The sequence below is a fragment of the Onychostoma macrolepis genome, chromosome 03 (genome assembly GCF_012432095.1).
Source record: "Onychostoma macrolepis isolate SWU-2019 chromosome 03, ASM1243209v1, whole genome shotgun sequence".
Taxonomy (NCBI): Eukaryota; Metazoa; Chordata; class Actinopteri; order Cypriniformes; family Cyprinidae; genus Onychostoma; species Onychostoma macrolepis.
In genome coordinates, this window is record NC_081157.1 from 24493928 (window position 1) to 24776819 (window position 282892).

A 282892-nucleotide genomic window follows, 5' to 3' on the forward strand; every position below is an offset into this window, starting at 1 on the left:
TAAACTAAAAATATATACAACCAAATACATTGTAATGTTCAGTTTATTGTAAGCACCAGCTGTAATTTTGTCGATTTAAACACTCCAGCTCTTTAAAGTCCAGCAGATGTTGATTGGCTGTCAATGTTTTTATCGTTTACTATCAGCAGGAAAAAAATTGTTGTGAAAGTGACTCCCACAAAATTGTTGCTTTGTGTCGCTACTGTTATGGTTGTGCCATGGACCTAACTATTTTCATAGAATTTGAACAATTATTAAAACTTGAGTTATTATGCTTGGTGTAAAGGGGTATTTAAAACGAATGTTTCCAGCTGACGAGCGATTTAAAAAGTGGCAGATGACAAAACTGCAGCGCGCTTATAATAAACAGAATGTTTTTGCCTACGGTGTGGACGCTAATATTATTGTTGCCTTTACTGAAATATGTGACCCTGGAGCACAAAACCAGTCTTAAGTCGCTGGGGTATATTTGTAGCAATAGCCAAAAATACACTGTATGGGTCAAAATTATAGATTTTTCTTTTATGTCAAAAATCAGGATATTAAGTAAAGATCATGTTCCATGAAGATATTTTGTATATTTCCTACCGTAAATATATCAAAACTTATTTTTGATTAGTAATATGCATTGGCAAAGAACTTCATTTGGACAACTTTAAAGGCGATTTTCTCAATATTTAGATTTTTTTGCACCCTCAGATTCCAGATTTTCAAATAGTTGTATCTCAGCCAGATATTGTCCAAACAAACCATACATCAATGGAAAGCTTATTTATTAATGAGCATAAATCTCATAATTTCAAAGAAAACAAAATGACTCTTATCACTGGTTTTGTGGTCCAGGGTCACATATAGCGCCTGTGACAACTTGTCCTAGATGTAGGCTAGACATTTGAACTTAATCTTTATAAAAACAAAAGTTGACGAACAAGCCACAATCCAAACACGGTTATGAGCTAATCATACAGTGTCAGGGTATATTAGCACATGATAACATCACTGCACACTGTACAGCGGTTCATTCATAACCTAAAAACCAACAAAAAGGGCTGGGGTTGACTACAAAAGCTGAAGGCCACTTTATCTTCGCGAAATTGCTAAACCGTTTGCGATGTGACTCATCGAGTGAAATATTATCACCTAAGTCGAGCTGTGTTTGGCTAGTAAACTGAGGTGTGAAGTCGCTGGGTGTGACCCTTCCCCTCCCCTCACTCACAAACTCGCAGCCGGCCACTGACAGGACAGATTTCCCGTCTCTCTCTCCGAGCTGTTGTCCTTATTTGGCTTCGGTGAGAGTGTGTGGTTGTGTGAATCGAGAACAGAGAGAATTTCCTCCTGACTGTGACTCACTGCTGCTCTGACTCACGCGCGTGTTAACAACAACACTGAGTCGCCATGGAGACGCAGTCTGCCGCCCTCTCGCTCCGGTTTTAGCGGCGGCAGCCAGTGTTGCCAAGTCCGCGGCTTCCCCCCTTCCCTGCGAAACGCGATCGGGCTAGTTTTGAGTAGCAATTGTGCGGGTTTTGATGTAAAAACCTGGCAATCCTGGCAGCAGCTGCAGTTCACTGACAAAAGGTAACGCGCTGGAATCGGATATTGCTTCAAAGAATACCGTGGGATTACTATTACTATAAACTATAGTTTGAACGCTAAATTTAAGATTACAACCGCACAAATATATGAAGACTACTAACGCTAGTATGTATTCTGCCATTCGCGTGTCGGCAATTTATTTTTGGCTAGATTTCTGTTCATTTATTTAAAGGTCATGCTCAGCTTTCAGCTGTGTTTTCAAAGGTTTTATTCGGTTTCTTCACTTGTGTCTTTTCAAAAGGAATATTAACCTATTTAATTAATCCGCTACTTGTGATAGTTAAATTTAGTAGGCCTATATAACTAAATTCTCAGGGAAATAAGCCTTTATTTTTTTAAATTTTAAATTCAGAAGTTCAACAACATCTAAAAGAGTAAAAAATAAATAAATAAATAAGAAAGCTGCAAAATGTTAATATTGTAGCCTATTGGTGACCCTGGAACACTAAACCAAGTCATTAGTTGCACAGGTAACGTTATATTTGTAGCAATAGCCAAACATATATTGTTTGGGTCAAAATTATAGATTTTTCTTTTATGCAAAAAATCATTAGGATATTAAGTAAAGATCATGTTCCATGAAGATATTTTGTAAATTTATTACCATAAATATATAAAAACTTCATTAGTAATTGCTAAGAAATTCATCTGGACAGCTTTAAAGATGATTTTCTCAATATTTTGATTTTTTTGCACCCTCAGATTCCAGATTTTCAAATAGTTGTATCTCGGCCAAATATTGTCCGATCATAATCAATGATGATGTATAAATCTCAATTAAAGAAAAAAAAAATGACAGGGTCCAGGGTCACATTTAATTATAATATTTAATTCTATCTGTTAGTTTTACTATTTCTTTGTTTATCTTTAATGTACTCCCTGGTGTATTTGTAAACCTTCAAAACTAATTATATGGATTATTATATACTAATTTTAGAAAGTGTGTAATTAAGGGTGCAGTGGCTCCAGAAAGTATAAACACTTAATTATTATTGCATTCATTTATAAAAGAATATTAAAATAATTTTTATTAAAAACATGCTAATTTTAAAATGTCAAAGAAATTATTTTAATTGTTTCATTTAAATATTTATTATATTTTAATTATAATTAAAATTCTTCTATTTTAATTTAATATTTCTTAAATATATATTTTAGATATTTATAATTATATTCAATTATATTATTTTAATTCATTTAATTGTAAAAGAAACTTTACAAGCAAAACAGTTAAAGCACTAAAATAATAGGTAAACAATTATGTGAATAATACATTTAAATGGACATGTATTTGTATCGTGTATACACAAGTATTATGAACAATTTGTGATTGTAAAGTGTATGTGATGATGACGAACTAGACCTGTGGTTACGTGTGTAAACCTGAGGACTTCATAACAAACCACCAACAATGACAAAGAAATTTGAAGTTATTAAAGACAGTGCATTTGAGCATAGATACAGATCTAACGCAACATCAAACATTTTTACACTGAATACACTTTGGATTTACTGTATATGTAGTGCATGCTTCCAATCACATTTTGAAGGTTTCTTATAAAGATTTATGCTGTTCAGAGAGTTAAACATGTTCCTGTGATGCATTACACTGCTAGACAAGCATGACAGTAAACTGCATTTTTATGGTTCTCGCCACAGGTCCCCAGTTTAAAGTGCTTTCAGAGATTATTATGAGCTATTTATTATGTTCAGCAAAAGATACACAAACCCTGTCAGGCACATGCACTGATCGTCTTTTCATTGCATGTTCATTTACAAAGAGCAACCGAAGGATTATTGTTCAAAAACTCACTTTCTGAAGGCTAAATGGGGTAATTCCAGTGGTCTAGTTTGTTATCAGATTGTCTGAGCAGTCCACTGTGAGATCAGTTATTTTTATTTTCATTGTAGCATGTCTTATATGATTATATTGCTCAGGTTTCCTCAGTGCAAACAGACACTCCTGTCTCTAATCTAAAGACTGAAAGATCCGCTCAAATATCATTTATTGCTCATCGGGTCGTGGTCGGACACGTTTGCTTACGCCTAGTGTCTCGCAATGAGTGAACGTCTAGAAGCTGCGTGAAAAGTGTTAATGAAAATGATTATTTGCGGGGTTTGTATGATATGTGCTGATAAAACTTTACAGATTTTGCAGGGATCAAACCACGCGGACATAAGAAGGGGAAAAAAATGAGAACAGAAATGACTGTAACCTAATCAACAAAGTGCAAGATTTGAGTGAATCATTATGGATTATATTATTAGTGGTGTTATACAAGCATCACTATTACTATTGCTCATACTTTTGGTTAGGAAATTAAACTGCGTATTTGTGCTACATGAATGATTGCTCAAATCATGTGTCTTGTTGAGATGAGGTGGGTTATTATTTTTTCAGAGTGATCTGACTTACATTTTCCACCTGGCCGATGATAAATCCCATAGCCCTGATGGACACATACGTAAGGAGCAGAATATTCTGGAGACTTGGAGGTGGGCTCTTTTGATTTAGGCCAGTAAGGATCCACCTAGCAACCCAACACAAAACCCTAGCAACCGCGATGCAACACAACAAAAAGTCAGAACCCCTTAGCAACGGAAGAGCATCATGGACCTTTCCATGGACAAGCAGCACTCAATCCAGAATCCAGTTCAATCAGCTCTCGCAAACATCTAAAAAAAAAAAAACTTAGGGAAAATCAAAGCGGATTAGACAGAGGAAAATATACCATAAATTTCTGACATATCTTTTTCTTTTTTTTTTAATAATAAATATATAATAAAATATTTAATATAAAAATTATGTAAATTTCTTTTAATGAAAACTTACCAACTACCCATTAGAATTACTATTTAATTTAGTGACATTACCACTGTTGACGTTTATAATAAGTTTATATAGCGCCACGTTTTGGGACTAAATTTACTGTCCAGAACACATTTTTGTTGGGAAGAAGACAGTATATTCTGAAAAATGAATGATAAAATGATAGATGTGGACTGATATTTTACCATTTTGTGATTATAGGCACATCTGCTTTGCCAATTAACAGATGCATCATTTACAAAATCCACCAAATTACTTTCAAATGAAAAAAACAACAACAAAAAACCTTCAATTTTTATCAGTGAAATTTAAATAAAAATATTGTTAGTAAATATTGGTAAATATTTAATACATCATTTAATTGATAAAATATTAATAAATATTGTTATTATATAATAATGACAGATAATGTGATGTTCAAAATTTTTAATTTATTATATTGAATATTTAATAACTTCTATATGTTTTAATATATTTAATCATTTATTACCAAATTTATAGTGACCAGCCTAAAGTATATTTGATATTTGATATATTTGTTGTTTATTAAATTTGATAAAACATTTGCCTAGCTTTACAACAAATATATATATATATATATATATATATATAAAACACAACCTACTTAACAAATAAAAGAAATTGCTCAGTGGAACTTTCTGCTGAATCCATTTAACACATCAGTCTCATTCGGAATGTGATTGTCACACTTTATTGAAAAAAATAATACTAATTCGAATATTTCTGACAGGAAATGATTTCCCATTACTGCTCAATGTCGGTGTAAGGGAGCGACAGAAAAGAAAAAAACAGAAACTACTTGACTACATTAATACTAGATTGCAAACATGGAACGTATCATGAATTATTAAGATGAATAATAGTAATGCTGATGTTATATATCACAATATGTGTGCTGTAAATGCATATAGTGCTCTGTAAAAAGCTTTCATGCCTGTCTGTTACTAAAATTCAAATGAATAAAGGTGGGAATCTTGTATCCAGAATCAGCCACAACAGAGCCCCTCTTCAGAGATGAGTCTGAGGTCAAAGTTCATTGACCCTCACAGCATCAATACTGTCTGTTCCTCTATAGATAAGGCATGCGTTGCGCTTTCTTGTTTTACAAGGTTTATTAGGCTACTTTAGATTCGTTTTGCTTCCTGAACCGATTCGGCTTTGCATGATTGTGACTTCTTGCATGCCACCTGTCTGTCGGTATCCACGTCCCAGAATGCACCAGTAGACAATATATTGTAAATACAGCAATGACTCTTTGTGGGCTATCTTGCAACTTTGCACTTGTTCGATGCATAAGTTTCGGTTCTCTTGCAGTCAACTGAGCCGTAAGAAAGCAGCATGCGTTGTGATGCTCCCTCTGGTGGTTCAACAAGTTCTGCTTTATTCATAATGAAGCCCAAGAGTGGATAAACAGCGTCCTCTAGTGCTGAAGAAGTGCAGATTCTCATTTCTGGGTCACTCCAGTTTTTCTTCCTTTTTTGAAATCTCAGTAATTCCCTTGATGTCCAACAGTGGTATGTCCCTTCAAAACAATTGAAACTCATAAGACATCAGTGGATCAGTGGTCTTTGGCAAAAGAACAATTCGAATTCTTCCGATGATTCACATAGGCTATAACATGTACGACACAAAAGGAGATTCATTAATTTGGTCCTGAATCGAATAACATGATTTTGTTTAGTCGAGTTCTGCAAAAGCACAGTCTATACGCTGTTCTGTATAATAGTCTCATTTGGCTTTTGTATTCCATTTTGTATGTTTTTGTCAGCGTTCTGTATTGAATGAACAGCATGAACACGAAATGATGCAGAAATCCCTCTATACAAGCAGCAAGACCATCGATTTGTGACTTTCTTAGCCATTCATAAGACAGAAATCATATTGCGTAACTCACATCATCCCCTCCGGGTGTGTTTTTCAACTTTTTATGCTTCAAGTTCTCATTTTCTACAAAAATAGGTGCCTCTTTTTCATCAAAAGCAGTCACGTGTCCGGGGCTCTGAATGCAACACATGTAGGGGGGCGTCTTTGGGAAGAAGGCTCAGAAATTGCTGAAAATCTCATGCTTCTTGTTCCAGTCCATCTGGGGCGCTCTCTTTCTGGTACGCTTGGCATGGGCTTTCTCTTTAGCCTCTGCTGCTGTGGGGCTCAGACACAGACCTGTTTCTTCAAACGGGTCGAGAAGATGACTGCTGCTCTCCCTTGAGAGCTGCAAAATATAAATACACACATAACATTGTTTCAAACAGCCATATTACAGTATGCATAAAATATTGAGTATTTGGCATGAAATACATTTCGTGCACTATATATATAAGTCATGGCCAAAAATATCGGCACCCTTGCAATTCTGTCAGAAAATGCAACACTTCTGTCAGAAAATTGTTCCAATTGCAAATGTTTTGGTATTCACGTGCTTATTGTTTTTGTTTGCACTGCAACAACACAAAAAAACAGAAGAAAAGTCAAACTTGATAAAATTTCACACAAAACTCAAAAATGGACCGGACAAAATTATTGGCCCCTTGTCAAAATTGTAAGAAATAATTGCTTTTCAAGCATGTGATGCTCCTGTAATTTGTATTTAGACACACATGTGGCAAGTAACAGGTGTGGGCAATATAGTAATCACACTTGCAACCAGTTAAAATGGAGAAAAGATGACTCAGCCTTTGTGTTGTGTCACACTGAGCATGGAGAAAAGAAAGAAGTTTAAAGAGTTGTCTGTGGATTTGAGAGAAAAAATTGTGGAAAAACATGGACGATCTCCATCTCCAGAGATCTTAATGTTCCTGTGTCCACTGTGTGCAATATCATCAAGAGGTTTACAGCCCATGGCACTGTAGCTAACCTCCCTGGACGTGGACGGAAGAGCAAAATTAATGAAAAATTACAACGAAGGATTGTTCGAATGGTGGATAAAGAACCCCGATTAACTTCCAAACAAATTCAAGCTGATCTGCAGACACAGGGTACAACAGTGTCCGCTCGCACTATCCGTCACCATCTGAATGAAAAGAGACACTATGGTAGCAGACCCAGGAGGACACCACTGCTGACACAAAGGCATAAAAAAGCAAGACTGGAGTTTGCCAAAACCTATGTGACAAAACCACAATCCTTCTGGGAGAGCGTACTGTGGACAGATGAGACAAAAGTAGAGCTTTTTGGTAAAGGACATCATGGCACTGTTTACAGAAAAATAAATGAGGCCTTCAAAGGAAAGAACACAGTCCCTGCAGTCAAACATGGTGGAGGTTCAAAGATGTTTTGGGGCTGCTTTACTGCTTCTGGCACTGGATGTCTGGACTGTGTGAACGGTATCATGAAATCTGATGATTACCAAAGAATTTTGGAGCGCAACGTAGTGGCCAGAGTCAGAAAACTGCGTCTCCACCAGAGGTTATGGGTCTTCCAGCAGGACAATGACCCGAAACACACTTCAAAAAGCACTCAGAAATGGTTACAAACAAAGCGCTGGAGAGATCTGAAATGGCCAGCAATGAGTCCAGATCTGAATCCCACAGAACACCTGTGGAGAGATCTCAAAACAGCAGTTGGGAGAAGGCATCCTTCAAATCTGAAAGACCTGGAGCAGTTTGCAAAAGAAGAGTGGTCCAAGATTCCAGTAGAGAGGTGTAAGAAACTCATTCATGGTTACAGAAATTTTTTCTAAAGGGGGTGCTACCAAATATTAAAGGGATAGTTCACCCAAAAATGAAAATTCTGTCATTTACTCACCCTGAAGTAGTTCCAAACCTGAATGAATGTCTTTGTTCTGCTGAACACAAAGGAAAATATTCTGAAGAATGTGGGAAACAGAGCAGTTCTGGGGCACCATTGACTTCCATGGTATTTTTTTTTCCTACTATGGAAGTCAATGGTGCCCCAAAACAGCCTGGTTACAAACTTGCTTAAAAATATCTTCCTTTGTGTTCGGCAGAACAAAGAAATTCATACAGGTTTGGAATTACTTGAGGGTGAGTAAACGATGACATTTCATTTTTGGGTGAACTATCCCTTTAAGTTAAGGGTGCCAATAATTTTGTCCAGTGCATTTTTTGGGTTCTGTGTGAAATTGTATCAGATTTGACTTTTCTTCTCAGTTTTTTTTGTGTTGTTCCAATGCAAACAAAAAAAATAAACAATTTTCTGAGAGAAGGGTTGCATTTTCTGACAGAATTGCAAAGGTGCCGATATTTTTGGCCATGACTGTATGTGTGTGTGTTTGGAATAATTACAAAGTCTCTTATTCTCACCAAGGCTACATCTATTTGATCAAAAGTAAAAACAGAAATATAATGAAATGTTATTACAACTTAAAATACCTGGTTTCTTTTTAAATATAATTTATAATGTAATTTATTCCTGTGATGCAAAGCTGAATTTTCAGCATCATTACTCCAGTCTTCAATGTCACATGATCCTCAGAAATAATTCTAATATGCTGGTAATTAAACAGGAAAAAAAAAAAAGCAGTGGTGTGTGTCAGGATTATGGACCTGTCTGTGTTGTGTTTTTGCTCCCCATATGCTCCGTGACCCAGTTTCTGTCTCCCGTTGATTGTGTTGATTTAATTCCAGGTGTGTTTCCCGTGATTGTCATGTGTTCTTAAGCCCCAGTCCATTCAGTTTATGTTTGTCGGGTCTACTTGCTCAGTTCGTGTGTTTCCCAGTGTTGGATGTACCCTGTTTATGGACTTCATTAAAGATTGTTTCGTGTACTTCTCGTCTCCTCGTTCCTCCCCACACAGATCGTGACAGAGTGTGTGTGTTTGTGTCATGCATATATGTAATGTTTTTTAAAATTTTATATTTATAGATTTTCAAAGAAAATAAGCAATTAACAAATGCCCTCTCTCTCTCTCTCTCTCTCTCTCTATATATATATATATATATATATATTTTTTTTTTTTTTACACACTGTATACTATGTGTGTATGTGTATATATATATATACACACACACGCTCGTTTTTGTGAAAAGTGGGGACATCCCATAGGCGTAATGGTTTTTATACTGTACAAACTGTATGTGCTATTTTCTTACACCAACCCTACACCTAACCCTACCCCTTACAGGAAACTTTGTGCTATTTCAGATTTTCAGTACACTCCATTCTGTGTGATTTATAAGCGTTTTGAAAGGTGGGGACATGGGGTAATGTCCTGAAAAGTCACCTTCTCCTTGTAATGCCTGTCATACCCTTGTCATTATACAAATCTATGTCCTGATTTGACACAAAAACGCACGCACGCGCGCACACACACACACACACACACACACACTGAGATACTGTAAGTGAAAATGTTAAGTTGTTAAGGAGCTTTTTTTAAATGATCTGACCCTTAAAATGTGTTTTGTCATCTTAACATCATGTTGATTTAAATTTAAATTGATGAAATGTATTTAAAAAATAATTGAAATAATTTATTAATTAATTAAATTTAAAATAGAAATAAAAATTACATTTATAAAATTACTAAATACATTTTGACTTGAATAATGTATAATGTATGTCTGTGCCCTTCTGTTTCTATCATAACATGCATAAGACTTTCGTATCTTTTAATTTCTAGAATAAATTAATATCTATAGATGTTTTAAAGCAGTTAAATGAATGCCTTCAAAAATAATAAATCTCGCTGTGCATTGTGTAGTTATTATCTTTTATATAAAAAAGCTTTTTTTAAATTACCTGACCCTTAAAATGTTTTAAATAATTGAAATAATTTTTTGACTTAATACATGAATCTGCCATTAATATAAGATAGAAATGTATTGTGCAGTTATTATCTTTTATATAATAAAGCTTTTTTTATTACCTGACCCTTAAACAACTTAATGCATGAATCTGCAATAAGTATAAAACAGAAATATATTAATTTCAGATGAATTTGTGTTCTTTTGTTCACCTGTGTGTTGGTGTCCTGACTGCTGCCGTCTGAGTATGTGGATCGTGAGGACGTCCCATTCACATGTGGGCTGTTGGAGCCGTTAGTTATGGACTCGTCAAAATCTGTTTTAATAAGAAAAACAAATGCTCAGATCGCTCTTGGCTGATGTTGAATGGAAAAATAATCCATTGTAGGTTTATCAATATAATGTACATGATGACCCTGTAAATTCATAGAGAGATGTGCTACAGCTGGAAACCTTGAGCGCGCTCTTGAGAAAGAAAGCTGAGCCGTGGGATAAAAGCAGCACGCATCTGTGGCCTGATCAGCCTAAACTGGGTCACCTGATGTTCACAGACCTGACGCAGAAGATTTACTCATCCAGAATGAAAAGCAAGAAAATGAATAGAAACCAAGTGGACTGGGCTGGAATGACCTTCCAGTAGGCCAAATCAGGATCCTGCCAAGTAGCAATTATCTAAGAGATGTCAATAGCCTGTTTAAGGTGTTTACCCCAATTTAACTCTAATCTGAGCCACATGTCAGGAGCTGCTGGACCATTGAAAACAGACGTGGACGAGACTCAGAGAACATGGATTTACTGTACCAGCATGACCTACAGCCCAGGGTTTGGAGGCTTTGTTCAGAGTTTCACACCACTATATAGAGCCTTGGGAGGAAACCGTACATCTGTCTGTCTCGAAACCTCAAAAGCACCATTAGCACGGAAAAACGTCAAACTCCCCCTCAAATCCCAGGAAGAAGAAACCAAGGCTGCACAAACAAACTGAAACTGCAAAAATTAACTCATCTGGGCTCAAAATCATCTTTCGTTATTGATGATCATTCAAAAGTAGATGTGTTCTGACTAAATAATATGTTAATCAAAATTGGATATTGGATATGTCCGACTTTATCCACATACATACAGTATACTCGCATAGATCAATATATTCTATAAATATATTCTTGATTTTGTGATTTTTGGGTGAACTCTCCTCAGTAAAGTCTTTCACTTTACCTTTGACATGGATGCTGGTGGGAGAGATGCCCATCTTTTTGAAATGCTCATCTGTATCCGGATCCACCACTAGTAAACGAGTCTCATTCCCACCGTTCTTGATGAAGGCCACAACTTCAGCGTGTCTCATGCTTTCAATGTTCACGCCATTCACCTGCGCAGAGTTTAATACAGCAAAGGTTATGATTTTAAAACAAGCTACTATTAAATTTTTTTACAACAACAAAACATATTATTGACCTGGTTTGACTATTATATTTAACAATATTCATAAACTGGATATACTGGACACGTTACAATAGTAATACCATGTTTTTTGGATACTACAATGAAACTAATACCATGGTGGTACTCCAATGTACTTCAGACAATACCATGATATTAGTTTCATTGCAGTATCATAAACATAGTATTATCATGGTAATGGCAACAACTTTTAAATTGTATATGTTGCATTTATTACTCCAACGCGCACACACACACACACACACATTTTTATTCAATGATTCTTATGAGTTTATAGACAAATAAAATATTTTCGGTAGTACGCATGTGTACCGAACAAATATAGCATTGTTTTAACCACTGCATGAGTGGAATTTAATTTGAAACTCACAGTTGTATACAACCTGAATTCTGGAAATGTTGGGACGTTTTTTAAATTTGAATAAAATGAAAACTAAAAGACTTTCAAATCACATGAGCCAATATTTTATTCACAATAGAACTTAGAGAACTTATCAAATGTTTAAACGGAGAAATTTAACGTCTTCTGACCCTCAGATGACACTGCATCACTCATCGGCATGATTCTGTCATTGACATTACTAAATGGGCCCAGGAATACTTCCAGAAACCACTGTCGGTAAACACAATCCGCCGTGCCATCTGCAGATGCCAAGTAAAGCTCTATCACGCAAAAAGGAAGCCACATGTGAACATCCCAACAAGAGAAGTGCCGTCATGTCCTGTGGGCCAAGGCTCATTTAAAATGGACTGTTTCAAAGTGGAAAAGTGTTCTATGGTCAGACGAGTCCAAATTTGACATTCTTATTGGAAATCACGGACTCCGTGTCCTCCGCCGTGACCTTCCAGCGTGTTATCAGCGTTCAGTTCAAAATCCAGCATCTCTGATGGTATGGGGGTGCATAATGCATACGGTATGGGCAGCTTGCATGTTTTGGAAGGCACTATGAATGCTAAAGGTATATAAAGGTTTTAGAGCAACATATGCTCCCCTCCAGACTTTAACTCCAGTATTTCAGCAGGACAATGCAAAACCACATGCTGCAGCTATTACAACAGCATGGCTTCGTAGTAGAAGAGTCCGGGTGCTGAATTGGTCTGCCTGCAGTCCAGATCTTTCACCTATAGAGAACATTTGGCGCATTAAATGAAAAATACGTCAAAGATGACCACGAACTCTTCAGCAGCTGGAAACCTATATCAGGCAAGAATGGGACCAAATTCCAACAACAAAACTCCAGAGACTCATAACTTCAATGCCCAGACGTCTTCAAACCCTTTTGAAAAGAAGAGGAGATGCTACACCATGGTAAACATGCCCCGTCCCAACTATTTTGAGACCTGTAGCAGGCATTAAATTTGAAATGAGCTCATTTTGTGCATAAAATTGTAAAATTTCTCAGTTTAAACATTTGTTATGTTATCTTTGTTCTATTGTGAATAAAATATTGGCTCATGTGATTTGAAATTCTTTCTAATTATTTAAATTTAAAAAACGTCCCAACATTTCCAGAATTCGGGTTGTATATTGTAACTTTTGATAAGAAACAAAGTCTAATCTTAAAAATTATGTTCTTTTTTTCAGGAAATTCAAACAATAAATGCCGTTTTGACACTCTTTGATTGCTGTATAGAAGCCTCGGTTCAAAAGGCAGTGCGAAGCATGATCATTCCTCTTTACTACTAGTTTTAATGTGAAATAAACATGAATGAGCATCTCATGCCTCGTGTAATTGCTCAATCAATGTTTCAACTGTGGAAAGACATCAATAAACCAGCTTGTAAAGAAAATGTCATGTAGCATTTCATTTACCTCAGGCAAGTCATCAGTGTCTAAAGCTCATTATTTGCTAGATAAATAAAGTACAGAGAAGAGCTTTTCATGAAATATTAGACTATATACTCATTATATTTTACTTTAACTGTTAGTGATGTCTTTATTATTTAATATATGTGGGTTGTTGACGTTACATAGCATTTTCACTGTCCCACAAGATAAAAATGAATATAATTAATATTGTCATTATTTAAAATGCAGTAAATGGTTAAACATTTCTTTGTCATATGTGGACCTGTTGTTATAAAAGCTGCAGTGTTATTAGATTTTTTTTTTTAATTTTGAGCTAAGTCCTATGGTGTGACTGTCCCAAGCATGGTTCAATAAATTACAACTTTTATAAATGAAAATGACAAAAATGTTATTGTGTCTATTTTAGTAAATGGCAATCTTTTTTTTTTCACCCATATATTTCTGAAAGCGTAGGAACTTGATACATTTTGTCTCTGAAAACTATGTCCCCTGGTGTGACACCATATCCTGATTTTAAATCGGCCAATTCCAGAGAAAACTTTAATTAGTTGAAGGACCTCATTCATGGTCGTGTTACTGAAGCCCCCTGTCAAGCCCATGACATGAGAAGATGGATAATTTTGTTACGTTTTGTTGTCCTTTGGTGTGACACCCCTAAATTATATTTTTAAATTAAAATCATAATCATGGAAAATTATGCAAATGTGGAAAATTATGCAAATGTGTCTTTCTTACCGCTAATGACAGGTTAGCTTTGAATAGCAAGGTCATTAATTGACAGAAAAAGGCTGAAACGTCCTATGGTAAGTTAAGTGTTGATTATGTTTAAAAATAACCTAATTGTAACCTTTAGTAACATAAAAGGGCTCCCTTTAGTTTAGAGCAGAAGCTGAGGTAGAGTTGTATCCCTAGAAAATTTTAATTCTAATTGAATATATTATTATTTATTATTAAAGAAAAAGCAGTTTGTTCAGTAAACCACTGTTTAATGTATATATGTATATGCATATATGTATATATATATATATATATATATATATATTTATTTATTTTTTATTTTATTTTTTTTTTATTAGTTTTTTCCCTTGCTGTACTGAAACCATACAGAACCGTGATGTAAACATTTTTGATAAATATTTTTTTTATTTAAATGGTTCTGTAAAGTACTACATCCTGGTAGAAAAATGGCTAGTATTTCCATTTGCCATGGTTTATTTGAGTTTTTTCATAAACATTAAAAGAGAGTAGAGTTACAGTGATTATCTACATTATAAAAACATTTAATCAGTAGATTATTCTGGGGTGAATCCTCACTTCTGCTTCAGTGACTTTAATCATATGTAAAAGCTTTATTTATCCCTGATAAACCTGTTCATTCAGTTTAGACTTAGTGCCCTGCTATTGGTTGCTTAGCAACATGTTTTGTGGTAGAATTAGGTTCCCAACAAGCCGAACAGAGGAGAGGCGGTGAGGAAGATTTTTTACCGAAATTACAACCAAATCAATCAAAACAAAAACAAGGGCACGAGAGCCGCCCGCGCTCCCCTTCTGCTGAAGGTGATTTAATCTGAGTGTTTGTCCCGAGGACAGATGGAGCGTGTGCTGTACTCAGCTGAACAGCATAAAATATTAAGAGCAGCCAGGTGGGTTTCAGGTATCAGTGTCCTGAGGTGCATCTCTGAAAACTCAAGGGGGCAGGACTCTCACTCTTATACTAACACAGGACAACAACTGAGAGATGGAGAGCAATGGGTGAGAAAGTTTCTCTGAACTGGTGACTCTCACAAAACTGGTCAAGATCATGCTGTCAGGGCCATATTTCACCTCAAAATCAAATGAAAGAAATAAGAATTTATATTAATTTTTTAAATATATATTTATATAATTATATTAAAAAAATATATAAATAGGCTGCATTATCTTCTGCATTTTTTCCCTTTCTTGTGATATTGTTGAAACTCACATTATATCAGGGTTTTATATGAGATTCACCTATTTATTATTGCAGTTTACTGAAATGTCTGTAAAACAGTGTTGAGCATAGTTTTTCTTCTTTCCATCAGCATATTCAGTTTTTCCTGAAATACAGCTTTGCACTTTTGCATTGATTAGACTGAGGTAATTTGTTAAATCCACACTCAATCCAACTAAACCATACAAGAAGTTCATGAGTTACCGGAGGTTATGAGAACATGTTATTCATTTTTGTGATGATGCAGAATGTACTCGGCTCTGTCGATCGCAAATGTAAGTTTCAACAGTATGTTATTTTGCTTGACTCAGTCTCTCAAGCACAGAAATATTTTGCGCGAGTCATCATATCACCAGCCGCCCACATGCATCTGAATGTGATGGATGGGCTGTGTGTGAGTGTGAATGCACAAGTGAATTTAGAAAGCGTGGGTGTATATCTGGCATCATCACAGTGTATACTGATGCACATGTGTGTGGTTTCCCTCATGGGAAATTATAGAAATATGATAGAGGACTGTTATAAAGACGGAGCAGAATCAGAATCAGATCTCACCTCTATGAGTCTGTCCTGAGGTTTGAGTCCTGCGCAGTCAGCGGGCGAGCCGGGGTCCAGAGCTCGTATGTACTGGCCCGGTCTGGACCTCTCGCTGTGGAGATTAAAGCCGTAACCTGTCTCGGTCCGCACCAGGTGACACAGCCTCGGCAGAAGCTCAGACGGGTCCCGGGTCGAGGACTCCGATGAGGGCTGAACCTCCTGTGATAGAAGAAATAAAGACACTTATAAACCTACAAATAAACTCTTTGTATCTCACAGCATTTCAGTTTTACACAAGTTTTAAATAGTAGATATTAAACAGTTTCAGCCAATGTCTTTCCATCCATAATTTCAGAGAGAAAGAGAGAGGTTACCGAAGGTTAATTTAAAATCGATCAAAACGAAGCGATATAAGGTCAGAAAAATGCACTTAATTTAAAGTGGAAAGAAGTTTTCGTGCCGCAACGATATTTGTTCTTGTTTTAAACAAACTAAATTTTGTTCAGTTTCTCAGAAAAACAAGACTTGCAATATTATTGCTACACACACACAGAGCTGGGTAGTAATGATTACATGTAATCTGGATTACATAATAAAATTCCAAAAATTAAGTGCTTGTTACTAGATTACTTTTTTTTTTTTTAAATAAACATTTTTATGATTTAATTAATTATTAGCTTTTCATTAAACTCATTAACCCCTTGCAGTTCCTTCAAACACCCAGTTTGGGAAACCTTGACGTATTATAATGTTTAATGCACTTCATGTTGTTGATAACAATGGAATATATTTTCTTACTCTTTGTATTTTTATATCAATTTGGTACAAGAGTATCCTATTTATGACAAATGAGAAAGGTCAAAAGTAATCTAAAAGTAGTCTGATTATATTACCTAAATGTGCAATGTAATGGATTACAATACTAAGTATGATTTTTGTGATGTAATTTGGGATCAGTAATGGATTACAATTACAATAATCTACCCTAACAATAAATAATACCCAGCTCTGTATATACAATGATTCATTTAGCAGATGACCATTATTTGATTGGCTGATTAAAGTTAATGAACGAATTTCAGGTAAATTTGGGGGATTTGTAAAAAATGAGTGTTCTTTTAAAAATAACTTAAATAATTAAAAAAAAAAAAAACATTACACATGCTTGTAGTGTTCATTTTGAATAAGGATCATCTTCTAAATGTAAATAAATGTTATAAAATTGCTGTTATATCAACATCAATCACCGTTACCAATCCACTGCTTAAACAACTCAGAAATCATGATAATGAACACAAAATGAAATGCAATTTTTTTTTTTTTTTTTTTTGAAAACATAATGACAGGGTTTCTTTCACAATGAATTCTACCATTGTGATTTGAATACATGAGTTTTCCTTATAAAAATGTGTAATGGAAGGTTACAAATGCCACGACCAACCAACAACAAGAACCAAGCCAGGAAATCTGCCATTCATCCAAGACGGAGAGTGGAAAATGCACAACAATGCCACGAAGGACGCTGTTTGACAATGCAGTACGCCTGGAAAACTGAAAGCGAGGCCAGCAGAAGAACAGAAAGATGCTGGATGTGTGAATAACAGCAGCACGTGAAGCATTATCAGCCTGCCAGAGGAGAAACTATCACTATCACGTCACCATAGAAACCACAATAAAGCGTCATAATGAACATGTCAAAATCAATTTGTGCTTTTGACATACATACTCCTACATATCTGGTGGCATGTGCTCATGCATCACAATTATAGTGCTCATATTTTTTATTTCTTTTTTTAATTCTTACCTTTCTGTTCATAACTCCAAAAATCATCCTGAAAACCACTTATCGCACCTTAAAACCATGGAGGAGTGTTTTGAACAGTGCTCATAAATGCATCATATAATGTACAGTAAGAATCCAGTTTAATGGTTGTAAAAGTCACAATTAAACAAGCCATTGCATTGCTTGCAATCCTTCTTTTAGTTTTTATAGTTTAATATGGAGGTTAAAATTCATACGCCAGCTGAAAGTCAGCATCTGACCAGATCGAATGGACATGTCTTATCCAGAGCAGAGACGTTTGCTCTCTTTAATAAACTAAAAGGAAGAAAGCAGCGCATAATACAAAAAGAGAAAACATAATTAAAAGCCAAGGAACATTCACTATGCAAAAAGGTTTTTTATTCATGAGAGAGAGTAATTACAGTGAAGGTCAAAGGATAAGGTCCATTAGGTGAGTCTGTTAAGAGTGACGGCAAAAACACAAACATTACATGTGTGTGTATTACACATTTTAAGGGTTAGTACAATAAGATTGTTTCGTAAGTGATTAAATGTAAATGTTCAATTTAAGATACAAAAGCCTTTTGCATGTCGTGAATGAAGCTGTTATAATGGCACAGTCAGGCATGTGACCTATTATGCTTGAAAATGCAAATTATACAGTTTTGTGCTTCTCAAAAACAAAGTTTTAAGAGCTCGGAGGATCAGTTTCAGACAAATGGTTAATGTCTGTGTTTGCTGTGGCTTGACCTGTTTGTTGGGTTGAGAGTCGTTTGACTGACAGCCGCATGTAAGTTGATCTGACTGGCTGGAGACAGCAGACCCCCAAACGCATATTGTTCGAATGAAGAACAGATTACAGCATTTCCGATACTGATATGTCTGAAAACATACTATACTATCTCAGAACTTCAAGAATGAAACACTTCTAAGACACATGACATAGACAGAGGATGTTCAGATAAGAAGTACTTTATAAACCCCAAAAGAAACTGATTTTAGAGTGTGCACTTTAGTGATTGCATGTGGAAAGCAAAAGTAAAATAAATGCTTTTTAACATTGTATCAGATGAAGTGCCTTGGCTTAGTGCCTTGGTCATTTTATATATTATAGGAAAATTGAGGGTATTTTCTGGAGCTATACATGTTTATAATGTATAAATGGTTAAAATTCTGGGGATATTAACCCTTTAAAGCTTGAAATATGATATAATAATCAGAAAAATATTTGTTTGTTTTAATTGGAACAGTTTATTAAATTTTTAGACAATAAATAAAATTTTAAAAAGCTGTTTTGATGAAAATAACACCTCAGTTTTATTCAAAGGCCCAAACTGCAATTTGTGCAGTTGCTGATATTTATATGGACAAAAAGATGAAATTCTGATAGCTTGTAGGCCTAAATCAATCTTTATATCAGTATTACAGTATTATATCAGAACTTTATTACAGTAAAGTATTACAGACTATTTACAATGCAATGCAAAACAATATTGGCTAAGATATGAACAAATAAATGTCCCTCAAAAGTGTAACGCTTAAAATATTTGATGCATGTTTTTTCACATGATTTAAAAAAAAAAAAAAGGACAGAAAACCAAGTAAACCAAAGTTGCTTCAGTCCAGTAAGTATTTTAAAAGATATAAGTTATCCTCATGTTTACTTTATAAAAATCAGTAAAGATTTCAAAAGATGTTTTAATAATAATACTAATTACTTGTTAAAAAAGAATAAACTATCAATCAGACGACATGAGAAAGTCATGTTGAAATGCAATTTCATGTTCCAATATGATACAGTGGACTTTATAGGGTTTAAAACAATCCAAGACAGGAAGACTTTATTCCACTGAATTCAGGAGCAGTCCATCCCACCTCCTCAACACAGCTGACCTCTGATAGAACAACTACTGTTAGAGAGAAACACAGAGGAGTCTGGGACTGGTAGAAGGAACAAGCATTTCTCTGTTTCCGACACTTCCATTGTTCTAAATACCTCCAAACGGCTTTACGATTCTGTGCCTCAAATAAACCTCCCTGGTCCCTGCTGGAGCATCTGAGTTATAATATTTCCATTGTCACACCCCTCAGTACTCCCCAGCATTACGCCCTCTTCCTGTCACTCCGGGGTCCTGAGGTTTCTGTTCCTGGCCTGAACATGGATGTGTGGGATAAGTATGGGAAAACACTCGAGAGAGCGGCAGATGCGGCACAAAGCATTCCTCAAACTTCCTGTCACAATAAGCCACTGCCTGTTTGTTTCAAAGCATGGGCTTGTAAAATGATACAGATGCTTCTGAATTATTGACACTGGGACCTCTGGGATTTCTCACACGTGACTGTCATTAACCCTTTCACCACTGGGGCATCTAGAGCACGACACAAAGCACAACAGAAATTACACACTCACATGGAAACGTGGATTCAGAAGCTACTGTGTTTACTTTAAAACCTACTGAATCAAAAGTAGGAGGGCTAGGAACCAAGAACCATTTTTTATTCTTATTATGAAATGAATGACTCTTATGAACTGTGAAAATAGTGTAGTCTGATTCCTGAATGAATGACTCAACAAGTAATTTTTTTGTAAATCAATGTATTTAATCCCATTTTATTAACCAATTTCTTTGCTACTGACCTTCAATGATCCAATTCAACATACTAATCAGCAAAAATGATTTTTGTTATTTCTGAATAGTGTTGAACTTTCTTCTCCTGCGTCATATTCTTCATGCACTTTGTTTGAGCTGCGCCCTCTACTGTACAGACGTGAATTTACGTTTCCTTCAGCCTGAGGCGTATTCATTTTACTTTTGTTGTGAAAAGGGTTTCTACATTTGTAAAAGAAGAACTTTTTTATATTAAAAGCAAACAATGCCCAGATTTAAAAAGTAACTCAAAAGTAACGTAACGCATTGCTTTCCATAAAAAGTAACATAATTAGTTACTTTTTTAGGGAGTAAAGCAATATTGTAATGCATTACTTTTAAAAGTAACTTTCCCCAACACTGGTAAACATACCTGGCAATAAAGCTCTTTCTGATATATATTTCAGGATATATGAAAAAGGCCAAAAAAGACCTAAAAGAATCATTAATGGACCTAATAGGAACTATAATTGATCCAATTCAAACGATTCACATCCCTAAACCATGTGCATTACTTCACGTGTTTCGTGTATTCGCCGCATAGCTGTTCTTCTCAGGTTTGTAATGCGCGTTTGTGTATGTTGATGATGCTCCACAGCCCCACACCCACGTTATCAGCCCAGCACAGACACGCTTCACACGGCAGCACCGCCTGCAGCCGTTGACATGACGCGGCACCCAGACGACGGAGGGGCCCCGGCTCTGCAGATGGACAAACCGACACGGGCCTTTCACCCCCAGCAGGAAACACAGGAGGGAGTCATACAGGAAGTGAACAGATCAGAGCAGGGAGGAGACTGGAAACATACACACGTATGAACATATTTTTCCACATCATATGGACTTTCCTGCATACAAACCGATTGTGAAACGCTTTTGTATTTTGGCCATGAGTCAACTCTAACTATAATGTCTGTTAAATCTATCTGTCCTCGAAAAAGTTCCTCCAAAATGAAAATGTTTCACTTTAGCGTTATTCACAACCAATCAAATTTCCCAAGCAGAAAAGATCTAGACACGGCGGTGTCGTGTTACGCCACCCCCCTCGTAGCTGTGTGACCCCTAGCAAGCATGTTGAATCAATTAGACCAAATTCCCAACCACTTGCGACATGACTTCCTCCGTCCAAAAACATGCTTTGTGAGTGTAACAACACCAGAAATGCAGTTTTAACACATTGTCTAGGTAACACACATACTAAAACATGAGAGGATATGGATTATGCTAATTGGAAGACTTTCAATATTATGCATTACGACAGTAAATTATTATAATGCCACGTAATACGTGTTTTACACACACACACACACACACACACACACACATATATATATATATATATATATATGTGTGTGTGTGTGTGTGTGTGTGTTCTTGTAATACAAGATGACGAACGTTCTAAGGTGTGCAATTATTTTCAGGGAAACGCACGGCGAACGTAGTTCCAGGCGGTCAAGAGCTGCATTACATATTACATAACAGTTGCACACACACTAACATACATCGCGCAAAAGGAACTAAGTTTCACTATAACTAGAGACATTGCTGCCGAACACTATTGAGAGATGCACAGAGGTAATTCTCTCTCTCTCTCTCTCTCTCTCTCTCATAACTTAGTTATTAACTGTATTAACTGCATTAATCTGTTATCAACGGCTCAAGCCTCCGTTACTAGGTTTAAAATGACGTTTTGGAATTAGCAACGGAGGCGTTGGATGAGATGCAGAAGAAATAATCCTATTCACAACAGCGATTTAAGTAGAAATACCGGACGAATGCCTTGAAATATATCATCTGATCGATGTCTTGAGGTGTGGCAACCGTAGTATAAGCGGAATAATTGACTTCGGTCCGTTGAATTATTAGAAAAATAATACACACCCAAGGTGGTGATGCGGTCACGACACGAAGCGACCTTATTTTTCTAATAATCCAACGGCCCGTCGTCAATTATTCCTTACATATATGTTCTTGTAATACAATTGAACCCCTGTTATGATGCCTACCTATAGTTATACCTGTTATTATTGTAATGCATAATGTCCATTACATTTTTAACCATTCAGGATGTGATATTATACCCAAACCAGCATGGGGCGATAACCTTTGACCTTTACTCACAATCACAGCCATAAGGAATCTTTCAATCTGAAGTAGGATTGAATTTTTTTTTTTTTGAGGAAAAAATAATACTTTTATTCAGCAAGGATGGATTAAATTGATTAAAAGTGACAGTAAATACTTTCTATTTATGAAAGAATCCTGACAAAAGTATCAGTTTACATAAACATATTAAGCAGAACAACCGTTTCCAACATTGATAATAATAAGAAACGTTTCTGGAGCAGCAGATCAGCCTATTAAAGTGATTTCTGAAGGATCATGTGACACTGAAGACTAAAAATTCAGCTTTGCATCACAGGAATTAATTACATTTTATAATATATTCAAATAGAAAACAGCTATTTTAAATTGTAATAATATTTCGCAATTCTAATGTTTTTACTGTATGTTTAATCAAATAAATTCTGCCTTGGTGAGCATCAGAGACTTGACGCTTATCCTCAAGACAAAGCAGTGATGCACACAACTGAGCTCTCACACGTGTGAAGGCTTCATTAGGCTCCTCTCTTGGGCTGTGTCTCAGATCTGGGTTTGCTGTGTTTGTCAGGAGGACCATGTGTTGGAGGGAGAGACAGCGTGAGGCTGCCGCTCAACCTACACAGCGTGACCTCCACGGTTACATCACATCAACGCTCTACATTCACAAGCTCCTCACATCCTCGGTGTGTGATCACTAGATGCATCTATAATCTCCTCGCTTTCAGCCTCAGCAAAGTTTTTTTAATCAATGGTAAACAGAAACATAATAGAAATCATGAATGAAGAGGCCTTAGCACAGTTGTTTGGTCTCAGTTATGATGTTGAGAGTCACAGTTTCTAACTGTCCCAAATCTATTTTATGTTTCTCCTACTCCATCTTAATATACAAGTTTGGGGTCAGTAAGATTGTTTTATGTTTTTGAAAGCAGTCTCTTCTGCTCACCAAGGCTGGATTTATTTGATCAAAAATACAGTAAAACAGTAATATTGTAAAATATTATTACAATTAAAAATAACTGTTTTTATATTTGAATTAGTGCTGTCAAACGATTAATCGCATCCAAAATAAAAGTTTTTGTTTACATAATATATGTGTGTATACTGTGTATATTTATGATGTATATAGAAATACAAACACATGCATGTATATATTTCATAAAAATGTGTATATACAAAAATGTATAAACATGTAAATATTATCAAAATATATACTGTATATGTGTGTATTTACATATACATAATAAATATGCACAGTACACACACACATATATTATGTAAACAAAAACTTTTATTTTGGATGCGATTAATCGTTTGACAGCACTAATTTGAATATATTTTATAATGTAATTTATTCCTGTGATCAAAGTTGTATTTTCAGCATCATTACTCCAGTCTTCAGTGTCACATGATCCTTCAGAAATCATTCTGATTTGCTGTTCAAGAAACATCTATTATTATTATCAGTGTTGGAAACAGTCATGCTGCTTCATATTTTTGTGGAAACTGTGATACATTTTTTTTGCAGGATTCTTTGATGAATAGAAAGTTTAAAAGAACAAACAAAACAAAAACTGAAAAATGTAACAGAAATTGTAACATTATCAATGTCTTTACTGTCACTTTTGAACAATGTAATGTATCCTTGCTGAATAAAAGTATTCATTTCAAATCAATCAATCAATCAGATATACTTTTTTTTTTTTTTTTTACATCTTTACAACCTGCCAGCATTAAATATTGAAAATGCCACTAGATGGCAAAAAAAAAAAAAAAACACTAGAAAATTAACACTGTTAAACATTTCTGAATAGTGCATTTTAGTGCATTAATTTATCAGCCATAAAATACTAAAACTCAAATAAAAAAAAAACAAGTAAACTGACAACTTAATAATATAGAGTAATATATATTGATAATAATAATAATATAAAGAAAACTACTGAAATCCAACAAAATTAAAAACCCAGTAATAATAATAATAATAATACAACAACAAAAACTCAATATTATTATTTTAAGTAATATAGACAGCAACTACTGAAAACTAAATAATAAAAATAAAATAAAAAAATGCAAAATGAAATTTAAAATATATAAATCTCTAAAGTCCCTTCTCCAATCCTGGACCTGCAGGCAGGGCAGTGAGTGATGCGTTGGGCGTCCCGCCATGGCTTTCTCTTACAGTCACATGAGTAGCACGTTCAGTTTGTGAAACAGCTCTGGTTAATGTCCTCATTGCAGGCATTGGTCTGGTTATTGAAACGACCAACAAACCCAGTTAAGTGGGATGAGGCCTGCCTGTTTTGTCACACATCCGACCCTTTAATGGAATCTGCGCTCCCTCCCCCCTCAGCGGAGCTCCTCAAGCCCAGCCTGAACCCCTCTCGCTCAAGAATGTTCCACAGACCCGCACATCTGGACTCCACACAGTTGCCCCTCGTCTCACAGCGGGATCATGGGGGGAATAACGAGGAGGAGCTCAGACTGAGAGAGAGAAGCCATGTAGTTCCTGAGGTACAGCGGTGTGCAGAAACAACACATAAACCACAGACAAACCAGAACTAATGTTTAAAGCCTCAGCGTGAGTCTGCAAACCAAAACTATGCTGAGTTACGGCGGCAACAAAAAAGGATTTGCCTACGTAAAGTGTCAGTTCACATGAAAATGAACAATTCTGTCTTCACTTACTACCCTCATTTCATTGCAAACCTCTATGACTTTCTGTAGTCTATGGACACAATTATAATTTTTTTTGACAACATTGGAGCCCAGTGAGTTTAATCATAAAAGCAAATAAAAGTTTTAATTTTAATAAAAAAAAGAAGTTTTATTTTTGGGTGAACTATCCCTTTTACGTCAGACCTAAAAATATCAGTTGTCATTGCATCAAATAAATAAATACATACAACACATTAAGAAAATTAAGACAGCATAAGCACATTTCTGATGCAAACATTGCAGAAGCTTGTACATATATAATATAATATAATGTAATATAATAATTATATTGGAATTATTAAATTCAATGTTTATCAAATCAATCAATGTTAAATTGTAATATAATAAATTGTAATATTTTATGAACATTATTACATTATATTGTACTGTATTATATTATATAATAATTGTTTTATAATTAAAATAATATTTATAATTAATCAATAATAAATTATATTTTATGAGCATTATATTATAATTATTCAAATCAATACTTATAATTAATTAATAATGAATTGTAATATTTTATGAACATTATATTATATATAAATATGTTAATATGTAATGTATGCATATATATATAGCAAAAATATATATAGTATGTATAGCAACAAAAGCATTCATTTAGATTTCAGTATCACTACAGTATCACTACCTCAATGCAATTATACTAATTACAATACTGTAAGCAGCTGAACTTTAAAAGGTGTACTTTCATAAGACTGTTTGACTTTAGGTATCACAACCAACATATTTATACGAGACAGACGAATCCAAACAGCATAATGCAGCCAAACTGTGATGAGTCAAACCACAAACACTCAGTCAAACAGAGCAGAGAGGCAACAAAAACAATACAGGACCACATAGGAATCATTTTTATAAGGTGAAACCGCACACCAGCGCATTGGAATTGAAAGCGCTTAACTTTCAGTTCGTTTCCATGGAAATACGGAGCCAAAATTGCCTTTAAGAGCGGGTTTGGCTGGTGCACATGCCTACAGGGATATTAGTCCACTAATGAACCAAGCACACTGACTGATGTTCAAGCATGCAGACGCATCTCGTACGAAGACATGCAAACGCTGGCTGTCATACGAACCTTTACCTGCATGTCTGAGTTTCCCATGATGCTTATGTTTCAACACACCAAACCAAAACCAGTCTCTCGGCTCATGGACGTTATTACACACAGGTGATCTGTATGCCATGACTATCTAGGCCAGAGTTTATCCTCACACATCTCTTGCACTCAAACATTCAGTCGTATCGTGTTTGTTTAGACAGATGTGTGATGCCGAAGCAGTTGGTTTCATTTATGCCAGCAGGAGAAAAATAAATTGGAGAACCGGAGACTTCGGGATCCGTTTCGATCTCCGGCATTCATCACGAGCGCGTGTGGAAGTAGGTCAGTCCAGCATCGCTCCAGATCTCACGTTCTCTGACCCAGATGACTGTCAACACCTCAGGATGAGCGAAGAGTGTTTAACTTTCTTAAACGGCCTCGTTCCACAGCCTGAACTTGGCTTGCGAGCTGTGTGTACAAAAGTGGATTGTGGGGAAGATTTTTAAAAGATTCTCCATGTTTAAGTGATATTTAACTACACAAATGAAAATCATTTACTCAACCTCATGTCGTTCCAAACCTGTAAGAATTAATTAAACTGAAGAAGAGAAAAGACAATTTATTTGAGGACCTTTTTTGTCTGTACAATGAAAGTCAATGGGGTCCAAAACCAAACTGCATCCCTTTGACTTTTGTTATATGGACTTAAAAAAAAACACAGTTTTTAAAAATATCATCTTTTCTGTTGCACAGATATGGTTTGAAATGACATGAGGGTGACATGATGGCATTTCACTTTTCAAACAAACAAATAGTCGAACAAATAGAGTGCATGTGCCCGCTAGGAATGGGCGATATCTTACCATTTGCGATATACCGGTAAAATTTCTACCCATGATAAGAATTAGTCTTCCCGCGATAACAACGATACAGTCTAATTGTTGACATATTTCTGTGTGCGACCGTGCGGAGCAACATGGCGGAAGGTGGACGTGAAACTGAGGAGGAGTTTAATCGCTAAATGAGGAGCTGCCTCTACAATCTGGAACTGGTTTGGTCAGGTCTGTACAGTGCGACAAAAAAAAAATCGGTCTGTACAATGAATAAATGTAACGTTACTACAAAAGCATTAGTGCGATAAAGTTTTGCATGTGTATGAGTCTGTTTACAAACCTGTTGTCCAACAAAGAGATTTATTCACATACTTTTACTCACAATTCACTTCATAACATCAGTCGATCATTTGAAATAACTTCTTTTTGTGACCAGACATGGTTTCATATCACAGAATGAGGCATAAATCATACAGTTTTATAGTATTCTGTACAGTGATAAAGGCTATGTCGATTAGCATTGCATTATAAATATACTTATTCTTATAAAAATACCCTAGATGGCTTGAAGATAAACCATATACTGTCAAAATCGTGCGTTTGTCTTCATGTTTGATCAGTTTAAGTGTTTCTATCCTTTTTTTACTCCGCTACAGCGGTAGCTGGATCAGATCATCAGTTCTATTACTTCTGTGATGCATTTGTGGAGTTTATGCGCGAGGGCGCCCTCTGGATTCCAGTATGAATAAAACAGACATTACATTACGTGTATACTCCCTAGCTATTTTTGGTAGAAATAGGAAAGACAATTCTTCTCTCTAAAGAAACAGGAGAGTTTTTTTGTCTCTCAGTGGATGCAAGTGAACTATCGTCATTAATATCGTTATCACAATAAATACAAGAAAATATTGTGATATATTTTTAAGTCCATAACGCCCATCCCTAGTGCCCGCCCACTTTTTCAGTCGCACTGGAAAGTGTTCCCATTCATTTTTCCCATAGGGATTTAAAAAAAAAGTCTTCATTAATGCATTATAAGTCATAAACCAAACCAATCAGCTACGAGGTGAATCACAACATTACAAAACTATCATTTCAAGCAAAAAAGTATATGAAAATCAAACAAGACTGCAATCCCATGAAGCTTTGCAAATCAAATTAAAAATCAAACCTATTAGTTCAACGGTTGTTGTTTGGATCCATAAAAAAACTATATACTTTAAGTACATTGCAAAATATGCATATATACACACCATTATTTAAGTACTTTGAGAGCATAGAGAGAGACTTGATTATGCGCTTCATGGGAGTCGGCGGAGATAAATATAGACTTTGGTGCAATTTGTTCTCTGTGACTCTCTGATTGGTGGAATTTTCTGTACAGCATCATGGGTAATGTACTACCACGAAATTCTGCTATTAAATATGATTATTTTAAGAATAAGCTGAATTAATGTGAACTGATAGCATAGAAAGGATATGCAATCAATTAACAGCCTCGAATCTCACAGTAGATCTGTCTTTAAAGGTTTATCAGTTTCTGTTCAAATCAATTTCCCTATAGAGAAAATGAATGGAGCCCATGTTTTCTTTAGAAAATATGGAAATGTAGTAAAGATCCTGCACAGTCATTGTGCTGAAGTGTTGTGTAACAGGTTTAGGCCGTTGTCTTGCATATGACAGTGATTTAAACACTTGAACAGAGTTTAAGGGTCACAAATCAAAGCCAGACAATCCCAGCGCCAATTAGCTAAGGATGGGAACGAGGCTGTTTCTAAGTATCCCACTGCTTGTTCAGTGTGCTGTTTTATGAACATTCGGTAGATTGTGAAATCCCCAGACATCTTGAGAACAGCTTCAGATGATCGTGTAATTCCTCCATATGAGTAACAGCTGGAGAAAGGGCTACTCTGGAAAAACAGGGACAAACAGCCCTAAAATCGTCAAATATTTATAAAGCGCAGTGGAAGATCCGTACAATGGATCTGCTGGATTAGTGACTGGATCAGTATTCACAATGCTTTCTTCTGCATGTAACTTTTCCTAGAGCTCCCCGAAGGAAAAACTGAAAGGGAAAGGAAAGACGAAAGGAATCCTTCTTGGATTGCTGAGTCTGACAGTTTGCGGAGTATGAAGAAAAAAGTTAAAAGGCCAACAAAAATAAGCAAGCACTTACTCTGGTGGGGAATTATATATGCATATATATGTGTGTGTGTGTGTGTGTGTGTGTGTGTGTGTATATATATAGCTGGATTTTTATTCTAAAGTAAAAAAATTAAAAATTAAAAAAATTAATAAAAATAAAACTATAAATAAATAAAACTATAAGCAATAAGAAAACAACCAAATAAAAATAAACAATAATAATAAAAAAACAATATATAAAACAATAAATAAATAAAACATAAACTAACTAACAAACAAATTAATTACTTTTTTATTAACTATCTGTGAAACATTCCATGCTTGTAACGTTTTAATTCTGATTACAGAGTCTACATGTATTTCTGTCAGTTGCTTCTTTCTCATTTCACTCTGTGTGGACCAGCATTCAGTGTGATTCACACAAACCCTCTTCAGATTTCTACCCCTTCCTAGGACCCCTTCCTTTATGGCTCAGGACTCCCATATCACCTCACTCACACACACACACACACACACACACACACACACACACGACTCCTCTGCTTCCAAAGACAGCCTCTATTTCCTGCCTGAAAGGTTTTATAATGTCTTTGCGCTTCCTAACGTGCTCCTTTCAAATACTAACTGTCCTGAAGATGCTGCTTGAGGTCATGTGACACTGGGGTTAGTTGTCACGTAGAAGTGGAAACCAGAAACACAAGGTATTTTTGTAAATTGTCGTTGGCTACATTTTTTTGGGGGAAAGTCGTTACATGTGTGTGTGATATGTTGTCATTTTATACAATTTATTAATTATAATTTATGTTATAGTGTGACAACACGCCCTGCTATTAAGGCATATTATATGCAGAAAATCCATATATTATAATGATTTATGAAGAATCATGTGACACTGAAGACTGGAGAAATGATGCTGAGAAATCAGCTTTGAATCACAGGAATAAATTACATTTTAAAATATATTCAAATAGAAAACAGTCATTTTAAATTGTAATAATATTTCACAATATTACTGTTTTACTGTATCACTAATCAAATAAATACAGCTTTGATGAGCATAAGAGACTTCTTCCAAAAACATTACAAATTATACCAACACCAAACTTTTAAACAACTGTGTAGGTGATCCACAAAAACTAAAATAGTATATGATAAATGGAGATGATAGTTAATGAATATTACAAAACGAAGAGCCTCAAAAATGACCCACAATCCGAATCACTTATGACTCAGAGTTTCACAAGACAAGCAGGGCGACTATTCAAAAACCTCTTGTATCCAAAATCAACACACAAAGATGGATAATTTGTGTTAGTGGCACCAAACCTGGAACCCTGAGCAATGTTCTGATGGGAGTATGGTTTCATGAGTCATCACTTTCCTACAGTCTACCGACGTCTGGAGAAAGTCAATGGATGGTTTCAATACAAGCAACTGTTAAACACTGAGGGGAATCATCAAGTCCAATGATATGTCTGTATGGGCAATAATATCAGCCAATATGAGGCCACTGTACAGGAAATCGCCCCACATTCACATGGCTAAACACAATTAGAGTGGTTTTGGAACACCAGAATATGGCTTTTCCAATCACCAAATCCAAAAACTATTATTACTGGACATTTTGGAGAAGAACATTTCCACGTCCTTTGAATAAGGAGGTTCTTCTTAAAACTGGAAAATATCCCTCTACATATTTCAGTTAAATAGTCAAACTTTGAGATTTGAGAAAACAAATGTTGGAATTAGAATCAAAACAGGCTGTGTAGCTCGATGAGAACATGTTAAAGTTCCATACAAACTTTTTACTGTCCAACGCACCATAAAGCAACACCCATATGAGTGATTTAAACACCATGAAGAACATCTTCAGGTCATACATCACTCCAAAATCAAAAGAAAAAGTAGGATTTTGGGGTGAAATGAGACAATTTTACTACATCCTACTTTCATCGTCCAAGGTTGCTCTTTGCATTTTATTCGACTTGGGTCAGATTGCCAAAACGGAATCTAAATCTTTGAGTAAAGTCAAGCGCTTCACAAGCAGAAGCTCAGATTTGCAGATGTTGTCCCGTGTAGCTCTGCTCTGTTCATCTTCTGATGGATTTCAGAAACGGTCTCTCTGTTTTAACCTTGTGGGCTGCTGCGATGTTAACAGTTTTAATGTCATATTTAACATTATCACACACATGTGGCTGTAACACACCCACCCACCACTCACACACTCACATCTTTCCCACTCCACTCCATCTTGTTGAAACAGCAGTGAATTACGCAAACCCATTTGGAAAGTGGGCTTTAAGTGAGAGCAGATGTTGGATGTATGCATTAGGCTCAAAAAAGACAAATATAATTTTTAAGATCTTATACAAATATTGCATTAACAGACTAATGACGACAATTTTTGCTATGTAATATCTCCAAACATGATCTACACTTGCTTACAGATGTTAAAAATCACACTTTTAATGGCTAAACAAACCCCTGACCCTTAGTATTATACACTTCAGCAATGAACCTGTCTAGAAATGTTTGTGTTATAGACATAAATGATTCCTCAAACCATGTGTCTTGTTGAGGAGAGATGTGCTAGCACTTCTATATGTCATCAGACAAAGCCATTTGGGAAAAAAATACATTGGGTCAAAAACTGACTCTCTTTTGACTTGAAAAAAATAAACATCCACTTAGCAACCACCCAGAACACCCAAAGAACAATGATCCATAACAGAACATCTTAACAACCATTCCTAGCAACCACATACTGTAGCAATGTGCTAAAATCTGAGAATATAAATGTGTTACTACTGCAAACCAAAAACTAATTCACTTCAGGTAAAATTAGTATGTATGTACACAGTATATGAGCTAAAATGATATGTATTGTGAAAAGCGCTATACAATATAAACTCTAATTGAAATTAATATATGGTGATTTTTCAGGAATAAAACCGGAAAAAAATTGTGGAATAAATGCTGAAGAAATTCCTGGACAGGATCTGCCAAAATCCCGAGATTCATTTTCGTGAATGAGTAAACCATGGGAAACACGCTAATGTACTGGAGACACTCTACAAAACAAATACAGCGTCACATCTTGGACACCAACCAACCATGACAGAGCCAACAAGATAATATCGGAGTTACTCACTTAACTCATTATTCTTTTAAACTCAAATTAAACCATTAATCCATAATTATTGCAGCATATATGATGACCACACATACAAACTAACCGATAACCCCTACATAAACAGTCTGTGAGAACTAGATATAACATCACTCAAGCCAGCTGTCCAGAACATCCAGATGTTCAATATATTTCATTTATATATTAGTTGAGGGAGAAGGGCCAACAACGTGGGTTAATTGAAAGGTTCTACACTCTTGAAAACAAAAGTTCCAAAAGTGATGTCATAGAGAAACCATTTTGAATTCCCTAAAGTGAACAGTTCTTAAAGGGATAGTACACCCTTCTTGTACACCCAAAAATTTACTGTTAATTTACTCACCCTCAGGCCATCCAAGAAGTAAGTGCCTTTTTTCTTCAGTAGAGCATCAAAGAAGATTTTTTAGCTGAACCCACCACGGTTCTTGGTGATTCATAAAATGCAAGTCTTCTGCATTTTTGTCTTCTCTTCCAGATGAACTGAATCATGATGTTCACTCATGGGCGATTCATATTCAAGCGCGAATGAGAACCGTTTATGAATATTCTGGTCCAGTCCTATTATTTACAACATTATTACCTGTAATCTAGAGCCTTTCGGACAATTCATTTCTGGTTAAAATAACTGATTCACCAGTTCGATTACATAATCACGCAATAATGCAACGTATACACAACTATTAAAGCTACCAATAAGGATGTGAAAAGTGGATGTTTTAATTGTCTAAAGCATATCAAGCAAATAAACCAGTCTTCATCAACTCATAAACAATGAGAAAGCATAAAAACTTTCGTTTTGCCCCTTGATTTAATTAAGTGCTCGGTTCACACATGTTCATATCAGTGGCTCATCAGTTCAGTGACTGCTGGAGGAACTGGAGCACTGAATGAGTTAGCAAAGAACAGCATTATAGGATCATATACGGCGGCATTTTGGCTCATTTCGAGTCAGAGAGACTGTTAGGCGTCTGAAATTGAGTTTTGATTGAGTAACTTGTTAAATCTGTGCTGCTCGAGTCGCAAACTGTTTCAGACGGTTCAGTCCGATTTGGCGAACATGCTTCATCCAGTTCACTACAAAGAACCGGTTCAAAAGAACGATTCATTCATGAACCAGACATCAATCTGGACCGTTTGCCTGAGGCTCTGGATTACAGGTAATAATATTCAGTTTCTTGCACAGACCGATTGTTTAGCTTCATAAGACAATCAGGAGCAATAGGAATTCATTTTTTACTACCAAAACAGGCAGCTGCTGACTTGCATTTGATTAATCACCAAGCACTTGTTTCAGCTAAAATATCTTCTTTACTGTTCTACTCAAGACAAAAAGTTATCTACATCTTGGATGGCCTGAGGGTGAGTAAATCAACAGCAAATTTTCATTTTTGAGTGAACTTTCGCTTTGAAAGAACCGAGAGAGAAGAACATTTGAATCATCTGAAGGATCTTTCACTACAAGGTTTTACTGATGTTAAAGATTCTTCATGGAACAACAGAAGCCGACAGATAGTGAATGGATCCATACCTTTTTAGGAGCTCGTGACAGAGGTTTCCTGATGGGTTTGGAGATCTCAGGTCGTTTGGACACCGAGCCATTGCCCTGTTTACTGGTGGACGGTGAAGGTGAAGGGGTCATGGCTGCAGGGCTCATCCGGATGGCCATTTCCTCCGTGCAGGTGAGACGCAGGCTGCGAAAGTACTCGTCAGTCTCTCGGTCAACCACCAGCAGTCTGGTCTCATGTTCCACGGCTTTGATCCGCTGCACCACCTGAGCGTAAGAGAAAGCAAAACTATAGGACGAGCTCTAAGAGATGCGCTTTCCACCACACTGCATACTACAACATGACTTCAGCATATGATCATGTTAGTATGTCTGAGCAGAAAGACAGATCTGGCCATAAGGTCTTGTGCTGTAATGCTGTAAAGCCTCCAGCTGCTGTCACAGCTTCAACACTCTATTAGTGTCAGTGCAACTAAAGATATGCATGGAATTTCATTGTGTATTCACTAAGAACATTTTCCACTTAAGTCAGAGTTTCACCACAAGTTTCTGTGGAAGCTTGTTTCCGCTATGGAATAAAAAATAAGCAAGGTAATTATTTTTTGTCGGAATTTCAAGATATAAATTCGCAATTGTGAGAAAAAAGTAATAATTGCAAGATAAAAAGTCGCAATTAAGTTTTTCTGTTTGAAACAAGAAAAAGGAATGGAGACGTAAAAAAGAAAAAATTGAAATGCGAGATGTAAACTTGAAATTAATCTTGAAAATTCGGAATACTGACTTTTTTTCTCTTATAATAAAATATCGCAATTACCATTTTTTATTTTTTATTTAATTCTGTGGTGGTAAAGGTCTTCCATAGGGTTCTTATATGCAATACTCTTACATTTTCCATGTAAAGTTGTTTCCAAAGCCAAAACCTTCTTAACCCAAACAAACGAATATCAGATGACACCCTCTGCTGTTTATACAGGCCTTTATACACACTTCAAAAGGTTGGACACACTGACACATTCGAATATCTGTTTTATACATTTAGAATAACAGTAGTCATTGAAACTAACACAATTGAAAGTTGAATTGTCAGCATCATTACTCCAGTCACGTGATCCTTCAGAAATCATTCTAATATACTTATTTGCTGATCAATAAACATTTCTTATTATTATCAATGCTGAAGTCAATTGTGCTGCTTAACATTTTTGTGGAAACCGTGATATATTTTCCTGGACACTGTAATGAATAGAAAGTTCCAAAGAACAGCATTTATTTAAATACAAATCTTTTGTAACATTATGTTTTTATTGTCACTTTTGATCAATTTAATGCATCCTTGCTAAATAAAACTATTAATTAGCTATTTTCTTTTTTTTTTTTTACTATACTGACCCCAAACTTTTGAACGTTATAGTATATAACTAATTAATTAGCTATACCCCTGTTCCACAGACGAGGCTTAAACCTAGTCCCAGACTAAAATGTAAGTCTGAGCTGTTTCAACTGAAAAACAAACAAAAAAACCTTGCACTGATTGATCTTAAAATATATCATTGCCTTTGCTTTGTCTCGAGATGGACACCAGTAATATATATATATATATAAAATATATTTTGTTTTTCTAAGGCAAGTTTCTAAAAATCACTTAAAAGTCCTAATTGAACTATGGCCTAATCCTGGTTTAGTCTAAGATCTGTCTGTGAAACCAGGCCAAAATATAATGTTTAATTACTTCATAGAGCATTTTTACACACTGGTGTGTTAGTACTAGCTTACACTCTTAAAAATAAATGCTCCAAAAGGGGGTTTTCACAGCGATGCCATAGAACCCGTTTTGGTTCCCCAAAGAACCTTTCAGTGAACAGTTATTAAAAGAACCATTTTTTTTTTTTTTTAGTGAAGAACATAATCCAGAGAACCTATTTCCACTGTAAAGAACCTTTCGTAGAATGAAAAGGCTCCATGGAAGGTAAAGGTTCTTTGTGGAACCACTGGTGCCGATAAAGAAGCTTTATTTTTAAGAGTGTAGGCTACTAAAAAAATCGCATAATAATAGAAACGCGCATCACAGCCAGTGTAAGGTGAGCTCTCGTGAGGGTGGAGTATGTGAGATCAGCACAGGTGTGCGATGTACCTGATGGTGTGCCTCTCTCTCCACGTTCTCGCCGTTCACCTCCACCACACGGTCACCCGCGCGCAGTCCCGACGCCTCCGCCGGGGACGCGCGCTCCACTTTCCGTATGTACTGTCCGGTTTTTCCTTTCTCTCCGTGCAGATGAAACCCGTAGCCGCTCTCTTCTTTCTTCATCACACACAACCGAGGCTTCAGATCGCTTGCCATTGTATTCCGCCTTTGCCTTCACATCCAAACTTGCAATAAAATCCAAGCGTTATTTTGTTTTTTCGAAAACTTAATGCAAAGGTTTACAAACAAGCATCGTTAGCCTTTGGGTTATTGCACAGTCCGCGGTGTTTTGCAAAAAAAAATGTGCATGCAAGTATCCGGCGCAGTGCATTAGTTATAATAGACAAAAACCATAAGAATCGAGTCCGAATCGATTATATGCTTCTGCAAGAAAAATGCAAAAGTGGAGCCGGCGAAGCAGACTGTGTAACTACCTGTGGATGTTCACAGACGCATCCAAATCTCCTCCATGAGACATTCTGCCCACGGAGAGAGGAACGCAACTGGTGCCGCTGTCCACTGACAAACTGCGTGGCGCGGAGTAAGACCGCCCATTAACAGCTTCATCAGAGACGCGCAGAGCAAAGCAGCCAAAGAGCCTTCGCGGCGATGCTTCTGCGTGCCTCGTGAATATATGTTTGTAAACAACGACTTTAACAGTGAAAAGCGGACACTAACTTTTACTATGTATAAAAATAGTCTAAACACTATGCGAATAATACAGTTATTGGATTTAAAGGGAATTTCGGCATTTGAAGGAATTTCAAGTCTTCTGAAATTTGAATTAATAAATGTTAAATAATTTTAAATGCGTCGAGGTTCGTCTTTCGCGACGCTTTAAATTGCTATTTCGCGGTACGAGCTCAGTTATTACAAATTATATATAGGCTATAACGTTTAAAGCAAGACAGGAAACCTTCAAGAAACCTTGTGATACATAAAAAAATCGAAAACTACACACATTGTAGCAGCGCGAAGGCAGAATTTTGTTATGGTTACAACTTAACGCAAACTAATTTCTGTTCGTTGTTTATTTGGCGGTGCTTAAATGTTAAATATTAAAAATATTAAATAAGTAAAAAAACATTTTTTTTTTTTTGGTAACACTACACCGCCCTAATGAAACAATAGACACCATCAGGAAATTTGTAATGGTTTTAATGGAAACTGTTATGGTCCTTGTGGGTCTCTACTGGTAATTGGTCACCTTTTATTGGTGGCTTGTTAAAACCAATAAATCTTAATGGAATATGTCCCAAAACACGCTACCAAAAAAAAAAAAAAAGGTTTTAGTGTTTAAAAGTTGATAGTTTGAAAGGATTGTAATTGTATTTGTAGTGGAAACCATTCGATTTTTTTTGTGATGGTTCTATATTTATTTTTTTAGCAGGGATGTTAGGCTACATGTACTTACAAGTAACCTTAAGGCAAACCCTAATCCTAAACCTAAGCATATAGTAAGTACATGTAGTTAATTAATATTACTCAGTACTTAAACGTATTGCACTGTAACAAGGACACCTTCAAATAAAGTTTAACTTTTTTAAATAAATACTTACATGTAATAAAGAAATAAATACTTTAGAGGGGGTTGAAACCTATAGTTGGCATCCTGCAAATCAATAACAGTCCAGTAAATGCATCTGGACAACAAGCAACATAAGTTGACTTCAGCGCGTGAATGAACGGGGAAGAAAGGTGCATGACCAGAAAAGAAAGTATTTGGCGCTTATAGCACAGTCTCATGCGCAACTTCGCATAAAATATCAATAAATAATGTGAATTTGAGAACATTTCAGGTCACAACCCACATATAGGGCAACCACGCACATTGTGGGCTGATCTTGCTGCACTCTAGCGGCGGACAGAAGAACTAGCGAGGAGCAAGTCACATGACTGCTGCATTCCATCAGAATCACTATTAATAAGACCGTCTACTGTTACACAGAAATATATTAGGCATTTCTTTAGATATTTACATTTATAAATCTAATTATAAATATCTAGTACATACATATATACATATAGTTTTTATTTTTTCCATTTAAATATTTGTTAAAGTTCTAGTGATTTCATTGTGTTGTCATTAATTATTGATTAGTCATTGATAGTAATATCTATCTATCTATCCATCCTTTAAGGTTCATTAAATGAAAACTGATACCATAAACATTGCAGTTACATGAAATAAAATAATCATCTGAAAAAAATAAAATATGAAATATAAAAATATAACATACATGGTTTAAAAAATGTTAAACAGCACATTTCTCCAGCGTAGTGAGGCTTTATAAAAAAGTCTATCCTAGACTTCTTCCGTTGGTTCCCCCAATTATTTTTTAAGGGTATAAGATGTCATTAAACATTTTTGTTGTATAACCAAATCGCTTTACAAATGCATACAGTATGTATTTTTAATGAATTGATTTTGTGATATTGTTTCTTATAACCTCTCTTGGAACCACAGAACTGAGATGCAGGAACATTGTGGACTGCAATTTATAAAAGAGCTACTTACATGTGTTAGACTGCTGGCAGTTAGGAAGAAACTGCAGTAAAAAGGAGCTTACATAAAGTAAAGAATGAATCATTCCTAATACTCACCTGCATGTTTTTCCAGACTTGTATGACATTGATTATTCCATAACTAAGGGTACTTTAAAAATATAAAACAATTGACATTTTATAGGTGAACTTATTTTAACCACTCAACTTTTAAACCATACATAAAATTAAATAAATATAACAACAATACAAATACCATCAAAATTAAAATTCTTTACTGGTACAATTCATAGTACTGTAGCCATTTCATAACAACAAATAAACAAAAAAAACTAAATATAAACAGACCAATATGCACTGAAAAGCATTTTACAAAAACACACTGCACAAAGTCCTATCTCTTAGCTAAATTTCCATAAAATAAATAGTCATGAACAAATCAATAGTATTTTACAAAAGACTCTTTTAGGTCAACACAGTGTTGACGACACAGTTCAATAAACAAACCCCTGACTTTTCAAACATATCCAACGAATCACATAGGACTTGTGCAACTTACATTTCCTTTATAAAGACATAACAGTGCATTGTCTACTTGAACTAAAATGCTTAACAAAAAAAAAAAAAAAAAAAGGAAAAAGATGACAGGGCGCACCTCTTTATGTAAAATAAACACTGATATAAGTCCAATAAAAAGGTCTAATTACAATAAGTTACATTCCTGCAGCGAATCTTGACTGTGATATGACTACTGATGAGAGAAACAAACAAGTGAGTGTTTTATGTCCAGTTTTGTTAAAATGTACACATATCAGTCCACATGCTCACATCCAGTCCATTCCTTTCTCTAGAGAAACCATCTGAGGTCAAGCCAGTGTCTCTTGAAATTTATGGCTGTTATGAGTTTATTTCTTAAATGTATATTTAAAAAAAACAACAACAACAACAACAAAAAAAGAAAAACATGAAAAGAAGTGCCTGTTGGGTGAAAACTTGCCTGGGTCATATTCCACCCTATAAAAATAACAAATACATTTAAAATTATTAAAGTATTTCCACTCTCAATAATATCACAACATTTCTGTATTACAATATTTTTTTAAATGTATTACAATAATAATAAAAAAAAAAAAAACATTCAAATGAGCACAAGTTAAAAAGGAGCAGAACAAATGCAATCATGTCAAAAAAAAAAAAGGTTTAAATAATAATTTTTTTTTTTTTTGCATTACAGCAATGAGAAAGCTCATCTTAATGAGACTTTTTTTTTTTGAGGAAAAATGCTTATTCTTGAAGAAAATGTCACAATGCAAAAAATCATAGTAGCCCTAAAGTAGGACTAATTTAGAAAATGATTTGGGGTAAAACATGACCCAGACATATTCTCATCAGGTTTTGTGAGATTAACTGGTTTAGTGGTTGTAAAGGTTTTTATAAACTACCAAATACTCTCCCTCTGATAGCAGATGCCCACAGTGACCAGTGAACGAGGCTGAAGTCCAGCTTCCTGAACTTCACTCCTCTCTGTACATTCAGAAAACAAAGGGAAAAAAAACAATGTACACAGAATGAGAGAAGCGTGTTCTGTCTGAAGGCACAGATACCTCTACGGGTGAGAGCGTATGGGGCAGGAGTGTAACACAGGGCCCAGCCGCAAGGTCATGAATCAGTGCAAGAACAGGGACTTGGGAAGGAAATGAGTGGGAATCCTTAGCTTAAACGCATTGCTCTTTCCCGCTGTGCTCCTTCTAACTCTGTTTCGGCCATCATTCATATTAAAGTCTTGAAAATGTGTCTAGCAAGCCCAGTTTCGTCCGTGCTGCGTCAAAGTCCGAGCGTTTCCTGTATGTACATAAAGGGTTATATAGTAATGTACAGCGGGCCTGATTACGGAGTGTGAGGTTTGCCGTGAACTCTGAAGCGATACAGGCAGGTGTATTCGGGATGACCCCAGTTTGACAGCACTCGCATCTCAATGATCTGAAAGGCCTTGTCGTTCTTCTCCTGGGAATAAAAGCAAAGTGAAACGTGGTCAGGACTTCATTGTAGCTCTATTCTAAAAGCTAGTAAGCAGCATATTAACTAAAACTAAATTAAATGACTGGTGTGGAACATAAAGAGCACGGAAGACTCAATGCAACATTTATTCCAACACAGTTTGATAGCAGCATATTGCTAAGCTAATAACACTTGATTTTATTACTAGCTTTTTGCAATGCGTGCTGGGATAGCTTTCCTGAAATGATACATGCACTAGTGAATTTGGCCCAAAATAAAAACACACTTTGCATATTGAACTATTTTTCTTCTGTTGCTGCCAACCTTTTGAGAAATCCTCGTTTAATTTCTTCCAAAATGTAGTTATATTTCTTTCTAGATTCCATTTTTATTTATTTAATTAAATGTTACTAACCAATTAGGATTTAACAATTTAATCATCTACTAAAATTAACAATAATAGTGCCCTATGAAATTATTTATTTTGGTCCGTTTTAATTTTTTCTGGATTCTGAGTTTTGAGAGTTAATACAAATTTATTATCAAAAACAATAGTGATAAAATGAATGCATAATATTTAAACAATTTAATCAATCTTTTAAAAAGTAAACCAAATGAACAATTCCATTTTTTGGCAAACAAAGTGCTGCACAACAGAGGTTTACAGTTTAAATGATCACATGGGTGAAAAATAGAGTGAAATTCCTTTACAAATAATGTTTGAATCATCTGTAGTGTTATTATATATATATATATATATATATATATATATATATATATATATATATATATATATATATATATATATATATATATATATATATATATATATATATATATATATATATATATATATATATATATATATATATATATATATATTTATTTATTTATTTTTACTATGAAAAATACATTCTACTGTAAAATAGCAATATATAGTATTTCTTTCATAATTTCTTATTCATCAGAATTTGTCAGAATCCTGTAACATTCCATGTTAAACAGTAAACTACTTCAATGACTGTTTTCTGCAATTCTGCTCATTCCGCATATTCTGTATGTACATATTTTACCATAACTGGGAAGATCTGGAGTGATTCTCCATCTTCTTGATAGGTGTAGTCACCCAGCAGTTTCCCTTCCTCCTGGTATTCATCATCCAATCCCTGTGGATACAGACAGCAAGACTTACACGTTGCACAACATGGGATTATACACCACCATTTAACACAAAAACTCATTGGGTCAAGCATAAATATATGCAAGTACACACTCATAAATCAGACACAAGTGTGTATTCTTACATAGACAGAGAATCGGCGTGGTGCACTGCTGATGTTTCCAGAAGGAGAGAGGCTTTTGGGAATATGCTCCAGGCAGAAGGAGGTAGGGATCACGCTTAAAGAGAGCCTGATCACCAGATAACCTTGGGAGCCTTTAAACGCCCAGCAGTTTCCTGGGTACATGTCCGGCTGTAAGGCAGACAGAAATTCACATCATACATCTGGCATGTTAGGACAAAATATATATTTTTTTTGTTGAAAATCACCTACATGTTTTCAATATCAAGACTCTACCCACCTCTATCTATCGGTTAGAGCTAAATGAAAGTTGCATTTACTGATGTGCATGATGCATAGCCAGTGTGTAGTTCAAGGTTTTACCTGGATGACGACCCGAGGCGACTGTGAGAAGTACCACAGCGGGATTCCAAACAGGCTCATCAGTGCGGTTTTAGTCTCGTACGTCTCAGAACAGCGTGTGCTGAGGATACTGCCACCTGCACACACATCAGTCTCATGTAAAAACCTCTTTACAGGGTTAGTGATGTTTATACAGGTTATGTGTTTTGTAGCTGCGCTTACCTCCAGACTCCAGAGCGTAGTCCACCTGTCCGGTGCGATCCTCAGAGTACAGCTTCAGCGCACGCTGGACAATCAGCTGGACTTGCTGAGAAACACACAGCCATTATTAGAAGAGATTTAAACGACATTGGTATGTTAACAAAGAGAAAAAAAAAATTCCTCAATTACGGCCCATTAAATGCATTTTAATTTGATTGTTCTTTCCTCTTCACAGAATTTACAGTTGCATAAGATCATGTCATTAATATTCTAACAGACAGACCGTTTTAGTTAAGATGAGATATTAGCGATTAGCCATTTTAAAAGCCATTGGGTTACCCCAACTTTTTTTTAAAAGATGTCTTTTTTTGTTCACCAAGGCAGCATTTATTTGATCAAAAATACAGTAAGACTGTAGATATTGTGAAATATTACAATTTTAAAAATATCCATTTTCCATTTTAATATATTAAGATAATATATTAATGAATTTTCAGCATCATTACTCCAGTCTTCAGTGTCACATGATCCTTCAGAAATCATACTAATATGCTGATTTGCTGCTCAAGAAACATTTATTATAATTATCAAGGTAAAAAAAAAGATTTTGGAGACGGTGATAGATTTTTACTGTGATACTGTCTTTGATGAATAGAAACTTCATCTTTTGTAACATTATAAATGTCTTTATTATAATTTTTGATCAATTTAATGTATCCTTACTGAATAAAAGTATTAATTTGTTTAAAAACAACAACAACAACAAAAACAATTACTGACCCCAAACTTTTGAACACTAGTGTATAACAAAACAACAATTGTAGTACCTCCTCTGACATCCCAGCAGCCCCGGCGGTGTGGGCGACGGTCTGAGTAACCGTTTCAGCTGAGAACTGCTGCTGTTTGCTCTCCTGCAGCTGCAGGGACAGATTTCCCAGAATGCTGCGCTCCAGGGTCATGAGGGTTGCGGTGAGGTCAGAGGAGTGTGTGTACTGAGATGCCAGCCAGGGCAGCAGCGGCTCAGGAATCTCTGCTTCACCTCCGTCACGACCGTACAACAGAGCGTACAACTGCTCCTTCACCTGCGCTGACACCTGGGGAAGATATTTGATTATGATTTTATATATATATGAATAGTGAAAAAAGCAGGATAAATGTATTGTGCGCTGTCTATAAACATTACATACAGTTTCATGTATGGTGTCGAGTCGGTCGCATTTGCCTTTACATCCCATCACTCCTTGCAGGTCTCCTCTGATGCGGCCCAGCTCTGCTTCCAGCCTCTGAACCTCAGTGAGCAAAGCATCATGCTTCTCCTGAGAGACTCCAACACTGCAGCGGGAAACACAAGAGCAAACATTAATGCTGAGACAGGAGGAGCCCAAAACAACTACTTCAGCTGGTGATTCATTAGCATGTCTACCTGACAGGAGCCTGTACTGGAGCCTGCTGTGTTAGATGGATTTCCTTTGATCGAGAAGAAAATTGAGACAGAATTAGATGAATGAGTAGAGTATATTAGACTGATTTCTGAAAGATCATGTGACACTGAAGACTGGAGTAATGATGCTGAAAATTCAACTTTGCAAAAATATTTTAATTTTTAATAATATTGAACAATATTGCTGCTTTTACTGTATCTTATCAAATAAATATTACTTATCAAATGAGCATGAGACAAAATTCTCACCTGACACCAAAGTTTTGAACAGTAGTGTATAGCATTTTAAATATTTTCTATTATCTGTTGCAATTTCACAGTATTTCGTAAGAGAATTTAAAGTTAAATCATCTGTAGTGATGAACATCGGCAAAGCAACAAATCATTTCTGAGTCTGAGGACATGGGAGAACACGCTCTAAACTGTCATTTCATTCATTTCAACAAGACCTGAAAAGACTCTCAAAAGAGTGTGTTTATACCTCAGTTCTAGAGTTCAGGTTCTTCAGCAGGAGCTCCAGCTCGGCTAGTCGATCTTCAAGACTCGTCTGATGCTGCACACGCTGTTCCTCAGTCTGGAAGACATTGTGAGAGTAAAAAACATTATGATAACAACTAGATAAAATACTGTAGTTTAACATTTCATATAGAAGTAAGACATTCCCTCAGGGAAATATCTTTTAAAAACATTAATGAAATTTCTGGATAAAATCAATGCCTAGTAGCATTAAAAGCAGGACTTTAAAATATGCTTCCATTTTATTTTGTATATATTATTATTATTTTTTAATTTATAAATCAACATATTCATGGCAAAAATACAATTAAACTTCTTAAACAACAGCATTACAATAACTACATAAAATCTTTCATTTTGTTGTGTGATACAATCTGACAAATTTCCCAGGATTAAAAAAAATATATATATATATATTTTTAAATATCTAACAATAACATTTCTGAATAGAAATCATGGATAATAAAATTAAAGATGATGGTCCCATAAAATATGCTTCCACATTTATTTTTTATTTAGTATTTATTTTAAAAGCCATATCAGCTTCAAAGGCAACAGTCATGGCAAAAAATATAAATGAATATATAATTAATGAAAAAAAGACAGAATTTCCCTTCTAAAACAAAATTATAACAACAACTATATAACATATTTCAGTTTCATATTTGTATTTTAATGTATTTTTAATGAAAAACATCTAATAATGAAATTTTAGAAGAACTTGAATAATATCATTAAAAGCAGGACTGTCCCATAAAATATTTACTTATTGGCGATCACTTTGGAAGTGAAAATAACTAATGATCAAAACAAACTAAAAGAGAATGCAAAACCTAATGAGTAAAGCATAAGACGAGCACTCATTCTGACCTCTGCCCTGCTGACCGCTACTCTCTCCATCTCTCCTTTGAGCGCGGTGAACTTGGGTTCCAGGAGCTGAGAGACCCACAGGCTGAGACTCTCTCTGTCTGTCTGTGTGTTTATCTGATCCTCAAGGGTCTGAACCAAACCCACGGCCTCCTCATGCTGCTGTTTAGCCCTCAGCTCCCCCTGCTGGATGCTTTCCCACAGCGCCGCCACACGCTGCTCCAGCCGAGCCAAACGCTCGCCGTTAATGGACTCTGACGCAGCCTGAAAGAATTCAGATCAGAATTTGATTCAAATTCATGTATTTTTGCTGAATGATTAAATATCTGATTTCACACAAGACTAGTCTTGGTTTGTTACCTTTGAGATCACCGAGGGAGAGATGTATTGTTCTTTAGCAAGTGGTTCTTTTGTGAAAGAAGGTAATGCGGGTAAAGAGGGAAGAGATGGGAGAGAAGGGAGTGGAGGAAGTGATGGGAAAGAAGTGACTGCTGTTTTCCACTCTGTGAGGTTTACAGCTGGAAGGAAGGACAGAGCGATGGGCGGACCGAGGTACCATAATCCTATAAACAGAGAGAAAGGGAAACTTTAAAAGACAGGATCTCTAAAAATCACATAGTCTTTGATCAGAAGCTGCTATAAGGAGTTTATGGACTTTCTGCTACAAAAAAACAAAGGCATTTCAGAAGTTATTTCGAAGGGATTTCAGTGCTACACAGACAAATTCAAATTAAGGAGTTGAAGAGGGAGAAAGAAAAAGAGAATGTGTGTGTTCGTGCAATCCTGAATAAGTGTGAAAGCAATCAAGAGAATAAGCAAAACCATCTGGGTATAACTACGGTTGATTGCACAATTGTGGCTGTTCATCAGTGCCAGTGGTTTCGTGAAGGAATGTTTGGATCGTAACAACGGTTTCTGTGCCACTACTAGTGTCACCAAAATGAACTGCAACAACAGTGCCTGTTTTTAATAACTTGTCTCTGTATATTAGACTCAAATAGAAGTATTGGAGTCTACCATATTAGTATTTTAAGTGTTTTAACATGTTTATGCATATACGTATAACACTACTCTTTGTGACATGCTTTTGATGACCACAGATAGCTTACCCTAATTTTTTTTTTTTTTTTTAAATATAAATGAAAAATATGTTTATGTTAATGTGTAACGCACTTACAATGGAAGTCTAACAAGCAAGCCTGCGGCAATGTCAATACACATTTAAAATATGCAAATATAATATTGTTACAGAAAGTCTCTTATGCTCACCAGGGCAGCATTTATTTGATCAGAAATACAGAAAAAAACATTAATATTGTGAAAAAGTACTACAATCTAAAATAACTTTTCATTTTAATCTATTAATTAAGGTTTTACTGCCATCCATTGCTATGGTGCAAAGAGTGCTCTGTTTATGATCACTAAAAGCTGTCACTCATCTTAGTTCATCGCGATCTCACAGTTACGTTATAATCAATAAAGTTCTCTTGCAGTGCTGCACAATGAAACTCTTATTTACATTGCGTCTACACTTTGTTATAATGAGATGACTCGTGCTGACCACAACACCTGAACAAATACTCCAGCGATTCTAGCGATGAGTGGATTCTAACTTAAACGCTTCTCTGATTGGCTGTTGGGTTCAAGAAATCAACAGATAAGTCTGTGATTGGCTACACTGCCCAATGCTGTAAAAATACGTTGAAACAGAAACTGATTTCCAAAGCGCAAATGCACTGGATAATTTGCCAAATCTGCAATGAAATGCCACTATTACAGCTTTATCTGAGGGTGCCATTGATTTCGTTTGTACCCCGTAGAACCGGGCCTGCATTAACCTAGTCTTCAGTGTCACATGATCCTTTAGAATTCATTCTAATATGCTGATTTGCTTTTTTCCCTTTTAAATCAACTGAATGGATCCTTGCTAAATAAAAGTATTAATTTACTTAAAAAAATACTTTGATGGTATATATCTGATCTTTCAACTCATGCATCATCAGCTAAACAAGCAAATCCGGTTACTTTTTCTTGGTGTCAGCACAAGATTACCAGAGAGAAACTGGGTGTATCTATCTGCGAAAGACCGTTTTAATGAAGAAAAATCTATCTACATGTATACAAGTAATGCTTAAGCAAAAGGTTTTCCATTTAGAAAGTATCCCCACCTCCATGAGAACAGTTCAAAGAAGTAAAAAAAAACCTTAAGACTACCTTATGTAAGTGCATGTAACAAAAGTACATGCTTATGTAAATCTCCGTAAAAGTGTTTTATCATTTATACAGCATCTAACAGATACTTAAATTAAACTAATTCCTTTAACACTAAGCAATAATACTCATTCAGTGGCAGTGTTCCAAATCAGTCCAATTGAAATCTCACCAAACAGCAGCAGTAAGGGTAGCAGAAACAGAAGAAGCTTCAGTAGTTTGGGCAGACACCTGACAGACAGAGAGAAAATACTCTCAAAAACTACATTTATCATATGCACACCAGTTATAATATTTGCATTCTGAATAAAAAACAAAACAGCATATCACATGATTTTAGTGCATTTCAAATAAAAAAACAACAACAACAGAAAGACAATATTTATATTAAGGATTAAATACTTCACATTTTTACCTGGTGAGAAGAAAGACATTGATCAGAGACATGAGTGCGACCAGCTGATACCATCCTGTTCCCAGCCACCAGAAGGCGCCGGTCGCTGCTTTCCCTGTTCAGAGCACATGTGTAAGAGCAGAAGAGGAAATTATATGGAGTGAAAGTTGCTCAAGTGACACATTGACAAGTTTAAAAGATTTAAGGAAGAGAATTATTAGTCAAAGATTAAGAAACAGAGACGGATGGACTCGAACCACCTCAGCTGAGAAGCTAAGAAAGGAAGTGCTGGTTAAAATGATTTGAGTCTTCAGAGAGAAGTGATGTGGGTTCATTGTGCTTGAAAAACGATCAAGTCAAATATATGCGAAAGCCTAATAAGACACACTGATATGAGGGAAAGGAGAAAGCAAGAGACAAAAGACAAGCATGCTGGAGTCTGAATTTATATCGACCTGGAGAACACACTGCCAACCACAGAATGGACTTCAGCTTCCGGGTCACAAACGCACCGGCTGAGCCGAAACCTTGGCAAACCCGCAGAAGCCCGTATCCTGGGTGTGTACCATCAAAACAGCCAAAACAGAACACAATCAGACAACATCCTGCGATCCAATCCAGCCCCCCACCCCCCAAATCTCTGTCATTTCAGTGTCTTACATAACAGTCTTTCAGCTAACAAATGGATGAAAAACATAAATGGTGAAAGACACACAAAGGTATCGCTCTACTGGAATGAGACACTGAAGTCGACGTCTACTGGGAAAGAGTGTAAAGATCTGAAGGTGTATAACCTGTGTAAGAAACAAGGGCCCACAAGGCTGCGTATACATGGTGGGTGTAGGAATAGCGTTTGTGCTCCGTGTGCATTTCCATGTGCTGTTTTCCTTTACAGTCATCACCTGAAAATCAGCAGGGACGACAACATCAACAAAGATGTGTGTGTTTTCACAGTTTTACCACAGTACATTCATGGAAATAATACAAAGCAGATGAATGAAGTCTAGAACATGCATTCATAAAATAATCAATTCAAAATAATGCAATGCCATTCAAAGGTTTGGGGTCAGTAAAATATATATATATTTTTTAAATACATTAATACTTTTATTCAGCAAGGATGCATTAAACTGATTTAAAGTGACAGTAAAGACATTTAGAATCTTACAAAAGATTTGAATTTCAAATAAATGCAGTTCTTTATAAAATATTAAGCAGAAACCTTTTTCAACATTAACATAATAAGAACAGTTATTTTAAACTGTAATGATATTTCTCAATATTTCAGTTTTTGTGCATTTTTGATCAAATAAATGCAGCTTTGATGAGACCTCTTACCTATTCCAAACCTTTGAGAAGTACAGCAAATTAAAATCTCAATCTATAAAATAATACATTCAAAATGACTGAAAACTACTGAAAATATAACGTACATCATGCAAATAAAAAACGACTAAGATATACGGACAGGAAGGCAACATAAAAACATCATTAATGGCTCAAGTGTCAACTGTAGATACAGCCAATGTCCCAGACTCTTGAATTCCCATGTGTCGTTCTGTTTAACAACATCATTTGTGACCTTGGACCACAAAACCAGTCATAAGGGTCAATTTTTCGAAATTGAGATTTATACATCATCTGAAAGATTTCAGCTAAAGGAGAAAGTCTCCTTTAAAGTTGTCCAAATGAAGTTCTTAGCAATGCATATTACTAATCAAAAATTAAGTTCATGGAACATGATTTTTACTTAATATCCTAATGATTTTTGGCATAAAAGAAAAATCTATAATTGTGACCCATACAATGTATTTTTGGCTATTGCTACAAATATACCCCAGCGACTTAAGACTGGTTTTGTGGTCCAGGGTCACATTTGTCACATGCTCTGTTGACCATCAGGCTTAGGTTCTTCCCTTAAACTAGCCATACAAAAACACATAATCTGGAGCTCAGCCCTCATCAACATGGAAATCCATTTTAATCAGCATGTGGTTCACTTAACTCTTTCTTAACCTCTGAGAATGATGGATTATAACCTAATGAGACCAAATACTGGTTGCTTCACCTGACAGACTTGTAGAGCAGCTAAAAAAAACACTTTGAAAGTGACAAAATACAATCCAGACTTTTGTTGATGCTGTTTCACTACTAAAATATGTTTAGCCACACAAACATCGATAGCCACGCTTCCACTGTCGGGCCAAAAGCGGGCGTGCTAGTGTGTGCCAGGGCCAGTCGCGTTTCCACTGTCACTTCCGGGGCTTGATCGTGCCTCGTCGGTGCTTCCTCGGGGTGTTTTGGCCTGACAATAAGCTTGGGCCAAAGCGGGCCAACTGGGGCTAGAGGAGTGGTTATGAACAAAGACGGAGTTTCTCCGCGTCTGGAGAGCGTCGCGGAGCATTTCATAAAGTTAACAGCTATAACACCAGCAATAAAGACTTTTAAAATAATTTTAGCTCAAAACTCACTTTCAGACAGCAGCGAATGTTTGAAATAACTGCTGTTTGAGTTCCAATGTGGATTATGATCACCATACAAGGGAGAAATATTTATAAGCGATGCAAAAGACTATGCACGCTAGCCATTAACGTAACCATAGTAAACATGGTAAATAAGTTACAACCGCTTGAAGAAATCAGACATCAGCTTCTCAATCTCCATCACAGTCGTGTAACATTAACGTTATTTATTTAGTGCCATCGGTCATAAGTCTCATCTACGCTCCGCGCATGTCATAAAATATAATAATGGTTTTATGTTCGTTTTGTTATCGCGCTAGTTCCAGTGACTTATTTCTTATTAGTTTTCTGACAACTTCTCTGTTGAAGAAATGATGGGGTTGCGTGACGTTGTTCCAGAGAGCCGTGTAAAGGGCGGGTTTTAGTGAAGCGCTGCAGAGCTTCTGGCCTGACGGTGGAAATGCATCATGATTTTGGGCTCGGTGCTACAGGTGCGAGGCTATTAGCTCCACCCGGCCCGTTTAAATCACTGGCCCGACAGTGAAAAAGCGGCTAATGTCATATGTTAAAATAGTTCATTAGCTGTAGTGCTTTCTGTAGCTGTGGTTGCATTTGAACTGAAGGATTGTTTATGTATCCTGTGCGTACTTACAGAGTGAGCCGTTGAGATTGAGATGGCTGTCTGCGGTCACCAGGTCTCGCACATTCACACTGCCACAGTAGCTGTCGTGAGCTGAAACACAGAGCAAATAAGCACTTGCTCATCTAAGATTCGAGCATGCTTTTCACTTTATTTCACAAAAAGCGAGTGGACATTTTGCATATATAAAAAGATTACACCTATTGCAACTGAAAATGTTTCCAGTAACACTTTATTTTGATAGTCCGCTTTAGACACTCCACTAACAGTAAGTAACTTTGTAACTACATGTCAACTAGCAGTCATTAGAGTATTAGTAGACTGTCTGCTTAATATCTTCTAACACTTTATTTTGATGGGTCCACAACATACAACATACTGACTATGAGAAACTTTGCAAGCATATGTCAATTTATTCTACGAACCCTAAACCTACCCTACTGGGAGTTAGTAGACATGTAGTTGATAATCAATGACAATTAGTTGACATGTAGTTACAAAGTTACTTATATAATGTCTAAAGTGGACTATCGAAATAGTGTAACCATATTTCCAAATTGAAAATGGGAGATTATTTCCCTTTACATTTAAGATGCCTTTCTCTACTTCAAATATTCATGGTGAATCAAAAATAAAGATGTTAAACAAATTATAGAAACAAAAACACAACAATATGAGGGTTAAAGAAATAGTTCACCCAAAAATGAAAATTTGCTGAAAATTTACTCAGGCCATCCAAGATGTAGATGAGTTTGTTTCTTCATCAGAGAAATTTAGCATTACATCACTTGCTCACCAACGGATCCTCTGCAGTGAATGGGTGCCGTCAGAATGAGAGCTGATAAAAACATCACAATAATCCACAAGTAATACACACCACTCCAGTCCATCAGTTAACGAGTGAAAATTTGCATGTTTTTAAGAAACAAATCCATCATTAAGGTGTTTTAACTTTAAACTGTTGCTTCTGGCCAAAAAAATAGTCCATAATCCATAATAACACTTCCTCCAGTGAAAAACTCCATCCTCTGTTGTCCTCTCACATCAAAATCCACCCACATATGTGCTTAGAGCTGTTTTGGCTTGATCTGTGCATATTTATCTTACAATTCAGAAAGATAACTTTTTCACCAGAGAAAGCAATATCATGGATCGAGGAATCGTATTTCAGCAGGAAGCAAGGGTTTTAAGAAAAAAAAGTCTTGATGATAGATTTGTTTCTTACAAACTGCTGCTTTTCATTTCACAAGACATTAACTGATGGACTGGAGTGGTGTGGATTACTTGTTGATTATTGTGGTGTTTTTATCAGCTGTTTAGACTCTCATTCTGATGGCACCATTCACTGCAGAGGATCCATTGGTGAGCAAGCAATGAAATGCTACATTTCTCCAAATCTGTTATGATGAAAAAGCGAACTTTTCTTCAAAATTTTCTTTTTTGGGTAAACTATTCCTTCAATGAAGTGTCTTGAAATATGAAGAGGTGATGTTTGCGACTTGACATGATCATGTCCTCACCTGTCTTGTCAACACTGTTCAGAGAAGTGGTCATAGTGGCGTCTGCAGCTGTCTGATACGCTGAAGACACAGATGTCGAGAACGGTAAGGAATATGCCGTTTCGTCCTCCTTCCCGTCTGAGTGGAATGAGCAGTTCTTACAAATATAGCCGTTAGCCAGATTAGTGTGCGCCTCTGTTTTACTGATGTCTCCATTCTCCAACAGAGAGCTGTGAGCAGTTCTTCTTCTCCGTGCTGAACACAACATAAAGAGAAAAATACCAAATAGATCAATAAAAAGAGTCAAAGTTCACTGTTCAACTTCACTGTTCACCAGAGATGTTCACAAGTCTTTAACTTGGAGTCTGAGTCAAGTCTCAAGTCTTTGGTCACAAGTCCAAGTCGAGTCTCAAATCATTTAATGGCTCGATAAAAAAAAAAAAAAAAAAAAAAAAAATCCCATTCAGAATCCTCATGCATTTACGAAGCTGTTTTATAGGCTATAGACAAGATATATGATTTTTTACATGTATTGTATTTTTACATTTAGATGCATGCGAGGCCAAGTGACAGAAAAAAAATACTGTTTCTGTTCAGGGTTTTCCTCCTGAAATCTATGAAATCTTAAAATCATTATACAAACAATGTAGCTACAATAATCAAAACGTTCTCGTCTTGAGCAGAAAAGAAAGATAACCAGCAGTTTCAAAGTTTAAGTTCTGTCCTAGCCATCTAACAACAATTTTCCAAATTATAATTGCATTATTCTTTTGAAATGTTCTTAGCCTACAGATTAATAATGCTAAATGTAGATCAGAAGCATCTCGTCACATCTGGTTTGAACAGTCAGAGTCATAGGTTATAGATAAATAAATAAATAGATAATAAGAAAAGTCAAGTCTGAAGTCTATAAAACTTGAGTGCTCATCTCTGCTGTTCACTGTTCAACATCAAAGGACTGATGATAACCTGACCTGATCTACAGTTCTGAGCAAGAATGAGAGTTGTTTACTCTGTTAACTTAAACACAATCTTGAGTTTCCAACAAAAACAGTTGTTTATGCATAGTTTCATAGTTTAAACAGTCAGGATTAAATAAGCAATTAAGGCTTATTAAGACTTATTACACTTAAGACTGATTAAGGCAGTTCTTCACCCAAAAATGCACTCAACCTCAGGATGTTCATGGATGGCCTGAGGGTGAGTACATTTTCAGCAAATTTTCACTTTGGGGTGAACGGCCCCTTTAAGAGCACTGAACTGGGTTCGTTTTGAATTCATGTTGACTTTTTGCACACTCGTGAAAGGCTACTGACCAGAGTATGTGTGTGTCTTGGAGCTCTGTCTGAGTGTGGACTGATCCAGCAGGCTGGAGATCAGAGATGCATCACTGGCTGTACTGGTGAAACTCAGGTCTGACAGGGTCTGGTCTGTCTGAGGAGTCTGAGTCACGCTCTGAGACACGCTCTCAGACTCGTACACCGATGAGCCCTGCTGCTGCTGCCTCCTGCTCTGCACAGACCTGTGGGGAAAAATACAGCAAGTCAATTACATTTGAAAGTGAGTATGCACTTCTAGTACACCCTATATACAGTCATATGTTGCAGCCACTTAACTGCAATTTATTTAAAATTGTGCAATTTTTCCCCATTTGCTGCATAAAAATATAAGGAATATTTAGGAAGTAAGGTGTATTTTCCTCTAATAGCTTTTGCAAGTGCTAGAGAAATGAGAATTTTGCAATCCCAGTTAAGATCTTATATAAATGATGCTAGGTTTCATAATGAATCGTGAGGATGTGCCATTTAAGATCACATGATCACAGAGTAAATTTTTGCTAATAGAAGGAATTCAGTTCATTTATATATACAGAAAGAGGCCTCGTGCTCACCAAGGCTGCATTTATTTGATCAAAAATACAGTAAAAATACAAAAATAAAAATTAAGAAATAAAATCTCACAATTTAAAATGTTTTCTTTTTTAAAACCTATTAGGATTTAATATGTAATTTATTCCTGTGATGCAAAGCTGAATTTTCAGCATCATTACTCCAGTCTTCAGTGTCACATGATTGCTCAGGAATCATTTTAATATGCTGATTTGCTCAAGAAACATTTCTCATAATGAATCCTGTATAAAACTGTTAATTTCTTTTAAAAAATTCTGTGCAAAAATACTAATACTACTATACTTGCATGCTTACACTGTGTCAGTTTAATGGCCCATGATTAAGCACTGACACGCAAGTTGTAAAATATGCGCTGCCAGGATGATCACACAAATATATTTTTGGGGGATTTTTTTTAAGGCTGTAAAGATGGTATTTTCACCATATCATTCATTTTTCATCATTCACTTTACTCAAGCACAAACATGTCAGTCATTACAGGACAATCTCTTTTACTAGTGTAAGTTGAGATGCTGACTGTCACTACTTGCATATTTCTACAAATTTAAGATACCCTCATTCCCTTGAATTAAAGATGTCCACAGTAATAAGACACATAAGCTTTACAGTTTTAAAAGTTCACATTTTCCAGAGATGATGACAAAAACATGCCGCTCATCTCACGTAGAAGTGCAGGTTTCGAGATAAGAAGTAATGTTGCACACTTGGTTTGTTATCTTACACCGACAGAGAGATGAAGATCTGACCTGCTGACGCTGCTGCTGCTGGTGCTGGTGCTGGCCTGCTTGTAGGAGCCGACATTGTGAACGCCTGTGCGCTCAGTGAGGCTGTTGTCACCATAAAAACCACTGCTGGTCTGTAGTCTCAAACTACGGCGAGACATTCTGGGAGAGTCGTACACGGGATTGATTTGATGCTCCTTCTCAAACTCAAGGGCTGCGGTTGAGTAACTTGAGCTGCAGGGCGAAAAAAACATGTGAATATATATGTATATATATATAACATTTAGACAGGCTGCACAAACTAGTCACATGGTACAACTTGTGGATTACAGTTGCTCATATTTACAAGTTTAATCTTGAGACACCTGCAGTCAGTAGTAAAAAAACAGAAATGCAGTGTGAATCCTTTCCAATTAAGCACATTTGCTTAAAAAAAAAAAAAAAAATAAATAAAAAAACCTGGAAGAAAAATTCAAATTTTGAATTTGAATTTGAATGACCCGGGAACATTCCACAAAACGAAGGAATGTTGAGAACATTTCAATGCAATACTTTAAAGCTCTCTGAGGCCATAATTACAGGTGACAAATGTGTGTGGTGCACCTGCCCAAAATCACCCAGCCCTTAAAACTGGGCGTAGCAGTAAGAGAGGTCACAAAAGAGGCCTACAACAACTCTACGGGAGACACAGTCCTCAGTCAAAGACATAGGAGAAGATGACAACTGCACACAAACCTGTCTGCCTCGGCCTTGGTTTATTATACAAAATTCATGTTCATTTTGGCTAGAGAAGATGAAGAAAGATAAAAAGCTCTAAATGAATGAGGTATTTAATGTGAGATGATTTGCTGTGAACTACCTGCATGTCATGCTAGCACTACCCAGCATCAGAAAATCAAGAACATGCTAATGTGAAGCCAATTCTTTCAAGTAAATATTTTATTTCAAAGGAGTTCAGCTGCCAAAAGTTTGCTCTAGGATAATGCTCTCAAACACACTGCTAAACAAACTAAAGAGTGTTTTTATAAACATCAGGATGAAGTTTAATATCTTTAATGGCCTCCCAGCTACTAGATCTAAACATCACTGAACCCTAACAGGAAGTTCATGATCCCTGAAAAGCAGCAGTAAAAAAAAACAAGCATTTTCTGAGGTTAATACATATCAGTTACACTCATTATCACGTCTTTATCAGAAAAACATGAAGATAACTAAACTATAAATGCTTATCATATTAATCATGACATTTGCTTTATCACAATATGCCTTATGCTTCATTAAATAATCACGTAAACAGTTACATTAAAAGATCCTTTACTAATGAAGACAAAAGATACAGAAATAAATGCAAAAACAAAGCTTTCTGAAGGTAAATATACACATAGAGATAATATCTGTGTTTTAATTTAACAGCCTCAGTCCTAATAATGTAATAATGCGATAATGTTGATATAAACATGAAGGAACTAAAGAAAACAAAGACAAAAAAATACAAAATTTCTTCAATTTCTTTTCAAAACAAAAACTAAAAAAAAAAATCTTACAGACTTTTGAAAGCATTAAATGTGTATTACAGACAAAGCTGCTTGCAGATCTGTAAAAATCTGGTTGACATGGCCAAATTAATCTAAAAAAGGCCAAATCAAAATCCTCATATTACTCAGTGAGCAGCAGTCAATGACTGATTAACAAATCAGATCAGAAGATTATTATAAACAACTGAGCTGAATACGTAAACACCACAGCAACCAGAACACAAAAGCATGGAATAAACCCAGCAACGGAAATGAGAAACACAGCACAAACATCTTAAAATAACAGTCCCTTAAAGGCCGTGTCTTCCTGTGAGAAATACCCATTGGATGTGTGCCACATCAGATTAGCTTGAATAAAACACTCCCTCCAAAACCCCAAACTTCACTGAATTACTAGAAGGCCCTTTATCTTCAGTGCGCTCAACCTCCAGCAATATGACATCATACATGCTATATCAACTCCTGAAAGATCACTTCTTTGCCAATTTTGCAGCTGGTTTATTAATGACAGGAAATGAAAGGCTTCTGTTACAATCAAGGAGATCATACTACAACTAGCCGTGCTGTATCATGACGTGCCTGCAACCCCTTCAGTCGTGATTTATTCACAACACAGCACGGCCTCGAGTACCTTATTGCTTTTATAAAACGGTTACCACACAATAAAAAAAATTAGTAATACCACAAATTTATGTTTTGAAATGGTACTTTGAGAAGTTAAATGCTGTCCTTCCGCTAAAAAATAGTTCCTGACAGCAACAGTAAACGACAAGAGAAGGTTCCTAACATGCCTCTCATCTAATGGAGCTTAAATACAAACAGAGGTCTTATCATCCGCTGTGTCGTTCATTGTTTTAACACCATTAATGATATTTTCTCATCAACATCTGCTTATCTCTCAGCATGAGGAAACGTCCGTTTTACGTCTTTAAGTTTAAAACTGATTCGCGGCACAGCGCGAGTTTGCAAGCGTCATTACAGTGTAAACCGATGGACATAAAGACATACAGAATCATACATGAAACAGAAAACTAGTAAATACAGTAGTATTCCCTCCTCACTTCGGAAACTGTAGGCTTCCACACAAACGCACGCCGCACACACATCAACATATCTCCGCATGAGAAGCGTTTATTAGACGGGGAAAGGCGGGGTCTCAAAATTAAAGACGAAAGATGCAACATAACACCAGCAGGGGTCACTCATACTTCATTAAATAAATAACAAACAGTTAATTCTGCCGAAATACATAATAAATGAAACCATTTTGATGCTATATTATTGATTGTTTATGTTGCTAAGGGTGTTGCTCAGTGATACACAGAACCGTTGGGTGAAGCGGTCATAGCCGTGCTGTATCGTGAATAAAACACAGCTGCTGATCAAATATAAATATAAATATATATATATATATATATACACAGTTATGGCCAAAAATATCGGCACCCAATTCTGTCAGAAAATGCAAGACTTCTCTCAGAAAATTGTTCCAATTGCAAATGTTTTGGTATTCACGTGCTTATTGTTTTTGTTTGCACTGCAACAACACAAAGAAATAGAGAAGAAAAGTCAAACTTGATAAAATTTCACACAGAACTCAAAAATAGACTGGACAAAATTATTGGCACCTTTGTATTTAAAATTTACACAAATTTAACACAAATATATTTAGACACACCTGTGGCAAGTAACAGGTGTGGGCATTATGGTAATCACACTTGCAACCAGTTAAAATGGAGAAAAGTTGACTCAACCTTTGTGTTGTGTGTCACACTGAGCATGGAGAAAAGAAAGAGGTGTGAAGAGTTGTCTGTGGATTTGAGAGAAAAAGTTCCATCTCCAGAGATCTTAATGTTCCTGTGTCCACTGTGTGCAATATCATCAAGAGGTTTACAGCCCACAGCACTGTAGCTAACCTCCCTGGACGTGGACGGAAGAGCAAAATTAATGAAAAATTACAACGAAGGATTGTTCGAATGGTGGATAAAGAACCCCGATTAACTTCCAAACAAATTCAAGCTGATCTGCAGACACAGGGTACAACAGTGTCCGCTCGCACTATCCGTCACCATCTGAATGAAAAGAGACGCTACGGTAGCAGACCCAGGAGGACACCACTGCTGACACAAAGGCATAAAAAAGCAAGACTGGAGTTTACCAAAACTTATGTGACAAAACCACAATCCTTCTGGGAGAGCGTACTGTGGACAGATGAGACAAAAGTACAGCTTTTTGGTAAAGGACATCATGGCAGAAAGCTGTGTCTCCACCAGAGGTCATGGGTCTTCCAGCAGGACAATGACCCGAAACACACTTCAAAAAGCACTTAGAAATGGTTACAAACAAAGCGCTGGAGAGATCTGAAATGGCCAGCAATGAGTCCAGATCTGAATCCCACAGAACACCTGTGGAGAGATCTCAAAACAGCAGTTGGGAGAAGGCATCCTTCAAATCTGAAAGACCTGGAGCAGTTTGCAAAAGAAGAGTGGTCCAAGATTCCAGTAGAGAGGTGTAAGAAACTCATTCATGGTTACAGGAAGCGACTGATTTCAGTTATTTTTTCCAAAAGGGGTGCTACTAAATATTAAGTTAGGGGTGCCTATAATTTTGTCTTGTGCATTTTTTGGGTTCTGTGTGGAATTGTATCAGATTTGACTTTTCTTCTCAGTTTGTGTTTGTTTGTGCAAACCAAAAAAAATAAAATAAACATGCGAGTACCAAAACATTAAATATTTTTACACAATCTAAACAAACAGTGAAGTAAAACTAAATCTAATTGCAATTGAGAAAAAAAAAAGCAATTGGTTTAAAATGCAATTACATTTTTTTCCCCTCAAAGTTTGATATGCTTGTAGGGCTGAAAAATTTGGCAAAAATGTTGTGATTATATATCAATATGGCTATAAAATAATAATATTAATAATAGGGATGCACGATATTATCGGACTGATATCGGAATCGTCTGATAATGGCTTTAAAATGTAAATATCGGCATCGCCCCGATATGAAAAATGCAGCCGATATGTCTAGCCAATAAGAGTAATACATTAACTCACATGTGTTCAGGGTGTGCTAGTGATTAGAGCACGTCAGCAGTGTGGCTCATTCTTGAAGCCAAGTTTTGTCTGAATGATGATTAGATTCACTCTTTTGGATTGTTGCATTTAATCTTAAATTAAATCTGCATTTAAAGTTATTGAAAATAAGAACTTGTTCTTGATTAACTTGCCTGGTTAAATAAAATCTGTGAAAGCACATACAAAATGACGCGTTGTGTGTGATAAGAGTAAACAATAATAGCACGCGCAGTGACAGCCCCCCCCCGGGTCCCAATGCCCATCCGGTAAGGAGTTTTAATCTGTAGGGGGCACTGTTGGCCTACTTCTAATTTAATTAAAAGTAAAATAGCCTACACAAATAACATTTAGACTGTGTTTTTGATTAAATAAAGCAGTAATTCATGTCACAAAATAATGAGTATGTTTTGATTTAAAGGTCAGAAGATATAGCTTACATTAAAAAAAAAGCACAAAAAAATAAACATGACACTTGTAAATTAAATAATTTTATATATACCGATTTATTCATTAATGTGTAATATGTTTTATTTTTTAAACCAATCATAAGCTCTAAAAGATCTTCAGAATACTTACAACTCTTTTGCTTTAGACCATCTACAAATGTTAGATAAATCTTAAAACAAAATAGGGTTAACACTGCATCCTCATGGGGGAGGATGCAGCGATTGATATATAGTTTATTTATAGTTATTTTTAAAGTTTCAATGTACTGTCAAAAAAACATCATTGTTTATTTAATTCCACCAAATAAGTTCTTGTTAAAAACTAACCAAAATTAAAAATATTTTGCTTATAATTTGTGCACAGGAGAGACTTGGTGTTGCTTCCAAACAAAAGGAAATATATCGGTATCGGTCAAAATGAGTTGAAAAATATCGGCATATCGGATATCGGCAAAATTGTGCATCCCTAATTAATGATGATAATGATAATAATACTAAATAAAAAGAAAAATGAGTATTACAAAAAATAATAAATATTAATATAACATTTCCCTATAAAATGTTAAACCTTTGTTAAATCACAAAGTTCATTTTAGAAAACAAGTAAAAAAACCTCGTCTATAAAATTAACACTAAAGTCTGCAAATAAATACACCAGATTTTTTTTCTCCCCATTGCATATACATTATTGAAGTTTATGCAATCTTTCACTATCCACACCATCAGTCCAAAAACATACTTGAGTTTTGCGAAGAAACTCTCATGCAAGCAAATTTATATTGGTCTGCAAAACTAATTTCAAGTGGACGTTTTCAGAACAAATGCTTTTTGACAAATGATTTGACATCCCTTAACACGACAGAGATATACTGCCTGATGTTTTATTGCAGCGTGCCTGGTTAGGACATTGTATTAGTATGCCAATTCCACGATTAGCACACTTTTTAGTGCAGATAGCAGGCACACAAAGGTCAAACACCTCCCCAGAATCCATGTTCCACTCACACAATGAGAGAAGCTGAGAGAATGACTGATAGGAGGAAATGGGTTTATTGAGTGATTAGGGAGAACACACGGAGCTCTCAGTGAGATTAAGAAGCTCAAGCTCACGAGTGTCTGAGCTCAGAGTTCAGCGAGCTACTACAGGACCTGAGTGGGGTTAACGGTCAACAAGCAGCACCTTCTTGATCCACTTCAGCTTCATTACTGCATCAGCTGACCCTCTTGAGTGATCACACGCTTCCCACTTACTATCTCAATACTTTATCCTTCTTCCTTCAGTTCACTTCACTATACGATATTGACTATTCTGTTACACTACATAGGAAAGCGCTGATTTTGAAATAGTAATATAAAAATCCCATAATTATATTGATAAGCAATGACCAATATTATCTAAGCTACACTATTTTATTTTACATAAATAAATACGTTTAAACATTAAAAACTAAATTTAAAAGTCTGACATGTTTCAAGTGAATTCTACATACATAATATAATTGATATATTATGGCTGATAAACAGGGTTGTGGAGTAATGGAATACATGTAACGGCGTTACGTAATCAGGATTAAAAAAATCTAGTAACTAATCCGTTACAGTTACATGAAAAAACAATGTATTCAGATTACAGTTACATTTTGTAAAAAGTGGGAATACTATACTATAGTTTAAAATGAAATAAATGTGTTTTTTGACATAACGCTATATTTAGCACTGCTTCATCAGACAGTAGTTCCTGGTTCCGTTGACACTCATGTTGACTCACGTGAGCCAACTGCTGGTGTGTGCGCAAATAACACCCGTCTACAATTAATTTACTCAAATGTGGGATGAGACGCTGCTACAGTTAATTAATTACGATGCTTCCTGCTGGGAAAAACATTTTCATGTCTGGAAATTTCAGAGTTATTTTGTTTTCGCAGAGGATAAAGGAAATAACATAGTCGTACAGTGTAAGCTATGCATGAAGACTCTTGCTTTAACAAAGGCTACTCAACCAACTTGAACATTTGCAGGCAAGACTAGCATGGAAATCATGTTAGCTAAAATGTAGTGTTTGTAAGTGATTTAAAATTCCAAGGTGTGCATTGTAGCGAACTTCACGTAATGAACTGTAATATCTAGATGGTGAAACAAGACACGATTTTTAATAGTTTCAAACAGTTATTACTATAATCTTTATTAGCAGGGCTCTAGACTCATTCTTTCCACTGGTCGCACTTTTGCGACTAACTTTCTCAGTTGGTCGCACGAGCACATAATTTGGTTGCAATTTTTATTTATTTTTTTGCTACAGCATTTGATTAATCAATGCATGCTGATGAACTTTTATCATAGTTTATAGTTATATGGTAACAAAAGTGTTCAACATTCAACCCGTTCTTTTTCATCAGTATTATTTCAATTTCATTTTCAAATTCGCGATCTTGGTGTCACGTTTTACAAGAAAAGATAATTGTCTGTTTTGCTTACATCTATACACCTTTCACTTTTTAAGACTTAAACAAAAGATGGATTCATTGTTATTCTTAATTAAAAAGCACAACAACAATAAAACAGTATGCTAACAAACTAGCTTGCATAACATTTATTAACAAAAACGAATAAGACGAGGCATGGCATAGGATACATCACATGCTGTATTATATACCGACTAATAAATTACAGAATGTTTAGCAAACACTGAGGAATCAAATAAATAATAATATTTTAAAAATTAAGGAAAGCCTCCAGATTGAAAACCAAATCCTCTGAGTATAAACCAGGCTCTACACCTGAAGCGCTCACGCTGAAAGCGCCTCTCTTCACGTGATCAGTGAAATCCGACTCCTGCTACAATGTGCTGCGGCTCTGTAGCGCACGCTGTATGAAGCAGACGCTTTGGAGCTGCGCAGACCATGCACTCGCACATGTGCGACCACGTCAAATTTTTACTCGCGCACACTCAAAAAATGGTCGCAGTCTAGAGCTGTGATTAGTTTTAATTTTAAAGTCATAGTTAAATAAAGCTGCACTCCGTAACTTTTTTTGGTTAAAAATGATCCGAAATCAATATTTGAGAAAGTACATAACCAGCCAGTGTTCAAAACTATCGGCTTACTTTAGCCCGATTCACAACGGTTAGCTTAATGTTTTCTAATTTGAGAGGTACGTGTAGGTTTTTGCAGGAAATTCGAGCATGGCAGTGTGTCATTACGTCACGTTGGTTGTCCCGGCTACTTGGCTATCGGATGTGAGGATCCTGCAGGTGGCAGATCGTTTATAGCCTTTTCGCACAGCAGCTAGAATAATTAAACATCATTTTGATGGAGGATTGTAATCCACAAAGGATTGTGTTTATGAAACACATGTGAATAAAATTAAATTATATTCCAGTTTTAAATGTGCTTCTGATTACAGATTAGCCTGGGATTACACAAGATTTGTATTTTAAAGAAAACCAGTTCGAAGGGAGCATAATTTGCTTTTTGGGTTAGAATAATTTTTTTATATGAAATTCGAATGATATGACAATTAGATATTAGACTGTACAGAAATTGAAATCTATATGTTAATACATACTATACTCAGTCACGCAATGCTGATGTTGTTAACATTAATAATTTGAGAATAAAGTATAACAATTTGCACGGTTTGATGTGATATGAGCTAACCGATTGTTAGATTTAATCACCATTAGCGCGATTTATTGTAATGTTTTTTCCGCAGTTGGTCAGAACAAATGTGGCAGACTTGCTACTTACTTGTTTAGATGGCAACATATGGTGAAAATTCTTATTTGGGTCATATATTCCAAGACGTAGGCTAGAATCTGTGATTGCAAAGTACAGTATCCACACCGGTGGGGTGACTGACAGCCACACATTCACCTCAAAACCCTCATCCACACTGGAGCCGTGCCAGAGTACAGACCACGCAAGCAAGATAATTCCGCAAGTAACTGCAATTCCAGGTTTTCAAACAGAGATGGCGACAGAGGCAAAACCTACGGACTGCATCTTTAAATAAAAGTACTTAGATATTTTAAATCTATTAATTTTTGACTAGTTTTCTCAAATTTATTTAAATTAGAAAACAAAAACTTTTACAAATTTTACAAAACAATTACAATAAGAAAGGCTCAATATTTTTATGGCAAAAAACAATTCATGCTTGGCTCTTTCATCTCCCAGAAACTGAGAAAACAGAGGGAAAAGGTGCTGTGGTTATTCAAATTCTGTGCTATCACTTCCTTTATTACAGCTTGGCTAAAGCAGAACAAAACCACTAAGTAACTTTAGTGCATTCAGCGCATGCGCACAAGCGCGCGCACACACACACACACGCGCGCACACACACACACAAAGTATCGTACAGCTGTCAAATACTCCAGCAGCTGCAGTGAAACAGACTCAAACCATTCTGGTACAAGGATTCCCTTCATGCAGGATATTTCCCAACATGCATGTCTTCTACGATCTTGCCTAACATTATAAACTAAATCTCTAGAGTTACCAGATGTCCAAACCAGAAGCAGCTATATTAAGAAGATTCATATTTCTTGGTGCTTCTGTCCCAGTTTCACACAGATTCCTCTGACAATGCAACACGTCACACGTAATTTGCTCTTGATACACTGCAAACAACTTTATGCAACAAGCCGTCAAACATTAACTGCACTAACTGTCTGCCATGTGAGAGTGAAAATGGGCATATTTACTTGACATTTCATCAGTAATTGTACTAGCTGCAACATAATAAATGGTTCAAGTTAAACTGAATATCATTCAGCCCCCTTCTGAAGTAAGAGAGACGACACATGGGAGATTTTCTTATTTAACCAACAAAAATGTTAAATATGAGGGGGGGGGGAAATTAACAATGGGTCCCAATGTTTTGCCATAACTCAATAAGCGCCACTGTCTGTCACAAATATGTCAGGAAAATATTTTTTGCAAATAATTGCATTGTCGCGGGGACAAAATATACACAGATACAGACACACAAAAATGTATGGGTTGTGAAAAATATATGGCCTGATATTAGAAGGTTTGCCACAATCACAATTTTGTATCATGCTAATATATCATTTATAATTATTTTTCTGGCCTGCTGTCACTGAGGCCTTTAGATTCCCCTTGTGACTGCAGCACTGCACCAATCTTAAGTAATTCATTTCAAAAGTGATCCAGAAGGAATCCCAACATGCATGTGTTGCTCTATTGTCGCTGCGCTCCTTTCTGTTACACAATTACACAATGACTCTTTGTACACGTCTCCCCTGTCTGACACGCGTTGAGTAACTCTCATTTGTCACGTCCCTCTGAGTGCCAGCGACAGATGGCTCAACGGTTTGTCACTCAATCCCACTTCTTTTTACGATGGTTTCTGCCTGAAGACCACAGTCATGCAACCTACACGGACACTCCAGCGCGCTGCCACCGGCACTGCTGAACCATACGACAGCCAATGAGACTCAAACTGTCTTAGTAAACATAACAGCAAGAGCACACAGTGTGGGGCATTCCTGAGTAAAACATAGATGTTCAAATCAATTTAAATGAAAGAATTCAGACATCGTGCTACGTTTAGGATTTGTCTAAGTTAATACTTGTTCAAAACAATCACTGTAGCAAAGTTTGTACTATTTTCTGCTTATTTTGAAAAATAAAATTATACATTTTTGTTCAATAAATATACTGTCATTAAAATATGTCAAGCTAAAAATATATATTTTAAAATACAGAAACGAAATCATTTTAATAAGTAAAGATTCTGAAAGTATAGCAGGAGATCCAATAATAATTGAATACATATTTACAGTAGTAACAACAAATGATATTTTATTATATTATAAACATGGTGATTATCTCTAATATGGACACCCATCATAATATATGATATTTACCATCTGAATCTATCCATGTCATGTCAACAAATGAAAAAGTCAGCCATCTATTAATTATCATGTTAAATGCTGTGCACCTTTAGCACCAACAGCAGGGGCGCTTTTTAACCCAAACACCATACTTTTACATATTCTTTCGTTATTTAAAAACTGTTGCTTTAATCATCTTAAACAAAACTAAAAATCATAAAGAAGACCTTTGTCTCAAAATATATGCATTCATTTTAGCGATTCTCATTTGTTACTTAAATCTACATTTTAAAAATATTAGATCAAGTAAGCACAGAATCAACTTTGCATTGCTGCGCGCGATCGCGTCACAGATCAGACAAATATACACATGCAACTTGAAAAGCGAATGTTTTGGAAAGTGCTAAGCCACGTTTTTGTGCTATCTAGTGGTTTAGATGAAAATAATATCAATGGCGCCTTTTACCCCGGGGCACCTTTAACCCCGTTGTACCCTACTATTTTAAAGAAATTTTCAATGACAAAATATTTGTCTTTTAATTACAAAAAGTAAAACAATGCAGTTGTATTTTGAAATATTTTAAATAATCTAGGGTTGTAACTAATGACTATTTTGACAATTGAGCAATCTGATATTTTTTGGTAACACAAATTAACCTAAGTGAAAACCAGGCTTTAGTATGACTATTTATATATAAACTAATAATGAGGCAATAATAATTGGCTCAAATAAAATATCAAAAGCAAGTAATTACATGGTTTTATTGAACAATACTGTTAAAATACATAATGTAATATGCCTATACATAATATGAACATAACCAACTTAAGTACATAATGTATTATAACAAATACCTACAGAGGGCGCCAACGGTCTGGTGATGTTTCACTTTACAGCGTGATTAAACGATGTTTAAATCATTAAATTTTAATATTTGGCCACATGCAAACTCAGAAACTTTTATTTTGAATTCGCAAAGTCAAGTCAAGTCAAGCTTCTCAGTGACCTACAGCTCTGTGTAGTAGGTATGCGCGGTATACCGGTACTGGAAAAATACCGGTATATATTATATTTCAAACGGTACGATATCATAATTTTGCTCAATTCGGTATTTCATATACGCTGCTGATGCGAAGTGCATCTGTAGGTGGCAGTGCTTCCCAAATTGCTACGCAACAGTTAAATGTGACAGAACAATGCGGTGGATCAAACAGATGAAACTCTTATCAACTCGCCCGAAATTAATAAATAAAGAGAACAGAAAACGTGAAATATGACAAGTGTTATTTACTTGGCAGTTAATGGGACAGTCACAAGCCTCCCGGTTTTCATCCTAAATATCTTAAATTGTATTCCGAAGATGAATGAAGCTTTTATGGGTTTGGAACGACATGGGGGTAAGTGATTAATGACAATTTTCATTTTGGGGTGGACTAACCCTTTAAGAGAACGCAACTTATTTAAACAAGATTAATAGCTCATAACTATATTGATAGTATAGCATGAACTTTCATGCCTCTGGCTTGCTATACTGCTTTTATAAAATGGCAATTACACAAATTAGTGTTTTATCACTAACAACTCTTTGGTTTTGTAATTTGTCATTTCATAATGTGTAAAAGCTAGAGGTGTAACGATACATGTATTTGTATTAAACCATTCGGTACGAGGCTTTCGGTTCGGTACGCATTACTAACCGAACGATTCGTTGGATTAATCCTATTACAGCATATTGTCCAATTAGATCAGATTAGTGTGCGTGCATTCTTTCACTGCATGATTCAGTCTATTAAAATGCATTTAGAATGATCACAAAATTCAAGACATGGGGGCAGAAAATATATATATTTACTAGAGGTCGACCGATTCATTGGTTTTGCCGATTAATCGGCACCGATAGTTGATTGCCACAACTATAGTTTTCCGGTTTGCAACCGTTGCCGGAATGGCTGAGAAGGGTCCTCTGGCATTATACAGTACGAGAGCGGCCTCTAGAGGTGGAAATCACTGACAGCACGTGTTGTTTATTTTGACACGTGACACTGCGCGCTGCACAGAGTGGGAAACTCCAGACGCGCATTTAAATACAGCCGACAGAAAAGCCTGCCGCGGAACAGAACGCCATTCACATAGTTTTCTATTAAATTACATTATATTTGTCCCAAATAGTTGTGAATGTATATAATGACTTCACCCTAGGCTATAAATGATGTATTGTGCATGTTTCAGCAAAACGTTTGTCTTTCTGTGGCTCTAATAAAGTTGGTATGCTTCATGTAGAGAGCTGTAATAGATTGCGCGTTCTCTTTCCACTTGCTCTGTTTTTTTAAACACCGAACTTCAAACTCATTTATGCCACATTGTTCATATTTGAAGCAAACTTATGTCCGTTTGGTGATTTAAATAAATTGTTTTAGACCGCCACTTGATCTGAACGCAAAGCGTCTGGTGTGTGTGTGCGTGTGTGATACCTCCGAGTTCTCCTAGACGCAGTGCTGTGCGACTAACTTTTTTTTTTTTTTTTTGATTAGATAATTATCAAGTGTTAAAAAATAGAAGCAAATAAAGTGTGTGAGTACACATACAATATCCATATGTATGTAATTTTAATGCTATGGCCTTGTGTAGATATTTAAAGATGGCCATCTTTAAGCATGACTGTTAAAATTAAATGGTAACACTTAACAATAAAAGTCCATTCGTAGCATAAATGAAAACTGTAGAAGTATTGTTCCTTGTTAAGAGTGTTTTCATTTCAACATTCACTATTAGCTACTAATAGGCTACATTTTTACATTTTAAAGTTTCTTCTTTTAACATTAACAAATTATGAAATAACTTTAATGATCAATATAGTAAATAATATTAATATTTTTATTCATTTACAAAGTATGGTTCAGTACTGTTGCTGTTTTTTTTTTTTTTTTTTAAATAGTAAAGCACTAGCTCTTTCAGTATCCATTTTGAAAACTATCGGTTGATTAATCGGTATCGGCCAGTGTGATCCAATCTAGCTATCGGTATTGGTAAAATCCACTATCGGTCGACCTCTAATATTTACATAATTTTATATAGTTAATCAATATCACAGAAGAGTGCCGTTTTTTCCTCTCCAAAAATCAGCATGATTACAAATGATTTTTAAAACAGTTCAATAAGCAAGAAGTTAGTTAAAAGACTTATGTTTTAGACACCATATTTCCTGTTTTTGCTCAATTTAGCTGACAAAAATAATTACAAACACAGCCACAGCACCGTTTTGCATCTCTGAACAACATGATGGTGTTTCGTTCCTGAGTGAATCAACCGTTAAAATGATTCGGTTCAATCGCAATGACTCATTTATTAACAGTGACTTGCTGCCACCTACTGGCGATTTTAATTTCACATTTAAAGTATCTTTTAATTTTTTTATTAATTTCAAACATCAGTTGTCAACGTTGTGTTTAAAATATCAAAACATTATTTATGCATTTGTAACTGCAGGTTAAAGCATTACATGTCCCTCTGATCTGTATTAAACAGTGTGTAAAAACATCTAAATGCCATTCAGATGCAACTTCTGTGTTTCCTCTGCATTGCAAAGATGAATTTTGTCAATACTGACTTCATTTGCTTGGTAACAGCCCAAATGTCTTATTGACTGATTAAATGTAAATAATTGACTCATAAGGTAATGCACACTTTTAGAAAAAAAAATGGCTTTATAAAAAGGTAAAAAATGCCCATAAAAAGGTAAATCAATTTAAACTTATTGGAAAATATTAATCTGCTACATGACAATAGGCTACATCAGCTGGAATACTTCAAACCGGAGCTGTTTTTGTTTTATATGCTGCTAAGACAGCCCAGAAGATGGGTCAAGTATAGCTCCATCAGAGTGGGGTACAAATCCCTATCTGCATACGAACGTCAACACATCTACACTGTTCATGCTTAGCACACTATTTTCTGAAAACTATCTAAAACACATTCACAACCAAGTGTATTATTACCTAGCCATTAATTCTGTGTAACTTCATAACTCGCCTGAGGTCAACAACTGTGACGGCAGAAGCAAGCACCACACCTGCATACTGTCATTCAACCCTTCTTCACCTGGCACACAAATAATACTCTACTACACACCTGAACACAACTGCTGAATAAGGATTCAAAATTGATCAAAAACACATATTTTAACATCTTACAGGTAGAACTCTACAACCGCAGACTCACAAACCTTGAGCAACAAACAGGTTGCTTAATCTGTTTAATCCTTAAACAGAAATTCCTGATTATTTGCTGAACGTCGGAAGTTCGCAACCAGTTACACAAATCTCTGTAAGGTCTACTAGAAGTGAGATGCGCTATAAATAGAAAAAGTAAATACATTTGGCAAGTGCGCTGTAGTTCCACCCAGCAATCGCTTCTTCATTCTCACAGTGATCTCACCTGAGTGAATAGGTATATCCCGTGTTATCCGGAGTACACTGAGGAGGAGTATATGTGTGCAGACGGGAAAAATCCATGGTAATTCGCTGAGCACGCTGTGAAGATCAAACCAGATGTGAAGAGCGGACTTCTCAAACTACAGCAACAGCTAATGTGTGATGATGGGTGTGACTTCAATGCATAAACATCACAGTCACACCCATGAAAGCATGCACAAAATGAACACACACACGGTCTGCGGTTCAGCCTGCCTCTGGGAGGAATCCTGATCAGCAACAAAGGAACAACTTTAGTTTAATTGTTTAGTCGCATACAGGTGACTGAACACAAAGCTAGTGGTAACTATAGACAGCAACTCTTTGATAGTAAACTTTGCTTTTTAATGTGGAAACACTTCATCTGATTCTGTTGATCAAACAGGAAGTCATATTTAAGACCACACCTACACCTTTACAAATCAACAACTGTCCAGTGTGACTTGCTCTAATAGGACAGCGAGAGCACAGAAACTTTAACATGTATTTACACAGATATGATTACCGAATGAAGACTTCTGACATATTTATAAAAACTGCATTCACAAAGCGCAATCCCCTGGCAATAAAATATTATTTTATAGCTGTGCGTTATTAGCTACACTTATATCCACTATAGAAATTTTGGTAAGAGTTTACAAAAATTACAATTCATTAATTAGGTATCATGAACTACACAGAAAAAAAAAATTGCTAGTGCATTTCACAATTATAAAGACACAGCAAGAAACACATTGAATTAAACAAAATATTGCAGAAAAAAAAGAAAGAACTTTCTCGTAAAATGTACTCTAATTGTCCGTTTACAAATTTGAAAAATCATTTTTACCAGTGTAAATATGCACAATGTTTGTACAGCGATTATTAACGTAGGCTAATATTATTATTAAAGGGTTAGTTCACCCAAAAATGAAAATTAGCCCGTGTTTTACTCACCCTCAAGGCATCCTAGGTGTATATGACTTTCTTCTTTCAGATGAATCCAATCGGAGTTATATTAAATATTGTCCTGGCTCTTCTAAGCTCTATCATTGCAGTCAGCGGGTATTTCTGTTACACAGTCCAAAACACGTAAAATAAAGTGCGTGAATCCATAATAAAACGTGCCTCACACGGCTCCGGGGGGTGAATAAAGGCCTCCTGTAGCGAATCCATGCGTTTTGCTGACTGACTGCACCGCCGACTGCAATGATAGAGCTTAGAAGAGCCAGGACCATTTTTAATAAAAAAACTCATATACACCTAGGATGCCTTGAGGGTGAGTAAATAACAGGATCATTTTCATTTTTGGGTGAACTAACCCTTTAATTATTATATTTATACAATTTATATATTTTTCCATTTAATAAATAACACATCAAGTTATTTTTATAATTGAATTCCCAAGTTATAAACAAAGAATATTATAATTAAACATTATTAATTATTAAGCATTATGTGAATTATCAAAAGTATATTTATAAATAAACAGTAACCTTAATAAAGATTATTTAACAAATGCTGTAAAAATTGCTGTTGTTAGTTCATGATACCCTATGCATTAACAAACTAAACTCTTATTGCAAATGGCTACTTAAATTTCCATGAAACATTATGATTTTATTTGATAATTTAAGGCTAATATTAAGTTATGCCATCCATCATTAACCTAACTCAATGCTTTGTATAGTCATCTGTAGACTAGCAGACCGTAAACTAACCTAAACAAAAACTAAGAGTTTAACTTTCAACTTTAAATTTTACTCATTGTCTATAAGTACTAAACTCATTATGAAGTTGAGATGAAGAGTCAAAACGGTCCTGGATCTTTTCAAAGTGCTGAAAAAAATTTACATTTCAATGAACAAAACACTACGGAGTCAATTATCACAATATTGAGATAATAAGAAGAATACTCTGAATTACCCAAAGTCAAATTTCATGTTCATTTTGTTTACCTTTCCTCTAACTGCATGTCTTGACATTCTCAAAACCAGAGGAGATCCAGAAAACCACTCTCCAGTATCCAAGAGACAGGCTGAACATCCAGAGAAAATCTTTTCCACCTCTTTATCCGATCTAAAACGCACATTTCACAAGCCCAAACAAGCACAGCTATGTTTCAAACATGACCTGCCACTAATAATGCAATAAAACAAGTCAATGGTGAAAAGCATGAGCTCCTTTCTTTATGTATTGGGCAGACAAAAAAAGTCAGGATTTATGCTTTCATCTTGATCTATTCACACCTTCATGGCCTTTTGCAAATGTATCTCAAAGGTGCATTTGCATTTATAAACAAGATAGACACACAACTCTCCAGATTTGACATCTCGTATCTGCGCATCTGCTACATTTGGGATTGCAACATTGGCTGCGTCTCAAAAAGTAGTGAGCAGCCTAATTAGACAGCACTTTTGGGAATAGCAGACGCGTTTTGGACGTTCAAATCGACTCGTATTTGCATATCATGGAGCTGTCGATTCGATGCCCCAAAAGTGACTCGATTTCGTTGTTTAGAACGAGTCTACAATGCAGACTATGTAGGCAGCTCACTAGGTTTTGACACACAGCCTTGGATCGCAACACTGTTATCAGCGCAGTTCTTTTATCTAAATGCGTAAAGGGGTTTCGGCGCACTTCAATAGTGTTCACGTCTCGAGATTTGTATAATATATCATATATCTTACAGGAATAAAACCCTGACTGCGTGTATGCCAGTTAATCCAGGGCCATGTTTTCTGTCAAGAGTTTGGAAAGAAAGGAGCTTCACTGACTGTCCGCCAAAGACTGTATACAATACATCTAAAATATAACGGTCTCTGTGCATATGGCTTGAATGAAGGCATACATAACAACAAAACATTCCTGCACTTGCCAGTTTGACCATCAGTTTCTACAATCTCTTGTTGTTTTGAAGGTAGTCCAGTTCAGAAATGACAATCCAGTTCAAGGATGCGCAAAATGTGCGCCGCATCTCGATGGACACATAAAAATAAAAACAGAAACAACCGTGTATCCAAACACCAGGTCCGAGTTCCGCGAGCTTCGTGGGAATAGACAAAAGTTACGAGCTTGACTCACAATTACTACTAGGAAAATCCCAAAATGGCTTCCACAACAGAGTAAAGCCAGACGGATAAAGTCGTTCCTCCTATTTTCCAGGCTCAACTGTCAATCACGCGGCATACTTTGAATCTATTGGTGGAAAAGACGCGAGTCACGCCTCCCCGCTCTACGTCACGCAGTCTTGGATATAAAAGGATTCAAACGCGTCCGTCAGTACAGCTGTCAACAGACTCACTTTCAGCGTGCAGCGATGCAAATAAAGGCATTTGGACTCAAAATACACAGTAATTAAATGGAAAGAGAGCTTGTTGGTCAATATTTACGATTAAATACCAAATATAAACCTCTCGCAAACCTGCGCTATTTTGTCGGACAAATTTATAAAAAACAATACAAATGCAATTCATACAAAAATAACGTTAATACACTTATTTAATGATTTTGTTAAAAAGGTCTAAAACAATCATAAAAGCAAAAAGAAAAAGTTTTAAGCTTTATAATAATATATATTATACAAATTATAATATATATATTAATATATTTTATTCCATCTGACATTTTTATTTGCCACTGACTTACTGTAGATTCATTAATTGGATTAATTCATCCTTTTTAAAAAAAATTTATTTACCAATCCATTGTGCCAAAGTTTAAAAGCAGCTATTAATTGACTTCACCTCCAATACAGAAAAAAAAAAGTCTTGCAATATCAAGCAAAGCAGTTCCAAAAGCTGACTCAAGACAGGCACAGAGCTGATTTTTCTCTAGTTTTGACACACAATGTCCCTAACAGCCATTAAACAATCGGTCAATCACACTACACTCCAAAAACAATCCACTTCTCTTTGCAAATCACAAACCTAATCCATTGTAGGCCTACAGAAAATTGCAAAAATAAACAGAGACAGACTGTTATACTTTATATTGATCCCCCAAGACGTGAAACATTGCAAGGCACAAGCAGATGCAAAAAATAAAAATAAAAACGCTTACTCAACAAATGTGGTCAAATTGTGCCAAGAAACTCAAATGCTCTGCGATCATTTTGAATAAACAGCAGATACACAACTGTAACCCATGTATTTCCTAAAAAAAGAAAAGAAAAGTGGACTCCCAAGCAATGCTTCAATTTTATATCTTGCAGTTGACTCACAGTCTGCAAGTGAAAATTTAATGCAAACTTTCACACAATTCAAAGGTCAAAGTAAACTACAGCAACACAATCAATTGCATGATCAGATTTATGGGTCTCTTGGTGATATTGCATGACTGTTTTTAGCAACGCCACCCGCCAAATCCACGGCGCAACAGCGCCATCTACCGGTCTCTCAGAGCACTGCTGCAGTGGCGCTGAAACGCCTCATAATGAAACATGTTTGAAGGATGAATGTACTGTGTACAGGGTGGAGTTACCGCCTAACGTCAAATTATAGCTTACAATTCAAACTCACTACTGCTAGAGAACAAAGCAGATTTTTAAGCAAACTGCGATATAACTAATCCTGCTATACACTAAGTTACATATCAAGTTGCCTTTCAAATGAGGTACAAATAAATACTTCATATACTTGAAACGTTGTCAGCCTGTTCACTATTATTTAAAAGTGTGAGATAATCAAACTGAATAACAAAATAAGTCAGTATAATCGCTGATCGTTTACAGTTTCTGTCTTCCTGAGGTACTTCTGCAAACTCACCCAGGCGGCGGCGGCGGTTGTCAAAGTCCACTGGTGTAAGTACCCTTCAGTCCTTCAAACACAAACGCCTGACTCATAGAGAGCGTGGATATCGACGGCACGAGCGATTCCTGTAAGAACCGCGTCCAGTTACACTTAACTGTGTGTCTGTGAATACGTGAAGAGTGAAGTTAGCGATATCTGCACCATATCCATCCACACACACACTCTCTCTCTGAGAGCGAGCGGCGAGTTTGAGCAGTGAGCGGCGCGCGCGCAGCGAGGCGTGAGTGGAAGCCCCGCCCACAGCAACTACAGCTGCGCAGAACATACCCTACTGGAAAACTAATTACCAGAATACTACAGGATTTTTTTAAACACCTCTAGTGTTTTGCATGGATTATTGACAATTCATCAACGTTTTTTAAAGGACTGCCTTGGCAATTGTTAGATTTAAATCGATTTAATTGTAAATCCTGAATAGCCTATTACATCCTTCCTTTTTTTAGCCCATTAAAACAGTTACATATTTTTTACTCAGTAATGACCAGTAACGGAATTTTTAAGAAAGCAGCAAAAAGTCTTTCATTTGCTGTTAAAATAGTTAAAAGCATTACTTTTACAGTAAATCCATATCATAAGCGAAATACAGATCACAATAGGTCTGCATTTTTTTCCAAGCAAGGTTAAAAAAAAAAAACTTACTGAATTACTATAACTTATTTTCATTTTTATTTACTGCAGAATTACATTATTTATTTATTTTATAACCATTTTGCCACAAACAATGACATATTGAGTACAAAGAACATCTTATTTTATATATTTATTTGATCATTCATTGATTAATTCACTATAGGTCTAATATGGTATGGAGGGCCAAATTACTCAAAATTAAATCATTAAATAAATGTTGAAATATATGAATAAATCGTTAAATACATGAATAAATGCATAAATAAATAAATATTCATTCATTCATTCATTTCCTCCACATTTCATTTTCAGAGTTATGGTTGTCGGCACGTCCCATAATCCTGAAAATGAAATGTGGAATGAATGAATGAATGAATGAATGCATTAACGATTTATTTTTATAGTTCAACATTTATTTAATGATTTAATTTTGAGTAATTTGACCCTGAATAAATATAGGCTAACTATTCTAATTCTAAATATTTAATGTAAAAAAACAACAACAAAGCAACAAAACAAAAACAACAACAACAACAACAAAAAAAAGGCCTATAGGCTTACATATTAACGGAATCATTTTGTGAATTTATAGCAAATGAATAGGCCTTCTATAGTAAAGATAGTGTGAAAATTAATCTGTAGGCCTACCTAAATGTATTTGGTGTGAAGGAATCTTCTGTTGGTTTTACGTCCAAACGAGCTGACGGCGAGTAACGGGGCGGCGCTGCTGATGAAGACACACAGAGACCCGGGTGAATGAATGACAGATGCGCGTTTTAGGATATGAAATCATCTTCTGCGGACATACTATTTCCTACATCATGTGATATAGGCTAGTGTAGCCTAATCTAGTTTACTAGCTTCGTTATCATTCACAACGTAGGCTAATTACCGAAGAAAACAGGAAACGATTACGCGATTCGCATCTGTACATCCAATACTATACACATCAGCACAGCGACATCACACACACTGCTACAGTCGCATCTGTGGGTAAGGAAAGCCTTAAATTGATTTTTCTTATATAGGCTATTCAAACCGAAGCTCTAGCCTGCATTGTGATATAAAGGTATGTGCTGATGCTGAGATTGTGACATCTGCACGCGGTTATCTGTTCGCAAACACATCTTTACAGATAAAACAGCAGTGGAATGCGGAGCCATTTAGAGCTTTGATAGACTTGGCTAGTTTGTTTAAAATCTAAATGTAAAAGCCTGCATTGTTAGCAAACGTGACTGCTGCTGTGAAAGCCCAATCTGCTGAATAAAAGAATGCGACCGCATGCTTCTGTTTTAGTCTAGTTTATATCAGATAGATGACACTTGCTCGAACAATATTTAGGCTGCTCCAGCTGTGTGGAGAAAACATGGACAGCTTTGAGGATTTCTGCGCACGCATTCTGTCTGAACTGCAGTCGGAAATGATGCATGAGAAGAGATGCAGTACCGCACCTGCTCGAGGGGTGGCGCAGTCGCTCATCTGCATCCATGGCAGGCCGGTTTTGTCTCCTGTTGTGAGTACAAGACATGATATGTGATGTTTTACATGACAAGGGAGTCAGATGTGCAGTCTGTATGCTGTGAACTCTCAGAAAAAAAGGTACCCTCTCAAAAGGTACTAATATGAACTTTATGAATTACTAATATGTACTTTTAGGGTACTAATATCATGTACCATTTATGGGTAAGTAAGGTACAGAGATGTACCTTTAGATTTTATTACTGGTATTGCCCAGTAACAACTTTGTACCCTTTTTCTGAGAGTGCATTTTTTCTTCTTCGTATGTGTCATAATGTTAGGTTTAATGTTACACGGTGTGACTGCAATACAAATGGTTCATGTAAGGTCTTTGTCATAATTTTTGACAAATCATTTTCTTTGTGATTATAAACTTTAAGCTCAAAAGAAAGTCTTAGCACAAGAAAAATATAGTAATAAAACATTATTAATAATAATCTTAATATTTAAGTTCAATTTGCAGATTCAGAATTAGCAGAGCTAATTGTCTCTTATTTTAAGTTGACTGTTGATTGATTGATTGATTGATTTTGCCTTCTGTGTTTCCAGCTAAGTGAGAAACAAAGAAGGGAGATGGTTGAATACAAGAAAAGAGCTTCACAAATGGAGGCTGAGAGACAGATTCATTACAACAAAAACCTCCTCAATCAGATTCAGACCATTCTTTGGACCAATAAGGTAAGCAAATTAGTGTTTCATCAATTATAGGCACTTTTATGTACCAGGGACTAATTTATTTTTATTAAAACTGATATATTTCAGCTTTAAAAAAAAAAAAAAAACTATGTTTTATTTTTATATCTTGTGTATATTTTTATGATTTCTTTGTTTTTAACCCATACATTAAATTTTATTTTATTTTATGAATGAAGATTCTTATGCTCACCAAGGCTGCATTTATTTGGTAAAAAAAATATGGTAAAAACAACACTACTGTGAAATATTACTATTATTTAAATCTAACTGTGATGCAAAGCTGGATTTTCAGCATCATTACTCCACTCTTCAATGTCACATGATAATTCAGAAATAATTTAAACTGATAAATATATTCATAGTTTGTTTACTTTTAGAAAACAAGGTACAAAAGCTGTCACTAGGGCAGTACTCTTTTAAAATCTACTAATATAGACCTTTAAGGTACCAATATGCACCTTTAGGGGTAAATGAGGAACAAATGTGTACCTTTTGAAAGGGTACCGCCCCCGTGAAAGCTTTTGAACATTATTTTGAGTGTGCACAGTAATGTTTTTACTGTAGTTGGTCAAATCAGGGAGCACAAGTGCGTTTTTTTAACATAAACAATTATTTCAAACTTTTATATACGGTATATATATATATATATATATATATATATATATATATATGTGTGTGTGTGTGTGTGTCTGTGTGTGTGTGTATGTATATGTCTGTGTGTGTATGTATGTATGTATATGTGCGTATGTATGTGTATATATATATATATGTGTGTGTGTATGTACAGGTGCTGGTCATATAATTAGAATATCATCAAAAAGTTGATTTATTTCACTAATTCCATTCAAAAAGTGAAACTTGTATATTATATTCATTCATTACACACAGACTGATATATTATATAATATATATGATATATGATATAATATATTTCTTTTAATTTTGATGATTAGAGCTTACAGCTCATGAAAGTCAAAAATCAGTATCTCAAAATATTAGAATATTTACATTTGAGTTTGAATAAATGACCATCCCTACAGTATAAATTCTGGGTATCTCTTGTTCTTTGAAACCACAATAATGAGGAAGACTGCTGACTTGGCAATGATCCAGAAGACGAACATTGACACCCTCCACAAAGAAGGTAAGTCATAGAAGGTCATTACTGAAAGGTGTGGCTGTTTACAGAGTGCTGTATCAAAGCATATTAAATGCAAAGTTGACTGGAAGGAAGAATTTGGGTAGGAAAAGGTGCACAAGCAACAGGGATGACCGCAAGCTTGAGAATACAGTCAAGCAAAGCCGATTCAAACATTTGTGAGAGCTTCACAAGGAGAGAACTGAAGCTGGAGTCAGTGCATCAAGAGTCACCACGCTCAGACGTCTTCAGGAAAAGGGCTACCAAGCCACTTCTGAACCAGAGACAACGTCAGAAGCATCTTAACTGGGCTGTGGAGAAAAAGAACTGGACTGTTGCTCAGTGGTCAAAAGTCCTCTTTTCAGATGAAAGTAAATTTTGCATTTCATGAGGAAATCAAGGTCCCAGAGTCTGGAGGAAGAGTGGAGAGGCACAGAATCCATGTTGCTTGAAGTCCAGTGTGAAGTTTCCACAGTCAGTGATGATTTGGGCTGCCATGTCATCTGCTGGTGTTGGTCCACTGTGTTTTCTGAAGTCCACAGTCAACGCAGCCATCTACCAGGAAATTTTAGAGCACTTCATGCTTCCTTTTGTTGACAAGCTTTATGGAGATGCTGATTTCATTTTCCAGCAGGACTTGGCACCTTGCCACACTGCCAAAGGTACCAAAAGCTGGTTCAATGACCATAGTGTTACTGTGCTTGATTGGCCAGCAAACTCACCAGACCTGAACCCCAGAGAGAATCTATGGGGTATTGTCAAGAGGAAGATGAGAGACACCAGACCCAACAATGCAGAAGAGCTGAAGGCCACTATCAGAGCAACCTGGGCTTTCATAACACCTGAGCAGTGCCACAGACTGATCGACTCCATGCCACGCTGCATTGCTGCAGTAATTCAGGCAAAAGGAGCCCTAACTAAGTATTGAGTGCTGTACATGCTCATACTTTTCATTTTCATACTTTTCAGTTGGCCAAGATTTCTAAAAATCCTTTCTTTGTATTGGTCTTAAGTAATATTCAAATTTTTGAGATACTGATTTTTGACTTTCATGAGCTGTAAGCTCTAATCATCAAAATTAAAAGAAATAAACATTTGAAATATATCAGTCTGTGTGTAATGAATGAATATAATATACAAGTTTCACTTTTTGAATGGAATTAGTGAAATAAATCAACTTTTTGATGATATTCTAATTATATGACCAGCACCTGTACATACATACACACACACACACACACATATACAGTGGGGCAAAAAAGTATTTAGTCAGCCACCAATTGTGCAAGTTCTCCCACTTAAAAAGATGAGAGAGGCCTGTAATTTTCATCATAGGTATACCTCAACTATGAGAGACAAAATGAGAAAAAAAAAAATCCAGAAAATCACATTGTAGGATTTTTAAAGAATTAATTGGTAAATTCCTCGGTAAAATAAGTATTTGGTCACCTACAAACAAGCAAGATTTCTGGCTCTCACAGACCTGTAACTTCTTCTTTAAGAGGCTCCTCTGTCCTCCACTCGTTACCTGTATTAATGGCATCTGTTATAAGTATAAAAGACACCTGTCCACAACCTCAAACAGTCCAACTCCAAACTCCACCATGTCCAAGACCAAAGAGCTTTCAAAGGACACCAGAAACAAAATTGTAGACCTGCACCAGGCTGGGAAGACTGAATCTAGGTAAGCAGCTTGGTGTGAAGAAATCAACTGTGGGAGCAATTATTAGAAAATGGAAGACATACAAGACCACTGATAATCTCCCTCGATCTGGGGCTCCACGCAAGATCTCACCCCGTGGGGTCAAAATGATCACAAGAACCACACGGAGGGACCTAGTGAATGACCTGCAGAGAGCTGGGACCAAAGTAACAAAGGCCTCAAATCCTGCAGTGCCAGACGTGTCCCCCTGCTTAAGCCAGTACATGTCCGGGCCCGTCTGAAGTTTGCTAGAGAGCATTTGGATGATCCAGAAGAGGATTGGGAGAATGTCATATGGTCAGATGAAACCAAAATAGAACTTTTTGGTAAAAACTCAACTTGTCGTGTTTGGAGGAGAAAGAATGCTGAGTTGCATCCAAAGAACACCATACCTACTGTGAAGCATGGGGGCGGAAATATCATGCTTTGGGGCTGTTTTTCTGCAAAGGGACCAGGACGACTGATCCGTGTAAACGAAAGAATGAATGGGGCCATGTATCGTGAGATTTTGAGTGAAAACCTCCTTCCATCAGCAAGGGCATTGAAGATGAAACGTGGCTGGGTCTTTCAGCATGACAATGATCCCAAACACACCGCCCGGGCAATGAAGGAGTGGCTTCGTAAGAAGCATTTCAAGGTCCTGGAGTGGCCTAGCCAGTCTCCAGATCTCAACCCCATCGAAAATCTTTAGAGGGAATTGAAAGTCCATGTTGCCCAGCGACAGCCCCAAAACATTACTGCTCTAGAGGAGATCTGCATGGAGGAATGGGCCAAAATACCAGCAACAGTGTGTGAAGACTTACAGAAAACGTTTGACCTCTGTCATTGCCAACAAAGGGTATATAACAAAGTATTGAGATTAAATTTTGTTATTGACCAAATACTTATTCTCCACCATAATTTGCAAATAAATTCTTTAAAAATCCTACAATGTGATTTTCTGGATTTTTTTTTCTCATTTTGTCTCTCATAGTTGAGGTATACCTATGATGAAAATTACAGGCCTCTCTCATCTTTTTAAGTGGGAGAACTTGCACAATTGGTGGGTGACTAAATACTTTTTTGCCCCACTGTATGTTTTTATATGTGTGTATGTATGTATGTATATATATCTGTGTATGTATGTATATGTATATATATATATATATATATGTGTGTGTGTGTGTGTGTGTATGTATGTATATGTGTGTATGTTTATATACATATGTTTGTGTTTATGTGTGTGTATGTATGTGTGTGTATATATATATATATATATATATATATATGTGTGTGTGTGTGTGTACACTGTAAAAAATGACCGTAATTGTAATGGTAAAAAACTGTGAAAATGCTACAGAAAAAACCTGTTAAAAGGTTAACGGTAAGTTCCCCTAATCTACACGGTGAAAAACTGTAATAGACATTTCAGACAATTTTACAGTGAAATACTGTTTTTGGAAGTGAAAAAGAATGTAAAATTTACATTTTTCTTTGAAATAACTGTTTCCTCTTAGTTTTTTCTTATCAGTTATGTTTATTAGGGTTGTATGTTACATCTAATGTTGTTAAATTAATGTTTATTGCAAATTTCAGTTTAACGAGTCTCACCATGATGGTGATTAGTGTTTGTGTGAATGACTCTGTGCACCATCTATATATGTTATTATTTAAAAGCTGCTTGTGATGGACTTTCTCATCACCACCTGCATTTGGTGGTTATCATTGTATTTCAAATGTACAAAACAGATTTCAGTAAAAATGTGAGGGGTGTATATATATAAAAAAGTGAAAGTGAAGTGACATACAGCCAAGTATGTTGACCTATACTCGGAATTCGACCCATCCAAATTGCGCACACACACAGCAGTGAACACACATCCGGAGCAATGGGCAACCATTTATGCTGCGGCGCCCGGGGAGCAGTTGGGGGAGCAGTGCCTTGCTCAAGGGCACCTCAATCGTGGTATTGAGGGTGGAGAGAGCGCTGTACATTCACTCAGCACTCTCTCTCCCGAGACTTGAACCTGCAACCTTTGGATTACGAGTCCAACTCTCTAACCATTAGGCCACAACTTCCCTATAGTGTATTCGTTATAATTTGTTGTGAATTTACTCTCATATCTTGTTGCACTTGCATTATAGGCTCCAAAAATATTGGACGTGCCAAAGCCTTCAGAGCAGTGCCTGTCTCCATCTCCAAAAACAGACTACATGAATGGTTTCACAGTACCTGATACTGCAAACTTTACTACTGGGGCCACAGAGCCGTACATTTTGAGTAATAAGCAACCGGTGACCCCTTCAGCTGAGCTGCCTGGGGTTATGAGAAGAAAATCTGCAGAAGAAAAACAAATGCAAGAGGAAATTCAAATGAAAGGAGTTTGTCTGCAGAACCTACTGAAGAAATCACGTGAATTTATTGAAAAAGAGCAAGGTAAACAGGGGTCAAAGGTCATCAGCAACACAACGGCTGATCCAAGCAGGATCCTCTCTGAAAGCCCGTCAGATAAAGAATACGGCTGTTCTTTGGATGGGACTGCCTTTGGTTTACCCTTTTATATTTCTTCACCAAACCAAACCTCTCCCAGTAACCTGATAAGCCCAGAACCTGGTCTAAATGCTGGTTTAATTGCCAGACCCCATCGCGGATGTCCTCGTCCCATTTCTGCCGGGAGCATCTTCTTTTCGTTCACTGAAAACCCCAACCAATCGAACATTACAGCGAATGCAAGGCCACCGGAAGTAAAAACAATTGCAACGCAGGACAGGAAGCTATTCGGAGTGGAAAATGTGAGTTTGGGTCGATATGATGATCACTCAAGGTTGAACGAGACCGTGGGACGACTGGAAACGTCTCCAGTGGATTCTGAGCTCACAAGCCCCCTGTTTCGAAGGAGATGCCACACGCTGGATAGCCACCTGTCCTCACGTCATCAGAGTCCAGTCATAGACAGGAGCCAGGAGAGAATGCCTCGTTTTATGGCCGGGGTCACTGCGAGAACGCCCACTCGACTGTCTCCCCCTTCACCGATGAACAAGACTTTCACACGGGACAGTCCCGTAGCAGCATTTATGGGGTCTGGGATCACCCCAGACTCTCCTTCTCGTGCCAAACTACCTTTTGAGACCGAGAGAAACAGTGTTATTTGCACAGCACTGAAAGAAAGGAGAACAGGTAAGAACAGAGCAAATGTTAAAAATGAAGATTGAATTTAGAACCAAAATGAGTTTCAGTCCTATGATATCATAGGAGAACATTTGAAAGTTCTAGTTCTTTAGGAAATCATCATTGTGATGCCAAGGTCCCCAGAAATATGATGATCCCCTTCCTAAAATATAGAATATTTTTAGAAAATTAAATAATTGGCATTTATGAGGTCATTGTACTAAAGTGAAAATAAATAATTAAAATATGTATAGAAATATTTCCATACACACTACCATTCAAAAGTCTGGATTTTTATTTTTTTAAATACGTCTCTTGTGCTTACCAAGACTGCATTTATTTGATCAAAAGGATAAATATAGAAACATTAATATTGTGAAATATTACAACTTTCTATTTTTATATATATTAAGATGTAATTTATTCCTGTGATGTAAAGCTGAATTTTCAGCATCATTACTCCAGTCTTCAGTGTCACATGATCCTTCAGAAATCATTCTGATATGCTGATTTGCTGCTCAAGAATTTTTTTTTTTATTATTATCAATGTTGAAAACAGTTGTTGCTTAATATTTTGCGGAAACCATGATACATTTTAAAGCTTTTAATAAATAGAAAGTTCAAAAGAACAACATTAATTTAAAATAGAAATTTTGGTAACACTTTATTTTAAGGTGTCCATAATAAAGAGTAATTACCTAATTAAGTACTTAGTAATAGCCGTTTGTAAGGTTTGTAATTATGTAGATGTAATAGGCAGCTACTCTTACACATATGTAACAGACTGTTACACAGCTACTTATGTAACCAAAATATTGTTACATATGTGTTGCAGACTTAACCCTTGTGCGTTCTTCGGGGTCTTTTTGACCCGCAAATGAAGTTTGCTAAATTAAAAAAAAATGTTCTCTTTTTCCAAATGGCATGAGACTTTGTACGGTCGTCAACACTTTCTAGATCTACAAATAAAAAATAAAATTGGAATGATTTCTTGATTTTATGTTAGTGTGAAAAAAAAAAGTTACACTTATGAGACCCCAGGCAACAAAATGTAATTTTTTAACAAAATATATATTTTTTTAAAACAAATGTAATTTTACTCTGTTTATTAATGTTTTTACTCCACATTTGTGTAGTTTTTGGAAGACTTATTGATATATTTTAAATTTATATAAATAAATTAAAATACATTTTTTATATAGGTTTTTATACAAAAAACAGCTTTTTATGTAAAATTCACTTCATAAAAGACCCACATTTCTAACTTTCATTCATGGGGATAACATGGATCATTTCACATGGTTTAGTGTAAAATTTTTGCCCATATTTTGGAAATTACAGTTTCAAAAGTAAAAAATTATCATTTTTACCACTAGATGGCTGCAGAGCTCCACTATTTACTATTTGCTATTTGACCAACTGAAAGATATCTTTTCACAAGTTTTTTTCAGTTGGATTCATATCTACATAATGTGAAATCACAATTATAACAATAAAAATGATTTTTGTCAAAGTTTTGCATTTTTAGAACTGAAAAAAACAAAACAAATTTTCAATAATGTTACATTATGATTTGAATCAAACCTGAACAAGATGTTACAAAGAGAAAAGGTTAGAGTCTTTAGAGTTTATCATTTATTTCAATCATCTGTTTTTCATATAATTTTAAGTGTGTGTGTGTGCGTGTGTTCGTGTGCATTGTTGATGTGTCAGTGTCACCAATTTATTTTTGTGGTGGTTTTGCATTTTGGATTATTTTATTTGAAGAGACCCCGCATAGAAAATGGACAAAATTCATCCTCAAAATCAGAAACAACACAGAACACACATGGACAGAAATGAAGTGTCACACTTCCAATATTGCAAAATGATCATGCTGTGAACACACATACAGTCACACACACAAACACAGAGGAATAAATTTGTGAGACTAAAAAAAACTGCTCTTTTATAATTTGTCAAATAAAATAATTCGAAATGCAGAGCCACCACAAGAATAAATTGGTGATACTGACACATCGACAATGCACACACACACACACAATCACCCCCGCCCGCACACACACACACACACCCACACACACACACTTTGAAAATTCTATGAAACACAGATGATTGAAATAAATGATGAACTCTAAAGACTCCAACCTTTTCTCTTTGTAACATCTTGTTCAGGTTTGATTCGAATCATAATGTAACATTATTGAAAATTTGATTTTTTTTCAGTTCTAAAAATGCAAAACTTTGACAAAAATAATTGTTATTGTTATAATTGTGATTTCACAATATGTAGATATGAATCCAACTGAAAAAAACTTGTGAAAAGATATCTTTCAGTTGGTCAAATAGCAAATAGTAAATAGTGGAGCTCTGCAGCCATCTAGTGGTAAAATGATAATTTTACTTTTGAAACTACAATTTCAAAATATGGACAAAATTTTACACTAAACCATGTCAAATGATCCATGTTATCCCCATGAATGAAAGTTAGAAATGTGGGTCTTTTATTAAGTGAAATTTACATAAAAAGCTGTTTTTTGTATAAAAACCTATATAAAAAATATTTTTTAATTTATTTATATAAATTTAAAAAAATATCATAAATCCTCCAAAAACTACACAAATGTGGAGTAAAAACATTAATAAACAGAGTAAAATTACATTGGTTTAAAAAAAACCCAACTATTTTGCTACAAAATTACATTTTGTTGCCTGGGGTCTCCAGAGACCCCAAAGACCATAAGTGCACAACCCAAAATGAAGACCGCACAAGGGTTAAACATTGTAATTATAAATGGAAGTACACAGACATACGCTACTTAAAATAAAGTGTATAAAGATTGTACTTAAGTGTACTTCATGTGTATCTATACTGTACACCTTATCCAGCTGCACCTTAGTTTGATTTAACCCACCAGTACACAGCTTAAATACATGTAATACCTTTCAAATTACATTACAATTACAGAACATTACACAGGCAAAAGCCACTTAAAATAAAGTGTATCAGGATTGTACTTAAGTATACAAGTAGCTGTGTAACAGACTCATATGTAACAGGTCTGTTACATATGTGTAACAGTAGCTGCCTATTACATCTACATAATTACAAACTGTAATCACAGGCTGTTTTATAACTTAGTTACATGGTAAGTACATTTTGTTTCATGTAAGTACAACGGCTACTACTAAGTACTTAATTAGGTAATTACTCTGTATTATGACAGCTTAAAATAAAGTGTTACTGAAATTTTGTAACATTATAAATATCTTTACTGCCACATTTGATCAACTTAATGTCTCCGTTCTGAATAAAAATTTCCAAAAAAATATTGAAATAAGTGCTTCTGTAATAAATATTAGGAAAACATCTTTAAAAAGACACTTTTCCCTGTTTTCCCTTTTCTAAAAAACTCAGAAACCAAAACACTAATATAAATAACCAATAATGTCACATCAAGATCTTAATGAACCATAGAAGGAAGACCACAAATAACCATATAGCAACTCTACCTCAAAGAACCACTTGAATGTCAATTTGAGAATAAAGATCAGATTTTCATAATTCTTTGATAAAGTATCCTCTCGTTGCACATGTCTTTTCCTTAGATGAGATGCAATGGCAAGTCCACGCTCTAGAAGACATGCAGAGGTCTCTGGAGGACGATTATGCTTTCAGGATGTCGTGTCTGATGGCGGAACAAGAGAGAGAACAGCTGCACCTCAGTCAGGTCAGACTCAGCTCCAAACCTAACTGCCACATGCTTACTATCTGCCTAGGCAGCTACCTTTTAAGACTTCATCCTAACATCTGCTATGCATAGAATAACACACACACAAATATTGGGTGTGATAAATGAATATATACTCTTAATCGACATTTCCCTGGACTCCAGCTTGGATGAAGGTTTGATTGGGGATTTGACCAGAGCCCTGGTCTTTGATATGCATCAGTGTGACATTAGTCTGTTTCTCATTCAGGAGTCGGAGGAGCGGGTCAGGAGACTGAGGGGTCAGGGTGGTCTGAGTCCTGTAGCGGGCGAGGACGGGTGTGAATTAAGGACAGCTGGTGAACGTTACCCTATACTGAGCCCCATGTGCCCTTTAAGCCCAGGAGACAGATCACCAAGACACCCTGTGCCAACCTTTGGTATTATTTCAATTCTTTCAGCCTGTGATTAATGTCTTGAATTTGCTACCAGTGTGTGTTTCAGTGGATGTTTAGTTGATTTATCGATAGTAGTGTGTTAAATATGTTTGTATATATTATACGTATACTTTTAAGGAATAGTTCAGCCAAGAGTGAAGATTCTGTCATCATTTACTAACCCTCATGTTGTTTCCAAACTCTTTATTTTCCTTCTTCTGTGGAAGACAAGTGGATGAGGGCAGACAACAATGAGCTCCAAAACAACAGAAAAAGAACATAAAAGCATCATAAAAATAACCAATACGACTCATGATCTATATTTCAAGTCTTCCAAAGTTGTACAAGAGCTTTGTGTGAGGAACTGAAATTTAATTCATTGCATTTGGTGCAAAACAGCGATGTTATTGTTAAACTGTGTTGTTACTGTAAAACTAAAACTAGTAAAAAAAAAAAAAAGAAATATAATAAAAAATAATTGTAATAAAGCTGAAATAAAATAAAGTACAAATTTTAGATGAAAAAAAATAAACAAAAATTAGAAATGCTGCCTTAGCAACTAAGTGAAATAAGTTTAAATTGAAGTACTAAAATTACTAAAACTAAAACACAAATTTATTAAAGCTATATGTGATCCTGGACTACAAGACCAGTCAGAAATCACACAGGTATTTATGTAATTGTATGGGTCAAAATTGTCCAAATGTTTTCTTTTATGCCAAAAATCATTAGAATAGTAAGCAAAGATCATGTTCCATAAAGATATTTTATACATTTCCTACTGTAAATATATCAAAACGTAATATTATTTAATAATATTTAGTAATATTTTTTGCACCCTCAGATTCTAGATTTTCAAATAGTTGTATCTCGGCCAAATATTGTCCTAACAAACCATACATCAATGGAAAGCTTATTTATTCAGTATAAATCTCAATTTAAAAAAACTAATAAAAATGACAAAGGCACATAACAAATGGTTTGATATGTGCTTTTGCTAATATGCACAGTACGCCAAATATTTTAAATATAAAAATAAAAACTCATTCAAAATATGAATAAGTACTATAATAGTATATAAATTATGCTAAAATAACACTGATTCAACACATTCAATTGAATGTACACAAATGCAGTCACATTGACTATATTAAGGATGCTTTTAGTTCTTTTTGAAACTTTTTTCAGTCTTTTTGGAGTTTAAATTCTAAACTTTAGAGCAACATGAATGTAATTGTCATTTTTGGGTAAACTGTATTTTTACCTTTTAGGTTTCCCTTCAGCCAGTTTAGATGTGGTATCGCCTTCGAAACAGACTCCCATTTTTATGAGAGGCCTGAATCACAGCACCGGCAAGAGAAACAGACTGAGCCAGGTTGATTTTACAGCTGTAAAGCAGTCCCTGTAGAGTAAAATAAGCTTCTGTAAAGAGTATGAGAAAAGTGTAAAGTTGTATTGGACTCTAAGGGATAATAAATTGGTGTGATGCAGGTTGTAACAGCGGAGCAGCAGAGGGCGCTGTGTCACCTCACGGCCATCGTGAAGGGCTTCCTGATCAGACGCCTGCTAAAAACAGAGAAAGTCAAACACCTGAGGCAAACCATACAAGTGAGAACACAACACAGAGTTCACATACGTGCCAGTTAAAGCCTTACGTGTTGTATCATCCTCATGCCTGTGTATTTCCTCAGGACACGCAAGAGTTCATCCGTTCATTCAGAAGCGATGCTCCTCAGAGAAACGGCTCTCTGTCAGAGCAGGATCTCTCTCTGCGCGAGCGCGTTAGAGCTCAGGTCCCACTGCTGTAATGCTCGAATACTTAAAGAACAGTGTATAACTGGTACTGAAATCTTATACTTTGTGTCTGTTTCTCTTGCAGTTACGTGCGGCCTTGTTTGACGTTCATGATATCTTCTTCTCGATGACTCTAGAGGAGCGTCTGTCTCTGCTGCAGCAAGACAGAGAGCTGCGCACCGAGAGAAAGCTCAGAGAGATGGTAACTGGCAGGACACACCTGCGATTAGCTTTCATGTTTATTTATTGGGTGACTTTCTTTCATTTCGGCCAGTTTTGATCCTTGGCCATTGTTGAAGTGCTTGTTTCCTTTCTATTTTGGAAAAGTACAAAGTCATTTCCATATGAATGTACAGCTGCAGGTCAGTGTTTCTTTCCAACACACGTACAATTTTATTTGGCATGCAGGAAAAAGCAAAAAGCCCCAAGGACAAGGTGATTTTGTCGGCTGCTACCCAGAAATCTCTTGATAGAAAGAAAAGGTGAGTGAGGATGATTAAAAATAATTTAATTCAAATTTTGTTACTGTTATATTGTATGCATTTTATTATTATTATTATTTTTTTTACATGCAAATGGTCATCTACAAGGTCCAAAATGAATACACCTAGTAAACAAATAAACATAAAAATTGGCAATGTTATTTGGACAGTTGGATGGTTTTTTGTTTTTTCTAAAAATGCTGTTTATAAATGTATTATTATTATTATTTTTGAAAGTATAATTATTAGTGCTGTCAAATGATTAATTGCATCCAAAACAAAAAGTTTTTGTTTACATAATATTTGTGTGTGTACTGTGTATATTTATTATGTATATATAAATACAAACACATGCATGTATTTAAGAAAAATATGTTATGTTTATATATTAAATATATTTATATATAATATCAAATATAAGTATATAAATGTATATACATGTAAATATTCTCAAAATATATACTGTATGTGTGTATTTATATATACATAATAATATACACAGCACACATATTACATAAACAAAACTTTTATTTTGGATGCGATTAATTGTTTGACAGCACTAATAATCATATATTTCTATACACACACACATTTAAAAATATATACATACATTTTTATTTTATTTATATTTTAAGTTATATTTTTCAAAGTGTAATTTTATAATAATTATAATAATATACATTTATTTATATTATACATTTTAATATTATAATAGGTATATTTAAATGTATATATTTAATTATAGAAATAAATATATGTATTTAGAAAAAGCTATTTTTAAAATTATATTTCTGTTTTCCTCTGAAGAAAAAATTTATATACATCAATATCTATCTATAAATCTATATCTAGATTTATAGAATATCTATATATTCCTATTTTTTAAAGAAATACTGTTATTATAAAATTATTTATTATAATATATGTATAATTGTTATTTATTTTATTTACTGTTTATTAATACTGTGCTAAAATGCTATGTATTTATATGCTTACAAATTCACTCCAAAATGTTCTTGTATCTCATCAGAGTTGGTGAATCTCCAGGTCAGACCAGAAGAGCTCAGAAGACCAAGAGTCCTCCTACAAAAAGGTGAACACAAAAACACTCCAAGAGATGCAATAAATCACTTCACAGAAGCAAAACAGATACTTTACACATTCAATACTCCCTCTGCACCATATAGTTTATAGTTGCCTACAGTTTTCCAGCCGTGTTCCTGAGTCTGTGTGTTGTGTTGAAGGATCCTGCAGCCCAGTCAGGGCCAGAACGCTCCCGTTTCAGGCCAGCAGCTCCTGCGCCGTGGGTCAGTTCTTCACATTTTGCTGCCTTTGATCATGCAATCTCCTGCTCCTGCCATTTCCATTTTCTTTTACGCCGCAGTTGATGGAATTTGAAATTCAATTCAGTCTGTGGTGGACTCTTACAATACTGGAAATGCCACTCAGCCTGCCAGAAGAGTCACCTGACATTTAAAATTGGCTGCGTTTATTTGTAAATGCATTTGGCAGGATCTCATGTAGTCATTTAGTCAACTGAAGTGTGATCAAAATATCTCTGTATTATATTGCAAAGAATCACTGTGCAGAAAAGAAAACCAGTATGGAATGCGTTACACATTTGCAAAACCTCAAAAACCTCAAACTAATAAACTGCATTGAGTTTACATTGAATGATTTGAATTTTCAGATATAATAATTCCAAATTTACATGCAACGTCTTAATAGAAAGCATACAGATAAAACTGTTTAATGTGTTTCAGGAGTTACAAGAAGACTCCAGAAGAGAGAGTTCAGCATTCTGAGAGGCTGAAGAAACAGCATTCACTGGGTTGACCTCATATACACTTATCAACCGAACATGAAAAAATAATATTGTGCTAATCATACTTCTAAAAATACTCCTCTGCTAGCCATCTCATTGAATTATGACTATTAAATGTCAATGCTATCTAGTTCTTCCCATTATTCTACTACATACCGCTTATGAATGTAGAATTAGTCCAGATATTATTTAGAGTTTCCTATAGGTAATTATAATCCACATAGTTACACTAAATTACCCTTTTAAAAATGATTAAAAATCCTGTAAAGGTGGGATTATCTGTTTTCCAAATAATGGAAGCCTGCATTGACACAGAGAAAAGTTAATGCTGCTTTAATGTTAATAATACAAATCAAAATGTCAGTAATATTGCCAGAATGTCAAATAGTATTACTGCGGTCAAATGATTAATCACATCCAAAATCAAAGTTTTTGTTCACATAGTATATGTGTGTGTACTGTGTATATTTATTATGTATATATAAATACACAACCATGCATGTATATATTTAAGAAAAATGTTACATTGATATATTAAATATATTTATATATAATATAAATATATACACGTAAATACATGTATATATTTTTAAAAATATATACTGTGTGTATTTATATATACATAATAAACATACACAGATATATTATGTAAATAAAGACTTTTGGATGCGATTAATCGTTTGACAGCACTAATACGAATACATGTCTATGAAGAGTACAGACATTTCTCCAGAAATGAAATGATTGTATTTGATCAACTAGCACGTTTTTGCTAGAATTTGTGCTTTTAATCATAATACTTTTAGTACTTATAACTACAATCATATCAGTTGTATTTGCTCTTGCCTTGTATACAGTACTTAAGAAGCACTTGACACATTTGCGTTAAGAAATGTGAAATAAAACAATGAAATGTTTAATAAACAAGTTTATTGAATAAAAATTGTGAATTCAGTGAATAAAGACACCAGTATCAAATAGAAAGGCACATCTCGAACAATTACTTTAAAGAAAATTTGTTTTCAAATCCGGAAAACAACCTTAGTGAATGTTTTTATGAGCAATGTGGTCATATGAGATGTTCTTTGTTGTTCAATACAAAACACAAAGTATTAACAAAATAACCAAGCAAAGAAAGTTATTTTGGGTTGCCTTTGAGTTGATGGTTAAGAATGAATATTATTTTAATTATATATTATTATAGTGCTGTCAAACGAGTAATCGCAATTAATCGCATCCAAAATAAAAGTTTTTGTTTACATAATATATATGTGTGTGTGTGTATATATATATAATATGTTATGTTTATATATTAAATATATTTATTTATATATCTTATAAAATATAAGAATATATAAATGTATAAACGTAAATATTTTAATATAAAATATAAATATATTTATATACACATAATAAATATATATACACAGTACACATACATAATGTAAACAAAAACTTTTATTTTGGATGCGATTAATCGTTTGACAGCATTAATTATTTAATGTAATAAATCTTCAATAATGATAAGGGAACTGAGGCAAAAAAGTGAGATTATCCATTCACAAATTGTGTGCATTTGTCTGTTCACATCTGCATAAACACAGTAAAGAAACCGTATCAAGTTCAAGTTCATTCACAGCCATGTCTGTTTGTATATTTCTGAGAGGAAGATCGTTTCACAATGAGTGAATGTGCTGGAGGAGTTTATCACAGTATTCAGGGCTGCGCTGTTTCTCTCTCACGGCCTCCGTCTGCTGCTGTAAGAGTCCTCCGTCCACCTCACTGGCCACCTTCAGAACCTCTGTGACAGAAAAAACACAAGGAGACGTTTACATGCGGTTATTACATCAAAATTCACTAATTTGACACAGCAAGAATATAACCATGGTGCAGCGGCAATGCAGTTTAACTTCACCATGCCCATATAATTAAAATCTAGTAAAAAAATTTAACATTAAAAATGTATCCAAAATGCAGAAAAACATTTCAAAATATTACAATAAAATAACTTTAACGTTTTCTATTTTAATATATTTGAAGATTAATTTATTCCTGTTTTCATTCTAATGTGCTGATTTGCAGCTCAAGAAACATTTGTTATTATTATTAGCAATTTTATCAACGTTCTTATTATTTTCAATGTTGAAAAACTCCTTGTGTGTATGTGTGTATATGTATATATATATATATATATATATATATATATATATATATATATATATATATATATATATATATATATATATATATATATATATATATACACATATATACATACACACACACATATATATATATATATATATATATATATATATATATATATATATATATATATATATATATATATATATATATATATATATATATATATATATATATACACACACACACACACACACACACATACACATACATATATGAGTGAACATAAAATAAGGAAAAAAAAAAAAAAGATACTGTGGTCATAATTTAATTATGAACGGTCACTTTGATCTATATATAGAGCGAGAGAGATCAAAAGTGACAGTTCAGAATTAAATTATGACCACAGTTAACTGGTCTATTGATATACTCCTTCCATTAACTTTGATAAATGTGATTATTACTCAAATGCAAAAGCATCCATAGGTTTACCTTTACAAATTATACAGTATCTCACAGAAGTGAGTGCACCCCTCACATTTTTGTAAATATTTTATTATATTTTTCATGTGACCACACTGAAGAAATGACACTTTGTTACAATGTAAAGTAGTGAGTGTACAGCTTGTATAACAGTGCAAATTTGCTGTCCCCTCAAAATAACTCCACACGGCCATTAATGTCTAAACCGCTGGCCACAAAAGTGAGTACACCCCTGAGTGAAAATGTCCAAATTGGGCCCAAGGTGTCAATATTTTGTGTGGCCACCATTATTTTCCAGCACTTCCTTAACCCTCTTGGGCATGGAGTTCACCAGAGCTTCACAGGTTGCCACTGGAGTCCTCTTCCACTCCTCCATGAAGACATCACAGAGCTGGTGGATGTTAGAGACTCCCACAGATGCTCTATAGGGTTTAGGTCTGGAGACATGCTTGGCCAGTCCATCACCTTTACCCTCAGCTTCTTTAGCAAGGCAGTGGTCGTCTTGGAGGTGTGTTTGGGGTCGCTATCATGTTGGAATACTGCCCTGTGGCCCAGCCTCCGAAGGGAGGGGATCATGCTCTGCTTCAGTATGTCACTCACAGTACATGTTGGCATTCATGGTTCCTTCAATGAACTGTAGCTCCCCAGTGTCAACTTCTTTGGTCGACCATGGCGAGGCCTGTTCTGAGTGGAACCTGTCCTGTTAAACCGCTGTATGGTCCTGGCCACCGTGCTGCAGCTCAGTTTCAGGGTCTTGGCAATCTTCTTATAGCCTACGCCATCTTTATGTAGAGCAACAATTCTTTTTTTCAGATCCTCAGAGAGTTCTTTGCCATGAGGTGCCATGTTGAACTTCCAGTGACCAGTATGAGAGAGTGAGAGAGAGATAACACCAAATTTAACACACCTGCTCCCCATTCACACCTGAGACCTTGTAACACTAACGAGTCACATGACACCGGGGAGAGAAAATGGCTAATTGGGCCCAATTTGGACATTTTCACTTAGAGGTGTACTCACTTTTGTGGCCAGCGGTTTAGACATTAATGGCTGTGTGTTGAGTTATTTTGAGGGGACAGCAAATTTACACTGTTATACAAGCTGTACACTCACTACTTTACATTGTAGCAAAGTGTCATTTCTTCAGTGTTGTCACATGAAAAGATATAATAAAATATTTACAAAAATGTGAGGGGTGTACTCACTTCTGTGAGATACTGTAAAGAAAAAAAAAAGAAAAGAAAACCTTTCAAAGTCCGCTCACCATTTAGGAACAAAGAAAAGCCCATAAAACTCATTTGTGTTCTTTCAGCAGTCGTGTCTTTGTTGTGGGTATTTGGTTTTATCCTGATTTGTTTGGTCGGGGGATTTACTTTTATCCGGCGCTTTATACATTTGTAAGCACACCAGAAAACAAGGTTTTCTTTGTGAAAAGATACGAGTGAATTTCCTCAGTAACTCAAGCACAGTGTGAGAGTGCTGTTATTATAAGCTTAACTAAAGGAATGAGGGATTATGGGATATGGCAAGTGTGGTGTTATAATAGACATTAATCACATCTGAGGTGTCTTTGAAATACGAGATCTGTTTAAGAGCAGATTGAAAAATAAAGAAAGACAAGATGAGATTAAAAAGAGGAAAACGAGATCAGACAAATAGTGCATCCAAAATTGCATACTGAGTAGGTACTACATTTGAATTTGAACTTACTTAACACTGGAACATACACTACAAGACTTTTTCTTCTGGTTTTCCCCCGATTTACAGTTTGGTTAAGACAACGCTAGTTGCTGAAAGTCAAAGCCATTCTGCAGATTTGAGTTAACAGATTTCATAGAAAATCGCATTGTGTATGATGGTCACGGACTCCCATCCATCTATCTATATCCCATCCAGTCGGACGATATCAAACTTGTTTTACGAATACTATCAATTCGGACATACTACTCACATACGGTTTTTGCATACTACATAGTAGGGAAGTATGCGAATTCGGATGCAGAAACTTTTTTTTCTCTCATGATGCCGAATATTACACAAAATAAATCCCTTCAGAATAACACAAATTAGGACTGTCAAGGGATTAAAATATTATTGTAATTAATTACATGATGTGCCGATTAATTAACCTAATGAATCACAAATTAATTCCACATCAATTGGGGCTGGAAATGACCCCCCAAGAGATCATTTAAAGTCATTATTGTGTTAAATGAGAAAAGCCTTGAATAGTGAGCCAAAACTGTGACCAAAATATTGATTTTTTAAATTTATTTAATTGAAACAAAATATGAAATTAAAACTGCCAGTAGGGGGTGACAAGTCACTGTCTTAATAAGCAAGTCATTCAGTCATTCATTAAACCAATTCGTTCAAACAGCTGATTCATTAAGTCTTTATGAATGAGTCACTGAATCAATGACTCACTTGAGTCATTCAAAACTGCAATTCATTCAATAACGAAACACTGCTGTGTGTAGTTCAAACACGGACAACAGTTAGGTTGTGGTTTTGTTCTGGACTATTTTCATTTTCAGCAAAATTGAACAAAACAGACAATAATGTGTCTAAAATGCAACACAATATTAAATTCTTGTTTACTGAACCTGTGTAAAATCAATATCACATTTGCCATCGTGCAGATGTTCGGGGAAAACAGCACTTACTTGTGTGATATTGCTAAAGTATATAATATGATATAAAGTCAGTATAAGACCAATATAAGGGCATTTTTTCCCCTCATATCTTGAATTTTAGGGGCATATACTGCATCATTATAGGCAACATCACACAGTCAGTTGCCATCCAGTCGTCAATGTAAGATGACATACAGGTCTGGGCAGGGCAGGTGCATTAATAATGTTAACGCATTATTTTTTTCCATAATTAATCAACAGCCTTAATACGAATGCACTGACTTCACATCAGGATCCTGGTTATCCTGTCAGGGCCTATTCTGCGATATCAACCGGATGACTGTACATTATGGCCTACTTACTATATGTACTTTTTCAATGCCCTTTGGGGGGTTCAAACTGTAATTAGGGGGGTATGAAGGGTTTCTGAACAGTACTCTGTGTGCGTTTGCACTAGGACACATTGACACAGGATTATGGGAAGGCGTTGACAGCCCATGACCCCGCTGGAGGCAGGCCAGTAGCAGAGGAGCGTGTGATGGATAGAGTGTAAAAATGCAGGATTAATGAGGTTCTTTGAAGTGAAGAACAGGGAGGATCAGAGAAGTGGACCGTAGACCATTAACACTGAGCTGAATCACTTCCTTATGCAGCAGGAAGAGATTTATCTTACATCACAACAGTGTCGACACGAATATAACTGTCATCAGTCACAATTCAAGTCAAAACATCAAATGATTACAGTAGAAATGTAATACGGCTGCCAAAAAAGTCCTTACCGAGGACTGAATCCTGGATTTTGGTGTCGGGGTCATCCATGTAGAGCAGCAGCTGCTGGAACAGGAACTCCAGGTGTGGGCGGCACGACTGAGTGTCATAGTTTTTCCCCAGAGATGAGAACCACGTGCTCAGAGACTTCAGCGCTTCAACGCGGACGTCTTCACTGCTGTCGTCCACACGCTTCAGCAGCTCTGAACACACAAAGACAACATCTATAACCTCAGACACTTCGGAAATACAGACACTGAATTATGAAAGTGTGCAATAACAATTATTATACAGACAGATATGCTTTATTTACTTAAGAATCTGGTATTCATTTTTCAACAGAGAAGCAGTCAAAATTCAATTAAATTCAGAATAAAATAAAATAAAATTTAACAGACTTTTTATGGGCACTGTTGTATATTAATAAATATCTAGGTAATTAAAATAAAATAAAACAAAACTGGCTTTTTATAGGCTCTGGGCACTGTTGTATATTAATAAATGTCTAGATAATTTGTGCAAGACACATAGATATGCTTTATTTAACCAGGATAGTCTTACCTATTTTTCAATCTATTTTTCAACCGAAAAAAAGATTGAAAAATAATATAAAATAAAATAAAAGCTGAAAAAAAAAATAGTTAGGGGCACTGCATACTATTGCATGCTAGTGAATGTCTTGAACATTTGTGCAATGAGCAATAACACATTTTACTGTGGAAAACATTTACACTATTTAACATTGTTAGATGCATTTCAGTCTACCATTTTAAATAACATCTTAGAATGTAAAATAACAGTTTTATTTCACCATTCACAAAACTGAATAAAAATACAGACCTTAAAGCAGATGACGTACTTAATTTGATGCGATGAAAATACCACTGTGAGCAACAGAAGTACAATTCATTCAACATGTGACCTTTTGACATCTAATGTTCACAACCCATGATTTTGTCTATTGCACTGCCCAATGAGGACTAAATGATCTACACCAAAAATATTTAACACACTACACTTCTATCCTTTCCAACCTCATTTTCGCATAATATATGCTGTTCTGAATCAGGTCTCTCGTCTTTCATTGTTTTACGGTATGTGTGAGGAGTTAAGCATACCTGGATAGATCTTGTTGAGTGAGTCCGTGTTGAGCCGCTGTGTAGTGAGTTTCAGCAGTGAGTGAAGAGATCTGCAGGCCAGAAGACGAGCCAGTTTAGAGTCTTCCTCCAGCGCTGAGATCAGCTGAGTGGTGAGAGTCTCCTCCACCGACAGAACCTGAAACACATCAGATATTACATCACACGGACAACAGAAAATATATACACTCCGGCTTTTTAGTAATATCACAATTCTGGCCTTTTTTAATGCCCACTGAATATCCCGTTTCACTCATAAATGTGACAAAGTACAGAAATTAAAGAGTTAGTTCTCAACAAAAATGAAAATTCTGTCATGAATTACTCATACTTAATTACTGTTGTTTCAACCTTCGTTCATCTTCGGAACACAAAGTAAGATATTTTTGATGAAATCTGAGAGCTCTCTGACCCTCCAAAGACAGCAACGCAACTGAAATGTTCCCAGGTCCAAAAATGTAGTAAAGACATTGGTAAAATAGTCCATGTGACATCAGTGGCACGATTTCAATTTTGTGAAGCTACCTAATCAACTTAATCAGTGTTGTTTACATTCAGGAGAAAACGCGCACATGTGTCGTGATACTCTCCAAAGTATTCTCGTAGCTTCGCAAAATTGAAGTTGAGCCACTGATGTCACATGGACTATTTTACCGATGTCTTTACTACATTTTTGGGTCTGGGAACATTTCATTTACATTGCTGTCTATGCAGGGTATATCTGAGGGTCCTCAGATTCCATCAAAAATGTCTTCATTTGTGTTCTGAAGATGAACGAAGGACTTACGGATTTGGAACGACATGAGGGTGAGTAATTAATGACAGAATTTTCATTTTTGGGTAAACTATCCGTTTCATTGCAAAATACTGTTTTATGTGGTGTATTATTTATGCAGTGTATTATGTGTTTTATTACTCGCTCCGCTGGGAAAGCCGCCCCATGCAGGACAGCTAACAGGCAGCTGAGAGCTGCGGTCCTGACAGCCGCGGCAGATCGACCAGAACGCCACACCAGATTAGGCAACAACAAATCCTGCAGGACCAGCTCCATGTATTCAGCAAACCTCCTACAGAGAGAAAACCACAACAAATATGACAGCCGAATCATGTCATGTGACCTGACCCGTTTTAAACGGACATTAAATCAGCAGGGTTAATGACATTTTTTGCAGTATATTTGCTTAAAGCATTCCCCTTGGGGATTTCCGGTGATGTCTTTTAGCAATGATAATGATTCATAAATAATCTAAATAATAATTACCTTTATTTATAAACAACAGAAGTCTATTATATGTCTTGGTAAATCTTTGCATGCGTGTTGTGTCTTTCCTTTCACTCTCCTCTTATTTCACTTTGCAAATCAAAGAGCCACATGAAACGGAGGCATTTGAGGTGAACAGTATCACACACCACATGAAAAGAGGGGATTTTACTATGTATCTGAACGGGACTATCCTGACACGTTACTTTATTGGGGTAATTATGAAGGTTTGTCTTTGAAATGTATAATATTTAGATCCATATCAGGCATCACAAAAGATCTCCTTTCTCAAAATGTATAAATCATTGTAATTATGCTTGTTTATACATATATTTAAGCAAGCAGTGGTGGGATATCGTATATATAAAAATATCAAGTGTTCAAAAGCTCAGTTGTTTAGTAGTAAGCAACTGCTGTTCTCTCTCATGCTTCAGTGCTATCAGGTATGACAGCAAGCCTAGTACGTGAATTTTTCATCAAGAGCATCAGCATATTCTGTAATGATACAAACTGCACAATAGCCACATTAAGATCAGGATCTGTGTTTGATGAACTGACCCCTGTGAGTCCAGAGTGTTGCTGGCGTCCAGCAGTAGTTTGGACAGCATGGTGAAGATGTGAAGTCTCATCTCAGGATCTCGACTGGGTTCAAGGCAACTCTTTAACAGAGGCAAGAGGGCTGGAAGAAACTCTCCCACCACTGGACCTGAAGGAAAACACAAAGACGATTAAAAAAAAAAAACAATGTGAGAATGTGGAGTAATTTAAAGTGATAAATGTAACTATTTTAAATAGATTACTTTGATTAGTCTGCACTACTAATTTATTTGTATTTTGCTATTTTATTTAGTTAATATTATTTTTAATATCACACATTTATTATAAACAGTTAAAATTTCATTATTTTTTAAAGAAATATTAACTCAATTTTACTCCAATATTTACTCCATAGTATTTTTTAACATTTAATTTGATTATTATTATTTTATTTTTTTTTACATTTAAATTTAACTGATTTTATTGTATTTATTTTACCATTCAAACGTTTGTGGTGAGATTTTTTTTTTTAAAAAGAAATTAATACTTTTATTTAGCAAGGACACATTAAATTGATCTAAAGTGACAATAAGGACATTTATAATGTTATTAAAGACTCCTGTTTCAAATAAATGCTGTTCTTGTAAACTTTCTACTCATCAAACAATCCTGGGGTCATGAACTGCCTTTGTTTTTTTTATTTTGTACTGTTCTCTGAGGTCCACTTATAATTTTATCAATGTTATCATATTTTTATATTAAAAAAAACAACAATTTAAAAGTAACAGGCTATTTTCTGTCCTGTTTTTAACCCCCCTCATCAGAACACTGTTTGAATAGGTGTGGCAGATTGTAGACTTGTAGAAGTAAACGCCCACTGCTATGATTGGCTTGTGTTTGTTTGACAGCCGCGTTCTTCACAGATGAACGCTGCTGTGATTTACACATAAATAAGTCAATACTGTACATATCAAACAATCTATAAGAAGAGACAAAGCAATAGTGACCACATAATAAACAGGTACACTTGTGTGTTGAGACATTTACTGTCGGATCCGATATTGCCTGCACAGCATCGTCTTTTAGTTTCAATCTTTTTGAAAATCCTGTGTCGAATTATGCCTTGTTTGTAAACGAATCCGCGGTAAAATGAAGTGAACAAAGGACTGAGTTCTTACTGACGCGGTCTGGATCTTCATTAAAAATAAAGTTAATCCACTTTTTCCCAATGTTGGGATCAGAAGGAAGGCAATGCAAAGACAAATTGCAAATTGTTTTTGCACAGTTTAGCACTGCACAAAGTCTTGTCTTCAGAGCCATCTTTATCATTTGGTTTCTGTGTAGACCTGCGTGTTCACCTCTCTCGTAAACACTACATGTGTTAATTGGTGGGCGGGGCTAAACAGGTAGTGATGTCGATCTTCTTCTGCAGAGGCGGTGTTTATCCACACTATTACATCATAGAGTAGAACATTCTAAAAGCTGTCATTTTGGCAGACTGTTGACTTATCGGTAAGCCCCGCCCCCCCTTAGTTACTGTTGCTCCCTCGGACAAACAAAGGGAGTTGCTCACTGTCTTACAATGACAGCTACAGTGTGAAAACCTTGTCCCACAATGTTTTTGCACAATTTTGGACACAGAAGGCCACCAAATGGGAATTAAATATTCCATGGAGGAATTTATAAAATATTTAAAAATAAATACGGTGGGTAACTTGAAGGAGGGTTTACAAATCACAATGCAAGCGGGAGAAGTCTCATATTACGGTCGGTCATCACGATCGCGGATCAACACTGTTCATCTATCGCAGGGTACAATTAAGTTAATGTACATTTAACCAGTTTAATATGGAGAGGCACTGAAATGTAGACCTACGTTTATGTGTTTTTGACCTACACTGTACAAGACGCGAGAAGTCAAATCAAGTTGAGCTTTATTGTCATTCCGCTACATGCGGGGCATACAGTGGAACGAAATGTCGTGCCTCACAGGACCACGGTGCTACATAAATACAGGCATACAGCAATGAAGTAAAACAATATAAACCTATACACAACTATCCTACTGATAGATTTTGACTATAAATATACTATATATAATTTTTTTTTTTTTTTTACCTATACATAAACTAAAAAATACAAACTATACAACCTATACGAGTGCTTCAGATAAATACTGTACATGTGCGAAGAGAAACATTGTGAGTCAGCAGCTAACTGGGGAACAGTGCAGGATGATTTTTAGTGCATGAGTCTTTTTGTGGGATTTGTATACACACAGCAGTGTGTGTGAAAGGTGACTAGTGCACATAGAGGAGGAGAGTGTGCTACTACAGGTGGTTTGTACAGGCCCACTCACCTGCGTGTAGCACACTTCGATTGCACAAAAAAAAAGTTCCATAAGTTTCAGATGGTCCATGTTTCAGGAGGTAGGGGGTTTGTATGGGGGTTCAGAGAGGGGCAGGGTGATTTGAGTTCAGGGCTCTCACAGCCTGGGGGAAAAAGCTGTTGAGCAGTCTAGCAGAGCGAACTCTGATGCTTCGGTACTGTCTTCCTGATGGTAGGAGCTGGAAGAGACTGTGGGAGGGGTGTGTGGAGTCCTTCACGATACTGTTGGCTTTGCTGGAGCATCGTGTAAGGAAAATATCCAGGATGGAGGGGAGAGGGGCACCGATGATCTTTGCAGCTGTGTTTACTGTCCGCTTTAGGTCTTGCGGTCTGCTGCTGTACAGTTTGCCATTTAGGTTTGTACGTTAGCATGGACTCACTAACTTTAACGTTAGCTAGTTTTGGCCAGAGATACCTTGCTGAAGCACAAGATAACATTAACGGTCTGCTTGAGCAGATGAAAATTGCAACTTAATGAGTGTATGACAACCAGAAAATGAATGTTTCTGTCTTCATTTGTATTGGGGTGAATACTTAGGGACATTTTGCTCTGTTTTGTTTGGATTCAGGAAATGTAATGAAATAAATTATATTGCCCATCCTCTCAGGATACCTGGAATCAGTGTTACGAGTATCCCAGGCACATCATTTTTCCATTTTTGAAGCATAAACCGATGCGAGCTTCGGATCTTCCAATGTTTCTCTATGGCGCTGAAACCTAAAGATGTCCGAGTTCCGCTCCCCCTGCAACTGATACTCGACTGCCATTGGCTAGTCGGCATTCGAGGGGAGGGGCTTACCGATAGGTCCATTTAGGCCCCGATCACACCGAATGCGTTTTTTAGGTCTGAAAATGCGAGGCGCACCGCACTGCCTTTTTTATGTTGCTAGGCAACCACCAAATCAGCTGTCCTGTCAGTCTAATCAAAGGATTATAGCGAGAGCGCTCTAAAATATTTAGTTTTTGCTGCTAAATAAACTGTCGTATTAGCAGAAACCTTAAAAAATACGAGAAGCCCCTGGCTGCAGCCTGCAGATTGGGGCGGGGCTGCTCTGGCTGCATACCTACTCTGATTGGTTCGATAGTCTTTCATAGGCATACATGATAGGAAATGTGTGTGTAGTTGGTGTAGGATGGGGTATGTTGTTTAAAAAGCTAAAAACGCTGTGCAGTTTTTACAAAGCCTTCATTATAATACACAGAAGAAGAAGAAAAAAAAAAACATTAGCCTGTAACTTGCCATGTCCCTGAAATGATTGTTTTGCTAAATTAAGCTGGTTTTAGGCTAACAGACGAACAACCCACGACATTTAATAAATTAATTGGGTTGATTATCCACAGTGGTCTTCAGATAGAGGAATGAATTATGAATTAAATCATTTTTGAAAATTGTATTATTTTATATCATCAGAGTATGAGCAAAGGAAATTAAAAGGATGTATCAGTATTGTTTTCATTTATATAGCATGTCAAGATAATTATAGTTACATATAATTATCTGTCATGCAGTTGATAAATTACACCGCAATAGGCTAATGTCTGCTGTGTGCCATTTAAATTTTTATGAAACTTTAATTTTCTTCACTACATTGCAAAGCATATACTTTTTTTCCTCCCCTCTATTTCAGGAAAATACTACAGTGTTTCTGAACCATACTATAGTAAAGTACTTGAATTAATTTGTTGAGTTAAATCTATAGTTGCTGTGGTAATTTAACAACTATAGTTGCCTAATATAAACAAATTAGGCCTACTTTACCCAATACTGTACTAACTATAGGGTATACTATACTACAATACACTACAGTTTACTGTAGTAAAAACTAAAGTATACTACTGTATTTAATACAGTTTATCAGTTCACTATAGTTAATACTACAGTATGCTGTAGCATTCATTAAAAATTGTTGTAAATACTATAATATATACAGTATAATACACTTAAATATAGTATGGTTAAAAAACACTACAGTATTTACTATAAATTACTATAGTATATTTTCATGTGGGGTGGCGTAATGCATTAAAATGTTTTTTAAAAAGACCAAACTCAGTAAACATTTTTAATAAAGCATTCTATTTACAGACAAGCAGGTTATGGAGGAAAACGCTTAATGCATAATTAAACACGTTGCGTTTGTATTCTGGGCTTGTATCTGCTTGTCTGTGAATAGAATGCTTTATTAATAATGTGTTTACTGAGTTTGGTCTTTTTAAAACACTGTTTTAACGCATTAAGCCATATACTTCCACGTTAAGCGTTTTAGAATGTCCCAATAATACATTTGTGAATTTGACTGGTACAGAAAGTTAAACTTGCAGCAGCTGACATCTCGTGATTCAATAAAACAGACATAGTGAGTCAAGTTTACAATAAACAACTGTACATTATAAAACTGCACAGCATTTTTAGCTTTTTAAACAACATACTCCATCCTACACCAACTACGCACACATTTCCTATCATGTATGCCTATGAAAGACGATCGAACCAATCAGAGTAGGCTGCAGACAGGGGTACTTGAAAAATACAGCTCCAGGTAACCCGCGACATACACCAAAAGTTTCCCCTCCATCATTGCAGTCTCCGGACTTTCTACAGCAACGGTAAACTTTTGTCACCACAACGGAAGGCCCGCCTCTCCTTTCATTCGATTGGACAATGGAAAAAAACTTGATGACGTGGGGTGCTTTTCCGCTCAGAGTTGCTTTTTTTTTCCAAGTTCAGGCGCTCAAAACCCGAGGCGCAAGCAGGCGCAGAAAATGCGAGGTGTCTGGGGCACATAAACAGCGCGCAAAACGCTCACTGCCAACAAAAAACTATTTAAAAAAAAGCGTCTCTCACTGCAAAAAATGCATTCTGTCTGCCTTTTAAGCTGTTTTTAGACTAACGAGAAATAATAGTACAGTGACTTCTTATATGTCAAAAGATGAAGGGAATTTTTGTTTCTCAGTTCATGACCCTTTTAATGAGTTCAGTTCTTTGCATGCATCTAAACAGAATGATGGTTGTCATTCCCAGCTGCTAATGAAGCACACACTCACCGGACTGCATGGCGATGATCTCCAGCTGTGTTTTCTGAACAGAGTAACTGGTCCAGGTGTGATGGGAGTCAGACAGCCACTGCAGCAGATCTGCCATGTGCTGCCGGTACAACTCACACGCTCCACTGAGACCCTGCGCCTCACACAAACACCTCACTGACTCCTCTGCCTGACAGAGAGAGACACAGTAATGCTCAATCCATTGACATGTTTGAATGAAGTATATCTAGGGGCTGGTAAATTAGGCTGAGCAGCTCCTTTTGACATGCAATACGATTTTGTACAACAAAAGGCCCTGCAGTAAGTTCAATATAATGAACTCAGACTGCTCATATCTAATGTGTACAGTTCAATCTGCGCATGGGAAAGCTTCATGTACACCGTTCATGCGTGGGTTTTACCTTGCTGCATTGTTCCTGCTGTGAGGCGAGACTCTGAACTGACACCAGGACCTTCAGCAGCTGCAGACTGATGACAGCACAGTCCACCTGACACACACACAGCACAGCGTCCACACACACCACCAACTGATCCAGATACTGTGCCTGAGAGACAAAAAAAATAATCATTTACAACTTTTCACATTGCCAATTTTCATTACTTTTGTTTAATGTTAACTTTGTCATTTATTCCTTTTTGCTTAATTTTCTGTTACATGTTTTAAATTAAATTAAATTAAATTTAATTTAATTTTGTACTAATGCTGCTATAGTTGTCGTTAATTTGACCTAATTTGTATTACTTCAACAAATGGACTCTCTGACCTCGTAAATCTGCCCAAAACACACAATGACATCAGTCTCTGTTAAAATAAAATGGCAGACAGGCTTATACACAGGTAAAAAGATTAAAATTAATAAAAAAAAATAATAATTTGAATAATTATTAGGTACTGCTGATGATGTAGTCTTAGCTTTGAAATAAATTTTAAACTATATTTTATTTTGTACTAGTTTGATAAATGGACAGTTTTTGTCACGCCAATAAAGGATACAACAACACACATCTAAACTCTGTGACCTTGTAAAGCAGTCTAAAACTCTTGACAAGCTTTGCTTTCCATTAGTTTCTGTTGTTTTCCTATCCCACTGCATTTTTACCTTCCCTCAAGACCTCTGTGTGTCTCTTTCCATGCAGTGATCACATGTCTAGACAAAGTGTCACATTCACAGCAACAAGAGGATCATGACACTGTTTCCTCCACTCAGCGGTTCTGTCATTAACAGGGCTTGGATGATTAACCTGCAGGTGTTTTCACTGGCCTACAGGAAGTGTGTGTGTTGGACACTTTTACTACTAAATTTAGAAGGCACAACTGAAAAGCACTGCAAAGACTGACAACTTTCTCTTTTTATTTATGTTCAGGATTAGAGTATGATTTATGCATTTACTTACATGATTAATAATATGTTTAATAATAAGTAAAATATGTATAAAAATAAAATAAAATAAACTTAGGCAGCCAGGGTTATGCACAGGTATAAAAAATTAAAATAAAATAAAATAAAATAGGTAGACAGGTTATGCACAGGTAAAAAAAACGAATAAAATAAATCATTATAAAATAATAAAATTATTATGTACTGTTGGTTGACGACATGGCCTTAGTTTTGAAATATATATAACCCGTTATAATATTATATCGTTATAATTAACGACTTACAGTCAAAGAAAAGCTTTTTTTCCATTATGCAACGGTAATAAATAACTCATTTTAAAGATGTCACTTTATGAGCAGATTTCCAGATTGAATTAACACTCGTAAAACAAAAGCATGTTCTCCAGTTCACACTTGCCTAGGGCTGTCAGAGGAGTGATTGACAGGTCTGACAACTGTTTTAAAGCGACCGTCCTAACCAGCACTCTCTGCCATTCCCGTCCGTCTGGCTCTTCTAGTCCATAAATGTGCTCCCGGCTCCATAGCGGCCCCTCAGCAGAAGCATGTGTCGTCCCACCCCGTCTCCAGCTCTTCCTTTTTCAGGACAGAGGTGAGCAGGCCACAGCTGTCAGCAACGATATGTAAAATATATATGCTTACGAGCATACGTTTGCCTTTCTTTAGACAGCTGAGATTTACATTCCTGCTTGCAGTCCCATAGCAACACAGAAAACAAAACATGGAGAACTAGTGCTTCTGTTTTCCACGTCCTGAAGGCATCGCAAATCCAATTCACAACACATTACAGAAACGCACACCTTGTGTTAAAGACCCACAACATCTAGCAAACCCTCAAAGGAGGACTGCAGGCGTATTATTTCCTAGCCTTGTTCTTACATGATACTTTTTTTCCGATGGTTTTGGAAAACAGACAGTCGAAAGTGTTCTGACAACACCGACATCAAAGAGCAGCCTGACATCAAAGCTGCAGAATACAGGAAAGATCAGAGCATCTGCCTCTGTTCACTCAACACTGCCTTCACTGCTGTTCCACAGACTCAGGCTCATGTCAGGAAAAACATGCCTCTTCTCGAGTTTGACACATAATTTATTATTGACATACTCTAATATTCACTCAACACTAAATTCCCCAGTTCAGACCATTTACTGAAACTAAGAAGTGTTAATGTAGAATTTTTGTAGTAGCATTATTTTTTATTTAGTTTTATTTAGTATTAATTTCTTAGTATTATACCAAGTATGCATTAATACATTAAATTAACTTATATATATATATATATATATATATTTTATTATTTTTTTTTTTTAATTTTAAGCATTACTAATTTTATGTGCTTTAGTCATTTGTAATAGTTTATACAGCATCTCACAGAAGTGAGTACACCCCTCACATTTTTGTAAATATTTTATTATATCTTTTCATGTGACAACACTGAAGAAATGACACTTTGCTACAATGTAAAGTAGTGAGCGTACAGCTTGCATAACAGTGTAAATTTGCTGTCCCCTCAAAATAACTCAACACACAGCCATTAATGTCTAAACCGCTGGCCACAAAAGTGAGTACATCCCTAAGTGAAAATGTCCAAATTGGGCCCAATTAGCCATTTTCTCTCCCCGGTGTCATGTGACTCGTTAGTGTTACAAGGTCTCAGGTGTGAATGGGGAGCAGGTGTGTTAAATTTGGTGTTATCGCTCTCACTCTCTCATACTGGTCACTGGAAGTTCAACATGGCACCTCATGGCAAAGAACTCTCTGAGGATCTGAAAAAAAAGAATTGTTGCTCTACATAAAGATGGCGTAGGCTATAAGAAGATTGCCAAGACCCTGAAACTGAGCTGCAGCACAGTGGCCAAGACCATACAGCGGTTTAACAGAACAGGTTCCACTCAGAACAGGCCTCGCCATGGTCGACCAAAGAAGTGCACGTGCTCAGCATCATATACAGAGGTTGTGTTTGGGAAATAGACGTATGAGTGCTGCCAGCATTGCTGCAGAGGTTGAAGGGGTGGAGGGTCAGCCTGTCAGTGCTCAGACCATACGCCGCACACTGCATCAAATTGGTCTGCATAGCTGTCGTCCCAGAAGGAAGCCTCTTCTAAAGATGATGCACAAGAAAGCACGCAAACAGTTTTCTGAAGACAAGCAGACTAAGGACATGGATTACTGGAAGCATGTCCTGTGGTCTGATGAGACCAAGATAAACTTATTTGGTTCAGATGGTGTCAAGCGTGTGTGGCGGCAACCAGGTGAGAAGTACAAAGACAAGTGTGTCTTGCCTATAGTCAAGCAGGTGGGAGTGTCATGGTCTGGGGCTGCATGAGTGCACTGGGGAGCTACAGTTCATTGAGGGAACCATGAATGCCAACATGTACTGTGACATACTGAAGCAGAGCATGATCCCCTCCCTTCGGAGGCAGGGCTGTATTCCAACATGATAGTGACCCCAAACACACCTCCAAGACGACCACTGCCTTGCTAAAGAAGTTGAGGGTAAAGGTGATGGACTGGCCAAGCACGTCTCCAGACCTAAACCCTATTGATCATCTGTGGGGCATCCTCAAACAGGAGGTGGAGGAGCACAAGGTCTCTAACATCCAACAGCTCCGTGATGACGCCATGCCCAAAAGGGTTAAGGCAGTGCTGGAAAATAATGGTGGCCACAAAAAATATTGACACTTTGGGCCCAATTTGGACATTTTCATTTAGGAGTGTACTCACTTTTGTGGCCAGCAGTTTAGACATTAATGGCTGTGTGTTGAGTTATTTTGAGGGGACAGCAAATTTACACTGTTATACAAGCTGTACACTCACTACTTTACATTGTAGCAAAGTGTCATTTCTTCAGTGTGGTCACATGAAAAGATATATAAAAAAAAATATATATATTATATATATATAATGTGTGTGTGTGTGTGTATTTAGTATTATACTATTATAGCATGCATTTAAATTAGCTCTTTTATTTTTACATATATTTTTTCATTTTAGTTTAAGTATTATTAATATTGTTATGTGCTTTTGTCATTATATATATATATATATATATATATATATATATATATATAGTACAGAAAAAATACAGTACAAAATGATATTGTGAAAAATATAACAATTCATAATAAATGTTTCGTATTTAAATATACACTGTCATTCAAAAGTTTGGGATCAGTAAGATTTTTAAGGGTTTTTAACAAAGTTTCTTGCTCATCAAGGCTGCATTTATTTGATTAAAAATACAGAAAAAACAATAATATTGTGAAAAGCTTAATTTTCATCAGCCATTACTCTAGTCTTCTCATGATTCTAATATGCTGATTTATTATCAATATTGGAAACAGTTGCGCTGCTAAATATCTTTTGGGAACTTGTGATCATTTTGTTAACATGCTTTAATTTTTTACTGCATTTTTGCAAACAATTGCAAAATTTAGATTCTCCCTAATATTAATTTTTCTCTCTCTCTCAATTTCCATTTCATGTCAATTATTGGCTACTGTGATGTTAAAAACATAAAAACAGGATAATTTGCCATTTCCTTCCCTAAAACTGACAAAAACCACTGTCTCACCTCCCAGTCAAAGGTCCTGCAACATCTGTGATGGACTGTGTCTTTATAATGTGTCACTATTTCACAGCCAATGCTTTTGAAGACACGTTATTTAACGGAAGGAAGACTTTGTGAGAACTTTGAGATCCTGGCATGAAGTCTGAGATGAAACATGGATAGCTGGACTAAAGTATGCAGGATTGCGATGGACACACAGGGGCAAAATTAGTCATTTTTCTTTTTGTGCTTTTAATTACACTATAGAGGAAATTCCTGCAAAACCCTCAGGGGTGGTGACTTGGCACCGACGAGAAGGCAAACTCAAAAAATAGAGTGTTATTTTTGATATCAAAGCGAGCCTAATGTGGGTTGAGAGGAAACCAGGGCCAGACTCATGGGTCTGGGTGGGATTTTTCCATTCGGTCTGACAGAGATGTGTCCTAACACACATCTGTGCTGTGGGCTACAAATATGTAATAAAGATATTCTTCAGGAAAAGTAACTGGAAAATTAAACTAGCCAATAAGTGTGCAAATAGTTGTTTTTAACAATGTGTAGCATATCATTTTGGAAAATTGGGGCCACAATTTTCACCGGAGGTCACTAAGTGGCTGTGCTAGTGGTTGTGGCGGTCATTTCTGCTGTTGGATGCCCTAATGTTATTGGTAGGCTGCATAACTTCACCACAAATGGAAGGAATTCCTGGTAAAACAACCAAAATTGGCAAATCTGACTGAAAATAATTGAATTCTGGTCTTTGCTGTGGCAAGTCACTGCGTGAATACTCCTTTACAATGGATAGCGAGCACTCAAGAGCAGGTAGAAAGCAGAAAGCAAAAAGCTCACCGTCTCTCACCTGTTGGGATCCCTGACAGACTTCAGGGTGTGCAAGTGTGTCTCCAATTTTTATCAGGTGGGGTCCTAACGCCTCCCTTGAACTCCCTCTTAATACAGCCCCCAGAACCATGAGAGGAGCCCAGGGAGAAGCAGACGAGCAGGAAGTGGAGTCTTCAATGTGAGGCAGGAGCAATTTGAGGTAAACCTCTGGACTGACAAACACTCCCAAGAGCTTTGCTGACTCCAAACACTGTCAAGAGAGAGAACGAGAGAATTGAAAGCAAAATCAATGCAATCAAAGCTGACACCAACCACTAAAATACCTTTGGACAGTTCAAGGGAACAGTGCGTCAAAACAACTCATTTATGGTAATGATATTTTGCCATTACATCCTCTAATATTTATATCTAGCTCCAGAACTACTTCTTTTAAGCCCATTCTGCTTCATGTTTGTTGCTTCTCTCGCCAGCTGAAGATGTAAAACACTGCATTATTGATAAAAAAAACACCTTCAGTGAGATGACAAGGTTATTTTAACAACAGTAGCACAGAAACAGTGCTGAGCAGCAAAAGGGATTGATACTTTCTTTAGACAATGAGAATGCAGCAAGGCAAAAGTATTGTATTGTAAGTGTATTGTGACAAATTAATGATGTGGCCCTGCACACAATAAAGCTTTTTCATCAAAATTTGGAACCACTTCAGCACGTTAGCCTAGTAACTTGAGATTGTTTTGATAAATTGTTGTTAGTAGATTCTTCTAAGAAAAATATAAAAATGGTATAAAAATATAAAAAAATCTCAATCATCCATCACATTTTTTTCCCCCTTCGAGACAACAACCTCTATATCTTTTCTCAGCAAGCCTTATGTGCTATTCATAGGCATCTAACTGTAAATACAATAGGTTAATAGTCTGATTAAACAGCTGCTCTTACCTTTTAATATTCATATCCAATTTGGCTCAACGGATTAAATATTTTTTCACTGCACTGACCCCAATATTTTAATTGAACAACCCTGTTTTAGGTCTTTGCATGTAGGTGAAATTCCATTTTTCTAATAAAACAGCATTAAAACATAAAAATAAATAATTTAATAAATTGTGTGAAAAAAAATGTTTAATTTCATTTTAAAGAAAATTATTTTATTCCACTAATAAGCCATAGGTTTATGGTTTTTTAAACCAGGTCTATACATCTAAAAGTACTCTAATAGTACTACAGTGCAATAGTACATTTTGTTTTGTCTTTATGCATGAACATACACAACTGCCTTTAATATTTTAGGAAGGGGGGCCCTTGACATGTGTGGCATCAAAAAAAGATTTCAAACTTTAAAACGGGTGCTGCATATTGCTTTGGAGGAACGCTAAGCAACCTCACTAAAGCAATATTGTGAATGTTGATCCTGATTGGCTGTCTTGTTACCTGTGCTCTGACGTCAGTCTCGGGGTCTGCGCAGGCGAGGTACAGAACCGTGAGCAGTGACTGCAGGTGTTGTGTACAGTGATCTTCAGCATGCAGCAGCAGCACCCGCAGCAGCTGGGCCGTCTTCACTCGCGTCTGTACTAACCAGTCACCAATGTCCCGGCCCACAGCAGGAAGAAGCTTTGACAGATTCCTCACCACCAGCTCCCTGCAGCCCAGCCCGGGACGCTCGACTGTATGAGAAAAAGCAGACACATTGGTTTTATTCCATTTTCTTACAACAAGTCTCTTATGCTCGTCAAGGCTGTGTTTATTTGATCAAAAATAAATTTTAAAATAACACTTTTCTATTTGAATATATTTTAAAATGCAATTTATTCCTGTGAAGCAAAGCTGATTTTTTAGCATCATTACTCCAGACTTCAGTGTCACATGATCCTTCAGAAATCAGTCCAATATGCTGATTTCAAGAAACATTTTATCAATGTTGAAAATAGTTGTGCTGCTACAACATATATATAGTATTTTGAATGAATATTCTTTGATGAATAGAAAGCTGAAATCAAAATCTTCTGTTACGATGAGTTGGTTATTAACAAAAATGCAAACATCTGGCTAACAATGCTTTCACATCAAGGTTATCTGTCTTTCTGTCCTCGCTCTACTTTTCTCTAAATTAAAGTAGAAATAATAAAAAAATAAAAATAAACATAAAAGCTAGCATCTGCCACCCCAGCAAGCTTCTTCCTAGTTTCACTCATGAAATAACCCTTAACTAGATCAGGCCTGTGGGGCTTTTATTCTAGGACAAGACAGCTGAGCATCAAAGTCTGTTGAAGGGATAAGTGGGGGCTACAGTACCTCAAATATTATTTAAGGGTTTCATCTAGAGTTTTGATATCAAATATGTATGTATTTAGTATCCATAACTTCATTTTTTAGGAAAGAAAGTCATTCTGCGATTAGTTTGTGATTAGTCTCTACCTCCAGATGTGTAGAGGACAGGAGCAGGCAATTGAAAGTCCATCTTATCCTTCAGATCATCCTCATTTTCCTTCTCCCATTGAGATCCTACTTGTTTCCATAAGTCCTCAGCAAGAGACCTGAATGAATTTATTTATAATCACAAAATCATACATTTTCATACATGCATTTTGTACAGTATCTCACAGAAGTGAGTACACCTCTAACATTTTTGTAAATATTTTATTATATCTTTTCATGTGACCACACTGAAGAAATGACACTTTGCTACAATGTAAAGTAGTGAGTGTACAGCTTGTACAACAGTGTAAATTTGCTGTCCCCTCAAAGTAACTCAACACACAGCCATTAATGTCTAAACCGCTGGCCACAAAAGTGAGTACACCTCTAAGTGAAAATGTCCAAATTGGGCCCAAAGTGTCAATATTTTGTGTGGCCACCATTATTTTCCAGCACTTCCTTAACCCTCTTGGGCATGGAGTTCACCAGAGCTTCACAGGTTGCCACTGGAGTCCTCTTCCACTCCTCCATGACGACATCACAGAGCTGGTGGATGTTAGAGACTCCCACAGATGCTCTATAGGGTTTAGGTCTGGAGACATGCTTGGCCAGTCCATCACCTTTACCCTCAGCTTCTTTAGCAAGGCAGTGGTCGTCTTGGAGGTGTGTTTGGGGTCGCTATCATGTTGGAATACAGCCCTGTGGCCCAGCCTCCGAAGGGAGGGGATCATGCTCTGCTTCAGTATGTCACAGTACATGTTGGCATTCATGGTTCCCTCAATGAACTGTAGCTCCTCAGTGCACTCATGCAGCCCCAGACCATGACACTCCCACCTGCTTGACTGTAGGCAAGACACACTTGTCTTTGTACTCCTCACCTGGTTGCCGCCACACACGCTTGACACCATCTGAACCAAATAAGTTTATCTTGGTCTCATCAGACCACAGGACATGGTTCCAGTTTGCGTGCTTTCTTGTGCATCATCTTTAGAAGAGGCTTCCTTCTGGGACGACAGCCATGCAGACCAATTTGATGCAGTGTGCGGCGTATGGTCTGAGCACTGACAGGCTGACCCTCCACCCCTTCAACCTCTGCAGCAATGCTGGCAGCACTCATATGTCTATTTCCCAAACACAACCTCTGTATATGATGCTGAGCACGTGCACTCAACTTCTTTGGTCGACCATGGCGAGGCCTGTTCTGAGTGGAACCTGTCCTGTTAAACCGCTGTATGGTCTTGGCCACTGTGCTGCAGCTCAGTTTCAGGGTCTTGGCAATCTTCTTATAGCCTACGCCATCTTTATGTAGAGCAACAATTCTTTTTTTTCAGATCCTCAGAGAGTTCTTTGCCATGAGGTGCCATGTTGAACTTCCAGTGACCAGTATGAGAGAGTGAGAGCGATAACACCAAATTTAACACACCTGCTCCCCATTCACACCTGAGACCTTGTAACACTAACGAGTCACATGACACCGGGGAGAGAAAATGGCTAATTGGGCCCAATTTGGACATTTTCACTTAGGGATGTACTCACTTTTGTGGCCAGCGGTTTAGACATTAATGGCTGTGTGTTGAGTTATTTTGAGGGGACAGCAAATTTGCACTGTTATACAAGCTGTACGCTCACTACTTTACATTGTAGCAAAGTGTCATTTCTTCAGTGTTGTCACATGAAAAGATATAATAAAATATTTACAAAAATGTGAGGGGTGTGCTCACTTCTGTGAGATACTGTATAAGAAAAGACAAAATTATATATTTTGTATCGGAAAAGTCTAAAGAGAAAAGTAAATAAGACGACAAAAACATTTTGGGTCAAGATTTTTTTTTTTTTTTTCAAAGAAACTGATTCTTATAATATAGCAAGGATGCAATATATTGATCAAAAGTGACAGTAAAGACATTTATAATGTTAAAAAATATCTATTTATTATACCAAATAATCTTTATCTATTTTTCTATTTATCAAAGAATTGTGAAAAAAGTTTCCACAAAAATATGATGCAGCACAACAGTTTTCAACATTGATAATAATAAGAAATGTTTCTTGAGCAGCAAATCAGCATATCAGAGTGATTTCTGAAGGATCATGTGACACTAAAGACTGGAGTAATGATGCTGAAAATTCAGCTTTAACATTGCAGGAATACAATACATTTTAAAATAAGTTACAATAGAAAACAGTTTTTACTACTTTTACTTTGTATTTTTGATTTAATAAATGCAGCCAAACCCTAACTTTTTAATGACAGCATATACATTTACATGAATTTGACTAGTTTTCAAGACTTTAAAAGGCCTGGAAAACAATGTTATTTCCATGAGGGTGCATTTGTTTTCACCTGATTTCAGGGATCTCATCGCTGAGGCTGCTCAGAAGCAGCGGGATGAGCTTGTGGAAGTAGGAATATCGGTCCGGCAGACGGAGAAGCCAATCACCCACAACTACAGTAACAGCTTTCCTCACCTGAACAGATTAGCACAAAAATAAACCATTCCCATGTGGAAAAAAATACCACCAATGTGCCTTGTAAAACAAGAAGCATATTTCATATTTAGCAGAAGAATTTCTTGGAAGGATACCATAGATAAGCCATTTATTAAATAATGTATCAACAAGAACTTTCTTTAACTTTATTTCTTTGTTATTCATTGATTTTTTTCATTGAAGCGGCTGCCAACCTACCCGTGGAGAGTCGTCAAACAATCTCTGTGCCAAGTGGGACAAAACGTCATCTACGTTCTTGCCTGTGCTGTGCTGAATGACTGCGCCAATGGCCTGTGTGACAGAAACTCTCACTTGGGAATGCTGATGAGAAATCGTCTGCAACAGGGGCTTCAGAAGACTCTCAGCCTGCAGGTGGAAATGATCTAAGCAAAGAGAGAGAGAGAGAGATAGAATGATAGATAGAACGATAGATAAGATATATAGATAGATAAACAAACAGTTATAATTATAAATAAATACACTGAACAAAATTATAAATGCAACACTTTTGTTTTTGCCCCCATTTTTCATGAGCTGAACTCAAAGATCTAAGACTTTTTCTATGTACATAAAAGGCCTATTTCTCTCAAATATCATTCACAAATCTGTCTAAATCTGTGTTAGTGAGCACTTCTCCTTTGCCGAGATATTCCATCCACCTCACAGATTAGACAGCATGATTATTGCACATGTGTGCCTTAGGCTGGCCACAATAAAAGGCCACTCTAAAATGTGCAGTTTTACTGTATTGGGGGGGTCCGAAAACCAGTCAGTATCTGGTGTGACCACCATTTGCCTCACGCAGTGCAACACATCTCCTTCGCATAGAGATGATCAGGTTGTTGATTGTGGCCTGTGGAATGTTGGTCCATTCCTCTTCAATGGCTGTGCGAAGTTGCTGGATATTGGCAGGAACTGGAACATGCTGTCATATACGCCGATCCAGAGCATCCCAAACATGCTCAATGGGTGACATGTCCGGTGAGTATGCTGGCCATGCAAGAACTGGGATGTTTTCAGCTTCCAGGAATTGTGTACAGATCCTTGCAACATGGGGCCGTGCATTATCATGCTGCAACATGAGGTGATGGTCGTGGATGAACGGCACAACAATGGGCCTCAGGATCTCGTCACGGTATCTCTGTGCATTCAAAATGCCATCAATAAAATGCACCTGTGTTTGTTGTCCATAACATACGCTTGCCCATACCATAACCCCACCGCCACCACGGGCCACTCGATCTACAACGTTGACATCAGCAAACCGCTCACCCACACGACGCCATACACGCTGTCTGCCATCTGCCCTGTACAGTGAAAACCGGGATTCATCTGTGAAGAGAACACCTCTCCAAAGTGCCAGACGCCATCGAATGGGAGCATTTGCCCACTCAAGTCAGTTACGATGACGAACTGCAGTCAGGTCGAGACCCCGATGAGGACGACGAGCATGCAGATGAGCTTTCCTGAGATTGTTTCTAACAGTTTGTGCAGAAATTCTTTGGTTATGCAAACCGATTGTTGCAACAGCTGTCCGGGTGGCTGGTCTCAGACGATCTTGGAGGTGAAGATGCTGGATGTGGAGGTCCTGGGCTGGTGTGGTTACACGTGGTCTGCGGTTGTGAGGCCGGTTGGATGCCAAATTCTCTGAAACGCCTTTGGAGACGGCTTATGGTAGAGAATTGAACATTCAGTTCATGGGCAACAGCTCTGGTGGACATTCCTGCAGTCAGCATGCCAATTGCACACTCCCTTAAAACTTGCGACATCTGTGGCATTGTGCTGTGTGATAAAACTGCACATTTTAGAGTGGCCTTTTATTGTGGCCAGCCTAAGGCACACCTGTGCAATAATCATGCTGTCTAATCAGCATCTTGATATGCCACACCTGTGAAGTGGATGGATTATCTCGGCAAAAGAGAAGTGCTCACTAACACAGATTTAGACAGATTTGTGAACAATATTTGAGAGAAAAAGGCCTTTTGTGTACATAGAAAAAGTCGTAGATCTTTGAGTTCAGCTCATGAAAAATGGGGGCAAAACAAAAGTGTTGCGTTTATAATTTTGTTCAGTGTAGTTGAGGTACAGTGTATTTGCATATGGATCATAAAGGTCAAGTAATGTATCTTCTTGGATTCATTATACAGGAGTCAAGTGGCAAGCAGGGCTTAGATGGGTTGCTTGTTGTCATAATCACATGGTCAGACTGATGCCCATGACCAAAATTAACACTCAGCCAAATAGGAGTAAAAAAATCATGTTGGTGAGTATATTTATTAATTCTTACAATACCTGGGAATGTAATATGGTGACAAACATCTTCCAAAGTTAAAAAATTGAAAAAATAAAATAAAATAAAATAATAATAATAATAATTCAAGATACATTCCCCATGGTTTTCTTTTGTTGAAAACAGATTTCTAAACTTGAGAAGATGTTTGGCACATGTTGCATAAACCATATCACAATCTCAGGCATTGTATATACTCACCAACACTTTTTTACTCTCATTTGGCCAAGTCTTAATTCATTTTCTCTTTGTCAGGGTCATCAGTCTGGCCTTGTTACCATGACAACCAACAACCCATCTAAGCCAGAGTCTTTGTCTAAGATCAGTTTGCCACTTACCTTCTGTATAATGAATCCAAACTGACATATTACCTTTATATTTTTTTCATATATACTGTATTTCAACTGTCTTTTAAACATATCAACAGCTTGAGAACACCACTTACCAGGAATGCGCTGTGCAACACTGATGGCACATTTACAGCTCTCTTTCTTGACTTCGGGAAAGGGATCTGTGATGGTTCTCTGCAGGATCTTGATCATGTCATCCAGGTAGGGTGCCAGCTGCCTGCCGCACACCTCCAGAACCAGAGACAGCGTCTCCATCAGAGCCAGCCTGAGCTCCTCCGCCGGCTCCAGGATCTCCTTCCCGCCGAGCCTCTGCGCCAGCGCGGGCATGAGGTAGGGCAGAGCGTCTTCTGGTTTGGGGACAGCTCTGATAAAGCCCGTGATGATCTGAATCGCCGTGTCTCTGCATGTCTCCGCAGGGTCTGACAGACATTTCAGCAGCGCCTTCAGCAAACCGGCGAAAAGCTCTTGCAGCGCGCCGCTAGACAAGCGCTGCTCGACGGTTTCTCTCTTCACCGCTTCCAGAGCTCGCCTTCTCGCGCTTTTGTTGTCGTCGTTTAGACAGTTCAAATGTCGAGCCAGAGATTTTAAAACATCCGCTGCAGCTCGCTCATCACCGGCGGTCGCCATTGCTGCTTCACGTGTGTGTTTGTTGTTGCTGGAGATTGGTCGTCATGGCGATTGTTGCCATTACGACTGTAGATTGCGACAGTTAGGATGCTTTACGGTAGACGTTCATTCAAAACAGTTCAACTTTATTTTACCTTGAGTCGATGGTCAGAACAAGATTTTTTTTTCTACAAAGAAAAAAATATCAAGAGGGTTCAATAAAAGTTCAATAAAATACAGAATAAACATACTTGCAAGCTTTTCAAAAAGAAGTATAAAATACAAATATATAAAATACTATATATATATATATATATATATATATATATATATATATATATATATATATATATATATTCAGTTTTAATACCATTATTATTTCGAATAAATAAATAAATAAAATAGTGACAAAAGCATAAAAGTAAAAATGAAGCGCATTAGAATGATTTCAAACTAACGAGATGGTGAGTACATACGGATTATTTAAAAACAAAAAAAAAAGTATTCATTAGATTTTGTATGTAACAATTCATAACACTAATCTTGCCTCCATGCAATTTGAATAATGTAAGAAAAATCTGCTTCTTATTTCCTAATCATGCATTTTTTATGTTCCATAGCTGCTCATTGAAAAAAAAAGAAGAAGAAAAAAAAATCATCAGTCATCTGTGCATATAAATGTGTTCAGTCACAAAACATGAGTGTTTGCAGAGGTCAGCTCTGTGATCTACAGCACGAGAAAGCATGCGTGCTATTCTGAGTGACGCACAGGCCCACACCGACGCTGATTGGCTGCATCAGCGTATAATGGAAACGAATAAATAGTTTTAAAATAAGCATAACAACCTCAGCCCATCAACATCTACATATCAGTTAAAGGTCTTTTCTGATCTTTTAAATTACGTATTTCATTGTAGACCATTAGTGTCAGCGTCCAATCGGGAGGCGGATTGACGTCATAGCGGTCGCGAGCAGCAGGACCAAACAAGCAACATCCAGAGCGCGAGCCCCGCATCTCCGCCTCATAACGGTAAGACAAACTAACGGTAAATACGCTGACACGCGACTGTTTTGAGCTTAATATACCAACAGACGCAGTTTTCAAGATATTAAAAGGCTAAAACCATTTACACACCGCATAGGTTTGTATTTAGAGGCGAATTAGCAGTGATAAAAGCGTAAACAGGTGATCACGGAGTGATGCTCCGCCGACACACCGACGCGTCGTTTTTCACGCACGACTGAATGCGGTACCGGTTTCGTGAACGTATACGTCGAAATTGAGGACTGATGCGACAGTTGCCGGTGATCTTTAAACGGCTGATGTGAATCAATGGCGGAAGTGAAATTTAAATATGTAACATTCAGAAGAATGGCCTGTGTCATCTTCATCACCATGATTTACGTTAGTCATAATGCCATGTTTATCTATCTATCTATCTATCTATCTATCTATCTATCTATCTATCTATCTATCTATCTATCCAGGCACTGTGTTTGTGTATTCACAATAAATGATTGATTGACAGATACATGCATATTGACTATATTGTGGATGTCATTATTAGTCAGGCAGCAGGCAAGCTTATCATCTGAGAGAACAAGTTACACAGACTTAAGAACAAATATCTCTTCTCTTCCCCCCTCCTTCGCTCTTTTCTCCTGCAGCAGTGATAGAAGATAAGATGGCCACCTCCTCCTCCAATCTGGAAGAAGACGAAAGTCTGAAAGGCTGTGAGGTTTTCGTGCAGAAACACAACATCCAGCAGATCCTCAAAGAGTGCATCGTCAACCTGTGCATCGCCAAGCCCGAGCGGCCTATGAAGTTCCTGCGGGAACACTTCGAGAAGCTGGAGAAGGTGCGTTACTCTTACTATATTTGCTCTGCCGGTGGTTGTGTTTGTATAAGTTATGCATTTGCATCGGAAAGGGTGGTGGTTAGGGATCTGGGCTGCTGGCGCAAAGAATGTCGCTTCATTCCCATGGAGCTGGAGAAGCTGGAGCTGGAGAGTTATTGAGATCATTGCCTTCCCATTTGGCCTGGGACTTAACGTCAGGATGCTCTATGGGGATTGTTCCTGTAATGAATGTACTGTATATTGCTTTGGAAAAAAAGTCTGGCTGAATGCACTGTGATACAGTGTTAATGAATGCCTTCTCCTTCCGTCAAACATCCACGATCATTAACTGTCATTGTGTTAGCGCTCACAGTGAGGTTGATGTTCTTTATGTGTCTTAATTATTGGCAAGTGATGCACAATAGATAGATACCAAACTTATGAGAAATAATTGCATGTTTTAGAATGAGAAATCATTGGTTTCTGTAACACTTCTTTGATCGGTTCCTGGTGCATCTGCAGAGCGTGTGAACTGAGTGGACGGTACACTTTCTCAGGATCTGTGAAAAATCGATTAAGTTAATTTGCAGGTTTTAAAATGGATTTTGGCTTTTATAGATTTATAGCAACTGGACAAAACAACCTGTTAAACACATCATTTATTTGTATGTTAAATCAGTGAATCTCAACCTTTTTGACTCAAGCCAAGGTCTCACATTGTCCATAACAATGAGGATTTTTTTTGAGGAATAAGATTTTTCAAAAAATATATAATATATTTACAATTTCTACCCGATTAAATATTTTAGAGCTTGGCATAAGTACAAAAATATATTCCTGTGGCATTTAACGTTTTTTTAAATTGATTTATTTACATGACTTTTCCAGGTCTAGAAATTATACTTTCACCGATTATTTCAAATTAAAATCATTTTAGGTCTTCTTGAGGCCCCCCTCAGAAATGCTCATGTAGAATAATACGGTTTTGCTGTAATTCTTTCATTTTTAGTGTAGCTGGTTAAATTTCATTTTAAGAAGTATTTAGTACACCATTTCCATGTTTCATTATGTCTTGATTATTTATTATGACAATATCTGTTAAAATCTAGGCTGATTAGTAGGCCTACTGTTAGCTAAGGCAAGAATTAATATTATGATTAGGGGTGGGAGAAAAAAAATAGATTGGCCGATTCTCTCTTCAACGATTCTGAATCGATTCTGAGCTTGTATTTTTGTTTTAATTTTTTTTCTCCCGCATATGGCACGTGTGCGCGCTAGAGACGCGGCGGGCTTCATTGCACAGAATTTGCGCTGTGAGACACATGCGCATTGCTTGACAGTGTGTGCTTCCACCCGCCATGTTTTCTTTAGATATGCTTTAATTTATGCCGCTTGGAATGCAGTACTATTAGATAGGGATGCACCGGTTGACCGGCCATAAATCGGAACCGGCCGGTTTTTGCTTATAATGTGCGATCGGCAACCGGCCGGTTTTTTTGTCTTTTTTCCGGCCGATTTTTCCGGAAGTGCGCCCGCGTGCACAGACTACATTTGTAAGCCTAATCATTCGCGAACATGACATTTGTGTGGAAGTATTTCGAAATCTGTGCGCAGGACGTGAAGATTGCAATCTGCAATGTCTGCAAAGGACAAGTTAATCGCGGATAAATAAGAGCCGCTTTCCTGCGCTGGCTGAAGTTGCGCGAGCGTACCTGTCCGCGCCCTGCACAAGCATAGACAGTGAACGTTTGTTCAGCTCCGCTTCTCACGTGTTGGATGAAAAACCAAACAGACTAACTTGTGACAAAGCTGAAATGCTTGTTTTTGTAAAGAAGAACTCGCATGCACTTTTGAAAAGCCAGAAGTAAACATCAGTTCTGTAAAATAGAGGATGATTAGGCCTATTTTTTAATTTGACCTTAAAATTACATTAACTTAATTTGATTTAAAAAGCACCTGCTGTAGAATCTTTGTGTTACTCCTTGTACTAAACATTATTTGATTTAACATTTTGGAATAATATATTCATATAGCCAACTTTGGTTTTATTTAGTTTCACTGTTAAAGACCTTTTTTTCTTTACACCAAATTTAAAAATGAAAACAAATGCTGAATGCTGATTAAGTAACATCTTTGAAGTGTTGAATGTGTTTTGGTTGTGCTGTTTGGATTGTGGAACTATGCAGTTATTGCCTTTAAAATTACATGGTTACAGTTAATGTATTCATTTAAGGCCAGTTTATAGATTCAACCCAATTTAAAAACAAAAGCTAAATGCTTTTGTCAGTACCTATGTTTGTATTGAATGTAGCTTACCTACTGTGCAGTTACTGCTGTTAATTTCAGATGGTTACAGTTATTTTTAATAGCCAAAACCCAGTTTGGCCTGTTAAATACCAAATAAAAATCTTGTTCATGTATACTTTCATGCTTTCTTGTTTGTTGCTTGATTTAAAAAATAAAAAAAATAAAATCGTTATCGGAATCGGAATCGGCCGGTTTGCTTGTAAAAAATCGGTATCGGAATCGGCCATGAAAAATCATGATCGTGCATCACTACTATTAGATGCACGAAACTCGCGCACTGACAGACTTTCATGTGTGCTTTGTGTTTGTTTGTCCTGAAGCTCGATTGCGGCTGTGGTTAAATGCACTTGCATTTTCGAATACTTTTATGCAAAATTGAAGTACACACAGTCAGTTATGTTTTCAGAGCAGGACAAAACATCTGATTTGTCGAATTAGATCTGTGCATTAGACTGAATGCAGCCTGTTAAAGCTGCCACTGTCTATGATCTCATCAGTAATAATCAAACGGCAATAATGCTGAGGAAAAAAGAAAAACCCATAACTATTGTCTGTAAGCTTTCAGATAATTAAAGAACGCTTATTTAAATAAGTTATGGTTTTAAAAAGTAGCCTGCTTCTATAATAATTATATAATTTTGCACAAAATAAATTTGATTTAAAATTTATATGAAAATGTTGCCATGTGCAGTAAAATTGAAAACTGAGAATGTGACGCATCATGATATTGAGTTGATAATGATAATCGTAATTGAATTGAATCGTGAAACCAGTGAAGATTCACACCCCTACTTTTAAGATGGCAGTACTGACACACAGAGATTACAACTATAAACAAACAGCATAGAAACTCCAATTTTGGTTAAGATGTAAAGTTGTAAAGATGTATTTGCACAGTTGAAGAATTAATTGGGGAAAAAATGTAGATCAAGAATCGTTTTGGAATCGGATCGTGTCTCCCAATATCGGAATCAGATCGGATCGTGAAGTGCCTGAAGATTCCCACCCCTAATTATGATATTATGTATCTACATGTCAACTAGCCAATAAAGTGTCCTCTTACTCTGTTACATACAGTCATGGCCAAAAATATCAGTACCCATGGTAAATATGATCAAAGGCGGCTGTGAAAATTAATCTGCATTGTTAATCCTTTTGATCTTTTATTAAAAAAAATTCACAAAAATCTAACCTTTCATTGGATAATAAGAATTTAAAATGGGGGGAAATATAATTATGAAATAAATGTTTTTCTCTAATACACATTGGCCACAATTAACGGCACTCTTTTATTCAATACTTTTTGAAACCTCCATTTGTCAGTTTAACAGCTCTAAATGTTCTCCTATAATGCCTGATGAAGTTAGAGACACCTGACAAGAGATCAGAGACCATTCCTTCATCCAGAATCACTTCAGACCCTTTAGATTCCCAGCTCCATGTTGGTGCTTCTTCTCTTCAGTTCACTCATTTTCTACAGGGTTCAGGTCAGAGGACTGGAATGGCCAGCAGAAGCTTGGTTTGTGCTCAGTGACCCATTTTTGTGTTGTTTTTGAGGTTTGTGTTTGGATTATTGTACGGTTGGAAGATCCAAACATGGCCCATTATAAGATTTCTAACAGAGTCAGTCACTTATTGATTTTTTTATCTGTTGGTAGTTGATAGAATCCATGATGGCATGTGTCTAAACAAGATGTCCAGGACCTCCAGCAGAAATATAGGCCCACAACATCAAAAATACAGCAGTATATTTCATTGTACACATGGGGTACTTTTTATCCCTGTGTTCACCAAACCCACCTTGAGTGTTTTCTGCTAAAAAGCTTATTTTTTAGTTACATCTGACCATAGAAGCCAGTCCCATTTGAAGTTCCAGTCGTGTTTGATAACTGAATATGCTGGAGTTTGTTTTTGGATGAGCGAGGAGAATTTTTCTTGAAACCCTCCCAAACAACATGTGGTGATGTAGGTGCTGTTTGACAATTTTTTTTAAAGGTTTTCTGACCCGAGACTCAACTATTTTTCTTCAATTCTCCAGCTGTGGTCTTCGAACTCTCCTTCTCACCGTGCATTAGGACGATATAGACACACGTCCTCTTCCAGACAGTTTTGTAACATTTTATGTTGATTGGAAATTCTTAATTATTGCCCTGATGGTGGAAATGGTAATTTTCACTGCTCTAGCTCTTTTCTTAAAGCCACTTCACTAATTTGTGAAGCTCAATTATCTTTTGCTGCACATCAGAAATATATTCTTTGTTTTTTCTCATTGTGATGGATGATTAAGGGAATTTGGGCTTTGTTTTCCCTCCTATTTATATTTCTGTGAAACAGGAAGCCATGACTGGATAATTTCATGTTCATAATCACCCTGGAGTGCTCAAAATTGTGAATATGAATGGGAATATACTTATACTTAGATATTTTACTCATAAGAATTTCTAGGGGTGCCAATAATTGTGGCCAATGTGTATTAGAGAAAAACATTTATTTCATAATGATATTTCCCCCATTTTAAATTCGTATTATCCAATGAAAGGTTAGATTGTTGTGAATTTTTTTTAAATAAAAGATCAAAAGGATTAACAATGCAGATTAATTTTCACAGCCTTCTTTGATCATATTTACCAAGGGTGCTGATATTTTTGTCATGACTGTAGAGGTTAGCCAATCACATAAATAAAAAATAAAATTCTGCACAAATATAGAATATGTCCCTTTTTAGTCCAAATAGGAAATATTTTGAACATTTTTATCCTATTTCATTATGCTTTTGATTATTTAATATATAGTATCGGTTCAAACCATATTTATTTATTGTGAGATATTTTTACAATTTAAAATGACTGTTTTATATTTAAATATATTTTAGTGTTTAATTTATTTCTGTGATGCAAAGCTGAATTTTCAGCAGCCATTACTCTCAGAAATCATTCAAGTCAATGTTGAAAACAATTTGAAATAAAATCTTTTGAAACCGTATATGTTTTGTAACATATTTATCATCACTTTTGGTCAATTTAATGCATCCTTGCTCCAAAAACAAAATACTGAATGGTAGTGTACTTTATGTAAGAGGAACTTTAATGAGCTGCAATTGTTAAGAACTATAATCAACATTCCCGTTCCCCCTCAATAAATAATTAGGAGGCATGCTGATGCTTTTTGATGTCGTTGCCCAATCTCAGACTCTGTGTACCGACCGTATGAAAGTCACAGCAGTCATTCGTTTAGCTGGAGGTGCCAGTAACCGCATCCACACTCAGCAGCAACTAAACATCTTCTTTGATCATGTGCTCCAGGAACAACAGGCTTTTTCAGTCTGGCAGATGCTTTGGGCTTGGGCTTTTGTTAGGAATGTGTTTCTGCTGAGCTACTGTTGGTTTAGGTAGAGCATCAAAACAGCCGATGGTATTGTGTATTCATAAGACTCGATCAGATGGGCTGATACTGAACGCAGCACAAGACGTCTGTCCCGGCCTTCTCCTCATGATGAGAGCTTGTGTTTTTGGGGTTATTTAGAGTCATCAGAGATTGAGCCGCTGGGTGAACGATGTTTACTGACCCACTTGCATTTTAGTCATAAATGGTTTAATTGCTCACACATTCTCTCTGTCTGGCACCTTCTGTTCATTTAGAAAGATGAAATTCCACAGGCTGCTAAAGGATATACACCCTTAACTGTGTTTGTCCTCTATTCTGAATGTTGTGTCTGTAAAAACTGTGCCGGATTAAAATCTTTATGTAGGGCAGAAGGCAACATGAGGGTGAGCAAATGATTACAGGATTTTATTTTTTATATTTTTTTTAATGTACTGATGTTACTTAGGGATGCAAGAGTATTAGTGATAGATCTTCATGTCAGCTAGGCCAATATTTGGTCGAATTGAGATTAGCATCAGCCAAACTTGTCCTCTTGCTCATGTACCAGTTGCATACTAATGCCAGTATATGGAGATTAGCCAATGATTAAAAAAAAAAAAAGTTGCACAAATGTAAAATAGGGCCCCTTTTAGCCCAAACATTCACTGCCATTCAAAAGTATGGGCTCTTTTTTTATTTACTTTTTTATTATTTAAGATTTTCTTTCTTTTTATTTAAATACTTTATATGAATACTTTTATTTAGCAAGGACACTATTGATCAAATAGAATTTTACGAAAGATTTGTATTTCAAATAAATGCCTTTGAACTTTCTATTTAACTTAGAATCCTGAAAAAAAATCTCTTTCCATAAAAAAATATGTAGCAGCACAACTATTAATTAGAGGTCGACCGATAGTGGATTTTACCGATACCGATAGCTAGGTTGGACCACACTGGCCGATACTGATTAATCAACTGATAGTTTTCAAAATGGATACTGAAAGAGAGCTAGTGCTTTACTATTAAAAAAAAAAAGCAGCAACAGTACTGAACCATACTTTGTAAATGAATAAAAATATTAATAGTATTTACTATACTGATCATTAAAGTTATTTCATAGTTTGCTAATGTTAAAAGAAGAAACTTTAAAATTTAAAAATGTAGCCTATTAGTAGCTAATAGTGAATGTTGAAATGAAAACACTCTAACAAGGAACAATACTTCTACAGTTTTCATTAATGTTATGAATGGACTCTTATTGTTAAGTGTTACCATTTAATTTCAACAGTCATGCTTAAAGATGGCCATCTTTAAATATCTACACAAGGCCATAGCATTAAAATTACATACATATGGATATTGTATGTGTACTCACACACTTTATTTGCTTCTATTTTTTAACACTTGATAATTATCTAATCAAAAAAAAAAAAAAAGTTAGTCACACATCGGGCAAAAGCGCAGCGCTGCGTCTAGGAGAACTCAGAGGTATCACAAACACACCAGACGCTTTGCGTTCAGATCAAGTGGCGGTCTAAAACAATTTATTTAATCACCAAACGGACATAAGTTTGCTTCAAGAATGAACAATGTGGCATAAATGAGTTTGAAGTTCGATGTTTAAAAAAAACAGAGCAAGCGGAAAGAGAATGCGCTATCTGTATTACAGCTCTCTATATGAAGCATACAGACTTTATTAGAGCCACAGAAAGACAAACGTTTTGCTGAAAAATGCACAATACATCATTTATAGCCTAGGGTGAAGTCATTATGTACATTCACAACGATTTGGGACAAATATAATGTAATTTAATAGAAAACTATGTGAATGGCGCTCTGTTCCGCGGCAGGCTTTTCTGTCGGCTGTATTTAAATGCGCGTCTGGAGTTTCGCGCTCTATGCAGCGCGCAGTGTCACGTGTCAAAATAAACAACACGTGCTGTCAGTGATTTCCGCCTCTAGAGGCCGCTCTCGTACTGTATAATGCCAGCGGACCCTTCTCAGCCACTCCAGCAACGGTTGCAAACCGGAAAACTATCGGCATGGATTTTTGCCGATACCCGATAGTTGTGGCAATCAACTATCGGTGCCGATTAATCGGTCGACCTCTACTATTAATAATAAATGTGTCTTGAGCAGCAAATCAGCATGTTGAATTTACCCCAAACATTTGAATGGTAGAGTAGATTAGGCCTATATGTGCGCTTTTACAGTATTTCTTTTGTAAGAAATACAGGGGCGTAAATTTCTTCTAACAGTAGGGGGGGACAATAAACATAAAATTTCTCAAGAGCAATTTTTGAAGGGGACACAAATAATACAGCCCAAATTGTACTTGTAAGGATAGGTATGTGTACTCAGCATGTGTACATAGCATGGGCCTTGTTTAAATATGAGTTTGGTTCATATGGTTCACCACGCCGCGGTCATATTATAATTATTATTTTGCGTCCTCCATAGTATTTTAGGTTTCGTCTGGAACCGAGTACGTCTCTTTAGATATTCAACCGCATTAAGCCCACTGATCTGCCACTTAACATCATATTGAGCAAAGCCCAAAGCATCGTAGGTCTACAATATTAGCCTATCAGTTCACACACAGGCTTATCGCCATGTTAGTTGTAGTGGGTGACAAGCTACGGTATTAAACTTGTTAACCTTATAATCGCTCATAGAAAATACACCGGATAGCCTATCATAATTTTTTTGTCATGACAATTTTATTAATGATCCAGCATCATCTGTATTAAATAGAAATAATAATTTCACCCGATGTTTAAAGAGAATAAAATAGCGCTTACACATAATTAACTGTTACTGAGGAACTTTGCTCTCTCCCACCGGACTCGTGTGTGTGTGTATCGGTAAATAGAGCCCTGCATTTTGGCCCGGGCCCGACGGGCCCCGACTTTTTTACGTCCCTAGGGCCGGGCTTCGGGCCAATTTTCACGTCATAGTTCAGACGAGGGCCGGGACTCAGGCCTGTTTTAGTTTTCTCCTTATTTTTATATTTTAGACATCCATCAATGTCTAAGCCAAGTGCTTAGAAAAGCGCTATATAAATGTAAGGAATTATTATTATTATCAATTAGTGATGAAAAAAAAATTTGCCGCGCTGGTGGAAACAACACGAGACCGTGCCGCGACTGTGAAGAGCAGCTCGGCGGTGTTTAGTGTCCAGCAGCAGTGATCGCGCCGTCAGCGCAGCTGTTCTGCGTTCAAATACACGCAATAAAGCTTGCCGTAAAGCCCCAGCAAAAGTAATTACCATGAATGTGTCCGAGGGAAATAGTAAGGAGATATTTTAATTACTTACTAATAAACTCGTGTTTTCTGTGTCAGTGTTGCATCAGTGTGGATTCATCTCCTCATTAGACGTGCCTTTAGAGAGAAGTGCATCTTCACGGATTATGATTATAATGAATGAGTTTTTGTTTTCGATTTGATTTATTTCGTTAAGTAGTAATTTAAAGCTTTCTATAGATATATTTATCATGTCTGTGAGGCATGTATTCGCTGACTTTCGGTTCATTTTTGTGAAGCGCTCTGTTCAAGACGAGACGGCAGAAAGCGTATCGTTTTAAAAGCACGACGTTTTGTTGATATTGTGAGTGCACACAAATAGAAGTAGACCCTTTACAGTTCCGAATGATGTATTACTCTTACCTTTATGAGCAAAAATTACGGCCTATTTTAAGTTGTTTCCATTGAAAAAAAAAATGCAATTGATTGCGCTGGTGCCTCCATATCCTGCGCTTTAGCTTCCGTTCTCCGCACAAACTATTGGAGCGCACATTTATCTAGGTTTAACCTTTAAACATTGTTATATGCTTGAACTGTTTTAGTATATCTATAGATTTTATTTTAGGCAAGTCGTGATGATTTGAGAAGGCTAAATTGATCAAACATGCTGATCAGCCTGCCGGTCTGCCGCTGGCCGCTTGGTAGTTACTTTAAGAAAGAAATAACTTGTTTAACGAACAAAAAATGCTCCAAACGTTTTTCAAAATTAACTTAATAAAAAAAACAAAAAAACAAAAAAAACGAAATATAATCACTTTGCCATTGTATACAAAACTGAACTATTTTAATAGCTGAAACATGAGCCGTTTTGGGAGAAGGGGGAAAAAAAAGACGGGCTCGGGTCGGACTCGGGCCGGTAATTCTGATGAGCTGTCGGACACGGGCCGGGCTAGGGCCTGAGCATCTCGGGCCAGGGCCAGGCTAGGGCCTAAATCTGAGGCCTGTGCAGGGCTCTATCGGTAAAGAAGGAAAGCAGGCAGTGGACCAAACCATTGTGAGGCAAAGGAGGGGGGAATCAAAACATTTCTGAACTTAAGACGCTTTTTTTTGTGTTTATTTTGTTTTACTACTCATACAGTTATTTTAAGTATATGTCCATTATATTGTTTTCAGTACACAGAGTCACTTGTAATGATATTTTTAGGGGGGACAACACTCAGATAGGGGGAGGTCCTGTCCCCCCCCGTCCCCCCCCCGGGATTTACGCCTATGAAAATATATATGTGGATTAAGTGTTTTTTTGTTTGTTTGTTTTTTTTGTGCAGGGAGATCCAATTTATAAATGATTCTTTTATTAAAACTGATTATTTTTCATGATTCGGTCAAACCGATTCACAAAGCATTTGTTGATGACTTTGTTCAGTTTAGAAGTTTTTAATATTGGGGGCATTATTGTTGATGATGAGTAAATCAGTATCTTCATAAAGAATTGTAAATAGCAGAACAGGTGACAATCTTAAACATGGTATTAAACACCAATTTTACTGCAATAATGGCACATAAAATGCTGTTCAGAGGATGATTCCCTGCTTTTTAAACTGCTTGTGTCATCCAAATGAATCAGTTTACAGTTTTTTTTGTGGCCTTCAATCCAAAACTGTCATTCAGATTTGATGATAAATCAGTATCTTTTGCAGATATACTTGTGACTGTCCAACTTTTGTTGGTTGTGTGTCCTTATAGTTCTAACCTAATTTGATAAAATTGTGCATTACAACCTCATATTTAATTGTTTTGTATAGACACTTGTCTAATTTTGTTGTGGGTTTGCTCTCATTTTATATTTGAGTATTTGCATCGATGCATTGGTGAGCAAGATGATTTTGTTCATCTTATACGTGTTTTCTGATTTCACAGATCTCCGAGTACATTTGGACTCTTTCTGTGTTATTTCACGGTCAGGCCTGTTGATGGCTGTCTAAAGCTTTAGAGAGAGCATGTGTGTGTTTTGTGTGCATTTGTGTGTGTGTGTATGGCATGTGCCCAGCTGTTCCTTTGCATCTGCCTTGCCTTCACTCTGGTATTTGTGCCTTGGGATGTTTCAGAGGGAGACGTTTATGCCGTTTTACAAACACTTTATCCTTTTATATCCTGTAAAAGTTTTAATTGTGGAATTAACAGACTGATATCAGATTTATAGGGGCCAGGATGTCATAGAGCAGAGGTGCCAAACATTTTACGACAAAAGGCCACAAATCATACTTGATTGTGAGCTGTGGGATGAAAGTAAATATTGCATAATATCCCATTATATTATATTAAAATGTACATTTCTTGAAAAAAAAAAAAAATTATTTTCTGCATTTCAATGGACAAATAAAACCAAAAAATGTTCAAACAAAAAGATAATTAGGATAAATTATAATAATAATAATTGTTTGTTGTATTTCCTATCCTCCCCCCCACTCTTGTGATACAGCATGGTGCATAACCAGTTCGGGCATCTCTGCCATAGAAAATTTGCCATAGAGAATGACTTGGCCAAGTAATCAACCACATAGAAATGCACTAAAATATAATATTCAGTGAAAAAGTGACATTTTTGTGTGTCAAATCTTTATATATCTTTATCTTTTTATATATATGTATATAGTGCTATCAGTTGCTAATTAATTGTGCATTTTCCTGTAATTAACCATGATTAATGATTAATGATTTTAACATTAAAATTTGTAATCATAATTGTATTTTCACACTGAATCTCCAAATTAATTTAGAAACAGCATAAAGACAGATAAAATTAGTAAATATAGCCATTCAACTTTAGTCAAATTTGTGCCATTAAAAATATTATAACAATCTTCACACGAATCCACTATAATACATTTAATACATTTAGCATGTAGTGTTTAGCTGTCAGTTTATTTTGCACATTTATTTTTGCAATAAAAGACTAGTTAAAACATTTGGCTATTGTATAAATGAATATACAGTATGTATGCATGTGTATATATAATATTATCAATGGTCTGTGTTTTTATGACCACCCCATATATGTAGTGAATGTACACGGTATTCCAGTGGGTCTCAAATGAACTGATTACAAAAAAAAAATGATCGTGTTTAATCTTTAATGCTGTTTCTCCCTCTCTCTCCCTCTCTCTCTCTCTCTCTCTCTCTCTCTATGGGAGGTGTGAGAAAAAGATATTGGATTTAAGGACAACATTTTTTTTAACAAAACAGTTTTAAGACACGCATATATTCTGTTGGTTGTATAAAAATAATTGAAATAAAATAGGCTACCGATGAGAAGGGGGTAATATTAATATAGGTCTGTGTTTTTATGACCACCCCATATATGTAGTGAATATACAGTGCAGTGAGACTGAGTGTACCCTCTCTGACTAGTACACATCTTGTTGTGTCACACACACACACACATCGTTTGTGCTGTGGCACGCAGCTTTATTGTTCTTCCCTCTTTCATACGGGAATCTTTCACTGTCTCTCTTTCGCTCTGCCAGTGAAATCTCAGTGCTGTTGTGTCTGCTTTCTGTGCTCACAGTAGGTTTCAGTCTTTAGATTTTATGATCTGTTATGGTGATTTGTAATGGTAGTTTCACCCTCTTAGCGTCCACTGTTTTAACTCTGCACAAGTTTCTGTGTGTCCTGTGTGATGGAAATGAAAATCCAGATGGTCACAACCCTCTCGATGTTTTCAGATGGATGTTTAATCTTACGTGTCATTCACTTCCTCTCTCCACAGGAAGAATGCAAGCAGATCATGGCCCGTCAGAAGTCCAATTCGCAGTCGGACTCTCACGATGATGAAGTGTCTCCTCCTCCTCCAAACCCGGTGGTGAAGGCCCGGCGCCGGAGAGGTGGGGTCAGCGCCGAGGTCTACACAGAGGAGGATGCCGTCAGCTACGTCAGAAAGGTTAGAAAAGCGGATACAGTTTGGATTATTTAGCCATTGTAGCTTTGAATAAAACTGCAGTTAAATTTGCATTATTTTCAGGTACACTATTTTGTATGTTTTAGTTTTGTCTCCCCATCAGTAATAGGCCAGGGTCACTGCTGTGTTTTCACATTAGTTTTTCTATAAAATATGGCTTTTCTGAGTGAAACAGAATATTCAGCAGGAAATTATGCGGGACTGGATGTGGATTTTATCCAGTGAGATTTGATTGGATGGTTGGGCTTGTTATATTATTGGTTAATATTGTTTTCCTTTTAACATGTACTGATGAAGTGTGCATGATAATAGGAAAATTTTTAAGCATGTAAATAATTTATTATAATTTCATTTATTATAGTATATATTTTAATATTTTCAGTTTTAATTTTAATTTTAGTTTGTTATTATTGTAGTTTTTTTAGTAGTCGTTTTATAATTTTTTTAAAATATTTTTATTTAGCTTTAATTCATTTATTTTTATTTCAATTTTAGTAATTTTAGCACTTCAGTTTAAACATATATATTTCAGTTAGTTGCCAAGGCAATTTTTTTATGGTTAAGGTTTTCATCTATTCCTTAGATAGATGGATTTCTCATTAATTTCAATTAACAAATCAATTGGCAATTTGCTCAACAAACCCTAAATATTAAACATTGGTGCAGAACATCCTGCATCATTTGTGCTATGAACATGAAGGATTCCTCAAATCATCATCTTGCTGAGGAGAGCTGTGCTTATAATTCTTTAAAGCAAAAATAAAATTTGCCTGGTATATGATCAAATGAGTTAAAAGGAGACCAGAATATCATTGAAACTTGAGAGGTTGGGATCTTTAAACTTGGTCCAGTAAGAAACCACCTTCTGTAGCTACTGCTTAGTAACATCGACCACACCCTAGGATCATGGCTGCACATTTTTCACAAGAACAACGCTCACAATTTTATTGAGAAAATATACAGAAATTTGAAAATGCCAGTAAATACTAATAATTTGTTTTATGAGTTGTCATCTAGTATGTTGTTTTCTTTGGCTATAGGTCATTCCAAAGGACTACAAGACAATGACTGCCCTGGCCAAAGCCATCTCTAAGAACGTGCTATTTGCCCACCTGGATGACAATGAGAGAAGGTAAATGCACATCATCGGAGGTTGTTTGTTGACAGGTATTATTACTATATAAAGCTTCACTCACACTGTCAGTGTTTAGGATTGACAACCACATTTGCTTAGGTGCAAGTCTCAAAATGTCCTGTTCGCACAGTAGCTTAAGTATCAAAGATGGTGATGTCCTAAACTGTAGACTCTTATCACATTTGACATTATAGAAGTCATGTGTGATTTCATCTGTCAGATCTTGATTAACCAACAACATTTGAGTTGCACACATACCACAAAACTGTCTGGAGTAGCTCTGGTGGAGGACAGAGACTGGATCACTGTGTGACGTGACAGACAACTAGTTGTCCAGTACAGTTTTGTTCACACATGCCTAAAAACACGGTTGGAAGTCCTGATAATTTATGGGTGTGTTTTTGATTATAGAACGCAGTTGTCACTCATGTAAATAACTGAAATGTGTGTGAACGCAACCATATTAATGACTCAAATGCAGGACTGACATCCATATTCTGCTGCTGTGTGAACATGGCCTAATCCACACTATAGTTTTTATTGGCGACGTACACACTGTAAAGATTCAGGAGTGACAACCGCTTTTAAATACGTGAGTGGATCCCCTATATTATCATTTTGTGTGTGTACGGAACAGAACTCACCCTCGAAATTGTGATGACTGACACCATGGTAAACATAGTAACTTTCTGCCATCTCACGTGTTTGGTATCCGCTATTTTCAACCAAAGTAATAGTACAACGAACAAAGACTTGTGATTTTTTTATTTTTTTTTATTTATTTATTTATTTTTTATAACTAAACCACTGTCTGAACCATCATTTTTTGGAAGACTATTTTGCAGAGCATGCTCTTGAAGGTTGCCAAGTCCACTTTTTATAAGCAATGCATATTAAGCGTCATTCGGTTTGCTGTTTGGTCTCAGCTCATAAAGCGATCCAGTTTATGAAGTTAATAAAGCAATCAGGTGCAAATCGTGATATTTTAGTATGTGGCATATTTCCAAGATAACACATTTGAATTTAAGATTATTATGGGCTTTTTCTTTTTTTTTTTGGTTTGTTTGTTTGTTTTCTTAAAGTATCTGGCAACAACTGTGTCAAAACGTTCCCTGTGATTTCTTGCACTGCTCATACAGAAAAGATAAATATTTAAATACGTCATTAACAACTAGTTGTTCAGTTTGGTTCTGTACACACTGTGTCGAATTTCTGTGAATGCAGTTGCCACTACCTTGATTTTTCTGGAGTCAATTGACCCTTCACAAAGACCTGCTTACCTTCGTTACTGTTGCTATGCACCACACATCGTTCTCACGCAGTGAAAAATACACTGCGGAGCAAAGAAGAAACTGACAACAAGACAGAGCAGGTTACTTCTGGCCTAAAACAAAGTCCCAGCTTTCAAATTTTTTTTTTTAAAGAAATTCAAACAATAAATACAGTTTTGTGGCTCTTTAATGTGTCGTGACAGATTGCTGTGACGCCTCAGTTCAAGCGGCATATGAACCAATCATCTCTTCCGCTAGTTATAGCGCAAAATAAACATGAATGAACATCAGAAGGTATCTTGTTTCAACGGAAAGACGTAAATTTTTCAAGTTCAAGTCCAGCTACATTAATCTACTCTCCTGTCTGATTAGGTTGTCGGACAAAAATGGCAGACTCTGCATACTGATTGGTCAGATCGCCTGTCAATCAAACTCCCTGCGAAGGGTCAGTTCAAATGTGGCTGTCGCTCCCATATTTTACTGATCTGTGTGTACAGAACAGGATTAAGCACTAAAAGGTGAAGCTGCAGTGTGTATGTGGCAATGGTGAAGTCTTATGAATGGGGTTGCATTGTTAGCAGCTTGTTTCTAGTTGTCAGCGCTGGTCTTGAGTGTGTTTGGTGGGGTGAGGGTGTGAGTCCTGTCAGAGGGGCTTGTGACTAGCCACTGTATTCGCTCTGTTGCTCTTGTCACCATGGCAGCCCGCGTCGAAATAAAACAAGGCATTGTGTCTGAGCGTAGTGGAAAGTGTGTTTTAATGTGGGTGTGGGGAAATGGCGTTGCTCGGATTGTTTCGTTTTGGCTTTCGAGTCCGGGAGATGCCACAAACCCTAAACAACAACGAGCAGAAAAAAGCCTCTCCCAGTCCACCAGGAATTTCGCTCAGGTTGCTCCGTCTTTGTGTACGGAATACGGTTTCATTGCTGAGGAGAATCCATTATCCATACAGATCCACCATGAAGGGAACAAACTCTCAGCTTTCTGCTTTTAAAGCCTCTATGAGAACACACGAAACAGCCCAAACGCTCAAAACATCCCGTCTGCGCTCAGCTGGAAATTCACCACACATATTATCAGGCCTTCTTGCCAGAGACTGCAGATGTGTGTTATCGTGTTTTAAGATTGATATCATTTCTTTGGCTGTTGTGAATATATCACAGTCACCATTTATCAGAATTACAGGCAAATTTAGTTGGAAAAGACTGATTTTGTGCAGTGCATCATCTTAAGGCAAGGCTTACCTTGTCATTTCTCTTCTGAAAGCTCCAGAACACTCTTCATATTTCTGACTCAGATTGGTGGAGAACATTAATGTTGTTTCTATGGTTACGGAGACTTTGCTCCTAGCGACGGCCACGCACAATGTCCAGTTATCTGCCTGTCTGTCAAAACAACAGGCTTGATATGGTCATACCGAATATGTATCTGGTAAATGACAGAATAATGACATTATGTCAGGATCATTTAATTGTTTTATAGAGTTATGTTGGTCTGACATGTTGCAGATGCATTAAGACAGTGAACACTTTAATATTTTTATTAAGACCTACTAATATATATATATAAAGTAAAAAAGAAAAAATATATAGCAGTGTTTCATAACTGTTTTCAGTATTAATAAATGTTTCTTGGGCTGCAAATCATGTGACACATTGCATCACACAAATAAATAATTAATTAAAAGATTATTTGAATAGATTTTTTTTTTTAATGACAAAAATAAAGATATAGGCCTGGCCTATATTCAAATCAGCATGAAAACTAAAACTAAAACCATTAAAAACCCCAAAAAAACCATCTTAACTGGACAGAAATAAAATGTATATAAAAAACTTGACAAGTTGACAAGGCAACATTTCTTATTTGAGTTTACCTTGAAATATATAAAAATATATATATATTGAAATATATGCTGATATGCCAAAATATCTAAAACTAAAACTGAAATAAAATTTTTAAATTGAAATAATCAAAACTATTTGGATTATTAAATAAAAACAAAAAATACCAAAAATTACAATAACCCACAATAAATTACTGGAATTTTAACTATAAATTGAAAGTGGAAAATATAAAAACAAAAAAGTATTTCAAGATATTAATAAAAACTATAGTATCTCATTGATGTACTACAATAACACAGATTCAGTTAGAAAACATTTATTTTAAATTGTATTAATTTTACTATATTACTGTTATTATAATATTTACTTCCTGGGTGAACGTAAAGAACATAACGTCTTTCAAAAACATGAAAAAATAAATCTTACTGATACCAACCATTTGAATGGTAATGAATGTATTTATTTATTTTTTATTAAATACAGATTTATTCAATTTCAATCTTCATCTATAGCCACTACTACAGTGCAGTAAACTCAAAAAGCAATGGCATATAGTAGGTGAGTGGGAGTCATATGCTTTAATCAGCACTGGCACAGATTTGGCTGTTGGCTCTTGCAGGCATTCACACATATGGCCATATATAGTAGAACATGCCATACAGTGTTTGCTTTATTGTGCTGCAGTCAGTAAGAGCTTCTTGTTATGATCACTGGGGACACACGGGCAGATGTTTAGTTCCAGTGGTGATTACATTACAGCTAGATGGCAGATATTGTAAGGGAGTATCTGGCATGTGGCATAGCCCACCCTAGGGTCCACCCTACAGGTTATTTGTTGTCTGGTGTGGTTTTGTTGCCATGGCAAATACAAGCAGTTACCTCATGGTGGTATGGGAGTAGCTCATTGGCAAATTGAATGCACAGTCTGTTGCTGAACTTGACCTTGGGACTTACTTTGCACATACATTTACATTTCATTTACGTTTTGCTTGCATAACCAATTTTGAAAAGGACAATATTTCTATCTTTTTTTTTTTCCAATGTTTTTTTCATTTATTTTAAATAGTACTATTATAATACTGTAATGCCAGTTCATAGATATTTTTATTGAATATTTTTTTTTTGCATTACAGTGAAAAGTTAAAAATCTAAAATATAATTAATATTAGTAGTCACATATCACAAAATATATATTTCAGTGCAAAAACAAATTCAATAATATATTCAATTATTTCCTTTTTGTCATTCTCATTATTTCCAGTGGTTATTCTCATTAAAGTAAAACATTAATAAAAAATCTGCATAAAAGAAAAAACACATGACACATTTCTTAGTGTAGTATTATTTACTGCATTGCTGTACGAATTTGAGGATAAAAGTTAATAATATAAAAATATAAGTAATATTACATATTAAATACATATCACAAAATGATTTTACAATGCTAAACATATTTTCTTAAAATGGGATTAATTTTCTTTATTTGAATTTTAAATAAAACTTTATTTTCAATGGTGATTCTCATTAATGTAAAACAGTAATAAAAAGTCAACATAAAATGAAATGGCAGTATGACAAACACCATAACACAATTTTTTTTTTGCATTACAGTGATAAGAGTAATAATATTTATTGCACTGCTGTAAGAATTTGGGGGTGAAAGTTGAAATATAAAAATGCGATTAACATTAGATATAAATTTAATATCACAAAATATTATTACAATGCTAAAAATTATTTTTTTAAACCTAAAACGGGCTTCATTTTCTTTATGCAAACTTTTTTGTCATTTAAGGGGTGAAGCATGACCTGCCTTTGATGGTTTTTGTGAAGTTCACCTTGTTATTTTCAGTTAACATGTTATTTTTGATTATATCATAATTCCTTTAATTGCTTTATTCCAATGCATTTGTCTTAAACTCTCTATTTTTTAATCTATTTTCATTTTATTTTAAGGTGTTCTTACAGTGTAATTATACATTTAAGTACTGAGTAATATTAATTAACTACATGTACTTACTATATGGTTAGGGTTAGGATTAGGGTTTGATTTAGGGTTACTTGCATGCAATTATGCATCATTTATTGTTATTATAATAGTAACATGTAACGTTTAACAAGGACACCATAAAATAAAGTGTTACCGAACATTCTCACTCTTATTTTACACACAAACACAAATGGACTCTGAACCTTCAGAGCCTTGTTTTGCACTACCAGCGTCCTCTCTGCGGCCCCAACTCTCCCTCTCTTCGCACAGGGGCCCTGTAGCATCTCAAACAACAGAGCTTTGTGTTCTAATTAAAAAGCAAAATACCAGCAATCGGCAGTAACAAGCACTTGAGCTGCAGTGAACCACAGCTACTGTACCTACAGAGACATTGTCCGTCTATTTGTGCAGACAGTGTGTTGTGGTTTTACATACACATTTCTGCACGTACATGAAATAAGTGTACGTCATGCTTTCTAGAATTAGACTGATAAGCTCATGAGAGATTAGCATGTAAAATAATGTTTTCTTTGTATAACATCATCACAGCTCCAAAGCACGGGGAACATAATGCGGTCAAATGTAATAAAAGCATGGTTAGTTTGATTTTAAACCGTTTCGATGTCTCCTGATAACTCGTAATCGCTTTATCGCTTCCAAACACATCTGTTCAGCTCCCCTTTATAATGTTAACCTGCTCTCAGCATAATGGCTATCTGGTTTCCTGCTCATATCTGATATAAACTTCACACCGTGATTGTGGGGAACAGCTGTTTCACGCACCTGCGGACCAGACAGTACTATTAAAAATGACCTTTAAAGTAGACAGTCACGCTTTTGTAATGCTAGCTAGTGTGGCTATTGAGTTTCATATGCGGTTCGAGTAAAGAAAGAAAGGTGGATTATGAAGAACTTTGTCAAAAAAATGACTCAGCTTTTATTTAGCCAGAAACTGTTCAAATAATAAGCTGGCAGAATTGTAAATAAAGAGAAAAACAAGGACAAATAGACAAGGTCTAAAAAAAACAAGGTCTCTATGCAGACTGAGTGAAGTGTGGGTAATTTGTTCGCATTCTTCCGTGGATGGATGGATCTGTCTCTGGAGAATCTCAAGTCTGTCGTCACACGTGCACGTTAGCTATCTTCATTAGTCATGCAGGTAATTTCGCTGTGCCTGCACTTCATTTTTCAATCTAGATTTCCCATTTTCTGAGGAAATTGTGAAGAAAATGTCTTTAGAAATGTGATGCTCGTGAGTGGATGTAGTGTGTTGCTATGCACTTGCTAGAATGTTCTGGATGGTTACTTTACTGACAAAAGAATCAAATTAATTTATTAATTTAGTTCTTTTGACAATACACTTTGTATCAAAGTCATGATGTATCATCCTATGTGAGTAAACTCTATACACTGTCATTCCAAAGTTGGGGATCAGTATGATTTGTAATGTTTTTTTTAATTGAGTCTCTTCTGCTCATCAAGGCCATATTTATTTGATCCAAAATACAGAAAAAACTGTAATATTGTTGCAATTTGTAATAGAGGCTTCCTGTTTTAATATACTTTAAAATGTAATTCATTTCTGTTACGCAGCGCTGAATTTTCATCAGCCATTACTCCAGTCTTCAGTGTCACATGATCCTTCAGAATTCATTCTAATAATAAACTGATTTATTATCAGTGTTGTGCTGCTTAATATGTATATTTTTTTTAAATAATAATATTTTTTTTTCATTTTTACAGTACCAATCATGCAGTTGAGATTTGCTCACAGTATTTTATCACTTTACTGTATGCAAGTAAGATTGGGTATACTTATAGTAGTCGTATAATTTATTTATTTATTTTTTATTAATTAATGATATTCTGATCTGTAAATATGGTACAGGTCCTTCCCTTATTGTAAATCTATTAATTATTTTGTGGTTTTTCCTCCGTCAGGCAAAAATCATGCATCGTTTAGAAAATGAAGAGAGCATTTCTTCTTAAAAAGCCGCACAATTTGAGGTATTTTGTTATTAGCAACAATTTTGTACGGGGCGAGTTGTGCACCAAAGTTAAACAAGCACCACTAATAATAATGTTGCTTGTTAACTTTGGCTGGCATGGCGTATGAACATGCAGTGATATTATTTTTAGTTCATGCTGGCTTGTTGGTACTTGTGTTCATTCTTATAATTGCGTTTTGTACTAGCAATAAATTACCAAATGATAACTAAAGATTTCCATTATGTATGAGCAAAGATTTTTCCTCCTCGTGGTACAATTATGGGGATTACTTTGATTTACAGTATCTAGCTTTAGCCGTCAAATCGGTGCATGAAACTGCGTGCTGCAGCCTGCCCGAGCACACAGATGGTGTTGGGTTTTCAGAGATGTTCTTGTAGTAGTCAACAGTAAACCGTGAGCGCAGTCACTCTGCAGTGCAGACACGCACAGGTCAGAATGTGACACTGTGAAAGTACGTGAGCTGATTCACTTCCTAGCACTGAAATTACACTAGCATTCAAAAGTGTGGGATCAGGAATTTTGTAAAGAAATGAATGCTTTTATCAAGCAAGGATGCAGTAAATTAATCAAAAATAACAGTAAATACATATGTTACAAATTATTTCTATTTCAAATAAATTCTGTTCCTTTGAACTTCCAATTTATCAAAGAATCCTGAAAAAAATATATATATCACAGTTTCCCAAATAAATATTAAGCAGCAACATTACACTTGTTTTTAACATTGAAAAAAAAAAAAAAATGAATGAATGAATTGAGTTTTATATACAGTGGGGCAAAAAAGTATTTAGTCAGCCACCAATTGTGCAAGTTCTCCCACTTAAAAAGATGAGAGAGGCCTGTAATTTTCATCATAGGTATACCTCAACTATGAGAGGCAAAATGAGAAAAAAAAATCCAGAAAATCACATTGTAGGATTTTTAAAGAATTAATTGGTAAATTCCTCGGTAAAATAAGTATTTGGTCACCTACAAACAAGCAAGATTTCTGGCTCTCACAGACCTGCAACTTCTTCTTTAAGAGGCTCCTATGTCCTCCACTCGTTACCTGTATTAATGGCATCTGTTTGAACTCGTTATCAGTATAAAAGACACCTGTCCACAACCTAAAACAGTCCAACTCCAAACTCCACCATGGCCAAGACCAAAGAGCTGTCAAAGGACACCAGAAACAAAATTGTAGACCTGCACCAGGCTGGGAAGACTGAATCTAGGTAAGCAGCTTGGTGTGAAGAAATCAACTGTGGGAGCAATTATTAGAAAATGGAAGACATACAAGACAACTGATAATCTCCCTCGATCTGGGGCTCCACGCAAGATCTCACCCCGTGGGGTCAAAATGATCACAAGAACTGTGAGCAAAAATCCCAGAACCACACGGGGGACCTAGTGAATGACCTGCAGAGAGCTGGGACCAAAGTAACAAAGGCCTCAAATCCTGCAGTGCCAGACGTGTCCCCCTGCTTAAGCCAGTACATGTCCGGGCCCGTCTGAAGTTTGCTAGAGAGCATTTGGATGATCCAGAAGAGGATTGGGAGAATGTGATATGGTCAGATGAAACCAAAATAGAACGTTTTGGTAAAAACTCAAAGAATGCTGAGTTGCATCCAAAGAACACATACCTACTGTGAAGCATGGGGGCGGAAACATCATGCTTTGGGGCTGTTTTTCTGCAAAGGGACCAGGACGACTGATCCGTGTAAACGAAAGAATGAATGGGGCCATGTATCGTGAGATTTTGAGTGAAAACCTCCTTCCATCAGCAAGGGCATTGAAGGTGAAACGTGGCTGGGTCTTTCAGCATGACAATGATCCCAAACACACCACCCGGGCAACGAAGGAGTGGCTTCGTAAGAAGCATTTCAAGGTCCTGGAGTGGCCTAGCCAGTCTCCAGATCTCAACCCCATCGAAAATCTTTGGAGGGAGTTGAAAGTCCGTGTTGCCCAGCGACAGCCCCAAAACATTACTGCTCTAGAGGAGATCTGCATGGAGGAATGGGCCAAAATACCAGCAACAGTGTGTGAAGACTTACAGAAAACGTTTGACCTCTGTCATTGCCAACAAAGGGTATATAACAAAGTATTGAGATTAAATTTTGTTATTGACCAAATACTTATTCTCCACCATAATTTGCAAATAAATTCTTTAAAAATCCTACAATGTGATTTTCTGGATTTTTTTTCCTCATTTTGTCTCTCATAGTTGAGGTATACCTATGATGAAAATTACAGGCCTCTCTCATCTTTTTAAGTGGGAGAACTTGCACAATTGGTGGCTGACTAAATACTTTTTTGCCCCACTGTATATGTTTTGTGGAGCACCAAATAATATTAAAAAGCATATTGCAATGATTCTATGTGATCATGTGAAAATTCAGCTTTATTACATTATTTTAAATTTTATTATATATTTTATTATATGTTTTATTGTATTATTTAAAATTGTAATGATATTTAACAATATTATTGTTTTTACTATAATGCAGCCTTGCATTAAATCTTACAGACCCAAAACTTCTGAACGGTAGTGTTTTTAATTTTATTTAATTTTATTTTATGAGTTGCACCTTCTAAACATTATGCATTGACATTTTATATTTATCACAATCATTTAAGTCAGTGAATTTTATTGAATTTTTACTGAATTTTGTAACACTGCCTATTCATGAAAAGGTTTAAATGTTGTTGTTTTTTCTGCAGACAGATTTAGTTAATCCAGTGCTAGTTTCTTTAATGTGTGTGTGTGTGTGTGTGTGTGTGTGTGTGTGTGTCCTTGTGTTCACATAAAGTAGAGCATGCAGCTGGGGTAATCCACCAATTAAGCAGCAAGTAATGACCCTTCTGGCCTTTGACCCTTGACCCTTGACCCAGCAGCCTCTGGCCTTTGCTCTCATATCCCAGTGCTGATGGACAGTGAACATCTTTGGAAACAACAAAGTGCATCAGATCATTAATGAACTTCTCAGTGAAGCTCCTCAGAATAAACAAATAGTCATTTCTGAATCACATCTGATTTTATAAATCACATAAACCTGAAGTAAAAACTGAAGTAAGTCATACTGATCATCAGTCTTTTGGTTTCGAGTGTTTTTAAATAGCACAGCTCATAGTCTACCTGATAGGCCACACACGCAGCAGAGGTCTTGTAAGGCCAGTTTATTTTGTCCCAGTCTGTTTTAGGCAAAGGAAATGGGGAGCAGAAGAAGTTTGCGGGTGACGTAACACTGCGGCTGTATCGGATGAATCTGAATCACAGCTTCAGAGCTCAGGCTAATGGAGGACACCTTTGATCTGCACTTAGATCTGCCTCATAATCTGCACAAATGCTCCCACACTAGGTGGCTGTCTCAGATGATGCACTCTTCAGAAGGGCCAGAGATAAACAGAGAACAAGAGCTGCTCCTTATGAACATATGTGGTCTAGACCAGTGGTTCTCAACTGGTTTGGCCTTGGGACCCACGTTTTCCTATGGTCATCAAGCCGCAACCCACTTACCATTTATCTATATATATATATATATATGTATATGTGTGTGTGTGTGTATATGTATATGTGTGTGTGTGTATATGTGTTTAAAAAAAACAAAAACAAAGCCAATTTAATTCACAAAAATTAAGTTAAGACTGTTAAGAATATGATTAATACTGAATAAACAGCCTATAAGTTAAGGCAATTAAATAGCAGGCCCAAACTAGTTTTTGTTAATACAATTAAGTTGATTTGAGCCACCACAGTCATTTAAACATACACAAAATGACATAAAGTGAAAATAACATTGTATTTTTGGGTTATGGAAACAACAGTTACTATGGTGAATATACAATACTAACATGAACTGTTAATGAAACGTGGAACATGCTCCTCAGTAGAATGAATATCATACCTTCATGCAAATCCTTCTCAGCTAACACAGGCAGTACCAGTTATATTTCACGCGTTGCATGTTCGTAGTTTCTGCGCTTTAGTGAATTGATACACAGCGCGGCACCGCGTTCGCTACATCGCTACAAACTACATCGGCGATGACCTTCAGCCAATGAGAGACAAAGATACAGGGCAGAGGGAAGTTCAGTGAGGAGTTATAGACCATATCAGTATTTTAATATGTACAATTATATCATACAGAAACAAGCACAAACGCTTGACCAGCATAACATCAGCATAACAGTTACTGCAAAATTATTATTTACCACTCTTTGCAGAACACAATCCCTGTTCCCTGCATCTCCCTCCTGCGTAATCTGTTTTTGTTTTTGTAGCTGGAAATCAGCGCACAGACAATTTTTGGGCTATATTGTTTTAATACTTCCAGTCTCGCTCGAGAACAACGGGCTGACGCACGCAGCTTCTAGCGTTATTTCCTTATCACTTCTTGCGTGTGTTTTGTTGTGAAACGTAGTTTGCGGATCAGACAGAGTTGTCGGCGATTCTTCCTATTGTGAAATCGTGCAATGTGAAAGCCCCTGTCGCCGATCCATCGTGCAATGTGAACACAGCAGCGACTGAATGCTACCCCAGATAGTCACGCAGTGTGAAAACAACAGCGATCCGACGAGTTTGAAAATCGTGCAGTGTGAACTCGACATAAGCCTGTCAACATCTCATCTGACAGCAGCCACTCTTTACTTAAACTGCATCTGACAGAAGTGTCAACAGCTTTCATGCACTTCTTTTAAAATAAAAGTCTCGCATCAGAAAAACATTAAGAATTACGTTTTTTTTGTAGTTGATGTCGTTTCTTTGGCCGTACACTCCGCGACCCACTCCGAACGGTCTCACGACCCACTTTTGGATCGCGGCCCACCAGTTGAGAAACACTGGTCTAGACATTAATAGTAGGACATTTTGCTCATTATTCAACAGCATTTACATGACACTCCACTTTCCCAGTTGATATAGTTATACACGGCATCTAAGAATTATACAGAACACTCTGTAAATGACATGAATTCACAAACTTCTGCACTTACCCTTTTATTTGTGACCCTGGACGACAAAACCAGTCTTAAGTGTCAATTTTTCATCAAGCTTTCCATTGATGTATGGTTTGTTAGGATCTGACAATATTTGGCCGAGATACAACTATTTGAAAATATGGAGTCTGAGGGTGCAAAAAAAATCTAAATATTGAGAAAATCGCCTTTAAACTTGTCCAAATGAAGTTCTTAGCAATGCTTATTACTAATAAAAAGTTTTGTTATATTTACGGTAGGAAATTTACAAAATATCTTCATGATGGTTGTATCTTCGATCGTCATTGTAAATATCTACAACATGATCGTTACTTAATATACTAATTATTTTTGGCATAAAAGAAAAATCTATAATGTAATTTTGGCTATTGCTACAAATATATCTGCTGGTCCATGGTCACATTTGCGTGCTTGTTTATGAAATATTTTGGTTAATTTGATGACGCTTTCAACTACATTGAGGAAGATTTACAAAGTGTTATTTTAGAATTGTATACTATTATACTTTTTGAATAATATTTTAAATTAGCTTTTATTTTTTAATTTCTTTTTATTTTAATTTGCTTTAGTAATTTTTATGTGTATTTATAATTTTTTCATTTCATTTTTTAAATATTTCTATTTAGGGTTTTATTTTATTTTAATTTATTGTAGTAATTTTAGCTCTTTAACGCATTTATTCACTTCTGATTTTCATCTAAGTTTAAGTTTACCTTCATTTAAAATTTTATTTCTGCTTCATTTCAGTTACCAAAACTGAATTTTTCACAATAACAACGCTGCTCATTGTGCAATTTTTCTGAAATTCGCTGTCATGTTTTGGATGGTTGCTAAGGTATTGTGAGTGACTTTAACACGTTGCTATGGAGCTACTAGGATGTTTTGATTAATACTGGTGGAAGTGATACGTGTTTGATTAAAATAAATTCATTTTAAATTTCACATTTTATTTTACAAAAAATTCACAAAATTGACAGAAATACAGAAATAATGAAATATTATTCATTTAAAATGTCTATTTTCCACTTGAATATAATTTAAAACATAATTTATTGCTGTAATCAAATCTGAATTTTCAGCCTCATTGCTCCAGTCTTCAGTGTCACATGATCCTTCAGAAATCATGCTGATTTTGTGCTCAAGAAATATTTCTGATTATTATCAATGCTGAAAACAGTCATCCTGCTTCATATTTTTCTGCAAACCATGCTAAAAAAAATCAGTATTTTTTGATGAATAACAAAGTTCAAATGAACAGCATTTATTTGAAATAAGCTTTTTGCAACATTATAAATGCCTTTACTGCCACTTTTGGTCAATTTAATGCATTCCTGCTCAATACAAGGATACTTTTGAACAGTGTTGTACTAGAACGGAAGACCGCAACACAATGTCCATGAGACCCTGCAGTTTCACTCTCCATCCTGTAAGAGATGCTGTTTCTCCAACTCAGTTGTCCGTGACTCCAGATGATCCGCAAGCGGACCGGTTCATTTCGTGCCAGATAGCAGAGCGGAGCAAATGAGCGCATGACGTTATATCAATCCTGTACGCTTATCAACACTGTATAATTTGAAGCTGCTATGTTGCTGTGAGCTGTTAAACTCCGGCCCACAGGAAGCTGCGATGTTTGGCTGTGATGTGGGCCACTTTTGGGAGGCACTTGACAGCTTCCACACAGGTGTGTTTGCTCTGGCAGCGGCGATGTCGTAAGCGCACTCGTACAAACACACACTCTCACCAGGAAGAAGGAGGAAAAGTGGCTGGCTAATGAATAGCCTTAACTGACTTGGCCCGAGGATGTTTGTCTGGGCAGTTACACAGCGAGTGTGTGTGTGTGTGTGTGCGTGTGTGTGCAGTGAAGGCTGTCCCCAGCTGGAAGTTTCACTTGTCTTTCTTCCCGTGCAGAATTACTGTGGCAGTTTTACCCCGTGAGTGTCACTAGAGCTGTTGTAAAGTGTGAGTCTGTGTGTGGTCAATATTTAGCATAGCTTTGTGCTGTCACAAAGGGAGTTTCTGCTAATGAGGTCAATCGCCACAAGAAGCAGCGCTCTCTCTCTCTCTCTCTCTCTCTCTCTCTCTCTCTCTCTCTCCACATTGTGTTTGCATTCTTTTATATTCCTCTTTTCTGTCCTCACACTCATGTCTTCTGAGCAAGAGTGTTTAATGGGCTGTTTTGGTCCGTCTGGGCCCCCTGACCTGACCCATTACCACCCACCCGGTCCCTGCCATCCCTCTGGAATTCACTGCAACTGTATCGGTGAACATTTCTGAAGGGGGAAAAAATACATATGCAAGGCTGAAGTGTATAATTGATTAATAACTCTGTAAAGTTGGCCATATATATGTATATGTGTTTGTGTGTATATATATGTACATGTATATATGTGTGTGTGTATGTGTGTATATATATATATATATTACATTACACATTTTACATGCATTTAAAGGAGTATTGCTTTAAATAAATTAAAATATATATATATATTTTTTATATAACTTTAGTACATTTCAGGTAAACATAGCATTAAATAATAAATAGATTAATTGTTTGTTTATTTATTTATTTATAAATGTTTTAATATGTTATTTTACATAGCTAATTTTACTCGTTTACTCAAACTATTTACCTATTAATTATTTGTTTATTTATTTAAATGTTTATACCGTTTATATCATTTTTTATTTAATGATCTAATTGATTTAATTCAGCAATAATTAAAGCATTATTAATTTTAGTTATTTACTTTAAAAAATACTTATTTATAAATCTATATATGTTTACTTATGCTTTTATGTATATATTATTTATTTAGTTATTAATTTTTTATTTATAAATGTAATATTTATATATTGTTATTTAAAAATATATTTATTTGTGCATTTGTTTATTCAGCTAGGTAAACAGTTATTTACTCTTTTATTTATTTATTTATAAATGTTTTTTAATTCAGCAAGTACATCATTTATTATTTTTGTTATTATTTTACTTGTTTTAATAAATGTATAATCATTTACTTATTTATTTATAAAGTTGTTTATTTCTTCAGTTAATCATTTATTTACTTATTTATAAATTTATATTTATATTTTATTAGTTAATAATATTATTAAATATATAATGAATATATAAAAATATGTATTTATTTTAAAGTGTATATGTATGTATGTATGTATGTGTGTGTGTGTGTGTGTGTGTGTGTGTGTGTGTATACATGTATACATACATACATACATACATACATACATACATACATACATACATGCGTACATATATCTCATAATTTGGCTTCAGCTTCCCTGTTCTCCAGATATTGACATCGCTATTAAAAACCCATGCCAGTCTATCACTGCTTCAGTGACCAGGTGTCTGTGTGCCATGTAATGCGTGCATGAAAGTGGATGAATCAGAATAATCAGCAGTAACTGGATCTCTCCTCTGCTGCCTTTCTAAATTTGTTCCAGTTAATGCAATTCCAGCATTTCTAGGCCTCTTTTCCTCTCCTGTCCTCCTGTGAGCAGTGTAAACAGCTTTTCCCGTTAACACTGGACAAAAGGGGCTGAGCTGTTTGTGCTGAGCTCTCCTCTTCAAACACATCACTCCCTTTCCTCTGCTGGACACAGAGAAACAAATGATTCAGGCCAGGCAGCACTTCCTGTCAAATGTCAGACACTTTAGTTTGCTTTTCTGTTTTTATTGCCTGTGTGAGTGTATGTAGGTGAGACGGTCGGCCTTGTGATCAGGACACGTGAGAAAGACGGAGCCTCTGTCCTGTCAACACTTTTCGTCTTTCCTTTTTTTCCTCTCTGGTTCAAAGGGGTGAACCTCATGAAGAAAATCCAGGTCATATTACACCTTAAAGCCAAAAGAAAAAATAAGAAACTATATTTTGAATAAGGAAAATTAGCCTATTTTAAGAGCCATTAATATTTTTTAACTGTTGCATTTTATTTCAAATTAAAGGGATAGTTACTCACCCTCGTGTCATTCCAAACCCGTAAGACCTTTGTTTATCTTCGAAACACAAATTAAGATTATTTTTGATGAAATCCGAGAGCTTTCTGACTCTGCATAGACAGATACGTTTAACTGATACGTTAAAGACCCAGAGAGCTAATAAGGATATAGTTACAATAGTCCATGTGACATCAGTGGTTCAACTGTACTTTTATGAAGCTACGAGAATAGAAGGCTCTCGGAATTCATCAAACATATCTTAATTTGTGATCTGAAGATGAACATATCAAGATGAACGGGTTTGGAACGACATGAGGGTGAGTTATTAATAACATAATTTTCATTTTTGGGTGAACTAGAAATACCCCTTTAAGCACTTAAATGTTCACTATGGTTAAGTGGGGAAAAAACTGTAAGACAGTAATCATTTTCTGAATATGATATTTTTTTTATCAATCAACAAATTTAAATAAATAATCAAAGTAAACAAAAAACAAAGAAACATAGTAGAATGATGCATAAAATTTCTTTTTTTTTTAAATTTTATTTTGGGGTTAAACCTGGGCATTTTAAATTTAAACAATGAATAATTCAAGTGAAATATCTTGGAAGAGAGGGGACTGAGGGAAACAGTGTCTTAAAGATCTGAGCTAGTAATCCAGATGCTGTCGATTCAAACCCCAAAAAGTAGAAATGTGTGCTTCCGGAAAAAAAAAAAAAAAACTTCAAAATCACTACTGTAAATCTGCTATGTGGGAAGAGACTGTTAGTTGATTTGACCTTTTTTTGACAATGTCATAATCTGTAACTTTTTAACTTGATAATGTGTGCCAAATATGTACAGACGCTATTGATCTAATTTCTCCATTTTGCAATATCATACTGAACTGGAAGGAAATCACATTGCTCAGATGTTGATCTTTCATAGCTCTGAGAATTAATGTGGGCTTCACCATGTATCAACATTGTCTCAAATTTGTCTTTTAAAATTCCTCCGGAGTAATAAAATAGGCAAAAATCAATCAAATGTTGGCACACTACAGAGAGAGTATCGCTCAACAGTTTGGAGTCCATAAGATTTTTTGAAAGTATGTTTAGAAGTAAGTTTGAAAGTATAACTGTTTTCTATGAATTATATATTAAGTTGTAATTTATTCCTGTGACGCAAAGATGAATTTTCAGCATCATTACTCCAGTCTTTAGTGTCACGTGATCCTTCAAAATTCATTATTATATGTGACCCTGGACCACAAAACCAGTATTAAGTGTCAATTTTTCGAAATTGAGGTTTAAGCATAATCTGAAAGCTGAATAAATAAGCTTTCCATTGATGTATAATTTGTTAGGATCGGACAATATTTGGCCGAGATACAACTATTTTAAAATCTGGAATCTGAGGGTGCAAAAAAATCTAAATATTGAGAAAATCGCCTTTAAAGTTGTCCAAATGAATTCTTAGCAATGCATATTACTAATCAAAAATTAAGTTTTGATATATTTACAGTAGGAAATTTACAAAATATTTTCATGGAACATGATCTTTACTTAATATACTAATGATTTTTGGCATAAAAGAAAAATCAACAATTTTGACCCATACAGTGTATTTTTGGCTATTGCTACAAATATACCCCAGATATACCCCAGCGACTTAAGACTGGTTTTGTGGTCCAGGGTCACATATGCTGATTTACGGCTCAAGAAACATTTCTTATTATTATCAATGATGAAAACAGTTGTGCTGCTTAATAAATTTTTTATGAAACCTTTTTTCTGGATTCTTTAGAGCAGCATTTATTAGAAATAGAAATCTTTTGCAACATTATAAATGTCTTTATGGTCACTTTTAAACAATTTGCATATGCACTTTTAATGCATCCTTGCTGAATGTATTAATTTCTTTAAATAACTAAACAAATGAATAATCTTACTGACCCCAAACCTTTGAAAGATGTAGATATAAAATGGCTGTGCATAGCAGCTCAGATCATTTTGTGTTTAAAGAATTTAATGAGAAACATTTGCGTTCATATTGAGATCTTTAGCATTTGATTGGAGATTTGTGTATTGTAGGGTTGCACGATACACCGGTAATATGGTAGTATCGCGTTACTAAAGCTTAAAAATACCCGTGCATGGCAGGAACACTGTTTAAAACGTTCATTTGAACATGTCTTTCTGTTGTGCTCTATGTAGTATAGTCTGTGTATATGCGTTATATGGTATTGAGTGTTTCCCGATGCTTCAGTTCAGTTTGCAATGAGAAGTTGCACTTGCACGTCGTTGTTCATGCTGCAGTTGATCAGAACAAAGGGTCTGATTCAGATCGTTTGATGTCAATTTAAAAAACAGCATTATTCAACATCATAATATCTTACAAGAAAGTATTCTCACAGTTTTATTCATTTGACCACTTCTAGAACAGGTGTAGGCTAATAGTTTGTGTCTGGAAGCTTCTTTGCGATCACGAATACAATTCCATGCTGTTTTTGTTTAGTTTCTGTGTTCAAATCCAAATCCGCGTTGGCTTGGGCGAATCACTGATTCAATAAGGCTAAGCCATTCATAAAAACAGTCATTTGATTCGCTCCTGAAGATTCAGCCGTTTTGAAAGAATCGTTTGAGTGACTCCGTGATTCAATCACGAACTTCTGCCACCTGCTGGCAGTTTTTAAGTTTCCTGTCTAAAAGTAGGCATATTACATTATTTTCCAACATATTTATATATTCAGAATTTAGTATTTAAAACATTAATCTCATAACATTATTTATGCAATTATAAATACAGTCTAAATGTCACTTCATGCAGCTTCTGTGCAGTGCTGAGATGAGTTTTGTTTAGATCATTTCATGGATAACAATAGCCAGTCATTCATTCACATTAAGTATTCAGAGAATAACCTTGTCTGTTTTCACTTACATCTATTTATTTATGAAATTTTGATTCATTTTGTAGAGTTGAATTTTAAATTAACACAATACTGCATGGTATCGTGATACTTCAGCTGGTATAGTATCGCAAGACATTTTTATGGTATCGTGACAACCCTAGTGTATTGTTGGGAGCTTTTCTGAAAGACTGACTAGTCTAGACAGACAGATTTATTTTTTTTCAAGAGCCTCTTCCTCTCCTGAATAAAGACATTTGCTCTCCTTTTAATCTCATTGGTATCATTTTTCCTTTATATGGTGAAGCTTAACAGTGGATTCAACTGTGTTAAACTCACAATTATGACCATTGTTTCTCCTTCCCTCTGTCTCAGTCTGTCTCTCTTTTCCTCTGGTTTCCTCCTGTTGTTCTGCTGTCTTTCCTCCCTCCCAAACATTCCTGCATTCTTTCTTTTTCCTGCCTTAAAGCCCACTGTCTCCTTCAGCTGCTTTTCCTCGACGTGTGAGGTGTTTTTTTTGTTTTTTTTTGTATTGTCTGAGTGGTGTGTTTGGTACAGGATGAGAATTCACTCTAGCTGCTTTAAACCTCAGTGTGAAGGTTGTACTGTAATACTAATGCTTGACTCATCAACACTATAAATATTCACTTATTCCACTTGATTAAATGACAATTAAGTGGCGTTTTTGACAGTCTGGTATTAAATCTCATTTGAGATTTACTTCTTTGGCTTGATTTCAGTGTTGGTGTCACTGAATCCATGAATCCATCCATCACTGAAGACAAACAGGGAGACAGACAGACGTATAGACTAGACAGACAGACTGCATACTGCGAGCTCAGACAGACAGATGGATCCCAAAGGAAGAAGTGTGTCCAAAACAGCTGCAATGTTACACATAAAAACACGTAGCTCGTGGCCAATTAAACATGGGTTTTCCCTGCCTCATAGCAACCCTGTGCAGTGTGGATAAACAGATCTACACGTTTGCTGCTCATGATTGATAAGAACGGCATGTGTGTGTGCGTTTTATATAGTTTATGTTAATGGGTGTGCTTTTTTCCACCCTACAGTGATACGATACAGTGAAATCACTGATTATCCCCGGTGAAGTTGTTAATGAGGCTTTATCAGTCTGACTTTGTCCCTTCCTCTCTGTTACAGATGCCATCGCTTGTGAAACAAGGTCAGCACTTTGTAAACAGTTTCGCACACTTAGAGGGAGCTTTGGCATTTTGTCCATGAGCATTGTGGAGTTGTTTCTATAGGACGCCAAGTATAACCAGACAAATTATGTGGAATGAAGCAATTATGTGGCACAAAAACAAGCTACAAAACAAAAGCCAATTGCATTGTCAGTGGAAATGTACATAAACTGCTGTTCAAAAGTTTGGGATCAGTAAGATTTTTAATGTGTTTTATAAAAGTTTCTTATGCTCATCAAGGCTGTATCTATTTGATCAGAAATACAGAAAAAATACTGTAATTTTGTGAAATAATATTGAAATTTAAAATAACCGTTTTCTATTTTAATATGCTTTAAAATATAATTTATTCCTGTGAATAAATTATGTTCTTTTTAACTTTTTATTCGTCAAAAAATTGAATAAACAAATATCACCGGTTCCATAAAAATATTAAACAACACAATAGTTTCAACACTGATAATAAATCATCATATTAGTATGAATTCTGAAGGATCATGTGACACTGAAGACTGGAGTAATGATGCTGAAAATTCAGCGCTGCGTCACAGAAATAAATTATATTGTAAAGTATATTAAAATAGGAAACCAATATTAGAATTTGCAATAATATTCCACAATATTACTGTTTTTTTTGTTTTTTTAAATCAAATAAATTCAGCCTTGATGAGTATACAAGACATTAACTAAATGGTAATGTAAAATAATCTGGATGCACCCATTGTGTCCTGAAATGCATTTTTCACTCCATTAAAAACATTAAAAATCGTGCTGATCCCAAACGTTTGAACAGCTGTGTGTGTGTGCATGTGTGTGTGCGTGTGTGTAGTAATTTAATGCTTTTATTTAGCAAGAATGTGATAAATTGATCAAAAGTGATAGTAAAGACATTCATATCTTGAGCGTCTTGAAATATCTTTTAAAGATATCTTTTGAAGAATTCTGAAAAAACAAAAACAATCACAAATATATAGCACAGCACAGTGATCAATGTTGTGAACAATATTACTGTTTTACTGTATTTTTGATCAAATAAATGCAGCCTTGGTGAGTATACAAGACATTAACTAAATGGTAATGTAAAATAATCTGGATGCACCCATTGTGTCATGAATTTTTTTTTTTTTTTGTATTCAAATGTAAATTAATTTTGTCATAACATGCTGCATTTCTTGTCACATAATTAGTTTAGTCCACAAAATGAGTCAGGCTATACTTGGAACCCTCTATGTTTTGCCCATGAACAACTGGAATAGTTCACACAAAAATACAAATTTGCTGAAAATTTACTCACTCTCAGGTCATCCAGGTTATAGATGAGTTTGTTTGTTTTATCTGAACAGATTTGGAAAACTTTAGTATTACATCACTTGCTCACCATTTTATCCTCTATAGTGAATGGGTGCCGTCAAACAGTTGCTTCCGTTCCTATCCATAATTTCGTTTTCTCCAGTGAAAAAGACATCTTGTCTGAATCCGGCGAGAAATATGCACAGATCAAGCACCGTTACAATTGAAAAGTCCAAAACTGTTGGTGGATTTTGATCTCAGCGGGCAACAGGGGATGGACTTTTTCACTGGACGAAGTGTTTTTATGGATTATGGACTGGTATGTGACCACAGAGACCCATTTGTAAACATCTGTCCTTATTGAGAGACTGAGTTTTGCCAATAGCGTGTCTCAGGACTGATCTCATAAAAGTATGCAGGTGTGTGAGTCTGTCATCTGTTTAACACACAGCATGTTGCAGCTTCCATGCACAGATGAAACAAACACCCAGATGTGTCACAGTCAAATGCTTTAAACCAGACGTTACTCTCTGATGTGACTTCACTGATGATTAAGTGAAAGTTGCGCCATTTCAAGTGTTAAAAAAAAAAAAAAAGAGTTCACCAAATATGGATATTTTATCTTCTTTTACTCAACTTGATTTTGTTTCTAACCTGTATGACTTTGTTTGAAAGTCATTGGGCTCCAGAACATGCTTTACCTCAGCTGGCTTTTACTGTCTCAAGGCTAAAGATTTGTTCCTTTGCATTCAGCTGTTTTTCCCTTGACGTTTGCGAGTGTAAGGCAGGCTCAGGCTTGTGTGGACAAATAAAGGAGACCTAATGTTGGTGCTTTTAACACTTTCCCTTTGAAAGAATCAGGTTCAATTAAAGAAGAAGAGAAGAGGTGATGATTTAGGAGCCTCATTAGATTTTGCGGTCACACGTACGCACACAAAAACAGTCATTTACAGACCACTGTGCAGACGCTCAGTGTCATTTTATATCTTCCTTTATATAATGTTCTGCTTTGAATCTTCAACAAAGTATAAAGGTCCCTGAATGGCATGAAAACAACACAAGCTGTGATTGGTAACCAGTTATGATTATTGCGCAGAATAAGGTGCAAACAGGAACAAATCAGTCAAAATTCTGACTGCACTTACACTTAAAAAAAGTCACCAAGGCTGCATTTATTTGATCAAAAATACAGTAAAAACAGTAATATTGTGAAATATTTTTACAATTTAAAATAACTGTTTTCTATTTTAATTAGTGCTGTCAAACAATTAATCGCATCCAAAGTAGGTTTTTGTTTACATAATATATGTATGTGTGTACTGTATTTATTATGTATATATAAATACACACACACACACACAGTAAATATTTTGAATTTAAATTTATATATATATATTATTGTATTTCATGTTATATATAAATATATTTAATATATAAACATGTTTAATGTGTCTTTGATGAATAAAAGTATTGTATTCTGTTAAAAAATATGAAACGGCATGGCTGTACGTTATCACACCGTTTTCTCTCACACCCAGCAGTTGATCAGCTGCTGATTCATTGACAGCAGTGAGCATCACTCACTCTATCAGTTTGTGGTTTTTGAATGGGAACTGTGGATACTTTACTCATTCTTTTCCCAGAAGACTGTGCTCTACTCATCCTTCATAGTGACTTCAGCATCCACACTGACACATCTCATGTTCTTCGGTGTATCCCACCCCAAATCTGCAGTGAATGCCACCCCCTCCATGTGTTTTATCACATATATTTTCTCATTCTTACTCAAACCCACCAACTTTTCCTCCTCCCACTCATTCATAGACAGGTTCAGACGAAACCCCTGTTCCTTCTCATGTTGCTATCTACCTCCTCAGTTTTTAATTCCTTCTCCTGCTCAAAAGACCAGCTTATGTTGGTCAAGACTGGTTTATGCCGGTTAGTGCTGCTTTGGTGCTGGTACTGTATATCCGGTGAAGATGGTCAGTGTTGGTGTTTTTGCTGATTGAAATATCCAGCATCTGAAATACAATGGTTGTTGTGTATGATATCCTACAATGTGTGTGCAGTTCTTGGAAAGAATAAAAATGAAGAAGCTGTTGAAAGGAAATTCATTCATGCTTTTCCTCCTATTTCTTTTAACTCATGCCTTCATTTCTATCAAGAATTCATTATTAAATATTTGCTCGCTATCTTTAAGACTGCATTTGGACTCTCAGGTTTAATGCATAGATCTGATTTTTTTTGTTGTTGACCATTTTCATTTTTTTTTTCTCCCACCGGTTTACTTTCACACAACATGTCTTGTATTCGATATCTGTGTTTTTAATCTCCCACTTAAACCAGAATTATTCCATCTCTATACGTGTTTAGACATAGATGTCCAGATACTGGATGTATAAACTACTGTTCAACAGTTTGGTATCAGTAAGATTTTTTTTTTGTTTTTCTGTTGAGGAAAAAAGCCTCTTTTGCTCATCAAGGCTAGATTTATTTGATCAAAAATACAGTAAAAATAGCAACATCGTGAAATATTATTTCCTTTTTAAAATATTTTAAAATATAATTTATCCTTCAGAAATCATTCTAATATGCTGATTTGGTGCTTAAGAAATATATTTTATTAATATTATTATTAATGTTGAAAACAGTTGTTTTTGTGGAAACCATGATGCATTTTCTTGTTCAGGATTCTTTGATGAATAGAAAGTTCAAAAGAACAGCATTTATTTGAAATATATTTTTTGTAACAACATAAATATCTTTGCTGCCACTTTTGCACAATTGAATGCATCCTTGCTGAATAAAAATGTTAATTAAAAAAAAAAAAAAAAAAAATCTTTCAGAACCCAAACTTTTGAACCATTTTTGGGGAATTGAACCTATAACCTTGCCATCTCTTGCACCGCTATTTGAGTTACAAGAGCTTTCAGTCCTTCTCAAACACTTCCCACCCACTCCTTTCTCAAATGTAAGACCGATCTCGCTGCCGCTCATCACCAGCCACCTTCTCAATCCCTTTCCCCTCCCCTCTGATCTTTCCTCCATCTGACATCACACTTTGAGTTTAACCATCCTGCTTCTTTTAATGGCTGCTCACAGCTCTGTTTTAACCACTTCACTTCGCTGAAATAGCCGTGGTTCAGTTCTCCGGGGAGCCATCATCATCATCTCCCACTGAAATGGTGATCTTGTAACGCCGCGGGGCTGGGAATGGGTTCGAGTGCTGGGGAATCCCCGCAGCCAGACAGCTGATGAGAGCTCTCATGGTGGAACTTTTTAAATAAACATCCTTTACACTCAGTAAACTTCTAAAACCAAGTGCCTGCAACTGAAGACCACCTACCAGATGCTCCATTATTTGCTCTCAAGACTGGAATATGAGCTTCAATGCCTCTAATCACTGCATTAAAGCTTCCTCTGAAGTATAATGCATGCAATTACTTTTATATTCATGCATATGAACTCAAAGGAACTCATTTTAACAACTTCTCACTGTTTCTACATGTTTTGCTAGCTGTAGTTGCATTATTACCAGTGTTTGCTAAGCTCACTATATACTTGTATTAATTAATACAAAGGGTGGCTTGCAGTGTTGTTATTGCTAACTAAAACTAAAATGAAACCAAAATGATTATTTTATTTATTTATTTATTTGCTATTTAAAATACAGCCAAAATAAAATAAAATAAAAATATTAAATGAAAAATGTAAGCTTGAAAGACTTTTAAAATGATAAATGAATTTAAAAATGATAAATGTTGCATGACAACTAACTGAAATAAAATAATTTAAGCTGAAGTGCTCAAATTATAGCTAAAACAAATGAAATAAAAGCAAATCAAAGTTAAATGGTATTTTAAAAAAAAACTAATTAAAATGAGAAAACTGCATAGCAAAATTACTAAAATGCCAACTAAAAAGTATATATAAATATGAAGTGAAAACTTAAGCTTAAAAAACAGAAAATTATTGAAACTATTTGAAATAGTTTAAGCTGAAGTGCTAAAATTAGTAAAACTAAAACTGAAATAAATAAGCTACATGGCTTAAAAAACTAATAAAAATGAGAAAAGCACATAGCAAAATTACTAAAATGCAAATAAAATTAAAATAAAATATAACATTAAAGTTCATTAAAAAAATAAATAAAAATTTCTCGAATAGTACATAAATAATAATTAAAATAATGGTGTAGGATTTACTTTGAAATGATTTTCACTTGCTAGTAAATTTCACAAAAAAATTAAAATAAATAAATAAATACAAAGAAACAAGTAACATTGAATTTAAACACATTTTTGAAGTAAAAGGAGTATTGTCTTAACATACTCCAATAAGTTTGAAAATATATATATTTTTTTTTTTTTTTTACAGTGTAAAATACTATTGGTTGTAGCTCATCCAACACTGTTTGTGTTACAGTCATAATTGTTTCCTCAATTTGTGTGCCTCATATTTACATATTTAGCATGCAAACATAACATAAATACAACTACTGAGGCACTGACAGCACAACAGCAGCAGCAAATAAACACTGCTTACAACCGGCAACAGTAGAGGTGTATTGTGGGATGGAGTCAGGGGTCATGTGTAATGACTGACACACCAGTGGCTCCTGAAACAAAGAATGGAAGTGCATTATCAGGGTCATAAACTTGTAACACTTCTGACACTCTTTGCTTTCACACAGGCACGGCTGTGCGGTTTTGTTTCTTGTTTGAGGGTGTGTGTCTCGTAAAGAGCAGAGCATGAGCATTTACTATTAGTTTGCTGTTGTCTTTTGTATGTTAAACACGTGTGTTTCTGTGGATATGTGAAAATGTGGGTAGAAGGTTGTGATACAGTAGCGTTTGATCTCTGTGACTACAGCATTGGCATTTGTTTTTCCAGTCATAAAGAAGACACCAATATTACCGTTGAACTGAATTCTGAATTTGTTTTTGTATTTTCAATGATTGAATGAGAGCTTAATCTAATATATCCCTTTTTTCCCCCCAGTGACATATTTGATGCCATGTTCCCGGTCACACACATCGCCGGGGAGACAGTAATTCAGCAAGGTACAGTATGGAAAAGCATATTTTTTTCTCCCCTCAATGACAATTTTTATATCCAAGATTTAGCTAACTTGGAACAAAATGGCACATAAAAGCAGGCTTGTGTAGCTCAAGGTGTCTGTGGTCATGTAAAGTACTTGTGTAGAGTATGTTTTTGGGCCTTAGAACATTTATTTCATGTAATGTATTTAATGTTACACAACAATTATGCAGTGCATATAGTGCAAAACACCAGAATGCAAACCAAAGAAAGATCTCTAAACTGAACAGTTTTCACCAATAAATTACTTTTAAATTTCACAAATAATTACAAAGAAATTGCAAGTAATGCATTGAACTAAATGTGCTTTTTTGAAGTAGAAAGACTGAAATATCTCAAAGCATATGGAGACGGTAGCTGAAATCTTCTGATGTTTCTCCAGAAGAAATGTGTCTCTTGAAAACAAACTGTATTTGCAGTCATCTGCAATGTGATCTCTATATAAACCCATACATTTCTCATTAAAATTCTTCAGAGACCAATGCTCCCCATCCTGTTCTCTCCACATTCAGGCCTACAGTATGGCAACAGTCACATAAAGACAAGGCTGAATGATGACACCTTCATGTTGAGCTATGGAAGAGCAACCATAAAGTCAAAACCAAGTGCTGATACGAAGTTCACAAATGCATTTCAGATTGTTTTAGTTATGTAAGAAGGAACGGTGGGTGATGAGGTTTTTTTTTATACAGTCAAACAATGAGCTCTTTTTGGTTTCATGTGGAGTTCATAAGCGAAATAGAACAGTGAACTGCTTGCATGTCTTACACACTCTCTGTGCAATGTGATTCTTGAAGCAGAGTTTCGATGCATTTATCTAACATGGGCAGATTGCCCATAAAACGAGATCTAGGAATGCGCAATGTTTTGTGTGTCTGTGTGTGTGTGTGTGTGTGTGTGTGTGTGTGTGTGTAGAAGTGTGTGCTTTTGTTCTCGTCAAATATTTGACTGCACTCTGTGACTCAAGGATCTGTTAGCCAAAAAACAGAAACTTCAGAGCAGAGGTGATAAAAGACAGGAAGACAGGAACAATACTAAGAAAAATGAGCTGAACGGATTGAAAGAGAGAGAGATGGCGTGTAAGGCACTAGCGATCGGTGAGTGTGTTAAGATAAATCGCTGGTGTGATTTACGAGCGCTTAGAGTGTTCGGTGTTAATTAGCCCTGTGAACCCGCGTGAACTCGGCAGCGCACGGATCACGGGCTCTTTTAACTCTTCGGCATGCGCAAACACACACACGCTCGCTACCAGGATCCCAAACACCAATTTCAACACACACTCAGACATCAAAGAGCCCCTGAACCTACAGAAATGCTTTATGTAATGGCCTTTAACTTGGAGATGTTGATCAGGGCCCGTGGCTTCTGGCACACCCAGTCGTCCATTAAAATCTCTCAAATGGGGTGTAGATGAAGAAGCCTGGGAATCGTTTAGACGACACCACTCTGGGAGGTGCTGACTCTTTTAAAGTGGTGTGCCATCTTTTATCTTTGATACGCACCACTGTGTGTGTGTTCTTGGGAAACGGCGAGTCGGAAAGAGATGGAATCTGGGAATGAGACAACGTTATTTATCTTTTCCTCCTTTCCGTCCTGAATTTAAAGGTCCCATGAAATTAAAATGGGAGTTTTTTGGCTTTTAGGCTATTTTTGTTAGCTGTGGGGTCGTCTCGATGCTAATGCACGGTTAAAAGGTTGACCAATTAACTTTATAGCAGATAACCTGCTCAAAAGTTTGGGGTCAGTCATTTTTTTAGTAAAGAAATTAATAATTTTATTCAGCAAGGGTGCATTAAATTGACCAGAAGTGACAGTAGAGACTTTTACATTGTTGCTAAAAATTTCAATTTCAAACAAATGCTGGTACTTTCTAATAATCAAGGAACCCTGAAAAAAAATATCCACAAAGATTTTGATCAGTACAACTGTTTTGAACATTGATAATAATAAGAAATGTTTCTTGAGCAGCAAATCAGCATATAGGATCATGTGACACTGAAGACTGAAAATTCAGCTTTGCATCAACAGAAATAAATTACATTTTAAAATATATTTAAATAGAAAACATTCATTTTTAATCAAAGAAATACAGTCTAGGTGAGCACATAATACTTCTTTTAAAAACATTTTATCTTACCGACCCCAAACTTTTGAATGGTAGTGTATGTTCAATATTTTATGTAGATTTTCACAACTGAGCAGAAAAACAAGGAAAAGGAAGAAGGAAAGAGTGCTATTTATCGGTAGTCTTTTTCCTGAAGTTGGTTGATTGGAATAAACTCACAGTTTTCTCTTGTTTCCTTCTCAGGTGATGAAGGAGACAACTTTTATGTGATTGATCAAGGAGAAGTTGACGTGAGTTCAGTATTTCATACATGTTTCTACAGTCAAATGCACCCATGTGCTGTGGTATATGCAACTTATCAGCATAAATGTATACATCTGCAATATATTCATCAGTATAGCAAGTGTGGTAGGGTGGATCTTATGAAACTTTTAGGTACTTTTTTTGATCCATGGATCAAAAAAAGTTCATGAAAGTTGAGCTAAGACAAGAACGCATTTTGGTTTTAGGACAACCTTGATGAAAGGTTTTGATCCACCTCAAATGTTGACTACTGAGTGTGTGTGTGTATAATATGTATATATATGTTTTTAAATTAATTATTGGTATCATTGGAATGGTTATCATACATTTAAAAATTAATCAATTAAAATTTCAAATTCAGTACAGTAGTGACAGTTTGGGATGGGAGTATACTTAATTGTACTAATTTCCCTAATGCGAATTTTAAATTGTGTTTTCCCCTTTGACTTTGGTGTGAAATGTTACCTGGGCCACGTTCACACTGCAGCAGAATACGGTTGTCAGTCCTGTATTTGAGTCCTTAATACGGTTACGTTCACACACAGTACGGTTATTTACAGGCGTGACAACCACATTCTGTAACCGAACTCACACCTTTAAATTTTCAGGATTCACAACTGCGTTCTCGGAACACACGCGCTGTGTGAACGGAACCGGACTGGACTACTAGTTGTCTGTCACGTCATACAGCACGCGAGAGAGATGATCTGCTCTGCTCTCCACCCAAATTTAAAAGCTGCTGTCGGTTAATGAAGATTTGACGAAAGAACTCAGGGCTCGATTGGACTCTTGTCGTGTCAGAAAGTGATAAGACTTTCAGTTTTATGGACGTCTCCATCTTTGATTTTACTTTGGTCACTGTCGCTATAGTTACTGGTAAGGAATACAGGCTTGACTCCCGTTGCTCGTTCATACAGACAGTATTCCAAACACAACTGTAAGCTGCTGTGTGAACAGGACATTTCTAGACTCACACCTGTAAGTAAATGCGGTTGTCAATCCCAAAAACTGACAGTGTGAACATAGCCAGGATAAGAGAAATTCTGAAACATCCAGATATATAATAGTAGGTCTGTGCTGTATGATAAAAATCTAACCCACTGACCTTTTTAACACTAAAAAAGTGGAACACTTACTGTCATTGTTTTACCTTCCCAAAAGATGACATGGATAAAGTTCAAGTGAAATGATGTGTCGTTATCTCCACAGTCAATCCACTTCCCACGTTTTGTTTTAAAGAGAAGATAAGAAGCTTTAAAATAGATAGTCTTTGTAAATGCATTTTTTTCTCTCTCTCTCTCAGAGGTTGTCTTTATCATTCTAGGAATCTGTAGCATTTTCCACCCCCCTTCTTTGTTTCTGTTGTAAGTAGGATTGTTTAGTTTAAAGCATTCTTTTCCACACTTTTCTAGCATTTTATTTTTTTTCCCCAGAGTGCATTAATAATGGCAGTCATGGCTTCCTGAACTGTTAATGGTCATAGTTTAGTTTTTATGACCATTTTCCACGCTCTCTGTGACTCTTCAAACAGACTGTTTATGCTACTGTAACTTTAAGATTATGTGTAAATGATTACTTTATGTGAAACAACTAACAACCACATGCCAAGATGCTGAATAATGAATGAATATGAATGTATGCTACTGTTCAAAAGTTTAGAGTTGGTAGGATTTTTTTAATGTTTTAACAGAAGTCTCTTATATTCAGCAAGGCTGTTTTTTTTTTGTTTTTGTTTTTATCAGTAAACACAGAAATGTTGTGAAATATTATAACAATTTAAAATAACTTTTCTATTTGAATATTTTTTTAAATGTAATTTATTTCTGTGATGCAAAGCTGAATTTTCAGCATCATTACTCCAGTCTTCAGTGAGCGCGTTTACATGCACGTTCTTAAGCCGATTATGCTTAATAAGCCGAAAACACATGTGGTCATGTAAACGAGGTAACCCGTTTTCTTTTATCGGAGTAAGGCCATAAACGGCTTAAGCATAAACCGGTCGTAACAGGTAGGTTTTTGCCTCTTACTTCGATTTCGCCCTATATACCCGCTTTCTGTCGGCTTATTGAAGTGCGCATGTGTGATTTGTAACATAAAAGAAAGAAGGAAATATATCACAAAAGCAGACTTTTTCATGGCTCAGAAAATGATAAAAATGTGTTCTCATCTCGTGCAGCAGAAGTAGAAGTGGTTCAGTCACAATGCTGCTTTTATAACTGCATGAGAGGATAATATATGAGCTGTACGTTTCCCGCTGACATGTTGCAAGCTTAATTTAACATCACAACTGACAAATGTATGGAATAGGCTACTCTGAGTCAGATACTCTAATGATTATATTTTGACGTCAGGGAAATAACCTGATTTATTAATGAAGTCATGTAAACGCAGCTTACTTGCGTTGTCAGGTTACTGATGTGCATATAAACGTGCTCAGTGTCACATGATCCTTCAGTAATCAGTCTAATATGCTGATTTGCTGCTAAAAGCATTTATTATGTTATCAGTGTTAAAACAGTTGTGCTGCTGCATTCTTTGATCAATAGAAAGATCAAAAACAGTATTTACATGAAATAGAAAACTTTTGTAAAATTATAAATGTCTTTACTGTGACTTTTGATGTAGTTAATGCTTCTTTGCTGAATAAAAGTACTAATTCCCTTGAAAAACAGTCTTACTGACACCAAACTTTTGAACAGTAGAGCATGAATATGAGTAGTTATATGTTAATGTATTCATGCTTGTGACATCATAACATTGGCCATTTCTGATTGGTCCATTTTTGAATATAGAGGTTTTAGAGTATGTCTACATAATTCATCAAGTTTTATTTTATTTTATTTTATTTTAAAAGAGCAAGAAACCCCTGCTGATCTTAATGTTATTAGCAGTCTTGTTTGTCCTGAGTCTGTTCTCCTCGTGGATGTGCTCGGTGATCTGCTGTGTGATAATATTAGTGCTAATATTTCTCCTCTGCTCTGGACGAGCTCCGAGGGCACGTTGAGTCAGCGCTGGGTCACTGCCACATCAGATTGCGGCGTATCGAGCTCTTGGGTCAGAGCCAGCGCACTGAGACCAGCAGAGCCCTGCTCGCTCCGTCCAGCATTCACCTCGCTAATGCTCTCAAACACATACAAAATACAGACATTAACCCATCTGCTCATGTGTGTAAGTGAGAATGCACAGCTCTATAAAGCTCCCAGACACATGCTATCGTTCAGGAATGCATCTCGAATGCGACGGTGATGTCTCTCATTAGCAGAAAGGATAAATCTGCTGTGACTTTGGAGCGCGTAGTGCTGCATGCTAATTGGGAAATTTGGAATTCATTAACGTGCACACACTCTCGAGAAGAAAACATGCACTTTCAGTCACTTGAAGTAATATTTGCCGTTGTTTTTATGGAAGTTGTTCCAATAAAATGTCTTAAAGGAACAGTTCACCCAAAAATTATTATATTTTTTTTATTATTGTTTCCTCACAAAAACTTACAAAAGTAGATATTTTGAAGAATGTATTTAACCAAACTGCTGGTAGCCATTGACTTCCATATGAAAAAAAAAAAAAACGTTACATAATGTTCTTCAACATACAAATTCATGTGGGTTTGGACGACACAAGTGTGAGTAAATGATGACAAAACTTTCATTTTTGGGTGAACTATCCCTTTAATGTGCGACAGAAGGCTTATTGCAAGAATAGTAAGCACACTTTCTCACCTTAAGTGACATGTTGGCCGGCTCTAAGGAGGCTGTGACCTGAACCTGTTCCACTGGCCGGTCTGGAGAGCAGAGATACCTGTGGAATGTGTCTTAGATGGCTGGCAGGATGCCTGGCCCGGGCCGGACAGAAGATGAGCGTTTATTTCTGCCCCATGTGTTAGGTTTTTTTATCTCTCCTCATAAAATCAACAAGTGGATTGTGTGTCCACAGGTGAAACCGAACCAGCCTCTGTGGAAAATGAGAAGGAGGCTCCTCGTGCTTCTCTATGTGTGTGGCTGTTGAAAACCACATGCTGACACACAGGTTCATTGAGATATTCTCTTCGCTAGCATCTTACGGTTATGCCAGAATGAAAGACAAAACAGGGGAAAGAGTCTGAAGGTATCATCTAATTCCTCGTAAGACACTTTAGAGGATCCAACAGGGTTGAGAAGATAGAAGGAGCGAGTGTGTTATCAGATCACCTGTCTCACTATTAATGGCCATGACTATCATTAATCTAAAACAAGAGTTCAGTCAGTCCTTGAAGATGGAAAAATAGTCACTTTGTGTTTTGTTTAAATGTGTATTTTTATGTACAGTTCATCAGTTCACAGTATTCATTTTCATAATCTTATTCAAAATGTGAATTTCACAAGAAATCTGTCAAGAAATGTGTGAATTATTTTTTTTATTTTTTATTTTTATTTTTTTTTGTAACTTTGTCATGACAGCACATTTTCTCACAGTTCTAATCTAATTGGTGTAATACACATATAATTTCTGAAGGATCATGTGACACTGGACAGATTGCAGTAATGATGCTGAAAATTCAACAAATAAATTACAATAAATGGCAATAAATTACATTTTAAATTGTATTCAGATAGAAAACAATTATTTTAAATTGTAATAATATTTCATAATATTACAGTATGTTTAATAATATAAATATTATGAATGCACTTTTAAAAATCTTCTTTCAAAAATATAAATACATTTTATATAATACATTTTTTCAGTAAAAATCTGTTAAAATTGTATTATATTGTATTGTATTATATTATATTATATTACATTATGACAATTGTAATTGTCCCAAGTGTATGTGTATATATATATATATATATATATATATATATATATATATATATATATATATATATATATGAGAGAGTGAGAGAGATATATAGATAGATAGATATAGATATATATTATGTTTTATGAAATTTAATACATTACATCTTAAAATATATTCATATAGAAAACAGTTATTTTAAATTGTAATATTATTTCACAAAATTACCGTTTTTACAGTTTTTTATTAAATAAATTTGGCACTGGTGAACAAACTATTTTTCTAAAAAAACCTATTTTATTTATAAAAATTTGATTTTATTTTAAGGGTGGTACATCTGATGGGAGGACCTTTCAAATATTGTAACAACACACTTATGGCACAACTTTATTTTTTTATGTTGAAATTGGCCATTTGTCCAGCCCTCTTGGTCTACATTGGGCAGAAACACATGCGGTGACTTATATGATAACCAGGGACTCTGCTTACATCAAGAACTAAGTTTTGTTTATCAGCATCATCATATTTTGTCTTTTTTCAGTTGCGTTCTGCTCTCAAGGCCTATGGAGTTCCCTGGGCATCCCCTATTTCCTCTCATCCTATATGGGATTGGATCGCACCACCCTCTGGTCGGCCATCTGTTTCTTTAATATATAGTAAACTTAATGATCACACTGCAAAGTCTCTTTTTATTAAATCTATCTGGAATCGTGAATTAACAGATTTTGATTTATCGGTCGACTGGGAGAGAGTGTGGTCTAATCTAATCTTAACTTCTAAAAACTTGGCTCATCGTCTTATCCATTTCAAAGTCATCCATAGAGCATACATAACTCCTTACAAGATGTTTAAAATGAAACTGCAATTGACCTATAACTGTCATATCTGTAACACTGTATCAGCAGGTAATTTTCTCCACATGTTTTGGGAATGTTCAATTGTTGTCAATCTATGGACTCATGTGAATTCTGTTTTGTCCTTTTTACTACAAATTGAAATTGTTGATGGTGTGTCTGTTGCTCCCCCCTCCCTGTTATTTGTTTGAATAGATTTTGTTTTGTTTTGTTTTGTTGATGTAAAGAAAATAAAGTGTTGATCACAAAATTGCATTTTACTACATTGCAGTAGTAAAATAAAAGAAGAATTGAGAATTTTAGCAGTCTTGGCATATATATATATATATATATATATATATATATATATATATATATATATATATATATATATATATATATATATATATATATATATATATATATATATATATATATATATATATATATATATATATATATATATATAATGGTCATGAAAATTAAAATAGTCCTAAAATGCCCCGATGAATCATTATTCCAATCATGAATAATCTGTTTAATTCAAAAGTATTATGGAAGTCAAATGTGTTGTCAAAGCTGTTGTCTTCAATTAACCACACAAGTTATGCATATTCACGTGCATTATAAACAGAAATTAAGCAATGACTTCTCTCTCTCTCTCTCTCTGCAGGTGTATGTAAACGGTGAATGGGTGACTAGTATTGGAGAGGGAGGTAGTTTTGGAGAGTTAGCCCTGATATACGGAACTCCTCGAGCTGCTACTGTGAAAGCCAAGACTGACCTGAAACTGTGGGGAATAGACAGAGACAGCTACCGCCGCATCCTCATGGTATGAACACACTCACACACTTGCATTACACAGGGGCAATAAATGACGTCAGTATTCTCAGATTTGTAATTTTTGGGTGAACTGTTCCTTTAAATGCCCTCCCTCCGTCCACTCAGATGTCATGATATTCCAGATTGAAACTTTTGACCATTGTGCCGTTGGCATACTCAAACTAAACCAAACTTTCCAGCCTTTGGTATTCTTTAACTAAATACTTACTGTCTCACTCTGCAGTGTAATCTGCATCAAGTGTTCCATCTGTAGCAGTGTTTGTGTTTGTAGAGTGTGTGTATTTGTGTGTGTGTGTTGTGGGAATGAGTAAATGGATATTTCTAATGGCCCGCGAGCCTCCGTGGAAACTGTTCTCCACACAGAGCCTGACAAGGGACCAATGTAGATTTTTTATTTTTTTTGTCAGGCCATCGTTTGTTTTTTCTTTCTCTTTAGTGTCTTCCTTGCTTTCTTATGCAAACATGCACTTTTCAAACAGACTTACTCTCTTAACACACACACACACACACACACACACAGACAGTGTTTTGTGAGAGGAGAGACAGCCTGTCAGATTGCAGTAATGCTGAGCTGCTCTTAATTAAACCAATAAATTATTGTGTGTGTGGCTGCAGTCAATTAGAGATCAGTCAGTAATTCATAAAGCTGTTTATAAAATGTGTCATTCCACGTCCACACTGAGCATAAAATCTTCATGGTGAGTCATAATGTGCATGCAAATATACCTTGACACTATAGAAACACACACACACACACACACACACACACACATATATATATACATACATACATACATACATACATACATACATACAGGTGCTGGTGGTCATATAATTAGAATATCATCAAAAAGTTGATTTATTTCACTAATTCCATTCAAAAAGTGAAACTTGTGTATTATATTCATTCATTACACACAGACTGATATATTTCAAATGTTTATTTCTTTTAATTTTGATGATTATAACTGACAACTAAGGAAAATCCGAAATTCAGTATCTCAGAAAATTAGAATATTACTTAAGACCAATACAAAGAAAGGATTTTTAGAAATCTTGGCCAACTGAAAAGTATGAACATGAAAAGTATGTACAGCATTCAATACTTAGTTGGGGCTCCTTTTGCCTGAATTACTGCAGCAATGCGGCGTGGCATGGAGTCGATCGGTCTGTGGCACTGCTCAGGTGTTATGAGAGCCCAGGTTGCTCTGATAGTGGCCTTCAGCTCTTCTGCATTGTTGGGTCTGGTGTCTCTCATCTTCCTCTTCAATTGGCATGCTGACTGCAGGAATGTCCACCAGAGCTGTTGCCCATGAACTGAATTCTCTACCATAAGCCGTCTCCAAAGGCGTTTCAGAGAATTTGGCAGTACATCCAATCGGCCTCACAACCGCAGACCACGTGTAACCACACCAGCCCAGGACCTCCACATCCAGCATCTTCACCTCCAAGATCGTTTGAGACCAGCCACCCGGACAGCTGCTGCAACAATCGGTTTGCATAACCAAAGAATTTCTGCACAAACTGTCAGAAACCATCTCAGGGAAGCTTATCTGCATGCTCGTCGTCCTCATCGGGGTCTCGACCTGACTGCAGTTCGTCATCGTAACCGACTTGAGTGGGCAAATGCTCCCATTCGATGGCGTCTGGCACTTTGGAGAGGTGTTCTCTTCACGGATGAATCCCGGTTTTCACTGTACAGGGCAGATGGCAGACAGCGTGTATGGCGTCGTGTGGGTGAGCGGTTTGCTGATGTCAGCGTTGTGGATCGAGTGGCCCGTGGTGGCGGTGGGGTTATGGACAAGGAAAACAGGTGCATTTTATTGATGCCATTTTGAATGCACAGAGATACTGTGACGAGATCCTGAGGCCCATTGTTGTGCCATTCATCCACGACCATCACGTCATGTTGCAGCATGATAATGCATTGCCCCATGTTGCAAGGATCTGTACACAATTCCTGGAAGCTGAAAACATCCCAGTTCTTGCATGGCCAGCATACTCACCGGACATGTCACCCATTGAGCATGTTTGGGATGCTCTGGATCGGCGTGTTCCAGTTCCAGCCAATATCCAGCAACTTCACACAGCCATTGAAGAGGAGTGGACCAGTATTCCACAGGCCACAATCAACAACCTGATCAACTCTATGCGAAGGAGATGTGTTGCACTGCGTGAGGCAAATGGTGGTCACACCAGATACTGATTGGTTATCGGACCCCCCCAATACAGTAAAACTGCACATTTTAGAGTGGCCTTTTATTAAGGCACACCTGTGCAATAATCATGCTGTCTAATCAGCATCCTGATATGCCACACCTGTGAGGTGGATGGATTATCTCGGCAAAGGAGAAGTGCTCACTAACACAGATTTAGACAGATTTGTGAACAATATTTGAGAGAAATAGGCCTTTTGTGTACATAGAAAAAGTCTTACATCTTTGAGTTCAGTTCATGAAAAATGGGAGAAAAAACAAAAGTGTTGCGTTTATAATTTTGTTCAGTGTGTATATATGTATGTGTGTGTGTGTGTGTGTGTGTGTGTGTGTGTATGTATACAGGGCCTAAAACTAACTTTTTGCCGCACCTGCCAACACACAATCTAAAAGGCTTTTGGACTGAAATATATTTATGTATGAAATAATATTTATGTGTTTTATATTTATATATAATTCTATTATACTGCATATTAAATATATTTTTCACATTACATTTGAGTATTTTACTTCTTGATTTAACATTTTCAACATACATTCTGAAAGGCTTTTCAATTGAAATGAGTAAAATAATTCATTTATTTATTTATTTAACTATATTATAATGTAATATGAAAAATATATTTAATATAATGAGAATTTTAATGATTGTAAGAAATTAATTCTTGAAAATCGACGTGTACAATTTGTACAAGTTTAATTTATGCTAATTGAAAAAGAAGATATATTATAATGAGAATTATTTTTTTTATAAACATATTATTTCTTTAAATATATTTTATTTAATACATTTTTTAATGTATTTTTTTACAAGTTACAAGTTATTGTATTATTTTTCTTTCTCTTTTTTTTTTTTAATTTTTAATTTTTTCATGCCTTATTTTCCAATTAATAATACTCAATACTGTATATTACAATTATTCAAAATATTGCCTAGACCAGGGGTGGGCAAACTTGGCCCTTCCAGGCAACTTTCCTTCAGAGTTTAGCTCCAACCCTAATCAAATGCACCTGAACCAGCTAATCATTGTCTTCAAGACTACTAGAAGGGTACAGGCAGGTGAGTTTTATCAGGGTTGGATCAAATCTCTGCAGGAAAGTGGCCTGGAAGGGCCAAGTTTGCCCATCACTGGCCTAGACTAACTTGCAAGGAAAACATACTGTACTTCGGTTATTTATTTGAGGAGACATTTACAAACATAAAAATGCACTAGAATGTGCCTCATGTTTCTCTATCAGAAGTGTTTTAGTTCACATTTTATGTGCATGGTCTTTCTCATTTGCTCTAGTAAAGAGATCCCCAAAGAGTCTGTCTACAGAAAACATATACTGTTTATTTGGGAAATGTGGGTGAACTAATCCATTAAGCTTGACCAGCACTCGCCAGTACGCTGTAGATCACGATGTCATGCTTCACTTCAGTGTCTGCAGGTCATCTCAGATGTTCTGATGTTTTTGTATCTTCTCAAACACCAGGGGAGGAGAGGTCACTGACCTCGTAAGAGAGAAGAGCTTCACGGTCAGTCAGTGGCTGGACATTTGCGTATATGTTTCATTGTCTTCGATTTGAAGGTGGTTTAGTGAATACAGTTTTACAGCCCATCTCAGAGAAACATTTTGACTCAGATGTTTCTCCTAAAATTAAATGGCCTCAATTGTTGACATGCAGTAAGAGAAATAAACACCTGAGGATCCCACATGAGATTACTTAAATCTGAGAATGCAGAGACTTCAGTCTCCACTTCTCCATTTAATCTCATCCCTGTCTTGAAGAAACAATTGAGACACTAAGAAGATCATTTGTGATTTTTCTTTCCTACGAGACCGTCTCCACTTAATGTGTTTCTGTTTGTTTTATTTGAGTATTAGAGAGAGACAGAGCTGAAAAAGGCAACACAAGGAACAAAGGAGAAGGAAGCCCAAACTTTGCTGAAGAAGAACTATAAACATTCAGATTAAAGCAGAGTGTTTGAGGAAATTCCCCCAGCTTTGTTCTCAGCGCCGTGTTTCTTATTCTTGTTCTGTAGAGACTGATTAGAGGGCAAAGGATTCTGTTACCTGATGTCTTGTGTCTTCTTACTGCCCCTTCAATGTTTTTTTGTTTTTTTTAGGGAAGCACGTTGAGGAAGAGGAAGATGTATGAAGAGTTCCTCAGTAAGGTGTCTATACTTGGTAAGTTATGAGAACTTTAATAGAATCCCATCAAAAGATTTCGATTTGTAAAGGCTGGGACACACCAAGCCGACGGTCGAGCTTGTTTGTTTGGTGTGTTCCACTCGTCAGCTGGCGAGGTTTTGGCGAGTTACCTCATAAACACAGTCTTAAATCAGTTATAAAATCCAAAATGACTGTAAAGAGTTGGGAGAAAATTGGATGTCACATCCGCGTCATGTGCATCAGGTTTTATTAAAGAAACCGCGCTGCTTTTAAAGTGAAACCTGCTGCAGTCTGTGATTTGATGTAAATCAAAGAACTAAAGAAAAAGAGAAATCGCTTGACTGCTCTGCTTGCTGATTAACTTTTGTAGCTTGAATAAAGAATAATCAATATAGCTTATGCATACAATTTATAGTTTATGTGAAGATTGTTTTAAGTTCACTTATAAAAAGTTGTTACATTTTTCAAAGCCTATTAAATGTTAAAAATAATATCATAACATTTCAATTATACTGTAATATTAAATGGCTATAATTAATAGCTAAAATTAGGGAAAAATGGATTTAATAGAGACAACAATAACATTATTTGTATCAATGATACTTCTTCATTAATAACAGGCTAGTGAAAAAATGCCATTTAACACACATTTAAAATATACCATCTTTATATTGTTTCTATATTAATTTGGAAGTTCAGTGTGAAAATATGACAACACAAATATATTAATATGCGTTTAGTCAAATTTTTGGAATTAATTACGGAAAAAATTAATTATTTTTTTTAATTGAATGGCAGACAGCACTAATGTTAACCTTTTATAGATGTTACTGTTGGTAATATTAGTTAATTTTACTGCTGAATATGCATTTAAATTTAATTTCCAATTTTATAAGCCAGAAAAAGATCGGGACGGCCCCCCACCCCCTTGGCACCCTTCAAATGTTCAATTCGATAATCCGGCCCTCAAATGAAGTTAATTGAATAGCCATGCTCTAGTTAAAGAATATTCTATTCCAAGTGCAGCACACATGAAGCTGTCAACATGATGTAAATGTTAAACAAATCACTTGTTAAATATCTTTGCAGAAAAGCTGCATGTACATATTGTACATCTAGTCTTATGCATATTATGTGTTCAGAAATAATATGAGAAAAATGCTTTAAAAAAATCTCAAATGTCAAGGTAATTCAAATTCAAAATGACTGAAGGTATAACACAAGTAGACCATTATTAACTATAAATGTTCTGTAAAAACACTTTCACACGCTTTCAATCTGTCACCATGATGCAAACATGAGTAGTTACAGGTTTTTTATTCGATTGCGCTGCTATACCATTGTTTTTCTATGTAAACATGGACATGTTTGGCTGTTGCACTCGCGTCTGCAGCGTCTCTTGCATGAAACGGCATTCTAAAAATGTAGCGCTCAAGTTAAAAGAAGTTCACTCCCATCTTGCATTTTTTCCTATTCCACTGCCTGCGTCGCATCTTTGTCAACACAAAAGTGCATTCTGTGTGAATGGCGCCTAGCGCTATATTTATGGTCCTTCACAGAGCGTCACATGTGAGCGTTAATCACGTGTGGCGACATGCGGTTGGATCGTTCTTTTCTCACCGGCATATTGTCAAAGTGTCTAATTCTAACGTTTGGTAATATTTCTATTCAAAATCGCGTTTCCTCAATTTCTAAAAAATAAAATCGTGGCAAAACCTTAAATTTGAATTAATCGATAAAATCTGGAAAATCGCACAGCCCTAGAATGCATTTGCTAGAATCAACTAACAATTAGCAATATATATTTTTACAGCATTTGTTTATCTTTGTTAATGTTAGGTACTAAACAGTTCTTCATTGTTTGTTCAGGTTAGTTCACAGTGCAACAGATACAACTAGAAGTACTATTTATTGTAATTAAATGTTAGATAATGTAGTTAACAAGTTCATGACAAGGAGATTGACAACTGAAATTTTACTGTAAAGTGTTACCAACTTTTATTTCATAAATTACTTATTCTTGCGTAAATTAATGAGTCCATGTGAACAAACCCAGGCACAATGAATTTAAGTGTAAATTGTTCTTAAAAACAAAGAAATGATCAGTCTATAATTTTAATGGTAGGTTTATTTGAATTTTAACAGTGAGAGACAGAATAACAACAAAAATCCAGAAAAACGCATTTCAAAAAAGTTATAAATTGTTTTGCATTTTAATGAGTGAAATAAGTATTTGACCCCTTCGCAAAACCCTTGTTGGCAATCACAGAGGTCAGACGTTTCTTGTAGTTGGCCGCCAGGTTTGCACACATCTCAGGAGGGATTTTGTCCCACTCCTCTTTGCAGATCCTCTCCAAGTCATTAAGGTTTCGAGGCTGATGTTTGGCAACTCGAACCTTCAGCCAGAAATCTTGCTGATCGATAGGGGATCAAATACTTATTTCACTCATTAAAATGCAAGCCCATTTATAACTTTTTTTGAAATGCGTTTTTCTGGATTTTTTTGTTGTTGTTCTGTCTCTCACTGTTCAAAGAAACCTACCATTAAAATTATAGACTGATCATTTCTTTGTCAGTGGGCAAACGTACAAAATCAGCAGGGGATCAATTGATTTTTTTCCCCCACTGTACATGTTAATTCATAAGTTAATATAAATTAATAAAGCATGGGTTTATGATAGAATTACGCAAAAATGCATTCTGCTTGTGTTTTATGAATGAAGCCAGTCGCACACCGGACGAGAAGCGCAGCGCTGTGTTGCGCCACGTCATTACATTGTTTTGAGTCGTTGCTAGGCGCCGCCAGTGTGCGTACGTTCATAGAAACAAATGTGTTTGAATTTTAAAGACGTGGCGCGATGCGACGTGGCACTGAGCTTCATGTCTGGTGTGCGACAGCCTTGAGGCTTGTTGTGTTTAAAAACTTCTAGAACTGGAAAAAAAGAATCTGCAAATAACACATGGAATTAACTGCAAAACTTTGTAGAAAAACTACAATAGTGTTTTCTTTTAAAACACACTCCAATAATTTGTTTTATTTACAACTTCAAAAGGTGTACACTTAAAAATAAATTTTCAAATTAGAACCGCAAAGAGTTTTATAGTCAAGTGGCACAGAAGAACATTTAAAATTTCCACAGAGAACTTTTTATTGTCTGGTTCTTCCATCATGTGCTGGTGTTTTAAATAACCACAAATTCAAAGCACTGGTCAGGAGAACCTATAAATGAACATTTAAGAACTTGTTTTACCTTCAAAGTTTTATATAGCAACTCAAGAACCAAAAATGTGTCCAAAAATGGTTCTTTAGAAGCTGAAGTTTGTACAAATTCTAAAAATAAAGGTTCTTTATTGGAATCTATGGTTCCTTGAAGAACCTTTAACATTTATGGAACCTTTCATTGCACAAATGGTTCTTTATAGTGGAGAATGTTATTTACAGTAGATCATTTAAAATGTTCTTCACACTAAGAAAAAAACGGTTCTTTTAAGAACTGTTCAGTGAAAGGTTCTTTGCGGAACCATAAGTGGTTCTTCTATGGCATTGCAGCAAATGCCCCCTTTTGGAACCTTTATTTTTAAAAGCTGAATTTGAAGAACCCTCTATGCTAGCCTGAAGAACCCTTATTTCTAAGAGCATAGCTTTGATCGACAGACACCGCTGCGGCACGCAACGCCAGTTCTACCCTGACTTGCATTCCAGTGGTTTTGTTTGGTGAGAGAGACAAAGGGGAGAGAGCGATGAACATTAAGATGGTCAGTTCTGTGGTGACCCCTCATCCTTCAGCACCCTGAGGTCACTCGTCGCTCTAAATGGGGTTATTAAATGGCTGAACAAACACACTCCTCCTCTCGGTTTCCTCTGTTTTTCTTTCTCTCTGTGTTCTTCGTTTCACAGCCCTGTCACGGCCTGTCTTCAAACGTCCAGCTCTCTCACTCTCCAAACCTCTTTCTTCGCTCGTCTTCTCGCCTTTGAGGGGGGCATGTTTTTGTTTGCGTAAGATTTCTTTGAGATTGCGGTGAAATCAGCACTGTTTCGTGAAGCCATGGAGTGTTTTACGATGGTTTATGAGGTCTTGCGCAAAAAATAAATTTCTTAAAAAATAAGAGCCCTATTTTCATATTGACTCATATGCATAATATAGAAACTTTGAGGTGGACTTTTGTCTTTGACTAATAAGCACCCTAGAAACCACATGCTAACAGCCATTCATAATCAGGGCTGGCAGATACTTCATATATTATTTATAATATATTCATAATGACTTGGCTGGTGATATAAAACCTGATATAATGAGGTTGGCTGGTGATATAAGCAACACTGTTCAATTGATTTAAAAACAGGAACAATAAGCAGATATGTACAGTGCCCTCCATAAGTATTGGAACAGTGAAGACAAAATTGTTCTGTTGGCTGTGGACTCAAGACATTTGCAAATATGATGAAAAGATGAATATGAGACAAAACTACAGAATGTCACATTTTATTATTAGCCGTTTCAACACATACATGTTTTACCAAATAAAAAGAACAGCACTTTTAGAGTTCATCCCACTCATTGATGTGAGCATGAGTATTGGGACAGTTGAACATAAGGCAGATATAAAAGATTAAAAGCTATTATTTAGTTGCAGATCCCTTGCTCACAATCACAGCAGTGAGTCTGTGACCCATAGACATCACCAGACTCTTGGGCTCATCCTTTGAAATACTTTTCCCAGCCTTTAATGCAGTCAATTCCAATTGTTGCTTGTTTTGGGGAGTTTCTGCCTTTACTCTCCTCTTCAGCTGGTGAAATTCATGTTCAATCGGATTTAAATCTGGAGATTGACTTGGGCAATCTAAGACTTTCCATTTCTTTGCCCTTATAAATTCCTTGACTGAACTGGCAGGGTGTTTTGGGTCATTGTCCTGATGCAATATGAAGCACTTCCCAATTAATCTGGTGGCATTTTCTTGAATATTGGTAGGCAAGATGGTTTTGTATCCTTCCAAATTCATTCCGCTACTGTCATCATACATTAAGTCATCAGTAAAGTTGAGAGGGCCTGTTCCAGAGGCAGCCATGCATGCCCATGCCATGACACCACCTCCACCATGCTTTACAGATGAGGCTGTATGCTTGGGATCATTGCAGTTTCCTTTTTTTCTCCACATTTTTGCTTTCCCATCACTTAGATAAAGGTTCATCTTTGTCTTATCGGTCCATAAACACAGTTCCAAAACTCTTCTGGCTCACCTTTGTGCTTTTTTGCAAACTCTAATCTTGCCTTTCTATTTTTGAAGCTGGTCAGAGGTTTGCATCTTGCTGTGTAGCATCTGTAATTCTGTGTCAAAGTCTCCTGAGGACAGTAGATTGTCAGAGCATCAACCCAGCTTTCTGGAAGTTGTTGGTGATTTTACAGACACGTCTTTTAGGGTTCATTTTCACAGCTTTTATGATTTGTCTGTCATCAACTACGGTTGTTTTCTCAGCCGATCAGGTAGTTGTTGGTTGCTGGTGTCGCTGGTGGTTTCAAAACTCTTGATTTCTCCATGCCCTTTGTTTTTGCTACAGCTCTAATTGACTTCCTCTTTTCTTTTAGCATCCAAATTTCTTGCTTTTCTCTCAAAGTCAGGTCCCTCATCTTCATTCTCGAATGCAAGATTCAGAATGCAGAAGTAATGGATATAACTGATACGACACATTCCCTGCTTGTAATATCTGAAGAATTAATGCAACGGGACACAGCTGATCACTTAGAAAGACCTGTGAGGCAACTGTTCCAATACTTATGCTCACATCGGATGAAACTCTAAAAGTGCTGAGCTTCTTAGCTGGTAAAACATCTATGTGTTGAATCACCCAATAATTTTGTAGTTTTGCCTCATATTCATCTCTTAATCATGTTTGTAAATGTCTTGAATCCACAGCCAACAGAACAATTTTGTCTTTACTGTTCCAATACTTTTGGAGGGCACTGTATATTTATTGTCACACTGGTGCATGTAAATAAAAATGTAATTAAAAAAAATTATTAAATAAAAAATGTGTGGAAAACATACCTTGATTATTCATTTTAAATGTATTTAGATGGAAAAACTTTAAAATATTAAGATATGTTTTAAATTACAAAAATGTTTAATGTTGCATATTGGTGCATATAGATAAAAATGTAATATTTAAATATTATATATTTAATATTATTAAATATTACATTAAAATGAATATTCTGTCTATTCAATATTCACTTTTATTGCCATATTGGTGCATGTAAATACAAATGTAATAATTCAATATTACAGGTGCTGATCATATAATTAGAATATCATCAAAAAGTTGATTTATTTTACTAATTCCATTCAAAAAGTGAAACTTGTATATTATATTCATTCATTACACACAGACTGATATATTTCAAATGTTTATTTCTTTTAATTTTGATGATTAGAGCTTACAGCTCATGAAAGTCAAAAATCAGTATCTCAAAATATTAGAATATTTACATTTGAGTTTGAATAAATGACCATCCCTATAGTATAAATTCTGGGTATCTCTTGTTCTTTGAAACCACAATAATGGGGAAAACTGCTGACTTGGCAATGATCCAGAAGACGAACATTGACACCCTCCACAAAGAAGGTAAGTCATAGAAGGTCATTACTGAAAGGTGTGGCTGTTTACAGAGTGCTGTATCAAAGCATATTAAATGCAAAGTTGACTGGAAGGAAGAATTTGGGTAGGAAAAGGTGCACAAGCAACAGGGATGACCGCAAGCTTGAGAATACAGTCAAGCAAAGCCGATTCAAACACTTGTGAGAGCTTCACAAGGAGAGAACTGAAGCTGGAGTCCGTGCATCAAGAGTCACCACGCTCAGATGTCTTCAGGAAAAGGGCTACCAAGCCACTTCTGAACCAGAGACAACGTCAGAAGCATCTTACCTGGGCTGTGGAGAAAAAGAACTGGACTGTTGCTCAGTGGTTCAAAGTCTTCTTTTCAGATGAAAGTAAATTTTACATTTCATTTGGAAATCAAGGTCCCAGAGTCTGAAGGAAGAGTGGAGAGGCACAGAATCCATGTTGCTTGAAGTCCAGTGTGAAGTTTCAACAGTCAGTGATGATTTGGGCTGCCATGTCATCTGCTGGTGTTGGTCCACTGTGTTTTCTGAAGTCCACAGTCAACGCAGCCATCAACCAGGAAATTTTAGAGCACTTCATGCTTCCTTCTGTTGACAAGCTTTATGGAGATGCTGATTTCATTTTCCAGCAGGACTTGGCACCTGCCCACACTGCCAAAGGTACCAAAAGCTGGTTCAATGACCATAGTGTTACTGTGCTTGATTGGCCAGCAAACTCACCAGACCTGAACCCCAGAGAGAATCTGTGGGGTATTGTCAAGAGGAAGATGAGAGACACCAGACCCAACAATGCAGAAGAGCTGAAGGCCACTATCAGAGCAACCTGGGCTCTCAACACCTGAGCAGTGCCACAGACTGATCGACTCCATGCCACGCCGCATTGCTGCAGTAATTCAGGCAAAAGGAGCCCCAACTAAGTATTGAGTGCTGTACATGCTCATACTTTTCATTTTCATACTTTTCAGTTGGCCACGATTTCTAAAAATCCTTTCTTTGTATTGGTCTTAAGTAATATTCTAATATTTTGAGATACTGATTTTTGACTTTCATGAGCTGTAAGCTCTAATCATCAAAATTAAAAGAAATAAACATTTGAAATATATCAGTCTGTGTGTAATGAATGAATATAATATACAAGTTTCACTTTTTGAATAGAATTAGTGAAATAAATCAACTTTTTGACGATATTCTAATTATATGACCAGCACCTGTATATTTAAATAAATTCAATATTATTAAATAAAATAAAATAAAAATTTTTTGCCTTCATTGTGTATTTGTGTATATTACGTTACATTATCCTAAAAGAGTAAGGTGCTGACATAGACACACATACACATTTTTTTCTCAGTTGAAGCATGCAATGTTGATTTTTTTTTTTTTTCCTCACTTGCGGCTCATGTTACGACTGAAGCAGGTGGACGTCTGCCCGGGTGTGAAGACGTCTTAGCCAGCCTGATAAAGTGACCATTAGTCTGGAGCATGCAGACAGGCTGGCCCCAACACACAAACACACACCTCAGCCACACACAACCGGCCCCTTTTAACTGTTTAAACGGTAATGCTATTATGAGCTCTGATCTGAGAATGATCGCCTGCTACTGTCCTGCAATGGGATGATGGGAAATGATGAATGACAGAGCGAGCAAACCGCGAAGGGCAGAGGCGTTCATTATTGTTTGCAGCTGGAGGATGGAGTGGTGCTGCACAAGTCCAGAGGGTTTCAGTGTGGTTCTGTTCGTGTGTGGTACGCCTGTGTGATGGATGCTAGAAGGTGGGAAGGGTTTCTGGAATGTGGTGGGTATTGAATGATGGCTTTGGTAGTTTCATTTCTCACGGCCACGGCTTCAGTAGTCCATGAGCAACAGAATCTCTTCTAGGTCGAGATGCAGTCCTCACATTCTGCAGGAAGTTCACGATAAGCCTGGGTGTCTTTCTGATTAGTCGGTTTATTTATAAAAGCATTAGTCTGAGTCTCTGATGACACACCCACTGGTCACTCACGGACCACCGGATGCTCGTTGCACTCAAAAAAAGCAAAGCTTTCTTAAAATGGTCTCTAAAAATATCCGTCTGTGGCTGCTTGTTGCTTCTGTATGGATGGAAAGTCAACAACTTTTCATTATAACTTCTGTGGCTTTTATTTCAATGAATTGCTGCTTTGTTGCACCATGATGTTATCATAGTATCATCAGATTAATGGTATCTAGAGGTGTAACGATTCACTTGTTTTCCCAATGCATTGAGTACAAATACTGCCTTTGCACAGATTTTGAAACATTTTTGGATTGTGAGTTATTTGTTTCGGTCAGGAATTGAATTAAAATGCTAAAAATCAAATGAGCCATGATTTAGGGAAGTATTATTCAATATTTTAAAATATATAAACAATAATTTACTTGCATGCACAAATTAATAGAAATGTTGCACACTATCGTTTGCATCCTCATGCACAAAACATTGATAAAGTGGCCGACTTGTTGCATGGCCACTACTACTGAAATAAAACACTTTATTTTTATTGTCAATATTGGTGCATGTAAATAAAAATGTAATAATTAAATATTATATATAAATATATTTAATAATATTTAAAGATAATATTTTTGTCTTAAAATGTGTGAAAAAAATCAACATCTATATCTATCTATCTATCTATCTATCTATCTATCTATCTATCTATCTATCTATCTATCTATCTATCTATCTATCTATCTATCTATCTATCTATCTATCTATCTATCTATCTATATATATATATATATATATATATATATAATGTATATGTATATGTATATAATTATTATAATTTTTTTTAACGTTCATGTTTCTGGGTGCAATAAAATTAGTTCACCCAAAAATGATTCTGTCATCATTTATTCATCCTCAAGTTGTTCCACAACCTGTATGAGTTTCTGCCTTCTGCCTAACACAAAATAAAATATATTGTAGACTGTGAGTAACAGTTGACACAGTAGTTATTGACTTTCACAGTATCAAAAAAAATATAGATTTTTTTTTATTTTTACAGAATTGACTGAACAGAATTTAAACTGTCCCTTTAAGTAGTTTGTCTTTTTCTTGCTTAAGACACATTGGGAGAAGCATTCACATAATCCTATGAATGCACTTAAAAAAATACAGAATCAAATCATTAATTAAAATTGAATCAGATCTCATTGTGAATTGGATTCTTTTCAAATTCGCAAAAATTGTTCCTGAGTTAAACCTCATTGTGAATCTGATTGAATCAAATTTTTCTGAATCTGCAGAAATCATTCCTGAATCAAATTGAAAACCTATGAATCATAAATTGAATAGATTCACACCCCTTAATAAGATTATTATTATTATTGCCAACCCGTGAATCCTGAGTTAAATGGTTGAAGTTCAAAAAGGAAAATCTGATTGACAGTTTTTGTCTCCCTAACATTAAACTCTTGTGTGTTGATGCAGAATCCCTTGATAAGTGGGAGAGGTTGACTGTGGCCGATGCGCTGGAGCCTGTGCAGTTTGAAGATGGAGAGAAGATCGTAGTGCAAGGAGAACCTGGAGATGATTTCTTCATCATTACAGAGGTGTGTGTGAAAATGACCATCTACATGTTTATTCACTTCTAAAGAACAATCCTACCTTTTTGGTATCCACAATAACAGTCTTTTAAGTACTTAAAGGAGAATGGCTCTCCTTGGTTCCTCCCAAGGTTCCCAAGGGGAGTTCGGTCCTGACACTTTCTAAAGTTGCTGATGCGCTAGAGCTCACAAGAGCTTTTACTGCAGTGCAATCTGACAGTCCCCAATGTTAGAAATGTGCTAAATTAGGATCAGTATCATGAAGCTTAAACTTTTAATTGAATTGTGTGAATATTGAATGATGACATTGTGAGGTAGGTTTTGCGATACTATATATTGAATATATTGTGCATCTTCTGCTCGTTCTCTCTACCCTCTGTTTTGTTAGCTGACACTCTGGCTTTGTGCTGTCAACACCAAAGAGCACATTTACATTTCTGAAAGCCCTCGTGGTGCTGATTCAGCATTCTTCTCATTCTCTGCCAGATCTTTGAACAATATTTTGATTAACTCCACATTTATGAAGATGTTGTGAAGTCTGGAGGGGGCTCTTTGTCCCGTCCGTGTCTGTTCTCATATTTTCAGCGCTTTTCACTTTTTTCCTTCTCATTCTCTCTTCCATGAAGGTTGCAGTACTAATATAATCAGGCTGTTGAGTGAAGTAGAGCACTAAACCTTCATTTGGCTGCCTCTTGTTCCCGACCTGTGCTCCCATGAATCCACCTGTTTATTGCTTGCTTATTAGTGTTGATTCCTAAGGCAAGCCATGACTTTTATTAATGATTTGAACTTTAGTTTGTAACCACTTTTGTGCTACAGACATGAATGATTTCTGTAATCATGAGGCTTGTTGAGGAGATATAATGGATTTATGATTTATTCCTGGCGGACAAAAATCCCATAGAAAATCCCATTGAAGGAGAAATTTGATTTTGGGGTTGGCCTGCTCGTAATTTTGATGGAGCCAAACACACAGGTGAAACTTTGCATTGCTATCTGTTAGATTTATTGTGGATTTGAGATTGGTGGCACTCGGGTAACATCATGAGTATGTGCGTTTGGAAAAGGCTTTTGTAAGAATTCTTCCTTTGGGGAATGTTACAAGTCTGAGATTGATGAGCCGTATGAAGTGAATCTGGGACAACACACGTTTATAGTAGAAAGGTTAGTTCTTCGTTGATGAACAGTGGAAGGAGACACACGCTAGTGTTGAGTCTGTGTGAGTGTGACTGAGAGTGTAGGAAACCTGCTGCTGTGTCCAGGTGTGTGTCAAGACAAACAGACAAAAGCACTTTCCTAAGGAAATGTCTTTAGTAAATGGCCAGAATATATTCTATTCTATTCTATTCTATTCACTTAGTTCTCTTGTTGTCCTATCTGTTTATTGTAAGTATTTGCATTTACTGTACACTACCTTTCAAAAGTTTAGGGTTGGTAAGATGATTTTGTTTTCTCTTATTCTCACCTAGGCTGCATTTATTTCATGAAAAATGCAGTAATGTGAAATATTATTGTAATGTAAAATAACTGCTTTCTATTTGAATATATTTTAAAATGCAATTTATTCCTGTGATGGTAAAGCTGTATTTTCAGCATCATTACTCCAGTTTCCAATGTCACATGATCCTTCAGAAATCATTCTAATATTCTGATTTGCTGCTCAAGAAACATTTGTTATTAATAGCAATGTTGAAAAATGTAATATTTTTGTGAAAGCTAAATTTTTATTTATTTATTTTTTTCCCCCAGAAAGTTAGAACAGCATTTATAGAAATAGATTTTTTTTTTATAAATGTATATACAGTGTATTTCAGTGCAAAAAGACAAGACTTTTGAATGGGTGTGTGTGTGTGTGTGTGTGTGTGTGTGTGTTTTGTTGTATTGTTTTCTGTTCTTTTTTTCGCTCTGCACTTTTCTGTTCTGTTCTGTTTGTTAGACTAGACTATTTGTCTATTCTATTCTGTTCTAATCTATTTACTCTGTACTATTCTATGCTGTCTGGTGTTCTACTGTAATTTTTTCTGTTTCTTTTCTGTTTTGTTTTGTTGTGCTCTGTTTCTTCAGATCTATTCTGTTTTGCTCTGTTCTATATTTCTATTATGTTCTTCTATTCACTTTTCTCTGGTCTGTTGTCTTTTATTGTTAGCTATTCTATTTTCTGTTTCAATTTATTTTTGCTTTTTTGTATTCTGCTCATCCTACTCCACTATTAATTTTTATCATCTTGTGTTCATCTGGGTCAGGGAAGAGCAGGGCAGAGAGACAGATAAAAATAAATGAAGAGGACTTTAGCATGAGACATGGCTCTGCCTCGCTGCTTGTTTGTCTCTCTCTCTTCCTCCGTCTCTGCCTGATTCCCAGCTCGGGGTGGCCAGCGGTTCAGTGATGGAATGTAGGCTGCAGACTTTCACACAGGGTCAGGCCCAGACTCCAGACCTGAGCGAGGGAACCAGCGACGGCTTTCCAGACACACTGACACAGGCTTGGGAAGCGAGAGATGTGTGGGTGTCATTGTCCAGCTCTGCTCCCATAGTTCTTCCTTTTTGCTTCTTGTTTGTCCTGACAGATACTGTGAAACTTGTTCCTTTTAGTTCACCTCTTTTACTTTCTGTGGTTTAGACCTTCGTTCACACACACACACACACGTTTGTTTTTGTGAAAAGTGGGGACATCCCATAGGCGTAATGGTTTTTATACTGTACAAACTGTATGTGCTATTTTCTTACACCAACCCTACACCTAAACCTACCCCTTACAGGAAACTTTGTGCTATTTCAGATTTTCAGTACACTCCATTCTGTGTGATTTATAAGCGTTTTGAAAGGTGGGGACATGGGGTAATGTCCTGAAAAGTCACCTTCTCCTTGTAATGCCTTTGTCATACCCTTGTCATTATACAAATTTATGTCCTCATTTGTCACAAAAACGCGCACACACACGACTAATTACACACTAAATAGGAGGATCACAGGACACATATTGACACAAAGTTTCTTGCAGCCTTAAACTTTGATTTATCACATTATGGTTTTGTTCTAAAGCCTATTGAACTGCCTTGCTGTCTACTTCCAACATCAGGGTGACCAGACATTTATAAATGGCCTAAAGTGTCCAGGTTTTGGATTTGTTTTCCTTTGTTGACATGCTTCATACAGTCCTCATACAATATATGTATGTAAAAATAAGAAAAAGAAATAAGAACCTGTTCCTAATTAACTTGCCTGGTTAAATAAAGGTTAATTAAATAAAAACATGTAAGTGTATTTGCATCTCTTTTACCATTCTCTATAGATCCCAACTCCCTGCATGCTATTGGTCAAACTACTTTTCAGTCATTTACTTCAGTGATTATGAAAAAAAGGCAGAAATAGATGTTTTAGGCAATTTAGAAATCCTGGCCAGGACAAGAGGACATATGGTCGCCCTACCCACATTAACATTACATTACTTTTCTGTAATGATATAATCATGTTCATAAAAGACATTTCTCTTGAATTAACTGCCATCTTGGATAGATTTTTTCCCCCCAATGAGCTTGGCACAATGAATTAGTGTACATGCAATGCATTTTAATTCTGTGTAAACTTTGAGCATTTAAAACTAAAGCCAATAACTTTACCTACTTTACACAACCAACACAATTTCAGTCCAATGAGGATTTGTTGTTAAATTGCCTCACAAAATCTTTATTGCACATTTTGGCATATTACACCAAACTTAAAATAGAAAGATGAAGAAAAAGCTTTCTGTGCTCTGTCTCTCATGTGGTATGTATATATTATTATATTTATGCATGTCCTAAAATTATTTATATTTTTCTTTTATTTTTTATATTTTATTTCAGTAATGGACTTTTTAAAAAAAAAATTTTTTTTTTTTAAGTATTTCGTTTTTTAGTTAACTATCATAAATCTGTTTTGGACTACATTTGTTGTTTGTTAGATTAAGTCACAGAGCAACTATGATTTGATGCGTCACACATTAACTGATTTCACCATGTATAATGTTCCATCCTCTTAATTTGGGCCGTGGTGAATGTGATGATTCATAATATGGTTTATTACCCATACAGCTGCTGTCAGACTGTCTTAATCGTGTGAGAGCAGAGGGCCAATTAGAGATCTCTGTGCCATACATCTGTTGAATTGTTTGCATTTGGGTGTTTGTGTTTGTATTTTTTCTCCCCTCAAATTTTATAATTTTTTGGGGGTGGGGGGGGGGGGGGGGGGTGCGTGTTAAATAGGTTTCCCACAGATAACGAAACAATTTGTTGCCCACGTGAGACTTTTAGTTTGATAGTAATGCAAAACCAACAGCTCCAGGGCATCCCCATGATGTCATACCTCTGGAGAGCATGTCCCCAGCCAAGATCCTGTACATACCAGGACGCTGATCCACTGGGGTCACACCGAAACATTCAAAGCTTAAAACTTAGCTTAAAAGCTTTTTTAAAGAAAAAAAAGGAAGAGAGAAGTGGACTCTGTCATTATGTACCACATAATTATAGGGACATTCAAATCGGAATAAGATGAAAGCCATCCCTGGCATATTAAAAATTCAATGTTCTGACTTGTTTCCACATTTTCTCACAGGGTTAGGTCTTTTGCACATTAAAGTTGATCAAAAGTATGGCAAGTAAGAGCTGGTCAAAGGACTGTACATCTGTGCAGAGAATTTTCTAGATGGATAGATAGGAATAATTATACTAATCAGTAATTTGTAACTTGTAAGATAAATAGTGTTTGTGTGTTGTGTGTGAACGAGCGTGAGAAAATAAAATGTTAAAGATAGTTCTGCCTACTTCATCCCATGAAAGCGTGCAAAAATATGCATACCTTCCATGCACACATCAATGCAGGAGAAGCAGAGAAGATTCATTAGTATTTATGCAGCGAGGCAAATTAGATGGCATGCTTCTCCTAAAAGAGACTGAGAGGTGGAGAGCCACCCACCCAGACGCCACAACCAGACTTTACTGAACGCGAGTAAACGGCAAGTCAGCAACATTGGCATCCCAAACTCTGTGTCTTTGGTTCCCAACTGAGCTTGATGCCCTCAGGTGGAAATGGTAGCATGTATGCATGAGTTACCTTAGCTATATGCTTGACTAAACTGGAATGTTTGTGTTCTAGACTTTGAATAAGATGTTGGCAGCGTGTCTGATTCTTCGTATTGGCAGCGAGGCAGTCCCACAGCTGTGGACCTCTGTAACATAATGCCTTTCCATCAGCAGATGTTCGTACAGTGCTTGGAAGAGGCATGCATCCTGTAATGGAAGGAGACACAGCAGGCAGTAGGGTGTTTGGAGATCGCTCAGGTAGACTTACAGCTAAAATTACAAAGCTATGTAAGTTAGCAGTAAAATTGCATAGTCTTAGACCTGATTTCGACATTTACTGAAGAAAATGTGACTAGTGCACAACCATGAAAAAGTTATCCACATAAGTGGTTGCCACGGGTGGTTTTAGCACACTGTTGTGGCTGCTAGACTGTTATTGGTGATTACTAGGGTGTTGCTATGCAAGTTCTAAAGTGTTGTAAGTGGTTTTAGCATCTTCTATGGTTCCTAGACTGTTGTTGTTGGTTGCTATGGTGTTGCTGTGCAGTTTCTGAAGTGGTATAAGGGGTTTTAGCATTTGCTAGACTGTTATTGATGGTTGCTAGGGTGTTGCTATGCCATTTCTGAAGTGTTCTAACTGGTTTTAGGAATTTATGTGGTTGCTAGACTGTTATTGGTGGTTGCTATGGTGTTGCTGTGCAATTTCTGAAGTGGTTTAAGTGGTTTTAGGAATTTATTTGGTTTCTAGGGTGCTGCCATGCATTTTTTAAAGTGTTCTAAGTGGTTTTAACATCTTTTTTGGAATTGATGTTGTTTCTAGGGTGTTTCCATTTAAATTTCTAAATTGTTCTAAATGGTTTTACCATTTTCTGTTGTTGCTAAATGGTTATTGGTTGTTGCTATGCAAGTTCTATGGTTCTAAGTGGTTTAAAGGTGCTGTATGTAAGTTTTTTACTCTTCTAAAGCCAAAAGATAACATAATATGTTTGTAGATATTTAGGAAACATGTTATGTTTACATAGCTGTTTCTCTGAAAAATAATGCTATAGCCAGTAATTCTACTTTGAAATGTGTGTTTCGGGCAGATTCCGGGCTAGAATTGCAGTACCCATTTCACCCGCTAGCTGGCAATATTACCTACCGCACCTTTAATCTGTATGATCCTACCCACTTCCAGTTGTCGGAAAACACAGCTTATTGCTGTCAAGGAATCATGTTATGTTTACATAGCTGTTTCTCTGAAAAATAATGCTATAGCAGGTAATTCTGCTCTGAAATGTGCATTCTGGGGCGGAATGCCTTTGTTTTTGCAGTACCCATTTCAACCGCTAGCTGTCAACCTTACATATACTGCACCTTTAAGAAATTTATTTGGTTTTTAGGGTGTTGCTGTGCAATTTCTGCTGTTTTTTTTTTTTTTAGGACTTTATGTGGTTGCTAGGGTGTTGCTGTGCAATTTCTAAAGTGTTTAAAATTGTTTCAACACATTGTTATGTGGTTCCTATGGTGTTATGGGTGGTTGCTAGGGTGGTACTATGCAATTTATAACGTGTTCTAAGTGTTTTAGCACATTGTTTTATGGTTGCTAGTCTGTTATAGAAGGTTGCTAGGGTTTAGAAAGTGTTCTAAGAGGTTTTAGCACTTTGTTATGTGGTTTCTAGGGTGTTGCTATGCAACTTCAAAAGTGTTCTAAGCACTTTGGCCACGTACACACTGCAGCTAAATTCAGTTGTCAGTTCACCTTTTACTCCTTAATCGTGTTCCGTACACACACAATTCACTAAAATACAGGTAGTGACAACCGCATTTACAGAAATTCTACGCAGCGTGTACGGAACTGAACTGAACAACTAGTTGTTAATGACGTATTTGAACGTGCACCAGACATGTGTCTTCGTCTTTATGTGAGATGCAAGAAAATAACAGTGAAAGAAGTCTTAGCTTAGCACGGGGCTAGCTGCGCTCATGAGCCCTGCAGTAGTGTCAGTGTTGCCAGATATTCATAGAAAAACAACAACAAACAAGGACAAGCACAAAAACACCTAAATGCTTTGTTTTATAGCACCAAAAAAAATAAATAAATCTCATGTCATATCCGCAACAGACCACATTACTAACTCCATAAAGTGCCTGGCTTTATGAGCTAAGACCAAACAACATGCCTAAATGCGCTTGTAATTATGAGGACATGGCAACACTGCAAGATAGCACTCTCTAAAGCAGTCTCCCGAGCATAAACAAAACACAGCACGTCTATCAGTGGTAGTTTAAAATCGATGGATAAAAAGAGTCTTTAGCCAAAATGGCACATAACAAACGGCTAAATTCTTCTTCACTCTATGGTTGCTATGGTTACAAATGCGGGAGTGACTGCTGTTCCGTACACACATGGAACGATAATTTACGGGACTCACTCCCACATTTAAATACGATTGTCACTCCTTAAACTTGCAGTGTGTACGCAGCCTTTGTTATGTGGTTTCCAGGATGTTGCTGTGCAATTTCCAAGGTGTTTTAAATTTAAAAAGCTCAAAATTGATCGTAATACCTGGATCTTTACAGTTACAGTTACAACCCTTTAGTCTTGAAGGTGCATAATTATGTTCCATCAGTGTAGCAGTGGAATTTAACAGCGTTTATAATGATAGAAATAATAACTCCAAGGCACAGCTTTGATGGACACTATCCTTGACCCTTAATTTTCATACTTGACCCGTGATTTTCAAGTCTTCCTAGCAGGATGTTAGGGTCAATGGGGTCAACTGTGTGCTGAAAGCTGCAAAGAGATCCAGTAGTGCTACAAGTGAGATACAGCCATGGGCAGTGGACAGTGATATGTTATTGACTACTTTGACAAGCGTTGTTTCAGTCTTCAGCAACGCTGTTTTAAATCATATGTCAGTGTCCACTAACAGTTTGAGTGTAGACAACAACTCCACTGAGAACAAACAGCTTAGTTCTGGCGTCCATCAAGCGTCGGGCCTCCTCTCACTGTATGTGCTCTCTTGGTAACAATTTGTGTGCATTACATTGATTACCACTAATAAGGAAATTAAATTTAATTTAATCAAAATTGGATAAGAAAGTTCCTTGATATTTTTTTTTATTAGATGTTTATGGAATAGCTTTAATCTTTAGTCTTACTGGGAGGTTGTTTGAAAACCACATCAGCAGTATCTGTAGAGCTGCTTTCTCACATGGCACTTAATCGTAAAGTTCCCTAATGATATTTAAAAACTAGTCCATGTTTCGTCTCTTCATCTAAATTACAAATAGGTTACAAATTGTTGCTGTTGACGTGCAAAGCCCTGAGTGACGCGGCAAAAGAGTCTGTAGCTGACCTCTTAACCTGCAACCAGCCCCCACATTTGCTCACTAGATACCAGTTTACTCGCAGTCTGGAGGGTAATAGAATAATCTATATTTTTCATGTCAACCCTGTTACTTTGTTACTGCACTTTTTAAAACAGTGTTGTGGTTATATTCAGATTAAGGTTTTTTAAAAATGTATTTAGTCCAAAATTTTCTTCCCTTTTATATATTTAATTTTTGTCTGTTTTATCTAGAGGTTTTAAAATATCAAGGAGATCCAATAGTACTACCAGTTACAGAACTGGTCAGTGGTCATCTGTCTTTGAATACTTTGATAGGTGCTATTTCAGTAATTCACCATACTAAACTAACACTGGTTTATAAATAGATAGTTAATAATATAGAACACACTAAAATATTTTTTATTTAATGTTAATAATTTATTAATAATAATTGGTTTTATTAATAATTAATATTAAATGATAATATTTCTTATATTGTACTATTATATTTATATTATATATTATATATATATATATATATATATATATATATATATATATATATATATATATATATATATATATATATATATATATATATATATATATATATATATATATATATATATATATATATATATTTAGTTATTATTTTTAAACTCTTTAAGCACGTTTGTTTAACTTTTCCCATATTACTGATTTTTCTTTATTTTCGTTTTACTGATTTTTGTTTTACCTTTTTCTTATTTTTTATTTTCAGTATATTATAATAAAAATATTAAGTAAATTATTTAATGATAATAATGAATCTAATAGTTATTCAGTATTACCAAATACTATTATTTTATTTAAGTACATTTCATTTCTTATATATTACTGATTTTTCAGTTTTACATTTATTTATTGTATTTATTTAAATTTATAATAATAATAATAATAATAATTATTATTATTATTATTAAATGCTATTATATTTCTTTATATTTTTAAATTAAGCACGTTTAATTTCTCTTATATTACTCTTATATTTTTGCTGTTTTACTTTTATTTTTAACATTTACACCACTTACATTATTGTAATTATTGTTTTACTTTTTTTGTATTGATTAACTGCTTTGGTGAATAGAAAAGCCTTGGCCTGTGAGTCCTCCCTCCTTTTACTGTTTGTATTGTGGGTAATGCATTTGTCCTTGATGTGACAAATGTGATAGAATGTGTGTGTGTGTTTCTTTGTTTATCTTTCTAAATGACTTTTTGCATTGCAGTGTGGGGTGCTGCATGCAGTGGAACTCTATAATTGTTGAAAAATCTCAACACTGACAGGCCCAGGTGTGCGTGTATGTATGTGTGTGTGTGTGTGTGTGTGTGTCTTGTGAGTCCCTGAAGCAGCATGCAGAGTTGTCTAAATCCTGTACACCTGCAGGCACATAAAGCAAAGAATCTCTCTTTCACTAATCCTTCTGACGTGTCTCAAACTCGACACCATGAGCTAGGCTTTTCTGTCTCCTTTTTCTCCTCTTTTTGTAGTTTTCCTCCTCATTAAACCTGCATCTCACTTTCTCTTTCTCCTCGCAGGGTACAGCATCTGTTCTGCAGCGCAGGTCTGATAATGAGGAATATGTTGAAGTGGGACGTCTGGGTCCATCTGACTACTTCGGTAAGTGTTGTGAGGATCGCAGAGCCTGCTGCGTTGTGCCAGAGTCTTGTAAATAAGAGAACAGAAGTGCCTGAGCCAGACAGGAAGAGTAGCTTTCAAACAGGTGGCAGTTCGTCATGTGCAGGGCTTGCAGAATGTAGATCTGTGTGCTTGTTTACCGTCAGTGCGGTTTACACTTCTGCACCACAGGCACACTGATCTTTAGCTTATCACACGACAGAGTGAATATAGTAATATTTACATTATATAGAACACACTAAAATATTTTTTATTTAATGTTAATAATTTATTAATAATAATTGGTTTTATTAATAATTAATATTAAATGATAATATTTCTTATATTGTACTATTATATTTATATTATATATTATATATTATATATATATATATATATATATATATATATATATATATATATATATATATATATATATATATATATATATATATATATATATTATATTTAGTTATTATTTTTAAACTCTTTAAGCACGTTTGTTTAACTTTTCCCATATTACTGATTGTTCTTTATTTTCGTTTTACTGATTTTTGTTTTACCTTTTTCTTATTTTTTATTTTCAGTATATTATAATAAAAATATTAAGTAAATTATTTAATGATAATAATGAATCTAATAGTTATTCAGTATTACCAAATACTATTATTTTATTTAAGTACATTTCATTTCTTATATATTACTGATTTTTCAGTTTTACATTTATTTATTGTATTTATTTAAATTTATAATAATAATAATAGTAATTATTATTATTATTATTATTATTATTATTATTATTATTAAATGCTATTATATTTCTTTATATTTTTAAATTAAGCACGTTTAATTTCTCTTATATTACTCTTATATTTTTGCTGTTTTACTTTTATTTTTAACATTTACACCACTTACATTATTGTAATTATTGTTTTACTTTTTTGTATTGATTAACTGCTTTGGTGAATAGAAAAGCCTTGGCCTGTGAGTCCTCCCTCCTTTTACTGTTTGTATTGTGGGTAATGCATTTGTCCTTGATGTGACAAATGTGATAGAATGTGTGTGTGTGTTTCTTTGTTTATCTTTCTAAATGACTTTTGCATTGCAGTGTGGGGTGCTGCATGCAGTGGAACTCTATAATTGTTGAAAAATCTCAACACTGACAGGCCCAGGTGTGCGTGTATGTATGTGTGTGTGTGTGTGTGTGTGTGTGTGTGTGTGTCTTGTGTGTCTTGTGAGTCCCTGAAGCAGCATGCAGAGTTGTCTAAATCCTGTACACCTGCAGGCACATAAAGCAAAGAATCTCTCTTTCACTAATCCTTCTGACGTGTCTCAAACTCGACACCATGAGCTAGGCTTTTCTGTCTCCTTTTTCTCCTCTTTTTGTAGTTTTCCTCCTCATTAAACCTGCATCTCACTTTCTCTTTCTCCTCGCAGGGTACAGCATCTGTTCTGCAGCGCAGGTCTGATAATGAGGAATATGTTGAAGTGGGACGTCTGGGTCCATCTGACTACTTCGGTAAGTGTTGTGAGGATCGCAGAGCCTGCTGCGTTGTGCCAGAGTCTTGTAAATAAGAGAACAGAAGTGCCTGAGCCAGACAGGAAGAGTAGCTTTCCAAACAGGTGGCAGTTCGTCATGTGCAGGGCTTGCAGAATGTAGATCTGTGTGCTTGTTTACCGTCAGTGCGGTTTACACTTCTGCACCACAGGCACACTGATCTTTAGCTTATCACACGACAGAGTGAATATAGTAATATTTACATTATATAGTGAGACACTGTTTTTTGTATTATGACTGTATAATTTCAAAGCGTTTATGTTATCAGCATACAGCAAAGGCAGTGAATTTTAACAGATGACCGCTTAAAGATGAAGCGAGACATATCTGCAACACAAGTGTCAGCAAACAGAATGGCAAAAATAGTGATTGTTTTAAACGGTTTTCTAAACACTCCCCCAACTGCCATTGGTTGGCCAAAGAGATAGTCCCTCCTCAAACTCATACCATTGGGTCGAGTCAATGTTGCAGTGTTTGGCTGCTCAAATGGATAATTGCATAAAAAATTACCTTTTTAAATTACATTTAAAAGTACCTTTAAACATCTTTTTAAATGTCTTTAAATACTTTGTTGTTGTGAACTTATTTTCTTTAAAGGGTCATGATATACACATTTGTTTCATTATATCGACTTATAAAGTTAATGTTCTTACACAAACACAAAAGCAAAAACAGTCAATAATAATAAAATAATGTGTATTTTTTTTTACATTAATATATTATTTATAATGATGATGATGATTATTAAACTAATTACTACTTATTTTGAATTTATTATTTAAATATTTATTATATTTATTATTTTTGTCCTGTTTTAGATCAAAAAAATTTAACATTTACATCCCCAACTTTATTCTAATTATTGTTTTACTTACATTTTTACAATTTTAACATGCTTTATTTTGTGCTGATTATCTACTGTTGGTCTTTGCAACTTCTGTAAAATGACTATGATATAGGGAAGCCCTGACCTGTGAGCCTTCCTCCCTTTATTTTCAAACATTTAGTGAAATAACATATTATTGTATCACAATTTTTAGATTTTTTGTACTTTTAAATGGACCATAATCTACATTTGTGTCATTACATCCACTTAATGTTTTTCCAAAAACAGTGCAAAATCAAATCTGTTTTCCCCTCTGTCTGAATAAAACCGACTGTTTTTTTACTGTACCTTTAAGACTTCTATATGTAGATAAACCTATGTGGAAAAATCAGCTGACATGTAGCGGCATATTTCACACATTTATTCAATCGAAAGAGTTACTTAGTATTGAATATGTGTTGATGAGTATGTAAATTTAAGTGGTACCAAAACAGAGCCCTGAGGGACACCAGGCCTGATGCCATAACGCCTTTATGAATTATTTTGTCAAACTAGTAATAATTAATGGTCTGGATGCACTAGGATATTTTGAGTTTTGAATGTTAAGAGTATGTAAAATAAATTTTGTCAAGGGAGGGAAAAAAAGTGAAAAAATCCAAATGGATTTTTTGATATGTACCCTTTGAATCAGGTCATTAAGCTAATCTGTGTGTGTTTTACTTATTTATTCAGGTGAGATAGCGCTGCTACTGAACAGACCCCGTGCAGCCACAGTCGTGGCCAGAGGCCCGCTCAAGTGCGTGAAGCTGGACCGGCCACGTTTCGAGCGCGTCCTCGGGCCCTGCTCTGAGATTCTCAAGAGGAACATTCAGAGATATAACAGCTTCATTTCCCTAACAGTCTAACCCGACCTTTATGACATGCATCTAGACCACTGTCAGGTTACTTGAGTGCCTGGTTGCATAAAATAATGTGAGGTACTTCATCAGTTTTGCTTAAATCATTAGCTTAACCCTAGTTGAGTTGCTCTGAACAGGGTCGACAGTAAATAATAATAAATAAATTGAAAAAAACAAAATTTCTTTTATGCAGCCAAGCATTCAGTTTTTACTTCTTTTTTTTTTTTTTTTTTTTGCAAGAAGCACAAATGCTCCACCTTTCTGCTTTTTTCCTTTATGTGATTTTCTTTTTCTTATGTGCACTTTGAATTGACCTATGCTGTCACAAAGCTTTATTTCTGCAGATTAAGAGAGTAAATGAGGTGCCCAAATGGACTGATATGAAACATCTTCATGTGGCATGTGTAAATGTCCTGTAGTACGTGCTACATGCAGACTAGAGATGCATTTTGTACACTTGCCATTCAGCATTGAACAGGAAGGTAATATTACAGATGGCCCAAGTATGTTTACATAGATGAAAGAGTTTTTTTATCCTTTGCCTTTTAGCTGTGTGTTTAGCGTGCTGTGTTTAACCCCATGTGGGTCAGATTGCTGTCTTGTTCGAGAGCTCTGACCCTCTGATGCGAAATCTGTTTATTGAAAAATGTTTTTTTGCTGTTCTATAGTGATATTTTCTTCTTGGCTGTTCCATCCACCCTTAAGCTTCTCTGAGTTGTGCTTCTGCAGCTGGAATTAATGGGAAGGGGTTTGTTACATTTTAAGACACGAGTTTTAATATAGGACAGCTAAAAAAGGGGTTTTCATGGGAGTCTCGCTGAAGTCTTAATGTGTTGTAAGAGTGTTGCTTTTCTTTTATTCTTTACAATGCAATTGTATTACACACAAATGCATATCCACACACATGCTCTTACATCCTGAGGCCATGACATGTTTGGGTGAATCTCATGAAACCTGTCTAAAACATTTCCAGGTCGTATTTCACCCCGATCCCCCAAACACACACACACACTCTCACACACACACATACATATCATAGGCTTCATATATGTGTGCAGTATATACTGTATGAAGCCTATTTTTGGACCATTGAGATTTGGAATAGTATTTTTTTGTACTAATTTTAGTTTATGATAATTTAAATTTAATAATTTAATTTTCTTTTTTTTACTGTGATTCAGTAAAAAAAATTATACATAATTGAGAATAATAGTAATTTCAATAAATTTGTGGGAAATAAATGGGTAAAATATTTTTTTGTTGTACAGTGTTGAGAATATTGTGGAGAAATATACACAATTGTCATGAAAATAATACAAACACAAAGCAAAAATGTCCCAAAAATGCTCTCAAAAATGTGTTTAAATTGATTTCTGAAAAAATATAATTCATTTTTGGGGTGAAATGTGACAAGTTTGTGTGTGGTTCATCAGTTTACTATAAAGTACTAATAGATGTTCCAGAATGTATCAGAAATGGTAAAAAGTAAATTAAAAATTTAGCATAATCAAAACTAAAGTAAATTTGTGGGAAATAAATGGGAATAAGTTTTTTAGTTTTTTTTTGTATTGTGGAGAAATGTACACAGTTGGTATGAAAATAATGCAAACATAAAGCAACAATGTCACAAAAATGGTCTTAAAAATAGGTTTACATTTAGGAAAAAGTTTATTCAATTTTGGGTGAAGTGACAAGTTTGTCTGCAATTCATCAGTTTATTATAAAGAACTTTAAGAATATGTTACAAAATTGGTCAGAAATGGTAAAACAGTACATAAAAATACAAAATAGAAAATAATGAATTGCAATAAATTTGTGGGAAAGAAATGGGAATTGCATATTTTTGTAGTACAGTATTGAGAATACGGGGGAGAAATGTATGCAGTCATCATGAAAATAATGCAACCGTAAAACAAAAATAATCTTAAAAATAGGTTTATATTTATTTTATATACATTTATAATATAAGGTACTAATGGATATGTTCCAAAATTAATCCAAAATGATCAAATTTGTTCTTGGTACCTGCCTACAACAGCATTTTGACCATTGTTTGTGTGTTCAAAACATGTACCTGTATAATTCACAGATGAGGCTCAAAAGTGCTGTAAGTTTTGAGCCAGCCATTGTTTGATTGTTGTGACTTAAGGAGAGTGTTGTTTTTTTGCAGTTCCGTTTATTTAGATGAATAAGTTGGAGGTTATTTGAGTGAATTTGGAAGGAGCGATTGTGCATGCTTTGTATCTTGGTTTTTACAAAAGAAAATACATGCCCACACACCCACACACACACACCAACTTTTCCACACATTCTTTGACTCAAATCTTCAGGCCAATAAAGAAAAGCTTCTGAACACCATTAAATGTCTCGTCCTTGTTTAATGCATCTGTTTGTCTCTTGAAACCCCCTTTGATCTTTTCTAGATCACCTTATCATTCTTCCTGTCTGTTTGACTCTCGTTCACCCCGGATCTCTCTCTCTTTTACTCACACTGCCAGTCAGATGTCAGCTTGTGTTGTCAGAGGAAGGGGAGGCCAGCGAGATTAAACTGGAGCTTTTGGCTTTTACACATTCCATCTGATCTTAACCACACTAAATCAACTGGGGAATGTACTCAAGCCTGCCAGTCAACCACTCTAAACACACACACACACACACACACAAACAATAATTGAAAATGTCACTAATAATTTTTAATTATTAATAAATAATTATTTTCATTATTTTATACATGCTTCAGAGGTATTAATTTCCTGTTTTTGTGTTTTATTAAGGACTTTTTTTTTTTTTTTTTTTTTAATATCAATTGTTTTGTATGTTTTAAGGGCATTAATGTTTTATTTATTTATTTATTTTACGGTAATACTTTAGTATAGGGACCAATTCTCATTATAGTTACATATTAGCATGCCTATTATTATCATATTGGCTGTTTATTATTACTTATAAAGCACATATTATGCATGACCATATTCTACATCCACAATCCTACCCAATACCTAAACTTAACGACTACCTTACTAACTATTAATAAACATCAAATTAGGGGTTTATTTAGGCAAAAGCTATAGTCAATGATTGGTTCACAAGAACTGAACCTAAAATTTTAAGAATTTTATTTTCTATTTTTTTTCTAATAGCATTGAAATATTTTGCATGATTTAAATATATTAATTTTATTTGAATGTTTTCTAATTATTATGCTTTTGTATTTTACTGATGGAATGTATTTTTATTTTGCATGTTTTAAATGTTATCTTTTTACCAACTTTGAATTTTGTCTATTTTAACTTTTTTAATTGAACTTTATTAATAAGATTGATGTTGCTTTAATTGTTTTTTTTGGGGGGGGATATGAATTATCTTGCTTTTTATATTCCATTAATCCTTTAATTGTTTGCTTTGTACTACAATATAACATTTCCTTATTTTCTGGTGTTTTTACAGTCAGTTTATTTGGAGCAGATTTGCAACTGGAGTCTCAGTAGATTTCATTACCAGCGTCCCGCCTTTACCACCCCACCCCGTCATGAATCATTTAACAGATTTGCCCCCGACCATTATGTGAGAACACTTTGATATTCAAGCTTAAACTGTATAACTGCTAACTTGCCATCTTTGTGTCCTAAACTAATCCCTGTACGGCAGTATCACTGCATGAACATCCACACTACAGTTCAATCCCAACCTGCTCGGGTCGAGGGCTCTAATGAGAAAACAAGAATGAAAGGATCAGAGGAAAGGAGGTGCAGAGGTCAATCAGGAGAGCAGCAGATCAGGTCAGCAGATCACTATCTCTCTGAATAATGGAATTCCGCAATTCAAAGGAGTTAATGGAACTGGAAATAAAGCCATGATCTGATTACAGTTCAAACACTCTTCCAACTTTTGGAGTTTTTAAAATTCAGCCAGAACTCGAAGCATCAAATATAATTATAGACCGACAGATTGAGATCTCGACTAGTAATATGATCATGGGTCATTGCTATGGACAATCAAGTAATTTCTGAACATATATATATATACATATTTGACTGTCTAATTCTTTTTCCACGTACTGCATGTGACTAAAGAGCAAACATGAAATGTAACCAAATTCCCTCAGGACATTAGACACTTCATTAGACAGGATTCACTTTGATGTGTTTCCTGTACAGTGACATTCAAAATTCACCTGCCCTTGTAGAGAAGAAAAACAGCCCAATGACAGTTTAGTCCCAGAGGAACCGCACAAGCAATTGTCCTAACGAGTCATTCACATTCCACCCTTTGAAAAAGTCTTTCTTTTGACATAATGCTCATACTAATTTTTACATAAAACTTTATGTAAAATTAAAGTGAAAACAGAAAATATAAATATAAAATCTCATTTAAAACATCAAAAAACACTGTCATAGTGTATCATTGATTCTAAAATATCACTACTGTACTGGATTTTTACTGGATTTTTTATTTGACTTAATTTGACATATTTTAAGTTGTATACTAGTATATGCTTTAAAAAACTGCATTATGAAGAAGTAATTGTTTCTAATTTATTAGTGTGCTGCATTGGCAGTCACATGACCTCATGAGGTTGCATGTTTAATTTAGCAGGTGGCATGCAGTTAGCATAAAAATTTGAATGCATGTTGTGTTTGTGTTAAATTTCATAGATTAGGAAATTGGTGCACAACACATATACTACAAAGTCAGAAGTAGTGTTGTATGCATTTCCAAACATAATATCTGCATTATCTGATCAGACTGCCAAACGTAATTGCAAATGAAATATATTTCATTTCATATTTCATATATAAATATTTATTTATTCCCAGAGTTGTTGAAGTATGCGGTATGTACTGCACAGTATGCACTAAGCATAGCGCTTCTGCTGCATTCCAAATGTGGCCGCTGTTAAGTAGACTCGTACTTCACTGGTACTGAGAGCTGCTGACACACACACACACACACACACACACACACACACACACACACAAACACTTTAATCTGCTGGAAGGATGGAAGAGTCTCAAGGGGGTCATTAACCAATAACCAGCACTCAGACAGTATTGTGCTGTAACACAAGCATGAGAAATGAACAGTCCATTATTACTTCAGCTAAATGACTCTTGAATTCTCTGATCGATGGCTCATTGTCCTCAATCACATCTGACCCATACTTAAGGTCACAAGATAATTCTGACCCCCAGGGGGCTTATGTGATTTGTGGTATGCAGGACGGCCTTTCCATCAAGTGCTGCATGTGACGGGGCTGATTGAAGCCACTTAGATCAAAACTTACATACACACTCTTTATTTAAATTTATTTGTACCCTTGTGAAGAAGAGGTACACTTATGGCAGACTTTCAAAAAGAGCATTTATTACAAAAATAATATCATTTAAATGAATGTGTACTTAAATGTGAACTGAATGTAATGTTTTTGTACTCGTAATTGTATATTATTTGCAATTAAAATGTATCACAGTTTAAATTTATATTGAATGTAATTAGTTGAACTTTAGAGTGCATCTTTATGTAATTTCATAATTGCTTCCCCTTTTTTTTAGTTTACTGCCGAATGTTCAACCATTTATGGTAAACTAATACATATTTTTATGCATGATTTTTAAATTTTATTATTAAAAGTAGTATTTTATGGATTCAAATATATTTTAATTACACATTTGTAATGATTAAGTAGCAAGTTAGTACTTTTTAAAAAAAAATTATCTTTAACTGTAATATTTTTTTTAAAGTACTTATTTTAAGCACATATAACATTAAAACGTAATTAATATGCATTTTAAACTAAAAAAATTTGACTATTGAAAAAAGCACTTTTTAATGTGCATTTAAGTGTGTTAAGAAACAGTCATAAAAGTATACTTTTTTCAAGTACAGTTAAGTAGGCTTTCATTTCATTAATTTTAATTTCATTAATACTATCTGCATGTACAAGTTTTTTTTTTTTCAAATATATTACGTTTTTAAGTACACTGCAAGTGCACACTTAATAAAATAAGCACACTTGTTTTTCTCAAGGGTATATATACAGTATCTCACAGAAGTGAGTACACCCCTCACATTTTTGTAAATATTTTATTATATTTTTCATGTGACAACACTGAAGAAATGACACTTTGCTACAATGTAAAGTAGTGAGTGTACAGCTTGTATAACAGTGTAAATTTGCTGTCCCCTCAAAATAACTCAACACACAGCCATTAATGTCTAAACCGCTGGCCACAAAAGTGAGTACACCCCTAAGTGAAAATGTCCAAATTGGGCCCAAAATGTCAATATTTTGTGTGGCCACCATTATTTTCCAGCACTTCCTTAACCCTCTCGGGCATGGAGTTCACCAGAGCTTCACAGGTTGCCACTGGAGTCCTCTTCCACTCCTCCATGAAGACATCACAGAGCTGGTGGATGTTACAGACCTTGCGCTCCTCCACCTCCTGTTTGAGGATGCCCCACAGATGATCAATAGGGTTTAGGTCTGGAGACATGCTTGACCAGTCCATCACCTTTACCCTCAGCTTCTTTAGCAAGGCAGTGGTCGTCTTGGAGGTGTGTTTGGGGTCGCTATCATGTTGGAATACTGCCCTGCGGCCCAGTCTCCGAAAGGAGGGGATCATGCTCTGCTTCAGTATGTCACTCACAGTACATGTTGGCATTCATGGTTCCCTCAATGAACTGTAGCTCCCCAGTGCCAGCAGCAGCACTCATGCAGCCCCAGACCATGACACTCCCACCCGCTTGACTGTAGCCAAGACACACTTGTCTTTGTACTCCTCACCTGGTTGCCGCCACACACACATGACACCATCTGAACCAAACAAGTGTATCTTGGTCTCATCAGACCACAGGACATGGTCCCAGTAATCCATGTCCTTAGTCTGCTTGTCTTCAGAAAACTGTTTGCGTGCTTTCTTGTGCATCATCTTTAGAAGAGGCTTCCTTCTGGGACGACAGCCATGCAGACCAATTTGATGCAGTGTGCGGCGTATGGTCTGAGCACTGACAGGCTGACCTCCCACCCCTTCAACCTCTGCAGCAATGCTGGCAGCACTCATATGTCTATTTCCCAAACACAACCTCTGGATATGATGCTGAGCACGTGCACTCAGTTTCTTTGGTCGACCATGGTGAGGCCTGTTCTGAGTGGAACCTGTCCTGTTAAACCGCTGTATGGTCTTGGCCACCATGCTGCAGCTCAGTTTCAGGGTCTTGGCAAAGTTCTTATAGCCTACACCATCTTTATGTAGAGCAACAATTCTTTTTTTCAGAGAGTTCTTTGCCATGAGGTGCCATGTTGAACTTCCAGTGACCAGTATGAGAGAGTGAGAGAGATAACACCAAATTTAACACACCTGCTCCCCATTCACACCTGAGGCTTGTAACCCTTGTAACACTAATGAGTCACATGACACCGGGGAGAGAAAATGGCTAATTGGGCCCAATTTGGACATTTTCACTTAGGGATGTACTCACTTTTGTGGCCAGCGGTTTAGAGATTAATGGCTGTGTGTTGAGTTATTTTGAGGGGACAGCAAATTTACACTGTTATACAAGCTGTACACTCACTACTTTACATTGTAGCAAAGTGTCATTTCTTCAGTGTTGTCACATGAAAAATATAATAAAATATTTACAAAAATGTGAGGGGTGTACTCACTTCTGTGAGATACTGTAAATGTATTTTATAAAGGAAGCTCTGAAAAAAGTGCTAATTTTATCAATAAACGCTGCCATGGATAAATATTTTAATGCTACAGTAGATTATGCTTAGCTAAAAATAAAATTCTAGACACTAATTTTATATTTTAAATATTTTGTCAGGTAATCTAAATCATGTGCATGTTAATGTAACAATAACATTTAAATATATAATCTGATATTACTTAATTGACCTGATTGCATGAAGTTTTTAAGGAAAGATCAAATAGAAGGGGATAGTTCACCCTCAAATGAAATTTGGTTATCATTTACTCACCCTCATGTCACTACTTTTTTATTACTTATTTATTGTTTAGCAGAATGTCTGGTCTGCTCTCTGATGCTCTCTTTCTGTCGTTCTCTCTCTCTGTCTCTTCTTACTGACTCATGAATTCCTCAGCTGCTTCTGGACCTGTCGCTTTATTGCTTTCATATAACAGTAAAGAGCCAAACTCCTCTAATTTTCTTTTAAAAGCTGGCGGCTTGCCTGTGGCTTCCAGAGGAGCTGCTAAGCATCATGGGAGGGGGCTTTTAACAGCATTTCATGAATGCCTCGATGTGTGTGAACTGTTATTGTGGATCGCTTTCATCGGGTGAGGCAGAATCTAATATTCCTGTGCCACACACACACTAATTTATTGTGGCTAAATCAAAAAGAGCCAGAGCTCCCCATTCAAACTGTGAACTCAACAAGAGCCAGGGATGTTTTTAAGGGCCTTATAAATTTCTACAAGTCTTAAAGCCAAGAAACACCTGTTTGTGATTGTTAGTGTCTGTTTTGGAGTGTTTTGTCTTAATTGCCATGTTTATGGTGAGTCGAGTGGTTAGTTTTTCTACAAATTAAGGAATGTGGCTAGTAAATAGGAAAAAGTTAGTGAAAGGGCTACTGAGGGAGTGCAGTTACACATTCACTGCAGCACAATTCAAATTTGACCACCGCATATGCTGTTCTGTGTTTTTATATAACTTATTTTTATGTATTTTATGTTATAATATTTAATATTTAGAATATAACATTTCATATTATAATATTTTATTTTATTGAAAGTATGAAGTTATTTTTAAAAATGATAAATTAATGAAAGTAATAATGACAAAGTATAAGGCTGCATTGATGCTGTTTTTCAATTTCATTAAATTAAAGAAGCATCAGAGCCAATATGAGATACTACAGATACCAGAGGTGTTTCATGTTATTGCACTGTTTTATTTTATTGCATTGTTGCCATTGTTTTTTGTTTTTGTTTTGTTGCATTGCTTTACTTAGTTTTATTTATTTATTTATTTACATTGCTTAGCTATATTTTATTGCATTGCATGGTTTGCTTTTGTTTTTTGCATTGTTTTATTTTATTTTATTTTATTGCATTGATTTTCTTTTTGTTTTATTATTGTGTTGCATATTTTTGTTGCATTGTTTAATATTATTGCATTGCTTTTTGTTTGATTATTGTATTACATTTCATTATTTTATTACATTTTATTTTATTGCATCACATTGCATTCATTTATTTTATTACATTGCACCTTTTTGTTTTGTTTTATATTAATGGCATTATTTCAAAAATCAATCATGCCAGTAAAGTGCTTTGATGTTGACAGTTTGACAACTGATAGTGAACTGAAGAACTGAAATGAAACACTTTCTCCCTCAGGTTTCCCTACAGATTTGTCTTCTGAATAATCCCTTGTTTTCTCAAACTCCTCACCCCTGGGCATTGTGCTGTCAGGACCGCAGGTTGAGCTCAGATGAAATGCAGAAATCCCTCAGATTTCAGGATTGCCTGCTTCTCCTCTTCCTCCCTGGTTCTCTCCCCCACCTGCGTCCCATGTGAATGACCAGAGAGACGAGGTGAGAGCCAAATTTGACATGCAAGTTGCCGCAATCATCTGAAGACAGCCTGTTGCGCTCTTTTAAGAAGCTAGTCAACTCGGAGAAAAAGACTGTCATTCCTTTTCTTTTTGTTCTGCATAGTTTCATAGCTAAGTGTATCTTGAACATGTTCACCCATTCAGAGACGTGAAGCACCGAAATCATATATTCTGTGGATTGATTTTAAATGGACGACACTGACAGTGTTTGGCCTCCGGCAGGGGCCAAGGTCAGACCACCACGACGTGGTAAGACCCCTGTCTTCCTCTTTTTCCTTTCCCACATTCCACGCTGCTCTCAAAAGTTAAGAAGTCATGCATATGACAGGCAGCAGAGCAGCGGCAATTACCCCAGCACACCTCCTCCCCGAATTCCCCGCTTCCTCCGCTTTTTTAAAGAGGGAAAATAAAGAGGCACTGTTTTACAACAAATTTGTTTGAGGCCTGCGTGTTCAGGCTGGTCCACGGTGTGTGTGGATGTGAGTTCAGTGTTGTTTGGCAGACACTCTTAATCCAAAGCAATTTATTTGTGTTTTTTATCGAGTTGTCTGTCACAAAGATGAGATCTCGGAAAACCTCAAGTTCCTGGGTCACTTAAATGTTTGATTACACCTATAATCTGTATGTTAAGACGGCAGGAGCTTAACTGTTAGAACCATCACCCTAAGTGCATGTATATGTGCACGAGTGGGTTGTGTTGTTTGATGTGATGCTGTGTTTCTTGTGCACTGCAAAAAATGCTTTTCTTACTTAGATTTTTTGTCTTGTTTCCAGCCAAAATACCTAAAAATTCTTAAATCAAGAAGGATTTTCTAGACAAGTAAAAATTATTGTGTTTTCAGCAAAAACAAGTGAAAATTAAGTGAGTTTTTGCTTGAAACAAGCAAAATAATCTGCCAATAGGGTAAGCAAAATGATCATATTTCAAACAGAAAACAAGATTATTTTGCTTACCCCATTGGCAGATTATTTTGCTTGTTTCAAGCAAAAACTCACTTAATTTTCACTTGTTTTTGCTGAAAACAAGACAATAATTTTTACTTGTCTAGAAAATCCTTCTTGATTTACGAATTTTTAGATATTTTGGTTGGAAACGAGACGAAAAGCATTTTTGCAGTGTGTTCAGGCCCACAGCACTTCTGAGTGATGCTGTGATCTTCAAAGGAATCACACCATTCACATCATTTTTCCAAGGATCTATAGGACATACAGGCTTGGAGATATTGTGAAGCTAAGTGAAAATTGTATGCTCACATTCCTTTATAACAATGTTTCATTTGTGCTTTTGATTTTTAGGGGTTTTTGCTGAGGCAGGAAAGGTAAGTATGCTATTTATTTATTTATTTATTTATTTTTATAGGACCTTATAAACCTGATGTAGTTGGACGTTTATTTTATTATTTTATTATATTTTATTGCATTGCATCAAATGGCACCACTGAGGTGGATTTTATTTTATTTTATTTTCATTGCATTTATTTTATTTTATTGCATTTGTTGCATTGTATTGCTTCAAATGGCACCTTGTAGATAGCTATGTTTTTTTTCCTAAGCGATCAGACCTTGGCCTGGCAGACAATAAAACATGCCAAAAAAAAACCTCCCATAGATTTACACTGAAGTGACCCGAGGTGGGTGGGCCCTTTTGACTTGGGCAAGTATGCAACCACCCAGAAAACCCTAGCATTATGCTGCTGACTTTTGCACAGACAAGCGCCATTCACTATTATCATTTTCTTCAGAAAATGCAAAAGTATAATTTTTTTTTAACTGAAGGAACAGCATCCAATAATCACACTGATATCATTGACTCTTCTGAGCATTTAAAGATTTTTATGAATAAGTGGCAATAGAAGGGGAATGCTATACACTGAATCATTCTCTCTCAGCTGTTTCAGCTGCCACGGGACGGTAGAGGCACCTAGATGGTTTGAGAGAAAACAGGGTTGAAAAGTGTATAAGAACACTCTCTCGTTTTAACATTTTAGAAATGTAAGTGGAGCAAAGTTTGCATGCAAAAAAGCCAGAGTGTTTTCATGATTTTGTTATGTGGTTGTCAAGGTTATGAGATATGTCACAAGTTTTATTTCTCCTGAATTATCCACACAAATGTAAGTATGAGCATTAAACAAACCACAATGAATTCAAAGGTCAGACAAACAAGAATTCAAAATAGTTTCAGAAAACATCCTACTACTGCTGGTATTGCTGATGAAGACAGATAAACCCAGTGAATGTTCTGGCAAAGTAAAGGAACGAAACCAAGTGATAACAGAGGACTGACAGAAAGCAATAACTCCAAGCGTACATTCTTCGACTGTGATAGTGTCTGAGAGCAGATGACTGTGTACTACACACTGGAGAGAGGGCAGATTCCTTGGTGGAGTAACGTAATATACCTTTGGACAAGAATCTTTTAATTGCCTGTGTATAAACGGTGTGTTTGTGTGCACTGCTCAGATATGCTGTGATTGAGCTTGTGCTGTGTCATCACTGAAAGCGTCTTGGCTCACGGAGAAACAGTCGGTTTCCTTCAGCTCTGACTCACAGTGATATCAGTGGAGGAGCAGACGAGCGTGCGAGTTTGTCTGGAGGTGAAGTTCTGTTTTGTTTACTGGTTGCATGGTTTGGTCATATTGTAAGTCTAAAAATAGCTTAACAGAGTGCTTTAAAGACAGGGAGGAGCAGCCCACCTCCTTCAGCTCCATCTTCAGCAGTTGATGAGAGTCTCGCGAACTCTGATTACATCCTGACTGCAGCATTCTCTATCTGTCATTCTATCTATCTATCTATCTATCTATCTATCTATCTATCTATCTATCTATCTATCTATCTATCTATCTATCTATCTATCTATCTATCTATCTATCTATCTATCTATCTATCTATCTATCTATCTATCTATCTATCAAGTTCTTATAGTCTTGTGGTCTTTCACTACCCTTTGTCCACACCTCATTTTATTTCTATTTTGCACTTTTTTATTTTGTATTTTTTTATAGCCTATACTCCTTGGCTCTGTTACTAACTTTTGTAACTTAAACGTTCACATTTTTTTTGCTAGGCTTCTGTACTTAACAAATACTGGTCTACATGTAGCCTGTGGAAACAAACAGTCATCTACTTCTGGAACATATTCCACAACTTTATGGCTGTTTTTACTGCATGCCAGCTTCTGTGAAAGTCTTTATTGGGCATGATGTTCTTATAGGAACATACTGCTCAGCTGCCAGTGAAAGCACTTTTTAATGGGGAATCCCTCTCAGGTGCCAGACAGCTCACTGTATTTCACTCTCACTTTCTTTATTTGACTGTACTTTCTGTTAATAATGTCATAAAAGAGTTTATTTATTAAAGTGCTTTTAAAAAACCTAAGGTGGCTTCATGATGCGTGACAGAGAGTGAAACATTTAAGGGTAAAGGAAAAACAAAATGTGAGAGAGAAAACCAGTAGGCCTACAGAAATGGATCTTTCATTCAGTCTATTCTGTTTTTTTTTTTTTCTCTTTTCATTCTCCAAAACTTCACAATTCTTGTTCCTCTCCTTGCGTCATTCAAGTTTCATTTCCTCTGATCATTGTTCCTTCTTCAGATCCTCACAGTCATTCTGTCGCTCACTGTACATCAAGATCTGATCCTCTTCTCTTTCAGAATGGATGAGTAAGTCTTACAGCTGGACTCCAGGATTTTTTTCTCACGTCATTTAATCGGAATTCTGCTGAAAGCACAAGTGAAAATTGAGTAATACAGGAAGACTTTCATAGGTAACAAGAATAGAAACTATTGTGTAAAGGTGTATTATTTTGTAAAGTAGGCTATCATATTTATCGAAACTTGTACTTCTGTTTTTGTTGTTTTAGAAATGCGCACACACTATTTTATTAGTTAGTTTTACAAAAAGAAAATATAGTAGAAAATATAGTTTCTGATTGCACAGAACGTTGCTATGCAGCGAGCGCTCCGCTATGGCCCTGGGCCATGCACTGATTCGCATCGCCAAACAGGTGTTTAGACGTTTCGTTTGGCCTTGTTTTAGGTGTATCAGTAGACATGACCCAAACTATTTATTTTATAATGTACATATTAACAGTTAAGACATGAAATTGTTCACATACATAGCTAGTCTATATCATGACATAGATGAACGTTCGTAGCCTGTGTTAGGAACTATATCTTCTAGCGGCAAATTGTGCATTTGCTTTATTCATTCCTTGTTACTTAATATTTTATAAATGAAGAATTTTATATAAAAAATAGGCTGTAATTCGAGGTCACTCTAGCTATATTTTGAATAGTGACAGCTAAATGGGTTGCAGGTGCTGTTATTAAGATTTTAACGACGGCTTCAATCAACACATTTTACATGCAAATTTGCGATTTGAGTTCCTCAGTAAGGGGTTGAAGGGTTAAATTTCACATGCAGCTCCAGCCAACCGCCTCCTCGAGCGCTCATCGGTGATTACCGGAGCGCGAGGGGAGGCGCATATATTCCGCAGATGAGACGTGCATGAGACAGCATTCAGTGCACGAACTCTAGAGAACAAGACCAACTCTGAGCTCTTTCCTTCTGCTTTATTCATGGATACTAACCTGGGATTGTACTTTCACTGCATGACGACATACTTCTTGAAGATCCAGTGCTGCTGATCTATGAGGTGCATGGACTCACTTCTAAACTTTTGTGAAGAATTTCTCTTTGAGTTTTAATCTATATATATATACATATATATGTATGTATATATATATATACTGACCTAGGCAATGCAAAAGGGTTTCTGTCTTTGGATTGTTCAGGCTTGGACAGCCATGACGACCTTTTGCAAGTTAAATCACTTTTGAGATTCAATACAGGGCGCGTTTGGACCAGTACCAGCACCTGGAGTACCAGGGCAGTTTGGATTCTCCTCTGTAGACTTGAGCTGGTGCTTCGGGTCATTTAAAGGGAGATCTCTTCAAGGTATGGTTCTGGACTCTCTGCGCTCAGGAGCGGTTCCAAGGCTCCTACAGTCTGCATCTTTCTTATTAGGTGGAAATTTGACATTGGAAGGAGATGAGAACCTTATTCTGCTGCTTTCTGCTCCTCACCTTGCACCTTCTGCTGGCAACTGCTGAGGTAAAGTGCCAAAGATCCTACTAAAACAAAACCTTGTTAGATCCGTAGAAAAGTTCTAGCTTGCACCGGCGCAGGTTTAGGTTATATAATTCACCGTATGCATAGTCATAGTGCTTTAAACCAATCAGTCTCATCATAATGAGGTAGATTTAATTATTTTTTTTGCCTGTAATTTTCTAGAATGGATTAATGATCCATGTTAAATGCGTCTTCGATCCACATCATTATTTTTTTTATGGTTTTTTTAACTGAATTGTGGTTGCGGGTGAACATGTGATAAGTAGATCAGCTGTTCTCTGGAATATTTACAGCGTTCTTTTATTAGATTTTTAACAGTACTTCTACAAAACACTTATATCAGACGAAGAAATGCATTGCCATCTTAAATTTACGTTTATTTAGATGTTTGTATGTTGGGATATAGGTACGCCTGTAAAAATGTAACAGGGTTGACAATCTTCGAGGGCTCTCGGTGTTTTTTCTAGTTCATTATTGGCCATGTGCATACGCTGATATTTATACAAATAACTATTTTAATAACAGCTGTTTTACTGTACAAATTCGTCGTAGCAGGGTTGACTATTGAAGATCGCCCCCTACTGACAAACCTAATAAAATATCTCATAAAATGATAAAAAGAGGAGACGCGGCTTGTAGGCTACTTGATGTTTTCAAGGTGTTGTCATTTTAACTCCATATATTTTTTTTATGGCATTTTCAATCATTTTAACGAGGGAGAATTTAGATCTAAAATCTGCAGACAACATTTATAAATATAAGGAGAATTTCCATACGGGCTAAATATCCTATATATTATTCTAATTTGTAACAGTAAAATATTCCACATGTAGCCTATCGATTTTTGTTGATGTGATTAGAAACTGCCTCTTCAGAATGACTTCTCAATGTTCACGCTGCTGATACGCAGAAATAGACCTCGATAGATTTCTATTTCTAAACCTCTGTCGCTAGATTTGTCAAATGCCGCTACTGATCTCTTTTTATGTCGGCAGAAGGAGTTTGCAATCCCTCAAGATTTCATCGACAGACTGTCCCACAGCGAAATCAACAGCATCAGCGACCTCCAGCGGCTACTGGAGGTAAATTCCCCAGGTAAATTCTGCTCATTGTCTTCTTGACACCTCTGTGGACTTTGTTCAACAGCTAATCTCATGTGCTGCATGGCAGGGCTATTTACAGGTGTTTGTTGTAGTTGCTGTGGTGTAAGTGTATGTTGTACCTGCCACAAAGCCCGTGTAGCTCTGTTTTATGAGAGGCACAAAACAATTTAAAGGTATCGTTTATACTGGGCGATGGGTGGAGAGCCATAAATAGTTCTTCGCAGATTGCTTCTGTTTTTAGAGCAACGCATGGATCTTATGTCCAGACTTGCGTCACGGTGAACGGGAAGCCAAGTTTTCCTATACTTAAGTTGTCCACAAGTGGTTTCATTTGCCCACTATAATTTCATTTACAGGGGAATTACTGGTAATTACACACACACAAAAAAAGTAAGACAGTATAATTTGGGGTATGAGTGTAACCAGTCTGGTTTCTGTGGTAAGAGCATAGGTGTGATAGGTGTGCAGGGGGACGAGTTGAATAATGATAACAGAGCATCGCCACATAAATACAAGTCCTCCGGGCATTTGATGTTGCAACAGGAGTGTTGATATTAACAGTAAAACGCATGAGTGAAATATGCTTTGTGCAGGGTTGAAATCTCAACTTCTGCTGCTTGTTTCCCTCCTCCTCCTTCTGTGTCTTCTTCACTCTCTTTTAGTTTGGATAATATTACAGTGATCACTAACATGAGCCGTCTCTGAGTTCACTTGAGCTGGTATTTACACAGGCACTTGTAATATATCAAATGGCGGGGCTCCTTTGAAGTTTGATAGAAAATATCTGCCTTTAAAAAATGTTTGGGCTTTGGCTCCATTGGTTAGAATTAGTGTGCAATGCATTGGCATAAAACTGCGATTTTTTTTTTATATGCAATATGGGTTAATCTCACCACACCTGTCAAGAACACGTCTAGGTTACATTTCACGCCAGAATGTACAGAAAAAATAAGAAATTTTTCTTTATCTTTTTAATATTTATTTTAAATTGCATACTTTATTTAATAATTCTTATTTCAAGATTTTTTTTTTTAGAGTATTTTAGTTATTTTATTTGATATTTTATTTAAAGTTAGTTAAGCACACTCACTTAAGCACAGTAAAATAAATACTGTAATGAAAATAAAATCAAGAAAATAAGTTTGCTGTGCAAAATTCTCAGTAGTCCTAAAAATAGGCTAATTAAATATTTTTTCTTTCTTTTGATCTTTGGGTGAAGTATACTCTTGATATGTTGCAAATAGATACAACATTTCAAGGATATAGTATTTTAGTAATCTAGGTTTTATTGGTGTCTACATAAATCAGGCTGTCTGTCAGACAACCAAAGACTAGTAAAAGATGCCTGACGCCAGTGATGGTATATTTTCAGATCTTTTTAAAGTCAGACTGTTCAAAGCCGTCGCATGTCAGTCAAAGAGAAGAACTTGAATAAGTTGTTTCATGCTCACTGTAATCATAAAGTTTAGTTTCTTAACCTCAACCACTCAGGAACCAAAGTTAAGATCAAAACTCTTTATAAAATGTAAAAATGTTCTGTGCATTACTGAACTGAGATTATATATATACCTGTTTCCTCCTCAAAATAAAAAAAAAAAAAATTCCTGACATTTTTTTCTCACAATTCTAAGTTTGAATCTGACTATTCTTTTTTTGGTTTGTTTTTTTCTTCTCAGAGATGTGATATATAAACTAACAATTCTGAGAAAAAAGTCAGAATTAATGAGATATGACACAGAATTCTGAGTTTCTTTCAATTCAGTTTACATCTTGAAATTCTGAACTTATATCTTCTGACTTTTTTCTCACAATTCTGCTTTTTTTCCTGCCATTGGGGGAAAAAATTTAATAAATTTTTTTTTAAAGACTTGTTTTTAGGTCCTCGAGCTGGTATTTGAACTTGGGACGCCCATAGCGCATCGGCATAACTGCGACTTTTTTCTCACAATTCTGACTTTTCTTCTCAGAATTGCAAGTTCATATCTTACAATTCCAAGTTATAGACTCACTATTGCAAGTTAACATCTCAATTCCGATTTTGTCCACAATTCTGACTTTACATGTCACAATTTTTCTCTGAATTGCGTGAAAAAAATCTGAATTATGAGATATAAACTCAGAATTGTGCCGAAAAAAGTCAGAATTACCTTTTTTGTTTTTTTAATCTCTGGCGGAAATGGGCTTCCATGGATATCAGAAGCGTTTTGTGTGACTATCGATATTATTGCTATGAGCATTTTCCTGTTTTCCGTTCTGATTAATCTAATTTAGGAAGCAGTACAAATCAGGCTGTCTATCTGTTGTGCCTCAGATCAGAGCGCTAACCTCGTCAACTGTCCATGCATGGAGCGAATGATGAGAGGAGGAAAGCACAGATAGGTATCTCCCGCTAATGGACGGATAATTAGAGGTCATGAAAGCAGTGACAGTGATTTAGGGAGGAAACGGTGTCTCTCTTTCTCTGAGGTCAGCGCACGTGACCTCTCCGCTCACCTGGAACAGGCCGCACTTGTTCTGTGCCTCCCAGCAGCCTTTTAACTTATCAACATCCATCTGTCTGCCTCTCCTGTCGCCCTGCGCTTTCACATCCAGAAGAAAACGGCACAGATGGAGGGACATCCTTTTGTTTGAAGAAAGGACAGCTGTCAATCCGTGAAGAAGGGCTAATGTTGTCCTTTGTAATTCATTCAGAGAAAGCACACACATAGAGAGAGAGAGTCCGAGACAGAGGGGTTTGATGATAGAGGCCTAGTGGTTAAAGATCTGCGCTGGTAATGCAAAGATTATAAGTTCAGAACCTGTAATTTACACAGTTACTGCAAGAATGCTTTCATCAGCATCGCTCAGTTGTGAGGAGGACACATAAAAGTGGGTCGCTGCAGGTAGATCGTACCTGTAATTATTGTGCTGCAAGCTAATGTGGATAAAAATCACCTGCCAAATGATACTTGATGGAAATGTGTCAGTTTTACAGTGTTAAAGAGGAGTTGATGGAATAATGCACTGAAAATGATAATTCTGTCATGATTTAATGACTCATTTGTCTTTCCAAACGTGTATGACTTTCTTTCTTCTGTGGAAGAATAAGAGATGAAAATGAGATGTTTAGCAACCTTTTTGGTTCAGAATCTGCTGATAGAGAATGCTACTTAATGCTGCTAGCTAAATAAACAAATACAAGTAAATGTAATAAATAATAAATGTAATTTTAATAAAACAAAATATGAGTAAATATTACAAAATACATATTTTCATATGATTTTCGCTGTAAAATTTTGGTTCAGAATCTGCTGATAGATAATGCTAAATTTTTATAACTGTTTTCGATATTAATAATAATAGTTAAAATGTGAGCAAATAGATGCATTTCATACATAAAACACATTTTCTTATTTGCTATCATCAATCAAATTATTTAATTACTAATAATTATTTTATTATCTATCATCTATATAGATAGAATTTATTAATAAATTAAATATTATTATTTTAATGTATGTGTAATGTTATGTAATATGTTAAAATGTGAGTAAATATTACATAAAACACCTTTTTTATTTGCTATCATTAAATAATTATCACATTATTTAATAATTGTTATATTTGATCTATTAATATACTGTATCTATATTGTTAATAAAATAAATATCAGTAAGTAATCTATACACAAACAAACAAATAAATGACACTTTTCATCTGTATAAGCAATAATACTTTTGTACAGTATATAAATAAATAAAAATGAAAACATGTATTATTATTCCGCTGACAAACAAGAAGGTACACATATCAAAAGATTAAAAAAAATCCAGAAACAAATTTTAAGCCATTATTCACTGAAATCCTCTCCACTGTAGATCTCAAATCTCATTTGCTCTTTTGCGTATCTTTTACTCAATTTCCTTTCACAACATTTGATGACAAAACATCTGGGTGAGCTGTTCCTTTAAGTGTGCTTTGACAGCCGTACTTTTGTTCGGTTGGTCATCTTGTGTTTTTGTGTGTGAGAGAACAAAGTTCTTGAGTTTGACATCATAACACAGAGTTTTGATGTGAACGAGATAAGGTGTGTTGTGCAGGATCAAATGCTGAACTCTCTCTCTCTGCGGGTCAGTGCGCACTCTTTGACTGAGTCTGAAAAACAACTTAAAAACAATGGCCTTCCATTTGGTAGGAAAGATGAGACGAACTAGAGACACAGAACAGAGTGGGGCTTTTGTTGACATGTCACTTGTGTTTCCTGCTTCAGGACTGTGTGTGTGGTCATGCAGTCTTTTAAGTTGAGAGAGTGTGTTTGGGTGCTTTACTCTCTCAGCATTCCTGACGGTCGCACCCTCGCGGCTCAAAGCTGGGCGCAGTTCTTCAACCACTCACAGATTAGCCAGTTTGATGTTTAACCGCACTGCACACTAAACTAAACCCAGCTGAAATATCTATAGAACAATATCAGATAACAATTTTACTCTGAAATATTCTGTAGTGTATAGTGTTAAGTGGTTACAAATAGTTTCAATGTGTTACACACACACACACACACACACACACACACACATATATATATATATATATATATATATATATATATATATATATATATATATATATATATATATATATATATATATATATATATATATATATATATATATATATATATATATATATATATATATATACTACATCTATCTATCTATTTGTAAAAAAAAAATTATAACCAAATCAAAAAAAAAAAAAAAAAATTTAATATGAAAAAAATAATAAATCTATTTGAAAAGAATTATCAGTTTTATTAGTTTTTTAATGAAAAAATAAATTATTTGTTTTAATTATTCAAAAATATATGCAATATACAGTAATTTTACTATATTTATATGTATAATATATTCTATATTTGCAATATTTTACTATATAAAACTATTTATGAACAATAAAAATATACTGAAAAGAGAAATAAACAATTAAAATTTTTCGGTATTTAATATTATATTTTCTTCGCTTATAACACAGCACCATAAATTGTTCTATCTTCTCGTGCCACTTTATCATAGAATGCAACAAGTCAACAGTGGTTAGCTGAGTTACATGTCAATCAGACGGTCACTTTAATTGAGTGCTTCTTTTGACAGAATATCATACCATATTTCATATAATAAATATGCTTACAGTACCTGAATGTTTACATCTCAAAGTGCAACTAGTTTAGATCTGTAGAAATAAAAGGAGATTATTTCATGTTTCACAGGGAAACCGATGAAAGAAAATGATTTTGAGATCAAAATAATCTTCTTTTTTTTTACCCCCAAATTAAAATTCTGTCATTTCTTCACCCTCATGTTGTTCCAAATTCCTGTACAAGTTTCTGTTGAACACAAAAGAAGATATTTTGAAGAATGTTGGTAATCAAACAGTTGCTGGTAGCCATTGACATCCATAGTATTTATTTATTTATTTTTTCAGAAATAAAGGTACAAAAGCGGTTCCTTTTCAAAAGGTACATGTTTGTATTAGAACCTGATAAGTACAAAAGTGCACCTTTTGAAAAGGTACCGCCCCTTTATTTCTGAGAGTATACTGTGAATTCAGTGAATACCAGCAGCTGTTTGATTACCAACATTCTTTAAAATATCATTTGAAGAAAAATGAATAAAAAAAATTAAAAAAAGGTTTGAAACAACATGAGGGTGAGTAAACGATAAAGTAAACACTTTTCGTGTTTGGGTGAACTGTCCCTTTAATATACCAAACTCTTAATTCATACATGGAAAGCGGTTTGTGTATTAGTTGTCACGCTCTGTGTTGTGGGTTATGTCACGTGATTAATTCAAACTGTATTATTAATGTGAAGCTTTCAAATGCATCATGGGTTGTTTAAACACTGGACTGATATTGTATTCAGGAGTCTTACAGTCCTGCCTCTTCTTTAAATAGTGTAGAATGGCTGTCTTACTCATTTGTGCCAGTGGCAAATCCACTGAGGTTGTCAGGAGTTCAGATTTGTTCATCAGGCTTGTCAATGCTACATAAGACATTATAATAAACTTGGCAACCACATTCAGGGCCAAAATGACATCGTTCCTCCAGAAATCCATCGTGATGAATTTCCAATTAAGCTCGTGAATAAAGCAGCCATTGTTTGTGGAAAAATGAGTTTCTGAAGAAGGAAATTATTTCATGCTTTGGTGCCACTCACGGCAGTGCCATTTCGCCTCTGAAGGCTCCGGGGCATCTACTGGAGACTTTCAATAGCCTCATTGTGGATTCATCTTGGCTTTAAAGGGGGAAAAAGTGATTTGTCTTTTCGCTGAGTAACATGAAAGTAATATGGATAACCTGTGTTTTGATGAGGTCCTGGAAATGAGGTGATTGAGGAGGTCAAACAGAAGCACCATCAGAAGAGCCATCACTCGCACAAGGCCTCTTCCTCAGATCTCAAGAGTCTGCAGCTGTCCCACAGACGGAAGAGGAGTGTCGGTAAGACCTGCTGCTCAAAGACATGTCACTCTTCTTGACAATGTTCAGTTTAAGAAATATTTCATAAATGAGCAGTTCTGCCTCTGGAATCTCATTTGATGAATTCTGTAGTTGCTTGACAACTATAAACAGTTCGTGAACTGCATTGCTTGGCTGAACGATTGTGCTTCACTGATAATAGTTAAACTATTGCCATGGTATCACTTGTAATTTTAGTGCTTAACTTGTCCTGCATTTGCACAAAAAACACCTTAACAACAACCATATAGCAAAGGTCTGAGAATAACAATCTGGCAACAAACATCTTAGCATTGTAAATGCAAATTTTGTATGAGAAAATATAATACTACGCATACACTATGAAGTCTGTTACATTTTTTAATGATTCATTTGTTTATGATTCTTTGATGAAAGTTCAAAAGAATAGCACTTATTTTATATTTTTTTAAGAAAAAATCAAATTAACAATGTAACAAAACCCTAGTTTCCATCCACCTTATTTTTATGCGCGTTTTGGAATATCGCATTAAAAAACGCTGGATAAAACGCCAAGATGCACATAAATTCTAAAAATGTGCATAAAAAACATATGCGCACAATTGAATAGGATAAACTTTTTATGCAATAAGAAAAAATGCGCATGGAACTACGATGGAAACACATTTACCGAATAAATTCCTCCATGCGCATTGAAAAAGTCATGTGACTTTGGGCTATGAAACGGGATAACTTGACTAGCAGCAGACCGATCTCGTTTACAGCATCTATATGTTGTTTTGGTCGTTCTGAAACGCCTGAGGAAAGTCTGTCATCAAAGTATTTCTGTATAATTGTCACGACTGCGTTCCCAAACAGCAGCATCCACCTCCGAAAGCAATGACTGCATTTATTGCGTTTCGTCTGCTCGCTCTGAGGCGCAAGTAATTTATCATGTAGCCTATGAAAATTTTTAGATTCAGTGCCAGTTTATCAGGAAGTGGCGATTTTGTTCTCTTTGACTCGTTGGATGGAAACGGTGCTTTATTTGTAAATGTTTTATTTGATATTCCAGTTTGCAGAATTGATTTGCTAAACCGCAGAACTCTCCTAATAATGTTATAGTCAGGATTTTATGTTACATAAACATCTACAATTGGTGCAATTCCAATGTTGAGGATATAAAACGCAGAGAGAATGTCACAATGACTGGAGGGCACCTCTTTATTTGATTGTACGTGAGAGTATTTTGATTGGTGGTACTTGTGAGGTCACAAACATATCCGAGCCAGGACATTCCAAACATTCAAAGTTCATGTCACAGCTCGTTGAACTGAACAGAGTTCACACTGGCACATAGAGCTCTGACATGCGCTCTTCCTTCCCCTTTACATCAACCATGGAGCGCAGCGCTGTGTGTGTGTGTGTGTGTGTGTGTGTGTGTGTGCGCCTTTGTGTGTGTTAGGATATTCTGGCCCCTCTGTACCTTCCAATCAATCACTCACTCACTCAAACGCACAGAAAAACTGTTCAGGCCTCAGAATAGCTGTGTGCCATTTTTGTTACAACTGTTGCTCTGAAAGAGCGTAAACCTCCAGATCGAATGCCGATCTCAGTGCTGTGGTCGATCTTATTTTGGTCTAGGTAAATACAGAGGCTCAGAGATATTAAAAAACCCTCTTTAATAGTTGCCACTCATGCAGTTTTAAGGGCCTTTTTGTTTTGCTGGATGGCATCAGTTTCAGAGAAAAATTTCTCCCAAAAATGAACTGAAAAGATGGTAATTCAGTTATACTGAATGATTACCTTAATCATGTGACCTGGTCGTTTTTAATTAAATTAAATTTTACTACTTTTTTATTTTTATTTTTTTTAAACTTTATTTTCTTTTAGTGTGTTTGTATGATTGAGTTAGTTGTAATTAATACCGTATAATTATACCATAGTATAATGATGGCATCAAATGTTAATGCCATGGTACTGAATAATTACATATTCATGTGCCATTTTATTGAATTTCTTATGTTGTATGTATTTTTATTTTATCATATTGTATTTTATTTTAGTGTGTTTTGTGAAGCTTGAGCTAGTTAATAAAGCATAATTCCATGGTGCTTAATGGTTACCATATTCATAAGCCATGAAGTATTTTATTTTTAGTTTTTTTTTAGTTTATTTAGTTTAGTGTTCTACTTTTTTTTTTTTTTTTGTAGTTTAGTGCGATTTGTTTGAAGTAATTAATAAGTAATATCTTGAATATTCTTTGCCTTGAATTTGTTCTAATGTATTTATCCATGCATCCTCATTTCTTGCATCCAGTAGAGGAAGCAGTGCCCGCCATGTGCAAGACACGGACAGTGATCTATGAGATCCCCCGCAGTCAAGTGGATCCCACCGCTGCAAACTTCCTAATATGGCCTCCGTGTGTGGAGGTGAAACGCTGTACAGGCTGCTGCAACACCGGCAACATGCGCTGTCACCCCTCCAAAAAACAGCACCGTACTGTCAAGGTAAGAGCAATGCATCAACAGTCCTGTAAAGCCATTTAAATGCTGGGAAGATAATGGTGACTTTATATCTTAAGCAGTATAGATATCAGGGCCACACCCACTCCAGAGCCACATCACAATATTACTGTTTTACTGTATTTTGAATCAAATAAATGCAGTCTTAGTCAGTATAAGAGACTTTTTACATTAAATCTTACCAACCACAAACCTTTCAACAGTAGTGTGTATGTATTTATATGAACATTTTATATTCCATTATTTATTTATTTGTTCATTTATTCATATTCCGCAATCTTCTGAATGGACGTTCAGTTGATTGTAAAGCACTATCCATTTTTCCACATAAAATGAATACAGATGTTAGTCTTGTATGTTTTTTTTCCAGCTCTGAGCACAGGGATGGGACGAGAATATATTATGTGTGTTTCTTTCCAGCTATGGTGGTATATATTTGAGCAAATACTCTTAAGAGATGTATTTACCCTTCCCTCACTTTTTCCTTCTCATCCTAAAAAAGGAGCAGGTCTGCACAAGCTACTGCTGTTCAGAGTCGCGATATAAAAAAGACAGACTGTAAATAGGCCTCGCTGCACAGGAGTGTGTGTGTGTGTGTGTGTGTGTGTGTGTGTGTGCGCGTGTGCTTGGCCACATTTCTTCTGTACTTTGGTTCATTGCAGTGATAAGCTCGTTTCAAAGGAAACACTGCTGGGTGTGGAACATAACACCAGATAATGAGTCTAGCAACACTTACTGGAGTTAAACTTCATCTAGCCTGTCTGTCTGTCTGTCCCTATCTATCTGTCTGTCTGTCTGTCCTTATCTGTCTGTCTATTTTTCTCCTCCATGTTCTTTTTTTTTTTTTTGCAATCCATTTATATTTCTTAATATTTTCTCTGGCATTTAGCCTGTCTCTCTCTCTCCTTCTCTCTCAGTAGTGATTGAGCTGTTATGTAAAGTGTAACAGGAGTTGATAGCTTTAAGGCAAGTCAGTTCACTCATCAGCCATTCTTATCATGCTAGCACAGCTCCTATCTGCTCGAGTTGGGACTGAAATCTCCAAACCTTTTGTCTGTTTCAGTAACAAATGTCAAATCAACAATAAAACATGACATACATTTTGCAGCTTTAATTCAAATCAGGCTATAAAATGAAAATTTCCAGGTTAGATGCAACACATGCACATGGTTCTATCAAAAAGACATTTGCATTTTTTTAACTGAAATCAAGATTTCCATTCCTACATGCACCATAATGAGTGTTACTTTCTCTAGTCTCTGTTTGACCTCATTTACCCTTCACTTTCTCTCTTGCTATCGTCCTGGTGTACAGTACTAATGATTTTCCCAGAACTTCTGTGTTGCAGTTTGTCTATTAGCCTTGCTAAAACACACACACACACACACACACACACACTTACTTGCATGCAAACATCATCTCACAGCACTACAACAACAGGTGCTGCAATGAAGTACTGGGGGAGGGGAGAGGAGCTGGACCCCAGACAGAATAAACCTCGTTTTACAGTGAGGAGATTCAGATCAGACCTGAAGTGTGAGAAGAGGCCACATTTAAACATCTGTTAACACAACAGAAAGCTGAAAGGGACTTGACAAGTGATTATGGCATCATTTAGTAGCCTTCATGCCTTTACAAACCTGTATGACTTTGCTTTTTCTGTTTTTAATTTATTCAGTGAAAGTCAATTGGGTTCAATGTTGTTTTGATGGTTCATTATTATCCTTTTAAGTCTCTTCTTGAAATCTTGTTAGCCTACATGGTTTGCTGGGAGATTTTAAGGTGTCGTATCGCTCCATCTATGAATCAGCGTACCTGAACCCAACCTGAGGCAAACTTTTCCTCAGCATCAACAATGAACAAGGTCACTGTGGTTTCCTTAATGTAGGAATATCTAGATAGGCAGCTGAGTGTGTGTGAATGATGCTTATTTTATTTTCATCTCTGGTAATTGGACTGCTAAAGTTACTAAATCCAGAACACCGCTGTTCTTTCCTAATGAAGAGACTAAGTGAGGATATTCCTGATTTGGAATGTTTGTGAGCGAGTGTAAGAATACAGCATGTGATGTGGTTCAAAAGGCAAGTGTTTGTGTTTGGATGAGCCGGATTTGGATTCCTCCTTTAGAGGTCGGTATGAAGGGAAATCATGCATGGTTTATACTGGCACTGGAAGCACGAGGTGTGTTGCGAGTGTTGACTTTGGGTATTAAAGAGCCTCAAATGGCCCAGGTTAGTGAGGATACGGGCCCCATCTCTGACGCAAACACTGAGGAAACACAAATAGTGCTAAATCGAATGAACGTCGTATTAATATAGAAAATACAGCAAAATATTCCAAAAGAGCCTGTTGTATTGGAGTGGAAAGGCTGATGTAGCTAACAAAAACTGAACACCATAGCTCTGTGTTCAACATTTACAGTAAGCTCATGTTAACGCCGTCTCATACGTCAGATTTTTTTTTTTATTCATCTGCCTGTGAAGTTACAATAATATATAATCTATATATTGACAAAAGCATGCAGTCTTTGACTTAAATTAGTTTCTTTGCATGATTACAGTAATGCTCTTGTAAGTACGATATAAATAAATGGGCATTACAGAGGATTTTAAAAAGTTTGTTGAAGTGCTTAAATAATATATTATTCATACATCATAACACCTTGCCTTATACATCAGTTTGAATGCATGAGATTTAAATGAGAATCATTGAAAGATTATTCAAGAATCCAAAAATGCTTTGAAATGCAAGAAAGAAAAAAAAAAGTTATCCTCTCTCTCTCTCTGTTTGTTTTTCTTTGCATGTGGTGGGCTGTAATTGCTTTCGTCATCTATAATTCTGTGTTCTTTCCATCTTTTCGCTCTCTCTGACTTTCTGCTGGTGTTTAGGGACGTTTATAAAGGGCTATGACAGGAAGTGTACAGATTAGATCACCTTTTCCCCTTATCTTCGTGATTGTCTGGGTGCCAGTGTGTGTGTTTTACAGCAGAGATTTCGCCCATACTCTTTCTGTAACTCTAGACATGCAGGTCATGAGATAAAAGTTTCCCTTATTTCTCCCCCTCCCAGCATCCCTTGTTCCTGTTCAAGCCTCTCTTTGTCACTCACTCAATAAGAACGCTTGCTCCCCACACCCCTCTTTCTTTTCGGGTTGCCCCACCAGTCGCTTGCCTGCCATCGGACCCCCACTCTTTCTGCGGCTCTCGGTTTCGCTTTATCCGCAGCGTTTTGTCGTCAGATTTACCCACTGACAGATGTGCAGAAAAACTGCCTGTCCCTTGGCTACGTGTCCATTTCCCTTTGTTCCCATGCTAATTACCCATGATGCACCTCTCCTGATGCCCGTTCTTTCTCTCACCCTTTCTTTATTGACCTTTCTTGCGGGGAAATCCCAATGCCAATTATCCAGACCCTGGACAATAGTCCTCACAGAGCGCAGGGCGAGTCAGAGGGGGTTGGGGTTGCTGGAGCCAGGGCTGGATCAGATGTCACACCATTAGTGCGCTGCGCTGGGATTTCGCAGGGCTTTCATTGCGGCGTAAAGCACAGTAGTTTATAAATAGAGCTTGGAAGGGCCTCCTGAGAAACTTGGGCCTTTTTATAAAGCGCATTCGAGTATATGGGCAAGCGCATGTGTGAAGTTTGGACTTGAAACCGAGATGCAATAGCATTGATAAATTGAATTTGAAAGAGAATATTGGGGTGGGGGGCAGCAAAGGATGGTGCGAGGACTCTTTTTTTTTTTTTTTCTTATTATGACCCTTTGCTGAACCCCTTACCCAACCCCCCGACCAGTTCTCAAGCCCCTCGGAGTCTGTCTCACCCTTCATCCTCAGTCGCAGAACATTCTTGCACGCCACAGGCTGTTTTAGACTTGGCTCTGTAAATATAACCAAGCACAAGAATGTCCAAGAGGAGGGAGAGGTGGGCAGCAGACAGAGGGAAAGAGGTATAACCGGGTGGACAGAGTCACCGAAACAGGCCCGTTTCACTGTCTCTCGCTCCCTACCATCATTTTGACGTTTCTCTATAGGTTTGTGGGAGTTTCCAAGTGTTGCATCATTTGTTCCATAATGCTAGACCAATTGCACTTGCATGATAGACTGAGTTTTTATTTGCACTCTGTGAGTCATGCACTGAATTTAGTGATTGTGTTCTAAGCCAGAAAAATACTCCATGGAAGCACACCAATGCATACTTGAATGTTTGGCCAACGCATTGCAAATGTGCAGTCCCATTGTGCACACTCAAAATGTGGTGGTTTGATCGCTTTCTAGGTCATTTCTGATGGAGCAAGGAGAGTACCATTCCTTACCGCACTACAAAACCTCTTTAGCAACCCATAAAACCAACTTTTACCAAATTAAGCATGTATTTCCCTGCTAAAAAGACCAATCGAGGGGACATTAACAAAGAGCACATTTTTACATTTAAAAATGTGAGATGTGGGCAGTGGAATGGGAAAAGGTCTCAATTTTGTTTTTCCATAAGTTGAACTTATTTCAACTTAAGACTTGACTACAAAAGTCAGAAACATCTGTCTAGTAGTTTCAGAGTAGTTTCCAACCACGTTCCTGGAGCCCCCTCAACACTGCACAGCATATCTCCTTAATCAAACACACCTGATTCAACCCATCAGCTCATTAGTAGAGACTCCAAGACCTGAAATTGGTGTGTTAGACAAAGGAGACATGCAAAATGTGCAGAGTTGGGAGGACTGGTCCAGGAACGTTATCAGGAACCACTTACCCGGGTGTACTCAACTTTCAGCGTTCTGATCCATCTCGTGCACAGCCACGTCTGTACAGCTTTCAAAGAATATTCAGCCAAGCATTAGCAGAACAGTGAGACGAAATAGAGGCCTAAGCGTTAAAATTAGCACAACAAAAGACACGAGTCGACCCCTGTGTAAGGCTGGGTGGTTATTTTGAGTTTAGTGTGCTGCAGTGGGGCGTTAACTGTGGAACATGTAACTGTTTTGGGCTTATTGCCCAGGAATTGTTAGACAAATTTTTCCACTGTTGCCTTTGACCATTTGGCAGGGTTTGGAGCTAACTGAGCATGTACTACCTTAACAGTTAAGAGTCTGTGCTGTCGCCATGTATGCTACACAAATTCTCTGAAAAACTATTCATCACTAATCTAACCTGGTCTTTCTCTCTTCTTCCAGGTGGCGAAGGTAGAGTTTGCGTCACGTAAGAAAGCAAAATTGAAGGAGGTGCTTGTCCGGTTAGAGGATCATTTGGAATGCGTGTGCACACCACAGCATCACTTGACCGAGCACGCGGAAGCAGACACAGGTACATATGTCACGCATACACATGCATACACCGAATGTTTGGCCTGATCTTTGAATGATTATTTGGCTATGGATTGTGCACTTGGCGGCCTGTGGCATTGTGCTGTCACCGCAGACAAACACACCTGTGTGAGCTTGTGTTTTACTGTGCTGGGCAATGATGCAATTGAATGGATAAGAAAGACCACAGGTGTGTGCAAATGCTGAAACACATAGAAGTGTGTCTGAGGGCTCTCCTTCAGGTTCAGCAGGTTTCTGCTCTCGTGTGTGAAAAAACCTTGTGCCGAGATAAAAGGGTTGGAAGCTCATGAGGCTCAAATATTTATGAAGTGCAATTACAGTCTGTTTTACACCTCCCCGAGGCCATAAATTCTTACTTTTTAATCTTTCTTGCTTGCTTTCCTTCTTGCTTTCTTTTTTCTACTCAACCACATTCTGCCCATCATCTGGCTTGCACCTTTCCCCAAACTTGTGTTTCCAGGCCCACGCACAGTTAAAAATGGTAAAAAACGGAAACACAGAAAGCAAGCAGTGGCAGCACAGACCAACAAGGATATTCAATAAAAGGCAAACATTTCCTAATACGCAGCGGACCAAAATATCCTGCAGGTAGGACCGCAGTGGACAGAACCCCTGCCACTTCGCAACCAATCATTGGCATGAACCGATCAGGAGAAAGAGCGAGACGTTCAATCAGAGTCATGCAACACTGAGCGAGAGAGATGTTTGCACTGTGCTGTGTTTCGCTTTGCTGCATGGGTCACGGGATTGTCTGTTTGATGCAACATATTTTATGAAATCAAACTGTGTTCATCATGTATATAATTGAGCTCTTTTCCAAAACCAAGTGAGCTGCCTTGCTGTCTACCGCCTACCTAGGCATCTACCTTCTAAGGCACATGTGCCAAGCTCTGGTCCTGGAGGGCCATTGTCCTGTAGAGTTTAGCTCCAACCAGCTCCAATACACCTGCCTGGTGAGTCTGAAGACCTGGATTAACTGGTTCAGTTGTTTAATTAGGGTTGGAGCTAATCTCTGCAGGACAGTGACCCTCCAGGAACTGAATTTGACACCCTAAGGCAATCCAAGTCCATGTGAACTGGAAGTTGCTGCTGACTGGATTTCAGTATGGTGACATATTTCCAACTGAAATGGAATATTGAGTAGAGGGCGGGGGTTTTATTTTTGCGCTCCTCATCTCTCACTCGCAGCAAATTAACGGTTGGAGGGGCATGTTTAAGCATATTCTGCCCAAGCCATGGCCCAATCCGTCAAACTGACGTCATCAGAGAAGCCATGCCAAAGTGGAAGTGACTGGTTTGGAAAGCTTTGCATAGATGGCAACTCCACACACCACTCAGAGACTCAACTCCAATTTATTCCAATATATTTTGTTAGTTATCTTAAAATGCTAGGCAGCTCAATAGGTTTTGGAACAGAGCTTGTTTGGTTGCCATAATTTTGAGTGTTTGTGAATGAAAATGTGTGGATTGATGGTTTGGTGGACTTCATCACAAAGATTGTTCCTTTCACATTGTTCTTTCTTTCTGCATAGACTTTCCAATAATACACATTAAAATCACTGTGTGGTGGATAAGTGTCTCTCAAACAAACCGCATGTCTTACTAAAGAAAAAAATCACAATCAAATCATTTTGAAACTGCACCAGATTCCACAAAAACGTGATTGCTTGTTAACAGTTCTTTTGTTTCCTTTCTCTCCCTCCAGTGGACATGAGGTGAAACCACATCAAATGAGCGATTGAAGGACAACAGTGGCTACGTAATGCTCCAGCAGCACTGGGACTTTGACCTCTGAACTCTGACCCTACTGACCCCCATTGCTGTTCAAAAAACATACTGTATCCAGAGGAACATTATACACAAATACAACACCAAAGGTGCTTTCTACGTACTCTGTCAAACACTGAAGACAAACAAGATTGGTATTCGGTTAATTATTAAGTGGTCAAACACTGGGCGGAAACGAAACTGAAAAGGACGATGTTTGTGTCGATTCTCTGTTGTTTGTGTGTACGACTCTCGTAAAGGTCAAAGATGAGGAGAAAGTCTTTTGGAGAACACTAAGTTTGTAGAGACCATGAACTTCACATGCTTGTGTTTGGATGGAGTCCAGATGCCCGTGAAGGATGGACTAACTAATGGACTCCAGTCATTCAAAAAGAGGATGAACATATTAAAGGATGTGCTGTCATATAACCTTGCTAAAACGGAAGACGCAATTTTCTGTTGTTCTCTGCCTTAGTCCTCTTGGGTCCAGAACATTGAAACTGCTATATACAATGTGCCTCTAGAAAGTTTTGTCCTTCCGAAGAGTTCAACTGCCTGTCCGTGAACAAAGACTTACAGAAGGCAGTGTAATGCAGTCATTATGCCAGAATAAAGTATTTATGTATGCGATCTCTCTTTCTCACACTCTTCGTTTCTCAGTCCAATGTAAGAAGAGCTCATCTTCATTGATCTGGAAGTATTATCAGTAACATTTTTCTCAATATTTTAATTCATTCTTGCTTATATTTTACAGCAAAAATACTAGGTTTTTGTCCTGGAAATATGTGTCATAGGAAGACATGTAAGAGACAGTTGTGGAAAGATGCTTTATTTTTGTTAAAAATATATTTATAATGCTAATGTAGAATCAAGCAGGAAGTATGTGTATGTATGTGTTTCTGTTATTGTGGTGTAATGGTTGTATGATGGGATAAGATGGCCCATTAAGAGTAAATGCTATACAGTATCAACAGATTGGCCATGACACAAGCATCATTAGTCATAAGATGTTGGTTCATAATTTGCTTCTTTACTCACCGTAACATATTTAATGCTAACATACAAAGAGAGACAAAGATCATTCAAATAGTCAATAAACACTTACCTTAGGTATGCAGCTTTGTTATAAATAAAGATATAAAAACAAATAAAGAGTACATTTTCAGAAATTTTAGATCCTGTTAATTTGATTCCTAAAGGATACACACACTTACCTTCAGACCTTAAACTGAGTTTTTCTACTGGGGAAAAGGACATAAACTGTTCAAGTAAAACCTGATTGCCACATCTAGATTTTTGCCCAAGACCCTGTTTTCGTTTTGATGTCAACATGGAGAAATCTTTTCATATCCTGAATGTGGTTTTCTTGCATATTGTTGTGCATGTAAATAAACTCAATGTTTCTAGGGTGGCAAAATGTTAAATGGTGTTTAAAGGGATCTTTTGCGCAATCAGCACTCTAAACGACGAGCACTGAAATCTCTGAGGGCTGTATTTATGACATTTACAGTCTGTTGCAAAAGTGCTCAAGCAAGAGCTTTCATGTTCTTCCAGGCCGGTTGTTGACTCTGGCTCGAGTTGTGTCTTGCTGCAGGGACTCCACTGGTTCTTGTCATTTTTGACACATGCCAGACAGATGGAGCAGCCCTGGCATTGGCTCTACAACAGAATTCGGCACTTTGTCACACTCCTGACCTCCAAGTGGCACGTCTGGCCATCTAAAGAGCACCTGGAGGTCTGAATCACTGTGAATCACAGCAACAAGCTGTGGAGACAGTTGAGGGGGTGGAGCAAAGCTTTGACTCGTTTTATTCTTTGTGCCTTAATGTTTGTTTTGTATTTATAACCGTGAGTCATGCAGCAGTCTGTCTGGTACAACCCATATTCACTTTCTACAACATCATGGGTATTTGACTAAAATATATACAGTTGGGCTGAAGTTACCATTTTGTGGTTTCAATTACAACACCATTAACCAAATTTGTAAGGCTGGTTGTATATTTGTTTGTCTAATGGTGTATGACCTGATTTAGCTCTGTAGCTACTGTGATTTTGTTATTGTTTCGTGGCACTCTTCGCTTTGGCAGCTGGGTGATTTAGATTGTTATGTTCAGGTGCTGGAACCTGCTAGTCTGTTCAGTGTTTCTGTACTGAACTGCTTATAAGTTTCGACGATGCAATTCACTTCTGTCATATCCTTAAATTGTGGGATTCTCTGGTCACACGCACGTTCTCCTGTTGTCCCAATAGGAAGTACATCCCGACCATAGACTTTTTTTTTTAAAGTGCATTCCTACATGACACATCTTGCATGTCTGGAGTTGTACAATAACAGGACGTAGGATCATGGGCAGTTATGCGTGAAATACAGAAACTTTATAGTAAGAAAGTGTAAGAAGAAGCATGAAAATATTTCTGGAGTCATATTAGCTGTACAAATAACAATGATTCCCTGCTGAGCATAGATAACCCATTTCCAACACAAGGTTTATGAGCCTCTATAGGGTGTATGATGGAACTACAGGTGGTTTGTGAGACTGTGATTGAAATGCCAAATGAAACTAAATAAATGAATATTACACAAAATAAATCATTTGTTAAATCTATTATTATTAATTATAAATGAAATATGTTTATTAGCAGGTTAGAGCATACCTGAAACTCGGGATACTTCAAGTAAATAATTAAGATAATAGGGTTTCAGCTGAGAAAAAACCCTGCACACTATAGGACAAGAAGTCTGATTGTTCTTCGTTGAATCCATTTTTCTCCTTACTCTATCCCATCCACTCCTGTGGCGTTAGGTTACCCAAGGCCAATTACCAATAATCCTTTCATTTGTTGGAAGCTGTGTAAAATTTGTTAGTGGAGTCCATTGTATCTAGAAAATTGTACAGGAATTGCGTACCACGGTAGAGAGCCCAGAGGTAAAAGTAGTATCTAGATGTCATTAAAGAAAGCATTTTGTAAGACAAAAATCCTCTCAATTATGTCCAATTTGCCCATGGAAATGTTCCACTAATTCACTATCTGGCACAGCACTTTGTAGGGACAAAGTCGTCTGTCTCACTGTCCCTTAAGTGTTATGTAGGAGAGTTTGAACTGGCCATTTCAGGCTGTTCACATCATGGTCTACAAGTGAATTTCTTGCATGCTGAGGTAAATCCACACACTAAGTATTGAAAACTGATGTCTGAACAGGTATTTTAAACCAGAATCTACTCCAAATTGTATCAATTAATTGTGGAAATTGACACTTAAGAGACTGCCATGCAGTATCTGACCTGGTGACCTGGCCACATTACATTTTAAGAAGCTTGTTCCTACAGACCATAATTGCGAGGTGGGGAATTGGGCAGTGCTCACCGTGAAGGGTGCATTGAAAGAGTGTACACGGCCCACGGGTGAAGGTGAAGCTCAAAACCCCTTCCTGCTGCTGACAGATTATGGGAACATTGAGTATATAAAGGTTGCCAAGAGGTAAAATCACAAATGAGCAAGTGACTCTATTTTGCACCCTTTTAAACATCACTTTAACACCAAACAATACAAAGGCACAGGTATTTTCCAGGCAATCTGAGGGGCAGACAAACTGTTTCAAAACAGTCATTATTTTTGCAATTCTGTTTAGTGCTGCTAGTAGCACGGAAATTACACACTTGAAGTTAAAGTGTGTAATTTTCCCTGTGATTCTATGGTGATGTTGTGTAAATCCTCCCACTTTCATTGCATCTTTCATTCTGCTGATATACATTTTTTCTCTCTCTCTCTGTGGTTGGCTTTGGCCTGTCCTAGACAGGAACAGTGGACACTGGACAGTGGACATGAGACTCTGGTCAAGACATCCTGGCTCCAGCGCCTCTGCATAGTCTGTATGAAACCTGGAATGTGAATATGATGTGCATGTAACTGTGAGAGGACACACACAGAGGTATCATTTCCCTAAGACCTCACACAGTGACAACAACTATTTATTGCCAATAACCTCCCTGGTGCCCATGAGTATACTGAATAATGAAGTGGTGAAGGTATTACCTTTATAGCAAGATGATTAATCAATGGCAGTGCCAGCCTCCTATGTCTGATAATCATCACTTCCTCTTGGAATTAAAAACTACAGACATGTACACATGTAAATTAGCCGCATGTACAGTGGCCTCAAAAAAGTATTTGGAGACTCTTGGACACTTACCAGTCAGTCACGTTTAAAAATGTCTCAATTTCACTGCACTAGACACAGACTTTCATACCAAGTTACATATGCAAACAAATGATGCTAGAGTTTATCTCAGAACTGACTTCACTTTCTGAGTCACTTTTTCAAACATTTCTAACCAACTGGTCTTGTTTGTCTTTTTTTTTTTTATATCAGTTATATATCAGTTCCCCTTAATTTCACACAGGTGTCAATATATTACTGTAACACATGAACATGTTTCACAAACTCTGACAAGCAGAAAGTGTCTTTTTGTCTGTATTTTGAACAAAAATATACATATCTGCTGATTTCTTCATAGTTTGAAACCCAACAAACTTCATTTTGTGAAATGTTTTCACCAGAAAGTGTTTTTGCTATAACCCCTTGTTTTAATATTTTGTTATATAATGCAAAGACATTTATACATTTTAAATTCCATCTTTAGTGTCCAAAATCTTTTTATTGCCACTGTATCCATTCACTTGCAAACAAAGATGCATGATGACTCTATTTAAAGAACCTGTAATGTAACATAATGACACATTGCATTCACTTCTGAGAAGTCCTGTTAACAGAGACATAAAAAAATACAAGACAGAGACACACAGAGGAGGGAAATATGTGGCGGTGTCTTGGATTGCACACTGTCTCTCAGGATTTGCGTCAGTGGCCAGTTTCATCCGTTTTGGAGCTGTGTGGTATCTGGAAGCTTAATTCAGAGCTAGGGCTCATCTTGTGCTCTCTTTCACCACAAGTGCCTTCTTTAGCATCTGTAAATATTAGCTCAAGACTATTTTAGAAATAAAATAATTTTCTGAAAGGCAGCCACCGCAGTGATAAGGAATCCATTTAAATGAAGCTTCTGGCATTGGGGGATATTTATTATTTGCGCAGCAAACGAAACTGACTCGGTTAAAGCATTCCTGTGGATATCCAAACTGAGAAAGGACCCGAGGTCCTTCAGAAGTTAAAGGTGAAGTGTGCGATTTCTGCACTAGACGCCCCAATCTGAATTGCAAAATACATTTATTTGTTTTATGTTTTTTTATACTTTCACATGTGTGCTAAATATCTGTAGTAGCTCTCAAAACATCTTTTCCTTGCTCGTCTCTTAAAAACTAGACTCATGCAAATTGTGGACTGATGAGTTTGTTCTGTGCGTGACTCATGCTAGATTCTATCTTCTTGTTCCCAAAGATTCATTTCCAGAGCACCACTGTGACTACCAATGGAGACGCTGAGCTGGCAGTAAACATCTAACACTTCTTTATGAGTTAAGATTGTTCAGCGAGGTGGAATTTTCAAATGTAAGTTTTTAGACAAAACTACCTCCGGTGCTCTTGTTTTTTTAACTTACTGACTCATTCTGTCAATACCAACTGCAAGTTGCTTTGCGTGTACTTTTCTGTCCATGACTCAATGCTGTCCCAAAAGAATAGAGATTAAGATTAAGTTGAGACAGGAAATGTGATGAAGCATCTTTCTCCAGAACTTTGCTCCTCAATAGACCTCTTAAACACAGCCAGGTGATCGGATCATCACAGTTGTCCACTTCAGAAAATGTTCAGTTTGGTGGAAGAATCTTCAGGGGTTCCTCAGCAGCTCTCTGTAGATATAGACAACAATGTTAGTCACATAATATACATTCTGAATGTAAGCTCTGAGCTAATGGTTAAAATCATCCACCAGTATGTCTAAATACACCAACACCCAGACATATCACTCTTACAAGTGCTCCGCCAGTCGAAAAAACCCATGCCAAACTTGGATTAGCTTGGGTGAAACTGGATGACCCCTTATGGTGTTTGTTTCCCCTTCCTCACTGGTGCTTCCCAACAAGCTGGGTGACCCTTCCTGGAATGTGCCCCCCGAGTTATGTCACAAATTATTTTGACAGAAAGCATAGGATAATTCCTATTTAGGTCTCTTCACGTGTTGTTGAAAGCCTTTGTTTCTTCTCAGCTGTACATGGCGCCAACTGACCACCAAGACGTGACCTTCTCTGAATGACAGCCAGTTCAGCACTGAAAAAAAAAATCCAGGAAATCAGTGCTTTGCAATTAAAAATACAGTATATTTGAGGAATAAGCATGTAAACAGGTCACAAAGAGGCTGCTATGCAGGCAGGTCACTGTGGGTATACCTGGGAGTGGAGCTTTCTCAGGAAACGGTGAGTCAGGCCATTCTGAATGCATCAACAATCCGTCTGTCCGCTTTCTGGACTCAAAGAGCATGTTGTTCCCTCAGGTGGAGACAGAGGGTCATCCGGGTGTCCCCGGCTCATGGAAAGGTTTAGTCAGCTGGTTTTGAGAGGCTGTTTGAATGAGCCTGAGTTCTGAGTGTATAGGCTTTGGAAAATAAAACTAATGTAATGGTAAGAGTGGAACCCAGATTATTAAACCAATTTTGTGGTGATACACCTTTGCAAAATGCAGCTTTTATTCTCCCTCGTATAGCATTGCCTGGAAAACACTTGGTCTCATATGAAATATTTAGAATTGCAAACAAACATTCAGACTTTGTGTTTTACACCTATATTTAAACTCTAAAGAAAACTCTCAGAGTTAGGTAAAAGTTTCAGAAATGGGATAAAGCCTATATGAAAGAAGAAATTGACATTTAACAATTTTTTCCCAGATGACACTTAATTATATTGTGCATTCCAAACTTTTGTCAGCTTAGTTGGTCATACGTTCATAGCACATCGAACTTCACCAAGATATAGCACCTCATGATTCTGAAATCATATGTTCAGAACAAATTTTTATAACAAATGTGGATGCACTACAGAAGGAAAGGTGTGGTAGTTGCTCCTGATTAAAATGTTAGAGACAAAGAAAATGTTTGATCCAACAGCAGAAATAAAGGAAAGAGGAAATATTCAATTCAGACAAGTCCAGAAAGATAGGTCAACAAAGTCAGGAACAGGAAGTAAAGCACTATTAAAATTATATTGGTTTTTCCCCAACGACATTAGAGTTACAATTACTATTAACACAGGACATCTGTGATTTTATTTAGCCTGTTGATTTACACGTGACTGAATCTGGTTTTGTGGTCATGAAACAGTTACATTTATCTTAATTATAACACAATAGGCTTGTTCGACTTCATGCGGCGCCACAAAGATCAGCTGCCGCCTGACAAAAGCAATGCATTCTGGTTAGAATATCTGTCCTTTGATCGGCGCTGCAGCCGCCTTACGATCACCCCTGCGTTCCATTCGGAAGACCTCATATGCTCTAATCCCTTCAAAGTGTTTACCCTCTGGAGTGAGAGCTTTGAAGGGTTGAAGGGTGTAGGGGACCAAACAACTGTTTCTTGAAGTGCCCTTCTGTGTCATCATCCCGTGCCCACACGGAGGTGCCGTCATCATGCAAAACATTTGTGCAAAGGATCATGGGAGCCCGAAGTGTCCTTCAGTTGTACCCTTTGAAATCCTTTGAAGGGCCCTTTGAAGTGGCCAATTTTGAGCACTTCGGTTTGGAATGACACTTCAATATGGCGGCCATGTTTGTTTTCACTCCGAAGTGCCCTTTGGAGGGCAATATATCCTGTTTGGAACTAGGGGTGTAACGATTCATCGATATGGATCGATACATCGATACAATGTGTGACGATACGATGCATTGATGCCACACGTAAAGTACTGATATCTGTAGTATAAATAGGCACCTTTATTTTGGCACTGTCCACATTTTCACATAATGTCCGCCTATGCATTACCACCAACGCGTGCGTTCTCGTTCAAACTCACGTTTCAGGACTCGATATGAGGACTGCCCGAAGGCACAAGGTGAGCTTAAAAGATTCTTGGGATTGTTTGCGGAACAGTCGAGCGCTTGTGTGAGAAGTTTTCTGCGCACACATCTGAAGCGCACGCACACAGATAGCCACGTCTACACCGCGCAAATACTAAACTGAGCTCTCTTCCGCTTTTTTGTGCATGGATGAATAAATACAGACAAAATTACATCAAAATGCCCGTTTTGGCGAATATCCTATAGTAAACACAGTCAGTTAGGCAGATGTCTTAACATAAACAGTTGAGAAAGAAAACGCATGTGTATCAGTAGAGTATATTAAATCCGTGCTTTCGTTCTTAAAGTGAAAGCAAACTAATAATAAATCTATTGCTGTCAAAGAAAAATACAAGTGCTCACTGCTCCTGACTAAATAACCTTTGTAACATCAAAAATGATTAATCTATATTTAATTTATACAGTGAAGACTATGCAGTTATTTTACATTTGATTATTACATTTGTGTAGCGTAATTTCTTTTAGACTGAGCTGAAAAACCTGAAAAGCACTGTTTATTGAACTTGTGTACTTCGTTTTATTGTATTTATTTTCTGCTATTGCTTGTAATTTGGTTATCTGTAGAAAAGATTTTTAGCACTGAGCCCATAGTAGCAGCCAGAATTGTTTTTCCAATTGTTTATTTTCTTTATTATTTAAAAAAAAAAGAAAAAAAAAAAAGTGTAGGCCTAATTTTTTGTTGTGAATGTCCCAATTGAGGTACAGGATGTGAAAATTTCAGATAAATTTTCATGTTATATATTTTGGTTGCATTTGTGAGTTAATAAAAATGTAGATGGTTATTTAAAATAGGTATATAATACCATAATATCAATATATCGATCGATATACTCCTGAATTGAATCTTAACCCTGCTGTTTTCGTAGAATTTTTTGAGGTATCGGAAAATATCGTATCGCTGGGTCTGAGAATCGATATCGTATCGTATGATGAAGAACCATCCGATTTAAACCCTGTGACGCGTGTCCCAGGACCTCATCAGCGTCGCCCTGGAAACGGAGGAGATTCACCTGCACGCCATCAACGCGGGCTGGCCGGCCACACCTGAACCTCGTTACCCGACGCCTATATAAAACGCCAAGAGGCGCAGATGGGTGAGAGATGACTCCAGTTGCAGTATCGCTAACTTTCCTCTCCTTCTCCCGCCAGAGAGCAGCATGTAACCGGCCAGCCCGAAGCACCCGACGCACACGGACACCGAGCCATCACGCACTTGGAGCACGGAAAGACACCGATCCTGGAGCACGAAGACACGTCACTTGAGCACGAAGACACGTCACTTGAGCACTACGGCACAACAGTTCACACAATAAATGCACCCTTCGGGGCCTTTATTGATCTCACCTTGTCGTGTGATTCTTCCACCCGTTACACTGGTGGAGAATGCGGGCATAATCCCGGAAGAATCACCGACAAGCACGTTTTTTTTCTTAATTTACACTTCTCTCTTTTTGTCTGGCCCTCAGGTGGCGTCGCCTCCCCAGCCATGGAGGAACTGCTAAAACACCTGACCGAAGTGAGCATACGACAACAGCAGATCGTCGAACACATGGCTGCCCGACAAGGAGAGGTGGAGCGGGAAATCGCCGCCCTCCGGACCGCCTCCGCCCACCGGGTTCCGCTGCCCGACCCCCGCGTCCAAGCGTCAACCCTGCTACCGAAGATGACGGTCCACGATGACGTAGAGAGTTTCCTGCTAATGTTCGAAACAACAGCAAGTTAGGAGGGCTGGCCACGGGACGAGTGGGTGCGCGCGCTGGCACTGCTGTTAACGGGCGAGCCCCAACGAGCCTACTTCTCGATGCTGCCGGAGCTGAGGGACTCCTATGAAGTCCTCAAGAAGGAAATCCTGTCCCGAGTGGGTCTCTCTCCCATCGCGGCCGCCCAGCTGGTGCACGAGTGGGAATACTCCAGCCGCTTGCCAGCCCGCGCCCAAGCCGCCGATCCAAGGATCCAAGGCCGTCCTTTCCATCACGTGCGAACACGGCGACACGCGCCAAGTCCCCACTCGCCGGGTTACCATCACCGCCGCTCCTGGCTCTTGGCCCGTAGAAGTGGGCTTGATGAAGGACCTCCCCGTCCCTGTACTTCTGGGGAGAAACTGGCCGGGCTTTGACCGCCTGCTCGCCGTTGCCGCCCAACCTGCCAGCCCGGTCGGGAGCCGCCGAACCCGGAGGTACAGCCGACGTCCCTGACGACGCCCCGCCCTGCTGGCCTCGGACAGCCCCAGAGACGGTGAGTCCCCCTCCCAAACGTCTAACCTCTTTTATGATGCGTTTCAGCAGGTTAGGGGAGGCGGGGCTTTCGCCAAGGAACAACTCGGGGACGATCGGCTGAAACACTGCTGGACACAAGTGAGGGTGACCGAAGGGAAGGAAATCCAACCACCTCCACACCCGGTCCCCCACTTCATCGTTCAGAATGGCCTGCTCTACTGTGTCGCTCCGCGCAGGGGGGAGGAAAAACAGCTGCTGGTTGTGCCACGATCCAAGACGGAAACGGTGATGGAGCTCGCACATTCCCATCCAATGGCCGGCCACCTAGGAGCCCACAATACCATCCAGAGGATCCGCGACCGCTTCCACTGGCCCGGCTTGGATGCGGACGTGAAGCGTTTCTGCCGCACCTGCCCCACGTGCCAGCGGACCTCACCCAGCACCCCTCCCCCCAGCCCGCTGATTCCCTTACCTATCATCGAGGTACCCTTCAGGCGGATAGGCATGGATCTCGTTGGGCCGCTGCCGAAGTCCGCCCAGGGTCACGAACACATTTTGGTCATCGTGGATTATGCCACTCGCTACCCCGAAGCCATCCCCCTGCGGAAAGCCACCTCAAAGGCCGTTGCCCAGGAATTGTTCCTACTGTGTAGCCGAGTCGGCATCCCGTGGAGATATTGACCGACCAAGGTACCCCGTTCATGTCCCGGACCATGGCAGACCTCTGTCGCCTCCTGCAAGTAAAACAACTTCGCACCTCCGTATATCACCCACAGACCGATGGGCTGGTCGAGTGATTCAATCAGACCTTGAAGCGGATGCTCCCCTATGTCCTTTTCGAGCTCCTGTTCGGACGCCAGCCCCGCGGACTACTCGACGTCGCCAAGGAAGCCTGGGAGCAACAGCCGGCCGCCCATCGGTCCACCATCGAACACGTCCTGGAAATGAGGGAAAGGATCGACAGAGTCATGCCCCTGGTTCGGGAACACCTCACGAGAGCGCAACAGGCCCAACAACGCCACTATGACCGGGCAGCCCAACCACGGGAATTCCAGCCTGGAGACCTCGTCCTGGTCCTAGTCCCAACGGCGGCCTGTAAGTTCCTGGCGACGTGGCAGGGGCCCTATACGGTGACGGAAAAAGTGGGGCCCGTCACCTACCGGGTGCGCCAGCCCGGAAGACAAAGGGAAGATCAAATCTACCACATAAACCTCCTGAAACGGTGGGTCGGGACTAGGACCCAGTTAGCCGCCCTGGCCACCTCCAGTCCCGTGGTTGTAGATGTCAACCCCCACCTCTCGGCTGCCCAGAATAACGAGTTGCAACACCTGGTCGGTCAATTCTCCGACGTGTTCTCCCCACTCCCCGGGCGGACCCATGTCCTTCAACATGACGTCCGTACACCACCAGGAACCATCGTTCGGCAGCGGCCCTACCGAGTGCCGGAGGCTCAGCGACATGCCATCGAAGAGGAAGTGCAGGAGATGCTGAAGTTAGGGGTAATAGAGCCCTCGCGCAGCCCATGGTCCAGCCCCATCGTCATGGTCCCAAAACCCGACGGCACCCTCCGCTTTTGTAATGACTTCCGCCGCTTGAACGAGGTCTCCGAATTCGACGGATACCCCATGCCGCGGGTAGATGAGCTGCTGGATCGGGTGGGGAGAGCCCGATACATATCCATGCTGGACCTCACGAAGGGCTATTGGCAAGTGCCCCTATCGAAGTGAAGTGAAGCCGAAGACCGCCTTCTCCACCCCCAGTGGGCACTGGCAATATCTGGTTCTCCCCTTCGGCTTACATGGGGCTCCTGCCACCTTCCAGCGACTAATGGACATCCTGCTGAGGCCCCACCAGCCCTACGCCGCGGCCTACTTGGACGACGTCGTCATTCATTCGGAGACCTGGGAGGACCATTTGGAGCGGCTGCGGAGGGTGCTCGTCGAGCTGCGCAGGGCCGGACTGACCGCCAATCCCCGGAAATGTCACCTGGCCCTCGACGAAGCGAAGTATCTGGGTTTCCGGGTGGGCCGAGGACTCATAAAACCTCAGGAGAATAAGGTGGCAGCTATCCTCTCAGCCCCACGGCCCACCTCTAAAACCCAGGTGCGTGCCTTTTTGGGATTGGCGGGGTACTATCGATGTTTTATCCCTAACTTCTCCTCCTTAGCCGCTCCCCTGACAGACCTGACCAGGAAGGGGCAGCCGGAGAAGGTTTCCTGGGGACCCGCCGAGGCCAACGCGTTCCAGAGGGTGAAGGAGGCTCTCACCACGGAGCCGGTGCTACGAGCCCCAGACTTCAACTGCCCCTTCCTGCTGCAAACGGACGCCTCCGACACCGGGTTGGGAGCCGTCCTCTCCCAGGTACAGGACGGTGAGGAACACCCGGTGATCTACATCAGCCGAAAGCTGACCCCCACGGAACAACGTTACGCCGCCGTGGAGAAGGAAGCGTTGGCCGTCAAGTGGGCAGTCCTGGAGCTCAGGTATTACCTCCTCGGCAGGAAATTCATGTTGTTCACCGACCATGCCCCCCTGCAGTGGATGGCGCGGGCCAAGGACACTAACGCGAGGGTCACCCGCTGGTTCCTGACGCTCCAGGACTTCCACTTCGTCGTAAAACACCGGGCGGGGACGGCCAACGCTAACGCCAATGGACTCTCAAGGATCTGGTCAGCTTTCGCAGGTCTGTCAGGTTTCTCTCCCCACCCACCCCCAGTTTCCCCTTTCGACTGCAGGAACAGGATGACGCTTAGGGGGGGGGGGAGTGTGACGCGTGTCCCGGGACCTCATCAGCGTCGCCCTGGAAACGGAGGAGATTCACCTGCACGCCATCAACGCGGGCTGGCCGGCCACACCTGAACCTCGTTACCCGACGCCTATATAAAACGCCAAGAGGCGCAGATGGGTGAGAGATGACTCCAGTTGCAGTATCGCTAACTTTCCTCTCCTTCTCCGCCAGAGAGCAGCGTGTAACCGGCCAGCCCGAAGCACCCGACGCACACGGACACTGAGCCATCACGCACTTGGAGCACGGAAAGACACCGATCCTGGAGCACCAAGACACGTTACTTGAGCACTACGGCACGACAGTTCACACCCTTCGGGGCCTTTATTGATCTCACCTTGTCGTGTGATTCTTCCACCCGTTACAACCCCTATTTATGAATGAATGAATGAATGAATGAAGCATTTATATAGCGCTTTATTGTGTATTGCAATACACCCAAAGCGCTTTACATCATGTGGGGGGGGTCTCTCCCAAAATGAGCAAAACGAGACCAGCCGCCGAGGTCAGGCTCTTTGGTCAGGCTCTTTGGTCAGTTGCTCAAAATCGACTTTATCCTCATTGGCAGGGGCGGACTTAGCGATTTGGGGGCCCTAAACAAATTCCAGGTATGGGGCCCCCATACAATAACTATGTGTCCTTTTATGCTTAACCCCTATTTTGCTCGCTCGCTCTAGTTTTTAGTTTATTTATCCCTTCACAACCAGTAATTAGTCAACTTGCTGCTGTTCTTATTGGTTAAGTCCGCCCCTGCTCATTGGTCAGATTCTGTGATGACAAGCACGAGGTGTTGCGTGTTTATAACAATTCAATTTCAATAATGCTCACAAATCTGTGTTTTTATAACAAAAGCATTTTAAGTGTAGTCGCACTGCTATCTTGAGTAATTTTTATCAAAAACACTGATAAAAGCATGCCCTCACTTTATTGGTATTTAAATAGTATGTTTATGTTGAACTTTATTCATGAATAAAGTTCATGAATACAGATGGCGCGCTGTATTAAGCAGTATATAAAATGTGTTTCTGTTGCTCATAAAAAAATTTCTGTGTATTTGACAGATATTACATTTAATTCACTTTATCTGTGATAAGAGCATGGAAACACCGCGCGAGCATCACTACCGGGAGCAGAAAGTGTGGACTTCAAGTCTCCGCTTTTAATTCCGCCCCGACTGCAAGAGGCTGCTCTCGCCAGCCGGTGGCAGACCAGTGAAGTTCATCTCGAACAAGCCTATTGTAAATAATTAAGCAAAATATTTATTAGTTTAAGGTGATGACCTGACATGTGGTCTTCTTGAGAGGTAAATAATATTGGCGGGAATCGCCATATTATGGCAACGTTGGAGGAAATAAATGACAGAAATAAGTTAACTACTCACTTTTTTCTCTCTCTCTTAAATCACAAGCAAGAAATGGGCACCGAGAAGAAACTCACCAAAAAAAAAAAAAAAAAGCCATAAAATATGTGTTTTTGACCGGACTAAATCGGAAAAAATGATTTACCTCAGAGCCCGCGCTGACGGTGCGAGTTGGACAGAGCTGCTAATAATAAAAGGCAGCAGTGGGATTACAGATATAGTCAGTGAATATTATAATAAGTACAAAGATAGTATTCAAATTTTTACAGATGGATCAAAGGATTTACAAACAGAGGCAACGGGATCTGCTGTATATCCCTAGACATCATGTGGGAGTAAACAAAAGAACATCTGACAGCTTAAGTGTGTATACAGTCGAGTTATATGCTATATTAATAGCATTAGAATGGATTGAACAAACGTTGTAATAGTGATTCTGTATCTGCCCTCATGAGTATAAGTCTGTATAACTAGAAACCATCAGGAATTACTTTATGAGATTTTATTTACAAACTCAAGAATAAGCAGGCAAGGGAAAAATATCACATACATGTGGGTGCCGGTGTTCTGTCGATTTGTGCTACCTCCCATTAAAACAGTGCAATTCGACAACGAAAAATGCTACTTGTCAAATTTTGATTAATGTCAACACCTGCCACAACCCTAAACCTACCCTTACAGTAATGCAAATACAGTAATTATGTGTTATTCGCGGTTGTGGCTAGAAGGGATACAGCTACCGGAAACCAACAATAAATATTTTTTTTCTACCTTTTAGATTGTGTTTTATTAATGTCTACACTTACCCCAACCCTAAACCTACCCATACAGTAATGCAGATACATTAAATATTGTTGTTCAGCATGAGAAAAAAGACGCAATATTGATTTGCGCATGCGTAGTAAGCCCTGGTAGGAACGTCAGGACACCGGCGCATGTGGGCATCCAGGGAAATGAGAAAGTAGACAGACTGGCAAAAGAAGCAACAAAAAAAAGAGGACACGTTTACATCAAAATTAAATGATCAAAAAAAGAAGGGAAGAGTTTAGTGTGGAAAAAGATAATGCAAAAATGGCAGCTGCATGCAGTGGGATAATGAAATCAAAGGGAGACATCTGTACACGATACAAAATATGATAGGTATGGAAATTAAAAAGGGAAATAAAAGGAAGGAACAAGTTATAATAAATAGACTGAGGATTGGACATTGCAAGCTAAACAAAACTCTTCGTGTTACAGGAAAACATCCGGTAGGACTATGTGATGAATGTCAGGAGGAGGAAACAATTAAGCGCATCTTTATAGCATGTAAGAAATATATACAAGAAAGGCAAGAGTTCAAGAATCAGCTAGGCCTATGGGAAATAGGTATAGTAGAGTATAATGTTAAAAATATAGTAACATACGGAAATAATGACCAAGGACGGAGATATTTGTTTAATTTTCTAAGGAGGACTGGACTGGAAGGACGAATTTAATTAAGGTATAGTAAGTCAAAGCGAGACAGCAGATGGTAGTAATGCAACACTATGGATGCCAACTGCCGTAAAACTCCAACGAAGAAGAAGACGGTGCGCGTTCATTCATCACCAGAGAGTGGCGGTAACGCGCTGCTGCGCTGCTGATCTCCGCAGCGTAGAAGAAGACGAGCAGGAGACGCAGTACACCACACGCGTTTACAGTCAACTGGGGGAAACGCTGCTTATTTAAAAGTACACAATGAAAACAGAAAAACAAATGAAACAACAGAAGAACGAGAAACATTTCAGGTAATCAGTGGCTTAAAACGTCTTCAATAACGGTGTTTCGGAAATCTGGAATGCCCAATAATCTGGAATGTCTGGAAATCATGTCAAGTGGTAAACATTAATAAAATGAGGGAAACTAACGAGCAGAATCTAGAATTATTATAACCATATACGTCGTATGGCTTGACAAAAATGGTAAAGTCAGTGCACAGGAACCTGAAAATGCCACCTTCAGTGTATTCATAGACATAAATGACTAAAAGTCATGGAAATGTATTTTGGTTGTGGGACTATTGAATAGTTCTGAATCTATATGTTATTTATACTTTATTCTATTTTTTAAAGAAATCAATTGTAGTTTTTCTTATTCATTTACAGAAAAGTTTATAGTTAATACATTTTTATCTGTGCATCCTTGTGGAAAACCATTTTGTTCCTTCACAGTTGCACTATTTAGAAAACATTGCTTTTGTTTACTAAATTGATTGAGGTTGATATTTAATTGTAAAGTTTATTGTCTTTTAGTAGTAAAAAGAAGTTAAAGAAAAATGCGAACCCTGCATCAGATGATCACCTCCAGCAGATTCCTCATCGATTGCGTGAAATCATGAAGAGTCAAGAGAGGATGAAACAGGGCTCCCAAAAGAGGAAAAAAGGTGCTGCCAGTCTTACACAATTGATTAAAATTATGTTAAATGTAAGGGTGAGATATAAGTGTTGTGGTTTGCACTGCACAATAAAAGCAGATCCATATACTTGCATGAAAAATGATTTTTAATATTAATGATTTTTTAATATTCTAATTCCTGAAGTTCACTTATAAAAGTTAATTTTGAATAAAAAAAGAAGTAAATTAAAAAAAGAAGTAAATTAAAAAAAGTCTCTATAGTACTTAGTAAAATAGTTATTACATCTTTGAACAGTGGTAATGGTGTTATTGATAATGAAAGTGTTAACGATATTATTTCAATATTAATTATTGTCATTATGCCTGGAGAGCCAGTAGTGATTTTTTTGAAGCAGTGGCTTAACATGATCTGACCTTTCACACTCATAAGATATTTATTTTTGTCAACACACATTATTGTTACCATTTATTATTGAGGGGAGTGTAGTCATACTGGGATTCTGTTAAAACAATTACATGCAGTTAGTTAATAAAAATTGAGGTGCATCACGTGGGCTGCATGCTGTCTGGGTTTTGTCTGCAGACAAGCTAGTGACCCACAAAAACTGCACAATGACACGGCCAGTGGCAAGGACAGTGGAGGAGGGGACATCTTGCTGTATGTTCATATATGTTTCTTATTTTAGCCTCCAAGCCAAAGATGCTCTCAGGAGATATTCCTATCCCACACTTCCGCAGAGGGCGACAGGAGTCAGAGAGGGCTTATGTGCAGCGCATGACCGAAGAGAGTGAGCACGTCCTCTTCCTCACAAACAATCAGGTAGAGCGACATCCAGAGGTCAAGCCAAAGAAAGAAGAGGAGACGCAGGAAAAGAAATCTAAAAAGAAAAATAGGTTAGTTCAACACAGGGTTATTGTCGTTAACTAATACTAAACCATTAAAAAAAAAATTCTTGAAATAAGTTATTTAAATGTTGTTTTTTTTTTTTTTTATATATACATATTTTTTTTTATGTCAGCCAGAGGCCAAAGCAAAATGTCTGCTTTAAAAAAAGAAAAAAAGAAAAAAGTATGTATATATACAAAAACTAAAGAAAAAACAAACATTAAAACTAAAAAACAAGAATAAAAATAATAATGATAAAAACATACAACAAAATTTCTAAATATTTAACCAAAATATAAAAATAAAATCTGATTCAAAATAATAACCAAACTATAAGAATACATCAATGATACAAAAACAACACTGGTTTGATATGCATTAATGTTCATGATTCATAGCTAATCAAATTATTTGTTGTCATTTAATCAGTTAAGCCTATCAATGTTTGAGTAATCCATTTCAGGACAAATGCACGCAGCAATTATGCACGTTTTTCTATAAATAAAGACTGTATTAATTTCTAACGCTGCATTAGTGTGCTAAAGTGTCTTTGTCATTGTTTTAGGCTTCATAAAGGGAAACTTCTGCAACAGAAAAAGAAGCTAAACCAGCAAGAGGAACGTGACGAGGAGGAGATGTTTAAAGGCATGCATTACTTTTGTGAGCTTTACCCTGTAAAAATTAAACTTCAGATCACAAAACATATTCATATTCCATCATTTCCGTTTCTCTTAGATGAGGTACCGTTTGGAGAGGTCGCCATGGCGCCTCCAACACTGAGTGTTAAACCAAAGAAAGCCATAGTCAAACCCCAGGTAACTTGTTTATGTGCCTCTACTCCTTTTTGAGATGCTAATTAATGCTGTTTTTTCATTATTATCATCCTGATCTTTCCTCCAGGGGGCAACCAAAGGTCTTCTCCTGACCTCCCTCCTGGGTCACAGTCCTATGTCGGTCAACAAACCCTCTATGGCGAGGAAGAGGATGATGGAGGAAGAGCGGGGGAGAGTGGTGCAGCTGTACAGACAGATGAAGAAGAAGCAGAGAGACAAACATGAGCAGGACAGGGCTGCCATGACCTCCACATGATGCTCTGCTGTTTGTATTATATAGTATTGTATTATATCTCAATGTATAATTAATTTTTCTATACATTTTTGCTACATCTGCTGGTCAACAATACCATATTGATGGATTTTGTGATTAAATATTTACAAGTGGATGTAGCAGGACTGTGTAAAAGGCAAAAAATAAATGTTCACACTTTTTTATAATGCACAGTGAGTTCACATGTATTTTGTCCTGTAATATTCAGAATGACAATTCTAAATATTTACGTTTTAAAAAGTAAGGTATTACAATATGAATTTAGGTATCTTATTCTCATCCTGCACTTTTTGTGCAATGAAATTATATATGATATTACTTTTGTAAAGCGGTTGATCATCGATTGTCAATTGGAGGATGATAAAATGAAAAAATAAGTAAAAATTCCATAGACTTACTTTTTATATATATATATATATATATATTTGTATGTGCACAGCATAAATGAGTACACCCCCTCTAAAACGTAACAAATTCAGCAATTACTCTTTACTTAAATGACGTGTTTGGGTTCTTTGGAGATATACTGTTCCAACAAGCCAGCTTGATCAATTACCAAAGAAGAATGTCAAAATTATTCAGCAAAATAAGATTTTATTATCAAAGTGATGACATGTTGTGTTGCAAAAATGAGTACACCCTCCTGAAAGTTACTAAATAAAATAAATAAATAAATGTGTATAGGTTTCAGGCTATTTTTGATCAACAGGTAAGTATATTGAACCAAAACTTTTAAAGACAAGTAATTTCCTGACAATTAAAAGTGTTATATAGCCCACTGAATCATACTCAGACTTAATGCTGGCAGCAGTGGAACCACTTGGGAGAGAACTGCCAGGTGACTTATTTCTTAGCATAAAAAAGGACAATGGTACAAGAGGAATACCAAATTATTGTTTTAAGTGTGAAAATATAGCAGAAGTAGCACCGACATTCAAAAACAATGGACTTGTGTCAAGGCTCCTGAAATAATCAGGTCTTCGCTTTAAGTTTTCATTTAGTGATGAGTGAATTTTTGCTAGAAAAAGAGCAGGAGAAATAACACTCTGTTCTCACAGGGTATGACGCAGCCTGCAGAAATGACATGTATGGTTATTGTCACCACTAGAATTAGCCAAAGCAAAATAAACTCATTTAACTTCTTCCAAGGCCCATATTAACAAAATAGAGACTTTTGGGAATCCATACTCTGGTCTCAAGAGACCCAAGTCAATCATTTAGGATCCAAAAGTATCCAAAATGTTGTGGTGTTGCTAGAGGAGGAGTACAGTGAGAAGTGCTTGGTACCCACAGTGACGTTCAGTGGTAGTAAAGCTCTTATAGGGATGAATCAGTGCTGAAGGTGTGAGGGAGTTGTGCTTTATCAACGCTGTCATGAACTCACACACAACTGTGTGAATACAAAAACTTGAAACAACATGCTACCCTCCCCTCATTCCCTGCATTATTGGGCATTTTTTTCAGCATGACAATGAAGATATTCATTCTTCCAAGATGAAAATCCTTCAGTGGACATGTATTTCACCCAATCTTTACGCTCTTGAGCAACTGTGGGGGATTCTGTAGAGACGAGCTGAGCAAAAATCCCCATTAAAGACCAGAGCATTCAAGGAGGTCGTCCTCCAGGAGTTAAACAGGACAGATGTGAAAATTTGTCATGTACTTGTACACTCAGTGCCAAGAAGAGTCAGAGCAGTATACTTAAAGTTCTGGAGGACATACTAAGTACTACAATATTATACATTTGCTGAATTAAATCTAGGGTGTACTCATTTCTGCAATCCTTCATTTAAACAAAATTGGCTAATTTACTTATCTGACAGAAAATATTGGCATATATTTTGTTGTTTTTATTAAGTATGTTTAATACATTTCAATTTTGCCATCTTTCCATTAATTATATTAGTAATCATTAAGAAAATACATATTTTTATATTTATTCAGAGGCGGTGTACTCATTTATGCTGTGCACTGTATATATATGTGACCCTGGACCACAAAACCAGTCTTAAGTCGCTGGGGTATATTTGTAGCAATAGCCAAAAATACATTGTATGGGTCAAAATTATCAATTTTTATTTTATGCCAAAAATCATTAGGATATTAAGTAAAGATCATGCTCCATGAAGATATTTTGTAAATTTCTTACTGTAAATATATCAAAACTTAATTTTTGATTTGTAATAGGCATTGCTAAGAACTTAATTTGGACAACTTTAAAGGCGATTTTCTCAATATTTTGATTTTTTTGCACCCTCAGATTCCAGATTTTCAAATAGTTGTATCTCGGCCAAATATTGTCCGATCCGATGATGTATAAATCTCAATTTCAAAAAATTGACACTTAAGACTGGTTTTGTTGTCCAGGGTCACATATATATATATATATATATATATATACAGTATATGTATGTATGTGTGTGTGTGTGTGTGTGTAAATATATAACCGTACTATTAATAATAAATATCATAAATATGTACTTTTATTATTAAACTATTTGCATCTATTTTAGTACTTGCTTTTAGATGGTTTTATTTACCTGTCATGTTTTTCTATTTCACTTTACTTGTATCAAGTGGTTATCTTGCGTAGAATGGGTATTTATTCACTCAATCAGTAATTTGTGAATACATTTGTGTTTTAAGATGTTACTAAATAGATATCTTCTGTGCAATTCAACACTGTGCAACAACGTGCAATAATATTCATCTTCCAGTGTGCAATAGCAATAGCCCCCATGTGTAGACAGCATCCCACTCCAGACGCCCACTTCAGTCCAAACACGGCCCAGTGCTACAGATCGATATCATGTAACATTGAAAGAGGAGAAACTCACAATCAAAGCGGTCGTCATGGCAACGGCCCAGCCGGATTCCACCAATCAATGTGCTTCATGAGGCTGAGAGATGCTCAGCGATGTGCCAGCGTCCTACATAAAGAGTGTGGGACAGGGAGACTGGGCAGCACATACAGAGAGAGAGGCTGGAGTGAAAAAAGGCAGGGAAGGACGACATTAATACAGGACGAGAGATGGTGAACTCCGGAGGAAGCATTCCTGCTGTGGTCATGCTGTGGTCCAACCTTTGTGTTGCACTTTGTGTAGGAGGTAAGATCATAGATTTTAATAGCCATGTATTTCTATATTTTTCCGCTCATGTTTTTATTATTTTCCATTTTTATTCCAAAAGCCATCATTTATATGATTAGAGCAAAGATTAGGACTTTATTTTGTCATTTTCTATGCAGTAGTTGCATAGTATGCACAAAAGCATAATGATATATCTAATATGGATTACAAACATGATTTATGTAACAAAAAGCTTCTAAATGTCTGAAAAGTATCTCTTTATATAGACATACTGTTAAACAGCTCAATTGCATTTATAAGTGAAGTCACCATCTTTACAGGAAATGCAGTAGCTTTCAAATGAGTGAACTGATCAAACTGTCAGGCGCGAGTGAATGAGTCACATGACTTGAAGAGCAGCGAGCGGCAGTCGGAGCCTTTCATTAAGGTCTTGCTTGTGATTTTGTATTCAGACTTTTTCCTCCTTTTCTCAGCCACACTTAAAGTGCTTTTGGAAGCCGAAATGCAATATAATTGCTCTAACACTTAATTTTATATGAGTCTGATTACTTGGAAAAAGGAACATTTTCAGTTTCAACTACACAGACAACATACAAGCAAGAATGGCTACAATTATTTGAAAGATTATGCTCATGCTCATTATTCAATATCTGATAAAATATGCAGTGCAAATGCATGCAAGAACATCTAAACTCCTCATAATATGCATTGTTTTTGAATGTGCAAAAATGTTTTGTTACTCTTCTGAAGTTGTGAGATATTTAAAAAGCCCTCTTTCTTCATCCATTCTGCTCTCAAATGTCCCTTTTCTGTCCTGCAGCTGCGTTGAAGACAGATGTGGTGTTGGAGAACAGCGCTACCACACTGAACCATTCAATGGCGCTTGTGCAGCGCATGGAGGCCCTGCTGACCCAGGGAAACGGCAGCGACGTGATCCTGCGCGTTCAGACCTTAAACACGGACGAGGTGAAGGTCATCCAGGTCCACTCGCTGGTGTTGACTCTACAGAGCGATGTGTTTGATGAGCTCCTACAGACCAGAAACTCCACTGCGATGATCCTCAGAGAGACTCCAGACTGTGCCGCTGTCTTTGATAAGTTCATTAGGTGAGTGATTTATTACTAATTGGGCATTTAGCTCATTTTTATCGAAAGTGATTTACAGAAGACTTATTACAAGCACAACCCCAATGGAGCAACATAGGGTTGAGGTGATTGATCATGCGTTACCCTTGAACCTACAACCTTACAGTTATCAACCTAAATCAATAATCAATAAACCATAACACTCCACTAACAGGGAGCAGCCAACTGGGGTTTCTAGGAAAAAGTCTATGATGTAATCGTTTTCCCTCGTAATGATCTCATTCTGTTGGATTCACTTCCTCTTGTTCAGTTGTACTGTGAAGAGCAGAGCAAAAGATTAAATGTTATATTTTAATTTTAAATTGTAGATTGTCAACAAAGACAATTTTTTATTTGATATTTTTTCATTTTTTATATTCTTTTTTATTTATTTATTTTATATTAGTTTTTTTTCATTTTATATTGTAGATTTTCAACAAAATACATTTGTTATATTTATATATCCTATTTCTATTTTTTATTTTATATTGTAGATTTTTAAATTGTTTTTATTTTGTTTTTTATGTTATATTGTAGATTTTCAACAAAATGCTTTTATGTTATTTATATATTCTATTGTTTTTTTTTTTTTTTTATTCAATTATTTTTTAATTCTATTTTATATTGTAGATTTAACAAATCTTATTTGGAGGGAAATTTAAACCAAGTATTTAAGCATTACATTCCACTACTATACTATAGTAGTCAATATTATTTTATTTATATATCCTATTTTTGTAATTTTGTATTTGCTTTATATTGTAGCTTTTCAACAAAATGCTTTTATTTTGTTTATATATTCTGTTGTTTTTATTTTTATTTATTTATTTTATATTGCAGATTATTAACAATCACATTTGGGGGAAAATTAAATCTGAGTTTTTAAACATTACTTTCCAATACTTTAGTTTATTAGTGAATATTATGACAAAAGTAGGAATAAAACGATTGCAATCAAAGTACACTGGACACAATGGTGATAGTTCACAAATATCCTCATGTTTTAACCTACAACTAGATCTCACATTTTGTCAGATAAATAAATTGATGATGAAGAGAGAAAAACACTGTTAGTGCACCATTTAGTGTAGCATTCAGTTGTGTTACGTTATCATACACAGGCGATGGAGGTAAAGCTTCAGGGTAATCAAAGTTATCCAAGGTAAAACATTAATGGTAAGGTTGATTTTTCCAACCCGACCTCTTTCCCTGCAGGTACTTATACTGTGGTGACATAACAGTGCGTCTGAGCCAGGCCATTCCTCTTCACAAGCTCGCCAGCAAGTACCACGTGTGGGACCTCCAGCAGGGCCTCACCCAATACATGACCCAGCACCTGTCCAGCGACTCGCCCACGGGTCATGTGGTGAGCTGGTACCAATACGCCACGCAGATCGGCGATGTGACCCTGCAGAACAACTGCCTGCAGTACCTGTCCTGGAACCTGTCGTCGGTTCTACAGAGCGCCGAATGGAGCTCCGTGAGCGAAGAACTGCTGCTTACTTTGCTGCAGCGTTCAGACCTGGTTCTGCAGAGTGAACTGGAGCTGTACGAAGCTCTGGAGGCCTGGATCAACCAGAACCAGCCTTCAGGAGAGACGGCCGAGAGCGCGCTCAAAGCAATACGTTACGCCATGATATCACCTCAACACTTGTTCCACCTGCAGAAGAAGTCGTCTGTGATGTTGAAGTATTACGAATCAGTACGCGATCTGCTCTTCCTAGCCTTCCAGTTCCACGCAGCCTCACCCGTCCAGCTCGCAAAGTACTTCGACGTAAACTGCAGCCTCTTTACGCCTCGTAACTATCTGTCGCCAGCATGGGGCTCTCCGTGGGTCATCAACAACCCAACGCGGGATGACCGCAGCTTTAGTTTTCAGACTCAACTCGGACCGAGCGGCTACGACGCTAGCAAACGCGTGACCTGGAACGCTCTTTTCTCTCCCCGTTGGCTTCCTCTAAGCGTGCGATCCGCTTATCCAGAGCAGGGGTCCCTGCAGCCCACTCGTACCGATGGAGGGCGCCCGCGGATCATCGTCACACCGGCCACCTCCAGCCCGGACTTTGCTGGCGTCAGCTTTCAAAAGACTGTCATCGTTTCGGCCCGGAAGCAGGGCAAGGTGGTGGTCCGTCATGTCTACAACTTCCACCAGAGTACGGAGGAGGCGGGAGACTTCCTGCTGGAAGCGGACCTGCAGCGTAGAGCATCTGAGTACCTCATTGACAGCTCGCTCTACCTGCAGATTATTGTGAAGCCCCTCTATCACAGCCTCATAGTAGCGAAAAAGTAAAAGTCTAGCTCCTCTACCAGTGGTTTCTGGTGCCCAATAGCTTTGAAAGCAAGTTTTACATGCACAAATATATTTACATTAATGGATTTGGCAGATGCTAAGTTGCATAGATTTTTCTGTTGCAATCTGGTGTGCAACACCCATTTTTCATCATTCAGTAAATTCCCAATGGATAAAATCAAAGTCCACCCTTCTTATTCTCATGTAGTATCCTGTTTCACTTTGGAAATAGGATATTGCAGAGGTAAAATGGGTTGTGAGTGGTTACTTTAGTAACCTTTTTATACCATGATGCATGAAACCTCACCCTAATTTATTTGTACTTGGAAATCACCATAGTCACATTTGTAATACTGCCATGTTTGACTTACGGTGAGCATGCTGATTGCTTTCATAAAATAAAAAAAATAAATAAAAAATTCAAAAACTCAAAATTGTTCTTTGATGATTAATGCATTTGCACACATTGTTTTATGTAATATTCTGAATTTATCTTTTGCTCACTTGTGTTGCAATTCATGCTAATTTTCATTAAAATCACAATTTATGAACCCACAAATTACTGTGTCTATTCATTACCGAGACTAAGGTTATATTTTGTGCATTGGTTACACTTCAGTATCATTAAATTACACCAGACATTTAAGTATTTTTCCTATCATTTTTTTTTTTTTTACAGAGGTTTTGTTCATATCACATTCACCTTAGTTATATAACACTTCTGATTTTTTTTTTTTTCTGGCTGTTGACGACATTCTTTGATTTATGGCAGGAAAAAAAATAGATTTTTTTTTTTTTCAACCATATTCACATTTAGTGTCTTAAAAACAAAATCAAGATGTTGTTAGAGACTTTGAATCCCAAGAAACTGGAACCAGTGAGAGTCACAAATTGAAACTTCATCTGTTCTCTCAATGCCCCCTGGTGGTCAAAAAGTGCTACATCCTTTCGAGCCATTGAGCTATTAGAATTAAGAGAGTGGTTTAAAGGCTGGTCGCTGGTATGCAGACGCTGACTTTAGTGTTGACAGGTTTCATGATGCCATTTGGCTCAAGTAAAGCTATCAGAAGATAACTATTAGAAAGCTAACTGGAGCACAGCAGTGCGAACGCAGCATTTAGATGCAGCTGCTGCAGTGATTATGGATGCTGGGCAGGTGCATGTTGGGAAAAGAAACATGATGCTCAGGCTACAGTATGTTTGGAATAGAATCTTACTGCAGCATATATACACGGTATACTACAGACTATAGAAGAAAGTTTAAACAGCACAGTGAAAGATGCAATGGTATAAATGCATAGGTCTTATGCATTTATCGAAATTAGTGTGATAATATCATAACTTTTGGCAATCTGATCAATTAGTAAAAAAAGAGATGTTTAAAATCATGCGTGATTTTGTTTTTGGTTTAGCTATCACACTGGTTGGGTCAAGTGCATTGCATTGTGGGATACATTACACACAGAGCGCTCTGTTGAATAATACAAATTTTGGTAAATGTATCAGGTAAACCAAAATGTCCAAGCTGCATAGTTTTAGTATTGTGATAGTCAACACTTGGTTCAGTGTGGCTAGAGGTCATTAATGGAAACAGCTTTATGTAATCAGTGTTGGAGGGAATGTGTTAGCTGTCAATACTGCTCACTCAGGAAATGTCAGACTGTGGAGATACCAACAGAGACAATAATACAGTCTTTGGAAAAGAAACCCACCTCTTCATCTTGTGTTATGACAGGCTATTTTAATCTTTATAATTCATAAGTTAATTTCTGTAGGCCTATGTCATGGAACTATACACAGTCTGTGCAAGAATGCCATTTCAATTTAGACCAATTCTGCTTTATTTTTTATATCTCTTTAAACTATTATTATTTTTTTGGTTACACTTTATTTTGATAGTCCACTTTAGACATTCTACTAACTATAAGTAACTTTGTAACTACATGTCAACTAATTGTCATTGATTATCAACTACATGTCTACTAACTCTCAGTAGGGTAGGTTTAGGGTTAGTAGAATAAGTTGACATGTACTTGCAAAGTTTCTCATAGTCGGTGTGTTGTATGTTGTGGACCCATCAAAATAAAGTGTTAGAAGATATTAAGCAGACAGTCTACTAATACTCTAATGACTGCTAGTTGACATGTAGTTACAAAGTTACTTACTGTTAGTAGAATGTCTAAAGTGGACTATCAAAATAAAGTGTTACCATTTTTTTTTTCTCATGAAGCAGCTTTACAGGAGATCCTGGTCCAAATAGATAACCACCAATCATATAAACATTTGACAAATTCTTGCTATAATATTGACTATAATAGGCCTATATAAAAATGTACATATGTATATTATGTAGGCTATTTCAGATTATTATTAAAATAGAAATAGAGTAATTTCGAGGTTTATCCACAAATATTATAGGCTATATAAATACAGTAAAAATCAATCAATCAATCAAGGTGTCATTTTCATGAAGTAAATCTTTATTACTGGTAATAAAACTAAAAAGATCCCACTGTCTCTGTCTCGGACATGCTCAACATTCACTTCAAAACGCGGTCGTTAAAAAGTATGTCCCTTTATGCTTTCCGTAGGTGCTAATCAGTGTTTAAAAGTTAGCAGACTAGTTAAACTCTTCTATATATATATATATATATATATATATATATATACATAAACAGGTATTTGCTGGATTTTCGTGCGACATGGCATCGTGTTGTGAGTTTTACAGGAACTTGAAGTGTTTCAAGCTCTTAAAAAGTGCAACCGTTTATTCCGTTTGAGTGAGAAATATTTTGGTGCTTATATTATATATTATATTATTATCTCGATGGACCGCAACTTGAACCTAGTCATTCTTCATTATGCCTGATTTATCGAGCATGCATCTCTCAAAGATGACTCGATATTAAAACCGTAATTACATTTACCATCCCACAGCGCCATGTCACCAAAGTCCCTACAATCTTTGATGTCATTCAACTCACTCAACACTTTTGTTTGCGGACTCACTGCAAACAAAAATCAGATACCTGATCGATTCTAATTCAAGAGTGAGAAACATATTGACGCAAATTCTTCAACTCGTTTGGCTTGAACTGAAAACCATTGACTCTACTTCACCATGCATCATAGATTCCCCTGCAGAACATGCTAGAGGGATAATCCTAATCTCACAAACGGACTTCATTCATCAAAAATAACATTAGAGATTAAACTGTAGAGAACACACCTGAATTGATAACGTTCACTGCAACAGCTGGTACATATTACTTCCTAAACTTAAATTTGTAGCTCGGATTATTAAGGATTTGAACTCGTTTTAAAGGTGAGAGTGACTTTCCTCCCAGACTGCTGCCGTAATACAGTAAGTATTTGTGCACATAAACACCTATTTATATGTATTTTTTGATTGTTCATTAAGCATCTGATACCCAGTGAAGTAATTTAACTGATTTCCCCCCCTCCCTAGTAAAGAGGACATGTCATTGGACAATGTGGAAAATTCCCTCAGGGTTAAATCAGACTTTCAGCAGAACAAAATCCAATCCTCTCATTGCATCTCCTGTGTCCAATCAATTCTCTGTACACAAACTAGGGCCATGGATTCAAATTAGTCCAGCCAGACAATCTTTGTCTGGATGATCTCAATGACAACTATTTACAGTCTGAAAATGAATGAATTGCTTCTGTCTAAATGTACAGTAGGTTCTGAATGTGTATGTGATGTCATACCTTGGAATGTTATCTATTAGGATTACATAATTTGTGATTGAAATACAGTTATCTCAGTAAAATATACAAATATGCTGCAGACCTAATTAAAATGACAAAATATTTTGATGTCAAACATTTTAAAATATGGATTTGAAAAAAATAGATATTGGTTCCCTAATTTTTCGGGTTTTTAAAACCTTCCAGCAATTCAAGTCATTATTGATTTTGGTTGTAACACATTGTCATACAAAACAAAATGGTATTTTTAACCTTTTATCAACATTTATCTTTCAGCAGCAGATAAGTAACTTTCATGTCTTCATTCATAAACATTAACTTTCATGTCTTCAGTCACTGAAGCTCTATTGCACATCGAAAGCACATTTACTGCTATGAACACGACATTCTTTACATATCATTCAAAGATTTGCTTCATACAGTGTATATATTTACAACTCTTTGACTGTTTATGTTGTATGAATGCCAGACTTCATCCAAACCCTGAGATGTTACGTGTATTTTTGACAGATCACAGAACATGCAGTACATTCACTGAGGAGTTTTATGGTACGTTCACTACGTGAAAACATTTAGTGTCCTAGATTAGCATTAACACTTACTCTCATTAGAAATGTATTGCTAATCTTCAATACTGATATTATAACGTAATAACCAACACGAGTCAATTATGTACTGTATATAAGCATTATTTTCTTTTATACAGAATAGCGTTTATAGAAAGAGGAGAGAAATACCATGTTGTTAAGAGACCAGCTCATTAACAGGTTTTCAAACCATCTGTGAACATACAGTACTTCACATGGGCATATACCGCCACCAAAAAAATACCTGTTTTCAGTCACAACCACATGTGAAATATGGAGGCTAGTTTTCTAAACTTGTGTTTCATTCATTTATTTTAAATCATGACATCACTGCAGTGAGTTTTAAATGTTCAAAATATCCCCTATTGTAGATTTAAAGGCATAGACCAGATCAAAAGGAAACATATGGTTCTCATCTTCACTATCCTTCTTTGTACCACTTCTGCTCTAAAAGACATGATTTCATCATGACACTGGATTTTGCACAAGGTATTATCATGAATGTGCTGCTAGTAGCCTGTGTGCATGGACAATTGGACAAAACTGTCTGTCCTGCAAATCACTGGGATCTGTTACATTATAGCTCCGCTCCAAAACCATTGAGCTACATATAGACATTATCAAAGACTGGCTTCAGTGAAAGCTGTTCCAAAAGTATGTAGGTAGCAACATAATGCTACGACCCAAGGTAGCCTTCTTTATCTTTGCCAAATGTATGCTTAATGGAGAAAGTAATCCCAGAATGCATTGTGACAAAAAAAAAAAAAAAATGCATCCAAGATGGTGGACAGAAAACTAACTCTACCCAGTTAGAATAGACTGTTTCTACTTCACTATGTGAACACAATATATGTTTTAAAAAATCATCTCAAAATATTAAACATGTTTGATGTCCTCTGACTGGATGGTATCAAAGTTTGAAGGCCAAAAAAACTTATCAGCTATTAGGTTACATGACAGTCTGTGAACATCATATATGCCATTTTCTTTGAAATATGTCAACTTTGAATGGTGAATGCCCTAGATCTACCGACTCTGACTTTAGACACCTAGCATCAACCCTTCCAGATTGTAAATCGGGCAAAAAACCTGTGCAAAATTTGTGTGGTGTAATCTACCCTCGGTTTGAAGCAGATCTTATATTATCTACAACATGTGCTATTCTTGTCCATATTATAAATTGATTACGTATAGACAGTTGGATCAGATTTGAAAGTTAATGTTTGTTGATCTGTCTTCTTGGATAACAAGCGTAAGTAAAAGTTACAAGACGTCTGCATCCCAAACTTGTGTTCCACTTAAACCACTGGCAAAATTTTGCTCTCAAAACAGCAGCAGAATAGCATTTTCTTATGCTATACACCATATAGTCACCATATACCATGCATCTTTTCTTTTTTTAAAGCGGACATAACTCAGGTTGTTGTCTTAAAGGTTTGAGTTGTAGCTGTAAAGTATCCTGACTGGAAGCTGTGCTTTTGACATCATCAGTATTGGATCCTTCCAAGGCCACACTGTCCCTCTTGATGTTCCTCTGGTCTTCTTCGTCATCATCGTCATCATCCTCATCATCCTCATCATCCTCAGTTTCCTCTTTATCCATGAAGGCTACTTCGTTCTCGTAACAAAAAGAGTTGGAGCTAGACCTGATGTACTTATTTTCGGCCAAATCTCGAGCGCTACATTGAGGCGTGCTGGGAACCTCGTAGGTGTTCTCAAAGCGTGAGTAGTCCACCTTGTAATGGTTTTTCTCCTCAAAAAGGACCGTCTCAAAGCGATGGCCCCACAGGATTTCGCTCGTCACATAAGAGCTGCGACATTGAGTGGTCATGGCCGTAGCTTCCACCATGCCCTCCAAAATCACCACTATCTCCAGCTCCGAACTTTCCAGTTCCTGTTTGCTCATGTCATACAAAGGACTGTCCTCATCAATCTCATGCACGATGGTGATGGGAGACACTAGAAATATGCGGTCAATACCAGTGTCGAATCCGACATCAACGTCTATCTGATCCAGCGGGATGAACTCGCCTTCAGCCGTGGTGCGGGATTTGAGCAGCTGGGCGCGAACGTGAGCTTCCACCAGGTGGCTCTTACGGAGGTTCCCGACTCTCCACATTAGACACAGTTTACTGTCTCTCATGGCTATTGTGGCATAGTGACTGAACACAAGGGTTTCGTTTCTTTTCTTAGGCTTGGCCATCTTAGCCATGACTGCACCAATGATGAAGGCATCAATGATGCATCCCAAGATGCTCTGGAAAACCACCATGAAGACAGCAAGGGGGCAGTCCTCTGTTACATATCGGTAGCCATAACCAATAGTTGTTTGCGTCTCCACAGAAAACAGGAAGGCTGCCGTGAAGCTGTCAACGTTCGAAATGCATATCTGCTCTTGATTCTCTGAGTCACCGGATGAAAGTGCAATGAACCAGAATATAAGTCCGAAGAGAAGCCAGGGCAATAGGAAGGAGAGGCAGAAGAGGACCATCATCCATCTCCAGCGAATGTCAACGCATGTCGTGAAGATGTCAGCCAGGTAGCGTTGACCTTTTTCACTCATGTTGATGAACTGCACGTTGCAGTGTCCGTCCTTGTTGACAAAGCGGGTTTGTGCTTGCCGCTGCGTGTGCACTTTGCTGCCCACAATTCCATTGCCGTAGCCATTTTGCATAGCGATGGGGGATAGCTTCATCCCGCCTTCCTCAGAGGAAACTATGCTGTACCGATGTGATCTCACACTTCCCATCACTGCTGTAGGAGAGGGTTGAGACTCGTCTGCTTTGGAAAACAGTCTGAGTTTCTGGAGGACGTGTTGGAGAAACACTTTCAACCTCTCACATGCACCACCACACAAACAAAAATCTGTATTTCCTTGGAATCAAGCAAGTGTTGAGGTGGCCGCTCCAAAGAAACGTTTTCGCTGGGGCTATGAAGATCTCTCCTCTTCCGTGGGATGATTGGACCTCATTGACAAAGCTGGGCTGTAGAAGTAACACATAGACAAAGTAAGAGATCTGAAGAAATGAGAAGCCAAGCTGTTCAGTTTGCACAAAGAAAATGATTATTTATGAACTGTGACATTACAGAGTTTTAAAGATTAACTGTCAAGATCCTGAAAAATATTTTCATGCATGTAAGGTCATTTCTCCTTTGGGCGACATTAATATCAAGAGTGATGTAACTTCTAACATGACCCGACAGAGCTATCCAGAAACATAGATGTACAGATTAGAGCTGCATATTCAGTCAGCGAATTATACACCACATATATGAAATCAAATTTATAATATATAATGACTATTATAGGAATATATAGTTGACAAATGGACATGGACAAATACATTTTTAAAAGTACAAATGTTCCATTTAGTTTCTCTATATACATGAGGTCATGAAAACAGCATCCACAGTAATTCTATTCGAATTAGAGGGAAAAAAAATGCTGGTTAAAAATGTTTTAGATAAAGTTTAGCACATCAGGACAGTTTAAAATGAGATGATGTTTCATAAAGCTTATGATTAGCATTTGTCCTTCAATTCCCTCAATGTAATTTTATATTATCCAAATAGATTCAATACACCAACAGAAACAAGTTCTTAAATCAACTAAATTAAAAATGTCACACTGTAAGACAATAAAAATAAACATTAAATAACAGGTTACAACTGTGAAAGGCAAAACATAAGCACAACAAAACAACACAAAATTCAGTATGTGAGTACAAAGGAAAAAGGTTCTACAAAATAATTATTTAATGACGATGTGCTATTCAACACTCTCTAAATGGCATGATATCATTGAGACACATTGAGAAAGCTGATAAATGATAATAAAAATACACATTATGAAGGGGCTTCATCTCAGATATAGTTATATCTTATTTGAATATCTTTTTCATTATTTTTTTTACTTGTTAAGACAAGCTTGTGCTTATTTGTTTTGGTCAGGTGGAATTAGAACAAGGTATAGGTGGATGGAAATAAATTACATAAATACACTCGATTGTCTTTTGTTCTGAGGAGATCAATATACTGTTGTCTGCTATAATATGACCGTCTGTTTCCAAGTAGACAACTGGAAAGTATGGACCTTTTACACATGAATACATTTTATTATTGTCATTTTGTAATATAATATAAATATATAATTATGAATCTAGAAAATAGTACCACAAAATATTATTGAAAGATACTGCACATTGAAAGATAATTAATCTAACAATAAAATAAACAAGGATAAGCATAATTAACCACAATTCAAACTGATGGCATACAATTTACATTTGCACAGAAATATCTGCTCAACTCTAATGACTGGACTAACAGTTTCAGCTACTGGTAAACAGAGATATTGCCACATAACTAAAACGAAGCTTACCTTCTGGAGTTCAAGAGCAACAGAAGTTTGGATCAGCACATTTCTGCAGATAGCAGTTGTTGTTATCCGGTGGGAAAGATCAGTCAAACATGATGGGGCTTGATGGTGGTTTCGACCATCTCACTCAGTGTTGGCCAAAGCTCAAACCGATCGAAGAATAGTTTTAAAAAGCCTGTTAATCTCCGCCCTGCTGTCAGGTCATGACAGTCAGCTGTGTGATTACAGCATCTCTCACAGGCAGCCCTCTCGATAACATGATGTAATACACAATAATCAGCTTTAAATAACTGATACAATAAATTAGTAAACTATTAGGGTAGAGTGGGGGAAAACGCCCCCTACTGTTTTTCCCAAAATAACCACAAGAATAAATTTATGGACTGCATTGACAAGAGTGATGTAGAAGTTCTCACCATGAAGCTTACACTGGTGATGTACTGGAAATGAAACAGATTTCACAATAAATTATCTAATTTTCAGCAGTAAGAAAAAAAAATATATATACACACACATACACACACACACACACACACACACATATATATACATATACATATACATATATATACACATATACACATATACACACACACACACACCATTAAAATGTTTGGTGTTTCTAAGATTAAACAAAAAAAATATATCTTTATTTGATTAAAAATACAGTAAAAACTGAAATATTGTGAGATATTATTACAATTTACAGTAACTGTAAAAAAAATAATTTGCTTGCCAGCTTAACCTGAAGACGTGACAGTCCACTGTATGGAGCGAATTTTGTGACAAAATTATACAAACAAATACAGTGTTTTGCAAATAAACACAATCTGCTTTGCAAAGAAAAATTTCTAGGCAGTCTTTCCCTATAAAAACTGATCCATTCTTTTTCAGTAGGTTGTCTATGTGTAGTTTTATACTTGTTTAAACTTTTACTGCAGAGGTAGCCTACAACATTTCTCTCCACTGTAGGCTATGTCTCAACATATATAGCAGAATGACAATAAATCTTACTTGACCTAACGTAAAAATAAAATTCAAAACACTTTCATTTTTGGTACACAATATTGTCGCTATCCACAATACATTTGCATTTTAGTATTACAATATATTGTGACACGATATATTGTTATACCCCTGTATTGTTTTGAATGTTGAACAATTGTATCAATATATATGTATATTCTATATCCCGCGATCCAACAGAGATAAGAGATATGGAGAATGGATCAGTTTTTATAGGGAAAGACTGCCTAGTTAAATGTTTAGCCATGTCACTACTGAATTTTGAACTAATCAATCATGTTAACAACTTTACAGCACTTCTTGTGAATTTCACTGACCTATAGTAGGGTCGCTTTGTGAAAACATTTAAATAGTTAATTATAGAGATAGTAGGTAATTCTACAGAAACGTCCACGTTTCTGTCCCTAGACTTTAAAGAAATATTACAATTGAAATACACATTAGGGTTACAATTTTTTATATTTTAAAATGAAACAATATGTTATTTGAACAATTACACCTTCCTGAGCCATCAATGTGGCATTTTTTTTTTTTTATTAATTATATAGAATTCCAAGCACCAAAAAACTGCTCGTCCCCACAGCCATGTACAGCAGGAAAGTGCTTTATTTTGAGGTCAAAAACAGGACTTTCTACCATTTAAAATACAAAAGTCTATTCATAACTATCAAATATATGATATAAATGGCATAATAAAACAAAACGCCAAAAATATTATAAAATATATAATGAAAATAGTGGTCCCCTGGAGTCACTGGTTTTACCGCTGAACAAAAGTCTTTTATTTTGGAATAAAAAATCACACTGATGACATCACTCGAATTCTTCCTTCCTATTTTCTAAACATCTATGAAAAAAGGCCCATGTTTAGTCCACTGCTTCTTTTCAGTTATGATAAATTTTCTCATTTATCTCATGATTTCATATGAAGCTTTTAGTTGATGTCACTGGTGTGACCTATTTATTGTTAGGGAAATGTAAAAAAAAAAAAAAAAAATACAAATGGATTAAACTACTTAATTTAGTGAGTATACCATGATTGACAACATGTGGCTTGATACCTTGCAGCAGACATTTTGTAAAATGCATTTTTCATGAAAATTGTCACTGGTGTTACTGTCACTGGTGTTACCTTCCGTATGAATAACACCAGTGACGATCAGTATATCAGGTCTAATGTATGTCACTGGTGTTACTGTCACTGTGCTGTGTTACTGTGTTACTGTACTGTTTTTGTCTGTCACATTAAATAAATAAAACATAATCTCCTTATTTCTTGCATTTTCATTATTTTTCTGTAACTCTGACTACATGTGCTGAATTTTTTTTTTTTAGAAATAATATTTCATAAAAACTTTTAATATTGCTAAAGAATGTAACACCAGTGACATAAAATGATACATGTGGTCTTATTCTAATTGCACAAAAAAGCTAAAAATATAATAATTAAGCTGACATTTATATGTATTCATAAAGTCAAAAGGTAATCTAATAATGTGGTCTAAGTTTAAATGTTAAAAAAAAAAAAAAAAAAAAAATTAAGACATTTTGCCATACCAAAAGTGGACGTTTCTGTAGAATGACTCAGGAGAGAAACTCACCTGTTCCCCACACATATTGGTCTGAAAAGGTAAAGAGGTGTTTCGGGTCTCGGGAAACTAGCGTAAATTGACCGACAGCACCATCTGCTGTTTTTGGAAAATAAAGTTGCTCAGTTGCATTTGTGAGAAAATCTGCCTGCACACATGTGAGAAAATCAAGTGCCATATAGTTTCCTCATAAAAAGGCAAATGAGTCTCACAGTTGTAACACACAATACATTTGTCCATTCCTCTGCAATTTCTCTCAAATAGAGTTTTGTATTTGCAAATCACTTTCCATTTGTTTGAAAGTCGAGTTTTTCTTTGCAAAGCAGATTGTGTTTATTTGCAAAACACTGGATTTGTTTGTATAATTTTGTCACAAAATTCGCTCCATAGTTTCCCGATGCTTCAGTTCAGTTTGCAATGAGAAGTTGCACTTGCACGTCGTTCATGCTGCAGTTTATCAGGAGAAAGGGTCTGATTCAGATCGTTTGATGTCAATTTAAAAAACAGCATTATTCAACATCATAATGTCTTACAAGAAAGTATTCTCGCAGTTTTATTCATTTGACCACTTCTAGAACAGGTGTAATAGTTAGTTTCTGGAAGCGTCTTTGCGACCACGAGATAGCGGTTCTTATCAATCATTATATATATATTTTTTATAAATCGGAAATTACAAGATATGCGAGCAAAAAATACTCCTGACAGTTCGGAAATACGACACGAGCAAGAGTGCTGTTTTTGTTTCGTTTCTGTGTTCGAATCCAAATCCGCGTTGGCTTGGGACATTGGGACACGGAACATTCATTCACAGATTTACACTACTTCCTATAAGTCAGTATTTTCTCTATTTCTGGGCTTCTTCCAGGTCTAGTTGCAGTTTCTATTGTTTTTTTTTAAATCCCGAAGGATTTACACAAATGTTAGTACACTGTTGACAGTGAAAGAGTGAAAGATACTGCAGTACTTCAGAGTGTACAACTTAGTTTGCACATGGTTGTGTATTATTAATTGTTAGTCATTTCACTCACTCACTATTAATGTTAAAAAGACTAGATTTTCCAAATAAAGTAAAGAACTAATGTAGGCCTAAGACTGTAGGCGAAAAACTGATTACAGGGCTACAGTATATAAATATATATATATATATATATATATATATATATATATATATATATATATGTAAACCAGGACTCTCTCTTCTTCAAAAATTGACATATTTCAAGCTTGTTGCATTATTTTGTATGTGTATAAAACAACAACTCCCCGTATATTGTGATGTTGTATATGTATATTCCTGGCTTGTCAGCACTCATTTTATTTACTGCTGAAAGAAATAAAAAAGGTTTTGAAAGTGGGATGGATTTTGTTTCTCAGTAAGCATTTAGTACAGGATTTTTAATCTTTAAAGTCGCAGTTTGGTAAGAAACGATTAGTTATCATTCATCTTTTAAGTAAAAGTGTTATTTAGAAGCATATTGGCTCATCTATGGTAGTAATATATGGCACCTCTAATGGTTCTGTATAACACAATTTGACAAATGTGCTATAAAGCTTCTTATCTTTAAGAACATGTGCCATATAGTACCAATTGAGGTGTCCCTATGATTAAAAGCCAAAGAACCACTGTTGAACACCATTTTTGAGAAAAAGCGCTATATGGCACCTCTTATGGTTCTATATAGCACCATTTGACAAAGTGCTATATGGCACCTCTAATGGTTCTATATAGCACCTCTTATGGTGCTATATAGCACCATTTGAAAAAGTCCAATGGACTTTAAGCATTCATAGAATTGAGCTCAAGTGCAGGAACGTTCACTTTTCCAGCCAGCCAACTCGTCTAAAGTGCAATGCCAGGTCACAAAGATCACGCCTAACATCTCAGCTGGTCGTGAGAACTCAGTCTCAAGTTCAGTCCAGCCCATGACCCAGACTCCTCGTGCCCTTACATCTTGAAAGGCACATCACTGTGATAGATGCCTAATCAGAAAGTCAACACAGTTCCCAACCAGCAGGAACAGCATAGCCATGATGGTGCCTGTCCAAAGCACCAGACAGAGCACTGATCTGACAAACAAATCTGAACTGTCACCAGCAGAAACCCTCTTGACACGTTCCAGCTCTTCTCAGAGCTGAACAGTGTGGCTACATCTGAGACAGTTGAGATCTTGAGTTAAAGGAACTCATTCAGAGGAGACCCCGCAAAGGAGGCAAAATGGACAGTACAGACTCCTTATAAGTGTGAGAACTGGAATGGATGACCACCCAAAACGCCCGCCACCTGAACGCTCACCCAGATCTCTGCTAACCAGCCACTGACCACAGAGCCAACCATTCCATTACCAAGTAATGGCATCACCCAGCCACTTCAGCTGATGGCTGCACATCCAGGATGATCCAACACCTTTCAGCATACTGGTCACCACACAAACTCGGTACCAGGACTCCTGAGGAACCCAATCAAAATGGTAAAGTATGTTGGAAAACAAGGCGAAACTTGGAGCTCTCGTGACACTGGAGTAAACCCAACTTTTATGTCACTTCCAACTCTTTGGCAGACCCCAAGCTGAAGCTCAGAAACAGAACTGAACTCTTAAGGCCCAAAGGTGTGCACTGAACATGCAGTCATATATGCATACCACCTTCTCAGTGATAAAGAGCTGCTGGGTCACATTGACCCTCTGCTGAAATTGAGACAGCTGAAACTCCGGGCTGAAGTGCGAGAACCCCTGCCACTCCAGCCATACAGGTCACCCATACAGACTATCAGGTCACCGAAGTCACGGGAAAATCTCACAGCCAGCCATGAGAACATGGCCTTAAGCCTCACACGCTTCAAAGGACTTACCAAGCAAACACCAGACCTGCCTTCGCAAGCAAGTGCACGAGTTTCCCTATGAGGTCCTGTTGTCAACCATGGTGACTGCCAAGGACACCTGCATCGTAACTTGAAGTAAAATAACCAATGCTCAACCTGCTACTTCCTGGTTCTTGCAGACCTTGCAACCCCCTGGGGAAGCCCTGTCAAGTGCAAGAACTTCCTGCCAGACCATACCAGACATTACTCTGGTGAAAATATGAGACTGCAGTACCAACATACACAAAAGGGGAGCAGACAGCGACAGTGTGACACACAGACAGCGTGGCCAAACCCTGAACCACACACCTTTAAGGGAATGGAGGGAACCTGGCCCCACTCTGAGCCACACCCCCTTTTCTAAGAGACATCCTGCACCTGCCGACAACTGCCAGTGCCAAAGCTGCTCTTCACAAGAGGCAATGATGCAGAGCTAATGTCAACTACGTGGACTCATTCAAGACCACATTACATCATCAAACTCAAATGGCATCTGCACTCCACACCATGCCTGATTTACCCTCATCCGAAGGAGTTTCATCTGACAGCTGGACTCACCAACTACTGCCTTAGTCCTGGTCTACACCAACAACATGGCCAGAACTAAAGGGGGGTTGCCCACTTCACCAGAACAACGCTCCCACCGTAGCACGAACTACTCAGATGACAAAAGAGCCCTGCTCTGCACTTCATGCACCATCCAGCGATTCTCCAGTTACAATGGAAAACAGAAAGTGATCACAGAGACGTGCTGCCAACCTGTAATGGCCCTCAACAGCCAACGCATCCGTACAGAGGACCAACTCACCCAAAGTCACATGGTCAATGGTCTTTTAAGGATGCAATGTTGAGGCACGGTGTACCCAGAGCAGGTGTTTTGTGGGTTAACAGCAAACCTCTCCCAAGAGCGACACTTCAAACTGGACACCCAGTCATCACAGTACAAGTGACAGCCATCCTAATCACCCTTTAAATCACATCGGCTCACAATAACTGCATCAGAGAACTCCTCATTTACACAGACTCAAATTATGCCAAGCTCAGCTTCACATGCCACCTCCTTGGCTAGGAAAAAGATCATGTTAATGTATGCCCACAACACATGTGCTGGACACCACAGTACCAGAGACACTTATGAGACACTAAAACAAGTGGCATACTGGGCTGGCATACAGCAAGACGTGGCGGAATATGTCAGAGCATGCCGGGTTGCTGTCAATTCCAAACAGCAAACCTGAACCAAAAAGCCCCACTACAACACACTCCACTTTGGGTTTGCAGTCACTGAAATGACACTTAGCTGTTTCACCGCATATGGGCTTATAACACCATACAGATCTGTGTCAGTCCTCAATTTCCAGTCTGCCAGCAAGTCACAGACTGCAAACCCCACTGCCCAAGGAGGAGATGTGAACACCTGGCTAAGAGGCATTACGGATAGCCTCACCCACAAGACCATTGAACTTTTAATATTCTGAGTAATAGTCATGATTCGGAAGAGACTCCTGACACACGACTCAAGCCAGAATCACCACCACGGGGAGCTAAATAAGGTCATCAGTTCCCTAAGCTATGCCTTCACAGCCCAGCTGACACTAAGCGACAAGCACAGCACCCATCTTCAGAAGGAGCTGACACATGCCCAAAGCCACATAGACAAGCTGGCAGTGAAAGTCCAGGATGATTTCAGGCATCAGACCACTGAGTTCCTGAGAGATATTGCACATCTCACGCTGCACAGACAGGCTTGAAGTGAAAACCCAGGATAAACTCAAGGTACCAGATGGAGTGAAGCAGGAAACAAAGGAAAAAGTTGAACAGCTCCAAGAAGCCCTTGCAGTTGCTGAACGTGACCGACAAGAACTAAAGGCTTCCCAGAAAGACATGAGAAGACATCTACAGTCTGCAGAACAGCTACTAGAGAAAGCCAAAACTGACCTTAAAACAAAGACTTAAAATAAATGCTCTGGAAGACCACCTGAATAGGACAAGAAAGCCAAGAAAAGCGGAGCCCTCATCAGCATCACCACTGCTGAGCAGAACTGAGTCCCCCATCCAAGAATTGCTACTCAATGGAAGAAGTGAATGGCCGCAAACCAAAGCATTGCCAGCCTTCACCACAGAACCCTTCCCTTCTAATAAAAGAAGAAAGCCCATCCATGCAGACCCCGAAACTGCACATGAGACGACTCTTAAAGACCTTGACAAACTGGCTAAAATATCACCCAGTTTAACCGAAATCTACAGAAGGCCAAGATATCCAGAAGTGGAAGCTTACGCGACTGACAGAGACAGGTTATACCTCCTCAGACCCACATCCAGTCCTGAGGTGCGAAGCCTCCTAGACAGACAACCTGCTCACATAAAGTCAAACTACCAGCTACTACGTGAGACAATGATTAAAGTGTGTACAGGCTCAAAGTCTGAACATGGACTTCGTTAACTGAAGTTGAAGTTAACTGCCTTGGAAACCCAAGGTCGCCGAGAAACCAAGCCTCACAGTTCAATCATGAAAAGCAAGCAGGGATAGTGAGAAATCAATGGCTCATCCGCACTCCCCTTCATAAAGCCATGTTGGTTCATGGCCAGCATGACACAAACACTCATGTCGGTCTGCCGAACCACAGTATGTAGATTCAAGTGCCAAAAGGCACCATCCTCCACCTCGGAGACCTGGCGCCGTACCACCTTCCAAGTGAATAGTACCAATCTGAGGTAGAAATTCCAGCCTTCTTCAAGGACCACAATCTCACCCTGGAACCTGAATTGGAACTGAACATTGAGAAAGAGGGGTACCAGATGATTGACATCACCCCAATCGACACAGCCCTCCAAGCACTGTCTCGGCTGCCTGTCCAGACCACCTTTCCCGTTGCCCAATCCTGGACCTCTGCCGACACGGGACTTTGCCTCGCCACAGTAATTGGGTACACCCTAACTCTCGCCCTTGCCTTTGTCCTTTTTAACAGAGTCAATGGTATGCAAAGGTAGATGAACAGGTGTACAGCTGCCCTTCCTCAGACCCTCAAACAGAACCACCGGAAAAGAGGGACCCAGGAAGACTGGGGAAAATTAGAAACCACCTGTCATCCAGCCTTTCTGATACACCTGCCATCTGACCATCAGGATCCACCTGCCATCCAGGCTTCATGATCCACCTGCCATCTGACCGTCAGGATCCACCTGCTATCCAGCCTTCATGATCCACCTGCCATCTGACCGTCAGGATCCACCTGCCATCCAGCCTTCATGATCCACCTGCCATCCGACCATCATGATCTCCAGGTGAACATCTTCAGCCAAAAGGGGGGATTCTGTAGCATCTGCTTATGATCATTGATGGTCGTTGGAACTTTATGTCCTAACAGATCCTTTTAGCCTTTTGATATTTGCATATAATTCACAGACCTGGTCCCACATTCTACCCTTATATGGGTGCTAAATTGCCAGTGGTTGTCCCCCACTATCTAGAAGATGCTACACAGATTGACTCTCTGTTCTCTTCATCGGACTTCAAACACATTCCAAAGAGAACAAAATGAGCCTCTGTACCAGGCACCAATGGCCTGGCTGACCAGTAGACCACCTCCACAATTACAATACACATAACACACACACACACACACACACACACACACACACACACACATAGAGACATTTTCTTTATTTAGACTATAATTAATCAGTTACAAATGTATCTGGTATATGCATGTGTTGTTTATTTGCTCCCTTATTATATGAGCCTAGTTGCCACTTGTTATTTGTATTAGTTAAGCTCTAAATGCTCATATTCAGGTGTATGAATGTATCCCTGGTTTAATATCTTCTAGATGTTTCTTTCTTGGTATCAAAATGATCTGCTCTTTGTTCCTCAAACAATGATGTACACTATGTGATCGTGAAATGCATCATACTATTTTTACTGTACTGTGGGCAAAACTACACCAATTCAAGTGGGACAAAGAAACACTTTCCCGCTGAAACTATGCGCCTTGTTATTGGTCAAACTAACCAAAATGGGTGTTACAGGAAAACTAGATAAAACTTCTCCCACACCCAAAAGGGGTGCTTCTCTTTACTTTCAGTTCCCGGGAGACACACATATCACCTTGGAAATCTCGCAACTCCCCTTCCAGGGGGAGTCCGATCTTCTGGCAGTTTTAAGTTCAGTAACTTTGTCGATTCACTTTGGACCAATCAACCCATGGCTGGAATGACGAAGCTTTCACTCCTAAAAGAATTAATCAGGATTCTACGCTTTATACACGCACCAGGACACTTTACTCAGCACCAACAAAACCAATGCAAATAACCTCTTGTTAACTGTTTAGATGTGCTTCTAGGCTTCGACCCTTTTTAATTAAGGTGATGTGATTCTCTGATGGTTCTTAATAGGTTGTGGTTAGCTGATGTGTAAATACTGCACACTCCCCCCCTCGCTCTCTCTCTCTCCATGTGATGTTTTATTAACAAATTTCGGGAGGAGCACGCGCAGATAATTAAAGCGGCCAGTTCATCATCAGCAATCACACCATCTATCATATCAGCTCGAGAGAGAACCCCTATAAATAACCAAAAGCAGTCATACCTCCATCAGTTGTAGTCTTTCAGCATTCGGTTCGCTCCTTTGTCATTATATCACAGACCCAATCTTTTCCCATCCAAACAACGTGACCTATACTCAAGATTTTCGGATCCTCTGCAGCAAATCTGCCGGCCCCAGGATCACTCCTCCTCCGCCAGTCATCGCCGTCGAGCCCCAGGCTCCATCGCGCCCGCAGCTCTGCTTGACCAGCCACAAGAATTCCCGACACCGAGGTTTAACCCCGCCTCCACTGCCTAACTTCCATCTTCCCCAGCATCCTCGTATCATTCGGCTGCGCCAATAAATTCCTCCGATCGGAAGTGGTGAGTATTTAATCCAGAGGCAAACGCTGATGAATTCTGACGCTCCGTTCTCGCAGAGAACAATCAAACGGGTTTGTACGATCTATTCGTTACCCCACAAATCAGCCAACCTCACTCCTAAATCCACTCCAGCCGCCAAGGCGACCAATAGATTGAGCAAGCCCCGAACTCGTCTCGCTTGACACCATCATTGTCATGCACAAACCAGGCTCTCCACGAGCGTCGGGTCGCAGAAGCAGGCCTTCAACGAGCCTGGGCCGCGCCCAGTTCTTACCGCAGCAAAGCCTTACTCGCTTCCCGCTTCGGCTCAGCCTTCACCGCGGCTCTTCCGGCCACAGCGCCGCATGCAGCCGGGCCTCTAACTTCTGTTTCTTGACGCAAGCGTGAGGCTGCCTCCGCTAGTGGCACAGGCCACCAGTCTTGCCAAACAATGTTCAAGGTAAAAATAGCTAAAGGATTTGTCATTTGTTGTTTTGTTGTTAAATGACGTTGCAACATCATCGGATGTTAATGTCATTATGTAACCACGACGCAAGTGCTGAGAATACACACTGAAATTTTATTATTTTCACCAGCATTTTACCCATATTTAATTCACTCATTCCATTTTGATAAATGGATAAGTCAGATAATCAACAGTGAAACTTCTCTTCCACTGTTGATCTTAACCAGGAATCAAAAATTAATCTCAGTGGACCAACAGTAATGATTAACAATCATGAGTACAAACGAAAAAATTAAGGCTTAAATAAACATTGAGCAAATGCAACCTGCAACTTAATTCATACATGAAGTGCATACTGCTAGGCACCTCCCTCAAAGTGTCTACATTACCAGCCGATGTGCCGCTCGGCTGGCCAGCTGTTTCAGCTGACAGCTGCAGAAGCAAGCATGTGGCTGCCTTCGCTTGCAACGCAGGCCATCTCAGACTTTCCTTCTACTTCCCCTAACTCCTTTTCTTTTCAGCAGCCTCCAGATCCTGTCGCAGGTACTAACGCGAGGCCGCCTCTGCTAGCATTGCAGGCCGCACAGGCTCTACAGCCTTTCTCTCCAAATGCCACAAACCCCCGTGCCATGCAGCTGAAACAAGCGCAAAGCTGTCACTGCTTGCAACACAGGCCCTCACATGTCTTTTGTCTTTTTCTCCTGTTACTCCTAACCCCTTTCCTTTTCAGTTGCCTCCAGCTCCCATAGCAGACGCTAGCGTGAGGCTGCCTCCGCTAGTGGTACAGACCACAGGCTCTCCAGGATGTCACAAACCCCACTCCCTTCCCATGAGTGAGCTACAGCAGCCGAAGCAAGCACGTGGCCACCTCCGCTGGCAACACAGGCCCACACATCTTAGTCTTTTTCTGCCACCACTAATAACCCCCTTTTCCTTTTCAGTGACCTCCAGCTTCCATAGCAGACGTTAGCGTGAGGCTGCCTCCGCTAGTGGCGAAGACCCATCCATATCAAAGAAGCTCACCGAACCCTCATCAGCAGACCCTTTCAACGCCAGTCCATCCCTGTTCACTCGAACCTCGGACCCACCCTCTCTAACACCACGAAATCCACCCATTGTGGCTCACTCCACTCCAACCATCCCAGCAACACCCCGCTCCTGCAGGAGACTTATCTGATTTTTCTCCTTGCCGCAGAAGTACTCGATTCCGCAGAAGCCGCCTTCTCTTTTCAGATACCTTAGCCATGACCATTTCCACAGAAGCCTCCTCCTCTTTTCAGGTACCGTAGCAGTAACTGCTCCCGCAGGAGCTTGCATCTGTATTTCCCTACTGCTGTAGCAGAGCACGCTCCCTCAGAAGCCTCCTTCTCTTTTCAGATGCCGTAGCAGTGATTGCTCCCGCAGGAGCCTTTTCTATATTCCTCCACTGCCGCAGCTGTGTCTGCTCCCACTGGAGCCCTATCTGTATTTACCCACTGCCGCAGCAGCGACTGCTCTTTTCAGATGCCGCAGTAGTGACCATTTCCACAGAAACCTCCTCTTTTCAGATACCGTAGCTGTGACCATATCCACAGAAGCCTCCTCTTTTCAGATGCCGTAGCAGTGACCGCTTCCACAGAAGCCTCCTTCTCTTTTCAGGTACTGTAGCAGTAACTGCTCCCGCAGGAGCTCGCATCTGCATTTCCCTACTGCCGTAGCAGAGCACGCTTCCTCAGAAGCCTCCTTCTCTTTTCAGATGCCGTAGCAGTGCCCGCTTCCTCAGAAGCTACATTCTCTTTCAGATGCCGTAGCAGTGCCGTCTCAATAGAAGCCACATTCTCTTTTCAGATTCCACAGAAGTGCTCACTCCCGCAGGACCCTCTATCCCTACTTCCCACTCATCTCTACTTCCCCCTGCCGCAGCAGTGCCCGCTCCCGCAGGAGCCTGTATCTCTACTTCCCTCTGCCGCAGCAGTGCCCGCTCCCGCCGGAGCCTGTATCTCTACTTCCCTCTGCCGCAGCAGTGCCCGCTCCCGCAGGAGCCTGTATCTCTACTTCCCTCTGCCGCAGCAGTGCCCGCTCCCGCAGAAGCCTCATTCTCTTTTCAGATCCCACAGAAGCGCTCACTCCCGCACAACCTTCTATCTCTACTTCCCACTCATCTCTACTTCTCACTGCCGCAGAAGTGCCTGCTCCTGCAGGAGCCTGTATCTCAACTGCCCACTCATCTCTATTTCCCACTGCCGCAGCAGAGCACGCTTCCTCAGAAGCCTCCTTCTCTTTTCAGATGCCGTAGCAGTGACCGCTTCCTCAGAAGCCTCCTTCTCTTTTCAGATGCCGTAGCAGTGATTGCTCCCGCAGGAGCCTTTTCTATATTCCTCCACTGCCGCAGCAGTGTCTGCTCCCGCTGGAGCCCTATCTGTATTTTCCCACTGCCGCAGCAGTGACTGCTCCCACAGAAGCCTCCTCTTTTCAGATGCCGTAGCAGTGACCACTTCCTCAGAAGCCTCCTTCTCTTTTCAGATACCGTAGCAGTGACCACTTCCACAGAAGCCTCCTCTTTTCAGATACCGTAGCAGTGACCACTTCCACAGAAGCCTCCTCTTTTCAGGTACCTTAGCAGTAACTGCTCCCGCAGGAGCCTTTTCTATATTCCTCCACTGCCGCAGCAGTGACTGCTCCCACAGAAGCCTTCTCTTTTCAGATGCCGTAGCAGTGCCCGTCGCAGTAAAAGCCTCATTTTCTTTTCAGATTCCACGGAAGTGCTCACTCCCGCAGGACCCTCTATCCCTACTTCCCACTCATCTCTATTTCCCACTGCCGCAGCAGTGCCTGCTCCAGCAGGAGCCTGTATCTCTACTGCCCACTCATCTCTATTTTCCACTGCCGCAGCAGTGCCTGCTCCCGCAGGAGCCTGTATCTCTACTGCCCATTCATCTCTATTTCCCACTGCTGCAGCAGTGCCTGCTCCCGCAGGAGCCTGTATCTCTTCTGCCGCAGCAGTGCCCGCTTCCGCAGAAGCCACATTCTCTTTCAGACGCCGTAGCAGTGCCCGTCTCAATAGAAGCCACATTCTCTTTTCAGATGCCGCAGCAGTGCCCGCTTCCGCAGAAGCCACATTCTCTTTTCAGATGTTGCAGCAGTGCCCGCTTCCGCAGAAGCCACATTCTCTTTTCAGATGTTGCAGCAGTGGCCGCTTCCGCAGAAGCCACATTCTCTTCCCAGATGTTGCAGCAGTGCCCGCTTCCGTAGAAGCCACTTTCTTTTGTTTTACAGATGCCGCAGCAGTGTCTGCTCCCGCAGTAGCTAAACTCTCTTCTCTAAAGGCCACAGCAGTGCCGTTACTCCAAGCGACGTCCAGCACCCCACCAACACGAAGCTCTGCCGATTTTGGGGGGTATCAACACGCCTCTTTGGCTGCTGTCCCGTGCATATTGCATCTTTGGGGGGAACGCTCTGGGTCCGGGCTAAATGCAGAGCTCGGACCCCTCTCCCCGTACAGGGGGAGTACACCGGGCTCGGGGGTAAGTACCGAGCTCGGAGCCCTCTCCCTGGACAGCACGCCAAATACGCATAACCTTTACTCAGTTTATTATATGTAAGGGTGAACTCGTGAAGTGATGTTTTATTAACAAATTTCGGGAGGAGCACGCGCAGATAATTAACGCGGCCAGTTCATCATCAGCAATCACACCATCTATCCAATCAGCTCGAGAGAGAACCCCTATAAATAACCAAAGCAGTCATACCTCCATCAGTTGTAGTCTTTCAGCATCCCTCCACCACCCCGACTCCTCACCTTCAGCCTGTTCCTACCCCAGCATGAGGGGGAACGCTCTGGGTCCGGGCTAAATGCAGAGCTCGGACCCCTCTCCCCGTACAGGGGGAGTACACCGGGCTCGGGGGTAAGTACCGAGCTCGGAGCCCTCTCCCTGGACAGCACGCCAAATACGCATAACCTTTACTCAGTTTATTATATGTAAGGGTGAACTCGTGAAGCTTTCCTTGCGTTGGCATCTATGTTTAATGTGTGTAAGTTTGTGTCTAGAAGTTGCATGTTCCCCTGTAGTGTAGTTTAATAAACATCCATATGTATTCACGCTTGGTTGTCTGTCTGCTGCTCACAGAACGAGGTCACTTTAATGTTCCGGTTTTGTTACATGCTCTGTGAGCAAGGTAAGGAAATTATTTTTCGTGGCCAGAGAAATAATTTTCCTTCGAGTCAACAGACGATTAAAACTGTCCATACTGCGGACGAACAAATCATTTTATTTTACTATCAATGTGTAGTAACTTTATGCTCTTATTTCAGCTTTTGGGGAATCTTAAAGATTCGATATTGATTTGATTCAATTGAATCTTAATTCAAATCTTATAATTTATACCTTATTTATACCTTATACCTTGACTTTAAAATACACCACACAAGACAATGCTTCTGTCATGGTGACTGACATGACTCCCCCCTCCCGGAAGGCGCGTCTCGCGCCGTAACAGTACCACCGGGGAGGAGGGGGTGGGCACTCTGGAGGCCCCTCAGGACAGACATGGACAGGAAGACAGGACGGGGACCTCCAGAGCGGAACAGACAGATTGGAGGCCATGGCGGAGCTGGGAGCTCTGGTGGCCATGGCGGTGCAGGGAGCTCAGGAGGCCATGGCAGGATCTTCTTCGGGGCCTTGGCCTCGGTCCCCTCAGCCCGACCCCTACAGTCGGAAAACCTTATACCTCCCCCCAAAAAATCCATGGGGTAGCAAGGGGGTATCAGGAGCCCTCCGGGGCTAAACACACAGGAACAAGACAGTCCACAGGACTAAACACACAGCAACAGGAAGCCCTCCTGGGCTAGCTTGGAAGCTGAGGCTTCTTCTGGGCATGACAAGGAGTCAGGGGCGCTCACAGAGCCTCAGCAACCGCCTCCACTTCCGCGATAGGAGGGCCTGCCCTCGATGAGTCTCCATGGACAAGACAAGACATGACTGGGATTAAAACTGCTCCTGTGGGCACGACAAAACTTAAAAACCATGACTCCTGGCCGTGATGTGTGGACCGGATCCTGGCCGAGACTGGGGAACTGGATCCAGGGAACGGCACTCCTGGCCGTGACTGGGGAACTGGATCCATGGCACCCGGGAACGGCACTCCTAGCCGAGACTGGGGAACTGGATCCACGGGAACGGGGAACGGCACTCCTGGTCGAAACTGGGGAACTGGATCCATGGCACCTGGGAAGGAGTCAGCGGCGGCCGGCGGGGTTGCCACATGCACTCCAGGCGGGCTTGCCACAGGACATGCAGACGGGCTTGCCACAGGACCTGCAGGCGGGCTAGGGTGAGCCGTGGACGGCGGCGGCGATCTCCCGTGAACGGCGGGCTTGGGTGAGTCACGGGCGGCGGCTGACTGGAGGGGCTCGCGGGCCAACGGACTCGAGGCACTCGTGACGATCCCGCCGAACTCCCACGCCGAATATGAGCTTGCTAGGGCGGGATGATGAGTGGCGACTTCCTTGCCACGGGACAGACAGACAGGGAAACACAAATAAAAGACTTTCCAAAACTAAAAACAAAATGAGGTGAAGGGGCGTCGCTTACGGTTTAGGTCTGGTCTTCTGTCACGGTGCACACAGCAGGGAGGAATGAGGAGATGAGGATAACTCAAATAACAGTCTTTAATGAATCCAAACAAGGCAGGGCAAGACAAGGCAAGGTTGACACAGACAGGAACACCGGGGAATAACGAGTAGACCAGACAAACGCTAACTGAACAGACAGGACTATAAATACACAGGATAATCAAAGATAATTACTAAAACACAGCTGGACAAGAATTAACTAATAATCACACTTAACCAGGACAGGAACATGACCAAATAAGGAAACAAGAGGCACATGACACACACGACAGAGGACTGACAGCTTCTTTATAAATGAACAAAGTTTATTTACTAACTGTTACTCTACGATACGTGAACTAAACCTATTGAAACACACACACACACACACACACACACAGTTCAGGAGTTACTGCGTTTTCACGAAGTTCCCAAAGTTGTAATACTCGTTTTCCAAGAATTCTTTACATTCAATCTGAGGAAGTCACAAGCAGAGAACTTTACTATCTTTAATTTTAAAGATTAATTCAACCAGCTCAGCAGGATATGGAGATTTGTTTTACTTGCATTCGAAGTGAGGTAATCACAGATCTGTTGTTTTCCTCGGGTGGTTGAGGGAATCCCGCGACTGCTGATTGGCTGCTGATGCGGTCGTTGCGTGACGTCACTCTGGGGAATCTCTCTTGTGATTGGCGGTTGCCTGGTTCCTTGAGGGAGACGACACTTGAAGTTCTTCTCTGAGTTTTGCGTGGCTTCGGGCTTTGAAGGTTCTTCAGTAAGAAGTTTGACAGAGGGGTTGAGTTCTGGATGACTCAGTCGCTTGAGGTTGCAGCATGTGAGCGCAAGTGTTTGCACGATCAAACGATGGCGAAAGAGCAGAGAAACCGTTTGGACATTGGGGTTTT

At 37.2% G+C, this 282892-nt stretch overlaps 9 protein-coding genes and 2 long non-coding RNA genes across 25 annotated transcripts; 5 read left to right on the top strand and 6 right to left on the bottom strand.

Moving 5' to 3' along the window:
• Nucleotides 1-4836: 4836 nt before the first annotated feature.
• Nucleotides 4837-36623, bottom strand: LOC131536762 (Na(+)/H(+) exchange regulatory cofactor NHE-RF2). 2 transcript variants are annotated; one of them, XM_058769871.1, is made up of 7 exons: nt 36512-36623; nt 36027-36262; nt 33920-34162; nt 15945-16145; nt 11362-11515; nt 10359-10462; nt 4837-6653 (listed from the first exon to the last, which is right to left on the bottom strand). In XM_058769871.1, the coding sequence occupies exons 2-7, from the start codon at nt 36231-36233 to the stop codon at nt 6486-6488; spliced, it is 1077 nt and encodes a 358-aa protein (XP_058625854.1). In that variant the 5' UTR covers nt 36234-36262; nt 36512-36623; the 3' UTR covers nt 4837-6485. The 2 variants fall into 2 exon arrangements, with proteins under 2 accessions (XP_058625854.1, XP_058625853.1); XM_058769870.1 differs by having other exon boundaries at nt 36027-36586.
• A 2212-nt stretch (nt 36624-38835) lies between these two features.
• On the bottom strand, nt 38836-75463 carry sun1b (Sad1 and UNC84 domain containing 1b). 5 transcript variants are annotated; one of them, XM_058769860.1, is made up of 23 exons: nt 73332-73589; nt 72412-72532; nt 70440-70534; nt 55111-55320; nt 53771-53976; nt 52617-52709; nt 52476-52535; nt 50968-51048; nt 48648-48755; nt 48309-48407; nt 47875-47968; nt 47632-47690; nt 45609-45811; nt 45252-45512; nt 44347-44439; nt 43848-43891; nt 43612-43756; nt 43252-43518; nt 42446-42530; nt 42245-42360; nt 41885-42052; nt 41654-41746; nt 38836-40586 (listed from the first exon to the last, which is right to left on the bottom strand). In XM_058769860.1, the coding sequence occupies exons 2-23, from the start codon at nt 72436-72438 to the stop codon at nt 40470-40472; spliced, it is 2724 nt and encodes a 907-aa protein (XP_058625843.1). In that variant the 5' UTR covers nt 72439-72532; nt 73332-73589; the 3' UTR covers nt 38836-40469. The 5 variants fall into 5 exon arrangements, with proteins under 5 accessions (XP_058625843.1, XP_058625842.1, XP_058625844.1 ...); XM_058769859.1 differs by having other exon boundaries at nt 52476-52709; nt 73332-73588; XM_058769861.1 differs by lacking the exon at nt 70440-70534 and having other exon boundaries at nt 52476-52709; nt 73332-73588.
• Nucleotides 75464-76550: 1087 nt separating this feature from the next.
• On the top strand, nt 76551-93610 carry LOC131536761 (centriolar coiled-coil protein of 110 kDa). 3 transcript variants are annotated; one of them, XM_058769867.1, is made up of 14 exons: nt 76551-76887; nt 77236-77407; nt 77962-78090; nt 83073-84105; nt 87706-87827; nt 88078-88246; nt 89515-89618; nt 89735-89851; nt 89935-90036; nt 90123-90239; nt 90446-90519; nt 91550-91612; nt 91764-91826; nt 92283-93610. In XM_058769867.1, the coding sequence occupies exons 2-14, from the start codon at nt 77261-77263 to the stop codon at nt 92353-92355; spliced, it is 2313 nt and encodes a 770-aa protein (XP_058625850.1). In that variant the 5' UTR covers nt 76551-76887; nt 77236-77260; the 3' UTR covers nt 92356-93610. The 3 variants fall into 3 exon arrangements, with proteins under 3 accessions (XP_058625850.1, XP_058625852.1, XP_058625851.1); XM_058769869.1 differs by lacking the exon at nt 92283-93610 and having other exon boundaries at nt 91707-91827; XM_058769868.1 differs by lacking the exon at nt 76551-76887 and having other exon boundaries at nt 77400-77508.
• On the bottom strand, nt 83919-90073 carry LOC131536766 (uncharacterized). Of its 2 annotated transcripts, none has more exons than XR_009270065.1 (5): nt 89899-90073; nt 89771-89806; nt 89508-89645; nt 87610-87785; nt 83919-84048 (listed from the first exon to the last, which is right to left on the bottom strand). It is a non-coding gene; the product is annotated as an uncharacterized LOC131536766 (long non-coding RNA). The 2 variants fall into 2 exon arrangements; XR_009270064.1 differs by having other exon boundaries at nt 88426-89645.
• Nucleotides 93611-93725: 115 nt separating the features above from the next.
• On the bottom strand, nt 93726-120842 carry dnaaf5 (dynein axonemal assembly factor 5). Of its 2 annotated transcripts, none has more exons than XM_058769865.1 (13): nt 120172-120838; nt 117635-117819; nt 117291-117415; nt 114947-115065; nt 113963-114195; nt 112551-112781; nt 107146-107289; nt 106745-106913; nt 101332-101479; nt 100429-100579; nt 99495-99651; nt 98388-98579; nt 93726-94145 (listed from the first exon to the last, which is right to left on the bottom strand). In XM_058769865.1, exons 1-13 carry the CDS (start codon nt 120701-120703, stop codon nt 94021-94023), a joined length of 2511 nt encoding a protein of 836 aa, XP_058625848.1. In that variant the 5' UTR covers nt 120704-120838; the 3' UTR covers nt 93726-94020. The 2 variants fall into 2 exon arrangements, with proteins under 2 accessions (XP_058625848.1, XP_058625849.1); XM_058769866.1 differs by lacking the exon at nt 93726-94145 and adding an exon at nt 99217-99260 and having other exon boundaries at nt 98437-98579; nt 120172-120842.
• A 631-nt stretch (nt 120843-121473) lies between these two features.
• Nucleotides 121474-200416, top strand: prkar1b (protein kinase, cAMP-dependent, regulatory, type I, beta). Its single transcript, XM_058769872.1, has 11 exons — nt 121474-121712; nt 122351-122541; nt 135203-135373; nt 136432-136523; nt 162958-163019; nt 165365-165411; nt 171711-171869; nt 176208-176268; nt 186329-186450; nt 196393-196474; nt 199588-200416. The coding sequence occupies exons 2-11, from the start codon at nt 122368-122370 to the stop codon at nt 199758-199760; spliced, it is 1143 nt and encodes a 380-aa protein (XP_058625855.1). The 5' UTR covers nt 121474-121712; nt 122351-122367; the 3' UTR covers nt 199761-200416.
• A 13105-nt stretch (nt 200417-213521) lies between these two features.
• Nucleotides 213522-234197, top strand: pdgfab (platelet-derived growth factor alpha polypeptide b). 4 transcript variants are annotated; one of them, XM_058771787.1, is made up of 8 exons: nt 213522-214287; nt 214357-214443; nt 215460-215556; nt 221910-222035; nt 224331-224521; nt 229707-229836; nt 230317-230444; nt 231562-234197. In XM_058771787.1, exons 2-7 carry the CDS (start codon nt 214381-214383, stop codon nt 230397-230399), a joined length of 690 nt encoding a protein of 229 aa, XP_058627770.1. In that variant the 5' UTR covers nt 213522-214287; nt 214357-214380; the 3' UTR covers nt 230400-230444; nt 231562-234197. The 4 variants fall into 4 exon arrangements, with proteins under 4 accessions (XP_058627770.1, XP_058627768.1, XP_058627769.1 ...); XM_058771785.1 differs by having other exon boundaries at nt 213528-214287; nt 215457-215556; XM_058771786.1 differs by having other exon boundaries at nt 213528-213985; nt 214182-214443; nt 215457-215556.
• Nucleotides 234198-236331: 2134 nt separating this feature from the next.
• LOC131537815 (uncharacterized) lies at nt 236332-238864 on the bottom strand. The gene is made up of 3 exons (XR_009270395.1): nt 237965-238864; nt 237551-237845; nt 236332-237427 (listed from the first exon to the last, which is right to left on the bottom strand). It is a non-coding gene; the product is annotated as an uncharacterized LOC131537815 (long non-coding RNA).
• An 8528-nt stretch (nt 238865-247392) lies between these two features.
• On the top strand, nt 247393-251051 carry ccdc137 (coiled-coil domain containing 137). 2 transcript variants are annotated; one of them, XM_058768333.1, is made up of 6 exons: nt 247393-247772; nt 248280-248407; nt 249066-249273; nt 249831-249910; nt 250001-250080; nt 250166-251051. In XM_058768333.1, the coding sequence occupies exons 1-6, from the start codon at nt 247723-247725 to the stop codon at nt 250352-250354; spliced, it is 735 nt and encodes a 244-aa protein (XP_058624316.1). In that variant the 5' UTR covers nt 247393-247722; the 3' UTR covers nt 250355-251051. The 2 variants fall into 2 exon arrangements, with proteins under 2 accessions (XP_058624316.1, XP_058624315.1); XM_058768332.1 differs by having other exon boundaries at nt 247398-247772; nt 248277-248407.
• Nucleotides 251052-253109: 2058 nt separating this feature from the next.
• Nucleotides 253110-257424, top strand: btbd17b (BTB (POZ) domain containing 17b). 2 transcript variants are annotated; one of them, XM_058768330.1, is made up of 3 exons: nt 253110-253479; nt 254282-254567; nt 255801-257424. In XM_058768330.1, exons 1-3 carry the CDS (start codon nt 253404-253406, stop codon nt 256873-256875), a joined length of 1437 nt encoding a protein of 478 aa, XP_058624313.1. In that variant the 5' UTR covers nt 253110-253403; the 3' UTR covers nt 256876-257424. The 2 variants fall into 2 exon arrangements, with proteins under 2 accessions (XP_058624313.1, XP_058624314.1); XM_058768331.1 differs by lacking the exon at nt 253110-253479 and adding an exon at nt 253857-253888.
• A 3177-nt stretch (nt 257425-260601) lies between these two features.
• kcnj2b (potassium inwardly rectifying channel subfamily J member 2b) lies at nt 260602-265900 on the bottom strand. Its single transcript, XM_058766225.1, has 2 exons — nt 265576-265900; nt 260602-264178 (listed from the first exon to the last, which is right to left on the bottom strand). Exon 2 carries the CDS (start codon nt 263941-263943, stop codon nt 262594-262596), a length of 1350 nt encoding a protein of 449 aa, XP_058622208.1. The 5' UTR covers nt 263944-264178; nt 265576-265900; the 3' UTR covers nt 260602-262593.
• Nucleotides 265901-282892: the final 16992 nt, after the last annotated feature.

Bases quoted from the DNA above. Each gene is read 5' to 3' on its own strand.
- pdgfab (XM_058771785.1), top strand. From the start codon at position 214,381: ATGAGAACCTTATTCTGCTGCTTTCTGCTCCTCACCTTGCACCTTCTG. The intron at 214,444-215,456 runs GTAAAGTGCCAA...TTATGTCGGCAG, and splicing joins TTCTGCTGGCAACTGCTGAG to AAGGAGTTTGCAATCCCTCA. The intron at 229,837-230,316 runs GTACATATGTCA...TTGTGTTTCCAG, and splicing joins GCACGCGGAAGCAGACACAG to GCCCACGCACAGTTAAAAAT.
- LOC131536762 (XM_058769871.1), bottom strand. From the start codon at position 36,233: ATGGCAAGCGATCTGAAGCCTCGGTTGTGTGTGATGAAGAAAGAAGAG. The intron at 34,163-36,026 runs GTACATCGCACA...TCTTACGCTCAG, and splicing joins AGAGAGAGGCACACCATCAG to GTGGTGCAGCGGATCAAAGC. The intron at 6,654-10,358 runs GTGAACAAAAGA...TATATTTTGCAG, and splicing joins GTCAGGACACCAACACACAG to CTCTCAAGGGAGAGCAGCAG.
- kcnj2b (XM_058766225.1), bottom strand. From the start codon at position 263,943: ATGGGAAGTGTGAGATCACATCGGTACAGCATAGTTTCCTCTGAGGAA.
- sun1b (XM_058769859.1), bottom strand. From the start codon at position 72,438: ATGTCAAGACATGCAGTTAGAGGAAAG. The intron at 43,892-44,346 runs GTATAAACACAC...TCTCGATCAAAG, and splicing joins ACCTGAACTCTAGAACTGAG to GAAATCCATCTAACACAGCA. The intron at 40,587-41,653 runs GTAAAATATGTA...TTTTATTCCCAG, and splicing joins TCCAGATCTTCCCAGTTATG to GAGAAGAACGACAAGGCCTT.
- ccdc137 (XM_058768332.1), top strand. From the start codon at position 247,723: ATGAAAACAGAAAAACAAATGAAACAACAGAAGAACGAGAAACATTTC. The intron at 247,773-248,276 runs GTAATCAGTGGC...ATTGTCTTTTAG, and splicing joins AAGAACGAGAAACATTTCAG to TAGTAAAAAGAAGTTAAAGA. The intron at 249,911-250,000 runs GCATGCATTACT...CGTTTCTCTTAG, and splicing joins CGAGGAGGAGATGTTTAAAG to ATGAGGTACCGTTTGGAGAG.
- btbd17b (XM_058768330.1), top strand. From the start codon at position 253,404: ATGGTGAACTCCGGAGGAAGCATTCCTGCTGTGGTCATGCTGTGGTCC. The intron at 253,480-254,281 runs GTAAGATCATAG...TCTGTCCTGCAG, and splicing joins TGTTGCACTTTGTGTAGGAG to CTGCGTTGAAGACAGATGTG. The intron at 254,568-255,800 runs GTGAGTGATTTA...CTTTCCCTGCAG, and splicing joins GTCTTTGATAAGTTCATTAG to GTACTTATACTGTGGTGACA.
- prkar1b (XM_058769872.1), top strand. From the start codon at position 122,368: ATGGCCACCTCCTCCTCCAATCTGGAAGAAGACGAAAGTCTGAAAGGC. The intron at 122,542-135,202 runs GTGCGTTACTCT...CTCTCTCCACAG, and splicing joins ACTTCGAGAAGCTGGAGAAG to GAAGAATGCAAGCAGATCAT. The intron at 135,374-136,431 runs GTTAGAAAAGCG...CTTTGGCTATAG, and splicing joins CCGTCAGCTACGTCAGAAAG to GTCATTCCAAAGGACTACAA.
- dnaaf5 (XM_058769865.1), bottom strand. From the start codon at position 120,703: ATGGCGACCGCCGGTGATGAGCGAGCTGCAGCGGATGTTTTAAAATCT. The intron at 117,416-117,634 runs GTAGGTTGGCAG...TAATCTGTTCAG, and splicing joins TGTTTGACGACTCTCCACGG to GTGAGGAAAGCTGTTACTGT. The intron at 98,580-99,494 runs GTATGCTTAACT...TTGTGTGTTCAG, and splicing joins ACTCAACAAGATCTATCCAG to AGCTGCTGAAGCGTGTGGAC.
- LOC131536761 (XM_058769867.1), top strand. From the start codon at position 77,261: ATGGACAGCTTTGAGGATTTCTGCGCACGCATTCTGTCTGAACTGCAG. The intron at 91,613-91,763 runs GTGAACACAAAA...GTTGTGTTGAAG, and splicing joins AAGAGTCCTCCTACAAAAAG to GATCCTGCAGCCCAGTCAGG. The intron at 91,827-92,282 runs GTCAGTTCTTCA...AATGTGTTTCAG, and splicing joins CAGCAGCTCCTGCGCCGTGG to GAGTTACAAGAAGACTCCAG.